Below are 248003 nucleotides of genomic sequence, written 5' to 3' on the forward strand. Positions count from 1 at the left end.
CCACACTTTCCACAGGCTTCATGTGTCTCTTGACGTGGTTTGTAGATTGAGTCTAAAACATACCAAAATATTAATACATCAGGCAACTGAAGAGTCCTTTGGAGAAGAAAATGATAAAAAAAAAAAACACCATAAAACTTGCAATAAGGATTATTTCAATGCTATCACAGGGTTTCCAAGAGATGCGGTGACATTCCTTTTCTTTTTGTTCTACATCAGGGTTTCTCAACCTCAGCATTCTTGACATTTGGGCCACATCATTCTTTGCTATTCAGATCTCTCCTGTGCACTGTACGACATGGCAGCGGGATCCCTGGCCTCCACCCAATAGGGCCAGTAGCACCTCCCCTTTCAGACATGGCCATCAATACCTCCAGACAAGGCCCAATGTCCTCTGGGAGCAAAATTGTCCCACAATGTCCTCTGGGAGCAAAATTGTGAATTTCTGCACAGTCTGGTCATGTTGACAGGGTCTACTCAGTCATTACAATCTACCTGTTTGCCAACAACCATCTTCCAGCTGATTATTTATTTATTTATTTATTTATTTTTACAGACATGAGCACATTGGCTGGTCACTAATTCAGGTAAGATAACTGGTTTCCTTCTGAGAAGACTTAGCTGAACAGCACCCGATCCTGGAAGCAGCAGCCAGGAACCATGTTCTCATCCCAATTCCCTCTTCCTGGACCCAAATATTTCCATTTTGTTTTGTCTAAGATACAAAAAACACATCTCCTATTTCTAAGAATATAGTCCTAGAAAATAATTAATAATGTGTGCAAAGGTTTAATTACAGAAAGAGCCTTGCAGCAAAGTTTGTAAGATGGAAAATTGGGAAATAGAATATTGGTTAAATGAGCTGTGAGACACTCATCCAACAGTCATTAAAAGTGATGAGAATGAAAATGCATTGGCACCATAAGATGTTCATGAAATATTAACAGAACAAGATAGATTCCTAAAAGATACTTTCAGTAAGTATCCCATATTTAAAGTGTGTTTGCATATGTGCATACAAAACATCTGTATAAAAATAAGCTATTAATAGGAATTTTTAATCTCCAGCCGTTTGATCTTTGTTTTCATTTTTTATAATGGACGTATTTTACATAAAAGTTTTTAATATAAGTTATTGGATAGTCAGGGTTGTTGTACATTTCTATGTTCCCAAAGAATTTCAGGTAAAAAAGTCTAAGGAGAGAGAAAAAAACAAAGAACAAAAATCTGTAGGTTGAAGTGAGAAACGACACCATTTTTAAAGTTTCCTGGTTGCATCCCTGGATGTCTATTTCAGAGGATTCTTTAAAGCAAGAATGAAACCCAACAATCCTAGTTTATGTATCTTTAAAACTATCCCACCCTCACTTGAACAGGGAAGGAAATGAGTCTTGAATTGACATCACCTTACTGAGTTTTTATTAGTCCAGAGCTATAAACCCAGTGGGTTAGCCACAGGATGAGGTCATTCAGAACCAATGCACTTGTGTTATAGCAAAGATATTTATGAGCTAAAAGACAGAGAAGACTGGACCCAGGTCTTTGCCCCAGTGCCACCCTGGAGGTGGCAGAATTTGCTGAAGTAAAGACGTGCCCAGTCTAGTCAGAATTCCAAGAAATGATCTTAAAGCACTGGAAGTAGAAAAATTCATAAACTTTAAGGTATTACATAGCTGCTTTTACATCACAAAAGTGCTGTCTTTTCCAACATGGCTTGTAAGTTGCTGCCTTGCCTGAAATAAACAACACGGGAAAGCAAAGTCTCTGTAAACTATCCCTCCCCCAGCCTCAGCGGCATCCTTATTGTTATTGAAATTACTCTGGAACGACGATAGGGTTGCAGGTTTTCTACAGAAAAACCCAGGCCTTACTATATTCAGAGCTAATAATAAAGCACAGCTGCCTGAGTGTTCCAGATGGTCAGACTATTGGCAAAAAATACTGCAACTCTTGGTAGGTGAGATGGTCAGGATGCAGGATATACCCGCATTGATAGATTAAGATATACACATACAAGAAGTTCTGACCCACTTGACTCCCCCAAGGCGTAAAATACAGATTAAATTCAAGATATCCAATCAAATTGAATTTCAGATAGCACAAGAAATAATTGTTTAGTATAAGGATGTCCCAAATATTTAACTGGGTGCTGAAGTTATTTGCTAAGCGTGGCAACTCTACTCCCCCAGAATTCACCTGCAAAAGCATAACTGGAATTCAAGTGACCTCCAGAAGGGCCGTGCCTATAAGGTCTCATATAAGAAGCAGCAGCTTTTCTTATGAGAAGGGATTCTTAGCTTCCCAAAACAACTTCCAAGCGGCAAATTTAACTGAATCAGAAAGACAAGAAAAGCTGGGTAGAAAAGCAGAAGACTTAAGATCTAGTCCCAGCAATTCCAGTAACCAGTCTGGGTGACTTTTGGACAAGTCACCTGAATCCTGTAAGTCTGCTTCCACATAAGATTTGTGGTGGAAAATATATGACAGTCTTTCTTACTCTGAACTCATGGCAGACATTGCTAATCCATCTCGGCATTCCTCCCCACTGTATTCCCACTGTGCCCAGGGCGGCTGGCCGCGGGATTCTTCTCAACTAAGTCTCCAGGCAGCTGACAAGGATCGACCCTGGAGATGAAATCTACTTGTCTTCCTTGAATTAAATGAGCCTTCAATTTCCCTTTCAACTCTAATGAAAGCTTGGAAACCTTTGTATTCCGATTCAGTTCTAAAATGCAAGATCTCACCTAGTTTCACACCCTCAATTAAAAGCAAAATATGACAACTGTCTTTTTCTTTTTCTTTCTTTTTTTTTTTTTTTTTAATGTATATAGTATGGTCCCATTTTGTTAAAAAAAAAAATTTCACAGAACCCCATTGGCCACACCTGCAAGTGCCCTTTAAACTATCTCCCAAGAGTGATAAAGGCCAGTGAGTTCTAGACTCTTGCCATCTCACCAGTCGGAGGGATTACTCCATCCGACTCCCTCCATTAGAAAAAGTCACTGAAAGGTAGAGATAAGTCATTGGCAATCTCAAGCCAATAAGAGAACAGAAGACCCTATATTTCAAGGTAGCAGGAACTCAGGGAAATGAAACAATGATGTCTTCCCCATCCCACATTTAAGAGAGCAGAGCAGATCTGAAAGCCTAGTTCCCCTTCACTTCTCAGCAACTGCATAGGAGCAACCCACCACTATACAGTGGGTCTGCTGAGGGACCTGCTGTACAGAATCTTTCAACTCCTCCTTCATCCTGGCAGACAGATATCAGTGCATTTAGGCCTGTGCAGAAACCATGGATGCTTCACCAACGGCGGCTGTCCTCTCTGCACATTCCATCTCTCACGCTAAGACTGTTAGTAAACTCTGAAGTGAGTGTTCAGCAAAGGGATTTTAAGGATATCAATCCCGATGCTCTAATATGTCAAAAGGAAAACTGTTTCCTGGGAATGTTCCTTCCTTCCCAAACAAGATAAGAAAATGTTAATTTTGTTTTTGCTCCAAGGCTCACTTTGATGGCTGAATGGAAGGTGGCCAGCTTACTTTTTAAAGTACTGACCTCTAGTGGCTAACAACAATAATTACTCTACCAGAGAACAAATTTTCTAACAAAGTCCAAGCATGAGCTCACTTCACGTTCCAGAAGAGGAAACAGAGATCCATACAAGATGAGGAACTTGTCAGTGGTCACTAAGACAGGACTGGAGCCCAAGACTAGTTTGTTCCTTCAATCACTCAACACATATTTATTGAGTGTTTCCTATGGGCCAGGAGTTCCCCTGGGTTATGAGAACCCAGTGGAAAAGACAAAACAATGTGTCAACCTGGGAGGATTAAGAAAGAAGGAAACATGGTTAATGATGATTGATCCTTCTCCGGTGTTAGTGGGGACATGAATTAGGAAACAGCCCTGAAGATTCTAGTATATTTCAGTATCTCGAAGAAGGAAGGAGTAAACCTCAGGACCCCTTCGTAGAAGAACCCAGGTTGGTAGCAAAAGGGAAGTCTTCATGCAGTTAAGTGGCAAAATATGTGTCCCCTCCCCCCAGCTATTGTTCTTAAGATTCACTTGCCTTTTGAAGATTTTAGTAATCTCCACTGATACCATCATTCTAGCCCCTGAAATTATTCTTCTAATCCGTACCTTTCTGTCCCAAGCATGGGTGTAAATCCTTTCTATAATCCCCCACAGCAAAAATGAGACTATGTGGGAACAATTATAAGATTTTATTGAAGTCTCAGAGAAAAGAGAGAGGAATGATAGCAGAGTTAGTAAAAGCGGACAACTAGATATGACAACACAATGGGACCCACGGGCTCTGGTGCACTGTCAGAGGAGAGGTTGGCCCAGCTCCTGTAGGATTGTGTCCCTGTCTAGTCCTGGTTACACAGCACATTGCAGTGTCCATCGTCCCTTACTACCCCGAGAAACTTCTCAAACATGGCAAAGCCTCCCTCAGACCACAGCCAAGAGAGCAGAATGGTGTGTAGTAGAAAGTGTCCCTTCACCCTCTGGTCCAAATTCCATCTCTCAAATAGTGAGAACACAAGCAGCTACCAATTTACAGATGGCTTTTACTCCAGAAATCTATCTGCTAGACAGTTCTTTGGATTCTGTCCTGCATTTCCAAAAAAGAAGCATCAACAGTGATTGAAATCAGAAGCAAGTCCAAGAAAGTTCTATTTATACCCTGGTCCATCTAAGGATGTTAGAAACAAAACTTCTCAATTTGGCAGAAATCAGGAAGCGAGTATAGATATTCCTGGGTTCTCTTTATACCAATGTATTATCTGTACTGACATAAAGACCCAAATTCTCCATCCCCATCCAGGTCCCTAAGAATTCTGCATCAGGAGACAAAGCACAGTTGCCTCTACGAGGACCTGTGGCTGCAGACAGCCAAGACATGAAAATTCTTGACCTGGAATCAGTAGAGAGGTCATTCCTCAATTGAGTCTGTTGGGAAAAGTACCTGTTTCCCAAATATCTTTAGCATTTGGTGCATTTGAAGGAAATGCAGTATAATTTGTGGCATCGCAGGACATAAGAAAATAATAGATGGATCAGAGTGCCTGGTGAAGGAGAATATAATATTTTTTCATCAAGAGATGTCATCTGCAGCTCTCTGTCTAGTGAGCCCAGCAAGTCTCCTTGGATAAGATCTTGTTTCAGTGAAGGGTCAGTTGAGCAACTCTTCTTGATTATGCAATTGTAAGACGAGGGGACACCCACTGCCCTGGGAAATGGGGAGTAACAGGATTTCGTGTGACATGACTGATGCCCTTTCCGATGCCCCTGGTAGTCTCTGATGTCAGGGAATAAATTTGCAAAATGGCTAAGGAATCTCCTTGGGGAAAAAGGATTTAGACACTGGCCTCTTTTCTGCTGAATTTCAACAGCATTAAGACCTCTCTGGTAAACTTGGGTGATCTTAATTGAGTTGATCAGCGAGGAGGGATGTGGGACACCGTGGAGGGGAATGCAAGGTGAGGATAGGGGGTCTGTGGACTGGTGACCATGGTTCAACTCGGAAGTCAGATGGCAGCGGGGAGGTGGGGAAGGGCGGAGAGTGTGGTTACTGGTTTAGGCAGAGCCTGTGATTGAAGTCTAAAACGTCTCAAAATGCTGGCAACAGTGGCAGATCATATTGGAATAAACCATGTTGGAGAAATGAGGGTTTCTCACCACCATCATTATTGACAATTGGAGCCAGACGTTTTTTTGGACGGGGGTGAGGTGGGAAAGGCCCTGCCCTGTGCATTGCAGGATGTTTAGCAGCATCCCTGGTCTCTGACCACTAGATGCCAGTAGCAAGTCCCTCCAAGTTGTCACAGCAAAAATGTCCCCGAACTTTGCTAAATGTCCCCTGGGAGGACAAAATTGGCATGGGTTGAGAAACACCAGTATAAACGAAAGAGTGTAACCCTCGAATCTCAAATGTGATGGACCCGGTATGAGTATGGAGGCTGCCCAACCCATCAATACAGCCAACGCAAAAATGCTCAGCCTTCTTGGGAGCCATTTCCTGCAGTAACCAACTCATCTCCTGTTCTCTCACCATTGGCATTCGTCCGCAGGACCACTGTTTGAATCAAGTGAGCCTCTCAAGATTTATGAACAACTCTAAGTGAAAATGAGGCTTCAAGGGGGAGGCACTGGATGTCCTGCTAATAAAAGCAAGCACGTTTTCAATCACATAATTAGCAAGTGAAAGCATTGTGATAGTATTTGTACCCCAAGCTGGTAAAGCAGGTCATACCAATGAGATGCACGTACAGGAAGTACTGGAAAGAAGAGAATGTAAAGCTTGTAGAAGAATAACCTTGCCAACAAGAAAAATATAAGAATTCACTACTCACATTAGAGTACCAGTTTTCTCTGATATGTGAGAGCGTCACCGGTTATTTCAAGTTATGACATGAGTCTCTAAAATAAAATGAATCTGATAGCATTCCATTCTCGATAGCTCAGACAGCTCTCTTAGGAAGTGAAAATGTTGTTAAATGAAGCAAATGAGGGAAAAAGTTGCTGCAATTCAAAACACGTTGAAAATCATAGCCCTGGAGGGAGAAAATTAAATGCTTTAATATCTATAAAATAAAAATAGGCTACACAACCAATACATCTGAGCCAATAAGTGTTTCTCTCCATTTACTATAGAAACGTTAAATGCATTTGCTTATTTTTTGATATACATGCAAATACTATATGTCTCAGAGTGCTCTGTAAAAGATGACTATATTTCATTCATTCATTCATATTTTTATTAATTTATTTAAAGACGTGACTGCTACAGTTACTATCACTGTGTAACAAATGACCCCAAAATGAAGTGGCTAACATCAATCATTTTATTATGCACATGGATTCTGTAAGTCAGGAATTGGAACAGAGCACAGCTGGTTGACTGATCTCTACTCCACAATATCTAGGGCCTGATCTGTGAAAACTTGAACCCTGTGAGGTGACTTGATGTCTAAGGGCTGGAATCACCCAAAGGCTTATTCACGCACATGTCTGGAGCTTTGGCTACAGTGACTCAAAGCCAAGGACTGCTGAACAAAGCGTGCACACATGGCCTTTCCATGGGGTCTGGTCCCTCACCCTACGGTGGCCTCAGGGTAGTTGAATTTACACGGCCACTTAAGACTCTAAGCACAAAAGTTCCAGCAAAGAACATAGAAACGACATTGTCTTTTGTGACTCAGCCTCAGAAATCAGCCATACAAATCAGCACCGCTTCCACCACCTGAAACTAGTCACTGTAGATGTAAGTCCTGTCAGATATGAGGGGAAGGAAAATAGACCCGACGTCTTGAGGGGAGGAGAGTCAGAGATTTGGGAGGTTATGTTTTAAAACCACCATGGGGCATGCCAAGATAGAGCACAGGATTTTTATTATTAGGAATATTTTAAAAGATATAACTACAGGCATGTCAGAGTTTAAAAATAGTAAGGAATACGAGTCTTTTGAAAAACCTTTGCCAATCAATTTAAAAATAAAGAAAAGACGCAAATTTCTAAAAATATACAATATACTAAAATTGAAAGAAGAAATTTAAAACCTGAATAGGCGTATAAGCATGAAAGTAATTAAATCATTGGTCAAAAATTAAGGCACACACACCCCCAGCCCATTCTCCAAAGAAGATATACAAGTAGCCAATAAGCTCAATGACTGATGGTGCTCACGACGCATAGGGAAATGCAAACAGAAACCACGGTGCCATGCCATTTCATGCCTACTAGGATGGCTAGCATCAAAAAGTGGAAAATAACAAGTGTTGGCGAGGATGTGCAGAAATTAGAACACTTGTACCCGACAGGTGGAATGTAAAATGGTTCAGCCGCGGTGGAAAACAGTTTGATAGTCCCTCAAAAACGTAAATATTGAATTACCATATGACCCCCAAATTCCACTCCTAGGTGTATACCTAAAGGAATTGAACACAGGGACTCAGACAGATACTTGTATGTGACTGTATACTGAAGCATTATTCACTCTACCCAAAAGGTAGAAACAACCTAAATATCCATCAGCACATAAGTGGATAAGGAAAATGTGGTCTACACACACAATGAATTATGATTCAGCATTAAAAAATAATGATGTACTGACACAGGCTATAACATGGATGAACCTTGAAAACATCATGTTAAAGGAACTAAACCAAACATAAACGGACAATTATCATACGGTTCCAAGTAAATGAAATAACTAGAATAGGCAAATTTATAGAGACAGAAAGTGGATTGGAGGTTAGCAGGGGCTGGGCTGGGTTACCAGAGGGAGGAATGTAGAGTTATTGTTTAATGGGTACAGAGTTACTATTTGGGGTGATGAAAACATTTCAGAAATAGATAGTGGTGATGGTTGCACAACATTGTAAATGTAACTAATGCCACTGAATTGTACACTTAAAAATGGTTAAAATATATACTTGAAAGTTGCTAAAAGAGTACATCTTAAAAGTTCTCAAGTTCTTACCACAAGAAAAAAAGATTGTAACTATGTGAGGTGATGGATGTTAATTAAACTAATTGTGGTGATCACTTTGCTATATATATAAATTCTTATGTGAGCAACAGAAATGAATCTAACAGATTTGTTTTAAATCAAAATGCAAAATTCTCATTCTTTTAGGTTAAGTGTTCCTAGGTGGCAATATATATATCTACATATGTTATACATATATAAATATATATATATATATATATATATATATATATATATATATATATATATATCAAACCATTATGTTGTGCACCTAAAATTAAGACAAATTTATATTTCAATTATATCGCGATAAAACTGGATAAATGGCTAAAATGGCAAATATTATGTTATATATATTTTACCATGATAAAAAAAATCTCACTGGACCCAAGTGTTTTTATGCACAAGTTCACAGAACAGATTTTGTGTGTGTGTGTGTGAGAGAAAGAGAGAGACAGACAGACAGACAGACAGACAGAGACAGAGACAGAGAGAGGTACACAGAGAGAGATTAGTCTGCTTTTTCTGAGATTAGAAGTATCCTAAAATAAGAACAATACAAAAAAGGAAAAACAATAACACCATCTCAGTTATGAACATAAAGGCAAAAAAATCTAAACATCAGTAACTAAATCCAACAATTAGTTTTCTAAACATTTTGACCAAACTTAGTGTACCCCAGAGAAACAAGAAAAATTTGACATCAAAAAGCCTGTTAATGCAATTCACCACATTAAAAAATGAAAGAAGGATAATCATATTTGATTATCTTAAAAGACGCAGAAGAAAAGCTTGTGATATGTGATTCAAGACAAGTTCTTCATTAGAAACTTCAGCCAGCTAGGAACACTTAACCTAAAAGAATGACAATTTTGCGTTTTGATTTAAAACAAATCTGCTAGACTCATTTATTTTGTTCACATAAGAATTTTTGCAAGAAATGATGTTTTTGAATTATGCTCTTTAATAATTTTGGAATATTGTGAGATGTATAATTCTTATGAACTGGTTTAGTTTAGTTAAATACGAAAAGATAAAGAATGTCATAATCAGAAGGTTAATTAGCACAAGAGTGGTGAACAAATCCTCTTATGACAACTAACCACTTCAAGTAGATAATCTCTTACAATTCACATCTGCTATAGACTGAACTGTGTCCCCCAAAAAACAACCTCACATGTTGCTGCCCTAACCCTCAATATGATTGTATTTGGAAGTAAGAATTTTAGGACATAAAGTTAGATAATTAAATGAGGTCATAAGGGTGGAGCCTTAATCCAGCTGAGGATGTCCAAAAGGATTGGTGGCCTTATAAGAAGACGAAGAGTTATCTCTGTCTCCATCTGAATACCCTGTGAGGACACAGTAAGATGGCAGCCATCTACAAGCCAGGAAGAGAGTTTTCACCAAAAACTGAATCAGCTGGCAACTTGATCTTGGATTTCCCAGCCTACAGAATTGTGAGAAAATCAATCTCTATTGCTTAAGTCCCCCCCCCCACCCCAGTCTATGGTATTCTATCAAAGCAGTCTGAGCTAAGACAATATTCACCTTTTTTTTTTCATTCATAAACCATATAGCATTTGCTGTCTGCCAGGATTTGATCAACATTAAATTAATAAACCTGACAACCCTCTGTGGTCATTACTATTATTAACCCCATTTTACAGATGAGGAAACTGAAACATAGAAAAGGAAGTTGACCAAGATCTCTTTATGTATGTTAAGATTCAGCATTCACCTTCTTTCTCTCTTCTTCCCTCCTGGGACTCCACCAGATATGGCAGACCCCTTAAATTTCTCCTCCTTGACTTTCATCCATTCTTTCCCATTTTCAGTCTCTCTATGGCCCATTTTAATTTTTTAATATCTTTTTTAAAATCACTAATCCTTTTTCCAGCTCTCTTAACAGAAGTTTAACCCATCATTTGCTTTAAAAAAATGCTAATTTTATTAGTCATTTCTAAAAGCTCTAGCTGGTTCCTTTTCACATTTGCCTGATCTTTTTCATAGTGTATCTCTCATATCTTCAAAGCCTCCTTTTAAGTTCTTTTATGGTCATTGTTTTTTTATATTCTCCATTTGATCATTGTGTTATCAGAAGTTCTTGGGCATGCCCTTTGGTCGTCTGCAGACTCTTGATTGTTCCCTCTTGTGTTGTCTAATTTTGGATTGTGAGCTCATCTTCAGCAAAGTATATTTGCAGCCATCTGGAACTGACTAGTTGAAGATGTGTCTCTCCAGAAAAGTTTCGTATCTGCTCCTGCCCAGCATCCCACAGGAATACAGTAAACTGAGATCACTTTTAAAATTTGTCTCTTGGGGGAGGGTTCCTAAATGATATAGGTAGCATAAATAAGACAATAAACAGCATAGTGCAAGCCAACGGTTATAAATTCTCTGGAGAATATTTTTCCCACCACATGCAGAAAAGAAACCGACAGATAAGTTTTTGTCTCCTTGTGCCAGCTTTCAATCGAAAGACTTATTCTTTCATTTCTGAGAGTTTTTCTCATATTACTTCCTTGATAAATTCCACCTTTTCATTTTCTTGGTTCTTTCTTTCTATAACTACATATGTGGAATTTCTTAACCTGAGATCTTCTCATTTTCTCTGCAATGCTTTTCTGTAAAGGTGATATGATAGATTTGTTTTGTTTTGTTTTGTTTTTCCATTGGAGGATCCAGAAATGTCAATATCTGGGATCTGTTCTTTGTGACCATTCAATTTCTCCAGAAAATAATTTTTCCATGTTTTCCAGTTTGTTACTGGGGGAGCTAAAGATATACTTTTGTTTGCCTCAGTTTTGTGAGAAGGAGAATGCCCTGCTCACCTCTCTATTTTGTATTCAGTTTTCAACCCTGAAAGACACCCAATATCTGCTGTACCTGGGACTTGAGACCAGAGGGTCTATGGTTCAACTTCCATAGAAAACTCTGGTCTCCTCTGAATGGCAGAAGAAGAGGGGTGGGGAAATGGGCATGTTTCCTCAGGTTGCCAGGAGTAAGGAAGGAGCCTGAGGACACAGCCCCTCTGTAGACAGACTTTCAAATCTTGCATTTCAGCCCCATAACTCTCCCCACTTTCCTTGGTATATAACTGTACTAGTTTCCTGAGGCTGCTACAACAAAGCAGCACACACTGGGTGGCTTAAGACAACAGAAATGTATTGTCTCACAGTTCTGGAGATGAGAGGTAAGAAACCAAGGCATTGGCAGGATTGGTTCCTTCTCAGGGCTGTGAGGAAGAATGGGTCCCATGTGTCTCCTAGCTTCTGGTGCCTCAGGCGTTCCCTGATTTGTAGATGCTATTCTCTCTGTGTCTTCATATCACATTCCCTCTATGCATGTCTGTCTCTGTGCCTAGAGTCTCCCCTTTTTATAAGAAGGTAGTCACATTGGATAAGGGCCCTCGCTAATGACCTCATCTTAAACTGACTCATTTCCAAATAAGGTCACATTTTGAAGTCCTGGGGGTTAGGACTCCAACATATCTTTTTTAGTGGGACACTGTTCAGCCCATCACAGCACCGAGCCCAAGCCTGAGCTTCTCTGGAGTTCTGCAGAGTGGATCAGTTCATTTCCTCACTCTTATGCCTACTTACCCCATCCCACACATACACAGATACACACACAGACACACATGTATGTACAGGGACACACACACAGAGAAACACACACTCAGAGATATGCAAACATACACAGAAACACAGAGACACACAGATACATACACACATACAAACACACAGAGACATGCATAGACACAGATACCTAGAGACAAACCAACAGAGCTACATAGAGATACACCCAAAACCACACAGTTATACACAGAGAGACACATGTACACGGACATGCACACTAATAAACACAGACACACACATATACTTGGAGTGTGGCTTTCTTTGGTCTACTCATTCCATGCTCTTCCATCTGCTTTGCCTCTTCTCCCATTCCCTTTGCTTTTTTGAGCCATCACATTTATATGTTCACTCAATCGTTTCAGTGGGAGTCAGAGAAAAAGCAGAGGTTAACCTTGTACATTCAGTATCCCTCATTTAACCGGAAAACACTGCAGAGCAGTATTTGCTGGGGCCTGGAAGCACCTCTGGGGAGCCTTCGCTACAAAGACATCTTCACCCCGAAACAATGACACGTCATGATTCTAAAGCACCGGCCTCTGAACACGGCCTGTCTTTTACCAGAAATGCCAGGGACCCCACACATGAGGGAAGGAACGGCTCTTAAAGTTTTATCTAATTTCTGCCCAGCTCCTCCCCCAGGTTGATTTCTCTGCCCTTGTCCCGTAGGCTGCTCTCTGCTCTCACCCCCCACACACCTTTGTGTTCCACTCCTAGGAGTAAGCTGTCACTTTAAGAGAAATAAAGCCACCAAGCCACCTCCCTTAGGAACACGTTGCTAAGTGCGTGTTTTTGCTGGAGACATGGCTGCAGCTTCCCAGGGCACCGCCCGGGGACGCCCCAACATTCAGCCCTTCCTTTGGACGCTTGGAAGATTCAACAGGAAGACCCAGCTCCACTTCCCTTTCATCTGGGATAGCGGACTCGGCAAAGTGCCTTCGTAAAGGTCTTTCAGGTAAATCTGTTCTTCCCGGGAGCAGGGCTGCAGCACTGGGGTCCCGCTTTCGGTTTCCTGCCTTGGAGTTCAGCCTCTGCCCTCGGTACCCAGAGCAGATTTCACTGACTTGTAAAGTTAGGGGCTCTCATCATTATTATTCATGCTTTACTTTCTGGAATTAAAACATAGCGCACTACTCGGCTGCTTTGATTTGCACTTCTGCCTGGGTTCTGGTGTGTAGAAACATTCAACGCAGCTCCTCACAACCCTGGTGAATCCCTCCCAGCTGGTCACCCTGCCTCCTTCCTGGGACTTTCATCCCCTCCATCCTGTTGCATTCCAGACTCCCAGGAACATTTGCTGCGTTTGCATTTCCGGGCCTTTTAGCTCACATTGGTTCGAAGGGCTAAGTACTAGCTATTGCAAGCTTCCCTTTTCTTGGCATTAGACAGCACAGGGCCGTGACAGACGGGGCTGAGGATCCCTGCTCTCTCCCAAAAAACCACATGAAAATCTGCTGGCTGTGATTTAAACTGATTGTTTCCCTTCATTGCAAAGAGGTGCTATGAAAAGCAAATAAAGTCTAACGGGAAATACATGGATGTTATTAAATTTTCATGTAACTTCTGCAAATAAACTCAGCACCAGAATGAAATCTCTCTCTGTCTCTCCTGGAGCTTGTGTAAAGAGACAATCATTCACACATTTATTGAGCATCAACAACACACCAGGCAGAGTGCGGGAGTTTAAAGGGTACTAAGATGAATTAGACCAGGTCAGAAGCTCAGGGTTTACCGGGAAGACAGACTTACAAACAGATAATAACAGTGCCATGAGCTAAGTGCCATAAGAGACTTATAAAAGGGTCTAAGGCTCTTAGCACCCAGCAGGACCACCCCTGGGGAGCGCCTGAGACACTCAGTTCATCACGTGTGTGCATCGGGCATATACCACCCAGCTCAGCTCAGATATTTGTATGTACTCTTTGAAGGCGATACACATTATATGAAGCTGATTAAATGATTCGATAAAGCCATTTGTCACTAACCTTCTACTACTGGAAGCTATGGCTAGAATAACTTATAGAAGTAGGTAATGGATTCAAAAAGGGTGTGTGTGGCACCTGCCCAAGGTTCTAACAGGATGGGACAGAAAAAGTTAAGCACTGTACACAGGGAGAAAATATTTGTGCTTCTGAGGGCAGCGGAAGGCTTCAAATCACCATGAATGGAAACAGAAAGGAAACTGCCCTGGGCCCAGCTGGGGAAGCGAGGGGAGGTATTGCTTATTGGACCAGTGGGATGAAGAGAGGAACCAAAGGTGGTAACGGGGGACTTGAACATCACATACGGTCTTTCTTGTGACTCCCCTTCTGTCCGCTAAGCTCTTTTTCCTCCCTCACTCTATGCTTCTACTTTCCCTCCCTCCCACCACCTTCTCCTGATAACACTAACCAGAATGGAGAGCGTGGTAAGTGTTAGGCGTTTTACTACACACATTCTATTATTTAACCCGTATAAAATTATTTATCGAGGTAGGAATTATGGCCCCACATTCACAGACATAGAAACGTATCTCAGAGAGGTAAAGGCATTGCTCCAAGATCACACAACTGGTAAATAGTGCTGGAATTGAACCCAGGTCCACAGAATTTTTTACAGAGCCCTCACTCTTTCTATAAACCCATGTTTTCACTGTCCTGGAGTAGGATGCATATACTGTATTATTTTTTAAGCAGCCAAGGCTGAGATTCATACGATGCCACCTTTTTCATCTACCTTCATTCCTTTCTTTCTTACATTCTGTAGAATTTGTCACAGGGTCCTTTTACGACTCTGATCCTCTGGTGACCCTCAGGGATAGTCTTTGCCTTGATGAAGGTGTCAGTACTTTCCTTCAAAAATGCCTTTGGTGTTCTGCACTGAGTTAAACAAATCACTGGCCTGAGTAGCCAAAGCTCTTTCTCACTGAGGCAATGCGCCACAGTTTTCAATGGAAAATAGTTCCAGAATAGTGGTCTAGCATAGAACAGTTACTGATATCATTGAAAAAGCAAGAACATATGGTGAGACAGAGAGAGAGAGAGAGAGAGAGAGAGAGAGAGAGAGAGAGAGAGCAGCAAGGGGCTGGACTCTGGAATCACAGTCGTGGGGTCAAGTTCTAAATGTTCTAAATGTGGCCCAAGACTATAATCTTGGGCAAATTAGGTAAACTGTCAGAGATTAGACTCAGAGGAAACCTCGGTTTCCTTACATGTAAATTGAGGCAACAGCTACTAAGCTAGAAGTGTTATTGTGAGGCCTAGTGACAACTTGGATATAGAGAGAGTACAAAGGAAGCCTGCAGTAAATCATGGCTCTTATTTTGATGTTGCCAATAGAAGTATATTAACAAGTGCTCGGTGCATATGACGACAAGTGGTATATTAAAGTTGGGGAGTACTGATTTATCTTTTCTTAGCAAGAGTGTTCATAAAAAAATAAATTTTGCTGTCATTAGAAACTCATTCAAAGGTAATGATCAGGAAAGAATAAGGAGAAAAAATCAACCCCATTACATTTTTCATTTTCTACTTCTACTTCTTTCTTTCATACATCACATTTTTTAATTTATTGAGAATCTTTTTTTAGTTACTAAATGACTTCACAGTTCTTTTTTTTCCAGTTCTTAATTGCCAGAGTTGTTTCTTAGAGAGCTTTTGTGTCCTTCAACATTATCTGCCCCCTTGTTGTTTCTAGAGTTACCTCCTCACATTTTTATTTTCTTAGCTGCTTTCATCATTTCCCTTCCTCTATTTCTGTAGCCTGTGCAGAGGTGTAGATGGGAGACAGTCAAATTTCCAGTGCTCTGCTTCCCGTTAACGTGCTAATTCCCGATTAAGGTCAGTGAAACCTTGAACACCTCAGGTGAGCTGCTGAAATAACCAAGTCCCAGTGAAGACTGGGCTTCCAGGGATATCAGGAAAGGCCTACAACGTGTCAGCCCTGGTATTTCTCCACATTTCCTCTCATTTAATCTTCACGTCAGCCCAGAGAGGACAATGAGTCTTTAAAGGGCTCCAGAATGGGGCTATGAAGATGCAGCGGATAAATAGTGATTTTGGTCATTCATTCGACAAATATTTATTGAATGTCTACTGTGTGCCATAGGCCTAGGCTCTGGGGGTAAGGAAAGAACAAATGTTCCTGTCCTCTTGTAGTTTATTCTAATGGGAATGGGCAGGCAATCACAACTAAGTATGTGTGTGAACAGGTGATTAGTACTGTGGAAAATAAATCAGTATAGGTAGTTAGGGAGATCCAGTAGGGTGAGAGCAGAAGGTTATCACTGCGTTGTGAGTATTTAGGGAAGACCTCTCTGATCAAATGAAATTTGAACAGAGTCCTGAAGGGATTGAAAGAGAAAGAGAGAGAGACATGCAGAAAGAGAGTTCTAGGCAGAGGCAACAGCAAGTACAAAGGCACTGAGGCCAGAGGATTCAAGTGTAGATCATGCAGCTTTGCAGGCCATTGAAAGGATTTGGGATTTTGCCTTGTTGAGAAAGGGGAGTCGTCGGAGGATTTTGAGTGGAGAAATAACATGATCTCACTCAAATTTTAAACAATTTACTCTGGCTTCAACATAGAGAATAGACTGTAGGTAAGCAAGGCGGAATCGGAGAAGCTGGAAGGTTCTTGTGCGAGGCCATTTGAGAGACAGTGGTGCTGGACCAGGGTGAGAGTAGTGAAGGTACTTAGAGGTGATTGAATTCTCAGTATAATCTGAAGGCAAAGCTGGCAGGATTTCTGAGGGGTTGGATATGGTGTGTCATAGGAGAGTCAGAGCAGAATCAAGAGCGACTCCAAGGTTTTAGCCTGAGCAAGATGGTGTTCTGTTTAATGCAACAAGAAAGGCCGCAGGACAAGCAGGTCAGGGTTCGTGGCGAGGAGCTTCGGCTGAGGCATGTTAATAAGCAAGTGAAGGTACCCATCTAGCATCTGGGTGTTTGAGTCTGGAGTTCTGCGGAGACCTGTGGGCCCAGGATGGAAACTTGGAGACTATTAGTATGTAGATGGTATTCAAAGCAAAGCAAAACGATGAGACCACAGGGAACGTGTAGAGGCAAGGCTGAGCCTTGGGCACTCATGTGGGGTGGTCAGCAGGTGAGGAGAAACTAGCTCAGAAGCGTGAGAAGGAGCAGCCAGTGGGCACAGGAACACCAGGAAGGAACATGTCCCAGAGCAAATGAAGAAAATGTTTCAAGAGAAAGAAAGTGATGGGTCACTCTCATTGCTGAATAATGCCCGTATCAGGTCAGATAAGATAAGGGCTGAGGACCACTCATTAGATGTGGTAACACAGGAGTCATTGGAAAGCCTGGCCAAAGCAGTTTCAGGGAGTGCTGGGTCCACAGAACTGCTTGGAAAGCGAGTGTTGAAGGAGATTTCCTGAAGAGCATTGAAAACTCGAGCAATGACTAGAAAGACCTAAAGTCCAGGGCGCTTTTTTTTAAGAAAAGGGCCAATTACAGCACTTTGTACACTGAAAAGAATGAGGTAACAGAGCAGGAAGAAATGATTATCCAGAGGAAAAGGGGACACAGTCTTGACAAGGTCCTAGAGGAGGGAGGAGACGGGTCCCAGTGCCAGCAGAGCCCTGGCCCAGGCGGGAGCACGCACAGCTCACAGTAGCAAGTGAAAGCACAAGAGGTGACATGACTCAGTGCTCTGGGGCACGGGCTGTGGAAACCCTCTCTGGTCTCCTCTCTTTGCTCAGTGAAATGAGATCCAAGGTCAGGGGTGGGGAGGAGGGGAGGGAAGGTGGAGGTTTGAGGGAAGAAGAGAAGCTGGAAAATCGTCCTTCCAGAGCTAGACTCTAACCAGGGCCATCTGACTCCACAGGCAGAACTCTTCCCTGGCTCCCACCTGCTGCACAGCAAAACCAGGCTCGTTGGCAGGGTCATGAGGACAGAGGGGTCTGTCATCCTCCTTATTCCCACAGGGCTCATTTCCACCAGTCCTGGGCTTGGAAGAACGTATTCCTATGAATGGAACATCTACTCGGCTCAAACACTTCCCTAATCATGGAGGTCGGCTTATATTTATCAATAGTAAGAAAGATATTTCACTGACTTCAAAAGTCCTGACTTTTTTGTGTGTGCTTTGCCTGGCAGGGAGGAGCCATCACAGCCCAATGAATCCCCAGGAAGAAAAAGTGAACATAATCACAGAGGTAAGTGGTTGCTTAGATGTCCCCAAGGGATGTGTGTGTGTGTGTGCAGTGCGCTTATGTTGGACATGTGGTAAGTGAGGAAGCTAGGCCAGCAGCAAGCGTTCATGGTTCTCCAGCTGCACACAGAGGGTGCTAGGATAGGCTCCTGGTGGGTGGTTTGGGAAATGCAGCCCTCCCGGCACTCCAGAGTTTGCCTCTACTGGGAGGCTCTGAAGCTGCTTTGTCACTGCATCATGAATTCTGACACAAAGCAGTTCTCAGGCGCCACCTGCTATGGGGCCCAGCTCTGCTGAAGCACATAGACTTCTAAGGAAACTCAGAATGAAGCTAACCAGCATAGATTATAGCCACTAATACAATCCTCTGCGATTGCTCACTCATGGTGTACCAACTTCATTAAACACTGTCTAGATAGAGCAGAGAACAAAGGCGATCTCCCATGTGGATTCTGCAAACCACCACACAGGAGAAAGTATTCCCGTCAATGCCTGCATCTCCCTTGACTCCAGGGCTCACTGACTTGAGACCCTGGAGGCAGAAATGGAGACAACATTCCGTTTTTAGTAGAGTAATTAAAAAAAACCTGGAGGAACACGTTACGCAGATAAAACCACGTGACTCTACATTTGCTCATTCATTCATGCACCAAATACGTATCATTCCTCTGGCCGCTGGGGATACAGCAGTGAACAAACCCTGTGCCCTCATGGAGTTTACATTCTATCTAATTGGAAGTCCTAGTACTGGACAGCTTTCCATTGATGGACAATCAAATCAATATTGGAGAATAAAAACGAACCTACATTTCTCCTACGTCCATTCTAAGCCAGTAAGAACTTAGACTTGAATTCAGAACCACACTTGCACACCTCAGTAATTTCAACATGCTGTAATCTAAGTTGGTGAATTCCTGAGCTCTGAACACTCCCTACCTGGTGGGCCCTGAGGGATGAGGTCCCAGTGAAGATGGAGCTTGTACCCAGAGGATGACCGAGAAGTCAGTCCCATAGACGTAGGGAAAGCTCACAACACACCCCTTCCCTGGTCGGGACGTCGGTTCCCTCTCCTGTAACTGAAGTTCTTATCTTCTTCTCTAACCCCAGTGATCAAGGGCACAGATGTGTAATTGGAACCAGCCCAGCAACCTGCATGCCGTTTCTTTGAATTCTTACATCATTAAAACCCATGCTTTGTGTTCCAGATTTGTTCTGTATAAAAATTTTTTAAATTCCCAATTTTAGAGAAAAAAAATTCTAATAAACGTGGTGTGCCAGGGAGAGGTTCTGGGTTTATCTTGCCATTTCTTTTACATTCAGAAGTGCCTGCACCCCAGTGTGTAAAACTCTGAGACTAGTAAAGTTTAGAGCTTGAAATGTGAGAGCATTCAGATCTAACATTTAATGAATAAAACTTTAGAAAATGTTATGTGGAAAAAGAAAACAAAGTCTGCACTGTTAAAGGATTTCGCCCTTTTCAAAAAGGATCTACTACAATGTTCTTTAAATCAAAACTTCCTCAACTTCCTGTGATTTAACCTGTGTCTTCATCATCCTCTACTTGATATTAGACTGGGGAGCAGAGAAGCCCAACCCTTGAAACCCTGACTACGGTTCAGAGGTCATCCTGTGCTATGTCCCCCTTCGGGGCCAGTCCATATGTCCTGGCAGATTCAAGATTCACTTGTTTAGATTGTGACTTTTGAGGGCAGGGAGTATCTCTGTGCCCCCAGGGCCTGGAACACAGTAAGTGCTCAATAAAGGACTATGAACGAGGACCTGGGACAATAAAGCCCTATCATCTTCTATGATGAAGCCCCATCATCTCATTTACAATATTTCCTTTTGGACACAGTGTTTCAAGGTCATAGCTATTTTGAGAAGAGTCTATGAGGATGGCTGCTCAGATCTCAGTTGTCTCTCCCCCCACTTGCACTCATCTGTAGTGCCTGGAGGCCCTAGAGTAAGACGGTGACTTTCACTGATACCTAAAAATCACACCCTGTTCTTCTTTTATGATTCTTTCCCAAGTTGCACACATACCAAGTGATGACTCTTCTATTTGCATTTTAACAAAGGAGTTCATTGAAAATGATGAGGATGCGGATGTGGGAAGAAAGAAGACTTCGAAGGTTCAAAGACAAAAAAGAAAGAAACAGGTAGGGAGTGCCAAGAAACATGAGTCTGTCTACTGGGCTGTTAACACCTCACCTGCACCCACAGGGGCCACACGTCCTCCTCTGGGAGAGGCAGGGAGGTGGGTGGATGGTCCGGGTGCAGCACCTTGTGTGGGACCTTCCAGATGACCCTCACAATGAGACCATGGTCAGTATTTGGAGTCTTTTTCCTCTAAGATTTTTCCCATGCCCTGAGACAGGTATAGAAAAATAGAGGAAAGAGCCCCCTTCCAGTGTTGTCATCAAAAAGCCAAAAACTAAGACGGGCGATAGATGGCAGTGCAGCATTACAATCTTGGGGAACTCCCCCTTTCTCCAACTGCAAGCCCGGACTCGGCTTCAGTCTAAGTGGGAAGCTAACTCCCTCTCCCAGCCTGCTGGCACTCCCGCCCCCAGCTCTCCCCTCCACAGGAGTGGCCCTCCTTGGCTGGCAGCATCCCTCTGCAAGGTCAACCTTCTCAAGGTAAATGAACTCCCTTGGTAAGGGTCCTTGCCCTCTGTGGAGGGAGGATTGTTTGGAATACTGAAGATGCCAGCTGCAGAGGGAGGGGAGGGGCAGGGAGCGCCATTTTGAGCCAGCAGCCACGTGATGGAGCCTGCCTGGGGAAGAGTGGCTGGAGAGGTGGGGAGGGAGGGAGGGCACCAGGGATCTCGTGGCAGGGGAGAAACCTCTCTTTCCGCTCTCCCCTCACCGCTCTCCCCTTTCCAGCACACTCTGGAAGGGACAGCTGAGCAGAGGAGCTGGCTTCTTCTGCAGCTGGGATGGGCACCCAGGGGAGAGAGCAGGGGACAGGAGGTGCTGCCAGGCCACGTGGCTGCTCCCTCTGCCACTCAGGGAGCTTTAACCCCTTCCTGCACAGTTGGTAGTGGCTCAGCAGTAGGGTAGGGGACCCACGGAGGCAGCAACCGCCCAGTGCAGATAGGAAGAGTTCCAGTCCTTAGCTCAAGGGCCACCGCAGTGAGCCAAGGTGTCCAGGGCTGGGGCTGTGGAGCTTGGATGAAAAGGACAAAGATGGAGAAGAGAAGAGAATAGCAGGCATCCCACTTCCCAGGCATCATCTCATTAAGTTAAGCTGCACGAGAGCCCTGATCACAGAACAACATAGCAGTCTTTGGGGCATTACAAGAAACCAAGAATTATGTTTCTTAACCCCAGTGGCATTTCGAAATCACTTAGGGATTTTTTTTTTTTTAATTAAATGTCTCAGGTTCATCTTAGACTATTTATTTAAATCAGAATCTCTGTGCTTTGCACAATGCCTCATTAGCATAGCAGCATCTCAGGCAATGGGCGATTTCTATTTCCCTTCTCTTACGGAAGAGGAAGCATGGAAGTCAGGAAGTTAAATAGCCTGCCCAGAGCCCAGAGTAAAGCTGAGTTCGGACGCAAGCCTTGGTCTGACCCCCAAGAGGATCGATCATGCAGCCGTGGCTGCCACTGCCACCTCTGCTCACCTACCCACCTCTTCTAAGCCCTGAGTGTCTGGGGACGAAATCAGAGGCTGTTCTTCGTCCTGGAATACCCAGAAAAAACTGTTTCCAAACGAGTTGGAGTTGGAATCAAATAGTTTGCTTGTGACTTTCCTGCTTCGTTTTTTCCTCCAAATTTCTGCAGGTACATTATATCTAGAAAAAGTAAAATTTCCATTTTATTTGGGATGCCTTGGTAATTTCACGAGAAACTTCCTAGAGAAACTCAACGTTGACAGAGCTTTCCTGCAGGGGTGACCATCGCGACGCAGGTAGCAGGGATCAGAGTTTTCTAGGTCTGAGTAGTATTCAGGCCTGTCCCCTTCTTAAGTGACCCACCTCATCCTGAGATAGGATCTGTGTCAACAGAAGCCCTGGGACTCACCGTCTCTGCCCCTCTGCCCACAGCAGCGGACTGCTGGCCCCCAGGAAATGGTGTCTGAAAAGCCCCATCTTGGCAGCCAGCGGGAGCCCATGGAGGACGATCCAGACCCTGACACTCGCCTCCTGAGCGTGACCACCGGACGCGGCCCACGGAGTAAGTGTCTCTCAGTTCAGTACAGCCAGAGTTCATTAATTGCCTTCTGTGATCGGAAAGACAGGGATTTTAATGGGTATTCTTTTTCATACAGTCACTACCCCTCCACCCTACTTCACGCCAACTCCATGGGTAATTTTCTAGGTAAACATCTGTCTAGGAGACTAGACGCATAGCTTCAGGACGTATTTATAGAACCACATAAGGCTGATGTGTTCATTGAAATAGAAACGGTACAGATAATCAAATATGTAGCAATTCAAAGGAGGGGGAACTACTTAGGAAGGCACACAGGTCAATGAATTGGACTTGAATCGGATGTTGAAAGATATGAGGGAGTTTCTGAGGCTCTGGGAGACCTTGCCCCTTGAGGACCCCGTCCTGATTCTCCCCCCCCCCCCCCACATACACACACCTTCCCTTCTCCCCTCTGAGGACCTCGGGCTGCACTTCACAGCATTTGTTCTTTCCCACTATGGTGAAAGCATTAATTCTCTGCTCATTGTAGGGAAAATGGTTACCCCTCACTGGTTGCTTTTCATAAAAAGCGGATTAGACAAGAAAAGTGTGTTATACTTTCAATTGTTACATAATTATTACACAGCCACTACCTTATGTCCTTGAGTAGCAGACCTGTGAATAAAGTAACTGTTGGAAACTAAAAGGCTTTGTAAGCAAGCTCATCTGACCTCCAACCCTGCGAAGAATGTGGTTTCCATCACAGAGGGGTAATACAATACAATGAGAGCCATTACAAACTTCATCCCATAAAATTGCTTTGGAGCTCCATACTCAGAATTATTCACTGTGGAATATTGTAACTGGTCTTCGTCAGCTCAGGCAGCCATAACAAAATACCACAGACTGGGTAGCATTCGTTTTTGCTCGCTGTTCCGAAGGCTAGACGTCCAAGATCAAAGTGCCAGCGTGGAGGTTTCTAGTGAGCCTCCCTACCTGGCTTGCCGTCTCCCTGGGTGCTCACTTTGGTGTCTCTTCTTGCATGAACGCTAATCCTGTGGTATCAGGACCCCACCTTCTAATTGCATTTAACATTAAGTACCTCCCAGCTCCAAATACAGTCACATTGGGGGTTAGGGTTTCAACATATGAATTTTGCTGGGGTGCAATTCAGTCCGTAGCACAACTATTGAATAAGTAATGAATTATTTTGAAATTAAAGGGAAACATAGTCAGAGTGGGTGGCCAGTAATAAAGGGTCTGTGGCATAATGAAAGTGGATTCTTTTCTTTTTTCTAAAATGGGAGAAAAACATTCATGATCACCATGGGTGTAATTGTGAGGATTAAATCAAAACAGGATATGAAAGGATTTTAAATAGCATAGAACATTCGATAAATGCACAGTAACTAAAGTGTTTGAGAGTGAGATAATAGATTTAATCTATGCATTCATCCCAAAATAAAAATAAAATAGTACTAGTTCTGATTTGGAGAAGAGGAGAACACAAAGCTAAGATTTGCCTGCCTGAGCAAGGTCATGACCAGTGATATCTGGGCAGCCCTGGACAGGGCTGAAAGCTGTGGCTGATTTGGGAGCACTGGTGAACCGAGACATAGAGGAAACGTCCCTAGGAGTCAGGTGGGTGGGGGGTGGGGGTGGCTGACGGATAAGGGGCCTGTGTAGCCGGGCACCTGTCAGAATGAGCGGTCAAGACCAGCGGAAAGTCAGCCAGGTGGTCCAGCAAGCAGGACAGGTTCATTGTTCTGTCAACACACATTGGAGCAAGACAGACAAGTACAGGGAATGCCAAGTGTGGGGAGAAACGTGGCTGGGTGTACTGACCTGAGATGGGCCGGGAAAGGGCACTAGAGGAACTATGGCTGACAGGTATGCAGGCATCTCTGTGGTAGAGTTTTGGGGGAAGAAGATTCCAGACAGAGCACTGAAAACACACAAATGTGTGCTGAAAACTGCGTCCAGAGCAAGGTGGAAGCAGCCATGTCTTTTGTGACCTCTCCTGGGAAATCACCACACCATTGCCATTTGTTAGAAGTATGTCACCAAGTCCAGCCCACCTTCCAGAGGAAGGAAATTAGGCTCCACCTTTTAAAGGGAGGTGTGTTAAATACATTTATGGACATGCTTTTAAACGACTACATTCATCTTTCTTGAAAACGCTTTGTGTCACTTTTCTACTCAGAAATCCAGAGTAAGCATCACATAAAATCCACACTCTTTTACTTGTTCTGGACTCTGAGACTGTGCAATCGGCACCTTCCCATGATGTTCCCACTCTGCCCCAATCTGTCTGCACTCTGGCCCCAGCCCCTAAATGCCTCGCGACCACCTGAGCATCCCAGGGCCTTGGTGCCCACTCACAGAAAGCTCCCCAGCCACCTTTTTATCATACTTGTGACGGAAAGGTAATAGAGATGTAACAGCTGAGGCCATGGACTTTGGTGTCAGACCAGTGTGGGTACCACTCTCTACCTGTCACTTTCTCATTTACTTGGCCAAGTTCCCCCACCTCCCTAAACTTCAGTTTCTTCATTTGCAAAATGGGGATGAGAATAGAATGCCCAATACCTCCATGGAGTTTATATTCCAGTTGGGGGATGAGAGGAAAAAAGGGAAAACAAGTGAAACAAACATGAGAAGTAGACCAGTGGCCGGTGGTGAGAAGTGCTATAGAGAAAGATGAAGCTGGACAGTGGAGGTGAGAGGAGGGGTTACTATATTATTAAAGGTCATTGGGGAAGGCCTCTCCAACAGGATGGTGTTGGAGCAGAGGCGTAAAGGAAACGCGAGATCCCTGAGGAACATGGCCTTAAAGCAAGAGTGTTGGTATATTCAAGGAGCAGCAAGGAGGCCAGAGTGGCTGACAGAGTGAGCAAGAGGGAAGAAGAAGAACTTAGTGAGAAGGAGGAAGGGAATCGTACCCAGCCTTGTGGGTCCTTGCACTTTCAACGCCAGTGGGATGACAGCCATGGGAGGCTTTGAGAGACAAGTGATCTGGCCAGACTTAGGCTGAAGGACGCTGTGCTGATTTCACTCTGGAGAGACCAGTTTGAGGGCACCAGCAAAGATCCAGGTGGAAGTGGTGGGGACTGGGCCCAGGGTAGCAGTGGAAGGGTGGGCAGAAGCGGGAGTCGGGGTGTCTACAAGGTGGAGCCAACAGGGTTCATTGCTGATTGAACAGGGATTGTGAAAGTAGGAAGGATGATGCCAAGGTTTTTGACTTGGGCAACTGGGAAAATGGAGGTGCCATTTGCAGCAAGAGGAGAGATGGCAGAAAGAACAGGCTAGGGCGTAGAAAGGAAGAAAGATCATGCAAAGTTTGAGATGCCTGTTGGAAATGGGCTGTAGAGATCTGGAGGTGGGGAGGGGAGGGTGGAGGCTGGGGAGGCCTTCGCTGACCTTCTGTGGAAAATAGCACTTTCCCACCTCATCACCCATTCTTTCCTGTCCCTTGATTCATTGTCTGTCAGAGCTCATGTCACCTCCTGGCTTGCTCCTCGTCACTGATTGTCTTCTCCATTCACCACGGAATGGAACTCCAGTGCCTAGGGAGATGCTTGCTCCATGGTGGGGGCTCGGTAAACATTTGTGGGCAACTCTGCCCTGGGCATAATAACACTTCTCAAGTCTTATAGCCATGTGGCAGAATCAGCTGATCTGTTAGTTACAGTGGAGCCAGACGGGCCAAGTGATCGGAGAGTATCTTCCACACTGTCCCCCACGTCCTTGCTCAGCTAGGATGTAAAGAGATGATTGGGGGGACAGGCTCTACCGTGAGTTCAAGTAGACTGGCTGCTTTTCGGAAAAAAATTCTCATCACTCAGGCACATTTCCTCCTTGACCCCTTTTATTTTTTTTCTTTCCATCGAAATAGGTAACACTATTTCCTCTGCTAACAGCTCCTCAGCCCGTCTATTAAGGCTTCATGTGAATAGTTATCAAAATAGCTTTTGATATTCTCAAAGTAAATGAAATGTCACTAAGACAAAGTGCCAAGTCTTAAGATCCTAAATGTAATACCTGTTGAGGCCTCTATTTTTCACTATGGAAATTCAAACATGCATGATGTAGATAAAATCCAGTGAACCTCATATGCCCACCACCAGATTCAAGGATTAACAAGATTTTGTCACATTTCTTCCAAGTATTTTTTTTTCTCTTTTTTTTTTGTCTTTGCCGGAATTTATATATATATATATATATGTATTTTTTATTCTTAATTGTGGTAAAACACACACACACACACCGTAAAATTATCTATCTTAATCATTTTTAAATGTACAGTTAACTCAGTAGAGTTAGCTATATTCACACTGTTGTACCACAAGTCTCCAGAAATATTTCATCTTGCAAAACTGAAACTTTATAATAAAAAATAACTCCCCATTTCCCCCTCTCCCTGACCCCTGGCAACCACCATTCTACTTTCTATTTCTATGCATTTGACTTTTTTAGATACCTCACATAAGTAGAACCATATAGCATTTGTCTTTGTGACTGGCTAAATTCACAAGTGTAGTGTCTTCAAGTCATCCATATTGTAGTATGTGACAGGGATTTCTTCCTTTTTAATGCTGAATAATATTCCATTGTATGTATAGGCCTCATTTCTCTTATCCATGCATCCTTCATGGACATTTGGGTTGCTTCTACCTCTTTCCTATTGCAAATAATGCTGCTATCGATGTGAATGTGCCAATGTCTCTTCAAGATCCTGCTCTTGATTCTTCTGGATAAATACCCAGAAGTGGGATTGCTGGGTCATAAAGTAGTTCTATTTTTAATTTTTTGAGAAACCTCTGTACTGTTTTCCATAGTGGCTGCAACATTTTACATTCCCGCCAACAGTGCACAAGCCTTCCAGTTTCTCCACATCCTTGCCAACTTCTTGAGATTTTCTGTTTGTTAGCTTTTATAGTAGCCTTCTTAAAGCCATCTTTTGATTTGCATTTCTCTGATGATTAGTAATGTTGACCGTCTTTTGATATATGACCATTTGTCTATGATGTTTGGAGAAATGTCTATCCTTTGTCCATTTCCTAATCGAGTTATGTGTTGAGTTGTGGGAGTTTTTTTATATATTCTGAATAATAACCCCCATCAGATGCATGATTTGCAATATTTTATCCCATTTCATAGTTTGCCTTTTTAACTCAATTGATGGTGTCCTTTGATGCACAGTTTTTCAGATTGAGGTAGTCCCATTTGTCTATTTCTGCTTTTGTTGCCTGTGCTTTTGGTGTCATGTCCAAGAAATTATTGCCAAACTCAGTGTCACGAAGATTTCCTCTGTGTTTTCTTCTAGAAGTTTTATAATTTTAGGTCTTCAATCCATTTTGAGTTTATTTTTCTATATGGTGTAAGGTAAGGGTCCACCTTTATTCTTTTGCACATGAATAGCCAGTTTCCCAACACCGTTTGTTGAAGAGACCATCCTTTTCACATTGAGTGGTCTTGGCATCCTTGTTGAAAATCATTTGACCATGTATGTTACTTTCATGACTTTCAGTCGTGGGACTTGAGCAATAACCTAATCTTCCTAAGCTAGGGGAGCCTCATTTATAAAATGGGGATACTAAAATCCTTGGCTTCGGGCAGCTGTTATCACAATGAAATCAGATGATGTGCAGAAAGCGCCCCACGGAGGGTCCTGCAGCTGGAAGAATTTGATGCCTCCTGCATGACTAACCAAAATATTTACCTTTCTTGACATGGCAGTACCAGGCTAAGATCCTTGCATGCATTACATTATTTAATTTCCAGAACAGTCTTATCATCAGGCATCGCTCTATAGATCAGAAAACAAAGGTTCAGGGGAACCACCAGCTAGAAGTGATGGAGAGAACTCAAACTCCAGTGTCTGGAACCTGTGTTCTCAGTTGCTACACTATGGCACCCACACCCACATCTTAACCCTGACTGGTCTTGGAAGTTAATGGCGTACAGTTGGCCACAGAAGGTACAATGGCAATGCTACAACCAGCACTGTCAACAGTGGCCCGCAGGGCCCCCAGGGGACTCTTCACTTGGGGCACAGAGTCAGCTAGAGTCTTCACAAGATTGTCAATCTGACTGTGCCTCATTTTTTTTGCCCAAAGAAAGTCAGGTAAATCACACAGCGTACTCTTCCTCTCTCCCTACCTAGACTAACTCTTTTTTTATTTGAGGTTTGTTTGTTTGTTTATCTTACCATAGCTACTTAACTTTCAAAATCAGTGTACATGTCACTTCCTTTGGGACGTTTCCCCGATGCCCCAGTGTGTGAGTAGACCTTCTCTGTTTCATGGCCGCTGTGCCCGCAGGAGCGTCTGAAGTCTCTTCTTACTGGTACACAGTCTCCTCTCTCCACTAGACTAGCAATCTTTGAAGGCAGAGACTGACTTTGGGCTCTGCTTAGCACAGCACTGGTACACAGATGGTACTCAGCAATGCTTACTGAGTGAACAGATGTCTCAAGCTGGCCTTTCTGCTTTGTATCCAAGGCTATGCTCTAGCTTAGGGGTGCTCACCTCGCACCCCAACTCCACACCCACCACACCCTTCCAACCAAGTCTGCTCTCCTGGGTCCAGATCTGTGATTTCCCAAACCTCTCATGGAGTGCTACCCCCCAGCTCTTCACCTTGAACCTGAGACCCTCTCTACACTGTAGCATTCCTACAGCATTCCAGTGTTGTCAAGTTCAGACTGCATTCAGACACCAGATACCAGCACCCCTGATATGTGTATGGCCTTCCCCACAGCACCAGGCACACACCCAGACGTGCCACCTCCCCAGTTAACCGCCACACAAGCTCATGCAGTGGAAGCTCTGGCTTCTAATTTGCTCTTCATGCTATATACGGGCAGGACATTCCAAGCAAAGAAAGCGTTTCACGGACCAGGCAGTAGTTCCAAATCAAATAAACATCCAGAAGAAAAGTGTACACACTGGCCCAGGATTCTAACTTGCACCATCTCTGTAGGGAGTAACTGTCAAATGTTAAGTAGTTTCTTATGAACATAAATTTCCTCATTACTGACATCTGTTTTCCATTCATTCATGTTAGTTTCTCTAATGAAAGCATCATTTCAGAGCCAGTTTCTCAGTATTGGTTGAAAACAAAGTTTGGAATCTGGTGAAATTTTATGCAAATGAAAGGAAATAGATAATTTCGTTTAGGCATATTTTTTAAAAGCCATCTAGATGTGGAGAGATGACCCAGCAAACAAATGTTAAAGGCATAGTATGTGACAGGAAGGAGACTGTCCAAAGGAGCTGGGTCTTGGGCAATCCTTGGAGCCCAAACAGCTGGAGAAGGGAAAGAACATTCTTGTCAAAGGATGCATACTGGGGACTGTACGAATGTCAAAAACTTCACCAGTGCTGGAGACACTACCTCACACGGCACTGAAGGGACAGGTATAAATAAATCGTATGTTGTATTATATAATTGCTTTTATTTTCTGGATATTATAATGTTTGACGTCTTTAAAAAAAAGAAAGAAAGGAAAAAGAAAAACCTTTCTGGTTGGGGAGAGACTCGCTAATTCTTTGAGACAACAAAGGGCCCAGATTGGAGCCTTTGATATGCAAACTAACCAAGCGAGAGCCCAACCTCCTCCATCTGGCCCCAGGAAGCAATAGTCCTCTATCTGAATCATCCAAGGCCAGGTACCAAGCCACTAGAGACCCTCATAGCTTAGAGCCCTCCAGAACTGTTCCAACTAACCAGTCCTAAACTGTTTTCCCTGTCCTGCCTTGTCTTTCCCTCGGAAACCCTAATAAAGGTTGTGGCCTCAGCTTTACCCCACTCCTGAGTGACGCCTCCTGGCTCTAGGACCTGGGAGTATAACGGACTTTGTTTCCTGAGCCTTCCTTCTGCCTCCTTGTGGCTGCATGTGACTGACCCGCTCATAAAAGAATACAAAACATACACATCATTATTGTTAGTTATCATGAAAGGCATTTTCCAGAAAACTCCTTTACAGCAAAATTCCCCGAGTCATCTCTCCCAATTTTTGTCGCCAGTCTTGAGACTCCTCCAACCTACCTCATATCTGCCCTCCCCACTGAAGTTCTTCTTGTTGACGTCACCCATGAATGCACATTTGCTAACTGCACTAGTCAGTGCTCCAGTCTTTACCTTACTTGCTTTCAGCATCATTTGTTGAGCTCTCCCCTCCCTCCTCCGTTTGTACTTTGCTTCCAGGCCTCCATTCTCCTGGTTTTCCATCTCACTCACTGGCCTACCTCTCAGTCTCCGAGCCTGGAGCACCCCAGGCTCAGGGCTTGGCCCTCTTTTCTTTATCAAGACTCATTCCCTTGGTCATCACAAGACTTCAAATTCTATCGTATAGATATTGTATGTATATCTGACCAGTCCCAAATTTTTACTTCCAACCTGGACACCTTTCATCCTAAATGTGCAACCACCTCCTACACATTCACTTTTGCATTTCTAAAAAGACAACACACTTTTTTAATAGCCTTATGGACATACAATTTGCATATCATAAAACTTATCCATTGTAAGTCTATAACTCAATAATGTTTAGTAAACCTGTAGACTTGTGGAATCATCGTCATAATTCTGTTTCAGAACATTTTCATCGCCTCAAACAGTTCCTGTCTGCCTATTTGCAGTTAACCCCCACTCCCACTCCCCAGCCGAGCCAAACATTACTTTGTTTTATATCCCTATAAATATGCCTTTTCTAGACATTTCATGTGAATAGAAACAGTGCTTCCCGTCTGGCTTCTTTCACTTTGCATGTTTTCTGAGATTCATAAATGTAGCATGTATCCACATTTTCTCCTTTTTATTGTGGAATTATGCATTGTGTGCAGAGACCACATTTTATTTATTTATTCACCTGTGGATGAACACTTGGGTTGTTTCCAGTTTGGGGCTGTTATGACTAAAGCTGCTGTGAACATTTGCAACATGTCTTTGTGTAGACATATGTTTCCATTCATCTTGAGAAGTAGTAGTATCTCTGGGTCAAATGATGAATTTATACTTAACTTTATAAGAAACTGCTGATCTGTTTTACAAAGTGGCTGTATCGTTTTCCTTCCCCGCCAACAGTTTGCAAGAGGTCCAGTTTCTCCACCTTTCTAACAATTGGTATTATCTGTCTTTAGTTATACTTTATAGTGTATGCATAGTGGTATTTCATTGGGCTTTTAACTTATATCTCCCTAATGATTAATGACAAATGATAGCCATTTGTATATCTTTCTAGTACAATGTCTGTTTAAATTTTACTTATCATTAACTAGATTCTTTTTCTTACTATAGAGTTGTAACGAGTTCCCTATATATTCTAGATACAAGTACTTTATCAGATATATAATTTTTCAAATATTGTCTCCAAGTAAATGTCTTGTCTTTTCATTTTTTTAATGATGTCTTTTCAAGTACAAAAGATTTTCATTCTGATAAAGTCAAATGTATCCCTTTTTTTCTATTATGGACTGTGCTTTGGGGATTGTAACTAAAAACTATTTGCCCAACCCAAGGTCATGATACTGTTCTCCTATATTTCCTTCTAGAAGCTTTATGCTTTTAGCTCTTATTCTTAGTTAAGTCTATGATCTATTGTGAGACAACTTAAATTTTACTCGACTGAAGCTGAGCTTCTGCTCTTTGCCCAGCCCCAACTATTTCTCCTGCAGTCATCTCTAGCTCTTCAAGCGGACATTTCCTTTTCTCTATTGCTTGGGTCAAAAACTTGTAGTCACAGTTAACTTCTGTCTTCCTATCTACTCACTTCCCATCTCCCTTAAGTCCTGTTTGCTCTAGCTTCAGGATATGTCCGTTTCTCACCACATCCCCCACTGCCACCCTGATCCAGGCCACCTTCCACTCTCATCTAGAGAAGTCAACAGCCTCCTGACTGATGTCCTTGCTTCCATTCTCAACCCACCAACCAGCGTGGTCTTAAGAAAACAAGGTCATGTCACTGCTCTGTTCAAATCCTTCAATGGCTCTCACCTGACTCAGAGTTAAAGCCAAATTCTGTAGGATGAGCTACTGTTTGTCTACCCCTTGTCTCTATGAGCTGATAACCTAGCATTCCATCTCCCGCCCCTTCTGTTCCCCGTTTCTGCTCTGGTCTCACATTAGGTGTGGCCCTGTCTCAGTCTTTATGCCAGATGCTACCTGTAGCTGCAACGCGCATTCCCTAGCTGTCCACATGGTTGGACCCCTCATTTCTTTCACCTGCTTTCATGTCATCTCGAAGCCCTTGCTTGGCCACTCTACTTATAGTTACAATAACTCTCCCTGCTGGCCCTCCTTTGCTTGGTCCTGCTTTATTTATCTCTATGCCACCTATCATCATCCAACATACTAAATATATTACTTGTTTGTGGTCCATCTTCCCCAACAGCAAGCACAGCCCATGAAGGTGGAGAGGGTTGTTTGTTTGAGTCACTTTTCTATCCCTCGTGTCTTGCACACATGACAGTACTCAATAAATATCTGTTAGCTGAATGCATGAAAAGTGGAGAAAAGATACCCTAATTTAGCACTTCCAAAATTGGGTTTGGTAGAATACTAATATCCTATCAGAGATTAACTCTTGCAAAAATATTCCAAGTTCAGAAGCTTTGCATAGCATTTCCCCTCTTGAAAGTTCATGAAGCTTGTTCTGAGACTATGTACCGATACCCCGCTGTCTCTCAATAGCAGTTCCTGGCCCTCTGGAATGCTGTTTGCATTTTTTCTATTCTGCCCAAGGTAATATGCAAGGTTCGACCCCAGGCCAAATTTTCACATCACAATAGATGATGTTCTTTGCCACCTTTCAGAGGCTCAGTCCTGTTGGAAGCCCACTTGCTCTATGCCATCACCATGGTGATGATGGAGCACAGGGATGTGGCAGGGCTGGCCAGCCCCGTCTGCCCAGGCTGATGACCCGTCTGAGTCAGCTCCAGCTGCTGTAGTGAAATGCCACAGACTGAGTGGCTTAAACAACAGACATTCATTTCTCACAGTCTGGAGGCTGAGAAGTCCAAGATCAAGGTGTCAGCCAATTCAGTTCCTTATAAGAGCCCTTTTCCTGGCTGGTAGATGGCCACCGTCTTGCTGTGTCCTCACATGGTAGACAGAGAGAGAGCCCTGGTCTCTCTTCCTCATCTTATAAGGACACTAATCCCATCATGGGGGCTCCACCCTCAAGGCCTCATCTAAACCTAATTACCTCTCAAATATCCCACCTCCAAATACCATCATATTGGGGGTTAGACCTTCAACATACGGATTTTGGGGGTACGGAAACCTTCAGTCCCTAAGCTTGGAACATGTGCTGAAGCACAAAGAAGAAGGAAGACACAGCAGGCAGAGCCAGAATCCTGAGGTCCCAGCACCCCTGAGCCCAAAGGAGACTCAGGTGCCAGAATAACAGCCCCAAGTTTTCAGTTAACATATCATGAAAAAGTTAATAAGACTGAAAGAAAGAACCTGAGCGTAAAAGAAAGTGACCTCCTGACCCCTCAGCAAACTTGAACTATAAGCAGTTCTGGGGCTTGAAACCCAGGGCTGAGCCTGCTGTTCTCAGTCTCTTTTGACTTTCATTTTGTATCATAAAATTTTCATAAGTGGCACTAGTCTAGTTTATAAAAACTAGAAAACCAGGAGAAAGAAATAGAAGAAAATAGTCACCCTAGTGACAACCACCATTAACCTTAGTCCCTTTCTTGGGGCTGGGATTTTTCTGCCTGACAGCTGAGGAAGTCCCACGTTCCCAGAGGGCTGACTGTGCTTGAAGGGATATCCCACACGCTTACATCCATATGAAGCTGGGAGAAGTTGGTGACAGTTGATCTGACTGTCCAACACATTACATTTTTCCTCTCAAGCCTTTAGGATATTGGCTGTGCTCCTCTCCAGTGTTTTCTCCTGAAGTCAAGCTGGCTTCTGTCCCATGCTCTCCCTGATCCCAATTCTATATGTACATCCCTGGAATTTTACAAAAGGGGGAAATTATCTACGATGGGGAACAGAGAGGCAGGAATAAAAAGGCAGTTCAGGCCAGCGCTCTCCCAACCCTTTTGTCTCCCATCCCTACAAGAACTGTGCCTGTAGGGAAGTTGCCATACAATTTTTTATCATACTTTTAAATATTACAAAAAAAATTTGTTTAAGGCCTATCGTAAATATGAATGTCTTAAAAGGAAACTTGTATCACTCTTAACATTATTCAAAAGGACCTAAATGGAACAGTGATTGGATAATCTCCATCATCTATTTTAAAAAAAAAGAACAAGCTCTCCCTGGACAGTTGGCAATTTTATGCCGTTCCCCTTTCTTCTTGAACGTCATTCTACTCCCCCCACAGAATGTTAAATAATATATTTCTATACTTACCAATCTTCTATTGCTCACCATGTTAACACACTGAAGTTTTGATTGAGCTATTATTATAATTAACAATAGTGCACAACATAAAGTTACTGTAAAATTTGGTAAACATTTATTAATTATAAAAGGTGCAATAAATAAAAACTTTTAGAAGTGTATTTAACTAGAGTAGGAAGGTGGGAGAGGTAGGCAATTAAACAAGAATCATCATGCTCATTTGTCTACGATCTATGGTATCCCCCAAGGTGTACACAGAGCTCTGGTCTAGGCAGCGAGATTCACAACAACGGCCTGGCAAGAAGCATGGGAATTTCTGCAAAAGTCGGGGGTAAAGGGGAGGACTTCTGGTTCGTGGAGGAAGGACCTTAGAAACCCACTTCTACATAGAAACAAAGAGATCGCATGAAGTTGGGAACAGAAAATGAGAAGATTAGAAAATGATTCCAAAATGGAATGCCTGTTTTATTAGAAGGTGGTTATGTTTTCTGGGGTTCAGGTATAATAGAAGTTATTAAGAGAAAACTGGAAAGCATCCATCATTTTATTAAGCCAGTAAGGAGAGAGAATGGGATACAGGGAGTATGGGTGATGGGAAAAGGGAGACAGAGCGCCAGGAAGATCTGGAAGCCATTTGCAATCATGAGGCTGATGAAGCCTTGAAATGAATGGGTTTGTGGGGAAGCCATTGAGTGTAATGTGGCTGAACGTGTAACCCCTGCTGCCTCTGAGGAAAAACGTCACTTTGTCAAGGAAATCCATATTTCATACTAATTGACAATATGTATATATTTTAGTGGAACGCCTTGAAAATCTTTCATACATAAGTTCTTGCATGCCCCAAGTCAATCTTCAATAATTTAAAAATTATTTTCAGCACACTCATTGCATTTGATGCTGTGGACAGTTCAGTCATGCCGGGTTTTCTTACTCGTGTCAAAGAGCCATTTTCTGAATGTGCCTCTCTATGTAACTGTGAAATCACACCCTTTCTCAAGCCTGGCAAAGGAATTCTTATCCTCAGGGAGGAAAAAATAGAGACAGGTTGAGATCACATCGTTGATTAGTAATGTAGTGGAGTAATTGACTATAATTTAGGGAAACATGTTTTATGAGGGCTGTCTTAGTATTTCCAGCCGCTTAAAGAAACACTGTACACCATAGTCTACCAAGCTAGAAGTGAAAGTATTTAATCCCTATTCATTATTATGTCAAAGGGAGCAAATTAGTACACGTGGCTTTCTGTGGATATCACGTTAGTGCTATTACCTTGAAGAAAAAAAGTCATCATCATGATCTGATTCCATCCAAATGAGGACTACATTTATTTTGTTTGAAATCCTTCACCCCCTCACGGTTCCTTTATCTGTTTTTCCTTCACTGCTTAATGCTACAAAGCGCCAGGTGCAGAAATCACCAACATGGGCCTTGCTCCCAAGGTGGTCACATTCTAGCTGGGAAAATGCTGCATCACCAGCTCGTTGTACAAACCTGACTTGGAAATCTTTATATCATCTAAATGCTGCTAGCAGGCTTGAAAAATAAAAATCAGGGAACAGCTACTTTTTAGCATTTCAAAAATTTTCAAGGTTTTTAAAACTAATACTAAAGAAACTAGTTTCTTGGCTCAGAAGAGAATGTGTAAGTAAAATCTCTTGTGTGTGTCTCTTTTGAAAAATAATTCATAAAATTATTCTAGTGAACCATGTATATATAGGCAGTAGTTATTTTAAGTAAATTTGAAAAACTGAAACTTTTTTTATAAAAAGGATGGGGAGTAAATAAACAAGATGCATTTTCATGTCCAAAGGCGTTTACTGTTAACTGTAAAAAGGTTTCTCTTTGGGGGCAGAAGCAAGGTGGCCAGTCAGCTGGTGAAGGGGGTGGCAAGGACGTTCAGACTAGACCCCTGCTTTACCTGCCCAAGCCATCCATACACTTAGCGACACTGCCCTGTGTGGCTGGGCACCACAGGACTGAGGGGTGGATTATTAATCAAATAACCACACAAAGACATAAATTAAAAATGTGACAAATGCAATAGAGGAAAAGCCTTTGGTCTCTGAGCATATATAACAGGGGATATGATCTACGGAATTACATGATCTTTAAATGGAAGTAATGGCTTGATTTTTTTTAAGTGAGTTAAGAGAGAATGCCAAAGGCCATTTCATTGAACTGACAGAGATTCTCTTAAAGAACTTGAACCTCAGCCCACACATGCAAGACTCTAATCATTACGGTGATTACTCATGGTCCACACATGGCATTGAATACATGGCATGGTTGGAGCCTGATCTAAATAAGATTTTATATCTTCTTATCACACAAAAGGAAGAAAGAACCACCTCCGAGACTGAGAGTCCAGGTGGCAGAGACGTGACTGTACAGCTCGGGACTGCGGTCTTTGTTTGCATAAAGCAGATGCCGAGGGAACCTGCAAGATTGTCGCAAACAGCGGCCTTTGCCTGTCATCTCCTCGTGTCCTTCTCTCCACCCCTTTTCCTTCTAATAAAATATCTGGCCTTCTCTTTTTCGTTCACCTGCTAGCCGCCCTCCCTTAACCATGCTGATGGCTACGAGTGTCAGAAAGGCTTTCTCACAACGTCAGCTTTCACCATGGTGGAAATGCTTCCGAAGTCTTTATCTTCAGGCCTTTCCCAGCGCTCGGTGTGCTAGACAAACACATGGTCATGTCCTACCAGCACTCAGACACGTGCTGTCTCCAAACAAAGTCACTGCGGTGTCAGCCAGGCTGGCTTTTCCTCCTCATTTCCCTTTTTCTCTCACTAGCCTCAAATCCCTAATCGCCTCGGTCAAAACCTCACACATCTCCACCTTCTCCTTCTTTGTCTGAACCAGGGGTCCTCCCACTTGAGTGTGTGATTCAGCAGGTCTGGGGCACGGCCTGAGAATGTGCATGTCTAACAAACAAGTGCTGCTCAGTGTTGCTGCCGCCATGAGAACCACAGTGCCCTGTCGCCCTGTCATCACTAGGTCCTTTTGTCTTTCCCGCCTTGCCTCGTGGCCTCTTCCCACTGACTCCCTCCCTTTTTATCTCCTCAGGACATCCTAGCTGGGGTCCCTGGTGCCCCACCCCCTCACCCCAACCGTCCAGTACCTCAGCTGCGGCCTCTCTCTCTACATGTTTCAAGACATCCCCACTGCTTGGGGAAAATAGTCTAGACTCCTAATGTGACTTCGGAGGTTCCCCATCACTGCACCCCAACCTCCTTCTAAGATCTGCTCCCCTGCTTCATCCCAGTAGAGCCCCTCTGCTCCAAGCACGATAACATCCATTTCCCAAAACACTTCGTTTTCTTTCTACTTCTTTCACAACGGTTTAGAGCATTTGGAGATGATAGAACTGGGACCAAATGCCAAGCATTCCACAACCTAGGTGTGTGACAGTAGAGCCAGAGGACCTCAGAGTCTTCATCTTCCAGATACCTGTAATAACCCATGTGCCCTCCTAGCAGGGATGGCATAAGATTAATGGGAACATGCATTCAACACGTGCATCACAATGCCTGGCACAGAATAGCTGCAGAACATTTCACAATATTTACACATATATTTAACAGTCTGTACAAAATGTATGTTGTCTCAATGCTCAAAGCTATGACCTGGGTCTATAAAAAAGTGTTCTCTGATTAAAGTTTCTCAGTGTGGTTGAGTTGAACCCTGAAACCCCAAACTTATTAGCCATCCATTCACCTAACAAGCCTGCTTCTCAAATCAACAAATTTGAGAGCCTCTTCCCCATGGTAATTGAATTAGTGAGTGTGTCTGGCCTTGAATAGTCATGTGTCATTCGTTTTATTCTTAGTTAAGTCGATATGACAGTCCTGGCAGGACCAAGATTTTCACTGTTAGTCTCAAAGTAGCCAAGACATGTACTTATTACGTCAAATGGATAGTTGTCAGTGTTATTTCACATTTGCTTATGTAAAGTTCTAAATTTGCAAAATAAAATTACATCCTCTTGTTATTTTTTAAATCTAATCTTCCCTCTGGAAAAAAAAAGTGTTGTTTTAAAGTAATTTTCTTATATTTTTTTAGGCTTACCTCCAATTCCTTCAGCTTCCAGAACGGGCTTTGCAGAATTTTCCATGAGAGAACGCATGAGGGAGAAGTTACAAGCTGCAAGGGTGAGAGAAACAACATGAATATTTTGTTCAGTGCTGATTGCAATTCTCCAGGTCTTGTCTCGCTTGCTTGTTTTGCTCAAAATTGCATGGATTTGAATACCGTTAAATGTGTTTTTCATGTTTTAAATGTTAATGTAGTATTGAACATTGGCACAGATGAAAATTATGCTTCAGAAGAACTTAATGTCACTTTTCTAAACCACTTTACTTGCTCTTATCACTTAAAGATGTACAGTGTGTATTTTTTTACTGATTATTGTCCATCGAGATGTTGCCTGTGGTTTTCAGAGCATTACTGACCTTATGTAGTAGTAATTTTCTGTTTGACTTTTAGTCCAAAGCAGAAAGTGCATTGCTGCAGGAAACCCCCACCCCTCGGCCCAGGCGCTTACAAAGTCCTAGCAAGAAAGAACTGGAGACTGCATTTGGCACAGAGGTGAGAAATGGGCCATCCCTGCTTTATGATCAAAGACAGTGAAGCACAATATAAAATTTCCAGCAAAAATTCTGAACACAGCTCTGCACAGAGGAGGTGTTCAATACTTATTAATAATTATAATCGCTGCTATTGATAGAATACTACTCGGTGACAGGCATGTTGCCAAGTCTATTTCCCATGTTATGACATGTCATTATCCAAACAGCCCTGTGGGGGGGGTATTATTATTTTCATTCTCATTTGACAGATGAGCAAACTGAAGTTCAGTGCAGGTGCTAAGCCATCCCCCGGTTACAGAGCATGTATGGGTTTGATCCCAGCTCCATCTCATTCTCAGTCTGTCTCACAGGTCAGAGTTGCAGGATCCATGGATCTTGCTGGAAAACAGAGAGAGAGAGAGAAGAGAGGGACCAGATGGTGGGGGCCTTGAATGTTACACTAAGGAGCAGCCGTGCAAAGCTATTGATGATGGATGAGGAGGTGGTTTGGATGCATTGGAATTATGTGTTCACATCTGAGGTGCTGGGGGCATCTCAATGTGTGCTCCTCTAGAGATGTACTTAGAGGACCAGGCCTGGAGAAAGAGCTTTAGGAGCAGTTCTGCTGTGATGTGTTTGGAAGTTTTGAGAATGCCTTTGTTTCCTGGGGGAAAGAAGACTGAATGAGGAGGGTCTTGACACTTGGAGAAAAACTTACAGTAAAGATGCATGAGGCAGACATGAAGCCAGTAAAAGATAGAAAGACTTGTCAGGGATGTAGATGAAACACAAGCTGGTAAGAGGGCAGAAGAAGGAAGGGGAGGAATGACAGAGCAAATGGCTCAGTGGAGTGTTTTCAAGCCAAACCAATTGTTTAATGTTGACGATGATGATGGTTTGGGGGATTCTCACCAGTGAGAGAAAGAAGCATAGGCTTTGGGAATATTTTTTAGACGATGATTTTTCTATGATGAGATGTTATAAAAATTTAATCTCTGTCCATCCCAAACAAGCCAAAGATTGCATGATTCTAAGGAAAGTTGCAGCCACACTCATGTGTTACGGTCTGTGGTTCTTTAGTGGAATGGCTTTGTGACAATTTGCTACTGCATTTTACTAAGAAGACATTTCTTTTTCTCTTATTCCAATTTATTCTTTTCCTCATAAGAGCCACAATTTTAAAATATTGGAAAATAAAGAAAAACTACCTAAAATCCCATCAGCTTGACACAAACACTTAGGTTATTTTGGCCAGTGTGTGAGTCTCAGCATCTCGCCAAGTGGACTAAGTGACAGGAGAGTCTGATCTCTTATATCTGGCCTTGTCTAATACCTCCCGATTGAAAATCAGCTCTCACTTGTCCATGGGCAATGGATATGATATCCCAAATAAAGCTGGAAGTTTTAGAAGTACAATATACTCTTGGCTTACAGGGGATTTATTTCTCCTGAGCAGGACCTTGAGCTATACACCTATTATATCCCCTAAAAGCCATTCCTAGCATTGAGGCAAACATCAGTGGCCTTGTCTTTAGACTTGATCTCAGGTCCCTAAGGGAACATCCACTCACAAGCACATTTCTTCATGCATATACTTCAACCCAGAAGGAATATCTAAAAAGTGGTCCATTAATGTTCTCTGGAGCAAAGTGTATAGTAGCACACGAGGGTCCCAGATGCTGGACTTCAACTGTCCAGTATGAAATGCTGGCAAGCTCACTCACTAGCTCTGTGACCTTGGACATGTCATTTATTAACTTGCTGGACCCCACTTTCCTAGTCTGTGAAATAAGGATACTACCAGAACGTAATTCTTGGTATTGTGTTGAGGATTCAATGATTTCATACATGGTACAGGGTTTCAAACAGCACCTGTCACATGGTAAGGCCTCTCTTTGTAAGTATTAGCTAATGTTAGAAGCTATAGAGTCTGAGAAAAAGAGAAACTGGTTAGGAATACTTTGGTCAGTAATCTAAATTCACCAACACAAACCTGTGCTTACTTTCTTTAGCATTTCTTTTCACTTTATACTCAGTAACTTCCAATAAAAGAACAAAGCCAAACACAAATTTCCAAGAACACATACATTCCCAGGTGGAAATAATACAGAACATTTGAAAACCTGGCCTGACCAAAATGTCTCTCTCTGTGAGCCTGGTCCAGTGTCCCAGGTCACCCTAGATCTGATCCCTTGACACCCTCTACCTGTTGTCCAGGTAGATATGGGAGGACTCCTTCCTGCCAGGTGTCCAATTGGCTCTGAAGTCACTGTGATGACGGTCACAGCCCACCCTCGAGGATCCCAGACATGGAAACAGGCACAGAGGTACAGGGTGGCTGAGTTCTGTGGTGGGTGCTAGATGAATAGAAGAGAGATGAGGATGAGGTGGGAACAGTACCTGGTACACTGGCTTCCAGAGGAGAGAAGGAACATGCAGGAATGTCATCACCTCAAGACAGCACAGGCTCAGCTTCCAGTGGGGACAACAGGTCCCAAGGTTCACAGAAGGACAGGCCATGTGCTCTGGAGTGTGTATGTCGGACTTATTTACAATCAGATATTATTGATGCTTGTCTTCATATACTGAAATGATCCTCTGTGGACTGGAGAGTCTATTGATTTCATGTTAGGGTTCGTTGAGTATAAAATTTTATATTTGTTTAGTCCTGAGAGAGACAGAGCTGAGTAAGAAAATATTTAGCAACCTTAAGCTTCAAATATCTTTGACATCTGTCTGCATTTCACTGCTTAGGAACATTGATCAGAAGATAAGTCTTGTGAGGGTTAATGCTTGTTTCACACCATACTTAGTTTCTTGACTTAAATGGTGTATTTATCATTTTTCACTCATCTAGCCAGGTAGAGAGGTACAAAGGACTCAACAAGAAGATGACTCCCAGAGTTATTCCAGAGTGAAGTTCCGCGATTCTGTACGAAAAATCAGGTCTAAACCCCCGGTAAGAAATCCTGTCTTTTAAAATCATGCTTGCTTTAAATAATGCACAGTTTAAATCATGGTTTTTGTTGGTTTGTTTGTATTTTTCAAAAATATCCAATGGGAGATGACGATATGACAGGACATGACCTAACTAATGCCTACTGACATGGAGTATGTAAGAAAAACGTATGAGAAATAATCCCTATTTTCAAAATCCTGGGCTGCTATCATAATATATTTACGTGCTTGTGCTTGTGGGAGTATAAATAATGGCTGGTTCATAAAAAGGTAATTCATTAAAGACACTTATTAAAGGAGGCCACCAACTGCCTCTTGCGCTTATTAAAGCTCATTACCAGTAATCTCGTACCATCAAGGAAGGGCCTAAGCTTACGATGCCCAGAATGTGCCTGATGCCATTAGCATCAAGCCAGCTGACAGTGAACTATGAAGAGCTCATTGCAGCTTTTAAAATCTGAAACCCTGTTGCTCCTTAGGTTCCGCCTGGCTTCCCTTCCGCTGAAGAAGCCTATAACTTCTTCACTTTCAACTTTGATCCTGAACCTGAGGAATCAGAGGAAAAACCCAAAGCAAGAAATAGAGATGCAACCAATCAAGAGGAGGAGGAAGGAGAGGAAGAAGAGCCCCCTGTGCGAGAAGGAGTAAACAAAATGGTAGTTAATATTCTGATGGTAACGAGGAGACAGATGGCAGTGATGAAGAGGATGATGATGGTAGGCTAGCCAGGAGGAAAGTGGCTGAGGACAACTCTGCCACCACCACGTAGAACAGCTGCTCATTCGTGTCTTAGTTGAAAGCCATGCGAGTACTAAGTTCTTTCTAGTACTTTCTGTAGCCTTTGATTTCACCCCATAATTTGGGTAGAGAGGGCCTTGATTAAATCTGTCCATCTTTCTTTTGTGGGGGAAAAGAAAGGCAGAACAATGTAGCTTGCAGATTTGTCTTAGCAGACTCTACAGGATGATTAGTGTTCATTTCATATGCAAACTGTTGGCCTCCCATAGGCAAATGAAGCCTTGCTCTCTCCCCACAACCTTACAAGCAGGCAACCAAACTACAACTCAGATTCCATAATTGTGGGTGGTGTGTGAAAGATAGAAGAAAACATGCCAGTAAAACAACTGTGCTAAGGACTTGAATAGACATCTCTCTAAAGACAATATACAAATGGCCAATAAGCACATGCAAAGATGCTTATTTGACTAGTCATTAGAGAAATGCAAATCAAAGCCACAATAAAATACCACTTTAGACAAATTAGAATGGCTATTATTGAAAAGAAAAGAAAAGAACAAGTATTGGCAAGAATGTGGAGAAATTGGACCCTTGTGCATTGCTAATAGGAATGTAAAGTGGTACAGCCACTGCGAACAGCACTATGGAGGTTCCTCAAAAATTTAAACATAGGACTACCATGTGCTCCAGCAACCCCATTTCTGGGTATATGCCCAGAAGAATTAAAAGCAGGGACTCCAACAGATACTTGTACACCTATGTTCATAAATGCATCATTCACAATAGCCAAAAGGTAGAAGCAACCCAAGTGTCCATGAATAGATTCAGAGATAAAATAGGGCACATACCTACAATGGAATATTATTCAGCATTAAGAAGGAAGGAAATTCTGACACATGCTACAACACAGATGAAACTTGAGGACATTATACTCAGCGGAATAAGCCGGTTATAAAAAGGGCAAATATTGTGTCATTCCACTTGCATGAGGTACGTAGAGTTGTCCAATTCATGGAGACAGAAAGTAGAAGGGTGGTTCCCAGGCTCTGGGAGCGGGTAAGCATGAGGAGTTTGACTGTGTAATGGGACCTAGTTTTCATTGTGAAGATAAAAAACGTTCTGGACATTGATGGTAGTGATAATTGCACAACAATGTGAGTGTACTTAATGCCACAGAACTGTACACTTACAACGGACAAAATGGTAAATTTTATGTTACTTACATTTTACTACATTAAAGAAATGAAAAGGAAGACACTCCAGAATGTTTCAGAATTTGCACAGTTGGCCTAGTTCTATGCTTAACTTTTAATCACCTCCCTTGCAAAATGCCTCCCAGGAACGTAATTTCTTACCTAGGTCTCTGGAAGCTTGGGAATACGTCAGCTTGTTCTAGGATAATTGTTTTACAAATCAATGTTCAGCTCGTTCTGCCTCATAATCTCTCGGGAGGTTGCAGACAGGTGGCCAAGATGGCAGTCACCTGAAGGTTGGACCGAGTCGGGAAGTTTTCCTTCCAAGACACTCACTCATCTGCCCGGCATTACTGAGGGGAGGCCCCAGTTCAGACCTCCCCATAAAGCTGCTGAGTGTCCCTATGACGTGACAGCTGGTTTCCCCCAAAGCTAGTGACCTGAGAGAAAGCAAAACCTGGGGTCAGAAGCTACCCGGCCACACGTGTATTTTACTCACTGGCAGCAAGTCACCCACACGGAAAGGGAGAAGAATCAGGGGCCACCATTGGAAGGCAGGATGACCAACAAATTCATGGGCTTCTACTTAAATCATAACTTCTCTCCAAAAGCCACTTCTCTTTCCTTTTGCATTTTCTCCCCTGGAATCTGTGTTCCTAGAACGGACCTCTTAAATCATACGTACTTCGAGTCCACGCTCTGGTCTAACCTGACGCTTTTTGTATTTTCACACTCAAAGTGGATTCAGTCTTTCTGCTGGAAGTTTTAGATCATCTGCAGACCCCTTGACTAGCTTCCTTTTTCTGTCTTTTCTGCAATTTTTCTTAGTGTTTGTGCCTTTGCTCACCACGAAGCAGAGGTGGGGTAGAAGCAAGAAAAATCACACACTGAAATTATGGGTTTTTCCTCCTTTTCCTTGTTTGAGGTTTTTGGCATTCTCAGCTTTCAGGTTATGCTGAGAGCTTGGTTACACTGTAGATTTACTTCCCCTTATTGTTTTGTATACTTGGGGAGGAAATACTAGGAGGCAGGTAGCTAGGCTGCCACCAGTGTCTTCCGTTATCTGCAAGTCTCCACAGGACTTTGAAAGATATTGCTCATAAATGGGCACCAGGCTTAACATTTAAAAAGAAGAAGGGAAAGGAGAAAAAGAAGAAGGAGAAAAATAAGAGGGAAAAGCCGAAGAGGAAGAAAGAGAAAGAGAAGAAAAAATCAGAGAAGTTTGGGAAATAAACAACATTAACACACTCTGTGCTTAGAATTTTTATATGCGCCATTTATTTTTATCCTCACAAAATCCAAAAAGGTAATCTCTATGAACACCCCCATTTTACCGCTGAGAAAATTAAGGACCAGAAGGGCAGCTAAGCTCCCTGAAGTCGCCAGGCAGCTGGGGCGAAGCTGGGATTCAAGCCCAGGCTGTCTGAGCAGAGCGGGAACCTCTACCCTTGGTGCCTTTGCAATGGGGGGGAGGGGGTGTGGCGGTGCCAGGGGGCAGCTTAGGATGCTATGTAACCCACGCTCTTTAAATAAATGTCACTAAATAGATACCCTCTGAGGAGGCCAGAGGTAGTGAGGTTTCAATTGCTCCACTCAGCATGTTTCTTCTGACTTCAGCCCATTGTGATTTGGACATTTTCCAAGTACGTGGATCAGTGAAAAACAAAGAAAATCCACTTGGTAAATATGAAAGGCCATGTAGTTTTACACTTTCATTAAAAAAAAAAAAAGATAAACAAAAGGGGAAAGATAACTTTAGGGTATACTGTTTGATGAGTTTAATTTCTTTAATTATTTTTTCTACGTAAACCCATCATCTTAGCACAATTTTTTTTTTCTTGTTTTTTAACATGATGCAGGATGAAGAAGAGATGCTTACTGATAAAGATGCCGAGGACTTCCTATTGGGCTTAGACCACGCGGCTGGGGATTTCGTGGCAGTTGGACCTGCAGACTATGAAAGCGCCCATGCTCGGCTGCAGGAGAAAGAAATCCTTTTCGTACCCAGCAGGCGGACAGGTACTGGCTCTTTCTATCTTCCGGCTCAACTGCATTTTCTTTCGAATGAAATGACTGGTGTCTAAGGTGCCCAATTGCCACCACTGATCCCAATTTCTAATCTGATTTAATCCAAACATAAATTCAGACAAAAAATGTAGAACATGGATAAATATCTATTCAACCACCACTTACTGACGCAGGAGACATCTCAGGATGCCATGGGAGCCCCTTCATCACATCAGTGACAAGTGCTGAAGGCTGAGCGGATATGAGACTCGGAGATTCAGGCGAGGAAAAGGCACAGCTGTTTCATACTCTACTCACGCCCAATATTCTAGAACACTTCTGTGCCCAGAGGTGTGCGTTTTTACCTACAACAACCAATTCTCCAACACCAATTGTGTGTCCTACAATTCCATTCTGACACAGTCTACCAGGGGTTAGCGCAGAACTCACAAAGTATTCAGTCCCTCAAGACTTCCTGCTACTTCAGATGCCAACGGCGAGCCGCGAGTTCCCAGGTTACACACATTTCTACTCAACTTTGCTACAAACCAGGCGTTCCCATGACTCCCTCTTCAGGTTCCATAATTTGATATAACACTCCATAGAACTCAAGGAAACACTTAGATTTACTAGTTAATTACATAATAAAGGCTATGATAGAGAATACAGGTAAAGAGATGCATAGGGCAAGGTATGTGGGAAGGGGCACGGAGCTTCCAGCCCACACTAGGCACACCACCCTCCCAGGGCCTCACCACACCAGCTCTCCCAACCACTTCAGTTAGGATTTGTAAGGAGGCTTCATTATGTAGACATGATGGAGTAAATCACTGCCACTGGTGACTCATTCAGTGTCTAGTCCCTGTGTCCCTCTCCTCTCCCAGAGGTGGGAGTGGAAGGAGGGTGATGCTGAAAGTCCCAACCCTCTACTCACACCGGTTGGTTCCCCTGGGCACCAGCACCCATCCTGACTCTTCAGGAGTCATCTCGTTAGCATACAAAAGCATAGACAGTTATCACTTTGGAGATTCCCAGGGTCTGAGGAGCTGTGTGGCAGAAGGCAGGCTGGTGGAGAGTCCTCACCATGGGGAAACGGCCAGGGGACTAGAGCGGGACCATTTGACTAACTCCTACTTACTACTCCTTGCTTCCTTTCTGCCCTGGGTTTCCCTTTGCTCTTTGCTCCCCCTGGACTTTCCTCTCCTCCTAGTGCCCCTGAGGGAATCTCCCCAGTTAGCAGTTCACCCTTAAAATGGCAGGGCAGCCTCAGTCCTGTAAAAGAGCCCCATCAGGCTGGGAAGGGGCCTGCACTCGCCTCACTTGGAGTTGGATTTCTTTTCATATGTCTTGTTCTACCTGAGTTCCACTTAAATGCTGAGCCAAGGAGAAGTTATTGTTTGGTTTTGAATCACATATGTTCAAAGTATTGGAATGTGTTGGCCATCCCAAGTTTCCTTGTAAAGTAGGTAGCTGGCAATAATGCCCAATGGTTATTACTTTCCAATACTCATAATAATAGCAGCAGTGAATATATTCCGTGCACATACTCCAAGTACTCTTTTCAGCACTTAATGTATATCCACTTATGTGGCCCCGCACCAGAGCTGGAGAGGTGTTGCTTTTCATGCCCACTTTACAGATAAAGAAGTAGAAACTCAGAGAAATTGGAGAATTGGCCCAAGGCCATAAAGCTAGTAAAGTTAGGGAGGCGGGTTTCTCATCTAGTTGGCCCGCTCCAGCGGCCACACACCTAGCACAATGCATCCTGATGCTTCCTGGGCATACGGAGCAATGCATCGGCAGCAGCCTTGCCCAAGGAGGAGCTATGTCACTTGTGTTTTTGCTCAGAGGACTCACTGTTAGGCCTCTTCCTGGAGCCACCTGGGTTGGGATAGAGGTTAGACTCCCGCCTGGCTGAAACTAGGAGTTGGCGGGGGCTGAGGAAGAGGCTGAGGACATCCTGGCTGCACTGCGGCTGCTCTGCGGGATCGGAGCACGGCTCCATCTTCTGCCTTGCTCTGACCTGGAGGGAGGGCCCTGTGAGGAGCTGACCCCAGGTCCAAGCCAACAGGTCTTGGGGAGACACACAGACCCAGTCTCCCTTCATGAGAGAGTTCCTCCATTCTCAGGGGCCTCGGCTGAAGACGGGAGGAAGTGAAACTACCCTATAAGATGACGCTAGGCATGCATTTTTATTCTGAGCCTGGAGGAAATCCTATGAGTGAAGTGACTGGCACCTGGCAAGGGATCAAAAATGATCCCTTGTTACTGTTGCTGGTGTTACTGTTTAGAGAATGGTTTCCCAAAGCAGAGTGTGATCGCCCTAGGGACGGAGGAAGAAAACGCCAGGACTCTACTTAAATGTATTTTGAATCTCATCCTTCCCTAATTTAATTTTGTACACAGATAGTGCATGCATAATAAATAAACACCCGGCATTGGGCCAGTACCCCAAAAATGTTCTGATGAAACATTTTGAAGACCACTGGATTAGTGATGTCTAGACACATAAATGGAGGGGTGGGAAAGAGAAAAATGAGTAAAACAATAGCTTGCCCCATGTTTTCTAAGGACTCAGAGATAAGTTTCTCTAGGAATACTGACATTAGTTGATTTTTGTGGGTGTGTCCAAATGGCCACACACAGAAAAATTAGCAGATTCAGGGATCTGGAGTGGTTTCGAGTAAGATGATCATGAAACAAAAACGAGTCTCCATCTTCAATCGTTAATTCCCAGATTGCATGCCGCCCTCACAGGTCAGCATCTGCCAGCTTCTCCTCTACCTCTCCCCTCCCTCCCTCTGCCACCCCAGCAGGCCCAGTGTTCCTTTAGAGATGAACATCTGCTCACATCCCTCCCCAGCCAGGAGCCCTCAGTGATCCCACCCTGTGAACAGACCCCAGCTCCGCCGTGCCCTGGCTTTCCCTCCTCCCCACCGAGAGCGTCCAGACACTGCCCATGACGCTGCACCAGGCATTCTGGTGTTTCCCTATTCCAGATGGCCCACTCCTTAGTACCCGCCATCCCTTTGCGCAAATACGCTTCCTTGGCCCCTCACCCTGGGCCACCTTCCTCCTCAGCCTTCAGGCGTCAGTGCAAATGCACGGCCCTGAGGAAAGGCTTTCCTCACTGCTCTATCTCAGGTTTATTCCCTCCTGGCCCCGCGTTGCCATCCCACATACATTTTCTTCGCCGCACTGACCATTCCCAGAAACGATCTTCAGACCTTCGTTGAGCTCTGCTGCCTGTCACTCACTCCCGGGACTGCACAGCCTCTCCGCGTGCCTGGCACAGGGACGCTCCGGGCACAGACCCGTTCTGGGAATGAAGCAGGGAGGGAACGAATGAGCTGGTGGTCAGGCTTTCTCAAACGTGCTTTCCAATTTACAGAGCGTCTCCTCCTAAGTTACCTCACTGAATGCCCCCGAGAACCCGGTGAAACGGGTCCCATCCTTCCTTTTGTACAGAGCAGCTCAAAGAAGTGCCTGCCCCCAATCCCGTCCCCTTCCGAGCAGTCGAGCTGCTCCTTGACTCCAATGTCACACTCCGCCGTCTGTCAGGCCGGCAACTTGGGTCCTGAATTATCGCATCATTCGGCAACAGGATGTTGCACGGAAACACATCCCTCTCAATTCTGCTTCCAGAAATTAATTCGGAAGGTGTGCATTTACCAAGAACGGAAATGCACCCTCCGGCGGTTGTTTTAATTCACCCAATCGCGGCTGGGAAGGTTAGGTCGGCACTAATGGCGCTGTGTTTGTTTATGAACTATCTAGTGCCTACCTATAAAAAGCTTCCTGAGAACGTGCAGCCCAGATTCCTGGAGGACGAAGGCCTGTACATCGGAGCAAGACCTGAAGTGCCGCGCGCCACTCAGAACACGGTGGAGAACAGGCTGCTGGTGCAGGACCCCGTAAGCGCACAGCCCGCTCCCCAGGGGGCCTCCTGGCCTGGACCGGTTCTTCTTCCTGATGGGGCAGTCACTGCGCCACTGAAACCCTTTCCTCTTGAGGGTGTCTGCACACAGTGACTCGATTTTTTTTTTTTTTGTCTCTCAGTATATTTAGTGAACCTCAAACAGCACAAGCTCTCCACTGCTCCACTGCTCCAAACCCATCTTCTGCTAGCTGGATTTGGGCTTCTGCTAGATCAGATATTGGCAACGTTTTCCCAATTCACAGAAGTGTTTAATGGTCCAAAGACAGAATGTTCTCGATTGTTTTTCTCCTGTGCTTTTTTTTCCCCTTAAATTTTTAATGAATAGAAAATAAATGTTTTTGTAAGCATTCATTCCAACTTTTTCTTAAGCGTTTCTTGGAGAGGGGTATATCTTAAATTAATTCTGGGGGCATTAGTGAAGACTCAATTTCTAATGGAAACAGAGACTTGAGAAGATCTGTTGGGAAAGGGGGACGGTCCGCGAGATGTGTATGTTGACATGGAAGTTCCCAACGTCTATTTTGTAAACCATATTCTGTCCAATTAGAAGAAAACGTTGTCCTTCCCTCTGCTTGATCCCCAGGGGAGAAAATGGTTCGGGGATGATGGCAGAATCCTAGCACTGCCAAACCCCATCAAGCCGTTTCCTTCACGACCACCAGTGTTGGCCCAGGAGCGAGACATGAAGGTGGAACTGGAAACCTTGTATAAAAAGGTAAAACCCCCCTCCCCATTTTTAATACATGAATTTGCTTGTAAGTGCTTTGCTTCTTAAATAGCTTGGAATGCTGTACTTGTAACGTTCTTCTTTGGTTTTATTTTTAAAATAATTCACTATCTTACACGTAAAGAACAAACAGCAGGCATATTTATAAGAGTGATCCTACTGTGCTCACCTAATCCTGTCTTAACTCACGGAGTGGTTTCCCAGGCAGGAATGACTAAGTCATCTTCTTTATTTGCAAATCCAGAGTAGTTGCCCTTAGTTTTCTTTTCTTTCCATCATCTTACATATGCTGCAGGATTACTTCCCACTTCCTGTGGCTTTATTATGTAACTGGAGGTTTTCTATCCCTGCAAATCCTTCCCGTTGTATTTCCCAAAGCTCTGGTATCGGGCTACTCGATTTGAATCCTGGCTCTGCCACTCCTTGGGCGAACTTGGCCCTCAATCTCTCTTTGCTGCAATGTCTTCATCTGTAAAGTGGACATAATAATAGCTCTATCTGTAGGATTGTTGGGCAGATTGGTTGAGACAATCCAGGTAAGTGCTTAGAACAGCTCAGTCAGTGCTACACAGGCCGGTGGTCCACCTTCGTGTTTAATTATATTATTTATTATTCGTGCTTTCCTGCAGTGTTGAGCAAGCATAACCTCCTTCAGAATCCTGTATAATTATACACTTTTAACATTTCAACACTGATAAAGTAACACAGAAGGAGGGGATATAATGATCATTCTATAAAGTGGGTGATGAACAGAGAAAAAACACAGGCGCAAGTCAGAGAATGAGAGTGGAGTCAGGTGTACTGCCAACTAGTCTGTGGCTTTGGGCGGGTCCCCTATACCTCTCTGGACCTGTTTCCTTAATTAAAAAATAAGAATAATAATAATCTTCTCTACCTCATAGGATCATTGTGAGTACTGAGATAATGTTCTCATATGCCCTTTTTTTAAATTCTGAATTTCTATAAAATGCTGTCATTACAGACGAGTATTAACAAGTGGCTACTTAGTGCACAAATGTGATCCTGGTAGTAGATTCACAAAACAAGCACAAACCTAGGTCTTAGCCCATGAGGGATTTATCGTCTATTTGCTCACATGACAAAGATATATCACATAATTAGAGATCGAGGCAGTATCAATTTATGCACATATCTAGTAATCCATCGGTCTATCTCTTCATCTGTCCATCCATTTCAGCATAGAACACAGATAATGAAACCCTATATTATGGATTAAAATTAGAAAATAGAAGAGTAATTACTATGGAGAGTAGGCTATTGAGGGAGTCAATTAATCTAATTCGTCTCCTTGAGAAGTTCTGAACTAACTGGGAGATGCAGAGGTCAGTGAGGGCTACAGACATCAGCTGCACTGAGGGTAGAACTGGACAGCAGAATGCCACTTGGAACCAAGACCAGATGGGCTTCCTGCTCCATCTCCCCCGAGTTATGTTCCCTGTCTAGACACAATCTGAGCAGCTAGAGAACTGCCCCCAATGAACTCACCACAGGGGAGCCAGTGAGCAGACTCTCCAGGACAGAGCTAAGAAGGGATAGCCAAAGGCCACGGGTTACTTTGTCCAGCAGGGGACCTGGACTTGGGCTCCATCTAACCCATCAATTAGATACATTCTTCCCTCTTTCTTGGGAAGGAGCCAGGGGGGATGGGAGAGCAGGGAGAGAAGCACAGAGGGTTCCCTTCCGATACTTGTAAGAGGGGAGAAGTTCCTCTCGTGTGGGCAGAAATAAGGAAGTAGAGGAAGAGAATAGTTCCACCAGAGGCACTGGTTGTCCACCATCAAAAGAAGTTAGAGAAGGGAGAAATCCTAAGAGGCCGAAGCCTTCCAAGGTCATTTCTTAGCCGGTTAGACTTTGAACATGGCAAAGAATGAAGCGTGTGTTGGAGTGCATAAGAAAGAAGCATAGGGGTTTAAATTCAAGGGAGGCGACATTACACCCATCTCTTTGTTTCTCTGCATCAAGTTACCTATTCCGTTCACTGCTGACCTGTATAGCCGTATTTTTTTTAATGTGGTTATGACACTTTCCAGTCATTTGAAACACAATGCATTTCTTTCAGAATTAATGTTTTTACATTTTTAAAAAATTTACTAAGTTGTACCTTTTCCTTCATCTATTCCGGTCTGTCTGATGTCAAAACCCATGTTTTTTTCCACTTGTCCGTGGTCCAAGTCTTTAAAAGGGTATCTTTAAGAAACAACTTTAAGTGCATATGGCCTATATTTTCAGCCTTATGTCCAAACATATCTTCTATCAAGGAGTTCTGACATAATGCAGGAGCAGAGAACTAAATTGGCAGAGATTATCTTATTTATAATTGTTAATCCATCTTCTTTCTCCCTCCTCTACTACCATGAAAGTGACTCAAGTGCAAAGACTCGGTTTTATCCTTCTTCTAACCCTAGCACTTAGCAGGAAGCCTGGCACATAGGAACACCACAATACAAGTATGAATTGAACATCTTTAAAATGATTTCACTGAGCAGAATACATCTGGAAGAAATTCCTTCTTTTCTATTTCTCTTCTCAGCTATCTCTCCTGCAAATCAGTAGCTTTCCTAGGGCCTAGTTTAATCCTGGCACCCAAGTTACAGAAAACCAAGTCATGTGCTAGGTCAGGAATTAGCAATTTCTTGGGCCCTTAATGGAGCCTTGAGGAATTTATGCTCCAGAGTTGTCAGGACAGATGCTAACCAAACCCAGCAGGGTTGACTGGAGCCCCTCCCCAATTAGAGCCAAGCCCAGTTGTTCTTTGGTTAAACATACTAGACTGCCAATTCCGATGATGAACTGTATTAGCTAACGTAGGAGCTTTATTTAGAAGGGGGCTGGAATTCAGCCCTACTTCTTTGAACATTTTCTTTCATTACAGAGGAGGGGCAAAAAAGTAGTTCTTAAAAGTGAAATATTCTACTGTTCTTAAACTGAGATCCTCTTTTAGAGACCCGAAAGTTAAAGAAATGCAAAAACAGATTAGATATTGTAAAAAGAACAAAACTAATCCTCAAATGAGAAAGAATGTGATTTAAAACCTCTTAAGAAGGAACAAATCCAAAACTAAAAAATAAAAATGCCAAGTGGGACATGGCAGGTAAAACATAAAAAACTATAAAATGCCATTTGTCTAATTGTGACAGCAAAGTAGAGTTGTTGCAAGCAGTCCAAAAAGCTTCCTTCCTTCCCTCTTGCTTTCCTTCCATTTTATTCTTTCCATCTTTAATTAAAAGTCTACTATATTCTTGCTAAACTCTGAGAATAAAGAGGTATCAACATTCAAACTTGACCATAGACAGACTTTGTCCCTACTGTGGGGAGATGAAACTGTCATCAAGTGTTAAAGGCACTGATTGTAAGTCAGAATGGCATTCTCAGGGACAAATGTGTAGGGGCCTCCCCTTTTCAAAACTGCTTACCGATTTGAGGAATTTATCATGATTCCAACCTCTTTGTTAGTTACCACTTGATAAAATTATCACTTCCCCCTTCCACTCTTCTCACCAATTTTTCACAGAAGCATTGCTCACCACCCATTACAAGCACTGCATTACTCAGCATTCTCTGAGCTGCAAATGACAGAATTCCAATGCAAACTTGGTGGCTTACAAAACTGGGAAGGATCTGGAGATAAATCATTAAGTTGTCGGAGGGCGGTTAGAAACCAGGGCATCAAGGGCTGGGACCAGGAACTTGATGCTGGCAGGTCTCTCTCCAGCTCTCTTTTCTCTGGTTCTCTGTGAATATTGACTGGCCTCATTCTCTCCTATTGCATGTAGGCCAGAATTCTCCGTGTGTTAGGGTCTATGACCCTTGATAACCTAAGCTTAGCAACTCCTAAGTAAACTCTGTATTTGTCCTCAGAGGTCATGTTATTACAAGGACAAGCTGGTCAGTTGTAAGGGAGACTCAGCTCATGCTCACCCAGCTCATGTCTTAGAGACATGCCCAGGAGATGGAGAATGAGAGATCTTCCCAGGGAAGACCAGAACAAAGGTTATAGAATCTAAGTCAGGCTCTGGGCCGGATTCAGGCTTTGCTGTTATTATTTTCCCAGGGCAATTATAGACAGTTGTATTATAATCCCACCAGTGATTATTCTTTTTCTGTACAACTTAAAAAAAATATCTCTCCATTGGCATGCCTCTCTGCACATGCTGAGAACATCAGCAGATAATCCACGTGCATCATTTCTGATAGTTCTGGTTTTCAGTTTTCAGTTGAAGACTGAAGAATCAAATCAATTTCAAACTTAAAGTAATATGCCCTGTACATGTTATTTATTCTTGGGAGACATTGTTGCTACTGTTTTCATGACTGTTCTCAGTCTATAAAAAAGGACAACAGACATAACAAAAAGAAAGACAAGGAACCAGGGCTCTTTCTCCCTAATAGGAAGAGAGTTGTGGTCTTTTGAGTCCTGGAAGCTCTTTTTACTTGGTTGAGCTGAGCTGAAGGCAGAGACCACCAGCAATCCTTTGAACTTGGGGAAGCAGACGCAAAGTATAGGTGACCTAGGTAATATTTCAAGTACTTAGAATCATGCTACCAACGTTACTCACTCACACCAAGAGGCGTACAAGATGGAACCTGAGAGCCACACCCTGGGTGATCTCATAATGCTGTGGTAAAGGAAAGGAAAGGCAAGAACCAGCAGGAGCAAAGCAATCAGAGAGGAATTTTCCACTGAGTCTATGGGATGATGTTTATCTGTACCTGTCTTTGGGAGGTGGGAATTTTTAAATGAATCCAGGTAGTCTGGCTGGTCATAAGACACATAATGACCCCATGCAAATTAAAAATGTTTAACATGCGTGCAGCTTATAATTGAATACTTTTACCCGAATGAAAGAGAAAAGAAACGGGCTGTCATGTTGCAGTCTGACGTGTAAGGATATGAATGACCAGTGACTTTCATGAGGAACCAAATACCGGTGGAATATCATGTATGTCGGGGTGGCCGTTCTGCCCTAGAAATCCAAATGGAGCTTCAGCTCATAATATTTTGAAGGTACTGAGACATAGTCAATCCATTCCTCTTGAAGCCCACTGTATTTGTAAACACATCCCGGTTTTACAAGGAGATTTTTAAAAATAAAAAGTCTGTAGATCTTCTCATCAAAGACAGACAATGTTATTTTATAGGAAAAAACTTGCTGTTTTATTAAAATAAATGCAGGATACACTCTATTGGAGTCCTACAGGAAATCATAAGTGCCAAATATATTTTAATAGTCTACTAATCGGGGAGGTGGGGTGAGTATGAAATTAAATGGCTAAAAAGGAATAGACTCATATATTTTTATTTGTCAATACCAGTACAAAGCAAGCAACAACACATCGAGACCAATTTACTGGTAAGTTAAGACTCAAGAATATCCTGTAAATGCAAATATTGATACTATTTCAATGACTAATGCAAACACTGGTTCTATCTCAATGACAAATGCAAATACTGACACTATTTCGATGACTAATAGTAACTGAAAAGCAGATCACACTATATAACAAATGTGAGTACATTTCTGTACATACATTCTTGTACACACACACACACACAAGCTGGACCACCCTTTTCTGTTCTTAATCTGATCGGGCAGAATGTTGGAATCTAATAATCCTAGGATTCTATGGTCTGGAGTCCACACCTCCTGTTCCAAGCCTTCCTGTACACACCCAGGCTTTATACTTTTTGCCTCATGTTATAAAGATCAGACCTCCATCTTCCCTCTAAATCGGTAGCTGCTTGAAGACAGGACCCACTAATTGTAGACGTCCATTCATCTTTGTGGAATAAATGAGATGACATATGCAAAGTGCTTTGTATGATGCCTCGTGACCTACAAAATGCTAAGTGAATCTTTTTTCCTCAGCTTTCTGTTTCCAGAGATGAAGAAATAGAGGCATAGAGAAGTGCAACGATCTGCCCAAGACTCCAGAGCAGGTTAGAGTTAGAACCAGAGCTAGCACCCAAGGATTCTGGCCCCAATTCAGCATCTTTACATGACGCTATGAGGAAGAATTAAATTAAGAGATTACTAGACATGTTACCCACAGTATGAAGAATAGAAGCTTCAATCTGTCTAGAGTTTTTGCAACTTCCACTTAACCTCATAACTTGTCAACAATACACTTGTGTTACATAATTCTATATTATCGTTTTCCAACTCACATAAATAGCTTCCAGAATCTCCCCTCAGCAAAAAGGGAGGCTGGAGTGATGTGTCTCGAAGCCCACTTCCCAGTTAGACTCAGTGTCTACAATGGAAATGAAGACACAAAATCCAAAAGTCTCTTCTCCACGTTGGAGCCACCCAACCTCAGAAACTAGATTCCCACAAAAGCAGTAGTGATTGATGTACAGTATCTTGAAGATTTTATGGAATAAAAACAAAGAAATATTTATCTGACACACAATACACCAAGCGATCCAAGAAAGTCCCAATGGATATTTCTATTCCTATTTTCTACACACTCAGCTGCTCCACCTCCCTCTTCCTCTGTTACTTTGTACGTGGGGAGTACATCTATGATCCAAATAATGATCAGTTTGAACTAGAATCTATGTTTCTCTCATTAAAAGAATTCCAAGTTCAACAGCTACAAAACCCAAGATTTCAAGAATGACAAAGATTAGGAGAAAATCTAAAAGATTTCAAAACAAAGTTGAAATGGTTTCTTTCCTAACTCCTGGTCATTCATTGCACTTTTCAAGTATTTGGAAATGAACAGGCCCATAAAACCTCCAGGAAATAGGGAAGGGAGCATCCTCCTCCTGGCTTGACCAGGGTAGGAGGTATTTTGTATCTGACTGTCTTCCTATTGCTCATTACATCATTACCTAGTGAGACCTTTAACTGTTCCCCCCCACACACTCTGCTCTCTTTGGCAGGCGGTCAGATATGTGCACAGAAGTAAGCATATGATTGGATCTGGAGACTCTCCTGGAAATTTCCAACTGGACATTGATATTTCAGGGTTAATCTTCACTCACCATCCCTGCTTTAGCCGAGAGCATGTTTTGGCAGCCAAGCTGGCCCAGTTATATGACCAGTACCTTGCAAGACGCCAGAGAAGCAAGGCAACATTTCTTACTGATAAGGTACACACTTCCACGCTTCTTATTGGCAGGGCTGGTTCTTCTGATGAGCCCGAACAACAAAATACCTCCAGCAGAAAATGCTCCTGTGCCTCTTTCACATGGTCCATCTATCTGGGATGCATGACATGTTGTCCTACCTAGAGGCAAAAAGGAAGGGTGTGACAATGTACTAACACATGCAAAATCAGTGGCACACACTTGGCTTAAAGAGAAAGATTTGTGTATATTGCACAAGTGACCTCACCCACCAGGAGTGGGGATGAGATGGAAGAAAGTACGTGTCCTGCTTATGGGATCTCAGATGCTGAGACTATCCATGGCATAAGAATTTCTCTGTCCTTAGAAATTTTCTCATTTTTATATGTAATTTCCCATAACATAGTACCTAAACACAAGTCAGTTGTTTCAACTGATGCTCAAAGAAATGGCTATCCGTTCTGGATTTATTTCCAATGTAATACTAGTCCATTGGTATTTTCACAGGCAATTTTGACTATAGGCAATTTTAGTCTTATACCCTAACTTTAAAACATCCTGCGATAAGAAATAAAGCCACGATACCACCTTTTATGAACCTATAATTTTATAATCTCTTCACATTATAAGAAAATCATTGTGTGTCTGGGACCCAGAGATCCACTTTTCGCCTTAAAAGAAAACTTGTTCCTGAGATATACACAAAAGTAACATTTCTCATGAGTAGCTTGGTCATCAGGGCCACAGAACAAGGATGGACACACACTGTTCTTTAGTGTTCCTTTTTTTTTTTTTAAGAATAGAAGAAATAGCTCTCTGTCAAAATTCATTTTGGTGAAAGCCTGGAGACTGCTGGATGCTTGAACTCCCAGTCAGATTGCTAGCATCATTTTGCCCCGGAGAAGTGGCTGGGTCTGGGCACATAGCTTGCAGTAGGGAATAGAGTGTTTAACTCAAAACTTGAATCCGTATCTTTTTAAGCTTCAAGCGCTAAGAAATGCTGTTCAGACAGGACTTGATCCAGCAAAAACTCATATAACCCAAAAAGCCATCAAGGAGTACAAATCTGAAATTCGGTGAGTAAAGGCTGTAGTTGTAACTTCTGCTTTCTTTTTTTTTCTTCTGTTTGATGTATACTTGCTGAGCGTTTATCAGTTTTTCTGAATGCACTGAATACATGTGAAATTCCCCAAGTGAAGTAAGGAGATATACCATCATATTAACACCACATTCGAAGTCCAGTACGAGAGAATGAGGATGCAGGATGTTGTAACTCAGACACTCTGCTGGTGGAGATAAATATTGCTACAGCCACCACTTGAGGGAGCAGCCTGGCCACAGACAAAGTGTTGAAATGCCGTCACCTAGGAACCCAGCAAGCAGGCCCACTTCAGACGTGTGTACTCTTAAGCAGCCATGTGCACATGGACGTGTGTGCAAGGACTTCATAGCATCATTTACAAAAAACTAGAAACAACCCCATACCAGTGAACACATCTACTAGAGTCTTACGCTGAATGTCTATACCACAGTTAAAACATAACTGAATTAGGTCTGCATGTATCAATATGGATAAAACAATGTTGAATTTTAAAATCCAGGTGTAAGATGATACATGATACAGTTTACTAAACTGAAACAGTACCTGACACAGTACTCATTTATCCTAGGTACCCGCTCGTGTAATACATAGGGACAGAAAAGACACATGCCAGCGAGTAAATGACAGAGCCAGGGTTTAAACCTGGGTTGTCTGGTTCCAACATCTTTGCCCTTACGCACAGTGCTTTACTGCTCCTCAAGAAGGATGCTTCTTATTCTAGTCCACTGCTTTCTTGCTTTTCCAAGGTCTTCAGAGGGTCCCAAATCTTGGCCACCCGACCACTAAGTGGCTGTCATCTTCTGCCATCTTCCTTTTCCACCGCCACCAGTTGAATGATTATGTGCTTCTCTGTGCCATCTCCACAGACGAAGGCATCACAAGTACAACCTCCAACTCAAGCCTTCTTTCTGGAGTTCAGGAGGTGCTCATCCAGAAACGCTGCCTCTGGTTTCCTAAGACACCCCCTTAGGCAAATCTCACCTTGTATGTTATAGTCATTTGACTATATGCTATAATCATTTGTGTCTGTCTCCTGAGCTAAACTCCCTGAGGACAGAGATGCCTCCTGTCTCCTAGACACTTATGAATCCTGCTGGCATTTGCTCAAGGGGAAAAAAAAGTCTAATTAATTAATTACATAATAGAGTAGCTTTGGGTTCTGGATTTGGCTATCCATTGTAGAGAGAGCTTAAAGTAAGGCAGTAAATAATTGCCAAACACTTTAAATAATAATGAAAAATAAAAATGAAAGCATTTTCCAAGGATGGCTCTTCAAATCAAGCTAACGTCTTATTAATCTAATTCACGCTGAAAACTCCTCAAGGCATGCAGTACATTACTTCGTCTCCTAACGGCAGATCCTGTGATTTGTGTTAGCACCGACAGACATAAATATATCTGTTGTTAACTGGAACAGCAGCTTGCTCCCCTATGTTTACAATAATTTAGTCCAGGAAAACTGCGTTTACTGGGCCCTTTATTTTTATAGCTTCAAAGGTGGCTGTTTGTTAAGGGTGCATATTATTAATAAGAATTGTAAAAGGTAATTTAATTTAATGAAGTCAGCTTCACCTAGGAAGAAAAAAAAAAAGAAAAGAACCTCTCCAAACAGATCAGCACCCTTTTGTTCTCATATTTGCATTCATATTTTTGATTTTCTAGTACTCGAGAAATATTGTAGCTGTTAAACTAAATACACAATCCACTATAGCATTATTAGCTTTTTTAAATTTGCAAACACACTTAAATAAATTTTATATATATATATATCCATGTTTTATATCTTATAGGCAAACAAGAAAACTGCGTGACGCTGAACAAGAAAAAGATCGAATATTGCTTAAGACCATCATAAAAGTTTGGAAAGAAATGAAGTCCCTTCGAGAGTTCCAGAGGTTTACAAATACACCCTTGAAACTTGTCTTGAGAAAGTAGGTCCTTTTCAAAAATTGTTTTATTGGGCTATATCATACGTAGAGAAAAATGTATCAAACATAAATACAGTTTAAAAAATTATTCCAAAAAAATATAAATGAATAACCCTGTAACCACTCCTCAGGTTAAGGAAAAGAACATTATCAGTATCAGGCAGCCCCCATGTTCCTAACCCAACTACATCCTCCTCCATCCCAGATGTAACCATTTTTTGGACTTTTATGATCAGTGTTTGCCATCTATGTGTAATCCCTAAGGATACATAGTTTAATATTGCCGTATTTGACTTTTCCATAAATGAAAGTATATTGTATGGATTCTTTAGTGAATACACACTTTTTTCTTTTCTTTAATACTATGTGAGATTTATCTGCTTTATGGCACATAGCTGTAGTTAATTTTCTTTGTCTTATTAATTCTTCATTATACGAATATTACAAAATTTGTCCATTTTACTGTTGATGGACATGTGAGTTGATTCCATTTTTCAACTGTTCCCGTTTTTCACTTTTGTAGACATTTTTGTACATGTCTTTTAGAGTACATGTGCCTCCGTTTTCCAGAAATATACCTGGAAGTGAAATTGTTAAGTCTTAGGGGATGTGTTTCTCCAAATATTTACATGCTGATTCCAACATTTTTCTAGAGTTGTTGTGCTAATTTATACTTTCACTAGTGTTCCCATAGGTCTGTATTACCCATATCATCCTTATCACCTGGTGCTGTCAAATCTTAACATTGTACCAAGCTGATGATACGTCTTAATTTATATTTCCCATACATGAGATGGCCATCTTGATGTCCTCTTTTATGAGGAAGTGTCTGTTCAAGGCTTTTGTCAATTTTTGAACTGGATTTCACCAGGCTTTGATACACAGTGAAGAGCACAGTTATCACAGCAAAACCAAGTTCTGTATATTAATTCAAGAGTGTCTCTGTTGGTTTTTGTCCCTTCCTGATTGTTTCTTCTGAATAAGTTGTTGTGCCTGTATAACTACAAGAAAAGTGATAAATGTGGGCAATGATCTGATAAATTGCCTTGAAAACAGTGGTATTTTAGCCAAAGGTATCGCAAATTGTGATGGGGTTGGTGACCATCATACCACTGAGAAAACACCCCACATTTTCCAGGACAAATACAAACGTGCTTTATAAGGGCTGGGACCTTGTCACCACTGGATTTCTGGTCCCCAACAGAGCACCTGCCACTTTGTATCTGCTCAGTTAATATTAGTTAATAAAAAAACAAATTCAAATAGTCTCTCCCACAGAAACCATGGATGTCTCGCAGAAATTCCAGTGTTTCTGCTTCTAAATCCCATCTCCCATGCTACGCCTCCCACCCAAACTAGAACATAAATATTTACCACATTGTTTTCTCCTTGCTTCCTTTCTTAAGTTTAGGATAATCTAAAATTTGTAGGAAATTTACCCTTCAGGTCCCCTCTAGGTTGCAAACTTCCTTTTTGGGACACTTAACACCCCTTTCCCCCATAAGTGCTGTCTCCTCAATTCTTTTGGAGTGCCCTCTATTCACATTCTGGGTTCATCTAGCCACCTTATGATACAGCATAGTTTCTTTCCTGCAAAAGTATCCAAATTGCACCCAGCTTTTTCATGTTTCTGCATGACAAGGAGAATAGTGAATGGTGCTTTATATCAGTGATGGAACTAAATTTTGAGCCAGATTTTCCCCAATGTTTATAAATTTCAGGTGCCACTGTGCTCCCAAAGTGATTTCTTCAGTAGAATCCTAGAAATCAGTAAGAGGACTGTTAATTGCTAAACCACCGGCCACACGTGTACATAGCAAATATTTGTCAGCTCTAGACACTTGACTAAGTTTGTCTAAAAGGGACAGGAAACTTTAAGAGGCCAGACTGCATTGACCTGACTTGACCACACTAGGAGATAAGCAATGAGTTGCAACAGTCCCAAAGTGCTGGGTGTGATGTGTTGGGTGTGATGTTTGTTGGGTGTGATGTGTTGGGTGTGAAGTGTTGGGGGTGATGTGTTGGGTGTGATGTATTGGGTGTGATGTATTGGGTGTGATATGTTGGGTGTGAAGTGTTGGGGGTGATGTGTTGGGTGTGATGTGTTTGTTGGGTGCGATGTGTTGGGTGTGAAGTGTTGGGGGTGATGTATTGGGAGTATGTCTGGGTGTGATGTGTTGGGCGTGATGTTTCTGAGTGTGATGTGTTGGATGTGATATGTTGGGCAGGCATGTTGGCCACCCAACTCCTGGAGGCACACTGCCCGTTAACATAGAAAGGGCTCTGCACAGATGAGCAATAAGGGAACTTTTACATTTGTTTAATCTTGGGCTGTTTTGATTTGGCCCCAGAACCTTTCTGTAGGGCATCTCACAGAACTGGTGTCCCACAGAACACACTTTTGGAAACACTGTTTTGGGTTGGGCTGATGCCCGGGTGGAGTGTTGGCAGAATCATCAAAGGAAAACTCAAATTATCAATGCAGAGTAAAAAAAAAATTTGACTCAGGGACTTGGTAGCAACAATTATAGTGAAGTGGTACCTCAGAGACTTGAAGAATTAATAAAGTAACTACAATAAAACTTCTACCACTCTCGGCTGAAAACCTACGGGCACCATGCCAGTATGCCATCTGGGTCATTTAACTCAGGGTGGCATTTTTGCTTAATGCTAAGTATATTGGGCTCATATTTCAGCCCCTCCACTCACCAACTGTGTGTTCTTGGGCAAGTTATTTAACCTCTCTGGACCTCAGTCTCGTGTATAATATGTGGATGACAACAGCCTCTGCCTCACAGGGTGGTAAGCTAACATGTGCAGAGCTTTTAGAAGAGGACCCACCACAAAGCCAGCCTGATACTGGTATTTGCTGTTATTATTAGTCTATTATTTAATTTCAAGAAATAACCAAGGTATTATAAATTATTTTAAAGGGAAAAAGTGGACCAGAAAGCAGACGAAGAAGCATATGAAGCAGAAATTCAAGCTGAAATAAGTGAATTGTTGGAAGAGCACTTGGAAGAGTATGAACAGAAGATGGAAGAATACAGAACTGCGTATCAGCAGTGGAAAGCCTGGAAGAAAGCCCAAGTTTGTACACAGTCACTCACCCCTGAGCAGGGCTGACCTTGGGGAAGAGAAGGGTCTGGGAGGACTGCCAATGAGACAGGAGGAGGGCTGGCAGACTGGGGTGCCCTGCTGGCTCTGCTCTGTCTCCCTCCCTGCCCCCACGCTAGGGGACAAAGGAACGAGGGAATGAACCAGCTACTACACATGTTTAAAAAGCCACCGAGCTAGCTGAAACCAGAGCAGTTTTTTCCATAGATAGTTCTCTGGTATCACTCTGTGGCCATTTGAGTGAACAAACACGTAGTAACACAGTAATCACTCATGTATGTCAAGCATTTACATGCATTATCCCATTGAATGGAGGGCATTGATGTTCCTGAGTCTCCCTCAGAAAACTACGTAACTTTGTGCACATGACACTGAAAAATTGACTCCAAGAGCAATAGTAATAGGTCACGGTGTCCTGCATTGCCAGTTGTGCTCACAGCCTTACTTTGATTTCAAGATGTGTCCTTGGCCTTCAGAACAGATATTAATGGTGAGACAAATAGCTAACATTTTTTAAGCCCTTTCTAGGGGCCAGATACTGTGATAAGTGCTTTACAAGCATTACCCCATTTCAACAGCACTGGGGGGAATTTCCTACGATTGTCCCCATTTTGTAGATGAGAAAACTGAGGCGGGGAGAGGTCAGGTGGTTTAATAACCTGCCTGAGTACACACAGCTGCCAGAGGTGGAGCTGGGTTTGCAGCACGTCTGTCTGATTCTGAAGACTGTGCTCTTCAGTGAAATTCCAAAATTCCTGTTTGTCATAAGTTTTCCTCTTACGTAACAGAGGGCCAAGAAGAAGAAAAAGAAACAAGCAGTGGAAGAGCATCTGGATGAGGAGGTAGAGGAGCCATATCCAGGGGAAGACCCTGTGAAACCCGTTCCCCCAGAGCCCACTGACCGGACAGCGGTGGAGCAACAGGTGCGGGAGAGAGCAGCCCAGGGCAGGAAGAAGCCCGGGGAACCCACGCTGGTCCCAGAGCTGAGTCTGGCGGGGAGCGTGACGCCCAACGACCAGTGTCCCAGGTGAGATTGACATGTGACACACAGACTTACACGTACACATGCACACACATACTCACACACTGTGTAGAGTGTTTAGGTTGAAATTGCATAAACTATCCCCGACACTAAGTTAGCTATTTTCAAGCCACAAGTAGCACACCACATAATTTTGTAATGAACATTCAAAATATATGATTACACAGAATGTTTTCTTCCATTCTCATTGAGAAATAAGTGACATGTGTCACTGTATAAGTTTAAGGTATGCAGCATGGTGGTTTGATTTACATATACAGGTAACCCCCATGTAACACGGCACTTCTATAACACGTTTCACTCTAACATGGTTTGAGAATTAGAGAAATCCCCAAACAACACGGAGCGTAATAAGAGTTTTTAAGAGCAAAAACTATCTCATTCGAAATTAGGGAAATCCCCGAACAACATGGAACGTAATAAAAGCTTTTAAGAGCAAAAGGTATCTCATTTGAAATTTTTCATTCGAGCGTGGATGTTGTATCAGATCTCACTGCAGAATTTTAGAATTTATTAGAATATTAAATTCACAAGAGCTTAGCACCATATAACAAAATTTATAAAGATCTCTCAGTTAAAAGTAAGCAATCTAAAATAACAGATTTTTTTGCAAAAAGTACAGAATAGAATTCAAGATAATGCTGAAGAAAGTTCAGAGGATGAAGATATCTTGTCAAAAAGAAAATGCCCTCAGTTAACGGTGCTTAGTAGTGATGATGAAGAAAACATTATTTAATACATATTAATATGTAATCCTTTTGGTGAAAATTATTCTAATAAAGATATTTCTCTTAATTATAAAAATATAATAGTATGTTTTTTTAATTTTTGGAAACTAACCCCCTTTTTTATACTAGTTCTTTGTTTTGTATAAGATGGATTCGCATAACATGGCATTTTTTTTAGGAACCTACCAACCGTATTATACGGGGGTTACGTGTGTTGTGAAGTATTGCCATAGTAAGTGCAGCTAACCTCCATCTCATAAGATATAATAAAAAGGAAAGAAAAAAGAAAGAAACAAAATGTTTCCCCTTGTGATGAGTTAGGATTAACTATCTTAACAACTTTCCTATATATCACAGAGCAGTACACAGCATGTTTTTTAAAAGGAAAGTTTGGGCTCGATTTGGCCATCTTTTATGGTGAGTCCTATTTTGATTGAGAATGTATACAACTACCTCCATCTTAAGTTTCTGAGTTTTCCCTGGGACTTGGGATGATAACCCAAGATACCCCAAGCCAATGATTATAATCGACCCTCTTCATCAGGCCAGCAGGTAAGGGGAGACCATGCAGAACAACGGGCTGTTTTAGGTCTGTTTATAGCATGAGGTTACTGAGAATAAGCCTTAAAACAACTCTGAGTGGAGTCTTTGGGTGTCTTGGAATCTTTGTGAAATTTGGTATTAAATGTCCTTTATGGGAAAAAAAAAATGTTCAAGTCATTTGAGCAATTTCATGTCTGGAATGGGCCTGAATTACAGAAATGTAAAAAGTGAAAACTACTGCCCAATTTAGCGGGTACAGAATTCTATTTGAGATGACATAAAAGTTCTGGAGGATGGTGGTGATGGATAATGTACTTAATGCCACTGAGTTGTACACTTAAAAATAGTTAAAATGATAAGTGTTGTGTTGTGTATATGTCACCATAATATTAAAAAGGAAAAAAAACTACCACCCAAAAAACTCTGAGTGTGTTTTGAATTTTTATGCTCTAACCTTTCCCTTTCCTTAACAAGCTTGAGTTGCTACTGGCTTCACCAATAACTGGTGTTTTTGCTGGCCATCTCTGCAAATATACACAATAAATTAAAGGCCACTCTTGGAGGTTTAGATTTTTTTTTTTTTTTTTTTTACTTCCTGACTAAAAGAATACCAAATAACCCTAAAAAATAAGGAACATTTCTTAATCTCCTGCATCCAGTGAGCAGTCACAGACCATTAAGAAGTATTAAGAAAGATTAGATCTTGGAGAAGCAGACTTGATCTAACTGCTACAATATGCTATTATATTTTTAGAATAAAATATCCTACCCAATTACAAATCACTACTGTCCCTTATGGTTTGAATTCTCTCCATTTAACAAGTAGTGTTTCTGTTTACTTTAAGTTTGGGATGCAAATGTAAGGCTTGTTTGAAAACAGTAAGTTGACCATAGTAGAGGGATGCTTGGATGGCAGCTCTTAAATCCCCTGTGGCCTTTTCACTGCGGTTTGTTCCATATCACAGTACTTTACCATGTTATGCTCTGGAATAACTGGAGTTATTCCAGGTCAATGAGGGCCACAATGTCTGGCAGAGTCACCTCCGTGTACTGTGTTCTGTTCAGTGCTCATTTGTCAAACACTCCAGTTACCCACAGTCGTTCATACTAATGTCACCTGCCAATGATCTCACTTTGCAGGGCAGAGGTCTTGCGAAGGGAAGATGTCAAGAGGCGCTCGGTGTACGTCAAGGTGATCTTCAACGAAAAGGAGGTATCCAGGACCAACAGCCGGCCACTCGGGGCGGACTTCCAAGTTCACTTTGGACAGATTTTCAATTTGCAGATAGTCAACTGGCCAGAGAGTTTAACGCTGCAGGTACACATTGGAATTATAGTCACTGTCCCAAGACTATTTCAGTTACCGCAAGTGTGAGATGGTTGAAGTCATCCACTGGCTCCAACCAACTGAGCTAACAGGCCACCCCTAAGAGAAATGTTTTGTGACTCCATAGCTATCAATACTGTTACCAGAATGGCAAAGGAATTTGGCTTGCGTCTTGGTGCTCGGAGCTCGGAGCTGAGGATCTCCCGCTGCTCTCAGCACCACCAGCTCGGGAGTGAAAAATTGCCACAGTCTGTGGGAAAATCCCATTCTGAGGTGGTTGACGTTGGGTGTTCCGTGCTGACCCTGTGAGGTCCCCACCCCACTTCTTGGCATCTCTACTTAATCCTGAGCATGTCTACTGTGCTTCCTTCCCAGGGTCAAAAGAACGTCGGATATTAGTTGTCTCGAACTTCTTCTACCAGCTTTAGAAGGTTTTTAACTACCGAAGTCTAGGCAGGGGTTCATATTCAAAATGTTGAACAACACTCTAAGCCAAGAGCTAAACCAATCAGAAGGGACGTCAGCCACACATGGGGCGGGGCCCTTGTTCAGACAAGGCTTTAATGGATCCATGGTGGGAAGGCCCCGGGGGTCTTGGAAGTGGGGTCTGTGTGGCCAGGGTGGCATTTTGGGGACCCAGGTCAGCAGCTATTTACCATTCAGTACAGAGTATTTAAATACTTTAATAATTACACAGCTGCAATGGTACCTCCAGACTTAATGTACATCAATAGGTAGTGGCTGCCTGGAGTACTGTATGGAGAAGGATTCTGACATTAAATCCAGGCTCAGTGGGGAAAAGGACAAGATCAAGTAGTCTTTTCTGGCAAACAAAGGCATGTGTGCCATGTATTTGCAACCCTAGTGTCATAAAAGACATTATTTTGCAGCTAAACTGACTTAACAATATGAATGAGAAGAGAAAGTACCCTTTTTGTTAAAGTAAAGGGTGGTAATTAGAAAGGGGATTAAATTTGGCAGTTTGGTGAAAAATCGAGTTTTCCTCAAGCCTGAAAATACCCTTTCTGAATATCAGCCGTGGGGAAATAATCTCAAGTTCCTATTTGTCCTTCCTTGGTTTACAAGTCTGTATAGATACAGAGAGTGAAATGTGGTGGTTGTGCCTGAAAGTGACAGGGGAGAGACCCATCTGCAGGAAGGTGAGCTGGGCCACCTCTGGGAAGGTGACCGGTGGGTATACCGGGTACCAGCACCCTTGCTCTCAGCTGGCAGGCCCACACTGACTGACTCTCCACCCAGTCTCTCCTGCCCGTTCTCTGAGCAGAGCCATGGCTGACAGGGCTCTGGGTCCTAACTGACTGGGTTTTACCTCATCACCACTCCCTGTGAGATGTGCCATTATTTGAGCCACTTAAACTATGACACACTATGGATCAAAAGACATAATCTCATTTCAGATGTGCTGAAACTGGAAAATCTAGAATCTTCTATACCACTAACACCTGATTACTCGTGGCCTTTCTTGGCCAGGGAGGAGCCTGGGCACCCTCCTGGGCGCCTCCTGTTGGGATGGCGAGGGGCTTTGGAACACTTACAAAGTCCAAATGCTTTGTGGGAGAGTTGCATTCTGCTTGTTCTGAGGTCCCAGGTCCTCACTGCTTCCCACAGGGACCCTGCTGCCCTAGCCTTGAACACGTGCTTAAGCTACAGCTGCAGGTAAGGCTTACACTGCACACGGAAAGTTGGCTATGTGAAGAATAAAACTTGATGGAGAATGTCAATAAACACAAATGGCAGAAGGCAGCTTGATGCTTTGCAGTCACTTACCCCTAATAATAAGGGGGTGCTGGGGCCCCTATATCAGTCTCTCCCACTCTACAGCTCCAGCACAGCAAAGATCTCAGTTATTCAGAGTTTGCCCCCTCGTTTGAGATTCGTCCCTAACTTGTCCTTCCCATTGCTCCCTGCCGAGGAAAAACTGACGTGAGGCAGACCAAGATTAACATAAGAACAGTAGAGAGCTAGAGTGAGGAAAGTGAGAGCGCGCAGACGCAGACGATAAGATGGCAGGGAGGCAGGCGAGGGAGCTCTGGGAGAAGACAACCCACTAAAAAGAGGACAGAAGACAGGAGAGGTCTCTCCTCCCAGCAGGTGCCCAGCCACGCCTCTGCTGACAGGTGAGAGCTCAGACCACCTGGGCAGTCGCTCTGGGCAGCTCTAAATTTTCTGAATTACTACAGAAGAAAAGACATCCTCCACCTTCCGCTAGTGCGCCAGTATTTTATTTCACATATAATCTAAAATATAAGAGAAGCCTCATGTACTCTCTCCTGTGTACTATCTTGACTATTAGCTTGCTGTGAATATTACAACCAAAACCATGTTTAAAGTAATGTGAAAAGAGTAATTCTCTAAACTATGATTTTTTAAAAAATAAATAAGCAAAACTTTATTGTATAATACCAAAAAATATACTTGTATGCAATTAGCTTGGCCCTACCCTAAAAATTGAATCATGTAATCTTTTAAAAATTACAAACAAAAAGACTGTTGTTTAAGTTCTTAAGCTATCTATAGAGATTTGGTAACTGATCAAATCCCATCTCTTAATGGCTCATGGCATAATTTTTAATAATTGAGTAGTGGTTACAGATGAAATTAATTTAGAGGATATTATATTTCAACATTCTAGAAATAGTACTGTGTCAGTTGAAAATTTTCCATGTAATTTGTAACTTTTGAATTAGAAGAGTTTCAAGAATTACTGGCAACTTTAGACGGGTAAGAAAAATCGCCTTAAATGCATCTGTTTATGCGAGTGCTATCGAATTCTCAATTTTAGACCCTCATGTATTTCAGAAAAAGTTCCAAGAATCTCAAAACCATAATACAATTGATGAATCAACGGCCAAAGCTTGAATATTTGCTGTTTGCTTGTTAAGAGCTAACTGTCTGATACTGAGCCAGGCAAGTGGAGGAGAATTGGCAGCTATGCATAGAAAGGAGGGCACAAAGCCTTGTCTCTGGGAGCTTTAAACCCAGCTAGTTGATGAGAGAGAGAGAGAGAACTACAAAGATATTAATACTCGGCAGTGTGCCGATATACAGGACCCTGGAAGGGAACAGTGTGGACTGTGATGTTTGATTTCCTGCGTGTTTTGAACCATGAGGCTGAGTGCTTCCTAGCCAGGCTGGAGATAAGAATGCCAAGGAAGTCCTACAACGCACAAGAGAAATCCAGAGGCTAGCACAAAAAGCCGGGAGTGAGGGGTGGGATCAGGGCCTGGCAGTGGAAATGGGAGGAAGGGATTAATTAGAGCAGCACTGCAGCTTTGAAAGGGGGACCTGACAAGACTTGATGACAGTTTGACTTAAGAGAGTAAACAGGAAGTGAATCAAAGTTGATGCCAAGGGAAGGCTGAGATTGGACTTCAGGGGATAGGAGAGTTGGAGTGGGGCCAGAGTCCTTCCAGAAAAGTCTTGAAATCTTAACTTCTGAGGTCTTTCCAAAATAAATGCTTGGCCTTTCACAAAAATGAAATTTGATTTAGAAATGAAAAGGCTTTGTGATGATTACCCCTTTTACTTTGTTTATCACTCACATCTATAATATCATCACCCCACATTCATCTTGTTGACTTCCCCAAACTAACAAATGCTATGTAATACTGCAGGATGGTTTCTACACTTTTTAGCATTATTGTTTTTCTTTATGAATCAATCCTGTTCAGCTTCCATATTCCTGGCATGTGGATTGAAATAGGGAAAGTTTCCTTTTCACCGAGTCGGCTCTTCTTGAGTTTCCCTACCCAAGGCCTCTCCTGACTTCTCTGGCTTGACCACAGAATTGCGCGGTTGGAGTGGAAAACCAATCTTGTTTGGAGAAGGATCGTTGTTCACATTGTGGTTGTTGTTGGTCCTTTGTGGACATAAGGCCAAAACAGATATATATTTTTTTCATATATGTCTTATCTACTCACTCAATTGGATGAGTCAGATTGTGGAGAGCCACCCTTTGGAGCCCAGGGGAGTAGGTGCCAGGAACCGCTGAGTGTGTGGAGCAGAGGGCCCAGGGGGCCGGCAGCAGGTGGAAGGAGAGAGGCTGCTGTAGGGAGAATGGATCACACAGGGCAAGGTGGAGACAGGTGTAGTCATCTAAACGTAAGAGATGGGAGCTTGGCCTGGACAGGAACCCGTGAAAATGGGGGAAATCTCTAGGAAATAGCATTTAGCAAGTGTCTACTGCAGGACCCCACGTTCTTAGGTATGCCATCTTGTTATCCTGAAGAAAACCACAGCTACTATTATTCTCCCAATTTTAAAGGGGGGAAAACTGAGCTTCCGAGATACTGAGTAACTTAATAACACAAAGCAAGTCAAATGGCAGAGCAGAATTCAAACCCTGGTCTGTTTGGCTCTACTATGTTTCCCCGAAAATAAGACCTAGCCGGACAATCAGCTCTAATGTGTCTTTTGGAGCAAAAATTAATGTAAGACCCGGTCTTATTTTACTATAATATGAGGCCCAGTCTTACATAGTATAAGATTGGGTCTCATATTAATTTTTGCTGCAAAAGACACATTAGAGCTGATTGTCCGGCTAGGTCTTATTTTGGGGTAAACAGTGTATTTCACACTCATTTCACTATATTAATTGAGTATAACAGTAAAGAAGAGCAAAGTCCAAAATTTGATGTATCTCTGCGTCACACTGAGAATTAATTACTGTGGGAGAAGTCTTAAAAAACAACCTTAGGCATCACTATGTATTGAGTTGTGTTGACATTTAACAATATTTAGTGTGACAGTCATTGAACCATTACAATACACCAGGCACCATTTTTGTGTATGAACTAACTGAATCTTCACAACACTCCTCTGGTAGCTGTGTTATTGTCCCCAGTGACATCGCTGGCCTGAGGTCACACAGCCAGGCAGTGGCAGGCCCAGGGCCCAGACCCCACAACCTGTTCTCTCATCCACCTCATTATGCTGCTCCCACCTGTCATTTGTACATTCATTCCAACAAGCGTTTTATTGGACATGTATTTTGTGCATATATGTTCTGTGAGAAACAGAAAGACAAAGTGGGTGTGGTCCCTGATTGGCCACTAAACTGCAGTGGGTAGTGACATGAGGACCTGCTGACTGGGTCCAGTGGGGTGGAGGGAGAGAAAATGCAGATTCCAAGAGGAGGCTCCCCTCCCAGAAGCTTGGCAGAGAAGGGGAGGAGGGAAATGGATCAAGAGTTTGAAAGGGGATCCTGTTTACTTTAAGGGTGTGATTGATTTGAGGATGTTTGTCAGATGTGAGAAAAGATCGATGACTTTGAAAATAAAAAGGAAAGTGGCGAGGGGAGTGGGTAGGAAAGGGGAGGGACTGGATTCCACAGGATACTAGGTGGGGTGGGATCAAGATGTGATAGAAAGGTCCTCGGAGGTGGGAGTGATGACACAGGAGGGCAGGGCTCTGAGGGGGCTCCCAGGGAAGGAAAGGAGTCTGTGGCCCCAAAGTAGGAAAGGTTTGATTCAACACTGAGGGGAAATAGGGACATCCGCCAAGAGGTGACTGACTAACAGACTGGTGAACGGCAGCTGAGATTAAAAAACAACCACTCACTTGTACCGGATCCAACACCAAATGCAAGATAGGAAACTGTGTTTTGTTTTGTTTTAAAATCAGAGAATTGACATTTAAAATCCTGCAATATAAACTTTCCTTCATGATGGAGTATTGTCTTTTATCTATCTTAACTCACTGTCCCTCTATTTCTAATGTTCCTCTTATCTATACAATTCTCAATACTGGGAGCAGGTAAATTTGCCCCAGATTATTGAGTTCAAAGCAAGCAACATTCCAAATCCAAGGGAAGTAATAATAAATCCATAATTATTCCCAGTTTGGCAGCAGTTGATCTAACTGCTATCGTGAATTCACTGCTGCCTTGTTTTACGCAACACGGGGATTTCTAAACAGTTGAACATAAATTATATTTCCTATCATGTTTCTCCATTAACATTCCATTTTCAAACACACACACATACAAGCTCAGAGTAGTGCTTCTCAAGCCAGAGGTAATTTTGCCCCCCACGTGGGGACATCCGGTGTCTGGAGACATTTTTATTATCACATTTGGTGGGGTGCTACTGGCCCATCCAGTGGCCGAGGCCAGGGATACTGCTAAACATCCTACAGTGTACAAGACAGCTCGCTACCTCCAAGAGCCATCCAGCCCAAAATATCAATAGTGCTGAGGTTGAGAACCCCTGACTTAGAATGAAAACAAAAATTAAACTTAATTATATAGAAAGCCATTTACAAACACCTACTTAAAATCCAAAGTGCCCATTTTCTAGTTTTTAAAAAACAGGATTGTATCCTAGCATTAAATAGAACTACTGCCACCCTAAAGGAGTAGGGTGAAAAGTCTGGGAAATGTTTGGATGTTTTGTGGCTCTGTCAGATGGAATCCATTTTTCCTTATTAAACAAAAACAATTGATAATTGTCTTCTGAGACAGTGGTCCCAATTAGTAAACCCTCCATTCCCCTGGCGTTCATAATTGCCTCTGTCCTACAGATCCAGCATCAGTGTCCTCATTCAGTTCCTCTCCTGAAACTTGACAGGAATGTGGCTCCACACTCTGGGAACAAGGACATCCAGCAGAAATGTTCTTTCTGTAATAACTGAGCGTTTATTGGTCATCACGAAGCGTGGTGACCAGCACAGGACACACCCACAGGCATACAAACCAAAACAAGCTCAGAAGCAGCTCTCCTGGTCCTTCTATAATATTTGATGAACTTTTCAAGTCTAATAGGCATGTTTTTGCAAAGCCACTGGAGGCATATAATTAGCCACTTTGTCCTATACAGCTAAGTAAAGAAACACTAGCTTCTTCTATTGTGAAAGGAGATGTAATGCACCTGGATATTTGCATTTGTTCTTATTTTTAAATATGTTTCACACCCTTATTTAACCGCTTTGGATGTTGGAGTGTTTTGGAATTCTGAAATCGTACAAGTTAATAGAGATACAAGGTCAGGAAAGGTTTATGGAATCCTAATTACTGCATTTATATCACCTTCTAAAGTATCTCACCATCATAAATGGTATTTTAGTAGGTTTCCTATTCCCCTAAGTTGAATAACAAGATTTTATTAGGTCTTGATTTTTTTTTAAGCATTTAAGCCTTAATGTAGTTTGTTTTTCACCTCCTTATCTTTGGGTACCCAGAAATATTGATGATTTAATTACAAATATAGTATATGCCATAAATTTTCTATAAATCCTCAGCAGATTAATGTCTTCATATAAAAAAAAAATTAGGATGTCCTGAAAAGACAGATCTTATAAGATCTTACAAGTCTTTTATTTAAATTAAACAAGTTTAAATAACAGAAATACTTATTTCATAAAGTTTACTAAAATCAATTGACCAAGAATATTCAACAAGATATTTGGTAATGTTCATGAAAGAGCTTTGTAAGCTGCAAACTACTACAAAAATGCACGTGCCTACTGTGAACTGCCCAGGGGAAGCAGCAGCAGCAGTTTTTGAGCTCATAATGAAGGAGAGAGACTTTTGATCTATCTCAGCTAAGCTTCACCACTGCCTTCCTACTCAGCTTTAGCAAACAACCTCATTTTACAATAAGAGCAGACAGGGGGTATGGTCATGCTCAAGGTCACACAACTAACAAGTGGCAGCGTCAGGATTAAGACCCAGATTGGTTGGACCACAAGGCTTCCCTGTCTTGTTCACCACACTGCCCTTTGCAGACTGTGGGAGGAGCTGACAGTCACCTTGGGAATATAATCAGACAGCTGAAAAAATCCGAGAGCCATCCGACCATCAAGTCTACCAGCTGCTCAGACAAGAGAACAGCACCACCAACAGCTTTATCATCTAATGCCTTACCTCTATTAGGAGTTACCTGTTCCCTTCTAGATACATTAATTCACACATGTAGGTCCTGGGAAGTCACAGGGAAATTGAGCAAGATCGCTACCCTCGGGAATCTCACCATCCAGTGAGACCAAGGACACACAAAAAAGGGATTTCGGTAGAATAGGTAAGTGTCCCATAGGGAAGCCAAAGGGTACAGTGGTGGCATATAAGTGGGTATTGGGAGACAATGCAGCTTAGTGCCCTAGGCACAGCTTGGGTACGTGAGTGAGTCAAAGCACCTGCAGTAAAGTAAACAGTGCACCCTTGACCTCCGAGACAGCAGCTCCCTTGAGAGTTCTGGGCAACCAGGAAGTCTGAGACAGGAAGAGCTCAGTGGCCTTCGGATCACAGTACATATGCTGAGGTGATCTCTTAAGCTTCGATTATAGCCATTGTTTTCACTGTACTTCCATTTTTCGTTGTTGTTCTTTTATTCAGATTTTAAATTCTATTCCAATCATAATTTCTCACCAACTTGTCTAAACTAATTCTATTTTATGGATCATGATGATGGCTATACAAGGATTCTTAATTTTTTAAGCACTTTTCTGGTTTTCCTTGGCCCCTGAGGAAGACACAGCAAAAAGTGTGAGTGTTCAGGTGAATCATCTGTGTATTCGATTCCCAGCTTTGCACTTACCAGGTGGGTGATTGGGAAAAGTTTCTCCCCATCTTTGAGCCTCAAGTCCATCATAGAATTGTTGGGTCTGTTGTCTTGCTTAATCTTCCTCACAAACCATCCTTCATGGGAATGTGGTAAAAGACTAGACGAGGTAACAGACCTAACGCCCTTAGTAGGCTTCATATAAAGGGCTGCCACAGTGAAATAAGTTGTAGCAAAAAAGGAAAGTTTTAGAAAGGAAAGAAAACACACCATATTCTCAGGCTAAAACTTCATGCCAATGAGTCCACAATTCAACAGGTCAAACCAAGGTCTTATGTGCAATAAACAACAAGCTACATAAGTTTATGAAACTGTGGGCTCTTATGAGATATTGGTACAAGCAATAAATGGCACTTCTTCTTTCCATTAGAGTTCTGAACCAATAGAGAAATAGAGGAAAAGTATAAAAAAAGGTAAAAAGTATAAAAAAGAGGAGGTCACCTACAAATTGAAAGAGGCTTGAGGGACATATCAATCAATTGCAATGTACAGGATACATTTGGATCCTGATTCAAAGTCTGACAGTATTTTTTTGAGACTGAGGAGATTTGAAACTTCCTGAGATTTGACTTTGCATTCTGAGATGGGCGCCCTACGGTGGACCAGTGGACCAGAACAAAGAAATGGATGAATTTTCTGGGAGCGAGCACATTCTATTGTGTTTTAATTTTGCTGCTTCTCTTCCTCGATTTCAGGTATATGAAACAGTTGGACACAGTAGTACCACCTTGCTAGCTGAAGTGTTTCTGCCTATTCCTGAAACTACCACTATCACCGGAAGGGCTCCCATTGAGGAAGTGGAGTTTAGCAGTAACCAGCACGTGACACTGGACCACGAGGGAGTTGGAAGTGGTATGGAAAATTAACTGTTCTCAGTGGCTCGCAATTTCACTGTCAGATTTGAACATATATTTTTTTCACTTTTGAATCAACCAGATAATTATAAATTTGCTATCAGAAATTCAAATTAAAACAATAATAATAAACTATTTTTTGCAAAGTCATTTTTTTCTATACTATTGGTGGCCAGTAAATTCATGTAACTGTGAAAACATAGTTTGACAGTGTCAATTAATGACCTCTTTGATTCCTTAATTCTACTTCTAGGAACGTTTCCTAAGAAAATAATTTGAAATGAGGACAAGCTTTGCACATAAAAGATTTACATCATGGTGTTATTTTAAGGCTGAAAAGTTTGAAGTGACTAAATAATTATGAAAGGGAGATTGTTCATTTTCTCTCTTAACTACTACAATTCTGGTTAGATATATGATAGACCATCTCACTCTTTCCACTACGTTTCTTGTGGGTTTTTTTTAAATTAAAGTTTATTGGGGTTTCTTTTAATATATTTGGTATATTTTTCTTTCACTGCTACTTTCTGTGTAATTTCTTTAAATCTGTCTTCCAACAATCGGTGCCTAATCATTGAAACTCATTGCATTTCTTGTTCAAATTATTATACTTTTCACCTCTAGATATTCTATTTAGTTCTTTTCCAATCAGTCTGGTCAGTTGTAACAATATTTTTGTCTTTTTCTCAGTCTCACTCTTTTTTTATTCATTCATTACTTTGTTTATTTTTAAACATATTAAAAATATTTTTAATATTCTGTATCTGATCATTCTAACACTTGTCTGCTTATTGGTTTGATTCTATTGCCATTTTTTTCATGATGGGTTGTTTCCTCATGTGTTTGATGATTTTTTTATTGTGAGGTCATTATCTGGAGATTTATTTGTAAGAATTCTTTGAGGCTCAAATCCAATCACCAGTCTAAAAGTCTGAAGACATATGCTTTAGTTCCATTTCAGCTGATACTGACAAGCTTGTGACCCTAGGAGTCACGTAACCTCTTTGAATATCGTATTCTTTATTCATGAAATGGATCTAACATTACCTCCTTCAGTGCCTTATAGAGTTATTTTGAAGTTCAAGATGGAATGTTTAATAATACGTAGGAAAGATCTTTGAAAAACACAACAATGCTATTACAGTGTAATAGTGGTATTGTTTTGTGTTAATACTATTAACACAGAGTGTGGATTTAATACTATTAAATCCAGTGTGAAGTTGCTATACTGAAGTGCCTCCTTTAGTTGACTAAACATGCTACCCAGAGACTGTTTATCATTAATTTCCAATGAGCGGGGCCGAATCAGCGAGGCTTTCCTGTTGTCTCACAGCTTTGTGACAGCTCGCGCTGTGGAGAGCTCACTAGTGGCCAGGCACTGAGTGCTCTGCACTCATTTCCTCATTTAACCCACGCTCCTCACTGCAGGCCCCGCCCACCTTAGGCCAAGAATACCTCTTCCCAAGATTTCCACATGTCTCACTTCCTCATTCTCTTCGGGCCTTTTTTCAAAATCCCCCTCTCATAGTGCCTCCCCTGGCTATCCCATCTAAAAGTTCAACCCCTCCACACCCCCCAAAACACATTTTCTGTATACCTTCCCTAATTGATGTTTCACACATCACCCTCTAACATACTACCCATTTCTCTTATTATTCTTACATGTTGCCTGTCTCCCCTACTCGAATATAAACTCCATGAGAACAAGGATTCTCATCCATTTAGTTCTGTCGTCAGTGCCTAGAGTAGTGCCTGGCACAAAGTAGGAGCTCAATTAAGTATTTACTGAGTGAATGAATAAATGAATGTCTTTCTCAATAATCCTTTGAAGGAGACACTATTATTCCCCTTATTTTATACATTAAGAAGCTAAGGCTCAGAGAAGTTATTTGTCTGTGGTCACACAGCTGTGAGGTGGCAGAGCCAGAATATACACACAGATGGTCCCACTCCAGAGGGCATCGGTCACTATAATGTCTGCTGTCAGACCCAGAGCCAAGCGGCTGGTTCCGAGCATCATCAGCTGAAGTCCTGATGTGGAATTATGTGTGCCACCCCTACCCATTCCCGCCACCCCCACCCACACTGTTCCGTTGTCTACTGTCTGCTTTCTCACCAGGGCTGGGCTCGCTCTGTCTTTCTAAACAACACCCTGTTTGACCTGGTGTTTCCCTAGGGGTACCCTTCTCATTTGAAGCGGACGGTAGTAATCAACTGATTCTGATGACCTCAGGGAAAGTGTCCAACAGTGTGGCATGGGCCGTTGGAGAGAATGGGATCCCTTTAATTCCTCCGCTGTCACAGCAGAACCTTGGATTTAGGAGGTAAGTTGGCTGAGATAAACTGATGAGCAGAGTCAGCATTCGCATTAGTGATGTCTGGTAGGGAAAAAGCTTGCAAATATTTTTTCCTTTTATCGTCCTGTGCCAGTAATTTCAGGAGATTTTGTTGTCTTTAAGGTAAAAATTAAAATATGAATAGCCTAACAAATATTTGGCCTTTATCAGTATACGATACAGAGAAAAGCACTGTCTCTTATTTAATCTTCACAACAACTCTGTGAGCGATTCTGCTCCCTGTTGTATAGGCATGCGAGTCCACTGCACAGAGCTGTAGATTTTGGTCCTAAGTGAGGGATCATTGCTAATGATGACTAGTGTGGAACCTTCTGCTTATAGGTAAGTCCCTGTGCTCAGTCCTCTTCCTTGATGGCTAGATTCTTAGGTTTCTACAGAGAACAGAAGAAAGAGAGCCCCAAGCAGGCCCCTCGCTTTGTGGTTGATGCCTGTCCAGGCAGCCTGGGCTTAGGAGCCAGGTAGCCTGGGTTTGACTCTTGCTTCTCTCATGCTTCAATAGATGGGTCCTGAGTTGATCATTTTACCACCGTAAGCCTCAACTGCCTTGTCCATAAAATAAAAGGACTTATTCTGATCATCGAGAAGACGCTTTCCAAGTCCCAGAGTGTCATTCAACATGTGGGAAAACAGAACAGGCTTATTCTCTTCCCTGTATGCCCTGTCCCTCAACACAGACTCTGCCCCTGTGATAACGGTTGCTCTGCACTCTCTCAGCAGGAGACTGGCAGCCATTTCCAGTGAAGGCTTGTTTGCACCTCTGAGTATAAGTGTAGTGCATTCATTTCATTGAGTTTCGTGCTAGGGAAATTTCCTGGGCCTTAAAGCTGCAGCTCAGGAGAGGGGTGACACACGGTGTGAGTGATGAGAAATGCAGTACTGCTAATAAGGCCCCACTCACTGAGCTGACAACCCCGCCTCCTGGGATCCAGGTATCCAAAGTTTATGCTTACGTTAGTTGCATGTTTATTTTTTCTCTTTTTCTTTTTAGCTTCAGCTACAGATGGTTCCCCAATGGCCTGAGCGTGAGCCTATCCAGGGACACTTTCATGCACTGGGCAGCTGTAGGGACCATCACATTTGTATTCCTTCCGTTTATACTTCTTTTATTTTTCCAGTTTTATTGAGACATAATTGACATATAATATTGTATAAATTTAAAGTATACAATACAGTAATGTAACATAGTTACAATTTTTTTCCTTGTAATGCGAACTTTTAAGATTTGTTCTCTTAGCAACTTTCAAATATGCCACACAGTATTGCTAACTATAGTCACGACCGACGCTGTCCATTCCATCCTTGGGACGTATTGATCTTATAACTGGAAGTTTGTACCTTTTGACCACTTTCACCCATTTCTCCCCTGCCTCTGGTAACCACCATTATACTCTCTGTTTCTATAAATTTGTTTTTTGTTTCCAGATTCCACATATAAGTGAGATCATATAGTACTTGTCTTTCTCTGTCTGGCTTATTTCACTTAGCATAATGCCCTCAACTTTCATCCATGTTGTCGCAAATGGCAGGATTTCCTTTATTATGGCTGAATAGTATCCCTTTGTATTTATACACTACATTGTCTTTATCCATTCACCTGTCAGTGGACATTTAAGTTGCTTTCATAGCTTGGCTATTGTAAATACCTTGTTTCTCTGAAAATAAGACCTAGCCAGACCATCAGCTCTAATGTGTCTTTTGGACCAAACATTAATGTAAGACCCAGTATTATATATTATATTGTATTATATTATATCATATCATATCATATCATATGACCCAGTCTTATATTATAGTAAAATAAGACCAGGTCTTATGTTAATTTTTGCTCCAAAAGGCACATTAGAGCTGATTGTCTGACGAGGTCTTATTGTCAAGGAAACATGGTAATACTGCAATGAACATGGGGGTGCAAAAACCTCTTTGGGATAGTGATTTCATTTCCCTCAGATTCATATACAGAAGTGAGATTGCTGGGTCATATGTTAAGTTTTACTTTTAATTTTCTGAGGAACCTCCATACTGTTTTCCATAGTGGTTGCATCAGTGTACAATCCCACCAACAGTGCACGAGGTTTCCCTTTTCTCCACATCCTCGCCAACACTTGTTATCTCTTCTCTTTTTGATAAGTCATCCTATCAGGTGTGAGGTAATATCCCATAATGGTTTTGATTTGCAGTTACCTGATAATTAGTTATGTTGAGAAACTTTTCATGTACCTATTATCCATTTGAATATTTTCTTTGGAAAATTGTCTATTTAGTTCCTTAGTCCATTTTTTAATTATTATTATTATTTTTTTTGCTATGGAGTTGTATGAGTGTCTTATATATTTTGGATATTAACCCCTAATCAGATGTGTGGTTTGCAAATATTTTCTCCCACCATTCATACTTCTTTACTGTCCTTATAACATATTTAATAGCAATCATCAAGGAAGGAAAAATGGCAGAAGACTTTCCTTACAATCTCATGGAGAATGACAGCTTCCTTAAACAATCTTATGGAGAATAATTAAATAATGCATCCCTGGGATTTTGCGGTCCTGATGCAAACTGCTCTGTGGTCAAGTCCATCTCATGGAATGAACCTGTTTTTTTCCAGTGCTTTGAAAAGAGCAGACGCCATCTCATCTATTGGTACTTCAGGACTGACGGACATGAAAAAGTTGGCCAAGTGGGCAGCAGAGTCCAAGCTCGATCCGAATGACCCCAACAATGCCCCTCTGATGCAGCTAATCTCGGTAACGTGGCAGGAGAACTGTGCACACACACTATTTCTTGACATGATGTGATGATAATGATAGAAATGGCTCAGCCCTTTGCATTTCCTTTCACACTATGTTCTATAGGGCTTAGGAACATGAGTGCTGAGTGAATGCAAAGCTTCTGTTCCAGCCCTGCTCTGACCTGGCTGCGTGATCAGGGCAGGCACTCATGCTTCTAAGCACGGAGGTGCCCTCACACCTCACATGAGAAATGAGCTGCTACATAACAACACTTAGGCACAGAATCGGTGTGCAATGAATATTAGCTGTTACTGTCGTTACCTCAAGCCCCTGTGAAACCCCGAAGGAAAGGGAGGAAACCAACTGCAGACACTCAGTTACTTGCTCAAGGTCACACGGCCAGTAAGGACTCAGATCCACTTTCCTCTGATTTCACAGTAGGTGCCCTTCCCATCACACTTGGATGAATTGATGGGGCATTTTATGAAATGCTGGTTTTGTTTGTTTGTATCTTGCTTGATGATTAATTTGATTATCATTTAGGTTTCATTTAAGTATTTATGAAAGTTGCTTGTATCTCTCATTACATTCAAAATTCTTCAGTGAATTTATAAATAAAATGGATCATTAGTCAGTAAATGATTTTTCTTGGTATCAAATACAAATGTTTTTACTCCCAATATCATAATTCCCACAAAAATATAATAAATAAGTAGATGATCCAGCAACACAGTCTCTGACCATGTTTATTAGTAGAAGTGCAGCAGTAAGGTAACTGCCAGGAGGATGAAAATTTGCATTTCTCCCCTGGTCTTTCTCAGGTTAAGTCCCAAAGCAAGCTTCTGACTTTTGTCTTTATAAACTCCTTCCAACATGACACTTTTAGTGTGGATAGAGAAATATTAGAAAGAACAGGTCATATTACCTAAAGTGTAGTCTATTCCTTGTAAAGTTTTCAAATCGCATTTGCATTGCTATCTTTAAATCAGCAGTAACACAGTGCCACCTCCATTTTCCTTTGTAACTTTGCCTCCCATGAAAGGACGAAACACAGGGATTGCCTTCCTGACTGGTCTCTGTGAACCAGGATTTTCACAGCAGGATCAGCTTTCCCATCACAGAGCCCCAACAAATCTCTGCTGTCTGGCCTTCGTTCTGCCCAGGAGGAGGTCACAGCTGGAAAACGCCCAGCAGAGGAGCTAGCAGGCATCTGGGCAGAGTGCAGCCCACATCTTCTCGGCCTCTCAGTGGCACTGAAGCTGTCTTTTCTGTGCGAGGGTTCAAAGGCATTGGATGTTGGCGCCCAGATCCATCTCTGGCTCATTTTTCTCAGTGACCAAGGCCATGAGGTGCTGCTTAAATGCAGGAGCCCGTGGCCATCGAGCTAAGTGATGCTGATCAGCTGACTCCGGGGCCTTTATCTACTTATGTGCATAAATATAGTAAAAGATTGTATTTTAAAATATTTTTAAATATATTTAAAACACATACATTTTATATACACTGTGCATATGAATTATCTTATTTACAAGGCACCTAGTAATACACTGATATAACTCATTTTTCAGTCTGTAGATCTTCATAACAACTATTAGGGGAACATGCATACCAAAAATGAGCCTTATAATTTTTATTTTTTTGGAAAAAAAGATTTGTGGTACATTTTATAGCTACTAAATGAGTATAACAGCATCTGCCTTGCTACTATTAAATTTTAATGTACTTTGTCTTTAAATGAAATCTGGGACATTTCAAGTCTCTCGATCTACAACTGTTAAGCTTCCATTCCCAAAAGCTCAGTGCCAGGTTTCTTTGGATGAAATCTGCCCGTCGTCTAGTTTCTCATTTTCTGGTTTTTATAGGTTGCCACCAGTGGTGAATCCTATGTCCCTGATTTCTTTCGACTGGAACAGCTGCAACAGGAATTTAACTTTGTTTCAGACGAGGAATTAAATAGATCCAAACGATTCCGACTTCTTCATCTTAGAAGCCAAGAAGTGCCAGAATTCCGAAATTATAAGCAAATTCCAGCATATGACCGAGAAATTATGGAAAAGGTATTCCAGGTAAGAAATGGCTGTCGAGGAATTAATAAAACATCTGTTGTGCTATTTGGAATACCGCTCCATTTGAGTTTTGGTGTTGATGCTATATTCTCAGTAGCAATACTGGTTTGTCTTTTGTAACACTTTATTTAACCTTTGCATTATTTTTCTTGAATCCAATGTTTAAATAATCTCCTTGTCTCGATATCATGAACAACATATAAACTAAGAAAAAGTAGAATTGTAGGCTGAAAAATATCTTAAGCGTTAACATGCAAATTATCCTGCCTTAGTCAGGAATCCAATGCCATTTTACCCCAGTAAGTACTTGCTGAGCACCAAACACCGTTGTGATCACTACCGGGAAAGCTAATGGGTAGGATCTGAATAGCCTAGGGATGGGTGGGTTGGAAAGAAGTGGGGAACAGGGCTGGGGGGGGGGGGTGAGGAGGGATCTGAGGAGTTACAGGTGGTAGGCCTGTGTAGGTAGGGCAAGCCAGTGAATCCAGACAGGTGAGTTTGTGTTTGATGAGGTAAGTGAGAGCCATTAGAAATTAGAACCAGTAGGATTTTTCATGCAGAAACTATTCTTGGAGAATAGTTTTGGCTACTTGGTTCTTCTTCGCATTGTTTGGACTTGTGATTGTAAGTGATAACCCAATTTAAACTAGCTCAGGCACCAAGAGTTTCCTGGATGATGAAATCCCAAATGGGGTTAAATATCTAAAGACACATGAATGGCAGGAATTCACCTGTGCCTCAAGGACACTTTGATCCAAGACCTGGATGCTGCCAGGACCCTTCTCCATCCTGTCTGGGCTCCCCTTGCTCTGGTGGCTTCACTGTCCCCTACTGTCAACAGATTTTCTATACTTGGCCACAGAATGACCAACATTGTCCAACTTCATATCCAGTAGTTTTGGTCAGGAAGGAGAGATGCATCCTCTTGTCCCAAGTTTAAAAATCTTGGGACCAGCTCTTGAATCACACAGCCTGGGTTAGGGGCCACCCTGAGCTTTCAATGTGACCAGAGAAGGACTGAAGGAGGACATGGCAGCTTCTGGAGCCCACATGGAAGTTTCCTCATGAAAAAAGAGAGGAAAATGTAGCAGCCTAAGCAGACAAAGCAAAAGTACCCACTACTTTCCCACAAGTAGGTAACCGCGTCAGCTACACTCAGATGCTATTTGCTATTTTGTCATTGCTTTACTTAAGATAGAAAAGGCACAAATTAAGCAGAGGCTTTGGTTAAGTTGTGTGGGGAGCTTAGGATCTCGAACTACAGCGACTGTTATCTGTGTGACCTCTAGTTCTTCCTGCATGAACACTTCAAATTGTAGTTACAGCTTTCTCTTCCACATACACAGCAGTCAACCAACTGACTCCAAATCCTGGATACTGCATCAAAGATCAATTCTGAACTAAAAGTTAAGAGGAAGTTGGGGGAAACATTTAGAACCACAATTTATGACTTAAACCACATGTGATAAATTCTCTAGTCTCAAGAAGAACAAGAGAGAGCACTAGTACTTTAAAGTCATAAACTTACTCCTTTTCAATTTTAGGACTATGAAAAACGGTTACGAGACAGAAATGTAATTGAAACCAAGGACCACATAGATACCCATAGGGCCATAGTAGCCAAGTACCTCCAACAGGTAAGGAAAAGCATTTTGAACAGTCTTTGTAGGGGAAAGAAGCCAGCATCCTAAAACAGGAGATCGGAGGTTTCTATTCCTTTGCATTTCTATGTGATACCTCACCCTTGTAGACTTATTTTCATCATTACAGACATGAAATTGACTAACAGCTATCTTCATCTTTTGAACTTGTGAAAACACTAGGATGTATCTCATTATCAGTGGTTATTTTACGTGGGGTATGATTACAAGAGACTCCATTTCTAACACGATTTTTTTCTATTTGAATGTTTGCATCATTTTTCCTTTGTAATAAAAATGTTTTATAAACCACATACTACTGCCCTTAGGCAATAGAAAGTTGAAATGTTCTTTTTCCTTCCTCCCTCCCTCTCTTCCTTCCTTCCTTAAATAGATTTAACTTATAAGACACACTACAGTGACTACAGTACATTTTTCCCATCCAGTTGATCTACCCTGTGGCTAATGTATAAAAACCCAATCTCTGACATTTAAGAGGCCCTCTACTTAAAGAATATTTAGGAGGGTAAATCAGTCTGAATAGGGGAAGAACTTAAGAATCACTTTTGAATTGTTTGTGCTTTGAGACTGGTCCTGTGTTTTGTTCATTCATTCATTCAGCAAAATTTTACTATCTTGTGTCAGGAACTTTTCCCGGTCCTGAGAATATAGCAGTGAACAAAAAAGAAAACCTCTGCCTTAGGAGCTTGGGCTAGTGGGCAAAGCTGGATGATTTATAGTAGGAAGAGGTCAGTGCCCCTGAGAAAACTGAAGGCGGGCTGGTAGGGACTGAACTAAGGTAACACAGGGTGCAGACTCAGAAAATGTTAGGGAGTGAACTGCGAAGTTCAGAGAACAAGAACATTTTAGATTAAACTTCTTTCTTTCCCCAGGTTCGAGAATCAGTGGTAAATCGTTTCCTAATTGCAAAACACCATTTTCTTCTTGCGGATTTGATAGTAGAAGAAGAAGTGCCCAATATCAGGTAAAAAAAAAAAAACCTTTCATTATTTCTTACAAAAATATTGCATTACATTACAAATTTCATTGTTGGTATGCATTGGGGCCCTGAATAATTCTGGGAAGTGGTGAAACTTGATTAATGCCTCCTGATTATACGAGTTAAGGGGGTCTCTGTTAGAAATAGTCACATGTGATCCCCCCTTCGCCTTCCAGAAGATCCATCTCACCTCCCACTACTGCCAAGTCAGCTTTACCAGCCTTTGCCATCTCCTCCTTCCAACCCAACTGAGTTTGACAGCATTTCCCTCCTGTACATACTCTTCCCGTTTTCATCATCTCCAAGTGCCAGACTTTCCCTTACTCTCCTGTCACAGGGCAGTGGGGGTGGGGATGGGATGGCTGAGAACTGGCCCCTGAGGTTCTGGTGGCAGTGGTGGCCAGGTTCCAGGCCCACAGCTGGGAGGCAGAGAGCTGTGGGGTGTTAGGTGAGAGGCAAGGGTGGCTGAGAAAAATGGATATTTACATAGAAGTGGGAAATTAACTGTATTTGCTTGATTGTCTCCCTATCATTTAGAAAAATCTTCAAATTGTCTCAACCGGGGGCGGATGCATAAAAGATAACTTTCTATATTGGTGGTCTTGTGCAGTCCGTTCACCTCATGAGTCTTTCTGTGATTAAGTCTCCTGGTCTCATGAAAAGGTTATTTCTCATGCGTGTACTTCCTCTCCACCATCAAGTTGGAGAGGAGACAAGAGATTGTGCTATGCGGGGCAGCCCCTGCCTTTCACTTTGCCTCCCTGCATGTGCAGAATCCAGGCTGTGCCCACACGCTACAGGCAGAGCTTCTCTATTCCAGGTCCAGAGTCCAGTCAATGAATGCTTTTTTCAGTCATGAAAATTACACTTAGAGAATAGATGGTGATTTTTCATGCTGTTCTTTCCATTTCTTTCCTTTCTTTTTCTTTTTTTCTGCTTTACTTTCTGCATTAAGTTCTGAAGGCTCGGGGTATGTTCTTTCTTCTTTTAATTTCAATTTGTTCTTGGCTTTAAACTAAGATGTTTCTGTATTTAATGGCCCCAACCACCAAGATGTTCCTATAGCTGATTGCTACGAGGGCGGCAAAGTCTTAGGAGAGGAGCCATCTCTGGGGGAGGGAAGAAGTATTGACCATGGACGGGATGCGCCATGTTATGAGCCCCTGGCAAAGGTATCTGTCTCTCTGAGGTCCCAAAGTTTGGGTCGGTGTCCTGGCAAACTGACGATGAAGATGAGCTGTAATTTGCGACAACATGAAGGGATCTTGAGGGCATTATGCTAAATGAAATAAGTCAGACAGAGAAAGATAAATACCATATGATCTCACTTACATGTGGAATCTACAGAAGCCACACTTGTAGAGACAGAAAGTAGAATGGTGGTTTCCAGAGGCTGGGCACTAGGGGAATGCGGGAGATGTTATTCAAGTTACAAATTTGCAACTAGTAGATAAGTAAGTCCTGGTGATCTAATGTACAACATAGTGATATAGTCAATGATTCTGTATGATAAACTTCTAAGTTACTAAGAGACTAGATTTTAAATGTTCTCAACACAAAAAAGCAATAATTATGTGATACGACACAGGTGTCAGCCAATATCATGGTGGTAATCATATTATAATACATAAGTATATCAAACCAACATGCTGTTCACCTTAAACTTACACAATGTCAATTATATCATAAAAATAAATTTAAATGATAAAATGTAGATAATAAATCACACATGCAAAAAGAGATTTGCAAATAATGTAAAACAATGTCACTCTTCTTAGTCTTTTTTGCTTTGGAAAGGATAGTTATTTTTCATAGTTTTAGATTATGTTAACATGTAACGGGATTGTTCTTGGTTTAAAAGAGTTAATAAAAACTATGCATAAATATTAAAGAAGAAGAAGAAGATGGGCTGAGAAGTCAGCGATCTGAGAGTGAACCTCAGCTCCCCGTCCCCCTACTCAGGAGCCTTCGGCAAAGCATGTCACCTCTCAGAGCCTCCTGTTTCTTCATATACAAAATGGGGTAAACAGTGTACCTGTAAGGATTAGAACTAGTACATGTAGGGCAGCTAGCACTCTACTTGATTCACAAAGGTGCGGAAAAATGGTTGCTATTCTGTGGGAGACAGAAGACCCTGAGAACGAGCAGGAGCAGCAGCTCCTGGAAGTCCTTGGGGAGCTGGCATGTCCCCAGCTGGCATGTGCCTCCTGGAGACAGGGCTCCAGTCAAGCAGGCCACTTGGCTGGCTCAGATAACCGGGAAGCAGGAAGTATGAGCGTTGCAGCCTGAGGCTGCCTGGGCACCACTGGCTTTGTTCTGTGTTGTTTGGCATAGTCAGTCATGTCAGCTTCCAGATACAAAATCACTTCTGTGTTTCTGTTTCGTCCCTGGGCCAGAATTTAATTATTTGCTCCATGGCCTCGTCTCCCATGAGTCACTGACCTGCTGCTTTCATCTTCCAGGAAGTGTTTATTTGACATCATCTCAGGGAGAGGTGGGGAGAGATGAGGGAAGACTCCTCCTGCTCCTTCTCCCCCCTCTTCCTCCTGTCTCCACCTCCGCCTCGTCCAGCAGCATAATCACTGGCATTGTATTCATTGTTATCATCCCAACAGTGACCATTTCACATCTACAAAGCACTAGACATGCCAGGGCACCTTGCACGCACCTCACTTAATCCTCTCGACAACCTAGGAGGTACCTGTGATTATCCCCACTATACAGATGATGAAACAGAGGCTTAAAGGAGTGAAATAAATTGCTCAAGGTCAAAGAGTGGAGCCAGGATTCACACCCAGTCTTGTGTAACTCCAGAGAGTAAGGTCCCCCAGGAAGCACCTGGAGAGGCGGTAAACATCAACTGCCATGAGAATAGGGCTAGTAAGTGCTCTGGGAGCTCAGGAGAGGGACCCCTGCTAGCTGATGTGGCTAGGCCTCTGGGGAAGGCGAGATACTGCGCTGGGGGTAGGGAACACTGCAACCAAGTAGGCAGATGAGGAAGGTGGAGGGAAGCCCTGCATGTACAGGGACTGGCACAAGCAAAGGGACAGACAGGGCATGTTTAAGAGGATGGGGGTAAGCCAGGCAGAGAAGGTGGGAAATGCAGGGAGGGGCGAGAACACTCTCCTTTCTCTAATCAGTAGCAGCTAAAATCAATTTCAATAATCCGTACAGTAGGATCTCCCCCATCTTGGGAGAATTTCTTGCCGATTTCCACCCTCCTTAAAAAGACAAGAGTTTTTCAGGAGCCTTGGGGCACAGTTTAAGCAGTTGTCTCATGACTTTCCAGACCTTTCTTTTCCTTAGAGTCCTAATCCTATTCTGTAATCATTAGCATTTTGGGCCTAAGCCTTTTCAAGCTGGCAGAACAAAAGCGACCACTGAGGCCAAGGAGGAAAGGTCGGAAGAAGGTGACAGCCCAGAACCTGTCCGATGGAGACATAAAGCTGCTGGTGAACATTATCCGGGCTTATGACATTCCCGTGAGGAAGCCAGCAGCAAGGTGAGGGCCCTCCGGGCAGCCAGGATCATGGCCACATTGATCACTTCTTTATAGCATGTCCACTCCTGTTTTTAACAGTTGTTCTGTGGGGGCCAGGCATTCTTGCCAAAGTCAAAGCTCTATTGGTTGCAAGTAACCGAACCAATTTAGTCAATTTAGGCTAAAGAGGGGATTTATGGGGACTATCTCATACAACTCAAGGATAAGAAGTACAGCTGAAGTACACTGTCGACTGTAAAGATTAAGATGGTTCTTCTAAGGTCCCATTGTCCCTCTCACTTGTTCCCTCTATGGGTTTGGTTCATTCTTCTCCATGTGATGGAAGTGGTCCATCCTGCCCAGGTACCACCCACCAAGCGTCAGCTTCTCAGAGGAGAATCTGAAGGTCCTAACTTGGGTGAGGTGTTAATCTATGGTCTAATCACCTACAGCCAGAGGCAGGGTCACCAGGGTCAGTTCCTGAAAGTGGGGAATAGTTTTGGGCTCAACCCTAGAGAATGAATGTTCATAGAAAATATAGGAGGAGAGGAATTGGATGGAGACAGGGCAGGCTGGTCAGGAAGCTTAGGATTCCGCTACCTGAGAGGGCCTGAGGCTCTCATTTATGGAGGGAAAGGCATGCGACACCCCCTAGGAGAGGAGGAGAGAGAAGAGGACTCTTTCCTCTGTTCTCAGCCACACATGTGGGTGCAGGGAGAGAAGCTGGGGAGTCTCTAATAATTCACTAGGTGATTGGAGATGACTAGAGAACACTAAAAGCCTTCTGAAGTGTCAACAAGTTTAGAGAGAATGTTTGTTACCAAAGCCACCAGAGCCATACATCTTTGGAAAAACCATCTGCTCAATATATATGACAAGGCTCTCCTTGTCATTTATTTCTTTCATACATTTTCCCTTCTAGCAAATTCCAGCAGCCATCAAGATCTTCAAGGACTTTCAGCGAAAAGCATGCTGCTTCCCCGGCAACACACAGCCCGTCCCACAGTGTTGACTACCCCGTCGGCCAGGTGAAATAACCCACACGCTGGGTCTCTGCTTAGCATCTTACCCTTTATGTTTTTAAGAATTGCCTAGAAACTTCCTAGTCTGTTTTCTGCTTCATTTGCTTTGGAAACACACTATTTAGTAAATGCATTTTCTGCTAAGAGCAAAATAATTCAACCACTTTGGACTCTTACAATTTGCTCTTGATTTTAAGGTTTTAGTACGTCCTTTCGTAGAAGTTTCTTTTCAACGAACAATCTGCCATACAACTACGGCTGAAGGACCAAACCCCAGCTGGAATGAAGAACTTGAACTTCCGTTTAGGTAAGCATATTTTCCTCTTTAAAGAACGATAAGATATTTTGAAGAAATGTGAAGGAAATGGAGCTTGGGGGAAACACCTATGGTGAAAGCTTGTGGAGCTAGTGAGCTGGAGTAAGAGCCAGGAGTCCTGACACCAACTCCCATTTTTCTGTCTTGTACCGTAACTGACTCCCATCAAGAATAAAGTGGGAAAATGGCTAACTTTTGAAACTCAGGTTCATTGTTGGGACACCACACTCTTCTCCAGGCTCTGGCCACTGATAAGCCCATCTTCCCACTCCCTTCCCCCCATATCCCTTACACTGCTTTTCCTTTCTTCCTTATCTCCCCACTCTGGAAGCTTCAAGTAAATTTGAAACTTCTTCATTCCCATAAATTATGCTTTTCCCTCACCAGAAATACATAGGCATTTAAAAATTTTTAAAGTAATTTTAGATATTTAAGACTCATTATTTCATATCTTGAAGCAACCTTAGAAATTATCTAGTCCAGCGCTCTACTTTTATAGAAAACAAACTAAAACTAAAGATGGAAGGTGACTTGCTTAAGGTTAAATAGTAAATGAGAGACACAGCAAGGTTTAGAAGAACTAGTTAAGTCAAAAGAGAGGGTCAGACACCACTGTTATACATGGTACAGGCAAAAAGAATGAGAAAATTTCAAGGCAAATGCTGAACAAAATACACACAGTAGCCCGGTCTCCAGCCATGCCATGGGGCAGCCTGGTTGGGCCAGCCTGGCTGGACTCAGAGCAGTTTATGTCACAGCAGATGAACCTCACCCTGCACTGCTTTATTTATCTACGGTAAGTAGGTGGGAGCAGGAAGCAGTCAACCAGCCACATAACAACAGGAGATTTATGACTGGGGAATGGTCTGCTGGAGAGCATGTTCTGGAGGTCACTTGCTTGGGAAGTCCACGTACCAGCACCCGTGTCAGCTGGAGACCTTATACATGGCCCGTCCAATGAGGCAGTTCAGCCCTGGGCAGTGGGCTCCTTGCAAAGCTCCCCATGGGGGATGGGTAGGAAGTGGATGTGAGACTCACCAGGACGAGCCACCAGAGAGCAGACAGAGGGTTTACTCTCTGCATGGAGCCTCCAGTCTAGTGCCCTTTCCATTGGGTGTAGGCGTTATGCTATAGTATCCATCCCCGGACAAGATAAATCCGTGAACATCCATGCTCATGTTTGAGCATTTTTCCAGTCTTGACGTTTGAGTGCTCATTATTTCTATTTTGCCCATTTCATGGTCCCGGGTCACATGTGCCATTTGCAGGGCCCCTCACGGGGACTACAGCACAACCAGTTTGCAGTCAGTGAAAGATGACGTGTTCATTAACATTTTTGACGAAGTACTATATGATGTCTTAGAGGTAAGTTCACAGTTTTGAGGAAGATGTCTGTATTTTCCATCTTTCTTGTATTTGAAATGTTTGACACTTGACATGTATAAATGGGGAAAGGAAGGAGGGAGGAAAAGAACTAGCTTTTTTAACTTTCAACTGAGTATCTGCTGTGTTCCAGGAATTGTACTAGGTGCTTTTCATACACTGTCTTATTTAATTCTAAAATAACCCTATGATGTAAATTGTTAAACTTTAATTTATTAAGGAGAACACTGAGCTTAAGACTTTTCTTGGGTCATAGAACCATTAAGTGAACCAGAATGTGACTTAGGTGTGTCTAGCCTCAGCCCACATGCTTTCAGTTAAAATCCTGCTGCTTTCCTGCTGCCAAATCAATTAAATAAATGTCTGGAGTTCTTAAACAATTATCACTACCCACCCCTCCTTTAGGATGACCGGGAAAGAGGAAGTGGAATCCACACTCGTATTGAGAGACACTGGTTGGGATGTGTGAAAATTCCATTTAGCACGATATATTTCCAAGCAAGGGTAAGCATCTCAAGTCAGAATTCCATGGGAACAGGGAAGTGCTCTATCCATTTTTCCTGTTAAAGTTTTCTTGGTGGGTATAGAACATCCACACTGAGAGAACCTCTGTGAAAGCCGCCGTTGGAAAGATTAAAAACTACTGTATATAAAGCAATTCACTTTCTGTCCTATTTGCACAACTTATTAAACATCTGTCTTCCTTAAAGTTCATAGTTAATGTATGACTGTTCCAATCTGAGAATTGTTTTAAACATTTAAATAGAAGTGAAGGAGAAGGTGGGACAAAGTAGAAACTTGTCAAAGTGACAGAAGAGGCGTGGGTAGATGCCTGGAAGTCGTTCAAAGAAAACAGGACACTTGACGGCCCATTTAATCAAGTGCATTTCCTGAATGTTTCTAGAGTCCTCACTATTTCAAACATGAAAAATGGTTAGTAGAGACTCGCTCAACTGAGACCCCCTTCTTCAGAATTTACCGATTTTGCTTAAGGCGATCCATTAGGTTAACTGAGCACCTCCTGAGTGACTTCTCACCTCCAGTTAAAGACTCTGAAATGGCTCTAACATCCCAGTAGTAAGTCCATGGCAACAGGGGGCTTTGAGCTGCAGACTGTGGCTAATCTTACACAGCTACAGAGGGAACAGTTTAATTCCCCATGTGATAGGTATAGAGAGAGCAAACGCTGCCTGGGTCGAGTTTCCAGCAAAGCCAAGACCAAAACTCCAGTCTTGGATTGGATGGAATTTCAAAGACCCCTTGGAACTGCAAAGGTGACATTGCAGTGACGTGCTTGTCAAAATAATTTACACTTCTCTCTTCGAATGGATTTTCAATTTTGTTAAAGCATATCATGTTACTAATGAAATCGCCCAGGTTATTTGCCGTTGCTCAGTTTCACGCCTGGAAGGGTCCCCAGCTCCTTCTCGGTAAATGAACTTCTTGACTATATCCTGGTAGTGTCCATTCCTCCCAAAAGGCACAGTCACTGAGAGTTTAAGTTCGGCTTGGGTGCCTCTAGAAACAGGGAACTCACTGCCTCACGAGGTCATTTGCTGTCTTTCCAATAGTGCTGTCGCAAATTCCTTCCATGAACTGTGCCGTAATCTGTGCCTCCCCTAACTGCCACTCTTAGATCCTGTTTGGAGCTACACATAACAAGTAGAATCCCGACTCAGTAGTAGTAATGTCTTAGTTCACTGAGTCTCTGCTACCTTGAATCATGTTTGAAGTAATGAGGAATCTAGAAACATTAATGAAATGTACTAATAATAGGAATTACTATAGTTATGTTGGGCACATTACATACCATTACTAGCTAGTTTACATGTCACATCAAATAAACCTCACAACAACCCAATAGGCATTATTACCCCACTTTATAGATGAAGAAACAGAAGCCTAGAGAGGTGAAGTCCCAAAACTCACAACAGAGTGGGGATTCAAATTTACCAACTTCCAACACGCTTCTATTGCTTATCCCCGGAAAATGAGATTGGTAATAAGAGAGAGAACTATTCAGCTTTTTGGTTTACATTGCAATATTGCTTTTGAGGATGGTGTTATTATATTTGTCATTTAAAAGTTTTGTCTGACTCCAAAGCTCATGCTCTCAAATGTACCCACAGGGGACACCTGGCAATGTCTGGGGACATTTTTGGTTGTCACAACTAGTGGGGGTGCAACTGGCATCTAGTGTTTTGAGGTCAGGGAAGCCACAAAGAGCCTGCTATGCACAGAACAGGCTTCCCTAACAAAGAATTACCTGCCCCCACATATAACAGCACACAGGTTGGGAAACCCTGTCTTGAGTCCTTACACTTCAAATATTTAGAGCTAGTGCCTGTTCCCTCTTGTGTCCCTACCTATTTTACAGAGTAGACGTGCTGTTCTTTCAGCTCTACTTTATATAGCATTGTTTTTATGTCCTCCCTGCACCCTCTCATCTGCCTGCTTATAGGCTTTGGGGGAACTCCACCAGTGTAAGGAAGATAATAGGCAACAGCTTACTTAATTCCTCCCTGTAAGGCATAGTCACTGAAAATTTATGTTGTTTCTCTATTTCTCCTGAGACACACATGCCACTAAAGACTGAAATAATAATTTGAAGCCTGTAACTAGACAGACTTCATAAAAATACTGATGCTCTGGCTATGCAATGGTTAAAAGTACTGCCTTTTTGAACCTCTGCATAAGCTAGGTCATTTTATACAAGTGGCTTGTAATCCATTCAGTCCACATTTATTGAGCACCTGCTGTGTATACAAAACACTGCTATATGTTGGAGAAGGGTGATACAAAAGGGAGTGAAATACAGATTCTACTCACAGAGAGAAATTACCTAGAAAATGATAACTATGCACACAATCACAAAGTCTGGCAGAATGTGTCAGGGGAACAAATGAAAGAAACATACTATGTGTGAGGCTGGTGGAGATAACAAAATATTATAATTCATGAAGGCAATTAACACCTGACCTGAGCCTTGAAAAATCATTACAATTCTGAAAGGTGGAGATGGGAAGCTGGGGCATTCCAGAAAAGGGGCATGGCTGCTAGCCAGCACTTGCTGAGCACTTAACCATATGCCAGGGCATTTTTCTTAGTGTTTTACATCTAGTCATGCACTCAGCACACACAGCTACCTTACAAAGTAGGGACTATTATTGTCCCCTTTTTACAAAGGTGTAAACTGAGGCACTTGGCATTCAATCCAGGATTTGAACCCAGGCGACCTAGTGTTAGTGTCAGCTTGCATGACTAGGATACACTCTGCCACATCAAGAAAAGAAGGCAGGGAAATAAATAGAGAGCCCTTTCTGTGAGAGCTTAGGGGGACCAGACTAGAAAGATGAGGTGGACCCTGAATGCCAGTCTGGGCAGTCTTTATGGAATTCATCAGATGATGAGAAGTTGACACTTGCCTTTGAACTTCTGTTGGAAAATGACCAGGGTGTTTACCAAGTCGTATGTTCTTCACAGATTGATGGGACATTTAAAATAAATATTCCTCCAGTTCTTCTGGGCTACAGTAAGGAGCGAAATGTGATTCTTGAGCGGGGTTTTGACTCTGTTCGAAGCCTAAGTGAAGGCTCCTATATCACCCTGTTCATCACCATCGAGCCTCAGCTGGTTCCTGGGGAGTCAGTACGAGAAAAGGTAACTCTGTACACTTTGGACTTGTGTCTGACATTGATGACAAATGAGAAATGCTTGCTAGGTCATGCTTGTGTAAAGTTGGACTGCACGGCACAAGCAGACTGTCTTCTATGTCTGCTTATTACTCTTTCAGTTTGGACAGAATGAAGAGGACAGCTGTGTGGGTTTGTATTTCCATTGAGCCAATAATTAGGTCCATCAGCAATCTGAACTTTTAGGCAAAGCAAATACAAACATGCTCCACTTTAAGGAGAATTTTCTCAGTGGGAAAAAGACAAAATATGACAAACTAGAAAAGCAAACTGCTCTTTTATCTTGACATTTCTTGGCAAGCATGCTGAAATACATTTTCATGTCTGACCTCACATCCCTGGCCGTGCTCTTTATTGAATCGATTCACAGGATTGTAAGGCTAGGTGACCTTCGAGGGTCACCTCGATTCATTTCAGTGGCTTCGGACTGAAACAAATAAATTGTGCACAAGAACTCTAATTTTGAACACCTCTAGAAAAAAAAAGACAGAGAGAGAGTTTCCAGAACTCCCATTTGTTAGTAACTGTTTCCCACCCTTCACAGTTGGGAGGATACGCCATGCTGGTGCGGCATTGAGGCTTACTGCCCTCATTGGATTTGGGAGAAAATACAACCATGACCTCCGTAATTAATTATAAACTCAAACAGTAATAATAATCACCAGCAGTAGCATGTGCTGAGTTTTGACTCTGTCCTGAGCACTATGTCAGACATTTGACACGTCCTCTCTCCTTTAATACTCCCAGCTGTCTCGTAAGGTGGGTCTCCAGTTCAGAGATGAGAAAAACAAAGCTCAGCTTACCCAGCTTCACCCAGGCAGTAAACAGCAGAGCTAACAACTAAATGTCTGCCTGATTAAATCATACATATTCAGCAGATATTTACTGAGCACCTTCTGTCACAGGTGATTTTTAGGCACTGGGGATACAGCAGCCTAGAAAAGCAGATAAAAATTCCTCGCAGCTTACATTCATGTAAGCCCGAGTTGTTAAGTACTGAGCTGTACTGAATAGGTCATCATGCTGCCCCTTTACCCACTGTAATTAAGACTCAGATGGAGATTTTTTTTTAATGAGCACATTCCTCTGTTTCTTTCTCAGCATTACAATTTGGTTCACGGAGGAAAATACTACCCTTATTTCCCATTTGCAAGGCATTTACAGAGAACATGAAGGATTATAGGAAAAACAAATCTGAAATCCAAATTAATTTTATACACTAGCCTTTGTCACTAATGTTGTGACAAATGTGTTCTCTAGAAAACACGTTAGAATATATTGCATTTCGAAATATTTCTAGAAAGGGAAAGCTATTTGGAATGTTTTCCTTCATGTATAAACTCAAGGGAAAGTCAACAAGCATGTTTTACACAGAAAACTGTTCCCAGACAAAAGAGGATTTTGCAATTTGTGTGTATTCTGAACATAAGAAAAAGCAGTCAGCTAGTACTCCATCTGGAGGTGAGCTTCCAAACTTTGTGAAAGCTGATTTGTTGTGACTGTGGCTGAAAGACTGAAATCAGACCCTTTGGCACTTGGCACATTTCACAGGCACTGGCCTTCTATTACAGAATTTTTAAGAGACCTGCAGGGCTCTGAAATGCAGTTCCAAGTCTTGTAGCCTTTTTTTCCCTGAGGCCAGATAACTGGGCTGTCCGTTGGCTGCGTTTGGGGGCATCTCATCGCCCTATTGTGGCCGTAGGAAGCGTTTCTCGTAGACTTCTAAAATGAGGCCAGAAGAGCCTGTAAGCCCAGATTCTTTGACACTTTCTGATAAGGAAGGCATGTGGGCTGACAGGCCCCTGACGCCCTAAACACAGGGGCAGAAAACACCTGTCAGTGCTGCCTCTACAGCTTATTCAGGGAAGAGCAGCCCTCACCCTAAAATAATAGGGACCAAAACCTGACATCGTTTTACCACTCACAGTAACTTCCAGGATTAGTGGGTTAGTCTTCCCTCCACCATCATCCCATACGGAACCATACCGTATGATTTTCTTAAAGGTATTTACTCATGGAATTTTCTAAAAAAAATCAGTAGCAACTCCCAAAACTCTGATTTTAACATCCCCCACTTTACATTGTCTTGGTAAAAACAAGTTTTTAAAAATAGATTATTTCTGTTAATAAAGTCTTCCTCTTGTTTCTTTTTTCCTTCTTGCTTCTGAGAGATGAGTGACATGCTTAAAAAGGTACCAAGTATTTTGTTTTACCATTCATCAGTCAATAATTATTAGGCTTTAATTAGCTGCTTTTGTCTCCTGCCACGTTACAGATCCTAATGTATGTGTGATCCCTTAGCAATGAACTACAGACGTCTGCCGTTCCCCGCAGAATGTCCAGCTTTGTCTTTTGGCCCATTTCATTTTGTCAGAAAGATTCCTATTTAGCTTTGAATCTAGGAAGGCATAGGTCTGAATGTCACTGCATGCTGGGAGCTGCTGCCACTCTTTCCAAGTCTATAAAACCCATGAGCTGCTTCTTACAGAGCCAGTGTGTTTGTGATAGTTATTTCTGATGAGTGGAGCTGTCCCAATCTAGGTATTCAAAGGGAGTATAAACTCATTCACCTGCCTATAAATGTTTACATTAATTTAGAGGTCAAAGAATCGAGCCAGTTAAGAATCTTCCAAATTTCATGTTGAATCAAGTTGTGGATTTGTCAGTTCCACCTTAATTTGTTTCATAATAAAATGACCCAAATTCTTTTAGTACTGAGCTTTTGTTGGCACTTCTTAGATTACCAACACAGCATACTACTCCTTAAATTACTGTTTCACGCCATGAAATGGCATCCCAGTGGCCTAAATAAGTATTAATGACCACTGATACTCAGTGTTTGTCTTGTACATGCTTGGTGCAGAGGAGCACAGGATGATTCAAATATGGGCCCTGCTCTCTTGAAGCACGGGTTCCAGAGTCAAAATACACAACAGAACATCTAGGTCCAAGTGGTAGAAAACGTTTTCGACACACTTTTTTCAACATGGAAGGCCAATAGTACTGAGTCAAGATGTTTGCTGTTCTTTCTGAGCCATGCCTACGGCTGCCTCTCTTCAGGGCTCCCACACACAGTGTTTATCCCCACAGAATCTCTGGTCAAGTATTTTAAGTACCTGCTTGCTTACTAATGTTCTTCTCTAGATTAGAAATTCTTTCAGGGGACTATTTCATACTCATTTATCCACAGTGCCTGGAACCTTTTAGACTCTCAGCAACATTTTTCAAATAATTGGATGGAAAAGTAAATGAGTGAGTTTAAAGAAAACAGGGCTGAATTTTACTGGGTACTTGTCTTCACTTTGTTTGAGTAAGAGTCCATCTTTCTAGAATTACATTTCTGGCTTGACAGTTCTACCCTAGGAGGTTGTGACACAGGCTCCATACCAAAGCCTTTTAAACTCACCTTTTTCATTTATTTATATATTCATCATAACACCTATCAGATAGCTACCCTGTCTTGGCACTATGCTGAGTGGTGGGTGATTAAATGATGATGATGATAAGAGTCCTATGTCAAGGGGACATCCCACGAGAATATAGAGGGTTTGGAGATGCCTCTGTCCTACCTCACCCACACAATGGCTACCCTAATTTCTCAGGGTACAGAAATCAAATTAGAAACAGGACCCATGGTCCAGCTCCAGTATAAAAGAAACGAAGAGTAATGAGGATATTCTCCATTCTAGTGGAAGTCATAAAAGGTAATGGGACAGTTTCCATTCACTCATTTGTTCACGCAATAATATTTGTTAAAACTCACTATGTGCCAGGTGGTATTCATGGTACTAGAGATAAAAAACAAGATAAAAACAAAATCCCTGACTTCAGAAATCTTACTCTATGGAGGAGACAGAGTAAATAAACATATCAAATGTCAGTGATTTTCAATACTAAAATAAAATAAGAGAGATGAGGGGGATAGCAGAGAATGAGGGGAATAGGATAGCTGGACACATTTTTATCCTCAAAAAAAAAACAAAACAAAAAACTTTCAAGCACTGCCTAGAATCTAAATTCTACTTAAAAAATTTTTTCTAATAAAAATTTGAGTTTGTCCTGAAATCCTCTGAAATATAAGCAGCAACGCATATATTTTTATACTAAGCAACAAAAATATTGCAAAAAAACATTTAAATATCTGCTTTTTTTCATGCTATTTTCTAGTAATGGCTTAAGGGAGGAAAAAATGACATGACTAAAGGAAATTGAAATGTGTTCTATTTCGTCTGCTTTGAGCTACTTTAAAAAGTCTGGGACTTGGTAGCTCATTTTGGATCAAAGGACCACCTAAAATAACTATTAAACATTTAATGTTTCTAGTTCTGCTTCATTTTTCCTTGTGAGTCATTACTATTATTTATTACATTGATTATAGATCCAAAACTTTTTAACACACCCATATATGTTCGTAAACTTGTTATCCATTTAACGTGAGTTGCTTAAGCTTTGCATTTGAGATTTTAGATTTCTAAGCCCCTCTGTCTTCTAATACGGACATCAAAATACACACAAAACTTTGATTGGTAAAAACAAAACAAAACACTATTGTTTGGTCTCATCAATCAAAATTAGTACATCATAGTTTTATTTTATAGGTTGTCTTATTAACCTAAGAGTTTCTATATGGCTGCTTGCCTGTTGACTACTTTCTTTCAATCCTGTTCAATATATCTTAAGTATTTCATGAATCTAATTTTTAGATTATAAATATAATTAAATAAAGCTGCAGGGACAGCAGGGCATGACAATGTTGTAAGGGGTCACTTAATCCTACTTCCCGAGCACACGTTTAGTTCATGTTGACTATGGGAACAAGTTTTACTGTATCTCCTATAATCATATATAAACTCCATGGAGTCTTTCTTTTTGAAGTTTGATTCTCAGGAAGATGAGAAATTGCTTCAAGCAACAGAGAAGTTTCAAGCTGAATGTGCCTTAAAGTTTCCAAATCGTCAGTGCCTTACAACAGTGATCGACATAACCGGGAAGACTGTCTTTGTCACTCGTTATCTCAAGCCTTTAAACCCTCCTCAGGAACTCCTTAATGCTTATCCCAACAACCCACAAGCAACAGCAGTAAGTATTTCATAGCTAATCAGGGCTGGTGCTAAAAGTGTGTTAAAAGTTCAGTATATTGCCATCTTAATTACCGTATTTCACAACTTAAGAAAGTAACTATATCAAGATTATTAGTGATTAAAGTAATGATTAAAACTTTTTTAGTACCAGGAGACTTAATGTTCTTTAGAAGAGTCTGAAGGTACCAGAGAGGATAATAATCTGTAGTTCACTCTTTCAACAAACAATCCCGGACATTATATTGGGTGCTGGAAAATTAATATTTAGAAAATTGTCTACACATTCACAATGGTTTACAGGAACATGTTTTCATTATGTCTTGTCAAATACTTCACTAGGATTTGAATCAAGGCCTCTGACTTCAGAACTCATGCACTTTCTACTATACCAAGATAACTATTCAGTATTATGCTTAATGCTATAAGCATTATTGAATTCAAATTAAGCAACAGGGATTTCCAGTATTTAAGTATGTACAGCATCAGGCCATCACCACAAAGCACATCCATACTGGCCCATTAAAAATGCATGCAGCATTCTGTGGGCAGAGTATCTCACTCGGCACAACATCACACGCACAGAAGCCGTATGCTCTTCAGTGAGTGCTGTGACCCATAACTGTCTTTGGAGAGTGGATAGTATAGGGAGTGATTGCTGCTAATATGTCACTAACACAGTAATTTAGGAACAGGGTAATGATAGATCTATTTGCAGATGTAAGTTCATGAAAAAACAAAAAAACCTTGTGTTCCACATTTCATTTCCTTTTTTTTATTAATCGATTTTGATTGAAAACCATAATAGAGACTTCTATTCCCTGTAGCATAGATGTGCAGAAAAATTCTCCCAGTAGAGGACATTTAAGAGTAAAATACTTAAAACATTTTTAAAATCATGGCTGAAATACGAAGAGACAGGAAACAACAAGAAAGCAAGATTCCACAAGAGGGAGGGTTTGAAATAGTGTTTTCTCTGAGGGTGCCTACAGCTGGGTTTCATGACCTACAGGCTGTTGGAGAAGGAGAGAGCACAGGGGTGAGAACAAGCTGCAAGGCTGAATTAGAGGCTTAGCTCCAGTTAGGACTCCTGGAGGATATCATCAGTGGGCAAACTAGGAAATACTGCCCTGCAGAAAGAATCCCACCTATCCCAGCCTTGACTCTGGATGGAATTGAAAATAAGAAAAGTCTCTCCTGTGAATTCCTAATCATGAAGCTGTATTTATTCACATGTAGGCCAGAAATTTATACTACCTATAAGACCCAAAAGAACTTCAAATGAAAATTTAATTGAAAGTGTTCCCTGTTGGCAGTGCCCCTAGATCCCTGTCAGCAGCAAACACAAATCCTTCTAAAAGAACGCCCTTTAAATTCAGACTCAGAAAAATTCCACAGAAAATGTTCCAAGCACCATGAACATATAAAAGAAGAAATAATGAAGAAATAAGTCACCATGAAGAAGGTAAGAGTTAGCAGAAACAACTAACTGCAGAATCGGGCCACAAAGACTGCAGAAATTAGAATGATCAGATTCAGAATATAAAATAGATATATTTAATAATTTTAAAAATCTAGGGAATTGAATATATAATAAAAGAGCAACGGACTATCAGAATTGGCAGGGAGATTGTTACAATCTGTAGAAATACAAGATGGTATAGTTAAAATTAGAAATTAAACAAGCAGGTTAAACAAAACATTAAATTCAGAGTTAAGATACATACAGTTAAATACAGAAAGAACTACTGAACTAGACTACACATTCAAATAAATTACTTGATATATAGCATAAAAATAGAAAAAACATGGAACACAACGTGGTTAAGATACATGGAGGATGGCAGGAAGAGGACCAGATTGTGTATAAAAGGAGAAAAGCAATATTTAAAGAGAAAGAGCAGAGAATATTCAAGATCTGATGAAAGACAAGAATCCTGATTCAAGTGAATCCTGAGCAAGATAAGTAAAATGAAATGAAAATCAAGGCACATTATAGGGAACTACAAAGATAATATTCATTTTAACAGCAGCTCAAGCGTAAACACAGATTATCTACAAAAGAAAATGGTTAAACCAATAGACTTTTCAGTTACACAAATGAAAGCCAGAAAATGAATAATATCTTCAAAAGGCAGAAAGAAAATAGTCATCAAACTAGTAATTTATAGCCAATGAAACTATCTTTCCCACAAACATTGGGAGAATTTACAACCAAAAGATTCTCACTTAAGAAATTTCTTTAAAATATACTTCAAAGAGAAGGAAGTCTCTTAGAAAATCCTAGACCCAACACAGAATGCTAGGTAAAAAAAGGAGGAGGGGGAAATTTGTGATTAAATGTTAACAAGCATTGTCTTCATAGCAATAATAATAGCAATGTGAGTGAAAAATCAGGATAGAACAGAAATTTTGAAAAAAATACATATATGGCAGGACAGGATTAATGAGGGTAATTTAATCTGGGCAAAGACATTTACTAACTTTAGAATTTAATTCAAATATTGACATTGAAATTTCTAGGACAACGACTTAAAAGAAAAAGAAAAGTGTGTATAGGATTTTTCCAGTCAAGATGGCAGAGTAGGTAAATGTTGTGCTTACCTCCTCTCAGGACCACATCAATTACAATTCAACCACATAACAACCATTATCGAAAATCGCCTGAAGTTTAGCTAAACTGAAGCCCTACAACTAAGGACATACAGAAGAAGCCACCTCAAGACTGGTAGGAGGGAGAGAGACACAGAACAGGCTTATCTCACACCCATGTGTGACCAGTAAAAATCAGGAGGGATATCTTGGCTGTGGAGGTCCTCTCTGGAGGAGTGAGAGGTCCCAGCCTCATGCCATGCTCCTCAGCCCAAGGTTGCAGTGCTGGGGAAAGAAGTCCCCACAACTTCTGGTTGTGAAAACAAGCGGCGATTGTGGCTGAGTGAGATGGAGGGAGGCTTGGGTCCCAGGTGCTCCGATTAAAGGGACCATGCAGAGACTTACTTGCTGATGGACTTACTAGCTCTGAGCTCCAGCACTGGGGCAATGGCTTGAAAGGTGCCAGGGACATACAGAGAGGAACTGAAATGCCTGGCTTCAGCGCAAGGGCTGGAGGGGCAGCTTTCTGCTGGACAGAGGAGCTGGCAGAAGCCATTGTTTCTTTCTTGAGCACTTCCCCCTCGCTGCATGCAGACACAGGTGGCTGCTGTGTCTGAGGTTCAATCTGTCTATCACCTTTCGTCTGCCCTGTCCTAGTGATTCCCAGAGACCCAAGCGATGCATCCAAGGCCACTTCCAGTGGCATTCCCATACAAACAACTTGTCTTAGCATATGCTGAGGACTTTCATAAAATTTCTCAAAGGTTCACAAAAAATCAAATAAGCAGTATCTGTCTTCAGCATGTCCTGTACCTCTGGCTGAGCAGCGCTAAGCCCACACTAGCGACAGCCAGCCTTGGTTCACAGGTTGGCCTCTTGAGGCACCTCTAAGTCCAGTGCAGTCAGTGGCTATCTGTGGATTGCTACATTTAGACCATTCTGCTAAGACCGGGAGGCATAGCAGTCCTACCTAATACATAGAAACAAACACAGGGAGGCAACCAAAGTGGGGAGACAAAGAAACATGTCCCAAATAAAAGATCAAAACAAAGCTCCAGAAAAAGAACTAAACAAAATGGAGACAAGCAATCTACCAGACGCAGAGTTCCAAACACTGGTTATTAGGATGCTCAGTGATCTCAGGGAACATCAACAAAGGGAGAGAAAGCATAAAATTGGAGATAGAAAGCAAAGAAATAAAGAATAACTGAAATGAAAAAATATACTCGAGGGAATCAACAGATTAGATGAACTAGAGGATCTAATCAGTGATTCAGAAGATAAAGTAGCAGGAAGACCGGCACACAGCTTTCATGAGCAGCTCAACAGTGAATTCCAAGAGATCCAAGATGGTGGAGTAAACACTATGTCTGCTTCCTTTCATGAACAAACTAAAATTACAACTAAATTATACAACAGTCAACCTGGAGAACCATCTGAAGTCTGGCTGAACATAAGTTTTCTAACTAAGGATATAAAGAAGCCACGTCGAGCCTGGCAGGAGGGACGGAGATGCTGACACTGGCTAACACCAAACCTCCAGGTGGCGGTTGAGAACCATGAGGGATATCTCAGCTGCTGAGGGCCTCCCAGAGGAGCGAGGGACCCCAGCCCACACTAGCATCCCAGCCCAGAGTACTGGTGCTGGGAAGAGGAGCCCTCACATCTGGTTGTGAAAAGCACTGGGGATTCCGACCGTTCAGGTGAGATGAAGGCAATGGAAAACCCAGGCATCCTCTTAAAGGTCCCACACAGACTCCCTCACTCCCACGCACTCACCTTGGGCTCCAGCGGAGGGACAATAACTCGAGGGTTATTGGAGACATACAGGGAGGAGTGGAGGACAGTCTGGGTTGTGTTGCTTCAGGTTGAGGGCTGGAGGCATCCATTTCCCTGTGAGGCGTCCTCCTCCCAGGCAGCCAGCAGGTGGGCGCCATCTTTCCTGTATTGAGCCCGCCCCCACGTGGCCAAATCTGAATCTGATTGGTCTAGTGAGTTCTGCAGCTCCAACCTGCTACTCACTGGTATCCTTCCCCACCCAACTCCCCCAACGCCAGGGGCACTTTCTCCAAAAGCAGCCAGCCCCGCCCAAATTGCACTCTTTCTTGGAAAACTGTCAGAGTCTGACAGACCCCAGGTGGGTGGCGACTGGCCTCAGTGTGCTCTGAGATTTTTGCTGAGTCGCTTCAGGCTCAGCACTGGCACCAAACCGGAATTTACATTAACCTCAAGCCCACAACTCTTCCCACTCTAGGGACTCCCTGAGACTGCTTCACCCAATTTGTGTACCACACAAGGCTTTATCAGTGCCTGAACCTTAAGGGAGCTGGCAGGTGGCAGTGGGCCTCGGATGTCCTGGTATTTTGCAGAGCTACCCTAGACCCAGTACTGATGGCAGACATCCTCAGTTTGCATTGTGGCCTCTTCCGACGTGCCTCCAGGGTTAGCACAGGCAACGAACAATCGTGGATTGATGGTAGCTCTTACCAGGTAGTCCAGCTGGTCACAGGCAGTGGCTGACCTGGGCTTGCAACGGAGCCCCTCCCAAGAGGCCCCAGAAACAACATACTTGGAGGTTGGCTTCAGACCACAGCAGAGCACCACCCAATTAACCCCAGAAGCAGGACACACAAAGGGCAGTTTCAACAGGCACCAGAGCCTGCTGAGGTGAATCCCATTCAGTGGGATAAGTCCCACATACAGCAGCCTGTAAGCTGTGGATGTGGCCAAACCCCACAGCCAATCAGCTTGAGGGTCAATCCCACCTACTGACGTGTCAATAGCAATCATGGCTCAACTATAACAGGAGGGCACACACAACCCACACAAGATATACTCCTGACGCACCCTGTGTAGATGACCAGGAAGACAGTGCTACTGGGCCCACAGAGCACCTACTACATAAGGCCACCCAGCCAAGACTGGGGGACATAGCATATCTACCTAATACACAGAAACAAAATACATATGCCAAAATGAGGAAACAAAGAAATACATCCCAAATGAAAAAACAGGAGGAAACTCCAGATAAACAACAAATAGAGGCAAGCAGTCTACCAGATACAGAGTTCAAAACAATTGTTTTAAGGATGCTCAAGGAACTCAGTGAGAACTTCAACAAAGACAGAGCAAGCATGAAAAAGGACATAGAAACAATAAAAAAGAACCAGTCATAAGTGAAGAGTACAATAACTGAAATGAAGAATGCCTAGAAGAAATCACCAGCAAAAGTTATAAAGAAAAAGAACAATAAATTTGACCACATTAAAACTGAAAACTTGGGCTAGCCAAAAAATACCACAAAGTAAGTGAAAAGACAAGCCACAAATCAGGTTAGATACTACAACATAGATAATAGAAAAAGGAATAGTAGCTAGAATGTATTTTTAAAATACCTACAAATCAGTAAGAAAATGTGCAAAATACTTAAACAGAAATTTGCATAAATGGAAACATGAAAGGTCAATAAGTATATGAAAACATCTTCAACCTCCTTAGAAATTATAGAAATATGTGTTATAACCACAATGATGCCCTGATCCTGGTTTCTAAATACTATTGCCCTCTAAAAGGAACCAGGGCTCCTTGAGAAATGTGTGCTTTCAGGACTGAGCTAGAGAAGACATAAGATGACCCTGGAAAGTCTTGTTATACCATGGAGTAAGAAAGTGCAAATAATAATAATAATGAAAATAATAATAATAATAATAATAATAATGAAGACATTTCCAAGAGACACAGGAACCAGTTTCTTCATCTGTAAAAAGTAGATAGTAATAACAATGACCTTCCACATAGGGTGTTTGGAGATTAAATGAGATAATATCAATACACTTGTGAGCATGCATTTCAGTTTTGCAAACATAAACATTTGTGATATATGAAACTTGCTTGCAAGAAATGAGGTAGAGGATCCAGTTTTCTATTTTATGATAAATTGTTTTTTTAAAGCTGATTTTTTTTTTTTTTTAAACAGGAACTGTTGGCTCGGTATGTGTCATTGATTCCTTTCTTGCCTGACACTGTTTCATTTGCTGGCATCTGTGACTTGTGGAGCACATCTGATGTAAGTAGTTCTTCATTGAATATTAGCTAAATGGCTTCCAACTTTCATTAGTCATTATCAAAATCTACTTGAGCTAAATTCTGAAGTATTTTTTTCTTTCTGGTTCAATTTGCCCAGAGTTCAGAAGTTAAAAAGTATTTGCACAAAGAATAAGAAACACTTCAGATGTCTTAATGCTGATTTATGCTCTCAGTAATACCTTAACAATATCCCAGGTTTATTCATTTTTTAAAAATCAAAATTACACCCTATATTACATTTTGGAAATTAAAATTTCCTTAATTTGTGGGCTTCTTCAGGCATGGCATGTCATTGTTCATCCAGAATGTGTTTCTTGGTCACCTACCACATATCAGACACCGTACTTAGTTCTGGCTGTGAGCCAAAGAAACATGGCCTCTGCCCTCTGGAACTTACAATCGATGTATGCTGCATACTTCCAAATGGATCTTCAGTGGGATAAAACAAACCTCCATCACTGTATTCATTCTGCCTCTGGATCTCATGTTGTACTGTGTTTGCATAAAATTAAATGGTATTATATAAGTACTTTTGAAAGATAGTTCTAAACCAAAGAAATTGAAGTACACTTTCCATTTTTTATTCTCCATTTTTTAATCTATTTTGGCAACATAATGTTGACAATTTTAGAGATAAAATTTCCACAGCCTGGAGACATCTATAAGATGTAAAAAAAAAAAAAAAAAAAAAAAACAAACCCAAATAGAATAGTCCATGTACTCTAGAAACAGACTGGCCTTACCGTTCCTAGGTACTACCCCATCTCCCTGAGCCTCCACTTTGTCATCTGTAAAATGAACTTATAAGAGTACCTCCCTCAAAGGTCTGTTCTAGAGTTAAGTCAACGTGCTTAAAACACTGTGGGGGTGTGCGGGGGAGGTATGAATAGGTGGAGCACACATGATTTTTAAGACAGTGAAAAATGCTCTGTATGATACCAGAAAGATGGATACACGTCATTACACAGAGGATGCCAAAAAATATATACATATTTTAAGAAAGGAAAAAACTGTATTGAAATTGTAATACTCAATATGTACCAACAACAGAAGATGAATACAAGTCACGTTTGACTTCTGTAATTACAAGAGGTGCTCAAAGTGGTTACCATCAGCATAATTTTAATACAGTCTTTTCCTTTCTTAAAATGTGTATACATTTTTTTAGCACCCTCTGTATATTTATCAAAACCCGTACAATGTACAACACCAGAGTGAACTCTTATCTTATGTAAACTATAAACTTTGGGTACTTTTGATGTGTCAGTGTAGGTTTACCAATCGTAACAAATGCCCCACTCTGGTGGGGTATGTTGGTAATGAGGAGGCTATGTGTGCGGGGAAAGGGAATATATGGGAAATCTCTGCACCTCCCTCCCAACTTTTCTGTTAACTTGAAATTTCTCTAAAAACAGTCTTTTAAAAAAGTGTTCAGTACATAGTGAGCTGAAAAGTAAATGAAAAGTAAAACTTTGAAATTTGTCTCTCCTACCCCACAGTGCTAATTGATTCTAGAAATCCATGTCATCCATGTCAGAGAAAACACCATGTCCACTAAAAGTGGTGTTTTTGTGGGGTTTTTTTAATGAACTAAAACACAATGCCAAAATTTGGAAACATTTTTACAGATAGATCTTATATTTTAAGGCACTAATTTTAACAATGACTTTTTATAATCCTGTACAGCCAATCCAGAATAAAACAGTCAGTCAATGCAACATAATTTTCTTTTCTTTTTGTCAGCAATTTCTTGATCTCCTGGCAGGAGATGAAGAAGAGCATGCAGTATTACTCTGTAATTATTTTCTCTCCCTGGGTAAAAAGGCCTGGCTCGTGATGGGCAATGCTATTCCAGAGGTAAGACCATGTGGGCTGGCTCTATCAGAGTATTGTTGTCTAACAGGGTCGTGGTATGTTCCCGATCATAAACAGGACTTATTTTCATAACGATCCTTTGAGTTGCACAGTGTGGCCCAGAGGTTCCAGAATAGGCAGAGAGAACCAGTGATGAGACACAAAATGGTTTTCAGTGGTACCCAACTACACAATGCTTTAGACTGGTTTGTTTGGTTGGTTGGTTGCTATTATTTTGTTTTGTTTTGTTTTTTGGCAAATCTGAATCCTTTACCACCCAAAGCCCCCACCTAGATCTGTCCTTTTAGTATGAGTTACTAAGAATTCTGATTCGCTCCGTGATCTAGTGTTATTCATGCCAAGGAGTGAAGGGGATCAGAAGTGGGGCAAGGTTAGAGACCTCTCCTGTCACTCCCACTGCTTCTAGAGGCACCTGCTACTCACCTGGTGGGCAAAGGGAGCAACACATAACCACAGGAATGAAGAAAAGAATGTTAGCAGCTATATTTTGATATTATCATTGTTATTTTTATTAGATTGGAGTGGCTATAGAATTTGTTTCCCTGCCCACTGCAACTATCCCTACATTTTAGGTACATTGGAGTAATCTGGGGTACAAGTTTAGAAAGTTCACATGGACTGAAGCAAACTTATCCAAAGAATGTTTCAAAAAGAAGGCTATGAGGCTCTAGGAATCCTCTAGAAATTAAATAGCACAAGTCCTGCTAGGCAGATAGTATCATATCTGAATCCTAATTCATTTTCCATCATTATCTTCCAGAGAGCCTGGTACAAGGAAAAGAATACTGGGCTAGGAAGTCACAAGCCTGGGTTTCAGGCTCAAATGCCCACTCCTCATGAGCTGTATGACTCTAAGAAAGTCACTTCACAACTCAACTTTATAAGGAAATTGGGATAATTTTTGCCCTGCCTTCCCCAGAAGACTATTGTGAGAACAAATGAAATCATACATGAGCAATAAATGAATAGATGCTCACTGTAAAAAAAGAATCCAGTAATATAAAAGTATTCTGAGTAAAAAGTTAAGTCCCTCGTAAGGTCCAACCCTCAATCCCACCCACTCTTCACATGTAGTCACTGTTGAGAGTTTGGTTTGTATCCTTTCAAATCATCTTCTATGCATTTACATAATTACAAAGGTATATCAGGTATTAGTCACTGTATTAGAAATAAAGTATTCAGACATAATCAGCCTTGTAAATACCCGAAAGACAATCTTACTCTAAAAAGAAAATGCAATGACTGCTTTTTTTTCTTAAACCCATTTTCTTTGTTTCGTCCTATTTCTTTCTTGTATAACTTTTTTTTTTTTTTAAGTTGAGGAAAGGGAATAGGACTTTATTGGGGAACAGTGTGTACTTCTAAGACTTTTTCCAAGTCAAGTTGTCATCCTTTCAATCTTAGTTGTGGAGGGTGCAGCTCAGCTCCAGGTCCAGTTGCCGTTGCTAGTTGCAGGGGACACAGCCCACCATCCTTTGCGGGAGTAGAGCAGGCAACCTTGTGGTTGAGAGCCCATGCTCCAACCAACTGAGCCATCTGGGAGCTCAGTGGCAGCTCAGCTCAAGGTGCCGTGTTCAATCTTAGTTTCAGAAGGCGGAGCCCACCATTCCTTGCATGAGTCGAACCAGCAACCTGTGGTTGAGAGCCCACTGGCCCATGTGAGAATCGAACCGGCAGCCTTCAACACCGAGCTCCAATCGCCTGAGCCACCGGGCTGGCCCCAGTGACCGCTTATTTTCATTAATAATAGTTCTTTAGCCAATCTTAAGATACATTGGCTGAGTAACACAGCTACTGTCCCCACTTGGTCACTACACTGCACTACCGTAGTAGCAGATGCAAGAATTTTACAAAGGTAAACATTGATTTTATTTCTTAAATCCAGCTCATCCTAGAACTTCAAACTATTTTCACCATTATCCATGGATTTTAGAAATTAGGGGTCCAACTAAAATAATGAGTTGTTTGTGCTAATGACTTATTCGCCTTAATTGCATCATTAGTTGGAGACTGTTTTAATGGCTATTTTCCTTTAGGGTCCAACTGCCTATGTGCTAACTCGGGAGCAAAGTCACTATTTAATATGGAATCCCTGCAGTGGACACTTTTATGGACAATTTGATACATTCTGTCCCTTAAAAAGTGTGGGCTGTTTAATAGGTCCTGATAATGTAAGTATTAACATTTCCTCTTAAACATGGTTTGCTGACTTGCTTATTGGCCTACTTATTTCAGTAACACTTTGTGTATGAAATAATTTTATATAAACATATACCTATGCCAATTACACAAATGTAATGTCAAGCACAGGAGCAGAACTGTCCCAAATAAAACTGCTGGTTGAATTAGTCATTTGACCTGCAGAGAAGCAGAATGAAGTTAAAGAAAGAATATGGGATTCAGTTTCAGAGGACCTGAATTTGTGTCTTGGATCTGTCCTCAGTTTTCTCTTCCAAAATAGAGTTTACAATGTCTAATTCACATGTTTTGAGAAATGAGGCAAATTTATCACCTGAGAAGACTGAGTTCCTTCCTTCCTTCCTTTCTTTTTTTTTTAAGCGAGATTCCCAGGTACTACCAGGTGATTCTCATTGCACCCAGTTTGGGGGACCATTTAATTATGATGGATGTTGTATAAAGCAGGGGTTAAAAACATGAGTGATGGAGTCAGACTGCCTGAGTTTTTAAACTCCAACTTCATCATTTACTAGTTGTGCGAGCTTGGGAAAGTTTCTTCATCTCACACAGCCTCAGTTCCTTCAGTAGTGACATAGAGGTAATAGTAATAATTACTGTCGTGCGGGGTGTCATGTGGGGTCTCTGCTCCCGCTCCCTACACAAGAACACAGGTGTCGTGTGGGGCGGCCTGCGGGGTCTCTACTCCCGCTCCCCACATAAGAACGCAGGATGTGGCCAGGCCCAAAAGGAACACCCACGGAGCCATAGGTAGGGAAGTCATACTACTGTGGTCTCACTGGAGGCTGGGTTCACACGACGTGCGACCTGCTGTCCGCTTTTCTGCCAACTGACCGACGACTCTCCTCCACTCTCCTCGACTCTGCTCCTCTACTCTCCTCCGTAGCCGCGGCAGTTATATTAGTGGCCAGTGGCTCAATGGTTACAGCTGACGGCCAACCAGCCACAGCTGACGGCCATCTACCACCCGAGCCAGCACGCCTCCATATGAGGCCGAGAGCCTGGAAACTGCTCTCTGGGGCTCTGTCCCCACAATTACTTTAGAGAGTAGTTGTGAGAAGTAAATAAGATAATCAGTGTAAAACAGCTAACACACAGTAATGACTCTTTCCTGGCTGCTGTGATTTTTTTAAATAATCATCACCAAGCTCAGTGATCTCTGAATTTTATGCATCTGTCAGAAAAATTAGTTGAGCACGCATCCCCGATATATGTATTTTCACTTATAAATTGTATATATTTACTTGTGCACCTATTTACACTACACATACAGAAAAAAACTCTTAAAAATAAAAGACATAATTAGAAGACCTAATATTTTCTTCTCACACCCCTGGGGTGTGCACCCTCCTTTTAAGATCACTGATCTACTTTTTACGGTTCCTGATGAAATTAGAGATAATATATGCAGAGCACCCAGCAAAGTGCCTGTCTTTCATAAGTATTCAGCAAATGGCAACTATTATTAATTACCAGTGTGAAAAGAGAACTGTGGAGCACCATTCTCATGTTAATTATTATTTTAAATTAAAAGCATTATCATAATCATAAATGATCTGATAAGAGCGATCTACGTTTAGAGAACCATTTTAAGGTCATTAGTAATCAGTCAACAGGCACTGACAAAGCCTTCAAGGAACTCCATTCTCTGTGAAAATTATTAATTCTCAAAACAATTACTGCATGGTTGAGTAAGTCCCATAAAGCCCAAGTTTTATGAGGAAGAGAGACCCCCTTTTCTCCTAACAAGATGGCACAGTGGCTCACAGTCGTGATCCCGCATGGCAGCAGTTCCACACCTGCTCTGAGCCTCCACCGCCCTCACCAGAGAACATCCCACCTGCCCTCGCTGTGTTGGCCTGGTACCCTGAAACCTCAACTGCCCTTGGCTCTACCACACAACCTCTCTGGATTGTCTGCCCTTCTCCTACTCCACTCCTTTGCCAAGAAACAAGTCTCTCCCCTTTCCACCATATTTGTGTTGCCACTTCTACTCCACGACTTGGCTCCCCTCATTGTTCCAACTTGCCCCAATAGTTTTTCTCTCCTCTTCTACTTATTGATGTTGTCCGAGTCCAACAATTTTAAAATATGCTTCTTCCAACCTGACTACACCCTAACCGACCATCGTCCCTCTTTCCTTCCCTTCCAAAATTCTTCAAATACTAATTGTATCCTGGCTTCCATGTTCCCAATAAACTCAGACTTTAACCCACTATAATCTAGTTCCTCTTCCGAGACCATCCTACAGAAATTAAACTCTGAGAAGTACCATTATCTTGCTACTGGATAAATAAATTCAATAGTTTACTCTTTTTCCTAAGAATAATCTTCCCACCTTGGATTTCAAATGGTATGTAATCTGACCTCAATGTTTGTTTGTTTTTTTAATTCTATTGGGGAATATTGGGGAACAGTAGTTTCTCCAGGGCCCATCAGCTCCAAGTCGTCCTTCAACCTAGTTGTGGAGGGCGCAGCTCAGCTCCAAGTCCCGTCGCTATTTTCAATCTTTAGTTGCAGGGGTGGGGCACAGCCCACCATCCCATGTGGAAATTGAACCAGTGACCTTGTTGTTGAGAGCTTGTGCTCTAACCAACTGAGCCATCTGGCTGCCCCTCCAGAAGCTAAGTGGCAACTCATTGTCTTCAATCTAGCTGTGGAGGGTACAGCTCACTGGCCCATGTGGGAATCGAACTGGCAACCCTGTTGTTCAGAGCTCACGCTCTAACCAACTTAGCCATCCGGGCACCCTCTGACCTCAATTTTTTTTTTTTTTTTTTAGCATCTACAATTTTGTTTTTGTTTTTGTTTTTTGTTTGTATTAGTTTCGGGTGCACAAGACAAAGTAATACTTAGACGTTTATCTTTTATATCCCTCACACTGTGTGAACCCCCCTCCCCCCACTATCCCTCTGAAATCACAGCCATTACATTTCCACTGTCTCTATTTCTAATGATATATATATACACACACACACACACACACACACACACACATACAAACTTGTAGTTGACATTCATTATTGTTCAGCTTCAGCTTCAGGTGTACAATGCAGTGATCAGGCATCTACATCATCCCTGAGGTGGTCTCCTTAATGAGACATGTATCCATCGGATACCCTACAAAATCTTTACATTATTGATTACATTCCCCAAAGTAATTTTCAAAACCCCGTGGCCATCTTGTGGTTACTGACTGTTTTCTAATCCCCTCTCCTTCCCCCTTATCCCCACCCCTCCTCCCATCTAGCAACCCTCAGTTTTTCCTCTATGTCTCCAAAACTATTTCTGATTAGTTCACTTATTCTTTTCTTTAGATTCCACATATAAGTGAGATCATATGGTATTTGTCTTTCTCTGACTTATTTCACTTAACATAATGTTCTCTAGGTCCATCCATGTTGTTGCAAATGGTAAGATTTCTTTCTTCTTTATGGCTGCGTAATACTTCATTGTATAAATGTACCAGTTTATTAATCCAATCATCTACTGATGGGCATTTCGGTTGTTTCTATGTCTTGGCTATTGTGTATAGTGCTGCAATAAACATAGGCGTGCATAAAGTTTTTTGAATTGGAGTTTTGGATTTCTCCGGATACCTAGGAGTGGAATTGCTGGATCACACGGTAGTTCCATTTTCAGATTTTTGAGATACCTCCATACTGTTTTCCATAGTGGCTGCACCAATCTGCAATCCCACCAACAGTGCACAAGCGTTCCCTTTTCTCCGCATGCACCAGCATTTGTTGATTTATTGATGATAGCCATTTTGACTGGGGTGAGGTGGTATCTCATTGTGGTTTTTATTTGCATTTCTCTGATGGTTAGTGAGGTTGAGCATTTCTTCATGTCTGTTTGCCATCTGTATATCCTTTTTAGAAAAATGTCTCTTCATGTCCTCTGCCCATTTTTTAATTGGGTTGTTTTTTTGGAGTTGTTTTTTTATAAATTTGTGATATTAACCCCTTATCAGATATATCATCGGCAAATATCTTTTCCCATTCAGTAGGCTCCCTTTTTGTTTTATTGATGGTTTCCTTTGCTATGAAAATCTTTTTAGTTTGATGTAATCCCACGTTTATTTTTTCTCTTACTTCCCTCACGCGAGGGGATATATCAGTAAAAATCTTACTCCGGGTAATCTCTGTGAAGTTTCTTCCTATATTTTCTTCTAGGAATTTTATGGTTTCAAAAAGTCTTTAAGCCATTTTTAATTTATTTTTGTATATGGTGTAAGGAGGTGGTCCAGCTTCATTTTTTTGCATGTGGCTGTCCAGGTTTCCCAGCACCATCTTTGAATAGACTGTCTTTACCCCACCGTACATTCTTGCTTCCATTGTCATAGATTAAATGGCCATATAGGCATGGATTTATTTCTGGACTCTCTATTCTGTTCCATTGATCTATGTCTCTGTTTTTATGCCAGTAAAATGCTGTTTTGATTACTGTAGCCTTGTAGTATAATTTGATGTCAGGTATTGTTATACCTCCCACTTTGTTCTTATTTCTCAAGATTGCTGAGGCTATCTGGGGTCTTTTATGGTCCCATATAAATTTTAGGATTATATGTTCTATTTCTGTGAGTTCAATTTTTTTTTACAGCATTATTTCCCAGTACTTTTCTGCACATTCTCTACCCTACAAAATAATTGTAGTTCTTATAGACCTTGTGACCTTAAAACAATTTCTTGATTTGGATTCCAAGTATCATTGGTTGGCCACTTCTCTGCGTCCTTTGCTGCTTTCACCTTATTTCTCCAATTTTGAAAAACCAGAGATCTTCAAAGTTCAAGTTCATCAAACTTCTTCTCTATTTATCTTCCTAGGAACATATATATGAAGATGACCCCCAAATTTGTATCTCTAGTTTACCTAGCTCCCAGAACTGCAGGCTCAAATATCCAACCACCTACTCAGCGTCTTCATACAGATGTCAAATAGACATCTCCAATTTCACTGCTCGCAGTTCACTCAAAATCAAACTCCTGATTTCCTTTTGCACAAAGTTTTTCTGATCTCAGTAAAAGGCAACTCCATCAATCCAATTACGTAGGCCAAAATCCTCAGAGTCATCTTTGATTCCTCTTCCTCCCCCTTTTTCCCATATCCAATCCATCAGTCAATCCTATTAATTCTACCTTAGTATATCCACAATCCGACCACAGTTCACCACTTTCACTGCTACCATTTTGGTCCACACATTGTAGCTCTCACCTGGATCATTGAAAATGGCCTACTCACTGGAGACTTCACTACTTGCCCCTAAACCCCTTCTGTGTAGTCTCAAAAATAGCAAAGAATATTCCCATTAAAATAAAAGGTAAATTGTGTTACTCTTCTGCTTTAAACACTCCAATAACTTCCTAGCTCAGTAGGCCCCCAAGGCCTTCTGTGATCTGACAGCCACCCTGCCCCACCCATCCTCCAGAGATCTCATTTCTTACTTGCTCTAACTTGCTCACTCCTCCAAAGCCACTCTGTCTTCCTTGCTATTCTTCAAACACATCAAGTACACTTTTCAATTTGCTTTGCTGTTTCCTCTGCACAGATGACCCCTCCCTTTACCGGATATCTTCATAAATTTCTCCCTCACTTCTTGTATTGCAGATCAAATGTCACCTTTCCATTAAGAACTTCCCTGTCTACCCTAAAATTTCATCTCTTCTCGTATACTTTTCTCTATAGCTTTTGTATGGTTAGCTATTGCCACAATAAGTAAAAACCTATCCCCAAACTAAGGCTTCAAACATTTATTCTCATGGATCTGTGGGCCACCTGGGAAGTCTCTGCTGATCCAGGTTGGGACAGCTCTGCTTCAGGTGCATTTATTCTGGGACTCCAAGCAATGACAATGGCAAAGACACAAGAGGGCAAGCAAGAACAAACAGAGCCTCTTAAGCTTAGACTTACAAGTCACATGCTGACACTTCCATTTCATTCTACTGGCCAAAAGTCAAGGGCAGGGAAGTATATTTCTGCCCCTTTAGTGGGAAGAATTGCAAAGTAACATGGCGAAGGATATGGGTATACATAGGGGTGAAGAATTGGGGCCAATGACACAATCTACACACACATCATGTAACATCATCTGACATCCCATTTCTTTGTGCTATCTTCTCATTAGCTACTGCATAAGGTAGGAACCCTATTTCATTCACTACTTTATCCCCAGTGATTAGAATTGAGCCTGAACATACTCGGTCCTTGAAAAATATGTTGAATGCACAAATTGACCATGCATGCACAGTCATTCAATATGCCCAGTGTATGCCAGCCAGGAGCTATGCTAGATGCTAAAGATACAACAGTGAATGTCAAGGCAACAATCTGATAGCAGTCTAATGAGATAGACAATTACCAACAATGACAAACACTAATAAAATAGCTAACAATTATTGAGCACTTACTATGTACTAAGCATTATTCTAAAAGGTATAGATGAATTAACTAATTTAACCTGCTCAACATCCGTATGAGGTGGGTACTATTATTATCCCACTTTTATAGAGCAGGAAATTGAGGCACACAGAAGTTAAATATACAAGGTCACACAGTAAATGTCGGAGTCAGGATTCAAATACAAGTGGTCTGGTTCCAGAACCAATATGCTACACTGCCTCAACAAGACAGGTGTGATCCAGAGATCAGAGTGCTGTGGAAGCAGAGTGGACACCTAACAGTATTAGAAGACTGGGAAGAACAGTTAGGAAAGGCCAGCCTGAGAAAGGAGTAGCCTTGTTTGTCTTCTCTCAAAACCTAAGTTTCTTATCATAAAGTACTCCCTTATTTCATCAATCTACAGTTAATAGTCAGATGCACCTCAACTTTAGATATAAAAGCATGTGACAAAATGACCATGACAACTACATGTAGGATAGATACCACTGATTATAAAATGCATGCCGGTCTTACAAATCCAAGTATGACAAAAAGTGTGCATCTTGCATGTCATCGAGCTGTCTCTTTCTCTGCTGCCTCTCCTTACATGCATCCATATACACATGCATATGTACCTAACACCATATACACTAATGTAGTCTTGTCTTTTTTAGATTTGGTTTAATATTCAACGATATGATTCCCCACTAAGGATAAATTTTGATGTCTCCAAGCCCAAACTATGGAAATCTTTCTTTTCAAGAAGCCTTCCATACCCTGGCCTTTCCAGTGTTCAGGTATAATTCTTTTAACAACAATTAAATGTCAACAAAGAGAGTGAAGAGTTTGAAATCATTGTACTGGGTAGCCAGATATTTTTTGATGCTTATTTCTACTTCTAAATATTTTGTCTAAAATAATGCTTGTTTTTCAAACTTAGTTGAGCCTAACTCACAATAAGAGATATACCATGTCATAAACCAGTAAACATATGTGAAAGAATAAAGTTTTGATATAGAGTCCCATGACATAAAAAAGTATCAAAAAACATAGTCTACGTAATTTTATTTTTAAATCTTGTGTCAATTTACTGAATTAATTTTATGATTGCTATTAAAACATGATCCACTGGGGCTCATAAAATTAATATAGATGGGCCCTGGCTGGTCACAGATTGCAAGTAGCAAACATTAGAATTGTTTACTACCACTTTTGTTTGAGAGCTAGATATATATATATAGGTGTATACTGGTGTGTAATATAAAATGTTTCTTTACTGTGATCAAACCTTTAAAAAAAAAAAAAAGATTTAATATAAAACACTGCCCTAGAGAAATTCTCCCATGTGTACAGGTGACATATACAATATTTTTTCACAGAAACATTGTTTGCAATTGCCTAAGAATTGAAACAGCATAAAGGATAAATTATGGTACATAATTTACATTTGATAGTAGTTACAGGAATAAATCAGTATTAATGAATCTTAAGCACTCTAAAATATGTTTGCTATTATTTCTAAATATGATGTTAAGAAAGAAAAGGCAAGTTGCATATTCACAGTATAAATTATATAAAGTTTGGAAAACATGCAAAACAATACAGTATGTTGCTTAGAGATATGGATATGTGTAGTAAAATCAAAAGCATTTCATTAATTTGCCTATTTATACTGACTATAATGTAAATAGCATGAGGTCAGGGATTTTTATTCACAATTATATCGCCATCACCTGCAAAAGTACCTGACACACAGTAGTTACTCTATATATGTTGAATGAAAAGTGCTAGAAAACAAATTCAGGTCATGGTTACATCAGTGACGAGAGAGAAGGGAAATGAAACCGAGGAAGCACTATAATTTATTTGTGATGTTTTACTGAAGGTGGGTCATGGGTCTTCTGGCATCTGTTACATCATTCTCTGATTATATATTTCATAATTTAAAAAAAATTAGGATGACAGCAACTCAAATTAAGTGCAAATGATTTCTAAAATTTCTGAACTGTTTCCTCTTTTACAGCCAGAAGAGCTTATTTACCAGCGCACAGACAAAGCAGCCGCGGCTGAGCTACAAGACAGGTCACATGATACCCATAAGTTCACATGGAATCTGTCATTAGGAGTGTAATTCCAAACTAGATGATTCTCAGCCTGGATAAGTGTGAAATATTTTGGGCAGTTCAACTTCAATTCATGTTTATAAATCCTAAGTACAAATGTGATCCCTAAATCCTGTGGCTCAAAAGGAGGCTTTTTAGCATCAGCATGGTGTGGGACAAACAGAAGTGAATTCTAGCGATGATAGGTGGTTCTCCAAAAATCCTACCTCAGATTAGAGCTCCACATCATGTTTTCAAGGGTCTTGTTCCACAGATCATATCCTCCGCTTAAATATGACTCTTCTGTCCAATTAGTGGCTTACTGAACTTCAGCTGGTTTATAAACCAAACTCATGGAGATTGGTAAGAGCCTATTTGAGTCACTGTAATCCTTATAACTGTGCAAGATACAACTTATTCTCCTAGTTTCACAACTATGGAAACTGAGGCTCAGAGAGGCCCACATGCTTGTTAAGTGCTAGAGGGGGCTGTGAGCCCTGCCAGAGCTTTCTGATCCCAGAGGCTATATGGCCTTTCTATTCTATCAAGATGTGTGAAGAGCAACAAGTCAAATTACACAAGCCAAAATGTGGTCCAGCTTAAGATACTACCACCATGTTTCCCCGAAAATAAGACCGAGGCGGACCATCAGCTCTACTGTATCTTTTGGAGCAAAACTTAATATAAGACCTGGTATTGTATTGTATTGTATTATATTATATTATATTAGATCCATTCTTATATTAAAATAAGACTGGGTCTTATATTAATTTTTGCTCCAAAAGATGCAGTAGAGCTGATTGTCCGCCTAGGTCTTATTTTCGGGGAAACATGATACTAGAAAACACCAATTTACTCTCAATTTCAAATTCAAATAAAGCCTTATTTGGGATCCCCACCTACAACTAATACCTGAAAAAAATCTTTATTTCTTCTAATAGTTTCAGGATACTATTGATTAGAGTCAAATCATCTATTTCTCCAATACGGAAGTGCAATGCAATTTGTTTTCTTGCTCAAACCATTTTGAAACTCAAAACAAAGATATGTGTTATATGGCAAAAGCAAAGCAGATCCTATAGCTGTTGAACAATAGGAAGCTGGCTGGGTCCCTAAATCTGTGTGTGTTTGGTTAGGGATGCACAAGAGGCTTTACAACTGGCAGGGTTTCAATTCAAATCCCAGCTCCCTGTCATTGTCACATCATTTATCCTACCTCCAACTTTCCCCTCATAAAGTAAAATTGGGATATTCCCCCTCATAGGATTATTGTTAGGAATAAATAAAAATGTGTAAAAAAACACTAGCAAGGTACCTAGTGAATAAGGACTCAGTAAGTGGTAGCTATTTTCTTTCATTCTATGTCTAAGCTTCACATCCTCTGGACCCAATACCTATCACAAAACAGGATATCAAAAATTAAGTTGCAATGATGATGGCTATTTTAAAGGCAGTTTTAAGGCAATTTTGAAAAATAATCCTCATGAACAGAAGTCACAGGGCAAGCAGTAAGTATGTGGTATTAATAGCCCTACAAATATTTGAAGCTTTCAGATGAAACCCCACCCCTTATGCTTGGGTCTCATTTATCTGTCTGTATATGATACCAATTAACAAAGTGATAGAACATTTCATGATAATAAGAAAATATTTTCCTAAATGTACTGAACTTAGCTATCCCCATTATTCAGTACTCCCTCTTTTGTGTTATGTTTCAAGCATCTGTTACATCTATTCTATTCACCGGTCTATTTCCCACCCCAACTATACACAATCCTTAAGGGCAAGGAAAACTTGTGTTAATTTTTGAATCCCCAGGGATTAGTCCATATTAGTTACCAACTATGTCTAGTGAATGACAACTCTACCAACAAAAAATGTGGTTATCACCTGAACCCCCACTGCATACAAACTATTTTTGTTTATAAGGGAAAAGTCAAATCAGCAAAAAAATGGAGTTTACTTTTTATAAACAGGATTGAAAAAATACTAAAAGAAAAAATTATGGACTGGAGGCCCCGCCACCTGACCCGATGGAATAGGTACTGTACATCCACACTACGTCACTTCCTGCCTCTGTTAGAAAACAGTCAAGGAGATGTAGAAGATGACCACAGAGCAGAATTGCTGAAACAGCTGGGAGACTACAGGGTAAGTACAAATGGCTCTCAGCTGAGCCTGTGGACTTCCTTGTCTCCAATTGGAATTAGTCCATAATGGGTTTTTGGTATCAAAATACCCACACTGCTCCCCTAAGCACATGGATGAAGCAGCATAAACTAAAAAGTGTGATTAAAAGTTCAAATCTCATTAATTAACCTATTGTTAAATAGCAAAATCTCTATAAAATGAAATACTATTTCATAAGATCATCCAATGTAAACAAGTAACTAACTTTTATAAAATACATTGCAAGAATTAAATAAAATGAAAACGTCTGGCTAAATCATGTTAGACTCAACTGTGCATAAAGGTTAAAACCAACACTCTCAATCAGGTTTTTTTTTAAAAGGATACGATTCTATACCAATTGCTTTTCATTGCTAAGAAAATTCTCATCAATAGACAATATACCTTCTATTGCCTGTCGGCAGCGCTGAGGGTTCACATCCTACAGCTAGATAATAAAAGCTAGAAAGCAGTCTCAAACCAAGACAGTAAACGTTGCTGGCTACACAGTGTGAAGTTGGATGTTTAATTCTATTCACTGGCTTAAACTTAGCCTCTAAGGCCAGGTTTTCAGCAAGGATGTTTCAATTCAAGTAACAGAAAACTTAGTTCAAACAGGCTTGAGCAATAATTTATTGGCTTATTTAAGAGGCCAGTAGCATCAGTGCTGTACTTTTCTGCAAGTCTTCCCACTCTGCCTTCCTTCACGTGATGGCATCATCCTCAGGCTGGCTTTTCTCGTGGTAGCAAGTGGCTGGAACAGGTCTAGGCTGGACTCACCCCTACTGACAGTCTGCACAAATACTGCCAAAGCAGGAAAGAGCATCTGTGTGCCATTATTCCCAAGTTTCCTGAAATTCACTGAGACTCACTTTGATCACATGCCCATCCCTGTAGCTCAATCACTGTGGCCATGGAAATAGAATGCACTGATGAGCTTAATCTAGGTCCCTGGAATTACATGTGTTACTGTGCAAACTAGGGGCTACGAGGAAGAGGGAAGAAACAGTGAAGGGTGACTAGCAGGTGTCTTATACACCAAGTCAATATGCCAGCAACTAAAACAAAAAAGACATTTTGCTCCTCTCCATTTTCTGTATTGCTAACATAGAGCTGAACAGAAAGACAGAAATACTTTGAGATTGAGAAGGAAGGCTTCTTATTGAGATTAAGAATTGCATACATTTACATAGCAAAAAAATAAATCTTTAAGCTTCACTAATGTCTAAAATGTTGGTTGTTTTTTTCCCTTCAGTTCTCTGGATTTCCCCTTCACATGCCTTATTCTGAACTGAAGCCTTTAATTGAAGCTGTGTATAGCACTGGAGTACATAATATTGATGTTCCTAATGTTGAATTTGCTTTAGCGGTATATATCCACCCATATCCCAAAAATGTTTTGTCTGTTTGGATCTATGTTGCCTCCCTTATACGCAACAGGTAATATTTTCATTGTATACTTTTTATATCATGTGAAACTATAATTAGGACATGAGAATATTTTTAAGAGATATTGGTCATATGAGATTTGCAAATAATGAAATAAAATTTTCAAACTGTGCAAAATAAGCGTTTTTATTTAGCAATCTTCCTGGTTGTCTCTGCCACTTTGAGTCTAAATTCAGTGCAGACTACCCACAGTTCCCCCTTACACTAAGAGCGTCATACCGCCATGCTTTTGTACTTGCTCACCTTCTACTTGGGATGCCCTTCTTCTGTGCCTGTCCAGCAGGGTATCAACAACCATACTTTTAAGACCCAACAAACAATACAACTTTTCTGGGGGAACAATTTTGCAATACAAAATTTTTATTTTTAATGCTGAATGTGTCATAAGACCATATCCTACAAAAATACCAAGCAAGCACACGTGTGTACACACACACATACACACCCATTGAAGCAATATAGTATTTTAGAGAAAAAAGGGAATATATTTAAATATTTATCAAAAGGGAAGTAGTTTAAAAAATTAAGACACTGCTATGGACTGAATGTTTGTGACTCCCCCCACCCCCAAGTTCCTATCTTGAAATGGTATTTCAATACCTACATAATTTGGAGGTGGGGCCTTTGGGAGGTAATTAGGTCATGAGAGTGGAGCCCTCAAGATGGGATTAGTGCCTTACAAGAGACAAGAGAAAGCTGCTTATCTGCTGGCACCTTGACCCTGGACTTCCCAGCCTCCAGAACTGTGAGAATGTTTGTTGCTTAAGCCATGCAGTCTATGGTACTGGTATAGCAGCGCATACTAAGCCATTAAAAAGGATTAAGTGTATGTGCTGACATGGAAAGATGTACACAAAATAGAAATATGTAAAGTAGGATTTCTCACCAGCAACACTGCTGGCATTTTGGGCCATGTAATTATTTGTTGTTCGGGACTGTCCTGCGCATTATGTTTAGTAGCATCCGTGGCCTTTACCCAATAGATGCCAGTTACGTCCTTCCCCTCCGCTAAGTGGTGACAACCAAAAATGTTTCCAGATGTTGCCTAATATCCTTTATAGTATAAATTGTCTCCAGTTGAGAACCACTGATGTATCTGGAATAGGATTTCACTTAAAAACAAAACAAAGATAGGACCAAATAAAGGAAAACTTTCACCTTTAGCTATATTCCCTTATGCCTTCCTCTATCAAATTATATTACAACTATATATACATGCCTCTGATCCCTCTACTATGAACACTTCAAGGGAGAGTTCAGGGACTGACTCATCAGTCGTTACCAATGTAATAATATGGATAGAATGGCACTGGGTTAAGAGCATAAACTCTAGAGATTTCTACTTCTGCCACTTACTAGCTGGGAATCCATGGACAAGTTACTTAACCTATTACATATTTTCCCCATATGAAGACCAGAATGATTACATTACCTACTTCATCACGTTGTAATGATGAAACAAGTCAGTACGTATGTACAGATGACCTTGAACAATGCAGGGGTTGGGACATCAAACCCCTACACAAAAATCCAGATGTTAACGTTTGACTCCCCAGAGACTTAGTTGTCCCTCAGTATCTGTGGGGGACTGTTTCCAAGACTCATCTGCGGATACCAAAATCCATGGATGTTCAAGTCCCCTGTATAAATGGCCTACATCAACATACAGTCGGCCCTCTACATCCAGACTCCCAGCCATGGATTGAAAACAGTGGAGGTATTTATTGAAAAAAAAAAAAAAATTCCACGTATAAGTGGACCCACATAATTCAAACCAGTGTTCAAGGGTCGACTATACTTAGAACACTACCCAGCACTGAGCACCTGATGTCTGTCAGGCACCACAGGGCATTTTACATAATTGTTGCCTTATATTCTAAGAATGAACTTTATAATAGTTAATACAATCAATCACAGAACCCAAGATAAAATTATACCAAGTATATATATAGTGATTCATTAAATATTAGCTAGTCCCTTAAGTTAATAATGAAACAGCAATAATATATAAAAATTAAATGCAGATTATGCTACCTCCACATGCAACTGGAGGGGAGGTGGATAGTAGAAAAATGTGAGTTGCTAGGTAACAATGTCCTGACTTACTGAAATCAGTTTGGTTCAAGCCGGCCATGTCCTATTTAATGGTTTGCTAACATCAAGCAACATAGGACAAAGCAAAAGGGAGGCACCTCAATTACTGGAACCCCTGGGGAAATTAGCTGCTCACATTAATTAATTTAAAAGCATAACATTTAAAGCAAGTCCATGATTTAATCCTGATTTTTTTACATAAGTATTATCAAAATTTTCCTCCTAAAATATTATATTGTCTTCCAACTACTATATGGGAGATAAACTTTAGTCCTCCCTTGATGGTTATAGATGAGTAATTTTACCATGCAGTTCACGTAACTACAGCTAAGATGAAATACGGGGTTGGATGGATCTCACTCCAGATAAACTCTTGTAGTTTTTCTTGAAATAGTCCCTGATGTCAAGTTTTCAAATAAACTTTAATAAACACTTAGAGAAATAAAAACAAAATAACTACAAAACAGTCAACCTTACAGAAGAAAATTCTGACCCTGTAACCGTTTAATAAGCTCAGATTTCCTTTCAACTTCTCTAAGGAAATCAATAAATAATTATTTTGTTTTGTTTTTTACTTTGTGCATAGGCCAGATTTTCAGAGAAGGCAAGGCCTAGGGGCACCACAAAAGACAGGACGACTTAAGTTTAAGAGATACCCAACTCAACAAGTAAGATGGTCAGCTTATACAGCTGCCTGATCCTTCATGCAAGGAACTTGTGGTGGTTCCATCATTTATTTTGCAGATGTTAACAGGAGTGAGGTCAAAATGAGAAAACCTTTAGAGAAAGGTGAAATTTCAGAGTCACTGAACACCCGCCCTTTACAGGTGATCTTTCCCTTGGAGTGTTCAATTCAAATGGTAGTGAAATTTAAAAGCATGAGCGACTTCTCCTTATTTATATTCCCATCAAACATTCTTCTTTCATCTTTAGACAACTCTTTCTAAAATAAAGTTTTCTCTTAGCTTGAACTGAAACTTGTCTACCTATAGATTATATCTCTCCTACTCCTCCTATACCCCAATAAAACAAACAAAAATACCTGGAACCACAAATAACAAGACTGCAAGATTACATTCTCTTCCACAGCTTTGCATGTATTTCTAAAAACGGCATCCCATCTACTATTCTCTTCCTCATGACATAAAATTACATATAGCATTATATAAAATTGACTCAAAGGGTGGCCGGTTAGCGCAGTTAGTTAGCAAGTAGGCTTTTAACAAGGTTGCTGGTTCAATCCCCATATGGGCCACTGTGAGCTGCGCCCTCCACAGCTAGATTGAAACAACTACTTGACTTGGAGCTGATGGGTCCTAGAAAAACACACTTCAAATAAATAAAAGTTAAAGAAAAAAAATCTATTTAAAAAACAACAACTTGACTCAATATGTACCTGTCTGAATGGCAGGTCTCCACTCTTATTATCTTTTCACACAGCAATGAAGATAAGCCAGATTCAAATTTTCACTACTGCACAATTAACTTCAAAAAGACAATTCTGTTCAACAAAATTAAGTATCCGTATAAAACTGCTTATCAGGGTCATGATTTCATCAGAGCTAAAAAGATAAAATATTTCTTCCTATTTTCCACTACTTTACGTAGAACTGCATTAAGATTTATATAAAATCCAAACACAAAAGGAATTATTTGGTAAAGTCCTCAAAGTAGATTTTATTTATACATTTTTTCAAATGATTGTGGAATTTTTTAAAAATCCCTCCCAAATTTGACAATTTAGGGACAGTGGTAGGAACCAGGAATCTTTGAAGAAAGCAAATACAAATAAATTGGTGCTTTGCTAGCTCACTGAGCTAACACCAAGAAGCCAATTTATTCTATAATCTTAAAGAATCTTGTATGTGGGTATGTTTGAATTGGCCCTCTGAGAATTGTTCAAATAAAGGAAACATGGAAAAGAGATTGGTTTCCAAAATGTGCAGTGTTTGAAAATAAATTTCAGAAATGTATGTTTGTAAAGATGTACAAAGCTTGGTACAGTGTTTATATTGAAAGAGAACCAATAACCCCATTGACTTTAAAACTCAAAATGATCTAAAAAGTACTTTAAATGGCAAGGCATTAGTGACATTATCTCCAAAGCATTCAATTTAAAAGAAATTTGATAAAACTGTTCTCACCCTTATGAAAAGACCTAATCCCTTTCTAAAACAAAAACAAGAGAAAAAACACTGTACAATGCACTGGTAAATTAAGATTTCTGAGGTTATAAGAAATGGGGCCAAAACAAGTCACACTCAAAAAGGGACGGTTAACACAAGAAATGTGCTATAAGTAAAGTGCATGAAAGGAAGCCTGCTCAGCTAAATGAAGTAGACAAAGGTCAGAAGTCAAGGGTCATTCGCCAGAGCGGCAGCAGGCTCGAAAACCACACTGCAAATTCTGGCATCCACTGGCGGTATCAGCATGAGGACCTGTATAAAAACAGAAAAGTGTGAAAGGAGGAATTTCTTGGGGATCACATAAAAATAATCTTGCTTATGAAAGAGATAAAACATTGATTTTTTTTTTACTACCAATGAATTTATAACATAGAAGTAAAATCTCACAATGCGTATATAAAAAATCATTCAAACACAAAAACTGCCAATGGCTTGACTTTAACTAATGTATCATTCATAACCCAAAAGCTAAATGAAAGAAGAAGGGAAATAATATTTTGGCAACCATCTTATAAAATAAAAATCTAAGAAAAAGAGTTAACCCACAAGCAAGACTGCCAAGTTAACTTAACAGATTTCTTATACTCTGAACGTCCTTCCTAGAAATATAATTAAGGCAAAAACAGCATTATCTGTAATAGATCAGCTAAAGAATCCAGTACTGAGTAATTACAATAAACACTATATTCAAAATAAAAAAAATTTAAAAACTATGTAGACTTAATATGTTTGCCATATTTTAATCTAACATCTGCAGCATAAATAAATCATATGGTAGGGTTAAGTGAAATTATTTTTCAGAATTAAGTATATAATGAATGATTAGCTAAATAAACATATCTAAGACATAATAAAAATTGTGATTCAACTACAAAGTAGAGTAATAGCACTCTGGAGTAACTGACATTTTAACCCTGTCACATTATGCTACCCAGATACTACATAAAAGATCATTAGGGAACATAGCTGAGAATTAGAAAATGTCAAAAAGGAGATACTATGGCACATATTCAAATATTAAGTACTTTGAATTAATCATAGTTTTTATAAAGGCAGGCAAATATGGAAAAGGATGTTTTAACTACAATGAAGACTTTCAGTATGTCTGTACCAGGAACAAATGAACAGCAGTTAAGTAGTTATTACTCATCAATAAGAACCAAAATACTGCCAATTGTGATATGTAAAAATCATACAAGAGTACATAGAAGGTGGTTCAATAAAACTACTATGTAGACTATGTCAAATAGGTCATAACTGAAAAATCACAGTACTCTGGATACCTAGTATAACTCAGAAACATAATTTTAAATTAGCTGTTTTGTTTTTTAAAATAGCAATCCATTGCAAAAGAAAGCCACTATGCTAACATCAACCTAAGAAAATAACTACTTGCAATTGAACACCCAGAACACACTCATTTCCCAAATTTAACTTTTCCTTGTATCCCCGAAATGGTATATACAAAATACAGATGACAAATTTCTTAGGATATACAAGCAAAGAAGTATAAACATTCATGTATTTCACTACGGAAATGATAACGTATCTTTAAGAAAAGAAACTAATGAACTTTACAAGCACATGTGGACCTGCAACAGCTTATTTCATTTATTTTCAAGTACTTATGTTAACTCTAAAACTGATGTGATGCCTGGGATGTGGGGAACAGGTATGATGATGGCATATGAGAGAAGAATGGCCACAGGTTTACAGCTGCTGAAGCCAATGATACACAGAATTCATTATATTATTCCATGTTTACATTTAATTTTTTTCCACAATAAAGTATAAAATTATTTCAAATATAAAACTGAATTACCACAAGCCCATTTTTCATTTAATCAAAATTAAAATCTGTTATATTTTTAAAATGAGAAGTTGAATGTGCCAAATATTTAAAATTCACAAAGTAGCATTTTTGGTAAGATTATTTTCCTTTAAAATAAGCCATAAGGTTAATCATCTTAACCAAAGTCAAAATACAATTTCTTAGTACATATTATCGTATTTACTAGAAATGCCCTCATAAGGACTCCTATGGTTTGAAACTCTTCTCTCACTGTTAACCTTTGACCAGGTTTGCCCTTTGAATATATTTTCAGCTTTTATATTTTCAACCCACCTAACTCTCCGTGCTGTCCCTTCCTGTCTCACCTCACCGCCGACACACTGGTCATTGCTTTGCCTCCCAATCACCCATTGGCTTTCTTCAAGACCCAATCCCCTGCTTCACTACGATCACCTTGCCCTGACACTTAGTCCCGGTGGTTTTTGCAAAAATGTATCTGATTATTATTTTCTCAGTATGTAATTCTAACCAAATATTTTCAAAAGGAGAAATAAGAGAAAACAGACATGGAGACTTTCATATAATTTTCCAAACTAAAACTCCCTAAAATACTTCCAAATGTCTCTTGCTATTTTTGAAAAGGACAGAAAGGTAAAGAAGAAATGTTACAGTGAATTCAAAAGTGGCCTAGGAAAAAAATCATAAACGATGACTAAAAGTAATGGAAAGTGAGGTATGCTACTGCTTTTCAAGGGAGAAAATAAAAGGGAGCCTTCAAAGGAGCCAACTGGATTAAGGAAGCTATTCTAGAGATTCCCGTCTTTCCAAATACCACACAGCTTTTCACCATCTGCCCCAAAAGACAGGCCCAGCACCCTAAGTCTCCACCCGGCCACCTGGGTCACTCTTTGTTCTCAAAGGCTAAGGGATGATAGTAGGCTTAATAGGGGAAGAAAAATGTAGAAACAAATAGGTGCCCTATATTAGGTAGAAAGTAGCCCAATATTGCTATCTGCCAGCTTCTCCTTATTTATCACAAAACAAAGTTCTTGGTATAAAATGTGGCAACCTCACTCACATATGCACTAGAATATCTGCGTTTCAATGGGATCCTACATATATAAATAAATAGAGGGAATTAATATATCAGTGCTCTCACATGTAAAGTAGGATCTACCTAGAGAAGCCTAAGGGGACTTCAATAATAACTATAATAGTAACTACCGCAAAACTACAATCTCATCATAAGGTCATTGACAGCACAGATGTCTGATCCTGATAATCTATGAAAGTGATGTCATCCATGAAGAGATTTTATGCTGTTGAAGGCCTGGGGCAAAGCAAAAGCAAAAACAACCACTGTCTTTAACTTATGTTAGTCTCATATTGTAGAAAATGGGAGAACAGCAATTTCCAAGCATGGAAATCATAAGCAATGTTAACAGTAAGATCTTTAAATATCAATGAAGGACTGTTCAGGGAAGGGAATAAATGGACAACAGAAAAAGTGAGGCAACATTGTTAAGAAATACCTATAACTAAGATATGATATGTTGCCAAGTATCTCAAGGAGACAGCTGGGCTTCCACAGACATTGACAATTCAAAAGGTAGCTCCCTTAAATATTTGATTTGTCACCAGCAAATGTCTGTCTCCATACAACATAGAAAACTCAAATGGTTATATGATTATATGACGGCTAAATTACATTGAAGAATAATGAAAAAAATAGGAAAATAAAATTTGCATTGAATTTTAATCATTAAATTCTTTAAATGCATGGCAAAGAATAAATTTTATTAAAAAGCACTTTTTAAATATTCAAAAAGAACTATGTTGGTTATAGTTATTTTCCCACATTTTTGTTATTGAATGATTTATTTTGCCTGGATTTTAAGCATATTACTTATGCTGTATATCTGCACTTACCTTCACTTACCTTTAATTCCTCTTTAACTTAAATTAAAAACATAAGAGAGCAAATCATCTCAGACTGTATCACCTTCAGAACTATGTGCTAATCTATCTTAATTCATAAATTATACATATATTGAAATGCACATCAGTATAAAGTTTATTTTCTATTGTTGTTCAAATGTACTTCAGAGACCTAAAACTATGCAATTTCATGTAATACTTCTTAAATGACAATTTTAAAAATTTTTATATTTAAATCTTAACTTTATCAACCAAATTAAATGTCATGAAGAATCATTCAGAAGAATCAAAATGACATGTTATGTCAATGTTCAGTACAGTGTCTTCCTCACAATAGATACTGTTTAAATATCTGATTACTAAATTATCGTCTCCAAAATCTCTGCTAGTGCTTAGGAAACAGATTGTTCTGTTTTACTTATCACTTATTATTCAGATAATGAATATTGTTTATCAGTATTTACTTCTTTTAATTAGTAACCTGGTACTTAACCAGGTAAAACTCCTTTTGACAAAAAAAAATTTTTAGTTAAATGTTACTCTCAAATATTTAAAATATAATTGTTACCTAAATATGCTCCCTATTATTCTAAGACCATGCATAAAGTATATTAACTACTTTCAAAAATAATAAAAAGGGCCCCCCCTCCCCTAAGCAGTTACTCAGTATTTACTGTACAAGTTGAGTTGTAGTGAAAGATACTGGATCAATCGTGTCATCTTGCAAAACTGGATGCAATGCAACTTTATTCTAACACTTTCTAGGTTGTCCATATGTCCTTTTAAGGAAAAGACTGTATCAGAACATTGCTTTAAGAGCAAGTGGCTGGAACTCTGGAACACAAGTTAATATGACAAGTCACCTTGTAAACTTTAAAGAATTTCCATTTCCCCCAAATGATGCCTTAAGAAGCTGTAAAAGGAGACTTAATATTGGATTATACAAGCACTGTCAATTGCCTTCCAAATTTTTCAGTCACGTATCTTCACCAAAATTCACTTATTGAAAATTACCACACACTTATCAAACACACACACACACACACACACACACACACACAAAACAAAAAAACAAACTGACATTCAACAAAAGGAATGTAGCAGCTCTTTTGGAACACTTAAAATTTATATATTTAAAACTGGTTAAAATCAAAGGAATTCTAACATCCTAACAAAGTGCAAAAGACTTTAAGTATTTAACTTTATCCTATCATCTAAATTATTTCAAAATTTGAAAAATTATAGACACAAAGTAAGTAGGCAGATCATTAAAATGAACTGTGACCAATCTCCCTCACCCTGTAACATCTATATACCCCAAAATAATATAACAAATTAGATTGTGAAATTTATTCTCACAGCATAAGCTATGCTGAAATCAATGTGGACAAGTCAAGTGCAACAAATGAGATGTTTTTCTTATAAAAATAATTGCTTACTAATTCCTTTTCACAATATGGCCTATTCCTAAGCCTTAAGAAGTACATATAACACTGTACCAACAATGACATGACAGTACATTTTAAAAAAAATTCCCCTTCTCAAACTTGCTGCATCCACACAAGAAGTAAGTGCCTCACTAGCCATCACACTTTGTTTTTGTACACTATGTTGCAACTACAATTTTAGACATTCATTTCACCATTCCTATTATACACTGAAAGCAACAAACAGCAAAGAAACGCTCCAACTTCATGTTGCTATTTTGAGAACACGGAAGGTCATCTCCTGCATTACCAATGTGATTCCAGAAATAAGAGAGCTGCTAGCTCCTGTCTCTTCATATATATTTTAAGGAAAATCTAATCTCTAATAGCAGATTTGCTAACTTCTCTACCTACTAATATGTCATTAAAGAGGCCATTCCTTTAGTCTTCCTGGCTCCTGTCCATTCTCCTTCCCACCTGAGAGAAACTCAGTTGATCCTCGCATCATCTTACGATGAATTGGGCTCTCAGAAACAACAGTGTATGCTGTAAAAAGACAGGGCGTAGTAGGCTCTGAACCATCTACATTTTTTCTCCAGTTATAAATACAGAAGATTGACTTGCTTACTGATAACGGAGAAGGAGCTTTTTATGCTTCTGGGCATTTCAGTCTCTAACAGTAACTATCAAATGCTCAAAAGGGCACTGAATATACTTTGCAAAAGTATAATAAATAGGCCCACTGAAGGGTTAAGGATAGCCTTAAAAATCAAAACAAAACAAAAAAAATCAAGAAATGTTTATCCGGTGGTTGTTAAAAGTAGGTTTAGGAATCAATCTTCAAAGTACCATAGGGATTTCAGTCAGGTCTAAAGCACCTCACCTCCTCCCAACATCACACTCACCACTTTCCTCAATCTTCCATGATTTATTTGGAACCAAAGATCTCTCAGGAGTTCATATTACCAAAGTCCTCCTTCTTCTACTGAATTTTATAAAGCTGTCCTACAAGAAATCATCCCTAAGAAATCTATGTATCTAGCATATCAATACCTCTAAATTGTTAATGAGTGCTGAATCCTTCTAGAGGAATTTCCCAAAACTTTGTAAGAATTTTAGTATTTCTACAACCACCTGCCATTTTCAAATGACTAAACTATTACATATCTGAAAACTCTGGCAGAATAGATATTTGAAGTATGTGCCGCCACCCCCACCCCCAAAAAAAGGACCTTTGGAGAAGCTCATTAATGAAAACCTATGTGATTTTTTAACTGTATCAAATATAAAGGACTAAAAACGTTTGGTAATTAGAAATCTAGAAACCCTAAGAATTATCAGAATTGTCAAAATGTTTAAAATAAATTTCTTCAAAAGCGTCTCACTGTTAAAAGGCATTACCGTTAATGTTGTCACAGTAGTAAAAGAATTCATCGTTTAGAGAAGGACACGCTGAAACCAAATCCTGCAGGCCTGCACCAGTTACAGTAAGACAACCAGAGAGATTAAGGTGCTCCAAATACGGCAGCCCTCCTCCCAGAGTCAAAACCCTGTAAGAGAAGCAATGCAACAATTAGGATATATTAACCCATGAAAATGTATGTATAACGATGGCCCACTGGACCATTAATAATAGACCTTTCAATTTGGTAATGAGAAAATTTTAAGAATTTCTATAAAGCATGGTAACTAACCTCATCTTAGGCAAGAATACATTTAACTGAGAAAACTTTCTACATTTTCCTCAAGACATTCAATAAACAATTTCATGAAACTTTTTTTATAAGATGAACATTACAGTAACTCAATTTTAGAGGAAGGAAGTCCTGAATCCTGGAATTGTAATCTTCATTCTCCTACCAGACTGCCTAAGTAAAAATTACCAAGAAAACTACTGACCAGTTTGGCAGTTCCTCAAAGAGTTACAGAGTTAGTATTAATATTTGACTCAACAATTACTCCCTTAGGTATATACCCAAAAGAACTGAAAACATATTTACATAAAACTTGCAAACAAATGTTTATAGTAGCATTATTCATAATAGCGAAAAACTGGAAACAACCCAATGTCCATTAGTTAATGAATAGACAAACAACATATATATTATATAATATCTATAAAATGAAATGTAATGTAGTCATAAAGTACTGAAATATGCTACAGCATGGATGAAACTTGAAAACATGCTAACTGAAAAAAGCCAGACACAAAAGGTCACATACTGTATCATTCCATTTATAAGAAATGTCCAAAATAGACAGAATAAGCATAGAGACAGAAAGTAGATTAGCGGTTGCCCGGGGCTGGAAACAAAGAGGAATACAGAGTGACTGCTAATGAGTCTCGGGTTTCTTTTTAGTATGATGAACATGTTTCTGAATCTGACAGTGGTAATGGTTGCCAACCTTGTAAATATCCTAAAACCACTGATTTGTACACTTTAAAAAGATGAATTAAACGGAATGTGAATTATATTTCAATAAAAATGAAAACCTAATGGCATATGCTAGAAGAATAAAAACATTTATATAAATAGGATAAAATGAGAAGTTGGCTAAAATGACAATGGGAGAGCTGAAAAATATCAAGAACGAAACTGAGAACATCAATTTTCTGTACAATGATGTTTAAAGCAGTACCACAACAGCAAAAATTGGGAAAACTGGAAACAATACAATCTTGAAAGGGATTATGTCAAGAAACTAATAATACAATAAATTTAGTAAAAAGGTCATTAACATGGTTATATAGACACATGGAAATTAGAAAGTAGAGGTAAGCAAAAGTATGTAAACTATTAATTGAGATTAGAAAAAGTTACAGACATATTTATATATTCAGTGAGGGACATCGAATGGTAAAGATGATGTTTTAAAGTTTTGTAACTGCACGTGTGTAAGAGAAAATTAATCTATTAAAAACAGCTTATCAAAACCCCAATACCCATAGGAGATTTAAATGCCCATTGCCCCTTATATTTTGACTGAAAATAACTGATTTTTTTTTTTAAGTCAAAGATTTCCCCAATCCATCCCTACAGTTTAAATTAACAACAGTGACAATTCAGAACCTCAGTGGCTTGACTGGGCCACAGCAGTTAAGAGACAGCGGACTTCAAAGGAAGACAATACAGGATTTAAAGATTACTAATTCTATTTTTCCTAAAAAGTTGAATAGCTCATAATAAAAAAATAAAAAAGCTTTTAAAAAGTCGTCTAAAAGTTCTCAGAAGGTATCTCAACACAGAGACTGCTTTCATGTTATAAAATTTAATTTTTCAGCATACCAAGGACAGACTACATGGCATATAAAATTTCATATCACAAATATACTTGAGTAAACCATTTGTGCACTCACTGGTCTCACTGAACTGAGTGGGAAATCAAACTAAATAAGCAATTATAATACCATACAGTGCTCTTCTCGGTACATACAGAAGAGGCAGGGGGTCAAAAAAGGTTTGCCATAAGAAGTGACAATTAAACTGAGAGAGAGAAACAAACAGAAGTTAGTCATTAAATGTAGGTATGTTACAGACAGAGAGCAAATGCAAGTGTCTGAAGAGGAAAAATGGTACCTTGGAGAAAATAGCTGAGTATGGCTACTGAAGGGGGGTAAGGGTGGGTGTGTGTGTGTGTGTGTGTGTGTGTATGTGTGTGTGTGTGTGTGTTGTTTCCTGGTGTCTTTTTTTGGCAGAGGTGAGGATGCAAGGAAGTAAAAAATAAAGAGATTTAAGAAAAGTACAAGAGACAAACTACAGAGGGTCAAGAATTTAGACCCAAGGGCAGTAGGACTCATTAACAGGTTATCACCAATGCCCGAGTATGTCAGGCATTGGCCTAAACAATAAAATGCGAGATTAATAAAATACAGGTTCTGCCCTCAACAACGGAAAGAAACATTTAAACAAAGCATTAACAATTCATGTTAAAGGAAAAAAAATGTTATAGAAATGTATATGTTATAGAAATAGTGTAGACCAGAAAGTGACTCAAAAGTAATAATCTTAAGAAGAACAGAACAAAATCCAGAATTCAAGAGTGTATCATTCACATTATCTGGCATCAAATAAAACACTACTAGACATTCTAACAATCAGGAAAAAAAATCAATCAATAGGAACAGACCAATAAATAATAAAGATGATGGAATCAGACAAAGACTTTTAAAACAGCTTTTATATTTTAAATATGCTGAAGGAATTAAATATATATCTAAACATAATGAGAAACTGAAAAATGTGTTTATATATTTTCTGTATGTTTTTATATATATATGTATTATGCTATATTTTATATATTTATATGTGTCTATGTGTATACACAGGGGCAGTGAGCATAACTGTACCAAATGGAACTTCTAGAAATAAAAAACACAATATCTGAAATAAAAAGTACATTGAAATGAGATTAGCAGTGATTAGACATTGTAAAACTGGTAAGTGGACTTGAAGGCACAACCAGCATAGCCAAAATAAAGCACCAAAAGGAAAAATAACAAAAACAATAAGAAAAAAAACACTGGTGTGATATACTGAATTGTGTCCTCTCCACCCAAAAGATATGTTGAAGCCTAACCCTCAGTATCTATACATGTGACTTTGGTTGGAAATAGTGTTCTGTACATTTAATCAGGTTAAGATCAGGTCATTAGGGTGGTCCTTAATTCAATATGACTGGTGTCCTTATAAGAGGGAAATTTCTCTCTCTCTCTCTCTCTCTCTCTCTCTCACACACACACACACACACACACACACACACACACGGAGCATGCCAAGTGAAGAGGTACAGACACAGGAGGAAGATGGCCATGTGAAGATGGAGGCAGAGACCAGAATTATGCTGCCACAAGCCAAGAAACACTTGAGTCTACCACAAGTTGAAAGAATTGAGGAAGAATCCTCCCTTAGAGGTTTTAGATGGACCATAGTTTGACCAACACCTTGATTTTGGAACTCCAGAACTGCGAGAGAATAAATTTCTATCATTTTAACCACCCAATTTGTGGTACTCTGTTATGACAGTCCAAGAAACCAATACAGTGGTATCTCGGTTTTCGAACATAATCCGTTCTAGAAGACCGTTCAAGTTCTGAAACGTTTGAAAACCAAGGCATGGTTTCCCCATAGAAAATAATGCAAAATGGATTAATCCATTCCAGATCTTTAAAATCAACCCTTAAAACGGCAAATTTGGCATGAGTTTTACTATCTAATGATACCATAGATCCATTATATTTATGGCGTTCGTAAACCGAAATGTTCGTAAACAGAGACGTTTGAAAACCGAGATACCACTGTACACTACAGTGGCATAAGTAAATCCTTATCAATAATTGCTTTAAATGTAAATCGATCATACACTCCTATTAAAAGGCAGAGATTAGCAGACTTGATTTAAAAAGCATGATCCATCTATTATATGTACTGTGTATAAGAGACCTCCCTTTAGATGCAAAGACACAAAGAGGCTAAATGCAAAAGCATAAAAAAACATAGTCCATACAAAAAGTAAGCAAGAGAGAGTCAGAGTAGCTATACTATTGTCAAACAAGACTTTAAAAAAGGTTACAAGTGACAAAGAAGGATATTCTATATTGATAAAAGTTTCACTACATGCAGAAGATAAAACAATTGTAAACATATACACACCTAACAACAGAGCCCCAAAATACATGAAGCAGAAATTGAGAGAACCGAAGGGAAAAATAGAAAGTTACACAAAAATAATTGGAAATTTCAATACCCCACTTTTAATAATGGATAGAATAACTCGATGGAAGATCAGTAGGGAACTATAGAGCTTGAACACTATAAACAAATTAGACCTAACATACATACATACATAGAACACTTCACCCAAGAACAGCAGAAAGCACATTCTATCTCTCTAGGAACATGTTAAGCCACAAAACAAGCTTTAATAAATTAAAAAGGTTGAACTCGTACAAAGTCTATTTTATTTCACAATGGGATCAAAATACAAATCAGTAACAGAAAGAAAACTGGAAACTTGCTAATATGTGTAAGTTAAACAGTATACTATAAAACAATCAATGGGCCAAACACACACACACAGAATAAAAACAAAAACGCAACATGCAAAAGCTGCTGGGATGCAACAAAAGTAAGGCCTAGAGCAAAATTTACTGTTGTAAAAACGAACATCAAAAAAGATCTTAAATCAATAACCTAATTGAACACCTTAACAAGTTAGAAAAAGAGCAAACTAAACCAAAAGCTGGCAGAAGGAAAGAAAAAATAATAACTAGAGCGGAGATTTTTAAATAGAGAATACAAAAATTATAGAGAAATATCAATGAGATCAAAAGTTAGTTCTTTGAAAAGGTCAACAATATTGATAAGCATTTAGCTAGACTAAGAAAAAAAGAAAGAGGATTCAAATTACCAAAGTCAGAAACAGAAGTTGGGACATTACTACCAATTTTAAAGAAACATAAAGGATTATAAAATAGCTCCGTGGACACTTGTATGCCAACAAATTGTATAACCTGGATGAAATGGACAAATTCCCTAGAGATACAAGTATCAAAACTGACTCAAGGAAAAAACAGAAAATCAGAATAAACCTGTAACAAGTAAGGAGACTGAATTAGTAATCAAAAACCTTCCAACTAAGAAGCATAAATCAGATGGCTTCACTGGTGAATTCTACTAAACATTTAAAGGAGAATTAACAGTAATTCTTCTCAAATTCTTCCAAAACACTAAAGAGGTAGAAGACTTCCTACTCATTCTATGAGGCCAGTATTACCCTGATACTAAAGCCACAAGAAAAAGAAACTACAAGCCAAATATCCCTTGTAAATATAGACGCAAAAATCCTCAACAAATGCTAGCAAATTGAATCTAGGAGCATATTAAAAGGATTATACACCATGACCGAGTGGGTTTTATCCCAGGAATGCAAGGGTGGTTCAACATATGAAGATCAATCAACATAACGCACCATAATACACCATGTTAATAGAATGAAGGGGGGAAAAAAACACACAATCATCTCAATTGATGCAGAAAAAGCATTTGGCAAAATCAAACACCCTTTCATGATAAAAACACTCAGCAAACTAGAAGAAAACTTCCTCAACATCACCGAGGCCATGTATGGAAAACCCACAGTAAACATACTCAGTGGTCAAAGACTGAAAGCTTCTCCCCTGAGATGAGGAATAACAAGATAAAGATGCTCACTAAGAATGCTTCCATTTAACATAGCACTGGGATGTTCAAGCTGGAGCAACTGAACTAGGAACACAAACAAATAACATCCAGATTGAAAAGGCAAAAGTAAAATTATCTTTGTGTATGACATGATCTTGTATGTAGAAAACTCTATAAAGAATTCACAAAAACATTTGTTCATAAACAAATTCTATGAAGCAGGAGGATACAAAATCAACATGCAAAAATCAGTTCTATTTCTATACACTAGCAATGAACAATCTGAAAGAAAGTTTAGAAAACAATTCTACTTAAATAGCATCAAAAAGTTTAAAACACTTAAGAATTAATTTAACCAAGGCAAAAGACTTATACACTGAAAACTACAAAACATTGCTAAAGAAATTAAAGAAGAAATGAAAACAAGGGCTCAAATACGTGCATGCCAATTCATAGTAGCATTATTCAAAACAGATAAAAGGTAGAAACAAACCAAGTGTCCATCAACGATGGTATCAATGATGAATGGATAAACAAAATGTGGTATATAAGTACAGTAGAATATTCAGCTATAAAAAGAAATGAAATTCTGATACATACTACAACATGGATGAACCTTGAATACATTATGTTAAGTGAAATGAAGTAAGCCAGACAAGGACAAGTATTACAGGTCTCCACTTATATGATGTTATCTATCACGTACAATGCAAATACATAGAGACAGAAAGTAAAACAGAAGTTACCAGACTCTGGGAGAGATGGGAGAATAAGGAATTATTGCTTGATAGTAACAGAGTTTCTGTTTCAAGTGATAAAAAAGTTTTGTAAATAGTGATGAAGGTTACACAACATTGTGAATATACTTAAAGCCAGAGTTATATACTTAAAAATGGTTAAAATAGTAACCTTTATGATATGAATATTTTACCACCATTTTTAAAAGATGTATTCAAATCCTGAGGCAAACACTATATAAATGAGTACTAGTAAATAGTGCATAAAAACAGATACTAAAAAGTAACTGATAAATCCAAAAGAAGTCAGAAAGAGACAAAACAAGAATAAAGAAAAGATGAAACAAGGGGAAAGCAGACAGCAAGATGGTAAGCATAAATCTAACCATATCAATAATTACATTAAATGCAAATGGTCTAAACAGATCAATTAAATAACAATGTTCGACTGGATAAAAAAAGTAAGACCTAACTACCATGTTTCCCCAAAAATAATACCTAACCAGAAAATAAGCCCTAGCATGATTTTTCAGGATGCATGTAATATAAAATAAGCCCAATGCGTCTTTTGGAGCAAAAATTAACATAAGACCCAGTCTTATTTTGGGGGAAATACGGTATGTATGCTGTCTGCAAAAAAATTAAAGAGCAGTTGACTTGGATTCAAGGAGAGAAAGAATAGTTTGTACCAAAACAATAATGGCATTGTGAGGGGGCCAAAGAAGGTTGAGAATTTACACTAAGAGGCTATCTTTATTTAATGACAGCCAAGATTTATTTATTTCATTCCTATGAAAACCTTAAAATGTTACATCAAGACTGCACACAACACTATCTATTCCTTATGGCTTTGATTTAGTTGGAAACTTTGATTTTCAACCTACATTTGTAAGTTAATGTTTTTAACAAGCCCCATACAACCAACTTGCCAAACTGGTGCTATTTATCCCTGAATAAAACATGACTAATACAAAAGGATACACTGAATGTTCCCACTACCACGTCTGTTCCCTTAAGTTAAACTTTTCTGTTTCTGCAAGTTGAGTTGAATACTTGCATGAACTGTATTTGTTCTCTAACTTACTGACACCAATTGTTCTCAGTGTTGTAACTGGTTAATTGAAATACTTTTAAAACCAACATAATGAATGCAAAAAAGTTGTTTCTAAGTATTAAATTTGTATTTTCTGTTTCCTTAGTTTCTTTCCAAGGAAATGCACACAAAATTTACTCTCTAACTTCATTCCAATCTCTACTCAAAAAATGCTTTCTTTCAAGGCCTTTCCTGTCCATCAAATATGAAGAAGCATTCTCAGTATTCTCTATCTTGTAATCCTACCATACTTTTCCTCAGAACATGCAGTTTGATATTGTATGTTTATTGTCTATTTCTACTATTAGATTATAAACTCTGTGAAAGCAGAAAATCTCTTATACTCTGGCTCCCTGATAATTAGAACAGGGCAAGTCATATAGTGGGTGCTCAATGAATATCTAAATGATTTAGAAAGATGCCTTCAAGATAAGCTAATTAAAAAGAGACCATTTGCACTCAGATTGCAGACTTTTTTTATTATCTACCAGTCCAAATAATATCAGATAAGATAGTTCCTGTGTGTTCCCCCATCTTCTAAAGGAATTCTGCCCTGAATTCAAACTCTTGTCATAATCTCCCACATTTCCCCATACATATCCTTCACTACAACCAACTGGAATACCAATTCTCCTTTGAACATTCCCCACTGAGTTCAATTTAATCTGTTAAAGATCATACATAAAAGAGGGAATATGAGGCTTTAGCAAGATGAATTTTCACTATTTAACCTCATTGTTAAAGAGCCCCAGTAAAATTCAAATCCACTACAAGGTAAAACAAAAAACATACAATCAATTTCCAAAGGCTCATATCAAAGATAATCAGATAATTATTATACGTTGCTAATGCTGAGAACAACCATAACAAATAACCCAAGAGCAGGTACAACAGTGCTCTGCTGTGTGCTCAAGTGATCCCCACTGCTTTGAATGGTTTCTTCCCCCACTGCCACCTGTCAAAATCCTTCGTCTGTCTACAGAGTTCAAAAATTCAGTGCCATTTCTTCATTACATTTTCTGATTGTTTACTGCAATTGGAAGAGAGGTCTCTCTTCTTTGATCCCCCGTTTTTATTCAAATCTCTTAAAGAATGTACACAAATAATATACAACAATAGAATATGATATACATATTTTCTTCTCTAAGTTCTTGAGGGTAAAAGTTCTTAATCTTATTCACCTTAACATCCACTAAAGCACCTCAGAAAATGTGTTGTAGGCATTTGCTAAGTATTTATTAAACTTTTAAATTTATGTTCTTCCATCTATCACAAAGGATTTGAACTGACTAAACTGAGACTTCATGCTGAAGTTATACTGTCCCAATGCTTTGAAGTAGAACAGATCTTCATTAACTCTTTTGTTAAATAAGTCAGCTAAAAGGCATGACCTAGACTCAAATTTTTATGTTCTATTAAAGAATGAGGACATGTCCATTTCCTAATAGTCTGCAACTGATGACTTACCTGAGACCATGGTCTGTGATCTGATAACACCCGGACAGACTGAGAAACAGAAGTACACGTCCAGTCTCTTGATCAGGTTTTTCACTCCCAGAGTAAATGAGTAAGTCTTTCTCCCTAAGCAGTCTAGTCCTTGATGCTTTTCTACACAATGCAGAAGACTCTGGGAGTGCTGACATAGTTCTTAGAGCTGTTCCTGTACAACAAAATGAATGACCACAATATGCAAAGGCTGGAGAAGCACAATGCTGCTGCCAACAGACACTAGTCCTTAGTCCAATGATATCCTTACTGTAACAACCAGAGGAGGAACAACTGAAGTTGGATGCTGTTTCCATTACACACAGACTTTCGACACTTCTGTGTCTCCATTCTACAGCATCTTCAATGTCGGCCAGATCGTCAGCATCCAACATCCACACATAAGGAGAAGGGAAGTTTTCAGAAGAAACAGATGTAGTCCAGGGGTGTTCATTATCTATTTCTTCTCCAATGTCCTTGTTAGTTAAATCATGCAAACAAGCATACTGCTTGGGGGACTGCATGGTAATGTCTTTATTTTTCCATGTAGTCAAAGTAATTTTGCTTGTAGAAGTATTCAAAAGGCCACTCTGATGAGATGTCAGAATTCCAAGAGCTCTAGAAATCTTCTCTAGAGCCACATCTGTGATTTTTTCACATCCAGACAGATCAAGATGCCGAAGACTCTGGCAGCAACCAAGCCAAGACCAACTATAATTAAGAGATAACAAGACTATTAGTGGATATTGTTCAATTCTTCAAAAGAATTTGACTACATGCAAGTAGATGGAAAATAAAGAAAGATTTTAAATCTAATATGATTAATCAATTACTGAACATTTATTGTCAGGCACTATTTTAGATATTAAGAGATCTAAAACACAGTAAGAGTAACTAGGAACTAAGCGTATTGCTAATCTAACAGAAGGGTAGGAAAGGAGAAGACTTTGTTTATTTTACTGTGAAGTAACCAGCAGCGCAAAGGCTGTACACACATTAAAGAAAGATTAATGGAGGACGATCCAGAGGAAACAAGCTCTAGGAATTGGTGGAGCATTAGCCTCAGCCAAAGAGCACACCTCTCCCTCTGAAATGGGAAGAGAGGTGCTAATATAAACGCTAGGGTAAAGAGTAAAGTGAGATAGACTAGGAAGGAAACTGGTGGCATCCAAAGAAATAAAATCTGTGAAGAGCGTATCTTGAAGGTGTTACAATTTCAGAATATGAAGAATGAATGTAACAGGGAGCTTTGCCAAATGGTTCTTGGAACCTAACTGAAACTGAAAATTTCTTAAAAACATCAGTGCCAATCTACATGGTTGTCCAGCAAGGCTCAAAGGCCTAGACACAGTACAGGATTATAAAGACGACAGACTGGAGTTTTGGATCAGTGGGAACCGACAGACACGAGGAAAGGACTGGAGGATGCCATCAAGTTATAGCCATAGTGACTGAGATTTGAAAGTAAAAAATAGTAGTATGATTATGCAAATGAGGGACAATTCTACTGATTCATAGTTACAAGTCATACTTAAATATTCAAAAATAACTAACCTGTCAAATGCAGAATCTGAAATGTCAGTTTGGGTAAGATCCAGATGCTCCAGATTAGGACAAAGCTCTAAAATCTGCCTAACCTAAGAGAGAAAAAAGTCACTGTGAAGACCTACAGACTTTTAGTTAGACAAGAGACAGATAACTTTTAGTAAATAATATAATCCACCAGTTCTCCAACTTTTGTGCATGTAAAAATGACTTCAAATCTGCATTACCAATATATATTCTGGGCTCAAACCCCAGAGAATCTGCTTTAGTAACTATGAGATGAGACCCAGAAAATTTACGTTTTTTAAGGAATACCCAAGGAGATTCTAATGTAGGATGTCACAAGATACATTTTTATAAAACGGAGATTAAATCTCACCTGCCCATCTTACCATGCCTCACATATTATAAAGAATCACACAAAACTGGCCTTCATCACTTAACATTTGCAAAACTGAATAAACTGCTTAACCTGTCCTAGCGTCTGTACCCTTTTTTATAATGTGTAGACAATGATATCTTTGTACAAAGATTACTGTGAGAATTGAAATGAAATAATATGAAAGTCAGCAGTGTATAGTCTACCCATGGGAAGGAACTGTCATGGGTACCAAAGTCTTTTTTCCTTAATTAAACTCAGGAATAAGTAAACCAAATTTAGATCATTGCTACTTTTTGTTAATACCCAAACTAGTGCTAATTTATACATACCATTTTGCTGGAAACTGCAGAGCTGTACGCTAATACTAAAGTTTTTACAGAAGTACCAACATATGGCAGAACATTATGAATTAAGCCATGGAGTAAACGCTTTTCCATTTGTGCAATGCTGATAGCAATCGATTCCTCTGCAGACTCTTCTGTAAAATGAATTCAAAAGTCTAAGAACTTGATAAACTAATTATAATTAGACTACTAAGGAATCACCAAATCATTAAATATGAAATACTTTTTGCTATCCTTAAACTCCCTTATGTATGCAAAGCAAGTTAAATGGACAAGGTCTCACTCTCCAGGACTCAATATTTAACAGGTCTGGTGGCATCAATTAAAAAGAGGCAAAAGAAAAAGGGGGACAAAAAGGGTTTATAATGAGAAGGAAGATTTTTTTTCATGTACTTCAAGGTTCAAGGTGATTTTCATATCAAGGTAGGTAGCAGAGGAAAAGAAATAGTAACTCCAGTTTCGGGCACTGAAAACAGTTTTGGGGAAAAAAGCTCTGAATTCTTGAAAAATAGTAGGAGTTCTTCAAGAGAATATAGGATATCAAAAGAAAAATAAGCCACAATAAAAGTATCATTCATTATTTTACCTGAATAAAAGGGACGCAAAGCCAGAAGAAATTTGAAACAAATTAGCCTGGTCATTATGAATCAAGCAAAGGAGAGTACGTTAGAATTTTTAAGAAGTTAAAAATGAGCATGGCTTTTGCTTTTCCCTTAATCACTTCTGTAGAACTTGGATGTTTACAACAGGATGCATTACTGTAACAACAAAGACAACAACAAAAAAACTACAAACTCCAATTTGATATAAGGAAAAAAACACAGTAACTATACTAAAAAGAATGAACTAGTAATTTGATCACCTTTCTCAGGGTCCTATTGTTATGCTTACTTGAAGATGTAACCTGAATGTCTCTAAATATAAAAGTTTAACAGAGTAAGTTAAGGAAGTTTCGTTTAAAAAAAAAAAAAAGTAGCTAGCAAGAGGAATATAAGTAGGAAGAATAATTCTGAATTTGTAACTAATGATTCCATGTTTACAAATATTATCTTAAATTCCTCCTTTAGCCAAACATACGTAAAATATAGGGATAAAAATAACTTCCAGTTAACACTATTTATTCTAATTTTATCCCCAAATGATTCTTGTTTCTGTGGCCCCCCATATCTAAATATGGAGGGTTCACTATGAAATCTTAAAAAATTTTTAAACATCCTATGAAGAACAATAACTTCTCTGCAAGACTAGCAAAGACAGCTAAGCTGAAAAGGCAAACACAGACGGTAGATCCAAAATTTAGTCTTCGATGCACTAAACAACTAAACATATTCCTTACCTTAGAAAGGCTTGATCATTATAGCTTTAACCTTTCCCTTTCAATACAAACGAAAACAACAGCCTTCTCTGGCTATCTTCAAGTGTTGAGACACACTAAGTTTAAAACTCAACATGGGTATTATGAACTAATTTTGTAGAATGGATAATTAAGTCTTCCCTAAAGTGACATCTGAGTAAAAAGACCTTACCTCCTTGAGGTCTTTGCTCAAATTTCTCAGGGGACCTTAACTAATTACTCTATTTAAAATCGTAACTTCTTTTCTCTCTTTCTGGCACTCTATCCCTTCTTTATTTTTCTCCATAGCATTTGACACTACTACCTAATATATACATATTTTGCCTGTGTTTATTGTCTGCCTACCTTCTCCACATTTTAAGCTAAACAAGGGCAGAGATTCCCCCCCCCCATTTTGTTCACTATTACCCTCATGCCCAGAAAGTGCCTGTCACAAGGTAAACTTACCACCAAATCTAACAGGAATAGACCTCTTTCTTCCTTGTATGTATCACCTTCCAAACATTCAAAACTATACCAAAATGTGGCACCTTCATTTCACAAAAATAAGCTTGCTGCTAAAAGAATAATCTTTATAGTCTTTACTTCCCATATGTTTAGTTCTTTTGCCAGACCAGCTTACTATTTTTCAAGTGGGCAACTTATGTAAATAAAAATTTCCTACAGGTTCAGTTTTACCAAGTAGAAGAATATCTTATCCATTAATTTTTATTTTTACAATTTCATTATCTATTATCTTTTAGTAAATTATCTCAATAATATCAAACACAAACTTTGTCTTCTTCCTCCATAGTCCCAAATAGTATTTTTCTATCCCTCCATTAAAATGCATTTTTCATTATATACTTTGAATTAAAAATCATGTATTCTAACCTCTCACCTATGAATTCTTTAAGGGTAGAAAAAAAGTCTGATTTACCCTTGAATTCTCCCACAGTGCTTAACGAAAGGCTCCACTAGTTTTTATAACCCTTTACCATTTGCAAAGAATTTTCATATATATGACTTCTCAATTCTATACCAAGCGTATGAGTCAAGTGGTACGACTGTTCACAAATGAATGGACAGATTCAACAGCTTCATGCTCCTTCCTGTGCCACAGATGATTTAGTAAATACTATTGAACTAATCAAATGAAGTGGTCCTAAAAAAAACATTGTAAACTGCAAAGTACTATAATGTACAGTATTTCAATAAGGAAAACAGGCATCATTTTCTGAGTTTTTAAAGTATTTCAATATAAAAACATGGGAAACAACCCTATACACATTTAAAAACTACTTCAAACAGAATATATTTTAAATTTGCTGATTATTCTTTCAAATTTTAAAAATAGGCTTAAAAACAAGTTTCTTCACAAAAATGCAAAATACATAAATTTTAACATCTAAGTACTTGAATGTTAAATATAACATTCATTACTAAAGCACCATGTAATAATTTTAATTCCAAACACAGCTTACCAGATTCATCTATATCAGCATCTTCATCCCACTCCTGAAAAGCACGACTTTCATCTTTTCTATTTTTCACCCATTCCTCATCAGGTTCAGTATCAAGTTCAGTTGCAGGGCCACTATACCAGTCACCTACTCAACAAATAAACAAGAGGAACAAAATAAGATTAGATTGGCTACCATTACAAAAACAAACAAACAAACAAAAAACCTATTTATAATAAAAATATCTGCACACAGAAAAATTTGAGCCCTAGATAATGGGCCAGCTATTGTTAAAAATTCCATTGTGGTTAAAGAAAAAATTACACTTACATAAGCAAAGAATTCAATTTCAGACACACTAAAAAGAACTATGAAAAATAACCATCAATAGTCTTACATGCAATTTTAGAAATCACTGAAAACAACCTAACCTTGTCCCCTACTGTGGCTTCACACTGGCTCCAGCAATACCTCCAATATGATGACAGCTAATAAACAAAAGGAAGCAAGACTTTCTGCTGAATAGTGAATTAGTCAGCAATTCAGAAGTAGGTGGGAACAGAGAAGTCAAAGAAAAAGATTAAGGTAAAGCTCAACCATAAATTTAAAGACCCTGGAGAATATACTACAACTAAATTATATGAAGTGAGAGAGAACGCAGAATTAATTTACTGAACTCCCAGCATTACATTTAAATTAGGGTTTCTGAACCTGGATACTACTGATAGTCAAGGCTGGGTTATTCTTTGTTGTGCGGGGCTGTCCTGTGCATTTTAGGGTGTTTAGCAGAAACACAGGCCTCTACACACTGTATGCCAGTATGCATAATCCCCCAGAAGAGACAAAAAAAATGTCTCCACACACATTTCAAAGCATCCCGTGGACGGGGGTAAAATCAATTCTGTGTGAGAACCACTGGAAACAAATACTATAAATAAATAAAAACCGTTTTCATTGGAACTTTATAAGCTTTTTGAAACAGGAAAAAAAGGCATATTAACTTCACAGTTAACTTCACAGAACTCTAGCACAACCTTAGCACATTTGATCTTTATATCAAATAGTACTACATTATGTATTAACTCCTAATACTTAATTCTTCATAATTAAAAATATAGCTGAACAAAAAAGTATTTGAAATATTCATATTTGCCTTGTTTGACTTTCACTTAATATTTCATTATCCTACAACTAACAGACAAAAATTGTTCCACATAAAAATAGTAATTCTAATCATTTGGATCATATAATGTCTACCCAATACTCCAAATAGCTACACTCAAGAAATATTAAATATTTAACATCAGCTCATTTTAAAATTGCTACATGTATAAAAAACAAAACTTGTAAAAACAGATTCCTAATTTAACTATGTGAGAAACATTTATTTCCATGTCAAAGTGACAAATTACAGAAAACTAAGAAAAATTTAATATGAATTTTGGGTTAATATTCACCTAGAAAAAATTATTTTAATGCAGTGACAAAAAACTATATGCAATATTAGCTGCATTCATCACGACTGCATTTATGCTCATGAAAAGAAAATTTTCTTTAATTGTTTACATATAAAAGTAACTTACCACATGAAATTAATTAACATGAAATTCTGATTTATAAAATGAAGCATTACTAATCACAAAAAAATATGCTAAAAACAAAAACAGATTCAGTTGTTTTGAGCCACTATCAAAAGGGAGCCATAATGACACCTCATCTTTAAATTTTATATAAGTAATTTACTCTGTATTTTTTAAATATTCAAATCTAATTATTTAGAGCTGTTCTGATAACTTATTAATTTTATTTTTAACTTTTTGTTATGGAAAATTCCAAACACAGTCAAAAGTAGGAAGAAATAGCATTAAAGAAATAGTATAATGAATACCCATGTACTAGTCACCTATCTTCACTAATGATCAACATTTTGCCAACTATTTTGCATTCCGTCCCCAATTATTTTTCCTATTTTAAAAGAAATTGCACACATCACATAATGTACCCATGAATACTTCAACATTGCTAGCTTTTCACAAACGCATACAAAGAATATACTCTATGAAATCTATTTTCAGTCAACCTCTCAGTTTCCCTCCCTAGCCAAGCTTATTAATGAGTACCCATCTAAAAAAAATAGATGGAAATATTTTTAAAACAAACTGAAAGTCCCGTTTACCTACCTCTGGCCCAGTGAACAGGGTAAAGATGTTTCCATAGCGATCCAGTCTTTGCCAGCTGAGACCATTTAGTGCTTACTTGACTGCATCGACATAATTCTTGAGGATTAAGGTAACTGAATATTGACAGCATTACCTCAGGAGGCAGATGGGTTATACCTGTGGATTGTTCCGACACATCCGCTTCTGAAATAAAAAAGAAAACTTTAATATTAAAGCTTGTAAGAGCAAATGCAGTAAGAAATTACAGTCACATTTCTAGAAATAAAATCTAGTACCTAAAGTCCACTTCTTCCTGCTTGCAAGATGTGTAAAGGAAAAAACATGGATTACAGGCAACATGAGGATGTTGAACTTGTTGAGAACTCGTAGGGTTAAACTATCATAACCCAAATCATACTTCATCAGTGGGAGCAACAATAATGAACACAGAATCAACTTCCTCTTAGAAAGGCGTTACAGAAAAAAACAATACTCACTTTGTAGTATAAGAAGCATCGTTTGAAAAAGGAACCCAACAGGTTATACAGCTTTAAATCAACAAGTGTAGAGCTAGCCAGATTATGAGATCTCCAAGGCATTTTAATGACACACACAAATGTCAACATTTTCCACTCATGCATTATAACTCCTGTTAGTATGTTCCTTATGTCTCCTTTTTGATTTTCACATTTTATATAAGAGGTCTGTGAAATCTGAATTCTTTAACCTGCAGGTGCCCTAACCTGCTTATGTACTATTTATGAGCCAGCTGAAACAATATAATGTAAATATTTCTAATGCTGGTATACATTTATTGGGAATCTTTTGTCAGCAACTATTGTAGAAAGTAGTCATTAGATGTCTAATTTCCTATAATGTATTACTTAACTAGCAATTTTCTGAAAGAAAAATGCAAATGAGATTTACCATAAGAATACAGAACATAAAAGATTTGTCATTAAAGTACTTTGAAGAATTTGAGGACTTGTATATCTGATTTGCCTTCACAAAGCAACGTGAATATAGAAATGCTATGATCAAATTACTTAACCTAACCCTTTTTAAATGGCAAATATTTAAAAAATAATACAGCTATAATTTGCTTTGAAGGAGTGGGAAAATTAAATGTAATAAATGTGATGCTTTTAAATCCCACGTTATAGTACAATTAAACCAGACAAAACAGGTTTTGGCTTGGTGTCTAAGACACAAGTTGAATTTCAGAGTGAAGCATACAAGCTTTATGGATTTAATTATAGCTTAACCTACAAAAACATTTTTGTTTCAACATGCGTCTCCCCTACTTTGTTAAATAAAAGTATAAGAGAAAAGAACCGATTTCAAAGAATTTTAAGCTATTTTAATCGGATGTGTCATTGCAATTGCCCATCTAGAAGCAAAGGAATTTTTAATAGCCTAAGGATGCCAATTTTCTTTACTGATGTTTTAAAAGGAAAAGCTATCAGAGATATGTAAGAATAAAAATGAGGAAGTAGTCTGTTAAGGAAAAAAAGCAGGAATATTTTATTTGTATTTTTCATTTGTTTTTTCAAAATAACTGTACATAGAAAAACCATGTCTTTCATACTTTCTCCCCTGTGAATTACTGGACACAAGCTAAGAGAATGACACATGGGAAAGGGTGGAGTTCAAACTATAACTAATTTTGAAAACTGATGAAGAAAACTAAGAAGGATGAAAGTGTTCTGTACGAGTATATGGTAGTTTTCAGTAATTTTGATTGGATTATTATTTACATATAAATTCCTTTAAGAAACACTGCACTGCATGTGGCCCATGTATATGAGATGTTAAATTATCAGACAACACTAAATTCTATGATAGAAACTACTGTCTTCAATTAAATTTATACTTGAAAATAAATGGCTTAAATTATTTCTCAAAATCTAAAGTCCCTATCAACAAGAAACAAATAGCCTTGGAACTAATAAACCATTTGCTATCTAAACATATGAATCTCACCTTTATCTGACTTTTCATCCACAGAATATTTAAAAAACTTCTGTCGTTCCTCAGCTTGATTCCAGAGGCTAAGACCCCGAAGGAGTTCAGCGGCATCCTTCTGAGAGCAATGTTGTGCAATCACTTTCTTTTTAATATCCTTTAGCTCTTCATAGGTAAAATATTCCATTAACATGGGCTGAAAAACCTAAACAAAACAGTCATAAGGAAAGATGCTTATTAGTTAGTTAGTTTTGTTTTACTCTATACCTCTTAAATTATTAATGGCTAAAGCATAGTATCATGACCATCTATTTCAAAGAGATAAAAATTTCAGTTGTTACCACCGAGTTGGTTTATCCAAAAATTAGAGAAAAGAGTATCACCAAAAAGATCCTTCTCTCTATGACTTCTCCGGCTAATGGCAATCCCTAAACAATTTCAAAGCATTGGAACGAGAAGGTCTTCCTGTACAGAGCTTGTCAAACACTCTTAATCATTTTCTTCTGGTTAGACAGTTAGGTCAGTTAACTGCCTTTTACCACGACAGTAACTGATCTCTACCCAAACAGGGCCTCTAACTCCTCTAAGATGGTACCCAGTGTAATGGAACCATGAAAGTCAGAGCTCTACTGAGATCGCCAACTATTCAATCTTTCCTAGGAGATTTCTTCTTCAAAATAGATGCTCAGTCCAAACTTCCAATTTATAGAATTAGAACCTTTAAAGGTGGAGCCTTCTTATTTCATGGTTCCACAGGTTAAGAAACACTGCTCTACTAACTCACTGGTTTCAATGTTGGTTGCTTATCACAATAACTTAGGGAGCCTTTCAAATATACCCATATTAATATCTCCCACCTGATTTAAATGGTCTGGAAAACACTTAAAAGTGGGTTTTTTTGTTGTTTTTTAAGTACCAATCTGATTATAAGGTGAAACTACTGTTGAGAATCACTATAACTGGTTTACAGCTGAACAAGAATCTAGTTCCTCCTAAAATAGTTTCTCTATTTCTTGCCATTATTTCATTCCACTTTAGAGAGAGAAGTGAATGGGAAAATATTTTGCTCATTCATTCAGTGATTATCATAATATACAATATTATGTGTATTAGGCATAAAACTGGTAAGTTTAACACCACCATTTAATTACTAAAATCCTAAAAAAAAAAGAACACTAAAAATTTAAACTTAGCATAAAAATACAGAAAAAGTTTAAAAAATCCTCTAAAGATCTCAAAATGCATTAGGGTGGCATAAAAAGTTTTTAACATTCAATACAATCCCATCTGCATAATAAGAAAATATTTATTGAATAAATGCATTAAATTATTCATTCAATGGAAAACAACCACCTCTCTGAGGGAACAAAATTATTGTTTTTTTCCTTTGGTTTTTCCTCATTTCCTAAATGAACTGAAGGCTTGTCTTCCTATGCATTACTTTGAAGAATTAAAAGCAAAATAACATTTTTAAAATTTTATAAATCAAAATTACAAGGAGGAAAAATTATGCTTACCTCCTCTTCTTCTTTCATATGAGGAAGAAAATCTCTTGTAAAAGCCTCCAATCTCTCTTTCAGCTGTTTTGCATAATTTAACTGCTCACATTCATTCTAGAAATAAAAATAATTATATTCTATAACAGTTTTGCTTCATTATTTACATTGTTCCTGATCCTAGGAAGTCAGTCTAAAATGCAACATAAAACCTTAAAAAAATAGACTGACAAATAGCAAGTGGTCTCCGTACTTTTCTAAGTATAAAAGACATCCTTAAGACATCTTTTAAAGGAACCTTGAAATCGTTTAGTAATGGGATCTCATACTTCTTTTTTAAAATGCCACTTAAAAAATCCAAAAATAGCAAGTATTTGCTTAAAACTTGTATTGATTTCTAATGCATATATTTATATCATTTCCGTGTGTCACTTTTCGTAATATATCTCTAGGCAGTCCACAAGAGCCTACCGGACTCTATCATTACAGAATCCCTTTAAGGTCATCAAAGCAATTCGGAATACTTGTTGTATTATGCTACAGAAGACCATATATACTTCTAAAGACAAGGTCTCAACTTCTAAAGGCAAAGAGTTCACTACCTCTTAAAGTAAATCATTCTAAGTCTGGACAGGGCTAAAAAGTTCTTCCTCATATAAACTAAGATCACATCTCCCTGTAACTTATCCATCATTTATACATCAGCCCTCTAAACTTGAAATGTGTGAAAAATTTAAAAATAATGAAACTTTTAAAATATGGGAATATTTTATCCCTGCTGAGTCCTTATCTCCTCCTTTTTGAACTAATTTATCAACAGCTTCCCTATATTCTATCCAATGTCCTATTTTCTTAAGATTTTACACATTTTCCATAAACATACCCAGGGACTTCCTTTTCCTCTTACGTGCTAATAATTATCAAATTTGCTTTTCCAAACCGAATTATTCTTCTGACCTTGAAACCCATCTATCTATACCTCCTCCTATTAATCAATACCCACCTGGGTTGCACAAGCAGTTCAAACCGACCTGTCCATAATGGATCTTTTTATCCCTCAAGCGTCTTTTATATTCTCTAGATGTCAGGCTCAATTCTCATTTTTATCCCCTTTTCCTTTTCTCCTTTCCACCTCCCTTTTTATGCAAGCACTACATTGTATCAATTTTATAGGTCCTATATAATTCTCAAGTCTGTCCTCTCCTTTCTATGTCAAGTCACTACTTTAGTTCAGATCTTAATCATTTTATTGAATAGATAATACATAAACATAATATAAAGGAGTAGTCAATAAAAAGTAATCTCCCATCATCACTACCCAATCTCCCACCTCCCCACCAAGTAGCTACTATATATTTTTCCAGACCATTAACAATAATTTTTTATAACAGTCTTCCTACTTGAGGCTTTTCATTCCCTTTAAGCCATCCTCTTCCTTACTGCATAATAGTCTTTCTAGAACATAATTCTGTAAGTGACAGGTACGTGGTGGTTTGACAGAATTACAACTTAAGTCTATGCTTCACCAAACCACAAAGCGGATAAACAAACACCAAATATCAAATATCCTATAATATGCAAATATAATTAATAGGAAAATCTGTCTATATCATTATCCTAAACTATACTCAAACATATCCATATGTTATACATTTAAAAATTATCCTATGTAACCAAACCTGTGCCCTAAAAAATGGAAAAAGAAAATGTAATAAACATTTTAGCTAACACAGAACTTTAAAATTAACACAATTCATAAAATTAAAGTGTTTACTCATTCTAAGCAACAATTTTATCTTTAGTCACCAGTAACTGCATTTATATCTTTCTTTTAAGAGTTCAGCAAATATAAGAAAGTAAAAATTTTATGGTGATTAAAATTTTAACTTCAAAAACAACTTTAAGATTTGGGGACTAGCATTCATTACAGAAGTTTACATACAGTAATAAAAAGATTCTCATCAAAACTGAGTGAGGCCCCACTGAGCCCTCTTCTTAACGAGGTCCAACCTTAAGCTCTGTCCTTGGCCCACTTCATCCAATTTTTTAAAAAATCACCCTGAGTCAATTTATTTTTAAAAATCCCCCATTCTTGGCACCGTTGATATCTATTCACTCTTAAGATCTTATCACCCTGGTCTGCCTTCAAGAAAAATCCTCCAGTCAGTCTAGCCTTGATGTTTCCTGTCAGTAATTTTCCAGGCCCCCCACCCTACTCCTTGGCTATACATCCCCACTCGCCCTTGTTATATTCAGAGTGGAACCTTTTCTCTCTCCCTTACTACAAAACCCCACTACAGTAACCCCTTGAATAAAGTCTTCCTTACTATCTTTAACAAGTGTCAAAATATTTTTTTTCTTTAACATAACATTATTTACTATAAAACGTTAACAAGTTTTGCCAATGACATATCAGAAGATGGCACAAGTTGTGATAGCTAAATACCCATTTTTGCAACTCACCTTAACATTTTTCAGTCCCTTTTCAAAGAGGCTAAGCATCTCAGAGAGTTTGTTATCAGAATGTACGTTATAAATGGTCCGGCTGCGTTGTTGAAGCAAACCAATAATGTATTCGTTTTCAATCTGCTCATGCATTTTGAACTCCTTAAAAGTAGCATACAGAGACTGTAGAAGAGCACGGAAATCATTGTTGTTGGAAAAGTTGGTTTTAGAAAGCTGAATAAAAATTTAAAAAGAAAGGTACAATAAATACATGTAAATATGCACCAATAAGAAATATTTAAATGCATTCCTGTTCAGTTTATACATAACATAACACCTCCCTTATACATGGTTAAAGTACTTGGTTAAATTTAAAGTTTCTTTAAATAAAAGGGATTAGACCAGAGTCTCTCCAAACATAAAATTTCATTAATCTGTACTTACACTAAATACAGATACTCCAGAGTTATATATAAACGTTAAAATAGTTGTGTAAAGTACAGCATAGGAAATATAATAAATAATAATGTAATAACTATGTAAAAAAAGTTATGTTAGTGGGATGTGGTTTTTTGTTTAAAATGTTCTTCACGTTATTACACGACTTTTACAATGTAAACGATTCAAAATATTCAATTATAGTTTGTTTAAACTTTAACATCAAGATGAGCCTGCTCTATTCATAAAACAATTATAAAATATTGAGCTATTAGAACATTAAACAATTTTAGGGGAACTATACTATTTTTTCTTTTTTTAGGAAAACTGAGATAAACACTTAGCAGCTTATATTAGAAATCATGGGGGGGGGGAGGAAAGAAATTATGTATTAATACTTTCCTGGGATGGAGACACTGCAATAATATAATGTGGAAACCTAGTACATCAGGGCATGAAAAAGTAAATGCACTTGAAGGAAAGAAACAAATCAATGAAAATATAAATATAGACTGTCATTTTTCTTTAATTCTACTATTCAATAAGAGAAAATGACTATTCTGACATAATTTTAATTTTTTACATTTAATGACATTAAATTCTCATGTTTAAAGCATACATATTATCGACTTGATTCAAGTGAAACGTTCAAAGTACTATTCAAGCCCTCCATTACCTCCATTGCCATCTAAAAATCTATCTTTAATTATATCAATTCCAGTTTCAAAAGGGAAAATCTGATTAGGTTAGAAACAACAGACAATAAACGGAGAGGGAGAAGCTACTAAACACTGTACTTCCTAGACTTGCTTTGTAAAGTCTGATCTAGTATTCCTAAAATGGAGCATAGTAGACTCATGACAAAGCATCAGAAAAGATGACTAATTCCTAAAGCAAAACGATTCCACTATATACAACAGAATTAACTTCTGTAAAAAGCAGTATGGATTAGGTATTAAGAGTCATTTATAGAAAACCAGACCTAGAGTCAGATTCTCTAAGATCAGATCCAGTTCTACCATTTATTTAGTTGTGTAACCCTAGGTAAGTTAATTTTGCTCCCTTGATGTCTTACTTTTTTCTTGGTGTAAAATGGAAATAATAGCAACACCTGTACTTTACATGGTATCTGTGTGATTAAAATGAACTAAATTAGTACTTAATAAATGCTAGCTATCATTTTGAAAATTAATCATTCATTTTTATAAATCCATGCATTTTTTACTCTATCCAAATATTCAATGCAGCTATCATAAGCCAGGCACTGTTTCCGGTACTTGGGATACATCAGTGGGAAAACAAAAAAAATTACATCTCTGCCTTTACAGAGCTTACAGTCTAATGAAAGGAAATAAGACAATGAACAGTAACGACAACAAACAAGTAAATTATCTAGAACAGGGATTGGCAAACAGTAAAGGGCCAAACAGTAAATATTTTAAGTTTTGTAATGCATACTGTCTGTAGCAACTATTTAATTCATCTATTGTAAAACAAATGTCATACGAATGAGTGTGGCTATATTCCAATAAAACTTTACTTATGGACACTGAAATTTGATTTTCACATAATTTTACATTATAAAATAAAATAGTATTCTTTTTATTTTTTCCAACTATTTAAAAATATAAAAACCATTCTTAGCTCCTAAGCCATATAAAAACAACAGGCAGGACCATTTGGTTAAAGCATTGTAGATTTTATCCCAAGAAATGCCATATAAGATCACAACAAAATGCACTAGTGTCTAATTTCAGCAAATAATATCATGTGTTTTTTTATTTTAAAAAAAAGTTTAAATGAACAAGTAAAAACAAGAGATAAATCAAAAGAAAGCATTAATAATGGCTACAGATTTAAAAAAACAAAAACAAAAGCATGGTAAAAAAGTAAAAAATGCCCTCATACGTTAATGAAAATAACATCATAAAAGACATGGAGGAAATTTTGCATACATGCTCAGTGGACTACTAGAAAATCTTTCAGATTTAATGACAAGCTAAGGTAAAGCCCAGGTTCATGTGACAGACAGAAAACCAAATCAGATATATAAAAGGACTCCTCTATATTATATGTAGAGTCAATCCAGCATGGTGGTTTAAAGTGCTGACTCTGAAACTAGATTGCTTAGGTGTGAATCGAGCTCCGTCAGCAAGTCATTAAATTGTTCTGTACCAACGGTTTCTTCATCTAAAAATAAGGCTAATAAGGTTAACTACCGTGTTTCCCAGAAAAATAAGACCTAACCGGAAAATAAGCCCTAGCGTGATTTTTCAGGATGACATCCCCTGAACATAAGCCCTAATGAGTCTTTTGGAGCAAACCTTAATATAAGACCCTGTCTAATTTTCGGGGAAACACGGTATAACATAGCGTTCTTGTGAAGATTTAATAAGTTAATATATTTAAAGAACACAAAACATGTATCAGCCTTACTTAGGCTTTTCTGTTATTTCTCTATTAAGCTCAAATAAAACTATCATTAGAAATACTTATACTACCCAAGTTATTCTCCACTTGAAAAGAACAACTGTTTTTAACCTGGTACTAAAGTCAGTAAATTTAGCAGTTAAAAGAATAACTATAGCATATACAATTTAACTTTATAAAATATATATATATATATATATATATATATATATATATATATATATATATATATAAATTTTGTTTTCCTCTGCAGTTATTCAAACGTACGGATATGACTGAGAAAAAAATAAACCTAGACACTAACAATGGGACATACTGAGGCCTATGATATGCTAGGTACTATAGTTATTAAGTTTTTTTAGATATTATTCTTACAACAATCCTAGAAAGTAGGTATTATAATTTCCATTTTATAGGCAAAAAAATCTGAGGCTCAGAGAAAATAACTTACCCAAACCAACTAGTCCACAATAAAACAGAGATTAAGTCTCTATGAATCTAAATTCTATGTTCTTTCCACAAGACACAATGTTAGTCCCAATCACAGCTATCTTTTCAGATAGAACAAAGTAAATTGTCAAAAAGAATGCCAGCTCTAAAGCAATAGTTCTCACAAGGGAGTTGATTTTGCCTCCCAGGAACTAACAGGCGAAGTCCGGAGACATTTTTGCACGTCACCACAGCAGAAGTGCTACTGACATCTAGTGGGTAAAAGTCAGGGATCAGCTAAAACATCCTACAATGCACAGGACTGCCCCACAACAATGAATCATCTGGCCAAAATGTCAGTATGCTGCAGTTGAGAAATGCTGCTCTAAAGAAGTGTTTTTCAAACATGTTTAACCATGACCATTAGCATGAAATACAGTGCAATCTAGACACATACATCACAAGCATTTCAAACAAATTTCAGCAAACAATATTTCCCTCTCTAACCTGTGATATACTCTAATATTTACTTTTCCATTTCATTTTTTAATGCTGTTTCTGGTACTTGGGATACATCAGTGGGATGCGATATCTGTCCCACAAAACTGATCTGATGACCCACAATGGGTCACAGGACACACTTTGAAAAAAATGCTGTACAAATATAAAGGTTCCTAAGTGACCTATAAACTTGTATACTCTGCTGCCTGGCAAATTCAACAAAGAACCTATGTAGAACAGAATACACCTAGTCACCAAATAGTAATAACCTGTAACGTGGTATCTCCCATATTTTAAAAATTTATAACTTTCTGTCTTACACACTCTACAACCTAAAATCTTACAGCCTGCTCTGGGGGAACACATGATGCAATATGTAGATGATGTATTACAGAATTGTACACTTGAAACCTACGTAGTTTTGTTGACCACTGTCACCCCAATAAATTTTAATTGAAAAACAGAAAAAAAAAATCTAACAACCTGGCTTCAAAGTGATTTGAAAAGCTGTGTCTCTTAAATACTAGATAATAAATTCAAAAATAGATATGAAAAATAGCGTAACACAACCCAAAAACTATTATTACCCCAAATAAGTTTTTACTTTTTGTCTACTCAGCCAGACAATGCTTTCATTTAATCAAGGGAGATTTACATTTAATGAAGAAACCCAACTATCTCTGGTCAAACTTTACAGATAGAAAAAACTGTGATCCACAGGTAAAATGTTTTGCAGAAAATGACACAGCCAGTAATAAGTAGCAGAACCAATAAGATAATGCGAAAGACATGGGCTTCAGAAGGGGAAAAATCCTAAGACTGAAATTTAGGCTCCCCTAATCACTAGTTGAGTGAGTTGGATAAGTTACTCAACCACTAAGTCTGTTTCTTCATCGTTAAAAGAGGGATAATATTTGTCTCACAGGGCTCTTGTGAGGATTAAAAGAAATAACTGTAAGCATGTAGTAAGAACTCATTAAATTCCTTTTCCTTCCTCTCCTACCTCTCAATTCAATAGTCTCTCCAATAAACCAATCTTCCAATGCCAGTCAGTAACAGTTTTTACAAATATGCAGAGAAATAGAAAAACAAGGGCACATCAAGCGGCTCAGGTGGTTGGAGTGCAGAGCTCCTAACACTGAGGTCACTGGTTCAATTCCCACATGGGCCAGTGAGCTGCGCCCTCTACAGCTAAGATTGTGAACAACACCTCTCCCGGGAGCTGGGCTGCCCTGAGCAGCCGGAGCAGCTGTGTGCTGCCCTGTGCTGCCAGGAGTCGCAGGTGGCCAGCATGAGTGGCTGGCAGCCAGCGTGAGTGGCCGTGGGCTGCTGTGCGCTGCTGTGAGCGTCGGATCAGCAACTGGCTGCCTGGGGGGCGGGGGCAGGGGGGGGGGGGGGGGGAGGCAAGGCTCATAATACCAGCATGGGCCAGGGAGCTGTGTCCTACACAACTAGACTGAGAAACAACGGCTTGAACTGAAATGGGGGGGGAGGGCGGAAGAAGGGGGGGAAAAAAACAATGAAAACTAAACGAAACCTACTATAGGGCCAACTGACAGTAGACTCAATGCTCACTGGCAGAATTAATGCCGTTAAATTTTGAGAATTAGAGGAAAAGACTAAGGAATTGCAGTGAACTGGAAAAAGGATGTCATTCAATGCAAATACTCACTAAAACCATCCCAATTCGGAAGGTCAGCGAATTAACAAAACAATTTTGTAAAAAACTGTTACCAAATTTTTCAGAAACTACTCTTTCACACAAAGAAAATTAAACGAGGAATCATGATCCTGACAGGTTTCCATCTGGATATATCACTAACTGCCGATGTAACTTGGTCTAGCTAATCTAAGTCTACAAGTCCCAGCTATTAAACAGAAATACCCCTGCCTTTACTTACCTCAAAAGACTATTGTCTGGATAACAATGAAAAACCTTTCCATAAATCCATTTATAAATGGTAAGAGGAAATCCATGAGCAAAGTATTAAATTAGGTATTATACAACAATATTTAAAATGGCCTACAACTTCAGAATAAATTACTCTAAGTAAACTAGTCTAGGCATTTAAGTGATTGAGCTGATGCTAGTAAATAAATTGATGCTTCAAAAATATATTGTACTTGAAAAGCTTGATAATGAAAATAAAACTGACTTCTTTATAATTACTGGGCATTCAGAGTCAACATTTAGAATACAGTGAAATAACATACTTTGTATCTTTTTAGTTTGAGTATAAAAACTAGTTCTCATTTTGTAAAGTTTTACTATAGGCTGTTTGGGTTGGATATCCCTGGCAAACAAAAGATGGTGAAGGCAAAACTTGAGGTGACAAATGAATAAAACCAAACAGTCCTTAAAGACTACTCAGACATTATAAAAGATTTATTTTTCCACCCTAGCTCCCAAAGGACATACTAGGAGATATTTCCATTAGCTAGTAGTATCAAGAAGAAATCCGGATGTAGAATTCCTTTGCAGTTGTTTCTTTTTTTTTTTCTTTTTTTCTTCTTCCCTAAATCACCTTGGTCTCTGATCCACAGTTCAGAAAATTGGACTCTTAATCTTCTTGATGAATATATACAAAATCTCATTAACTACATCTAATTAGTTCAGAATTAGTGATAACTTTCCTTTATGCTATGTCAAATTGAAAATGCTTCCTAGTTAATGCAAGAGGAAACATTTAACTACTGAAAATAATCTTATTTGACTCGATATTGTTTTTTAAAACAGCACTGTAATTTCAAAACTTGTTCTAATGTTCTCAATCAGCAGGTAATAACACATGGAATTAGTGATCATCTTCTTCAAAATCTACAATAAGGCTAGTTAGTCTAGTACATAACTAAATAAAGTTGCGATTCTTAACTATTGTGGTAGAAAATCAATCATTTGGAAATCTAATGAAAGCCACAAACCTCCTAGGGAAAAATTTCCATAACAATTTCAGGTGGTCCCCAGACTATCTCTTGCCAAATCTAAAATGGAGAGAAGACTTCAGATTCCAGTAGTCCTCACTAATTTTCCCATTTTGATTTTGAGAAAATAAAAAACCACCCAATTTTTTTCTTTGCTGCAATTAAAGGATACTGTCAGAATAACTAAGTTCAAAAGCCAGAGAACTATTATAAAAACACTACAGTAAACTACAAAAATTCGGGGTTATTCAGCTTAACTAATGGCTTACCCATTCTCGATGCTTCTCCTGGATAAGTGATTCTCACCCTTGGCTGCACACTGGACTCATCCAGGGAGCTTTAAATTACACAATCATGTGCCCTTTAACAATGGGGATACGTTCTGAGAAATTCATCATTAAGCGATTTCGTTGTGCAAACATCGAAGAGGGTACTTAAACGTAGATACCATCCAAGTATAGCCTACTACACACCTAGGCTATATGATATACCCCATGACTCCTAGTCTACAAGCCTGTACAGCCTGTTTTTGTACAAAATACAAGATTAAATCAAGCACAAGAGAAAATAATGCCATCAAGAGAAATGTGGCGTAACATGACATACCGTTTTACAGCAGATTTTTTTTATAAGTAGAAAAAGTACACTCCAAAATAACGATACAAAGCATAGTAAATACATAAACCAGTAACACAGCAGATTATTATCAAGTATTATGTACTGTACAGGATTGTATGTGCTATACTTTTATTCAACTGGCAGTGCAATTGGTTTGTTTAAACTAGCATCCTCACCACAAACAAGTGAATACTGCACTGTGGACAACAGCTATGTCACTAGGCGATAGGAATTTTTCAGCTCCACTATAATCTTACGGGACTATGGTTGTATATGCTGTTCCTGGCTGACCGAAAAGTTGTTATGCAACGCGTGAACTGTACTTGATGCCTGGGTCCCACCCTCAGAGATCCTGATTTTAGTGGTTTTCGGGCATCAGGATTTTGGACAGCTTTTGGGGTGATTCTAACTAGGAACCAAGGTTAAGAACCACTGTCCTAGAATGCCGTGTTTAAACCTGTATTTGAACCAGGTATTTTTTAATTTTCAAAATGGAGGAAGGAAAAGGATAGTTGTGGGTGCGTTTTACATTGTTGGTTTTGAGTGTGGCCTAACCATGAACACACTGGGCATCCTCCAACCACATCAATGGGCTGTAGGAACCTCTCTTGTCTCTTAACAGTGGTTCCGCTTAATGCTATCTACTTTCTGAAAATTCATAAAAGTTTAATTCTGTGCTTAAACTATAGTTATTTAAATGTTTTTTATTTGGTTCATTTCTACACGAAACAGAACTGCCTGAAGTTTTCAGGCTATCCATATGGACTTTCCCCAACATAAATTGACAAAAATGTGAAATCTTCATATTGTTTCAGAATCATCAGCAAAAGGCCCTGAACTATCTCCACAAAAGTGCTTTTTCAGCTTATGTTGCACCAATTAAGAGTCCAGAAAGGTTCTGATAGTTAAACCAACTTTTTCTGAGGCCCCTTTTATTCGAGCCCACGTAAGGAATTCCAACAGAGAATAGATGTCTTATAACAAAATCTACATGGAGTAAATGCTCAGGACAGTAAAAGTTGCAAGGATAAAAAATAACCACAAATGAAGAGCGAAGATTCGCTAGTTCCTACACCAAGAAACCTGTGTTTTCTCCCAAATCAAACCAGTAAAAAGCTGGGGCATAAAATAAGCTAGAGGTAGTTCCTTCCCCTTCGGCCAGGAAGCAAGCTAGAGGTTCCGAGGGATAGCTGGGAATTGCAAAAAGACTTAGGGAGACCCCAACCGGCCGTGGGTAGGGCAGGGGGCACTGGTGATGGGAGAGGCGGGGAATAACTGCGGAAACGGCCTTACCCCGGCGGATGGAAAGCCCACCGCAGGTGACCGACCTGGAGTCCCCGAAGGTCAGTGCAGAGCGAAGGTGCCCCTCTCCCGAAGGGGGCACCGGCTGGAGACCCAGCGTGCCTGCGAGAAGCCGACCCCGAGGGCGACGGGTGCTAGGCCCCCCGGCTGGGAGGGCCGCGCCACCAGCCCCGAGGGCACGTCGGAGGCCAGCGGCCGGACGGGGATGCGGGCTCCCTGGGGAAAGTGTGGGACAGACAGTGCGGCGCTGACAGCTACGCAGGCGGCAATTCGTGCGGCGCGGTCCCGGGGGCTGCAGGAGTGGCGCAGGCCTGGCCGCTTAGGAACCCGGCCGGCTCCTCCTCTCTGCCCGCGCCGCCCAGAGCAAGAGGCCCCGCACACCGTTACCTTGTCACAGTAGAGTCCCACCAGCTGCTTCATCCGCCAGTGTGGGGCGGTGAACACGTCCACTTCTTCGGGAAAGGGCGCCATCGCCGCTGCCTCAGCCTCCGCCTCAGCAGCCGCGGCCGCCGCCTCTCCATAGACACCCTCGCCGCGGGGCAGAGGCGGCGCGCCCCCCTGCGCATGCGCCCGCCCCGTCGGCGCGCGCGCCCGGGCTGCCGGGCCAGTCGGGACGCGGGGACGCGCGGGCCGCCGCCATGCGGTCCCCGCGACCACGTGACCGGGTGCGCGGCGGCTGGTCGCCCTGTCGTCTCCCGCCTCCACTATTTTCATTCTTTGGCTTCTTCGTGTGCGGCAGAAAGAAACCAAGTCTTTTACCTGTTTGTTTTGCAACATGAAACACATTATCTGAGGAGACGGGGTGTCGTTTTAGGGTCGCTCTCAGGGTTTTTCTCGTTGCCGATACACCCACCAGGCCTTGAGGCCGAGGCAGCGGGGCACAATGCCCGCGGTCGGGCGGAGAGCTTTGCCTGGGCGCTGTGGACCCTGACGCCCCGTGTGCCACGGTGACTGTGCTGTGCGTGACTTAGGCCCCCCTGAGCCGCCCTTTGCCTCCCTGCGATTCTCGGGTGTTGGACTCCCACCCGCTGGTCAAAGGCCCCAGTGATTGGTGAACTACGACTGGGGGCTCCAAGAACTTGCCACCGACAGGGAAACAGTGACACGTGACAAAGACGGACAGTGGCGGCTCCAGCCAGCAGCTCTAGCTGGCAGCTCTGAGCAGACGCCAGGGTCTGAGTCTGGGGACAGGGCGGAAACCAAGGAGACCAACATCTCCAACCATCCCTGGGGCGAAGGGCTGCATGCAATTCTGGAGACTCCAAAGAGAGAAAAACGTCTCCTGGGTATTGAGGCGGGACGGCACCCCAAGGACTGGAATGCCAGGTTAAGGATGGGGTTGGAGGGTGAAGAATTACAGGTCAGTACCGGAAAGAACCTTGGTACACATGCCTCCATTTTAAGCAGAGCCTCAGAGAAAGAAGGATACTTAAAGAGATCACACTGCCAAGAGAAAGTTCCGTTAGGTCTGTTCCCCACAGGTCACCTGATCCCTGACCCAGCCCTCCATGAGACCAAGGGAGCCCTTGTTATGGACACCACTCACCCTGATCAACCCCCCACTGGTTGGACTAATATACACAAAGAAATGGGAGAAAACAGGGAAGTCTGAGAACCTGGGTAGGATTACTTGCTTACTGTTACTTGCTTAATGGTGAGGTAAGAGTGAAGAAATAACAGGGAGTCACTATTGTCAAGCTACTAAGTTACTAAAATCAAGTGGGCTGAGGCAGGAAACATTCCATTTTTGTTTTAACTAGCCTGGGAACTTAAACTTTTGAACTCTCCAGTTATGCCTTGAGATACACACACACACACACACACACACACACACACACACCCCTCAGAGATACTGCAGGTTTGTACCCAGGGCACCATAATAAAGCAAATATTGCAATAAAGTGAGTCATAATCTTTTTGCTGTTGGAGGGTCTTGCCTTCAGTTTGTAAAAAATGCAACATCTGTGAAGTGCAATAAAGCGAAGCACAATAAAACAAGGTAGGAGTGTGTGTGTATGTGTGTGTGTGTGTGTGTGTGTGTGTGTGTGTGTATCCTATAGATAACTCTCTGATTAACCTATGAAGGACTTAGAAAAGGATGCTCACTGTCCAGACCACCTGACAGCCATTATTCAGATCAGATATCTGGACGATTACAATGTGGGACCAATTCAGAAGCTAAGAATGCAGGACTGATTCTTCTCAAGAATGTACTTTTTACTATAAGAACTCAGCTTTTCTTTCTTCTTCAGAACACTCTAGGTATTGCTTAGTTGTGTTTCTGGTTTGCAAACCCCAAGACCTTTGAATAAATCTTTGCTATTTATTTCTAGCCAGAGCATCCTGGCTCTTTGTGCTCAGTTGACAGTGGCCATAAATTCCAGGAGGGCAAGAACCAAATATGTTGTTTCCCCTTTATATCCCCATTGCCTATCACAGTTCCATGACACCATAGGGGTTTGATAAATATCCAATAAATGATGGAGTAGAAGAAGATGAGAAAGAACCTTGCAATAGAGTGTGTCTGTTTATTTCTAATCTTACTGTGTGCCATTTATTGATGGACAATATGAGCCGTAGTTAAAAGCAGGCTCTGGAGATGAAGTTAGACTTCTGGTTTAGCCTGATACACTTATATGACCTTCAGTAAGCTACATGACTTACCTGTGCTTCAGTTTCCTCATGTATAAGATGGAGGTAATACTTCTATATACTAAATGCTTGTGTCCCCCTCAAATTCTTATGTTCAAAGTTACCCCCTCCATATGATGGGGTTAGGAAGTGGGACTTTGGGAAGTGATTAGGATTAGATCAGGTCATGAAGGTAGACCCCTCATGATGGATGGTTTTTGTAAGAGTCATTGGAGAACTGGCTTCCCTTGTCTATTCTTCACCATGTGAGGTCATAAAGAGGAATCTGCTGTCTGCAGCCCTGAAGAGGGCCCTTACCATGCTGGTACCCTGATCTTAGATTTCCAATGATTATTTGAAATAAATTCAATTTTTATAAGCCATCTAGGCTATGGTATTTTTGTTATAGAAGTCTAAGCAACAGAATTGTTGTGACGATTAAGAATGACTATATTTGAACTGTTTATAAGAGTACCTGACAAGTGCTGTCTGTAAACTATTATTAAAAAACAAACAAACAAAAAACACGTCTGTGAAGTGGTGCTGTAGGAAACTAAATCTTGAAGGCATTCTGGTAATTTCCTAGGGTCCAACAAACTACTAAATAAGTGAGTCATATGAATCTAGGTTTGACAATATCCTCCCAGCACTGTGTTAGTTGTGTGAGAGACAGAGATGAGGATTTACACACAGGAATAATGCTTAATAGAATATAGCTAAAGTCCTTAATCAATCTCTCTCTCTCTCTCTCTCTCTCTCTCTCTCTCTCTCTTTTTCTCTCTCTCTCTCCCTCTCCTTTCTTCTCACACTCTACTCTTTCACTAGGGCTTTGCCTCAATGTTTTATAATATCCCCCAGAGGACATTTCCTTATTTTCCCTTTATTTCTTTCTTTCATTCTGATCTTTCACTCCAGCTGTCTTAGAATGTAGAATCAGATCTCAGATGGTCCAATTACATAGAGAAATGAACTCCTTGGGAACATGTACTTCGTTTTATCCTCAGCATTTAGAACAATGCCTATCAACAGTTACCACTCCATATTAGTTGAATAAAGAAAGAAGGAATGAGGGCAGTTCATGGCATTCTATAATTTCCTAATTTTAACTAACTTCTAATACACCATGTTTTATTTCCCAATAGCTGTCTGTGTCTGTGTTGTCTGTGTCTAGTGTACCCCCTAGAACCGGGCACATTAAATAGGTATTTAACAACAAAAAAATCCATGCACACAGTTTCAGTGTTACTCAAAATATGAAGCTGTGTAGTCAGCTGAACAGTAATAACAGCCACTTTGGACTCTGGCCATTTCAGGGAATTTGTTTAAGATGACAAAATTAAATAAAGTGATAAATAATAAGTCCTGTGGGTCATTCTTCCCTTTGAAAGAAGCTGTTAATATTAGCTCCATATGCTGAGTAATGTAGCAATTAATAACCGGATATATCCAGATAAATGATTGATTTACATTAAACGTTAGCCCAGGAAAGAAGACATTGATCAGTTTAGTATCATTATTGTAGGTTACTGCAACTACAGCAGATCAGGAACTGTTATTAAGGCCAAGGTTATCTGTTTAATTACCTCTCTGATTTCTTATGCTATACAACAGCGAAGGAATCCTAGCAGGCCATCTAACTATTGGCCACCACAAGGAGACTGGAAAAGGCATTTGAAAAGAGCAGTGAAAAATCCACATTGTATGATGCCTGGTGGATTGATGGCTCCTTCTTTCCTGCTCTCATTCTCTCTGAAAAACTGCATGCTACAGGGAAAAGCAAAAGATGCCAAATCATTCCCTTGTGACCTAAAAATATGACATGAGGCCTCTTTTCCAACTCTAGTTTGAGGGCTGTGGAAAGGGTTACTGGTCAGGGAAAGTCAATTCTAAGGCATTTAACTGTTTATTTGAGTACGTGCTACAGCACTTTCCCCAACGGGGGTTAGCTGTGAAAACAAGCAATGAAAGAATGTTGCTATTGTAAAACAGTTGGAATTCCAGTCCTAACTCAGTACCAGACTTGATCCTCAGTCAGTCAAAATAGTCAATCAGCAACTGCTACAGCAGGGCTAGCTTGATTTAGCAGTAAAATTTTTAGTAGGGTGGTGGCATCATAAAAAGAAAAGATACACGTAGGCACTGAGTTAAAATGCAATGCCAGATGCTACGTGCCTTTTTTTTTTTCATTTTCCTTTAGGATACTTTATATGCAGATGGACCTCTGAAAATCAAATATATGTAGGCCTGCAGTTTGCCTAAATCCCTTACTTTATTTTTATAAATTTAAATACTGAAAATATAATAAAACTTACTTTTGCACAATGACCAAATAATTGAAAACATCTAATGTCCCTCAATAGGCTACTAGATATTAAATAAATTATAGCACATTCATTCAATGGACAAATATACATCTGGTAAAATATATAAGGTAAATCTGTTTGCTGTGAAACTAAGAATTACTAAGTGTAAAAAAATAATGTAGAGAACACTTTGTTAAATATGCTCTCATTTGTGTTAAAAAAAAAGTGGACATATTTCTAGAATAACACAGCAGAAAGTTGTGAGCAGGGGTTCTGGGATGGAAAGCAGTTAAATGCCTCTTAAATATGGTACAATTTTAGTATTTTACTATGTTCACCTAGTGCTCTTACATTTTAAAAGAATTTGGGCCATAAATTTTACATCTTTAAAAATACTATTAAAGGAAAATAAAGTTTGATTACATATAATCATTAGCAACAGTACTAATTGCAAGTAGAACCATTTTATGTTTATTCCCAAATTTTATTCTAACCTGTGTTGTACACCTACTTCTCCTCTGGCTTCTCTGTTTACACTGCCATTTGGTTCACATCCATCTTCCCCACAGAACCGGAAGCATCTCTGAAGGTAGGTACAATGTTTTTAATGACACTGGGGAGATGGGTATGGTAGAATGTTAACTGAAAAAAGCAAGATGAAAATTGCACATACAACGTAATCCACACCACATTTCCAAAAATGCATAAAAAAGATTGGAAATGAATGACACAAAATCTGAAAAAGTCTCCTCTAGGTGATATTTTTCTATTCTTTCCAATGTTTTAAATGAGTGTATTTTACTTTTAATGTCAGAAATAAAGAAATGAATATATTACAAACAATTTGATGACAACTATATTTTATAAATACATTTAAAAAGGGGCTAAAAAAAATATATTAAATGTTGACAATGGCTGTCTGGTGGTGGGACTGAGGGTAAGGGCTACTTTTATCTCAAATTTTTAACAAAAAATGCTCCCCAAATTTTGTAGTTGAAAAACAACTTCAGGGTTTTGGGTTGTTTGTTTTGTTTTTTAAAGATTTCAGTTTAGTAAACATCAACCACCGTTAGATCTATAATGCCAGAGCTGTATTGTCTCATGAAGGCCCATCCTTCTTCAGACATATGAGTCCTAGGATGCTTCCTGTACTTCTGCGTAGACCTTTGCCTTCCTCTCCTGCCACCAAGTCCTATCCTTCTGACATGGGACTTTCTTAGCTGGTTACTAGGAAGCCATTCCAGTGAGTTCTAGCTGGGTTCTATTCCTGAGACCACCAAGCCCCTGCAGTACTTCCTACATGACACACACACACAGGACCCTCTTCACTGTGGCTAGACCTCCCTCACCAGCCAAGATTGCCACCAGCTCATTTAATCGTCCACATAGTGACTCGGGGGAATCTACCACAGTGAGCATTTTCCTGTTCAGTGGCGTTTGTGATCACAATGAGTCTCAGTGTCTCTACCCAAAACTTCAAGTTTGCATTTTTGGAGCACATGCTTCCCATTCTTGACTAAAAGTGTAGGGCATCAGATTGGAACACAGGGGCTAGTTACTATGCCCTTCTTATAAGGTGTGGAGCTCTGGCCCCTAGAGGTGGCTCTTTGATGCCTCATACATGAGGGGGGAAAAATGCTTGTACAAAGGCATGGAATAATAGAAGAGCTGAGATGAGGAAGAGGTATAAAAGAAAAAAGAGACCAATAGGACAGAAATAAAAAGATAAGGAAAAGCAGAGTAGGGGATGGAATGAAGAAAAAAGATAAAAGTGGAAATAGAGAGAAATAAAAACAAGAATTAAAATGTATTAATGTCTTATCATGCACCAGGCACTGTAAATGCTTTACATGAATTATCATGTGTAATCATCACAACTACATGTGGGAGGTTCTGTTTTTCCCACATGACAGAAAAGGAAAATGTTTAGACAGAGTTATTGATTTGTCCAAGATCTAGAGCTAGTTAGAGGAAAATCAGGATGATAAAATCGATGTCTTTCTCAACCTAGAACATATAGTTAACCTTACACTGAAAGACAATTCTCTACCATTAGTTTGTATTAACAAACTCAATGCCTGATATGTGCTATTAATTTCTGAACTGGAGCCAGAGGTGACTGAGAAGAATGTGGGCAACACCACAAACCATGTAAGTGTCCAAACATAGAGTGGTTCCATTGCTTAGATTACCTTTTGAAGAGAAGTAGCTAGATAATGCTAAGACCATAGTTTGCTTCAATGTAAATATAGAGATGTAATGTGTAAAGTGGTCTATAATGTTTCTTTGCAAAAATTCCAGACAGATAAGAGCCTTTTATTTCCTAAACATACCTGTGTGTCACTTACCTTGTTCTTTATAAGTATTGCCAAGTCAACACCAACTCCTTGACTTCCAATCAAAGGCTCTACTATGGGCTGACTTGAACGAACAAAATGGGGCAGTGTTGGTGTATATGGCCTGAGGGAAAGAAAGGTGGCTTGTCTCATGGACAACTTGACTCAGCTGTTTGCAACATGTATCAAGGAAAAGCATCACAAGTTGGAACCGAAACAAACGATAAGCTTCCTGTAATTTGTCAAGCTTATAGTCACTATAATGATGAAATCTGGCAGGGGGTTGCTTAATTTCTGCTTACAGGAAGGGGAAAAAAGTATTTAGGGAAGTATCAGTTCTGTTTCCTTCCTCCCTACCCCTGACATTAAACAAAACAAACGGTATAAGCCTAAAACACAGTACAAAAAATATCTCCAGTTCCACAAGGTAATTCCCAGAAAACTTGAAAATGCTGAGAGCAATGTAGGCAGAAAGAAACAGGAGTGTCATATAGTATATCTTTGATTCCTATGAACTGACCAATAGCTTTTGTGGGGGACAGTGGGGGGGAACCTGATTACATAAAACACTGATCTTAGTTCTAATTCTACCTCTGCCACTACCTACCTATGGGACCTTGGACAAATCACTTGCCCATTCTGGGTCTTGCACAGATGAGGTCTGGGATGCCTTTCAGAGTGATAAGGGCTGACAAATAATTAATACATAATTATTACATACTAATTAATAATTAGCACATACTAATTAATCTACAACACATTTAAAAAGGACTCCCCCATGCAAGTGCTTACCTATTATGGGAAGTAAGTCACCAACTACCCAGATAAGTCCACCAAGAGGTAGATGACTTTCAACCAATCATTTTCTTTTTGTAACTAGTTTAACTGTGATTTGTTCCACTCACTTTACCTAAAATGTCTCTACCAAGGTGATTGTTTGGACTACTACAGATCTATCCCCTTATGTGCAAGATGGTAATAAAACATTGACATATGCTGATAATTAAACTCTTTGAAAAGTATTCAGTAACAGTAGAGACAGTAAAGCAAAGTGGTTGGAGTGTGGACACGAATTCCTTATCTATAAAATGAGACAGTGAGTCTCTACCTCACAGGAAGTCCTACAAATTACATGTTGTATGAAACTTAGTGGAGAGCCTGGAATAGGAAACACTACACGTTAGCTCTCACTTTAACCTGTGAAATGAGAAGACTGGGCAAGATGCTCTCTTTGGTCTCCTCTAGTTCTCAGTTTCTGGGACCCTGGACATAGCTCCTTGAAAACTGTTTCTTTAGGTTAATTCTATGAGTTAATTGGACAAGGGAGGGTCTCAGAGTTAGATTTGGCTGTTATTTGACAAAAAACATAAAGTTACACTGGCTAAAACAAGATAAAGATGTTTTTTTTTGTTTTTTTTCCTATTGGTGTATAACAAATTGCCCCAAAAGTCAGTGGCTTAAAGCATTTTTTGTCTCAGTGTCTGAGGATCAAGAATTACAGAGTGGCTTAGTTGGGTCATACTAGCACAGGTTCTCTCATGAGGTTACAATCAAGCTGGCAGTCTAGCCCCATAAAATGAAATAGTAAGTCATACCGATCTAGTCTGCAAGGCAAGCAATGAATAAGAGATGGTTGTGAAATATTTACCAAATGTAAATGTCCAATTTGAGTTAGCTTTAGGATGGGTTGAAACAGAAGGAATGTTATTATTCATGAAGAATTATAGATTTACACGTTTAATCTTGCCGGTCTCTAACTGAACATTCCTGAGAAATGATATGTCTCCTTTGAAATAGAGCATAATATCTCTGTGATCTTCCTCTCCAAATGTAAGGGTGAATTATGCATAGATGATAGCCATAAGTTCCTGAAACTGAAAGACTAACTATAGGCCACATTATCTCACAACATTGTGAAGTAGGTTTTTGTCAACCCAATTTTACAGGTGAGCGAACCAAAGCTCAGAGAGGCACGAGTCGGAGTTGAAGCCAGATCTCTCATTTTCACTGCACCGCACTGTTCAGTTCCCCCTTGTACAGCCTCACACTCTACTTTCTACCAAACACAAGTCCTACCACGTAGACTTGCTGAGGAGCTTCATCAATGAAAAGGGGTGCAGAGTGGGGAACAATACGCAGAACAACAGGAGGCCCGGTGCACACTGCTTCAAGGGTCTTAGCTAAGTGCTTGCTCTCGGCTAAATTAATGACAGAAGATCTGAAATAATACAGGCAATAAACCGCATGGTACTGACATGTCAGTGCACTAAGACTTCAAACAGAGCGCTCAGATGCCAGGGGACTGAACTTGCCCCATCCCTTACGATGAGTGTTTCAAAATACGGTCCTCGGGGAACCTGATTAAAACCACATCAGGTCCTTTTAAAGATTTGAGATATGAGACTCAGCCTTGGGAATTTGATTCAGTACATTCGGGGCAAAGTCTCAGACTCTATATATAATTCTTATGTAACTAAAATTTGGGAAATAAGTGTTCTACTAACTACACTTCCATAATTAAAACTGGTTTTCACACTTGATAAATTGGTTGTAGAATTCATGGAACTCATGGTGTTGTTTGCAAAACACAATGACAGGATACATTAAACGTAATATAGCTAAATTTGGAAGACAGATTACTGTAGAAATTGTACAGACTTCGGAAATAAACAGACCTGAGCTCAAATCTCTCCTCTATTGTTTAGTAGTTATGCAACTACAGACAAGTTCTTGAACATCTCTGAGCTTTGCTTTCCACTGCTGTAAAACATCAATTTATTATTCCTTGATGGGTTATTGAGAAGACTGAAGATAGTATATGTATAATGCCTGGGACACAGTAGCCATCCAATAAATGATAGGTATTTTTTATTGTTATATATCTAACACTGTATAAAATAGGACACCATATCTTAATAGACTGTAGTATTAAGAGATATTAGGGGCAGAGGTTTCAAAATGGTTAAAGCCTTTATAGTAGTTCAGCATACCAGCTTTGGAATCAGATTGTCTGGGTTCAAATTCCACTGGCCTACTTTCTCACTTACCACTAGCAGAGGAAATCAGAACTTTCACCTTCTAGGAATGAGGCCTTTGTTAATATTGTTAAGCCCTAAACCTGTTCGCTATTCTGCTAAAGAAACTGTGACATGAAAAGAATACTACCTATCTGACAGAACTGTGAAGATGAAAAGAGATTATGAAGAGTTTATGACAGTGCCTGGCACAGGATCAAAGTGCTTTAAAAGAGAAACTTGATCATTTCTATTATTATTCAACAAACACTGTGACTACCCTGCGTCAGAAACTCCAGATTCGGTATGCCTAAAAGTGAACTCACCATTTTCTCTGCCCTGAGTTTGCCAAGCCTTATGTAGTCTCACCTCACTGATTTTTATTACTGCCCATCGAGTTACCCTAGCTAGAACAATGAAGCAAACAAACGAGTACAAGGCACTATTCTAAAGATGTTTTGGTATTAAATTATATCTATTCACAAAATGACTGTATGAAGTATAGGTACTATTACCATCCCTACTTTACAGGTGAAAAAAACTGAGATGGAAAAGAAACATAATTTGCCCAAGGATGTCCCACTGATAGCAGAGCCAAGATTTAAATCTAGGCAGGCTAGCCCCAGAACCTGTCTTTTACTGTATATGACGCCGCCTCTAGAGATTTACTGTATATGATGCCGCACTCTCCAACACTTCAATATTTAATAAGATACATAGTCCTCTCAAACATCTCTAATCCATGCCCTTTTCACCACTCATATTGATATGGACCAAGTTTAGGCTCTACTGACCTTCTGCTTGAACTGCTGGTCTCCCTGACTTTAACTTCTCATTCAATCCTCTGCCAAACCAACTAGTCAGAAATGTTTCTAAAACACAGATCTGATAGATGACTCTCCTGTAGTTAACAACATTTACTAGTGCCCCAATTTCTATAAAATGGGACCCAAACACTTGTGCCATTCAGTGCAGTATTTGAGGCCCCTAGTGCAGTACCTCAACTTACAATGTTGAATGCACTGCATTTCATTTACACTGATATGAACGTGTCTTTCCCCCCCACTAAAGTGGGCCCTTTTTAAAAGTAGGGATGCTGTTTTGTTCACCGTATATAACCCAGATTGCCCCAGGCCCCAACAGCCCACAGACAGATGAGGTCACAATCCCTTTCTTCTGTGAATCTTAATGATTCATTGCCGCACCAGCAAGTGCAGAACCTGTAGCTTCAGCAAAGCCTCCCCCATTACTGTGAAGCACTTCTGAGTTCCCAGGGATGTTTCTCACGTGCTCAGTAACAAATTCACTCCCATTGTAGCTATGCTGCTACCCCAGAAAACAAGTGAGCCACTCTGTCTCTTGGCTTCTTCCTCTGGGCCCTGTAATTTCAGATGTCATCATGAGTTTAGGTGCAAAGGTAGTAAAGAATGGCTTTCTTCTTTGTGATATACTGTTAAAGGGGTCCCAAAGGAGAGTTGCTTCAGCCTCATGTGTTAAGTGAAACAGCTTTCAATTGTATTCACTCAGACACCTCTAGCTCCCCGGGCAGCAGATATACTCTCAGGGGTCAGAGCCATTACAAATCGGAGGTATGGCCATACTGTCATATTCAGAATCCCTCCTTCACTCCCACGGTGGTTTTAGTATTAGTCCAGAGCATTTCTTTTTCCCTCGGGATGATCTGTCTTGTGGAAGTTACCTCAGCAAATTTGGTCTAAAACCTTTACGGGGCCACCCTACCAGTGTGCCAGATGTATCGCAAATGATCTGAATGCCAGGGTGCCCACAGGGAGGGCTCAAGCTATATTTGTCTCCCCTTCCCACTCCCCTCACCAACTCCATTGCCTCGCATGGAGCTCTGTGCATACTAGAACCTCAAGAAATGTTTTTAAATATGTACTAAAAAACAAAATTTTATGCCACTTGAGCAGAGTCAAAGTTTATCTCATGAAAGAAACATAAGACCACCTGGCCCTCAGTCCAAAACAGCACAGAAATCCTGACATTTAAAGAAAAAACCCAAACCCAAACCAGACCCACAGGCTCTCAGCTGAGATGGATTTAGCTGTGCTAGAACTCCGGTGACCACAGTACACATGCACCTGTGTTCTCCAAAGGTGCCCTCCAAAGAAATCTGGGTCACAAGTGAACTGTTCAAGACCACACGCCACACCCTTTGGCTGATGCCACAGGAAGTTGATTCACTGTCCTTGCGGCCAGTTGCAGACAGATTGGCTCAAGTTCCTATTGACATTTATTTTTTAAAACCCCATTTAGTCATCTTATTCATGTAATGTAAATCTTTTAAGCTGATTTGACTTTTCAGATTTTTAAATATATATTTGTTGTCTTGATGAAACTCAGCCTGTTAGGCAATGTGGTATTAATGGAGAAAATGCATTCAATTGCTAACTAGATTAGAGTTTTAAACATTGGTAGTGTTTTCAGTTCACTGGTATTAAATAAGCTTCATTTCAAAAGAAATTATTATAGTGTGAATACTTTCTAGTTAATGTGAACATTATAAACCATATTAGTACTATTACAAATTGCAAATATTAATCATGAAAATCTCATCCCACTCTTAATGATTTGAATCATGGTACACTGCAAAGGCACTTAAACACATTACAGTACTTAGGTTCTATTCTTTGGCTCTTTCACTAAACAACCACAAGATCATGGGCAAGCTTTCTGACCTTTATGGCAATCTATGAGAAAACATGTAAAAGTTCCTAGCATAACACTGGACATATTGTTGAAGCATTCAATATGGTTAAAATGGAAGTTTTAACACATATTAAAAATTTATATCTTTATGAGTTACATGCAAAGTAGCACTACATTCCTGTTAGACGTGTAGATCTGGGAAGACTCATTACATTCAAATGAGACTAAGCAAAGTTTCACATTGCCTCTATATGCAAATCAAATGCTTTTATAAACATCGGGTCACCAGTTAATTGTGGATGGAAACCAGAAAATCTTTTTAGTAGAAAATGCCAGAGAAACTTACTCGAAGTTTGAGCAAGGACTGATCAACTATGGCCATTGTTAATGGAAAGAATGTGAGAAATAAAACAGGGATTGACTAGGACAGTTTGATTGTTGTCTTCTCATTTAATATCCTGGTACAAGATGGTCAATTTAACTATCACTTTAGTGGAAAAGCTAATAATTATACAATTAAAGGTTTGGTTAATGTAATTCAATTAGTTGTGACTTAATGTGTGAAGGCATTTCATCTGCTACTGACAGAAAATATCAAGATTTTTATTTACAAATGTTCAGTTCAGGAAAACATCTGTTGTGGTTATTTTTGAACTTGTAACTTGTAACAATTTAATCAAACTAATACAAACTGCATCTAAACCATTATTTTTTAAATATTAGATTGGTGCAAAAGTAATTATAATTTAAAAGGTTAAAAACAATTTTAAAAACCGCAATTACTTTTGCACCAACCTAATGAAAAGAATAAAGGATGATGAAGTGAAAACAATGTTCAAGTTCAACTGCTGGATCTAGATGTTAAATAGTGACAATATGGAGGAAAATGTTTATTTTACACATAAATTTTGACTTCACTAGAGCCACATTCTAAAAAGAAAGAAGTACAAATGATTATAATGAAGATAATTTAATGAATGGGTTTATCAAATTGTCAATGATATTCACAAAAGCTTAAAAATCTTTAAAATTAAACTGCTACTTGGAAACAACACACTGAACTTATTGATAAAAAAGGAAACAAATATATTCAAGTTCTCAGTCTAATTTCTTAGTCATTCCACCATTGTTAGTAGTGAAACCTTATTATCAGCATTAAAGCATACTGTGAGACAGAAAATGACTCACATATTTTCTTCCAGCATGTTTAGATATGGAGTGTATAAATTTACATCTCAGCTAATTAATTAAAAACTGTGCAGAGTAACAGCACAGTAGCTCATTTTTTCCACTACTGCAGAACATTTAGAAGTAATACTTATCACAAGTCTGTAGACATTTCAAAATCCAGTTTGATGAGAATAAGCTGCGTAACACTTTCGGTGTGTTAGATATATATATATATGTCTCTCTCTCTATCTATATATATATATATATATATATATATATATATATATATATATATCAAAATCAGTTAGTACAGGATATGTTATGTAGTTTAAATATAACGTTGCGCAAACTGGATTATATATATTTATAGTAGATAGTACCGGGGTGCCAGAAAAATGTATACACATGACTTGTATTCTTTTGTTATCAGTATATATTATTACAATTTTAATATAGTTTTTCCCTTTTTTAAAATGTGCATACATTTTTTTGACACCCTCTGTATATTGCTGGGGTAATATAAACTTTTAAAAATGTTTTCTGACAGAAAATTTCAAACAAACACAAGAATAGAGACAATGGTATAATGAACACTGCCATGCACCCAATACCCAGATTCAATAATTAAAAACTGACAAACAATATAACACAAGTCTGTCATCCAAAGACATTCTACTGATTTCACTGAGGTATTGTAAACCAGTAAATGTTATTTTTACTAAATATTCAACATTACTTGGTTAACTATTTTTTTTCACTAGTTGAAAAGCAATTATTATTTGGCAAACATCTCCAAAGACAATATCTAACTAATAACATCACATATTTGACTGATATTTTCAGTATTCTTGATGAGCCATCTTTACAACTGCAGGCATTTATTTCAACATTCAAACATATCCAAGGGTTCCAAAAGGCATTACTATCATGGCAGTAATCACCCTAACTATTGCACACTCCCCAAAGTTTCACAACTTATGAAAGAAAACATTAACACATTTTGGAAGAAATAAAATTAAGGATATTATTATATCTCACTGTTCTGATAAAGTTTTGTAGAAGCTTTATGGTAGTATAATTGACATACAATGAACTACACATATTTGAAATGTACAATTTGATATTGATGTTTTGACGAGGGCATAAACACAAGAAACTATCACCTGAATCAAGATAATGAATATCTCCACCATCACCCAGTCTCACCGTGCACTTGGTAGCCCTCCCTTCTGCTCACCCCCACCCCACCCCTGCCTCTCTACTCTAGGCAATTACTGATCTTCTTTCTCTACAAATTAGTTTGCCCCTTCTAGGATTTTATATGTGTAATCACACAGAATACACCTTTTGTCTGGCTTCTTTCATTCAGCATAATTATTTTTGAAATTCATCAATGTTTTAGTATGTATTAATAGTTCATTTTTTATTGTTGAGTTGTATTCCATTTCATGTGTTCTATTGTACACATTTATCTATTCACTTGTTGATGGATACTTTGCTAATAATTTCTAATATTATTACAAAATAATAGAGCTACTGTGAACATATGTGTAAGTCTTTGTACAAATATTTTCTCTTGGGTAAGTATTGATTAGAATGCATAGATCATATGATAGATGAATGTTTAACTTTACAAGAAACTGCCCAAGTACTTTCCACCTTTTAGTTTAAACCCATTTGTGTCTTACAAGCAGCACATAATTGGGTCTTTCTTTTTTATCCCAACATTCTGCATTTTAACTGGGGTACAGTTAGTGGTTCTCAATTAGAGGCGGTTCTGCCTTTCCCCCCAGAAGAATTTGACAATGTCTAGAGACATTTTTGTTTGTTTGTTTTTTGTTGTTTTGTTTTTTAGTATAACCTTCTAAAAGTGTAAAAACCATTCTTACATTGCAGGCAGTAAAGTAACAGGTTGTAGACTATAGTTTGCTGGCCTCTAGTGTATTTCCATCTGCCTGAAACACTTGACTTGCTTTAACATTTCTTGTATTGAAGATCTGCTGATGATTAATTCTTTCAGCTTTTGTCTGAAAAAGTATGTCTGGTTTTGAAACATATCTTCTCTGGGCATAGAATTTCAGATTGACAAGGTTCTTTCTAGCACAGTAAATGTTTGTCTACTCACTTCTCAACTGAATTGTTTTCTAACAGAAATGTCATTCTCATCTTTGCAACTTTGTTTCCAAATTACCTAGAAACAGTGCCTGTTTTCCTTGGTTTCATTTAAGATTTTATCTTTATCATTGGTATTAAGCAATTTGATTATGGTGTGCCTTGGTGTAGTTTTTCTCATGCTTCTTGTGCTTGAGGTTCATTGATCTTAAATCTTTGGGTTTAGTTTCCATCAAATTTAAAAAACTTTATATTTCTTCAAATTTCTTCCACCATCCCTTAGTGTCCTATTACAGGCATGTTAGAGTGCTTAAAGTTATGCACAGCTCACTAATGGTCATTTTTTCCTGTCTTAATTTTTGGTAGTTTCTATTGATATGTCTTCAACTCATGAATCTTTTCTCTTGCAATGTCAAATATGCCATTATTCCACCCTGTTTTATATTTCACACATTATAGTTTTCATACCTAGAGTTGGTGTCTATCCTCCACATCTCTACTTAACATTTTGAACATATGGAAGTTAAAATATAGTATCTGCATATTCTATAGTTTCAATTATTTGTCTCCTCATTATGGGTCCTATTTTTCTACCTATTTGCATCTTTGGTAAGTTTTTCCTGGATGCCAGACATAGAGAATTTTACCTTTCTCAGTACTGGATATATTTGTATTCCTATAAATCTTTTTTCTGGAAGAGCTACTTGGAAACAATTTGATGCTTTCAGGTCTTGCTTTAAACACAAGACAGAATAGTGCTCAGCTGAGGGCTAATTATTCCCCACAACTGAAGGAAGACCCTCCTGTGTATGCGACCTAATGCTCTGTGAATGTTTTTCCAGTCTGTCTTGTGGGAACAGCCATCATTCCCAGCCCTCTCTGAGCTGGACTCTATTACCTGTAATACTTTTGGGTGGTCCTTTTCTTGGTCTCAGGTAATTTCCTCACCTGCATGCATTGATCAGTACTCACCAGAAAACTCAAGAGTGATTTCCAGATTTCTGGAGTTCTCTTTTTGTGCAGTTCTCTACTCTCCAGTACTCTTGCTACAAACTCTAGCCCCCTTGGTTTCACCAAAATTTCAGCTCTGTCTCATCAAATGAGGAAGCCCACCAGGCTCTCCCTGTCTTCGCCCTCCCTATGCTGTGGCCTGGAAACTCTCTCAAGACAATAAGTTAGAGCCATCATAGAACTCACCTTGTTTGTTTCCTCTTGCCCAGAGTTCATATTCTTAATTTCAGGTTCTTCATTGCTTGATATTCAGTGTCTTTAAAAACATTGTTTCATTTATTTTGTCTTTTTTCTTTCTTTTTTTTTTTTTTTACTGCTTCTGGCCTGTCTGAAACTTTTAACCATTACATCCTAGAAAAAAAAATTGATACATACAAGAAAAATATCTGGATAGATTCATTTGCTTTCCAAAACTCTGAAGTCTAAATCAAAAATTGAATTATGCTTGATAATTAAAAAATATGAAATACTACAGCTTACTTTTCATAAACACTAAAGGATGATGATGAGACATTCAATTTATCACTTTTGGTGAAATAAAACTGCTCATTGCAAAGTAGAATTAATGCAGTTCTACTTATTAATACTTTTAATATTTAATCCAATTAAAAACGGGGGGGGCAGTTAATAGTGTATCAACTATGTGAGAATTGTCTTTGTGTATCCCAAATTGGAATGAACTTATGAATAGACAGCACACTAATCACATTAAATATTCCTCAATTTGTATTTGTATTCTGTTTACTTGAGATTCTCTCTCCATGTCGCATTTAAATATTAGTGAAATTGTATACCTTTCTTTCTTACAAAGGAATAGCTTCATGAAACTTGTATTTCAGTCACAAAACCTTCCTATCTCCCTATCAGCTAACTCATTTCTATTGTCAGGAAATGGTCAAGGTAAAGGCTTTTAGCAATGTCATATACCTACAATCATTGTTTTTTGGAAATTCCTATCAGTTCACTGGGAGACACTGAAAAAAAAAAGCAGTGAGCCTACCACTACCAACTACTTTTCCACTTCAGACAGATGAAGCAACTGTAAGATATTTCAGTGAACTGTAACCAGACTTGTAGATGATTTTTTTGCATCACTGATTTCACAGCATCTGTTCAGTTACGTAAGCTGTAGGGGAATGTAACTTCCCTCTAGTTTCCACTTCTTCTATTTTGTTACATAATTCATTTTCTTCAAATTAATATTAACTTAGTTAATATTTATAAGTAGAAACTAAAATGGAAAACAAATTCTACAGTATAAAAATAAATGAGGTGAACAAGTACCACAAATAAAAATTATTTAGGACTAAATAACCAACTACCATTGTAGCCTATAAAGGTTTTCTTGCATTCTTCCCATCCTGGATTTATCAGGATGGGCTTAGGGCCCATCTAACTAAGGCTCCTTTCCATTATTTTCTATCTCAAGTCTTAGCTATCACACTGGTGCTATCTTAGCTATCACACAGAACCACTCAAGGGAGTTGAAAGTTTACTATGCACAATGTCTTACCTTCTCAGTCACAAAAACTCTAGTTGGACAGGCAGAGATGCCATCCTGACCACCACTGACGTTTTACTGATGTACAAACACTTTCAAGTAAAGGCATATACAACTGAGGCAAAAATTTAAGAGGAATCAAAGGTGAAAAAAGCCCTACTTTTATTAAATCAGCTGTTGACCTTTGGCAAATATTTAACTCTCTGTGTCTTGGTGTCCCCATCTGTAAAAACAGGGAGGTTAAAGGAGTACAGAGGAACACTTTATGGGAATATTATTGCTTTATAATCCTTAATTCTTACATATTAGGACACTGCTTCAAAATATTATTGAAGCCTTTTACCTCCTCATCTGAATGCAACAGAATGTTTCCAAACCACACACAACTGTTTTTGTCCCCCTCCCTGAAAAAAAGGTCATTCATCTACAGTTAAACTATCAGTTTATAGAAAATACATGATAGAATAGGTTGAATTATAGGATAGGATGGAATTAACCAGAATATGGGAAATCCAACTAGACAAATGACCCAATCTCTAAAACAAGTAAGTGTCAAGAGAAAAAGGAAGGACACCTGTTATGCATTAAAAGAGACAAGAAATATCAATCAAATTAAATGTATAGACATAGTTTAAATCCTAATTCAAAGAAACAAGTGTGAAGAATCATTGAGAAAATTAAAAATCCAAACACTGGATATTAGAGGAAATATTATGATGAGCAACATCAACTTTAAAATAATTCTGGCTGAGAGTGGGATGGGGGTGTATGAAGTATGTTTATGTGGCAGGGAAGAAGAGAGAGAAAAATAGAAACAAAATTGTCCAAATATTAATAATGACTGAAGCTAGGTGTTGGATTGTTGGATTCATTCTACTTTGAAATTTTTCATAATAGTAAAAAAAAAAAGTATGACTTGCAAATCTATTAACTTTATGTAGATGTTACCTGATATATCGCTAGTCCTTGCTGAAGAAATGGAACTCTGAGCTATATACAAAATCTTAAGAAAACAAAAAAAGGTAGTCACTAAAGGCCCAATTATTTATCAAGTGATGCAACCTGTATTAATAAGCCACCAAAACCTATAAATACACCAAATTAGATTCAACAATTATCAACCCACAGCCCAACTTTTTCTCATCTAAAACCCCATCCAAGATACCCCAAAAGCCTTGGTCCCATATTAGAAATGGCTTATTAAAAGGCTCATTAGTTTCATTTTTATTGAATTGCCTTGAAAGGAATTTTGTTTTAGTCTTTGGGGCAAAAACCATTTCCTATGCTTAAATACACTTAGTCAGGTCTAGTCTCACATCTGACAGGTTGAAGATCATGCACAAATTGATAGTTAAATAATTAAAGTAAAATAGCCAGAAAAAAAAAAAGAGTATCTTTTTTTACTCCGGAGATTGGGAAGAATTTCTTAAATAAATATAAAAGAGGACAGGCCATTAAAGGATAAATCTTACTTTCATTTAAATATTATCTAGCAGTAAGAAAAAAAACAAAAAGCACAACAGAAAAGTAGACAAAGACATAACAGGCATTTTATTGATAAACAACAAACATATGAAGATATTCAACTCTTAGTTATCACGAAAATGCAATTAACATGACAATAAGATTCCATTCCTCTTCCACCAGACTGAAAAAAGTAGTCTCACAATATCAGGTTTGGGCAAGGATGTACAGCAAAAATCCTCATACTGCCAGGATTGTAAATTGGTCCAACTAACTTAGGAAAACATAGGCATTACTAATTAAGTGGAACGTGCAAATCCTACCATCCAACAATTTTAACTGTATTAGTTTATTAGGGTTGTGTGACACAAATACTATAGACTGGGTTGCTTAAACAACAGAAATCGGTAATATTTTCTGTTTTGGAGACTAGAAGTCCAAGATCAGGGTGTTTGCAGGTTGGGTTTCTTCTGAGGTCTCTCTCCTTGGTTTGCATATATCCTCTTGCAGTGTCCAGCCGGCCTTTCTTTTCTGAATTCGCAGTGTCTCTCTTATATGTCTTAATCTCTTATTAGAAGGACACCTGTCACAGATTAGCACCCCCCCAACCAGAACAGCCTCATTTGAACTTAATTACCTCTTTAAAAGCCCTATCTCCAAATGTACTCACATTCTAAGGTATAGGAACTTATGGCTTCATAATATGAATTTGGGGAAGAGAATTCAGTACCTCTAGACATATTAGCTACAGAAACTTTTGCACATATTTGAGAATGGTGGTTAACAGGTTAGTTCATAATAGTAAACAATATAATGGATAATTCAAGTGTGCTGTATTCCTAAAACAAACTACTATAAGGTAGTAAAAAGGAATAAACTATAGCTATATGCATAAATTTGGATTACTCTTAGAAAGTGTTAAATGAAAATGTTACCAAAGTATACATAAATCATAACTCCATTTACATTAAGGTGTCAACATAAGAAATGTCCAAACATGTAGAGGATTTTTATAAGAGTTTACGAAATTAAGGAGGGGACATAAGGAAGATTACAAGAAGGTGGGAGAAAGTAAGGTGGGAATTGGATTACAGGGTAGTTAAGATTACGTGCTCTCTCGAGGGGTCTAAAAAGAGGCATTTCAGGGGCCGGCCCTGTCCTCTCAACCACAAGTTTGCCGGTTCGATTCCCGCAAGGGATGGTGGGCTGTGCCCCCTGCAACTAGCAACAGCAAGTGGACCTGGAGCTGAGCTGCGCCCTCCACAACTAAGACTGAAAGAACAACAACTTGAAGCTGAACAGAACCCTCCACAACTAAGATTGAAAGGACAACAATTTGACCATTGTTCCCCAATAAAGTCCTGTTCCCCTTCTCCAATAAAATCTTTAAAAAAAAAAAAAAAAAAAAAAAAGAGGCATTTCAAAGGTGTTAACCTAGATGCACAGAAATAATGGCCAGGGATTGCCTGAGGCAAAGAAGCCTTTACTAAAGAAGCCACGTGCCTGGAGTCTGACTACCCACCACGACCCCGCCCAGTTAGGAATTTATGATCAGAGGTTACTTTCCATAGAACCCCTTTTTTCATCCACAGAGGTTAAAAAAAGGCAAAGACACAGTACATATTTTTGGAATACATCTAGGTAACCTTATAATAAAGTAAGATAATGAATAGCACAAAATTCAGGATAGTGGTTTCCTATGGGAAGAGAGTTAAAAAGGTACCTTAATTAGATGTTGTGCATATGTGTTAATTTTATTCTTTTGTGGTATAATAAAAAACATACTTGCTCTTTGCAGTCTGTGCTGGGCCATGGGCATCCCCTGGGACAACTGGCACAAGTGCTGCAAGACCAGGGGCAAGAGAAAGCCCTTCTGTTGCAGGAAAGAGGGTTCTTGGTTTTGTGCAGCAAAGAATTCAAGCGTGAGCCAAGTAATACAGAAGAAGCAGTTTATTAAGAGGTAGTCTATTCCACAACCATAGAGCTGCCCTTGGGCAAGAGACAACCGCGACCTTGCTTGCTATTAGTAAGCCTTTTTAATATGCTAATAACGGTGAGGAATATTCTTATTAGTTCTTGAAAGGGTTCCCCCCTCAGAATTTGACACCCCTTTTTTGTCTTTATATGGTCCTCTCTGGAAGTGTCATGGTGCAGGGGATGTTATTTGGTATGGAAATGTACTATAATGACCATAAAACGTGGCTGGAGGTTACTTGGAGGTGAATCTCACCACCTCTTGGTTTTGGCTGGCTCTGTCTGGTTTGTACCACATCCTGGTTTACTAGTTTTCTGCCTATGGCTGTCAGTTAGTGGTTTTTCCTGAAGGCCCTGCCTCTGCCTTATCTAACTAGAAGAGAAACTAGGAGCTGGGACACCCTGCTGCCAACACTAAGATTGGCCCCTGCCACATACAGTTCTTGTGCATGGAGGCAACCAGAAGTACTGTGCCCTGAGGCTGGCTATGTGGAACTTCTCCTGGGGCTCTGAGTGTTGTAAAACAAGGATTACTGATGTAAAACAAGGATTATTGATGTTGTTTACAATGTATCCCACCACAGCTGGTCCACACTAAGACCCTGGTAAAGAACTGCATCATGCTCATAGACAGCACACCTTTCGATAGTGGCATAAGTCCCATTACGCACGGCGTCTGGGCTGCAAGAAAGGGGGCAAGCTGACTCTTGAGGAGGAAGAGATTTAAAACGAAAAACGATCAAAGAAAATTTAGAAGAAATATGATGAAAAGAAAAAGAATGCCAAAATCAGCAGTCTTCTAGAGGGGCAGTTCTAACAGGGTATGCTTCTTGCAGGCATCCTTCAAGACCAGGCCAATTTGGCTGAGTAGATGGCTATCTACTGGAGGACAAGGAGCTATTATTCTATCTGAGGAAAATCAAGGCCCGGAAAGGCAAATAAATCCTCCTCGCTCCTATCTTAACTCATGTAATAAAGGTGTTTAGTGTTTTATAAATAAAAACAATAAAAAAAAATGAATATACACGATGTGATCAAAAAAAGACGATGAATGTGTAAATAAAAAAACAATTATTACAGTAAAAGACACATTGCCATTAATCCCCCTCAAAATACTCCCCCTCGCTCCAAATACACTTATCCCATCATTCTTGCCACTTTCTGAAGCAGTTCTGGAAGTCCTCTTTTGTGAGTGTCTTTTGTTACACTGTCGTGGCTGCCTCAATGTCCTGAATTGATTTAAAACATGTACTTTTCATTGTCATTTTCACTTTGGGGAAGAGCCAGAAGTCACACAGAGCCAGATTCAGTGAATAAGGTGGATGAGGACACATTGTAATGTTTTTATTTGACAGAAATTGCCGAACCAGAAGCAATGTGTGACACAGAGCCTTTCTGTTGTGATCAAAAATTACGGTGACTGCAGCTGCTGAGTGCCATCCAACAGAAAGGCAGGGATCTTGAATATGGGAAGCAGTGTGTAGAGACTTAGTAACAGTGTAACAAGCTCCAACTTGTTTGGTGCAGTCAATAGGATGTGAGCTACGGTTGAGAGAAGGTATGTTTTAAAGTGTGCTGTAAATCATCCTCCATCATGACAACACTCCGTGTCACACATTGCTTCTAGTATACAGTAATTTCTGTCAAATAAAAACACCATGATGTGTCTGTCCTCTTCTACCTTATTCACCAGATCTGGCACCGTGCAACTTCTGGCCCTTCCCCAAAGTCAAAATGATTCAGGACATCAAGGCAGCCAGGACAGCACAATTAAAGACACTCACGAAAGAGGACTTCCAGAACTGCTTCAGAAAGTGGCAAAAAAGATGGAAGTGTGTTCGAAGGAAAGGGGAGTATTTTGAGAAGGATTAATAGCAATGTCTTATTGTAATAATTTTTTTAACATTCACCATATTGTTGATCACACCATATGTATATTTGATCATTGTCCCTGGTTCCTGGTACCAAGCTTCTAAAACCCTTAGAATTTTCTGATGGGAGTGTCTTTTGCTATTCATGAGTCCCTTTCAACCACACCTGAGTTTATGCTACTGATGTGATTAATGGGGTGTTAGTGGGGGTGTGGGAGACCCTACATACCTTCAGGATAGAGGATAGTCACCAGAAAACCCAGCTAGGTGATTATAGGAAAGGAACTTTCCCCCAATTTCCAGGGAAGGGAGAGGGACTGGAGATTTGAGTTCAGTCAGATAGCCAGTAATTTAATTAATCATGCCTACTCAATGAAATCCCATTAAAAAACCCTAAAACAACCAGGCTGAAGAAGCTTCCAGGTTGGTGAACACACCAACGCACTGAGAGTGGCACACCCAGACAGGCCATGGAAGCTCTGCACTCCCTGCACCCCCCACTTTGACTTATGTATGTCTTCCATTTGGCTGTTCCTTGGTTGTATCCTTCCTTTATAATAATACTGCAATAGTAAGTATAGCACTTTCCTGAATTGTCAGTCATTTTGGAGAATTATCACCCATATAAGCAGGGATGTTCGGGTGGTCATGTCATGTAAATCCTGAATTTGTAGTCAGCTACTAGGTAGAAGAAGTGCAGGTAGTTTGACAGGATACCTGAGACTTGTGGCTGTCATGGAAGATATGACAGCAAAAAAAAAAAAGAAAGAAAGAAACGAGGAAGTTTAATTAAACAGTGATAACAGGAATGTCCAGAATATGTTGTTAAGCAAAAAAAGCAACATGCAGAACAATGCAGAGAATCATGAAGGAGGAATGGGGGGAAATAAGAATGTATATTAGGATTTGCTTGTATTTGCATGACAAATAGGATAAAAAAGAAACAAATTAAAAATGGTTACCTGTAGGTGATCATGAGGAACAATATTGGATAAGACTAGGGAGGCAGTGAATCTTCTCAGTGCATTGCTTTTTATGTAGTTCTTTTTTGTAGTTTCATGTCAAATTTATGTAGTTTGACTGAATCATGTAATATAAATATTTACTAATCAAAACAATTTACTTGTAGTTTTAAAAATCCAATGGCAGAAGCAAAATGTTTTTAAAAATCGGTCTCTGTGTAATCCTGTAAGTAAAAAAAGTAGTAGCTTGGGATAAAGAAATGATGACTAAGTCTTGTGAAGTCTTAGAGTTGAAATGAAAATTTCTGTATCTAACATTTTCTATTTCTTAAACTAACCTATAATAAAAGGCAATAAAGATAATCAATCTGAAAAATAGTTGGCTTGCACGGATTTATTTTTTTGTTAAAATAATTACAGGGGAGAAATGTAAATTTACATACTTCATATATATTTTAAACCTACTTAATGAAATGCAGTTTTTGTCAAAAATCAATGAACGGCTAACCTAGAGAGACACAAGACTACTATACTTATTAAATACAATATGCTTCTCTAAATAAGGAAACAAAGTAAAATGATATTAAAATCCTAAATTCTCAAGAATTCTCTTACAAAGACTGTCCGACTACCTCAGAGTGCCCTCACAGTTGCACTAGCTGCACCGGGAAGGGAAGGGGCGGCGGAGGCTGCAGCCTTGGGGGCCGGTGCGTTTACCTTGAGGTAGGTGAGACTCAGCGCTACCACCAGCTCCACCTGCTCGGGTGCTGCTGCTACGCCAGCTGAAAGGCCCCTTAATAGGCAGCAGCCTCTTCTCCGCCCCCATGGCGTCCGGACCCGGCCGGAAAGAGCGTCCGCGTTCCGCGGCAGCTGGCCGACAGACTGCACACCGAACCCCCAAGTCGCCTCAGCTCGCCACAGAGCGTCCACTTGTGATCACCGCCAGAGCGTTCAAAGAACTCCCGAGAGAGTAGGAAATATCGCTAGACTTCCGCGAGTCCCCCCGGGAAAGCAAAGAAGCGAAAGAGGCCGCGACTTCGCGCTTGCGCACAGAGCCGAGCCAGCCCTCTTCCGGCTGGAAGCGGGAATTCCGTGGATGCTGAGGTTTAGACCGGAAGTGGTTTTGCTTGGGGACTGGTGGGCGAGTAGAATTGCTGCTAGAAGGGCGAGATGCGGGGCTCCCGGCGCTGGGCTGGAGGTGAGAAGGAGGAAAGGCAACTTCTGATGGGAATGGACCAGAGTCCGCTAACGGGAGACATTCCGGGGTTCGTTGCGGAGGAGACACATTCTGGTGTTGCTTAAAGGACGACTTGAGGTCTACCGGGGAAAGAGGGCAGCAAGCAATCCGGGACCTGAGGGGAGATAATCTAGGGTCGGCTGGAAGGGTCGGCCTGAAGGTCTTAAAAAACACAGTTGGCTTCCGAGAGGACTGGAGGGAACAGTCAGGAATCTCCTGGGAAAGCGTTTACAGGCTAATCTACCTGAAGTTCATACCTGGAAGTACCCACTCTTAAGGCCTTGTGTACTAATGTGTGCAGTGACAATACGGGAAACAAAGGGGAGTACAAAAAATGAAAGGTAATTTTAAGTTGTTATGGGAGTGATTTGCAATGACTTCAGGAGGGAACCAGCCTTTTTTAAAAATAGAATATTTTAGGCAGACAAAAGGTAGAAATAAAACAGTAACTAATACATGTTTACTCGGCCACCCAACTGGGGAAATAAGTGATAAGTAATTGAAGTCCTTTGTCTGCTCCACCCAATCCCATTGTTTCCTCTTCTGCAAGATAACCACTCTCCCAAGCACCTTTATATTTTAATTTTTAATTTCATATATAGTGTTGTTTTGCATAATTTTAGCAGTCAGATACATATATCCTTTTGCAGCTTTTTATTTAATGCTTCCTTAAGATTTGTCAGTGTTATGTAACTCTTGTTCATTCATTGCAACAACTGAACAAGTATTCCCTTATATGAATATGTCACTATTCATTTTCTTGCTTTGTATCCCCAGTGCCTGACACATTGTAAGTACTTAAATTTTAGTATGGATGAATGCTCTAGCATTTGAGCTAAAACCTAAAGAATAAATCTCATTTCAAATGACTTATGAAGGCAAGAAGATATTCTAGAATAGGCATAAAATACAAAAACAGAATGATTAAAAGACAATTGTTTTTGTCTAAAAGAATAAGTAATCCATACCTGTAGTAATATAAATGAGCTAATGGTTAATTTTTTTGTGAGTCTCTTATTTTCAGGTAGATTTAGGTATTAAGGTTTATAAGCTAAATTTAAATATAATTTGCATTTGTGTTTTTATAAGACCATCATTTCTACTACTGATTACAAGCAGTTTATTTTTAAATAGTCTTTGATGATCCCACCTATTTATTTATTTGTTTATTTATTTATTTTACAGTGAAAAAATTTATATTTAGAATTAGCCAGCTGGACTTAGTTTTAGATGATCCTGATTTTATTGGCAACTTCCAAAGCATCATAGTCAGGAGCCAGGGGAACATATGCCTTCTCTCCATCAGGCCTGATCAGGGTGTTGACCTTGGCCACGTCAATGTCATAGAGCTTCTTCACAGCCTGTTTGATCTGGTGCTTGTTGGCCTTGCCATCCACAATGAACACAAGTGTATCATTGTCTTCTCTCTTCTTCATGGCTGACTCAGTAGTTAGGGAGCATTTGGTGATGGCACAGTGGTCAAGCTTGTTTCTCCTGGGGGCGCTCTTCCCTGGGTATTTGGGCTGCCTTTGGAGCCGCAGTGTCTTGGGCCTTTGGAAGGTGGGTGACGTCGGGATCTTCTTTTTTTTGTGCGTGACTGTGGATTCCTTTCAGCACTGCTTTCTTTGCCTTCAAAGGCTTTGCTTTGGCTTCAGCTTTGGGAGGGGCAAGGGCTTCCTTCTTTACTTTGGGCGCCATCTTCATGAAAAGTGATGACCCTATTTTAAAGGATATGTTTTACTGGCCTTTGTCTTACATATTACCATATGGTCCAAATAGAGTTTGGTAACTTATTTTTCACTGACTGATAAAATTAGAAGGTATATTGTGTAGTTTACTACAGGTGTAATACGTTCTCTCATTCTTTTAAATACATTTGAGTACCTACCATATGATAAACACTATTCTAGAGATAGGTAGATAAAAAGATTCATTAGTGGAAAATCACTAACCTGAAACCATACCACATGACAAATGAATGCATCTTTTACAAGTATTTGGTCACCTTAATTGGAATTCTCTCCTAAAGGATGGCTAAACTAGATGCACAGCTGGTTAAAGAGCATTATTGCTCTGAAATGCAGTTATATGTCCCCAACAATCAACTTCAGTGCACACCTTAAGCATTAGTGCACATATTTGTAGGTCTCTGGAGTTTTGGCCAGAAGGAACTTATCCCAGCAAAACCCATCTGGGTTATAGAATCACACTGGTATATTTGCTCATGTTATGATATGTATATGCTCTGATATACATTGAGTTCTAATTGAGAATATCTCTTTTAAGTTCCAAAAGAACTTTTATGGTTAGACCAAAAATTTCAGGATTGAACCTATCTCTAAAATTCCTATGACCTCCCATTAAGGTGCCGTTCAGACACACAGAAAAAGTAAAGAAAAGAGAGGGCAAACAAAAGACTTCGGAGCATGTTTTGTTTAGTACCATTTTTCTTTAGCTATTTATAGTAAATATCTCCAAACTATCAGGTAGATTTAACATTTGTCCTATGCTAAACTGGCCAAATAGGAGAGTGTTTTTGACAGCTCTGTACATCACTATTTCTCACTGAATTATACTAAATTGTGTGACCCATCTAACCAGCCACCTTTACCCTTCCTATACTTTCAGGTCTGTACCCTCCTCAGTTCTGACTTGGTTCTGTTTTCTGACATTTCATATCAGACCAACAAGGTAACTCAGTAGCAGGCTAGGCCATCACAACTCATGAGATCCTAGAGCAGGCCCTTTGGCATTATTTGAAGTTTGCCATTATGAATGAGTTACATTATCAAAAGTTGGCACCATTGCAAAAAAAGGAGCAACTTCTATACTTTGTCTATAAAGCATACTCTGTACTCACAATATTCTCATGTTCCAGCAACAAAAAGATAGACAATCTTTGCTGGATCCTCTTTAAAAATGCACTGTACATATATTCCAGCGATCGGGTTCCTTAGTATTTACCCAAAGGATTTGAAGACTTATGTCCACACAAAAACCTGCAAATAATGTTTATAGAAAGTTTATTCATAATTGCCAAATTTTCGAAGCAACCAAAATATCTTTTAGTAGATAAGTGGATAAATAAACCGAGATGCACCTAGACAATGGAATATTATTCAGTAGTAAAAAAAAATAAGCTATAAAACCATGAACGTACATAGAGGAACCTTAAATGCATATTACTGAATGAAAGAAGCCAATCTGAAAAGGCTACATGCTGTATGATTTCAATATATGACATTCTAGAAGAGATAAAATTGTGGAAATAATAAAAAACATCAGGGATTGTGGGGGAGGGTGGAAGGAATGAATAGGTGAAGCACAGGCTTTTCAGGGCAGTGAAAATATTCTGTATGATACCATAATGATGAATACATGTCATATATTTGTCAAAAACCAAGAGTGAACCCTAATGCAAACTATGGACTTTGGGAGATTATGATGTATCAGTGTAGGTTCTTCAGTTGTAACAAATGTCCTACTCTGGTGGGGGTTGTTGATGATGGGCAAGGAGTGTGTGGAAAATATACTTTCTCTAACTTCTGCTCAGCTTTGCTATAAACCTAAAATTGCTCTTAAAAATAAAGGCTATTAAATTTTTAAAAAAATGAATTATACATGACGTACTTTAACTCCCCTTCAAGTCTATCATTGTTAGGAGTAAAACCCATGTAGATATCATCAGTGAAGTCTCACAGCCTTCTGCCTTCTGGCTACATCTTTCTTGGGTCACTATCCCCTATGATGCCTCTTACAAAGCTGGCTTTATTATTAAAAGATTAGATCCCCACAAAAACAGTGACAACAGACTGGTGAACATTGAGGGATGGCATTCATATAATTTGTAGCATGTTTTTGAGTACTGTCGGGTATTTTTGAAACCTATACATTGTGTACTGTACTGTGTTTTACTCATAGATGAAGGATGGGTGATAGCTAGAATGAAAATACTTAGTGTGTCCCCCAAACTGGAGCATTCCAGTCTTTCTCTAAAGTGATTGGGGGAGTCCATTCACGAGGCACATAATAAAAGTAATCTCAAGATATGGGTGTTTCAGCTTTAACACTGACTTCTTAGAAAAATGAATGGAATGTAAAATTTATACTAACAATAACAGATCTTAGGGGGGAAATGGACTGAGGCCAAACCATAAAACTTTGTAACCAGAGCAGTAACAAAATAAAAATGATTTACAATGTACCTGGGATTTGTTTTAATAAAGTATGATAAGACATGCCTAACCACTATGCTGTACCATCTGAAAGTAATATAAAATAATATTGAATATCAACTGTAACTGAAAAAAATAATTTTTAAAAAACATCAAAACTTTGTTAAAATGTAGTTAAATATAAATAAATATTGTGTAAAACAAACAAAAAACCATGCAGACATAGAAATGGCTGTCATGAAGTAGGCAGTTTTTTACACACAGATCTCTAGAATCAGAAAGCAGAGCATACCATGGCACACAGTGGGGGCACAAAGGGAAGCAGTAGGATTGGTCAGGAGACAGAGGAAGTGGAAGGGGAATTATAGAAAAGCCCGTTTTCTAGGGAAGGAATAAGTGAGACGGGGTAAGCAGGTTTAGTATTGGCTTTTTGAATAATTTCAGCAGGCTCTAGGTCAGGGGTATCCAAACGTTTTTCAACGTTTTTTACCAAGGGCCATATGGGGTAAAATACACAAACAGCCGGGCCACTCACTCAAGGTGAAGTACGTGTTGCCTCACCTGGTTTATTTAAGTAAACTAAATATATTTTTGGAATTTGCTGCGGGCCAAAAAAAAATGGATTGCGGGGGGCCGCAGTTTGGACATCCCTGTTCTAGGTCATGGGAGCTGTTCGTAGTTGTCTGGTACCTGGCCCTGAGGTGATTAGGGCAGGGGAATATTGGTGGAGTGTAAGACCCTGCTTGGGGAAGGGTGTGGGGAGGGTGGGCTCTGGATTGGTTAGTTCTCATATGGCCGGTTTGTGCTCCAGGGTTGAGCTCTTTGCTATTTCTAGGAATTAGCTAACCTTGGGAACATCAGTTTCTCCCTGATTGGTGAAAACCCAGATGTGAGAACATCAAGAATACGGAAATATGAAAATAGAGTTAATGCAAACAATCCTAGTAAAAGTATTAACACTGTTAAGATGTTGAATTCCAGTAAACTGCAGTAAACATAAGACTTTACATTCCCCCCTGCCCCTAAAGTGACATGACTTGATAGAAAGGTACAGTGTAAGAAAGTGCTGTGTTATAAGAGTCAGATACACAGGGATCAAAGAGAACAGGACAGTAAGCACTTCCAGGGTGGGCATGGCCATGCTGAGCAGAGAGCAGCAGCTCTACAGCTGACCCTGCAGATCCATGGGTTTCACATCCACAGGTTCAACCAACCGAGACTGAAAATATTTAAAAATATATATATATTCCAGGAAGTTTCGAAAAGCAAAATTTTAATTGCCATGCACCAAGCACTATGTTCAATCCATGTGAATGAAGTGATGTCTAGGCATTTGCTGCTGTAGCCTCTAATGCAAATATAGGTCACACGCAAGTTCTATGCCGTTTTATATAAGGGACTTGAGCATCTGTGGATTTGGGTATCCATAGGGGATCTTGGAACCAGTTCCTTGCAGATGCTGAGGGATGACTGTATGTGGAGAGTGAGCTATAGTCCTCGTGGCTTGTTGTATTCAGCTTTATCAGTGTGCTTTGAAACTCCTGATGCCAACTTCCAGCTTTTACTGACATCATTTTTCTATTTACTAATCTGTGTTGAGGAGGTTTGCTTTATAGCAATAGGCTGAAGCCTACATAACATAGTGATGAGAAGAGCTATAGGATTTTTGCTTTAGCACCCATGCCCTTCAATATTGTAAAAGTCCCCATAGCTGGCAATAATATTGCTCTGTATTGTAAGACTTTAATGTCATGTCTCTGTTCTTATTCCCAGGTCAAGGATGCATTCCAACAAAGTTCTAAAAATACATCACCAACTCCAACCTGATAGTTGACGTAGCCATGGAAAACCTCATTGGAGCCTCACTAAATCAGACCATAACTGGCACACTTAAAACTCTTCCCATCAAAAAATATCAGGAATGAAAATCTAAGAAAGTTCCTGTACTGACCAACAGTCTAACAGATCAGCTAGTTTCTTTGGTCATCAAGCAGACATACTCAAGCTACTAATACAGCAGTGGAAAATGCTTCTATATAAATATGTTGCACATTATATGTATGACCCATTAGTAAGTCATGAGATCATTTTTTGTGAGTCACAATGAACATTTAAGACAAAAAATATAAAATGTCAGAGTGCTTTGCATAAACCTTTGCCAGAATTATGCATATTACAAGGACTACTAAGGTCAGTTACAATATGTAAAAGATATTTGATGGAGGGGAATGTATATTGGCTAAGATGGTTTTTCAGTCATTTGTCCACTGGTGTCTTGTTTCGTTTTCATAATAAAGTTGGTGTGCAGTCTAGTTTTCTATTACTATGACTTGCAACTAGATGTAAAGTCTGAGATGTTAAATAGATTCAGTTGCAAACTGCATTTTTTTGAAAGATGTTATCTAGGCTATAAAATATATATATACATATATATAATATATATTTGAGTTTGTGGTAATCGTAACATTTTAATCAAAATTGCTTTTAAAATGGACCATTTCTTTTTTAAAAGAAAGAGGAATAATGAAGTGAAATATTCAGAAGCATGTTCAAGTTCAACTGTTGGATCTGGGAGTGTGAATAGTGACAATATTGAAAAAAATATTGACCCTAATCTGCAAACTTCATCTTCATTTGAGCCACATTTCAAAAAGAAAAAAGTAAGTGCAAGACGATATAATGAAGATTATTTAAAATATGGTTTTATCAAATGTGAAAAACCCTTTGAAAATGACAGACCTCAGTGTGTTATTTGTAATAGTATTCTTGCAAATGAAAGCTTAAAACCTTCAAAATTAAAAAGGCACTTAGAAACTCAGCATGTTGAACTTATTGATAAACCTCTTGAATATTTTCAAAGAAAGAAAAAAGATGTAAAGTTATCAACACAATTTCTTAGCTGTTCTACTGTGAGTGAGAAGGCTTTATTATCGTCATATTTAGTTGCATATCGTGTGGCAAAAGAGAAAATGGCTCACACAGCTGCTGAAAAAATTATTCTTCCAGCATGTTTGGATATGGTGCGTACAATTTTTGATGATAAGTCAGCGGATAAATTAAAAACTCTACCTAGTGATAACACAGTATCTCTTCGAATTTGTACTATTGCAGAACATTTAGAAACAATGCTAATTTCTCGGTTACAGTCTGGTATAGATTTTGCAATCCAGCTTGATGAAAGCACTGATGTCGGAAGCTGCACACTTTTAGTTTATGTCAGATATGCATGGCAAGATGATTTTATGGAGGATTTTTTGTGTTGTTTAAATTTAACCTCATACCTAAGTGGATTAGATATTTTTACAGAATTAGAAAAGTGCATTGTTGGTCAATATAAACTAAACTGGAAAAACTGCAAAGGAATTACAAGTGACGGAACAGCAGACATAACTGGGAAACATAGCAGAGTAATTAAAAAATTGCTAGAAGTTACTAATCATAGTGCTGTGTGGAATCATTGTTTTATACATCATGAAGCATTAGCATCCAGAGAAATTCCACAGAACCTCATGGAAGTGTTGAAAAATGCAGTGAAAGTCGTTAATTTTATTAAAGGAACCTCACTAAATAGCCAACTTCTCGAAACATTTTGTTCAGAGATGGGAACAAACCATACCCACTTACTATACCATACCAAAGTTCGTTGGTTGTCTCGAGGGAAAATACTAAGTAGGGTTTACGAACTCAGGAATGAGATTCACATTTTTCTCATTGAAAGAAAATCTCATTTGGCACGTATCTTTGAAGATGACATTTGGGTAACGAAATTGGCATATTTAACTGATATTTTTAGCATTCTTAATGAACTAAGTTTAAAACTGCAGGGGAAAAACAGTAATATATTCCAACATGTCGAACGTATCCAAGGATTCCGAAAGACATTATTGTTATGGCAAGCAAGGCTTAAGAGCAGTCGTCCTAGCTACTACATGTTTCCAAGATTTTTGCAACATATTGAAGAGAATATTATTAATGAAACCATTTTGAAAGAAATAAAATTAGAAATATTATTGCATCTCACTTCTCTCTCTCAAACTTTTAACCATTTCTTTCCAGAAGAGAAATTTGAAACATTAAGAGAAAACTGTTGGGTAAAAGATCCATTTGCTTTTCGAAATCCAGAATCAATAATTGAGTTAAACTTGGTGCCTGAAGAAGAGAATGAATTACTGCAGCTCAGTTCTTCATATACATTGAAGAATGACTACGAAACATTAAGTTTATCAGCATTTTGGATTAAGATAAAGGAAGACTTTCCTTTGCTAAGTAGAAAGAGTATCCTACTGTTATTACCATTCACAACAACTAGTTTGTGTGAACTAGGGTTTGCAGTTTTGACCCAGTTAAAAACGAAGGAAAGAAGTGGATTGAATGGTGCAGCAGATATGCGGGTAGCATTATCCTCCTGTGTTCCAGATTGGAATGAACTTATGAATAGGCAGGCACACCCATCACATTAAATACATCTTTACCTGGTTCTTGTTTTCTGTGTTTCTTACTGTATTTTTCTATGTTGTATTTAAATGTTAATATATCATGGGTAACTTTGTTACGTTTTTATTTTTTTATATTTAATAATCATAATGTAATTTTATATTCATTGAACAAAAATTTAATGAACTTCTATTAGAAGCCAGGAATTGTTCTAGAGACATTTGGGATATAAAATGAAGAAAACAAAGATCATTCTCTAGTGGAGCTTATGTTCTAGCAAGGAGAGAGACAAAAATATTAGGTGTTACAATATTTAGAAGATAAGTGGTATAGGAAGAGTAAAGAGAAAAGAGGTCAGGGAGCTATTTGGGGACCAAATCATAAAGGGCTCTGTACACCATTATAGCACCTGTAGGTTTTTTGTCAGTGAGATGGAGAACAATTGAAGGGTTACTTAGAGGAGAGGCATGATCTGAATTAAGTTTTAAAAGACTCACTTTGACTACTATTTTGAAAACATTGAATTTAATACTACTTCCTTAAAGAGGTCTTTTCTAACAACCTTAGTTTGGGTACATGCATTATTCTTTTATTTATTATTATTCTTTTGGTAGTATATAATTTGTAATACTTTTATTTATTTGATTGTTAGTTCTGTCAATGTGCCACCCTTGGAATGAATTCTCCATGGGAACAGAGATTGTGTCCATCTTGCATACATAGTAAAGGGGTATTCAGTACACATTTGACGAAGAACAAATGAATTAATTATATGTAATATCTGTACCTTGAGGTCATATTCAAGGAATAATTATTAAATGTGTGGCAAATTACCTTTTTTACATTTAAAAATCTCATTTTGTCAGGTAAGCTCTACAAGCATCCAAAAATGGCATTGATTGATGTTGCTTCCTCACATTGTAGCTGATAATTAAGCAACATATACTGCTTAATATGACTTTCTCAAAGTAATTTCAAGTTCTGCCTTTCTTTACATATTTCCTGACCCCACTGGGTGATGTTTCTTTTGGCATGGTCTTATCTAAAGTCATACAAATTAGCAGTTCCTTTCCATCCATGCCTAGGACTACTGTAATGTTTGATTTTTTTTTAGATTTTTCTATTCTATTAAAGATAATAGTATTTTTCCCATTTTGGTGCTTCAAATAAAGCATTGGAAGACACTTCTTTCTTAATAGCTCACATTCCTGCACAGTCTGGATCCTCTGAATGAAAGTATTTGCATCTAAGTTAAGAATGTATAAGAAGACATTCAGGATAGTGAAGCTACAGACATCTGTAGAGACATCCCAGGGAAGTAAAGATAAAGCCTTCTCTTTCCTCCCCAGAGAAATATGCTTGCAGTCCAGGAGTAATGAATAATGTCTCTAGGGAAGGATAGAAAGATGAACCAGAAACCCCATAAAACCCTAGAGTCTCCTACTTCACGCAGAGGTAGCATCTGTCCCATCTCATGATGTGCTGTGGGAATTGGCGCATGAGGAGTTGATACATAATGCTGATCTGGCTGGTTTTGGTTTTTGCTATCAGTACCTGTGTCTGACCCAGAGGCCTTGTGCATTTCTGTCAGTATATGTCAGTTCTACAAAATCCCCTTTACCATGCAAAGCTTGTATGCACAGGTTCCAGGGATTAGGATTTGGGCATCTTTCAGTGGGGGTGGGGGACCATTATTCAACATATCTCAGCCCACCTCCTGGTTCTCAAAGACTCATACCGATCCATCCCACGTGAGACATATTCACCCATCCGAAAAGTACCCCCAAGTCTCAGCCCATCATAGCATCAACACAAGTCCAAATTTTCAGAATTTAAGTCTCATCAGCTCAAAAGTCTCATCGCATACCTAAATCAGGTATGGGTGCAGTTCTGTGTATAACCAACCCATCCAGGGGCAAAATCCTCTATGTATGGACCTGTGAGACTAGAAAGCAAGTTCTGTGCTCCAAAAGTACAGTGGTGGGACAGGCATAAAGTAACTGTTACATTTCCATTTAAAAAGGGAGAAAATGAAAAGCAAAGGAGTCACCAGCCAATCACTTATAAAGTCCACCTGACCAAACCCCAATTAAGTTTCAAAGCTTGGGAATAACATGTGGCTCGTGCGTCTGCCCTGTGGACCAGTGCCTGCACTCGAGTTGTGGCTCCACCCTTACGGAATACTATAAGGTCAGCAATGAATAATATTCATAAGGTCATAATCAGGTAATGCCGATTACTGATTTAAAGTATGGTATATCTGTGTTGGGGTGATGAAGGGGGTACAGAAAGATGCCTTTTGAGGATGTAGGTTTTAAGATAAAATGTCCCTTTCCATACTAGGAAGTCAAAGTATAATATCCAAGATGGAAACATCAAGAAACAGCATATAGGCGTGTTATTTAGAAATGTGGAAGTAAATACCAGGAAAAAACTGTTGAAAGAATTTAAAATGCTTATTTCTGGAATGTAGACTTGAGCTAGGCAGGAAAATGTGGAATTTGGTTATACATTTTAAAAACGGAAAACAAGATTCAAATAAAATGGTATAGAACCCTCCAGACCTCCCCCTCACCTGCCTCCCGTGTTTATCAAATGCCTGCCAGGCACTCAGAGTCCATAGCCATCATTACTGTAAAAATTGAGAACTAAACCCTCCATGAGGAATTCTGTTAATCCCAGCATCCTGGCTCTCTAAGCTGATTGTCTCTAGGATTTTCGCTCAATCAAGGAGGGAGATGGGAGCCTCAAAAAGTTACTTACTTTTCCTGGGTTTCTGCATCTGTTCAATGGGGATGATAAACCTAGCTCCAAGGATGTTGTGAAAAGTACACTTGTAGAGTGCTTGGCACATTGAACCGCTCAATAAATATTTGTTTTTGTGGTTATTATTTTGTGAAAACAAAACCCATTCATCATTGGGGGATGGAAAAGGGGGTATCTGTCAAAGTTGTCATAGTTTGGGGCCAGAAACATCTTCCTTCTGCTGACTGAACTCTCCCTTCGTTTACTTCAACCTCCCTTCTGCTGTGGGGCTCCCTCCTCTGGTGTCGGGCCAAGATTAGCCAAGAGCGAATGTTCTGGCCCAGGTGATGTCCCAACTCAGCCCTGGAACTGAATCAGAAAGCGCGGGGAGAAAGCCATGGAGGGTGTTGTGTCGAGAAGCAGGAGCAGCTGGTGTAGTGAATTAAGAGCATGAAGATTATGACCTGCTGAATGAAGGGTACAAGCCACCCACACGGGGGGCGGGTAGCTCCCTCAGTATCCAGCCCTCACATCGGGAAAGTGAAACCCATGGGGTCCCTTTGATTGAAGGCGCAGTTTCAATACGCTCACACAAAGAACGGATTTATTACTTACAGATCTTAGCAGGGGGTGGGGATGCAGGGTGCCACTGAGGGGCGGAGGGCAGCCCCTCCACCCTTCCCTGTCAAGAGACAGAGGGAGACAGCAAGGTAGCAGGCACGAATTACTTAACTCGGGGCGGAGTCACTGACTTTACATGGGTTTAACTCTTAGTGGCTCTTTTAAAAGATGTCCCAGAAAAGTAAAGCGGGAACTTATGGCGGGAATCCTAAACTCAAGTCCTTATCTAAACGTCCACTCTAGACTCTTGGTGTAGCATCCTGTAAAATGCCTAGGCAGCAACTCACAAAAACAAAAGTTCTCCTCCCAGCGTCAGCTCGGGGGAGCCACCTCAGTGCGAAATGAGGAAACAAGTCCAGCCGGCTCTTCCCAATTTCCGCTATGGCTGAGCCCGGGTGCGCGCTGTTCGGGTTTTCTCTCTCCGCGCTGCTGCTGTGGCTGGCGGCGGGGGGTGCGGGCCGCGCAGACGCGCAGTGGAGTGGGAAGGGTACCAGCCCGCACCTGCCGAGCATCTTCCTGGGCCGCTGCGCGGAGTACCTGGCGTTGGTGGCCCCTCAGCTGCGGTGAGCATGGCGGGCGGGCACCTGGGCGCTGAGCCCGTGAAGACCGGGAAGAGGAGAGGACTGGGAGGGGAGGAGGGGAAATAAAGGAGAGAGGGGAGAAAAACACAAAGAGAGGGGGAAAGCGGGCAGTCAGGAGGTGAGAAGAGGGTGTGGGGACAGGGAAATTGGGTCTAAAGGTCAGGGGCTTGATATGAGGGGTGCGCGTGGGGGGAGGGAGGATGGGGGTCCTAAAGGTCAGGGGAGCCAAGTGTGGAGGATGTGTCTAGAGGTGAAGGGGGTGGTGTGTGGCAACTGCAGGTGTGGTGTGGTGTGTGTGTGTGTGTGTGTGTGTGTGTGTGTGGTGGGGGTGGGTCTACAGGTGACCATTAGGGAGAGGTGAATTTGGATGACAGCCCCAGACCCAGCAGACGCAGGAATTCCATGAGTTCAGGTACTTCGGGAATTGAAATTTCAAATCTAATCTAGAGGATCTTTTTTTTTTTTTTTTAAATTGGAATGTCTTGCCAGCTCCTTACTAATTTTTGTTCCTTCTTTGGACACATTTTGTTTGTTTTCATAGTCCTTTTCTTGTGCCAGTTATTTTTAATGTGACACATTTCCGGCAAAAAAAAAAAAAAAAAAAAGGGAGACAATCACATGAGGAATGCCCATGTTACCTAATACGAGAAATAAAATGTTACTAACGAGTGGGAATGCTTTTAGAAAGCTAGACTAGAAGTCAAGAGTTGTGGCTGGCACTGGAGGTCATACTTTCTGCCTTACCAGGTATTGCAACAGCCTTTCTCAACAGGTGGTGCTCATTCCTGATTTTACAAGGACCTGCACATGGGCCTGACCTCACCTGGACCCACCCCTACAATGGACCTCATTGTCTAAATGAAGAAGCTGGGAGCCTGTGTGGCTTATTGGAATTGTCACCTTCTGGCTCGATGCCTTTTCTGCTCCTCTCTGTGAGCGTGGGGCAAGACTTTATTCCTTGCCTCTGAAAAACTTGTGTATTACCTTCTGAGAGACACTTCCACGGTCCAATTTCTCAATCCATCCCCTAAGTTATTAATTTTTTTCCTCTTCTGAATTGGGGTTAATGCATGAGCCAGGGCAATTCCTTATCTTTTTTGTATACTTAGTTTGGCAGAGTTGATGTATAACAAAATGGCTTGTAAAGCTCGTAGAGTACATTGAGAGAAATGGAAAGACATCACATTGCGATGTGATTTTCCCCCCCTCTATAAACTTGTTCTTTTGCACAGGGACAAGAACTGCACAGCCATCTGGGAAGCCTTTACAATGGTGTTGGATAAGGACCCCTGTTCCGTGTCACCCTCTGACTATGACCTTTTTATAAGCCTTTCCAGGCATTCCATTCCCAGAGACAAGGTAACTCCATGACCCCATAAAACATTGCTCTCTAAAGACAGACTGGTGAAATTAGCTGCGTCCAGGGACCCTGCAGTGTTACGGGAACATCAGGCATAAATTCACAATGCACTTGCACTTGTGGAGCTCTGTGGTAGGAAGGTGGCTTCATCTTCAACAGTGACCCTGGCCTTCCTGCCTGTCTGGGCAGAAGGAAATTGCTTGAGTCAACAAGTCACTGCAAGAATCACAAGGGCATCAGGATGGCGCCACGCTTTTCCACCCCTAGCCAACTCTGTCCTAACTGACCCTAACGTCCTGAACCTTGAGTAATTCAGAAAGCTCTCAAACTCAAGTATCCTCCCAGAAAACCAATCTCTCCTTGTAACGGGCCTGAAGATTATATCTACTTAGTATCAGTGTCTTTAAGAAAACCACATATCTATATTGTCTGCACTCTAAATTCTAATAAAATGAAAATAAATGAGAAAATCTATGTAAAATGTTTGCTTAGAACAGTACCTTGAGTTGAAAGAACATTAGGTAGCATTTTTATTTTTCTGATATAATTCTTAGCCTGATTTTTTTTTCATTGTAAAATCTTACCATTGATTTATTTTTCACTTGTAAGGGCAGGTAAATGGAGCTGGAGGGTCAGAGAGATAATAGACTGAAAACATGATTTTTAACTATATGTTGCATTTTGAACTTTGCTGCCTCCCTGGCAGTAAAAAAGAGAGCCATAAATTGTGGCCTCTTCTGTCATAGATTATGGTTCTAGTTGATGAACTCAGTAAATACTTACAGAGCTACTTCATGTGCTGGGCATGTGCTAAGGGTTGAGGCTGCAATGCAACAGGGAACAAAATAGCCCCTGCCCTTGGGAGCTTCCAGTCTGGGCACAAAAAAAGTTTGACTCTTGATGAGATAATGAGTGAGCAGGGTATTCTTATTTGTATTATCATTATGTGAAAAAACTAACTTCATAGTGGGAATTATAAAGTATAATACAAAAGAAATGTATTTGTGAGGCTCTTTATACTTTAGGAAATGCTTTTTGTGATTGCATACCATCGTAACCACAGCTATGGAAGGAGAGAAAAGGCTCATGGTCCCCATTTTCCAGATGTGGAAACTGAGGTACAGGGAGATGACATGCCTTGGTCAAAATCACGTTTAGTGTATCATGGAGCCAAGATTCAAAACCGGGTCTCTTGATCATCTTTTATATCCTGGGATCTTCACACACACACACCCCACACACACTCCACGCTGTCTTCACATTGCACTACTGGGAAAATATTTCATTAACATTTGCATGATACCCTTGGACTCAAAGGAACAGAGGTGGTACCACTGTCTGAACTGGTAATTAAAACGAAGAAAATAAAGAGCAGTTGTGAGGCAAGTCCGAGTTGAATGAGAAATGGGTTGCCTGACTTACCTTGATGATACTGTGCCTGAAAAAAAAATTGTTTTGATTTTATTTTATAGTTTAATGTTGTGTTTGTTTTTCCTTAGTCCCTGTTCTGGGAAAATAATCAGTTCCTTGTTACTAGCTACGCGGAGAACACCCGTCGTTTTATGCCTTTGCATGACGTTCTGTACGGCAGGACTGGAGATCTCTTGAGCTGGTGCCGACAGAAAAATGCCTCCGGTAAGACTCCCGCACGAATCACAAGAAAAATAAGAGTTCTTGTTTACTGTGCATTTGCCATTTGGGCTAAGTGCTTTCATATGCATTTATCTCATTTGATCCCTTCCCTCAATCCTCTGAGGTAGTGGTAATAATAATAATAATAATAACAGCACTTATGTTTTGCTAGGAACTTTCTAAGCACTTTACGTATATTAACTAATTTAATCCCTGCAACAGCCCCGTGGGATAGGTCCCATCCTAATTCCTATTTTGACAAATGAGGAAACTGAGGCACAGCAAGGTTAAGAAACTTGCTCAGGGGTGTGCAGCTAGTAAACAGCAGAGTCGGACAGTCTGACTCCAGAGCACATGTTCCCAACCCTGCACAACTCAGCCGCACTATCCTCATTTTCCCGAGGGGGAAACTGAGGCTTAGGGAGGTTAAATCACTTGAAGAGATAGAGGCCAGGATTCAACCCTCTTCTGATGGATCTGAAGCCTGTGCTCTTAAATGCCACTCCAGGCCACCAGTAGATATTTCAAGATTAAAATCACAGTGAAAGTTTAAGTCACAAGGACTGACCTGATGATAGGGACAACTCTCCTCATTCATCCAGCTCCCATGCTCGGAGCTGGCAGTAACGCGTCCCCACCATCAGGGAACTGATGGCCTTGTGAGGGTCATTTACTCCGTCATCTGTGTGCTCTGATGCAGGAAGGACTATGGAGCAGCAGAGTGAGACACCAGCCTTGACCAGAGTATCCAGGAAGCTTCCTGGTGGCTCTTGGCTCTGGATGAATCTTGAAGGCTGAGCATGAGCAAGGCTGGGAGGTGGGGGAAGGAGTTCCCTTTATGAAGGCTGGAAAGTCTCCCCCCTATGTATCGGAGTCACTTTAAAAGTTAACCTGAGCTCAGTTGTGTTTATTCTCCTCCATTCATTTATCCATCCAGTTAACATTTGTAGAGTGCCTCCTATGTGCCAGGTCTCCCTCTTTTAGGTACTGGGCACACAGCAGAGAATAAAACAGGAAAATAATACCCATCCTTACATTATACGTAGAGGGGGGAGATAAGACAGTAAACAAGCAGGTAAAATATATTGTCTACCATAAGATTGTAAGGGCTACAGAGAAAAGCAAATCAGGGAAACAGGATAGGAAGTGCTAGATTGGTGAGGAAGAAAGAGGAAAGTGTTGCAATCCCATAGGCCCAGGAAAAGCCTCACTAAGAAGCTGATATTTCAGCAAAGACCTGAAGGAGACGAGGAAGAGCATTTCCTGACAGAGGGAACAGCAGGTGCAAAGGCCCTGAGCTGGGAGTGTGTCTGGCATATTTAAAGAACAGCAAGAGGGTCAATAAATAAAGATAAAAGTAGTCAGCTACAGGGCTAGAGGAATAAAGGAGGCCCCGGCGGCCAGGACATTGCAAGGACTCTGGCTTTCACTATGAGTAAGAAGGGAAGCACTGCAAGGGAGAGGGCAAATGGACGTGGCCATTCTTCCAATGGACCAGGCAGTGATCCCTGACCAGGAAGCCTGTTTGATTATCCTGCAGAGGGTGGGGGAGGATGGCAGAGGGACGTGATGGAAAGAGTATGATGGAAAGATGCATAATACAAAATAAGTATTTGGTGTTTGTCTCCCAGTTCCTGGCACACAGCTCCTAAAGCCTTTGGAATCTGAGGAGTGATAAAAGTGTCTTTTGTATGGCAGTGAGCTGACTGGTGCTTGAGGCCCATAGATAGCTTCACATGGGGGTTGGTCACCAGAAAGACCAAGGCATGATTAGAGAGTTGGAACTTTTAGCCCCATTTTCTGTCCCCCAGGAAGGGGAGATGGACTGGAGATTGAGCTAATAACCAGCAACCAATGATGTAATCAACTATGCCCACATAATGAGATCTCCACTAAAAATCTCTAAATGATGGAGTTTGAGAAGATTCCGAGTTGGTAAACATATCCAGATACTGGTATGGTAGTCACCCAGAGAGGTCACGGAAGCTCCACGCACCCACCGTCCATACCTTGCCTATGCATTTCTTCCATTTGGCTGTTCCTGAGTTGTACTCTTTACAACAAGCCAGTAATAGTAAATAAGGTGTCTTCCTGAGTTCTGCGAGCCATTCTAGCAAATTATGGCACCTGAGGAGGGGGTTGTGGAAACCCCTGAATTTATAGCCAGTTGGTTAAGAGTACAGGTGTCAACTTGCAGCTGGTGTCTGATGTGGGAGCGGTCCTATGGGACTGAGCCCTGAAGCTGTGGGCTTTGTGCTAATTCTGCATAGTGTCAGAATTGAATTGAATTGTAGGACGCCCAGCTGGTTCCTGGAGAGTCTGGAGAAAAGATTGGTATGGGGAATGAAACCCCACGCATTTGCTGTCAGACGTGCTGTTAGTAAAACAGCGCAGAGAAAGTGCCCCAAGAAACCACACCGTTATTCCCCACCTCTCCGTTTCTATCTATGCCATCCTCTGAGGGGTCTTTGTTTAAAAAGGAAGTGAAGTCCAGAGGTTAGGGTCCACAAAATAATGAGCTGTTCCTATCGTTGGAGTCCTGTACGGCCATGAAGAATGATGATCACGCTTTGTGTTTATTGATCTGGAAAGGTGTTTGTGACATATTTTTAAGGGAGAAATCAAGTTAATCCAAATAAAAAATGTATACACAATACATATATGAAAGTATGCACATGAACAAGTCGAGAAGAGGCAAACCCAAACTGTTAACAGCAGTTCTTGCTGGGAATATGGGATCGTACTTTTTTTTTTCTCATATCCACATTTACCATTTTTTGTGTGTTTGTAATTTAGATATATTGTGAGAACGAAAGAGTTTTGAAGAAAAAAATTCTTCAACTAAGTCAATGATCACTAATAATACCAGTCGTTCATAGTCTAAGACCAAGAAAGTATAAAACAGGTAAATACAGAAATTGTTGGCTGTCAGAAATGACGGAAGGAGCCCTGGGAAGCTAGAGAGTTAGATTGTGGTATGTACCATCCTCCGTGTCATGTACCATCCAGGGGACCTGTCTGAGCCTCAGATTTCTGAGAAATCGGGACATGGGCCCGCAGAGATAATAACCTGGACTGTCTGCAAATCTAGAGTGTGTAATTCAAAGAAGTAATTACCACTCTCTTAAGTAATGTTAGGTAATGATCCTCTCTTAAGTTATGTGATGGACCTTGCATCAGAGGACAAACTCCCTAAAAACATTACAGATTGTCAAATTTGCACCAGCCCAAAGCATGTCATTTCCCTCCAGGTAGTACATAATTTTGCCCTGTTTGGTTCTTTCTGGAACAACTTGTTAACTAACACTTTCTTCTGTTTTTACAGAGTAAATGGTGAACAAATACCATACGTACCTGCTGTATTGTATCTGTAAAATTTAATACATTTGAACATTTTATGTATTTTAAATATTATAAAGTATCTATTTTCTTGGTCTAGTTTTCTTGTATTTACTTCTAAGACCAGGGCTAACTGGAGAAAGCACTTCTCCCAGGACAGCAAAGTTTTGTGGGGGGTTTTTTAATCTCTTTATTAGAGTTCCAGTAGAGAAATAACCCAGCTGACATGCTGATGCTCAGTGGTCGGCCAAGTCACTCATCTGCCAGCTGTTCAGGTCTCTGCCTTCCTCACGTTTGTGCCAAGCAAGATGACAGATGTCTTCGTATCATGGACCGGGTGGTCACTCACCAGGCTCTCTATGGACTGGGTGGGCAGAGCTGAGAATGTTTCACTTGTACAGAACACAGGCTAACTATATTCTATGGAGCCAGCAAGTATTTTTAATGAATTCATTTTTTCCTATAAAATCTTGAAATGAAATGTGTTTATCCATTTTCCCCTTAGGACTTGATTACCAATCCTGTCCTACATCAGAAGATTGTGAAAACAATGCTGTGAATTCTTTCTGGAAAAGGGCATCCATGCAGGTCATGCTGGGCTGGGCAGCTGGGTGGCTGAGCGTGTGTGAACATGGGACAGAGGGGTTCAGAGACTGGGCTATGGGGTCATTATTTAACTTTTTGGAGCCTCACTTTCCACCTTTGCAACATTCTGAGTTATTCTCTCTGCTCCGTAAAGTTGTAACTTTAAGCTAAAATACTTGACGCCATGCCTGGCATGGAGAAATCAGTCAGTGAGCGTTAGTCATGAATGAGGGTACCAAATGGTCATTAGGGTACCAGTTGTGCTGTAGTTGTTGTTAGTATTTCAAATCAATGTGATCTTTATTGCTGCATAAAATGGGGTAGTCCCTGCTTTCTGGGACACTGTGGGACATCTGAGATCTAGATGTGGGGTCGGAAATATCTACAAGACTGTTGTCAGTGGGCGAGGAGGTGATAGGTGACTGAGGACCAACTGGAGACATGGAAATGATCCCCTTAAGGTAAGTCCACTCCTTAGACAGTGTTGTCACCAGAGTTGATAATAGTTACCAGCAGCTATGAGATGCCAGTGAGTACAGGTTACGTCTTCTGTCACCAGAACAAAGGTCAGGAATAAAGAGTGTTAAGTCTTTAGCTCAGTGCTCAGCAAAGGGCTGCCTACTGTTACATGTTAGCTATAGTGACTAGGTGGCCCATGGACCTTCAGCGTCCTTCTCGCACTGCTGCCAACCCTCTTTCAGGGCTATCCATGTCTCTAGATCTTGAGGTATCCACTGGGTCCATCGTTCATCAGGGTGAGAGGGACTTTGGTCAAATCCTCCACCACGGGGGCCACTGGGAGCTAAACAGAGGGCCTGCTCCAGACAAGATATTCTGTTTACTCCTGTGTTCGCCTGCCAGTCCAGTGGGAGCATTCCATTTGCACCCACTTCCCATAGCTCCTGTTTGGAGTGCAGGCTATCGTCTTTGGCAGTGGACTGCCCGAACCCCTCACTGAGCCCCTCACTGAGGGGCTATCGCTGTGTCATCACCTGAACATAGATCATGATGACAACTCAGGGGTGATGTCAACATTACACATAAAGGAATCATACAGTCTACCCAGTGGATCTACCTGACTTCAAAATGTGTGTTCCAAACTGCCATCTTATACTTCCTCCAGTTCTCTAATGGGAATCTATAGTAATTGTGCTCACATTTTATGAGCTCTTAGAATATGCTGGATAGTCCAAGCCTGTGGAGACGTAGTAGAGACATATTCAATAAGTTTTAATAATAATTAATGTAAATGATTTGATCTTTATAGCAGTCCTATGAGGTAGGAACTCTTATTACCCATGTTTTACAGACAGAAAAAATGGGGCATGGAGAGGTCAAGAAATGTGACCAGACTTATTACAGAGTTAATAAGTAAGGAGTCAGAGACCAAGTTTTCAACCACTACATCATTCATGCCTCATTGTATCTGCATGCATTTTTAATTAATTTTTCTTATCAACATAATAGCTCCTTATGATAGAAAATGACTAATTGTATAAAATATAAATAAGAAAATAAATCATCCATAATTCCTATCACCTAGAGGCAACCCCTTCAGCATGGTGGTCATCAGACCTGGACATCTGTATGTCTGACCAGGACTATTAGCACTATTTGGAAGCAAGCTGAGACATGTGTGATGTGGACTATCTTGTTGCTTTGCTGCAGCTGGCACTGGCCATCACTGTGCTGGAAAATAAGCCCAGCCACGTGTATCTCAGGGCTGCATAATACCATTACCGCACCTGCTCCATTCTAGTGTAAGCATTTTATCAGGGAAACTATATGCTCCAGCAGTGTTCTGAACTGGAGATTTGGGGACTTCTCTGAACTCTTTCCCTTGGGAATTTCAGGCGTTGATTAATATTCCCTGACTTCTGCGCATTTATTTTTAACCTAGAGTGTGTGCTCTACCCACCTAATCTTGCATTTTGCTTTGAATGTAAGCACTTCCTATGCTGTGGCAAATCTTTTGTACACTTGTATTAATAGCTGGGTAATGTCTCAGACCTGTAAGTATCAAGATTTACTTGCCATTCCCTTGTCATTGACTATTTTAAATGGGTTACAAACAATGCTGCAATACACATTTCTGCACACCACGTGGTCCTTAGTGCTCTTTACCGAGTATTTCTTGCTCATCTTTTTTGCTCTCCTCTGCCTCTTAAAGTTACTTATGTGTGAATTGCACTGGCCATTGAGATGTGAATGGGAGTGACCATGTTACTTCTGGGTGGAAGGAAATCTTTAAGAACTGGTCTATGATTTACGACTTTCTCCTTCTCTCTTCCTGATAACTAGTGACTTTGCAGATATGGAGACTTCATCAGTTTGGGACCCAAAGTGAGGAGCAAAAGCCCAATGGACCTATGATAAACATGTAGTGTGAGCATGAAATAAATCTAGTTTAAATGCAGTTTAAAGCCACTGTGATTTCAAGGTTGTGCATGTGGCAGCATAACTTAGTCCACTCCAGCTGGTGCAATGCTGGAATCTGATACTATGTCACATTATTTTCTTAGGGTAAATTCCCAGACATGGAATTACTGAGTCTATGAGTTTTTGACATTTCAAAGCAATTTGCTTTCCAAGATATACTAGTTTGCATCCCTTCTAGCTGTATGAAATATCAAATTTATCATACCCTTGCCAGTGTTGAAAATTGTCAATTAAAAAAAATTTGGCCATTGCATAGCTGAAAAAGGACATGTCTTACTTTACTCAAAATACTTGTTTCTCCTTACAGTATGCAAAGGATAGTTCTGGGGTGATCCATGTTATGTTGAATGGTTCAGAGCCAACAGGAGCCTATCCCGTAAAAGGGTAAGAATGTTGGCACCAACAAATACAACGGAAATGCCAAATTGTTTTTCTAGTTGTTTTGGATGGAGGCTTAAGAGAATTGTCCTAATCCCCAATCTAATGCTTGCTTTAATAAGTTCAGGTGGAGCAAAACAATCGAATGACCTGGAGATCAGAGACATGTCTCTACAGTTTTACCATTAACACCTGATGAATGCATGAATGAAATCAGTAACCTAAAAATTAAAAAATTACTCCCAAAAGCTTTAAAACAAAAGTAATATGTAAATCAACTAACAATGAAATGGGGAAAGTATCATACTGCTTTAGGACACTAAAAAAAAAACCTTTCCTATTTTTCAGGTTTTTTGCAGATTTTGAAGTTCCTTACTTCCAGAAGGATAAGATCACACGAATTGAGATCTGGGTTATGAATGAAATTGGAGGACCCAAAGTGTAAGTTATGAAGCTATTGATGAGGGTAATTGTGTAAACATGCTTTTCTTGGATGTGTTATGATTAAGTCTGTTTTACATTTTCATGTTTTGGAGAAACAATAGCCTTCTCTGTTTCTAATGTGAAGGGCAGAGAAAGGGAAAGACTTGACTTTCTGGAAATGTCACTAGCCATTCCTGAGCCCAGAGAGAAAACCTCTTTTATCCAGATACTCCTCTCAGCCAAGGAAAGTCATGTTCCTTTCTAAGCAACGTAGGCAGCTTTGGATTGGACAGTTCCTCATGCATTTGTGTGGGTCAAAGCCAGTTTCTCTTTCTTCAAGAGTTTTGAAGCCCCAAAATTCTTACCAAGTGTTCTACGAATTGACCCAAAGGCTATGTAATGAAGACCTCATCCTCAGAGAACAATCAGTTCCACAACTGGGTCTCAGATAATGGGCTAGGGAAACTTTTAAGACCCACATTTTCTGGGAAACTACTTGAGTTTATATAAATGTAAGCTTGAATTCATCCTTCTCATCATCGAAGCACACTGCTGGCAAAACTGCACATAAAAAAACTTAAAACACAATTAGTTCAGAGACAAGCCAATGAGGCCAAGCCCAGTTAAAGCAGTTCATCCATGATGGTCCATGAGAGGCAAGCTGGGGTCGTAGTCTTCAGAGCACTGATGTTACATGGAGGGGAGTATGGCCAGCTCCAATGAGTGGATGTGTTACTGAAAGTATATTTTGAAAGAAACTTAGCAAATTCCCCATTTCAGGCCCCTAGGACCTTCTAAGGCTCACCATATAACGAGTGATATTTTTTCCCCTGTATTTCTCTTTGCAGGAGATTAATGAGACTTACTGTTGCACGAAAAACAATGTGTATTGTTTTTCTTATTTCTTTGAGAAGTCGATCTTTGTCTAGAAATTGTGCATGCTTGTTGTGTTAATGTATCTATCAGAGAAAGCTTGTCCTTTGAACCTCCCTGTAATGAGACAAGGAAATGGCAGTTGAATATCATGTCAGGCCATCCCTTCTCCTGCAGAAGAGATGATAAAGGGCTCAGAACACCTGGTTGTACATTTGTGCCACAGGGTGAAGTTGCAGGTCAGGAGCTAAGAAAGTGGGGGTCCTGAACTGCTGAGATTTTAGGGGGAAAAAAACCATAGACAGAGAGCTCAAAACAACATGTGTATCCCTGATTGTGTTTAGCACTGCTTTGGCTACCTTTATTTAAAAAAAAAAAAAAAAAAAAAAAGGTAGAAGAACCTATTGACTGAGCTCTGTGTCTAGGTGTCCTGAAACCTCCATGCCATTGCTTACTAAAACATCCTGAGTACTGAGCTTGGCCCAGAGAAGGACATCATACCAGATTTTGGCAAAGCCCTAAACATGACCTTGCCCACGTCACTCATGTCATGCCTGGAATTCCACTTCTTCTGGGAAAGCTTCCTTCTGTCACTCATTTTCTCCCTGTACACTCCCTCTGTATTCATTTTACAGTAGGGAGGCTGCCTACCTTCCCATTCCGCATAAGCTGAGGCTGGGTCCTGCCTGTGACATCAATGGCATGCCTACTAAGCACAGCTGGCTGTGTTGTATCTACTTCTTTGCCTTTACACACCCCCTGCTTAATTGTGACCTTCAGGAGGGCAGCATGCCGTTCAATGTGGCAGTGACTATCCAGAGCCTTCACAGGCATTCAGAAATTTGGAGCAAGAAAAACCTGTTTTTAGGAATTTATGCTAAGAAAATAAATAATAAAGGATGTGTATGAAAATGAAACTTCATGAAGGTGTGTTGTGGTATCAATGACATTGGACTATAGGAATTAATTTTAATCTTTAAAAAGAGGGCACTGGTTCTATGAATGATGTTCCGATTAGGGAAGGGAGAGCATGCAGGAATTAACAGTAATGGCAGGAGGTATATGTGTATGTACACAGACATGGGCAAATGCAGAAAACAAAATGCACTGGACAGAGGAATACTATATTGTATTTTTTCAAAAGTCTCGTGGGAATAAACCCATTTTAAAAGTCTAGAATGATATACAGCAAAATGTTAGCAGCATTTATCACTAATAATGTGAGATTTGGGATATTTTTTTCTTTTTATTTGCATTTTCTAACATTTTTTATTTGTATGTTTTTGTTGTCATTTAAAGCTTAACGTAATACACTACGGTGAACAAGTGGGTATTAGCACTGTGCCTGCCGGGGCACATCACAGAACTGTGTTGGTGGTGGGGGCGGGGTGGGGGGTGGGGCTATGGAAGGCCCTGTGGCGCAGTGCGCATGCGCCTGCAGGGCCCAGCCCGGCACTTGACTTGCATACGTCAGAGCATCTGTAGGGTGCTCAGAGCAGCCCCTCCCGCGGTGCCACGGCTTTACCGCAAGCAGTACTTTTAGGTCCAGAGATTTTCCCAGATATTTCTCCAGAGAGGAGACTATCCTAGGAGCACATGGTCAAAATAAATTTCAATTCACCCGGAAACAATGTATTCCATCCTCTTATTTTAGTTTTCTGTTTCTGTTTTTATGGTTTAGGGAATCCTGTGGAGAAGGCAGTGTGAAAATCCTGGAAGAGAGACTGAAAACAATGGGTTTTCAGTACAGCTGTATCGATGACTACCTGTAGGTCGTATATTATAATATAGTCCGTACATATATTCAAAGGTGGGTGGGGATTTGGGAGGGCAGAGGGCTGTTGAAATGGTTCTGTGGGGGTCAGCTCTAAAGGCCAGGGGACTATGCCTTCTCAGATGTCATTGGATGTGGGGACTGAGAGTGCCTTCTGGCCAGGTTGTGCCTGCCTCCACCCACTTCTGTCCAGAGCCCTTTTTAATGAGCCTGAAGGACAGAGCAGCCCTTTATCCTTTGCGCATGTCCGTTTCCTCCTCGATTGCTTATAGCCTGGCGAGTAACCTGCGAACAGGAACCATGGCGCCTGCATCCCTGGGTGCCCTGCTGCCTGTGGGATCCTTGCCCATGCTACAAGCTAAGGTGGAGTATGTCGGAGATACTTACAGACAGGTACATCTTGGCTGTACACCAATAGGAAATAGTAATAGCTACCCTTTATTGAGCACATTATGGGCCAGGTACTTTATGTACTTATAATCAGATAGCGTTTCAGGGCGTTCCTGATTCGTGGAACTGTAGACAAGTTTGGCTCAAAGCCCAGGACAGTTGAAACTGCCCTCGACTGGGAATTCCTCACCTTCCTGCTTCTTGCTCCTTTCTGTGTCAGCACCTCAGTCTTCAGGTCTGTTTGGTTCCTCAGAGGCTGGAGTCCAACTCTGCAAGGAATTAGTGGCTCTCCCCACCATTTGAGGGTATGGTAGGGTACAGATGACATCTGCAATCTCAGCCAGCACCCATGACCATCCAGCTGGCTCTGCCACCCTGTCTTCTCAAAAGCCAGGTGGGCTGAATCACCCTTCCATCTGAGCAAAGCCCCTTGGAAGCGTGGGTCTTCCCTGACTCATGCCTCCCCTAAGGGAACCCTCAAAACTATTCTTTTTCCTACAGCTTGAAGCTGTACCATTTTACTCACCTATTATTGCTAATGCTCTCAGGAGATTCAAAAGTCAGGTGTTGTCATCACTCTCTTTTAAAGACGAAAGAAAGCTATTACTCTTTTGGAAATATAACCTATGTGCAGAGAAACATACAAACCATAAGTATCCAGTTGAATGAATTTTCACAAGTTCAATATACACATGTAACCAGCACCTAGATCAAGAAACAGACATAACAGACACCCCAGTGCCCCCCCTTGACCTTCCTTTTAGTCTCCCCCCATCCGTAATAGTAACCACTCTAGACTTGTAAGGTCATACATTACTTTTGTCTGTTTTTTTCTCTTATAAATTTTTCAAATTTTAATTATGAATATTTTTTTTAAGCACACATGAAAGTAGATAGAATAGTGTAATGAACCCCTACATATCCATCATCCAGCTTCAAAAATATCCCCTTTGTATGGATGGGTAGATTCAGGGTCCGAGAGGTTAAGGAAGTTTCCCAAGTCACCACTCAGTGACAGACCTGAGTTTTGAACCCAGCATTGTATGTCTTTGAAGCATGATCTTTACTTTCTACTATAGGATTCTTCCTTTTTTAAACCATCAGATTTTAGTAAATTCTAAAAAAGTTAATTCTTACTCTAAAACTGCTTTATGATGGAAAAATGGCTAAAAATTTCACATTTATGATCGCTTTGCTTTAGTTCAGGAACTCCCCAGAGGAGCCTGTCTTTTTACACGTCATTGGTCTAAGTGTGGAGGCTCAGCCAGAGCCCAAGTTCTCCTGCTAGTTCACAGCTGTCCTGCTTTTATTCTCTCTAGTGGTGTTCCCACCTAAGCTGGCCACAGGGCTGTTCCCTTCTAAACCTGGCTTAGCGCCCCCAGCTCCCATTTCCTCACTGCCCATGGGGTTTTGTATTCCTCCTGGGAGCACAGAGCAGGTAACAAAATGTTTAACGTGGGCCAGTGACAAAGGTTAACGAATCATCAAATTCCAAACCAGATGTGAGAACTTCCTGCCCGCACAAAATTCAGGTGACACTGGCCTCTGTCCTGTGGCAGTTGAGAGTTCTCCCCGAGATTCTTGGATTCTTGCAAATTTTGGCCAGGGCCTATCATTTCCTAGCCTCTCTGGACTCCTGGTTGATTTCTGCTTGGCACAGTGTTGAACCAGACTCAGTGAAACGAGATGCATTTGGGGGGTGGGTGTCGGCCAGAGGCATAATGACAACTACTCTCGTTTAAAAAAAAAACACCTGCGTAGAGTAGATTTTATTGAAAAGTAGACGAGTCCTAGGAAGGGGTCGCATAGCATGCCACAGAGTGAACAATGTGTTTCCTGTTCCTCCAAAGTCCTCTCCAGTCACTCTGCTATGAGAGCCTCTCTTGGCCTGTCTCCTACCTAATGCCCAGTTTTCCCCCTTTACCTAGTTCCTCTCTCCACTGCTGTTTGCTCTTTCCTCCCAGCTGCTCTGGAAGCCCACCACGCAGAGCAGTTCAGCTTTCTTAGCTGAAGCCTGGGCACCAGCCGTCACCCATGTGCTTCGAGTCCAAGCTTCTGCCCAAAGTATTTGAGAGGTTTTTCCAAGCAAAATCATACATCCGTACAGAAGTGATTCCATGCTTAGGTTCTAGTAAGCCTGCAAGGTTCAAGTTCACCTCCACACTTGTTCTTACTGTGAGAACTTGGGCAAGTTCCTCTGGACAGCTTTCTCAACTGTAAATTGGAGATGATAATAGTACCTGTTCTGTGTGGTCGTTGTGAGGATTAAATGATATAATTTACGTAAAATACATAATCAGTTTTTGCTACATAGTGAGTGTTCAATAAAAGAAACTGTGTTCTTCGAGGCCAGAGACTTTGTATCCCCAGGACCTTGCAGGCACACCATAAATGTTTGATGCATGAAAGTCATTTAAACAATCCCTTAATTATTATTTCTTTTCATTCTACAGGCCAGTGAAGCTCTTACAGTGTGTGGACCACAGCACTCATCCTGACTGTGCCTTAAATTCGTAAGTAAATATCTTAACCCAAGCCCTTTGCTTTCCCAAGATAACCAGTCCTTACTATTTATAGAACATTGATGAATTGCAATATGATTTTCACAAAATGCCCGGCTGTAGAGTCAGGTTTGTATTTCTGTGCTGTATTTCTCTCAGTCTGAACTGCTAAGCTTGTGCAGGTAAGATAAATATCTGCCAAGCTGAGCAGAGCCTTCCCTGATGCGTCCCTCTGCTCTACGTGAATTTGCTTCTGCAGAAATTCTAGGAGTGGGGGGGTAGGAGGGCCTTTTAAAATGTATTTCTTCATCCTAATGTATTTTTAAATCATAGTAATTTTTTTTAACGGTAATACATATGCATGGGATACAATTCAAAGTTATAAAAGGATCAAGAAAGTGAACAAACTTTCTTCCTCTATTCCTAGTCACCCAATTCCCTTACCTAGAACTACCAAAATTTCTAGTTTCTTGTGTATCTTTCTAGAATATTCTGTACCCCAAAATAACACACACACACACACACACACACACACACACACACACACAGAGACTTATACTATTCATATAAATGATAGTATACATAGGATTCTACAGCTTGCTTTTGTTACAGAATAGTGTGCCTTAGTGCTATTTCCATACCTATAGATAAAGCTGCCCCATTTTTTAAATAGCTCTGTGGTATTCTGTTGTATGCACGTATCATGATTTATTTAACCTATTACCCATAGGTGGACATTTAAATTGTTTCCAATGTTATGTGTCATGAACAATGAATAAGAGGATTTCTTTTCCCTCCACTCGCATTTCCTCAAAGTAATTTCTTTTAACATTTTGGTCCATCTTTTCCCTTAATGTCCTTAATGCTCAAGCATACACATGTTTCCAGACACAGATGCAAGTTTGTTTGGTTGGTTTTGGTTTGGCCTTATTTTCATTTATTTATTTGCATTTGCTTGTGTACAAAAAACAATCATGCTAGACATACTGTTGCTGTAGGCTTTTTTCATTTACCTACTGGTATATAAGGTATCCTTTTGAGCCTGTTCCTGCTTTCTGACTCAGTCTTTTAGTGGCTGCAGAGTATGCTGTAGGATGGCCACTCTGCCATTTATTTAACCATTTTCTAAACATACGCTGACTTAGTTGTAGGTATAGTTGTAGTTGGTTTGTGGTTATAAACAATTCTGAGATATAATCCTTGATTATATCAGAAGTGCCAAAAAATGTATACAAGTGGACACTTTGGTCAACATTGCACAAGCAGTAGTTTGCTGTCATCAGACGTGTCTGGATGCTGATGGTAACCACTTCGAGCACCTCTTGTAATTGCAGAAGTCAAACGTGATTTGTATTCATCTTGTGTTATCTGTATATATTGAGTATTACAATTTTAATAGTTTTTTTCCTTTTTTAAAATGTGTATACATATTTTTTGGCAACCTCTGCATTCTTTGAGCTTTTGTGCAAGTATTTGTGTGGGATAGATTACCAGCAATGGAGTTGCTGGGTCAAAGAATGTATGTAGTTTGAAATTTGATGTTTCTAAAGGGTTGCATTGAAACTGAGAGTCCTTACGATTTTGATTAAACTTAGTTTTAAATCCTAGGTCTAGGAATCATATCCCTTCTCTCTCTCTCTCTCTCTCTCTCTCTCTCTCTCTCTCTCTCTCTATATATATATATATATATATATATATATATATATATATATACATATACATATATATATATGATTATCCTGGGGAAAGGCTAGGTCTATATATATATATAGAAAGAGACCTAGCCTTTCCCCCAGGATAATCAGCAACCCCCAGGCAGCAGGAAACAGTAGCCCGGATCTGACTGATGGTCACAAGATTAGACCTCTGGCAGCTAAGATAACATCTTGACCTAAGTTATGTTTCAGCTCCTGAGCCGTAAGGTAGAACAACCCCTGGCTACTTTCCCATGAGAGAGGACTAAGGGATGGTGGAAAAGACCTCAGAACTGTCCTCAAGACTTGAAGCAATGATTCATTATTCCTCACCTCCCAACATAACCCCGAACTCCTAACCCACGGTGTCTTGTGATTCTGCCCTATAGAATCTATAACATGCATGCCATCAGGGAGCCAGGTCTTAAGGGCACTAGCTCATCTGTGTCTCCAGGGTTGGTGCCATTTCCTTAATTAGACCTCTACTTTCTTTGCTGCAAACTCCTGTTCGTGTCTCCATTGGCTTTGATGGATGCAGGCAAAACGAATGCCTTGAGTTTGGTAACAGCACCAGTGTACACTCCCACCAAAGTATATGGTGGGTGCTTCTTTTCCCCTTCCTTTGCCAACACGGGGGGTAGTGTGGGCCCTGACAGTTGCTTGTTGTGTGTGTGTATTTTTCTTTTTCGTAATGTAAGTACCTGACTTAAGTTTTGATTAGGGAGGCATCCACTTCCATGATGGCTATCTATCTCCAACAAACAGATTGCCAAAGCACTGAAGGGCTTGGCCACCACCCCCAGTAAGGCTCCTTTGTTTTAGAGATCTTGGTTGATTTCAATGACTGACCATTTGGGTCGCTTGTTTTTTTCTCATCCTGAGCATTAACTTCCCACTCTTATGTTTTAAATTCACCAATAAAGAGGGAACCTGTAATACCCTAGGCCCCTACCCTTAACCCCAATAAAAACAGAACCCCAGGCTCTTGCACTGTTTCTCTCTCCCCACAACCTTGCTGTGTGGCTCCAGGTGTGCTATGTAATTTCCAGGTCCTGTGAGTCAAAAACCTTTATTTTTTTCAAAGTTTCCAGATGGTTGTTGGTGAAGCGCATCATGCAATTGTAATAAGAACTATAAGGGCCAGTCTAGCCACAACGTGGGTTATTGATAGGCTAAGACCAGCACAAAACATGGATATAATCCGTATCTGTTTCTGAGTCTGTACCTGTACCTACATCTCTATCTAATTTTAGGTAGGGCTTTATTGTTTTCATTTGCATTGGCAGGAAGATTTCTCTTCTTTTCCTGTCTGCTAAAATCATACTTATCCTTGAGGACCCTATTCCAAATGTTCGTTCTTGGTAAGGCTTTCCTGATTCTACAGGTGGATTTAAGAACTCCCTTCTCTGTACCCCAAGGACCTTGTACAGAGCTTGACTATAGCACTTCACTCTTTTTAGCCATGTTATTGTTCATTCCACACCATCTGTCTGCCTCACTTGATTTGGACGTTGCATCAACTTCCTCTTTGTGTGTCTCAGAACACTTTACATGGCAGGTGCTCCATGAATGTCTGCAGGATCCATTCATCCACCTACAAGGGGAAGATAACTAATCAGGGCTGGACACCACTGTATGCCAGGCATCGTGTGCATTACATAGAATATTTCGTTCATCCTTGTAACTAGGCAGAGAGAGAGAGAGAGAGAGAGAGAGAGAGAGAGAGACTGCTCATCATCCCCCTGGCTCCTCTTCCCTTCTTCACTCAGTAGAACTTTTGAATTTCAGTTGGGCTCATGGCTGCCGAGAACAACGAGTTGTACTTCCTAGCTCCCCTTTTCACTGTGGCCAACTGATGTGTGCAACTTTTGGGTTAAGCATTTGAAAGGAAGAAACATACATTTCCTCCTCCCATTCCAACTGGCAGTGTGTGGACCCAGGAGATGTGGTGCTGAGCCATCTCCACTGGGTGTGGCCGAGCAACACAACAGATGGAGGCCGGGTGCCCCCTGGGGGCTAGGGGTGGGGGCTGGAGCTTCCGTTATCAGCCTGGACAGTTACTGAGAGAGAAATAAACTTCTGTCTTGTCTAAGCCACTGGGATTTGGGGTCATTTTGACAGCAACCAAACCTGTATCTGAATCAATGTGGGTAGACTCTCTTATCTTCATTTCAGAGGTGGAGGAACTCTGGCTCAGTGAAGCTAATGAAAGACTTGTGCAGGATTACCCACCCAGCAGGGAGTGGGTCTGAAGCGAGTCTGTGAGGTTTTCAGGATTCACTCTGGCACCTGTCCTGCTCTTTTGACTGGAAATTGGGATGACTGATCCCCCATTGCCAGCATGTGTACTGGGAGCTGCCTACCATCCCAGGGGTGGCTGGTGAATTTAAGTTCTCTCCCATACTCTGCTGCTCATGTCCTGTGAATTCGGCATGCATTTTTTGGAGTCCACTCACAGTGGATAAAAAATAGTCTATGGACTTGACTTTCCTCACCCAAAAATGAAACCCACTGTCCCATCTCTGATGCTAAAAGACCTTCATGTCCCCCCACCGCCAAGCCCAAACCTCTAGCCTGGCCTCCCACGTTGTCCTCACCAGGAACTTCCATTTCAGGCTAGCCTTGATCCACTTCCCTAAAGACATCTGTGCACTCCTGCAACAGCCTGGGGACGCTGACCCTTGGGCAGTGGTAAGAGCATTGCCCTTGGAGTTAGATGACATGAATTTGACTGTTTCTTCATCTGCAAAACTAAAATTAATGGAAACGATCTCACAAGTTTGTTGTGAAGATTGAATAAAACCACGTGTGTAGAAGCGCCCAACCTCCTTTCTAGCCAGGAGACTGGAAAGACTCCACAGAGCCAGGGCTGGGTGCAGGATTCTGGTTCCTAAAGTTCACGGAGGGAGCACATCGGTTGCAATTCTTAATTGCAGGTATTGCACACTAGCTCCAGGTAGTTCAGAAAATGGGATGCATTAAAGGATTTCAGGTCACTCACTGACTCTTCCTGGGAAAGCCAGAGAGGCAGGACTGGAGGCCATGCCAAAATCCCAGCCAGAACTGCCCCAGGGGAGACCACACTGCAGCCTGTCTAGGCACAGATCCCTCCAAGAGTACGCATGATGCACACGTATGGATGCCTCTAGCATCCTTGCCATTGCTGCCTCAGAAAGCTGGTGCCTTGGGTGCCTCCATGGCTAGAATGGACCCTGAGTGGCACCTGTTGTTTTAATTCACAGTGCTCACAGATGTACTCAGATCTGTACATCTGGTTGGCAGAGTTTTGGTCCTGTGATTGTGGTCTAACTGCAAGGGAGGTTGTGACATTGAGTATCTGCTTTAAATCCAGCAGTCTCATGGCTTTAAATCTCATCTATATGCTGGTGACTCCAAAATAAATATCTTTAGTCCAGGTCCTCTACTGAATGCCACACTGAAATGTTCAACAGTCTACTGAATCTTTCCTCTTGGATGCCTAGTAGCTATTTCAAACTCAACACTTCCAAAGCTAAGCTCCTGCATTTACCCACGGCGGTGGGCTGAGTCATGGCATCCGAAGATATCCAGGTCCCAATTTCCGAAACCAATGAATTTTACTTTATATCACAAAAGAGACTTTGCAAATGTGATTAAGTTAAGGATCTTGCGACTGGAGTGAATCCTGGATTATCCAGGTGGACCCTAAGTGTAACGTAAGTGTCCTTATAGGAGGGAGGCAGAGGGAGATTGATGCAAAAACAGGAGGAAATGGTGAGGTGATAATGGCAGCAGCAACTGGAGTGATACCCTTTGAAGGTAGAGAAAGGGCAAGGAGACAGACTCCCCCCTCAAGAGACTCTCCTGGAGGAACCAGCCCCACGGACACCTTAACCTTAGCTTGGAGCATCTGGTACCGATTTCTGCCCTCCAGAACCAAAAGAGAATAAATGTGCGTTGTGTTAAGTCACTAAGTTTACTACAGCAGCTATGGGAAACCAACACACCCCTATACTAGCTCTGCGCATAGTCTTCCTGTCTCAGTTGATGGTAATGCCCACCTTCCAAAAGTCCCCAAGTGCCCATTCCACAAATCTGGAGCCAGCCTTGGCTCCTCTTTTCTCTCCCCTCAGAAAATCCTGTCATTGACTGTGACTAGCCTGGTCTGAGCTGCTGTCATCTGTCATCTGGATTATGGCAGCTGACCTTAGTAAGTCTCCCTGCTTCCACTTTGCCCCATCCCGCCATGGCCTCTGTGAAACCCAGCTACTACCGTGTTTCCCCAAAAATAAGACCTAACCAGAAAATAAGCCCTAGCATGATTTTTCAGGATGACATCCCCTGAACGTAAGCCCTAATGCATCTTTTGGAGCAAACCTTAATATAAGACATGGTCTTATTTTGGGGGAAACACGTTAGAGTTAGCTTTTTATTTTTTATTAGGGACACTTTCAAACACAAAGTACAGAGAACAGTCCTTTAAAAGTTCAGCCATGTCACTCACTCAGAGTAAGAGCCAAGCAGCCTGCCCCCCTCACTTCTCCAATTTCTTTTCTTACTCGCCTTCCCCTCACTGAGCCTCAGCCACAGTGGCCTCCTGGAACAAGCCAGGCACATTCCCATCTCAGGGACTTTGCCCTGGCTGTTCCCTCTGCCTGGAAGTCCCTCCCAGAACCGTCCATGTGGTTACCTCTCTCACTCCTGTAAATATTTGCTCATATCTCACCTCCACAAACTTACCTTTGCTTCAGTATTTCAAGTTACAGCCTGCATTGTAAACACTAACTCTGTGAAACCCTCATGTTGTTCTGTTTTTTCTTTCTTATCGTGTTCGATCATCTTCTGACTTATTTGTTTATTAAGTTTATTCTTTGTTGTCTGTCTAGTTTATTCTTCGTTGCCTGTCTTCCACCTGTTAGAATACAAGCTCCAGGAGAGCAGGGACTTTCACCTGTTTTATTCACTGGTGGGTGTGTTACAACAACCTGGAACAGAACCTGTCACCTGGTAGGCACTTAGGAATAAATGACTGAATGAACAAACAATTGGTTTCTATCCAGGGAGCTGCATAGACTTGAGACACAGAATTTTCAAAGGTGCTGGGAATGACACATGCGTACAAGAGTTGGAGGCATCCAGTGGCAGCGTATGCATAAGCTCCATGTGGTGATTGCAAGAAACAGAAACCCGCTGTGGCTCAGTTAGGTGGGAAAATGGGGAATAAGCTTATTGGGAAGATTTAATGGCATCACTGATCCTTAGTGTTATGGTGTAACTTAAGTCTATGGTTTTACTCCTTCAGCAGACTCTAAACTTTATACAGATACAAATCATGTAAAATTCCTTTTTGCAAAACCCATTGCACAGTACACTGCTATTCCTGAAATAGGAAAGTGGTGCCTCTCTGACCTCAGTGCTCAGTTTACCTCTTCTGCTGCACGCTGTGTAAGGTGAATGAGCGTGGCTCTCCTCACCTATCCGCAGGTCTTTCTGAGCACGTTGGTAGTGTCAGGCTTCCAGCCCATCACTCTGGAGTCTTCGTCTCCTTTCATTCCAACCACGTTCCTGGAAGGTGGGCAGTTTGATTCTCTATGATATTGAGGTTCAGGGAACGTGGACCCAGACATACAAAACAAAGGCAAACAAAACTATGTTTCTATTTGTGCACGATAATGGGCGTAAGTGATAGAAATAGTCCTGAGAAGATAAACTCAAAATTGCTAACAGTAGCTACTTCTAGGGAAGGGAGTGAGAACTGGAAAAAGATGAAAGGAAACTCATTATTGTGTTTAGTTTGGTATAATTTTGTTTTCTAAAAAAATGAGAATAAGCATATCCTTGTATACATTAGTTAATCATTTAAAAGCAAAAATATATATGATCAATTTTGAATGAATCAAGTTTGGGACATTAAATGAATCAGAAGTGCAATTGCAGAAAATGTCCAGCAGGTGGAGCCCTAGTACAACTTTGTGGGCAGCTGAAGATTCCTTTAGCAAAAAAGGGGTGGGTTACCAGCACTCAGATGGAATCAGAAACTCTAAGAACCCCGCCACTAGTGGAGAGCCAACGGATACATTTCCAAGCCAACATCAGATTGTTTCATGATTTTTTAAATTTGTCTTTTAATTCATTTAAAAGAAGTCAGTCATTTCTATTGTTGAAAATCCAGTGGTCAGACCCTATTTGTTATGGCCAGAGTCCATATTTTGACCATAAAGTCGGTGTCTTTATGTCAGGACAGGTTTTCCTTCACTATTAAACTCTGATGATGTAATGTCCACCAGCAGAGGACTAGGCTAACTTTATGGTACATGCATACAATAAGAATTCATCCACGAGGAAGAATGAATTACAACTCTATAGTTACGTATAGAAGTATGTCCAAAATATGGTGTTAGGTGAAAAAGCAAATTGCAGATTTCATTTGTGCTTAGATAAAAAAAATGTGAATATGTGTGTGTGTGAGTGTGTGTGTGTGTGTGTGTGTGTGTGTATGTGTATCACGTTCCTGGAAGGACAGTTCAAACTATCAGTGACGGTTCTCTATGGAAAGAGGCAATAGGGAGATTCAGGGACTTCTGCTTTTCACTTGATAACTTTCTGTGCTATATTTAAATTTTTCTATAAATTTTCTAGAAAGCATGCATGTATATTTTCGAAAGCAGGTGTTGTACAGCAATACTGACACTTTCTCTATTTCCTTTTTAATTTGCAGGGCAGCAGCATCTATTCAAAGAGAAGTCCCATCCCTTTACGCAGAACAGAGTGTCGGCCTTGTCATTCCTTTCTTAGTGGCTTTGGCTTCAGGTGCTCAAATGTAGCTACTAGAAACTCAGCTATGCTGCCCCAACCGCTCCAGCCCTGAAAGCTGCCCTTGCGCTGTCATTCTTCTTGTCCTCTGTACCAAGTGGTTCCATCGTCGAAAGAAGCTTCCTGCTGGAAAACAATATCCTGACATGTGTTTTAATGAGGCATATGCTCAGGATTTCAGAAACAAGAGATTAATCTTGTTCTTTTTAACAGGCTAAAACTGCTGCATTAGAATTAAAACAAGTTATTATTTTCTTATTTTCATGATGCTACAAAGCACTGAGACCTAAACTGTTTTATAATCAAACATTCTCAGAAAGTTCTAATACAACTGTATATTTTATTTTCTTCTATGTTTTCCTGTATTCCCAGTAGGGCACACCATATTTTTGTTGATAGCGTAAGATATAAGTACATTGTATAAATATATACATATATATTTGGTAGGCAAAGATTTATATTAAAGATGGTCATTTCAAATGATTACAACAGGGTAATACTCAAAATGTCTACTACTAGGGAACTGTTTACATATGGTTTACTATATATGTAGGATGGAATATTCAAATAGTAGAAGTCATGTTTGTCAATGTAAATGCCCTTCACCTGGTGACTAGATGAACTAATAGTGGTGTGTCTAGACCAGGGGTGTCCAAACTGTGGCCCGTGGGCCAACTGCGTCCCGCGATCCATTTTTTATTGGCCCGCAGCAAATTCCACAAATATATTTAGTTTACTTAAATAAACCAGGTGAGGCAATACGTACTTTACCTCGAGTGAGTGGCCCAGCTGTTTGTGTATTTTACCGCATATGACCCTTGGTGAAAAACGTTGAAAAAAATTTGGACACCCCTGGTCTAGACAGTGGAGTACTATGCAGCAATAAAAAGTAGCCAGCTGTTGATATATACAGAAATGTGGATGAAACACAAATGCATTGTGCCAAGTGAAAGAAGCCAGCCCAAAAGCCTGCATGCTATATGGTTCTAATTACATGACATTCTGGATATGGCAAAATTATAAGAATGGAGAACAGAGCCACAGTTGCCAGGGGTTAGGACTAGGGAGAGGAGCTAACTGAAAAGGGGCAGTGGGGGAATTTTGAAGGAGTGACAAACTATTCTGTATCTAGGTGGTGGTGGTGATAAATCATAGAGGTGAAAAAGAGTAAATTTCATTGTATGTGAATGAATGAAATGTTTTCAGAGAGCATTTAATTGCAGAAAAATGTCAACAATAACTGCAAGAGGTAGGATATAAAACTGTATCACATGATCCAATTTTCTAAATATAATATAAATTTAACAGATATATATATTGTGTGTGTGTGACATACATACCGTAAATCAGTGGAAGGAAAGGCAGAGCAATGATCTCTGCAGAGTGGTTTTATCACTGGTTTCTATTCTGACTTCTGAACTTTTGTACTTTCCAAATTTCCTCTAAAGAGGAAATTACTTTTACAGTCAGAAAAAGAGAAATGCAGACCCACATACACACATGCACATATCACATATGTGTGGTAATTTGACCCAACACAAAACATTTCCAGAAGACACAAACAAAACCAAAATATCACAGACACTTCCCTGTTCTCCTTACTCCTTTTCTTACTTAAAGCAAGTGTGGGTCGTTCAGACCCGAAGACTCTGAGACTCTGATCCCTTGGGGGTTATGGGAGTGCTTTAACATCCCATGGGGCCCTGTAAATCGCTGTAGGGAAGAGAGATTTTCCATCAGCAGCAGACTCATTCCTCGATGTGCAGCTCTGAATACACCAATCTTTCTTCCTGACCCCTGGGCCCCTCCTGATGGTGCCTTCATTTGATTTGTGTGGACACCTGGCCAAATATTCACTATAAAGCTGGGAAACTGAACAGCTTGAAAATCACTGAGGATAGCATTTAGTTGACCTCATGGCTGTTTAGAAATCATCCCCAACACTGCCCTGGGCAGGGCTCAGTCTCTCTCACTGAGAATGATGCAAAGGCCTCCTAACTGGCTCCTCGCCTTCTGTGTCTTCCTCTCCTGGTCCCTCCTCATCTCCCACCATTACTCCTCTTTTGTGGGGTCCACATGCTAGTTGGCCCCACCCCATGGTGCTTATTCCTGGGTTCTCTGCTTTGGAGACAGGCTGGTGTCCTTGACCATCGTCATCAGTCACCTTCATCATCATCGCCATCTTCACCCTTGGCATGACCATAGCTAGTATTTATTGATTTCTTACCAGGAACCAGGCCATGTTATAAATGTTTAATGAATGATTTAATCATTCATACAGTTATCACTATCTTCATTTTACAGATGAGAAAATTGAGCCTTGATGAGGTTAAGTCACTTCTCCAAGATCACACAGCCAGTAAATGGAAGGGAGGTTTTATAACCAGGTGATCCCCGAGTTGGGGTGCTTGGACATCTGCTGTATTGAATAAGGCTACATGAACGTTAAGAACCTCTGGGTTATGTTCCCAAACCACCTGAACTCACTCCCTCCTCCCTCTTTCCATTTTCTCAATCTTAGATTTCCAACTCTGCTATCCACATACCATTTATGTTTTGGCTTCTCCCTGGTTCATTGACACAAGAAATAGTCTCTCTTGTGCCCAAGCTGGACTTTCCTCTTGTCTGTACTTGCATCCTTTCTCCTTTCCTCAGCACATTTAAGGACACCTGACAGGGTAACATGCTTCTATCTCACCTTCCAAGGGCTGACATTGTCATACCTTTACTCAAACCACCTCACCACTGTGGGTGGGAATTAGACTTACAGTGACAGGAGCAACTGGAATCCTTTCAGGTGTTCAGATGAGTTTGGAGTGTAACCAGTGCCAAGCTTTCTCTTTTGGTAGCTGAAGCCCCCATAGAACTTTCAGGAAGCCTTAGTATGGATGGTTGAATCTTGGGATGTTCTTTTTATAAAAATGTTGGACATGTGTATCTTTTGGCAGGCAATATCAGCCTATGGGTGTCTTACCTTTGCTTCGAAGGATACGTTTGACCAAGGTTTATATAAGAAGGGAAAGAAAGGAAGAAAGAACGAAAGGAAGAAAGAGAGAGAGAGAGAGAGAGAGAGAGAGAGAGAGAGAGAGAAAGACCTCTGTCACATTTCACAATCCTGTCCCAGTTCACTCACCATAGCAACCCATACGCCATGAGAAACAGCAAACAGTAGGGCATTATAAGGAGAGGCAGTATAAACAAGATTGCCAAAGCAACTTTTGTTCTCAATTAAGCCTTGGTGTTCCATCATTTCTTCTTTGTGTAGGTAACAGGTGATAGGAGTTTCAATGAGCTCTAATAGGTTTCCAGATGTATCTAGACCTTACCAGATCTTATTATCAAGGCTATCACTTGAATTCCCATCTCTTTCTACCATGTCTAGCAAGAGTAGATTAGACAAGAGTCCAAACAACATAAATCCCACTGGTCAACCAGAGGGAAGAGGAAGCAGAGGCTTTATAAGTGTGTGATCTCTGCAGCCACCCAAGAACCTATCCTCAGAGGGCCCAGCTTGGTCTAATGTTCTTCTGTCTGTCTTTAAATTCTGAAGTTTTGAACAAAGTGCTCAGCATTTTCATTTCTTACTGGGCCTTGAAAATTATGTAGCTGGTCCTGAGTGGAAGGAAAGCATTCCAAGACAAAGGGGGTTTTATTCTGTCTTAGATGGCCCTGTTTAATATTGAAGAAACAGGATGCTGGGAGGCCCTACTGTTCCCAGTCTTAGAAAACAATACAGACTTAACTACAGACCTAATGCTTCATGGGAGATGAAGACACCCCCGTTGGCTCCTCTTGGGCACATTTCACATGACTGGGGAATTTCTTACTTTCTAAGTTTACCTTCCTAAGAAGGAAGCTAGCAGCGTGCTTTTCCAGTTGCTTTTGAAGCCAGTATGCAGACTTGTGATCCAAGCTCAATCAGCAAGGTGCGCGTGCGCAAGACTTCTCTTTGCAGGAGAAAGATGAAGATGGAGATACAGCCCAGGCTTTAGCCTGGCCAGAGGGGAAAAGGCAGCAGTGGCAGGGTCGTTGTGATGTCATGGGTGGTGCAGGATGAGGTGACTGTGCCCAGAGGTGGGCTCAGGGTCTCTGCTGAGCGGTCGGACGTTGTAATTTGAGCATGGTCCGAGGTTGCACAATCTTGAAGCTTCATGCCCTGGCTCTCCTGGAGACTCTATGAGAGTCTTCTGCTTAAGCAGACTGCAATGGATTCTGCTGTTTGCAACTGAGTCCTGACTAATAAACTTCCAATTCTACTTGAAGTCCTCCCCAGGCAAAGATGAAGGGAAGAGATGACTCAGCTCAGCCATATCTCTACATTTTGGGGCTTTGCATTGATGAAGGGGGTCATCCCCACGTGAAAGGGCAGCTTTTACTAGTGTGGGCAGAGCTAGAGGGACCGGCAGTCTCTGAGCTTGTCAACTTCCAATGGACCATGTCTCCTTGCTGTGCACATTCTGTCTAACCCACAGTGCTGGGTGTAAAGCACCTTTTATAGTAAGCCCACAAATCCCCTTGATGTTCCCCAAAAAGGGCATTATCTTAGTCCATTTAGGCAGCTCTAAGAAAATACCGCAGACTGGGTACCTTACAGAAAGCAGAAATCTATTTCTCACAGTTCTGGAGGCTGGGAAGTTCAAGATCAAGACAGCAGCATGGTTCAATTCTAGTGAAGGTCCTCTTCCTGGTTCTTCAACCAACACCTTCTTGCTGTGCTCTCACATGGTGGAAGGGGCTAGGGATCTCTCTGGACTCTCTTTTATGAGTCATATTCATGAGGGCTCCACCTACATGGCTTATGCACCTCGCAAAGGCCTCACCTGCCATCACCATCACATCAGGCCTTAGGATTCCAAGGTATGAATTTTGCAGGGGGCACAAACATTCAGACTACTGATGCCCAAACCAACTCAGAACTCCACATCTTATCAGTTCTCCACGCCACCCCTTCATCTTATGGGATTCAACCAAACTCTGTCCACAGAATCGCCTCACTCTCTCTATGGGCTCAGAATATTCTAACCTGCTCCACCCTTTATGTCTTTGCCAGTTATCAAATCTCCTGCCCATCACTGAATTCTCAGCTCAAGAGTCTCTTCTTCCACCAAGTTTCCCCTGACTACTGCTCCCAGTCTACATCCGGTTTGAAGTTCTTTTCCTTATTGTAGTTTGTAATTATACATTTGTTAATGTGAATATTAATTAATATCTATATCTAAAAACAAGGCCAGGGACCAGACATGGCATTAAAAATACTTAAACATCACTGTGGCACAGGCCTGACCAATCACAGCAGACACCCAATGGCCTCATCGGAAAAGCCACTAGCCTTAGCAACTGGCCAGACCTGTGATGGGTACCAACAGCAGCTGCAGCAGGGGTGGAACTAACTCTGCTTGTTGTTGCATCTTCAGCCCTTGGCCCAGCGCTTGGCACATAAAAGATGCTCGATAAATATTTGGTGAATAAATGATTGTTCTATATTGTTGACCTTTTCTTTAGATCCTATACTTGCTCCACAACTTTCCTGGATCTAATGTGTTATACCTTCTGAGACCTCCTAGCATGTCCTTACCCAGGATATGAATGCAAGTTAGCGTTGCCTCCTGACGCTACTTGTCATGCCTCCAGCTTCCATGCCCTGCAGACATCAGCTACCTGATAGAATAGTGGATTCCTCCCTTTGTTTGCAACTGAGAGTCCTGACTGATAAACTTCCAGTTCTAAGTGAAGCCCTCCACAGCCAAAGACAAGGGAAGAGATGAGTGGGCTCAGCCAGGTCTCTGCATTTTGGCCAGGGGACAGTAGGACACTGCCTACACAGGGGATAGGTGGGGTTGGGAACTAGGTTAAGCTCAGAATGGGTTAAATAAATGAAAAGAAAGACTGTAGAGGAACAAAATCCAAGAAGACCTGGAAGGTGGTAGAATGTTCATTGGTGTAGCCACTGGTGTGAATTGTGAGAGTGGGGTCACCTTCTTAGAGAAGCTGGATCCAGCTGGGAGCCATCAAACCAAGTATTAGGTTGGTGCAAAAGTCATTGCGGTTTAAAAAGTAAAAAAAATTGCAAAAAACGCAATGACTTTTGCACCAATCTAATATCTTGCCATAACCCAGACATGACCTACTTTCTCTGTCATTGGTGTCTTGAACATGTTGGTCTCTCTGCATTGACTTCCTTTCGTGTTCTGATATCCATTTGGCATACTTTAAGGCACACGCTACATATCACACCCTCACTGAATCCTCTGGGACCTTTCCCTACAAAATCCTTACCTGTTCTTTGCTCCTTTGCTACCCCAGCCACCTGTGCATTTCCCTAACATGGTCCATCTCCACTGTCTTATCATCATTTGGGACTGTGGCTTCTGTAAAGACTTACCCATCTTTGCCCTCTTAGCCTGGCCATGTCTGGAGAAGGTGGACATTCCACATGTGGTTTTAATGAGAGAATGGATATGTGAGTGAACTCAGCTTCAGAGAAGAAAGCACAGGGTGGGTGATTCTTTAGTTTTCTTTTAGTGTAACTTTTGTTGGAGAAAGTCCGAGATATGACAGATTAAAAGCATCATGTGTCATACATTCTGTATTTATGCCGTATTTCAATAAAATGCTTGAAACGTGTGATATGTGAATGAGAAAAGCAAGGAGGGAGCAGGACAAGTGGTATGAGACCCTGGAATAGGTAGAAAGGAAGAGAAAAGGCTCGAACTGACTTCCAGTTTGCAGTTTGTCTCAGGGCAGCAAGCTCCTCAGTCTGATCCCACAGAAGTCCCAGCCAAGGGCATCTGTTATGCTAGGGCTGGAGAATACCCTGTTTGTTGCCTTTGGGTTGCCAGGTAACCAGTCGATAAACACAGGCACTCACAGCACAGTGGCCTGGGACTTAATTAGATGTTGCCACTTTGAGCTCTATGGAAAAGAAAATTCTTTATTTTTTTTAAACATAAAAATTACTTCACTTTTTTCTGAATATAAAAATAATAGCACCTACTCACTTGAAAAACTTTAAATAATACAGAAAAACTAGGAAGAAGGCAATACATACCCTCTATCATTCTACATGTGTATTTGAGCACATATTCATATTTTTAAATTCACGAGCCTACATTTGACATCAGGAATGCACTCTGGAGCAGAATCAGTAAAATCCAGGTTCTAGCCTTTTTATACATTAAATGCTGACTTCAAACATAGAGTTGCCTCCTAACTGGTCTCCTGCTTCTGGTCCGTTTCCCCTCTAGCCTAACTTCTACGACGCCGTCCAAGCAATCTTCCTAAGCTAAGGTCCTGACTGCAAACCCCACCACCACCCCCAGTTCAAAATCATCAGTGCAAAATAAAATCCATATTTTTAAATCTAGCATTCAAGATGGTTCTCTTTGCCCCTAAACTACCATCTTAGTTTCATGTCCCCAGAGATCCTGGTGCCTCCTCTCCAGGTGCCTACTCTCAGTTCCCCATTCTTACCATAAGCCTCAATATTTGGCGCTTGTACTCATTTCCTCCTTGAATCCTCACTCTGTTCCAGTTTCAGATACGTTTACTTTTATGTCTCTCTTGAGAACAGTGACATTATCCATTAGTCTTTGCGTCTGTCACAGTGCTTCACCCTAATCAACCACGACCCAGTGAGCACTTGACACGTGAAGGAATCAACACTGAACTTGCATTTAATAAAGAATTGAGTGCATGTGCATAAAGAAGCCAGAACAGGGCCAGTCATGCAGTCAGTGAGCCCTGTGTGGGTTACTTGCTGGTGTCGTTGCTACTACTCCTAGAGTTGTTTGATAATTATCTAAATGCTATGTCCCATTACTGTACTTTCTAGTGAAGGTTACGAGATTACTGTGCAGCAGACTTCACTTGTATGAAGAGTGAAATCTTTTTACTGAAATTGTTCTGCAAGTCATCAGTTCTAGATATACCTTAATTTTATTATGAAATAATTTATCACATTTATGTCATTGTCAAAGCGTATAAAATATATTTCACAGTTCTAGTAAAAGTTATGTCAGCAGAAAATCCCCCAAACTTAAAAGTATCAAAAATTATTTGCAGTCTTGAATTTGCCAAGAATGACTGACAAATTCAAATTATATTGATTGAAAATGAAGTTGCTAAAATTATGAATTTTGATCGCCTAACAAATGAATTTGCAGAAAGGTGAGCAGAAAAATCTTATGGTCAATCTAGATATCACATTAAAATATTACAATTTATTGTATTGTATAAAAATAAGTATTATATATTGTATTACACAAAGTATGTAAAATTATATCAAAATATATTATTGCAATTTGTAAGTTTGTGTTATTACTCATTGTCACATTTCATAAGTAATAAAATATTTTTAAAGATAAAAGGCTTTATATTTTAATAGCTAGCTGCACTTTCTTTTCCTGCTTTTTGAATATTTTGCGGTAGGTTCCACAAATTATGCAGCTGACTCTTCTGCTAGAACCATGGTTTCTTCTGGGTCATACGGCTGAAACGTCAATGAGATCCAGGGCCTCTCTGCAGTGTCCTGAAGGGGAACACTCCTGTCATGCAGGGTGTCATGCGGGGTCTCTAGTCCCACTCCCCACATAAGAACGCAGAACATGGTGAGGCCAAAAAGGAACACCCACGGAGCCATAGATAGGGGAGTCGTACCACTATAGTCTTGCTGGTGGCTGGGTTGGAGACACAGGAAGCAGGAGCCACACTTTCTGCAACCTGCTGTCCACTTCTCTCTGCCAACCAACCTCACTCGCTAGCTGCAATCCGCTCTTGCTAGCTCAGCCACCATCTTCTTGCTAGCCCCCATTTTCTGCTAGCGTAGCCATGGCAGTTATATTAGTGGCCAATCGCTCACTGGTTACAGTTGACGGCCAACTAGCCACAGCTGATGGCCATCCAATCACAGTTGATGGCCATTTACTACCTGCACCAGCATCTGTCTATGTGAGGCCGAGAGCCTGGAAACTGCACTCCTGGCTCTGTTCCCACACCCCAAATATGCCACTTCAGCATATTTTGAATTAAAGGGACTTGAGATACAGCTGGTGCAAGAAGCACACTCTAACCTCCTCTATCTCTCTGAAATCTTACACAATTAAATAAAAGTTACAGTTCATTAACGGATCAGAGCCATATTCTCCAGTGTGGTTTGTGCCCTCTTCAAAATCCAACAAAACTTTCTAAGAGCCATGCTTGTTTCATAGCAGTAGGAAGTGCAGGACATAATAACATGCTCTTTATTTGTTTATTGTGTGTGGGGGCTGGGGGTGGGGGGAGTAGGAGAATGTCGTGGCATGCCACCGATCATTGGCTCCCCCCAACTTCAGTCCTGAATTGACTGCGTTAATGAATAGCATCTGTGGACCCTCCTGGGGAACACAGCCAGCTGATGTGGTTATCACTTTCTTTCCAGCATGCCCATTTCTCTGCGTCTTTAACCCATTTCTTACTACTGTGCCAAAGTGGAGTAGTAAATAAATCTTAGCTTTTTTATTTCAGGCTATCTTTTCTCCAGGTGTCAATGAACCATCCCAACAGTGTTATCAGGACTGACTCTAAGTGTCCTTGCCAGGTTGTTAAACTTTGAGTCATGGGAGTGTCCCCTTATTGACACCTGTGGGGAGAGAATCCCAGAGAGCAGTTTCCAGGCTCTCGGCCTCACGTGGAAATGTGCTGGCTCACATAGTAGATGGTCATCAACTGTAATCAGATGGCCATCAGCTGTAACCAGTTAGTCATTAGCCACTAATATAACTGCCATGGCTATGCCAGAAGGTTGGTTGGTTGGTGGTTGGTTGGCAGAGAGCGGACGGCGGATTGCACATCCTGTGGCTCCTGCTTCCTGTGTCTCCCACCCAGCTGCCAGAGAGACTATAGTGGTATGACTCCCCCACCTATGGCTCCTTGGGTGTTCCTTTTTGGCCTCACCATGTCCTGCATTCTTATGCAGGGAACAGGACCAGAGCCCCTTTTTTCGTATCCAGCCTTATGTGTTCCATACCACTGTCTCTAGTTTCAGCCCCATTCTCAGGCATGTCTTCTCAGTTCCTGGCATAAATACTAGGCAGATGCTGCAATTCTTTTGGTTAATAATTTCTTTTCTGGGTGAGGGAAAATATTTCCCAGATGCATGGTTCCAATACTTGAACTTAGATACCAATCTAGAAGTAACTAAGAGAGGCGGGATCTGAAGAGGACAGCACCACCTTGAATGTGAGGCCTGTGCAGGTCTCCTGGCAAAGGGAGCTGCTGTCCTCCATAAGGGCAAAAAGTCACTCCTACCAACTGGGAGCATTTGTGGGAATCTGGGGATTTAAAATTTTCCATTACATATACAAACACGTCCTCACCTTGTGTCTCGGGGTCCTACTCTTTACCCATCAGAGAAGGATACGTGCCAGGCTGGGAATTCAGACTTCTTGTCACTCTTCTCTGCTCAGCATGGCCATGCTGGGCTCTAATAACGTTCAGCAGTTGTCCCTGTGGCTGTAGGAGGTGCAGGTCCCCTTAAATACACCATAGAAATCTTCAGCTTCACACCATGCCCAAGATGGCAGCCCTGATTCCGATATTTTTTTCTTTAGCACTTTGATGGTAATGGAAAGCAACAACCAACTCCACATTCCTCATAATTTTCCATTTTACCTACATCTCTCAGTTGCTCAGATAGCCTGTAGCTCAATGCATCCCTTTCCCCTTTGCCCATCACAGTGCCCCCTCACGTGAGTCTTAGTGATTGTAATGCCAAGGCGTGCCAGGAGAGGGGGTGTTGGGACGGAGTCCCAGAGAGCAGTTTCCAGGCTCCTGGCCTCACCTGGAAAGGTGCTGACTGGGTTATGTAGCCCACACACGCACAGGACGCATCCCTCTGTAAGCACTTAGGTAACCAGTTGACCATCAGCTGCAACCAGTTGGCCCTCAGCCACTAGCACTCAGTGTGCTATAGAACTGCCGTGGCTGCGTTAGCAAGCACAGGTGTTGCAGCTGTTGCGGCGCATCTTGAGGATGCGGCGCATCTTGAGGATGCGGCGCATCTTGAGGATGCGGCGCATCTTGAGGATGCGGCGCATCTTGAGGATCTTGTGATCCTACTTCCTGTGTCTTCACTGGGCGCCATGGAGGCTGTGGTGCAGGAAGACCCCTTGCTGGGGTGCAGGCAGATGTTTGCTTCTTGTGTCTCCACCAGCTGCCACCGAGAATATAGTGGTATGAACCTCTACCCATGGTTCCGTTGTTGTTCTTTTTTGGCCTCACCTTATCCTGCGTTCACCTGCCGGGAGCTGAGCACCTGCATTACAGGGGGCATTGAGAAGAAGGTAATGATGGGTAGCTGCCTGGCAAATTGTCACTGAGGAAAACTAGAACTTAATCGGGAAGGGAGTTTTATGCTGACAGGGTAGAGCATGCCTCAGAATCATCTCATGCAAGGCCCATATGAGCTGAGGCCTTTATCCTTCATTCTTGTCAGTCACTGGTTGAGGGCTGCCCCCAGGAAGGATAATAATTCCTGGACACTGACCTCCACCCTGTTCCTGGGCAGTAAATCCCCACCTGTTCATGTTCTATTTGGATTAAAGCTCAGTTCTACCCTGCGATCTCTCCCCATTGTAATAGTTCCAGCATAAACTTTGCTGTCACCACTTTAATTTCTGTCTGATTCTGGTTTTCTCTGACACCAGTAACGTTTGGAAGTACTCTCTTTCCTTCTCTCTAAGACCCAGATGACTGTCTCTTTCTTTCCTGAAATTACTCCCTTAACTCCTTTTATTTCCAACTGTGATGCTTTCCCTCACTCATTCAGCCAATTTCTTTTTTCCATTAAGAAGAAGAGAAGCAATTCCTTAAAAATAAGCTCATGTTGGTCCAGGAAGTGAGGAAAGCTGGACAGAATAAATAACACATGTACATGATACTCACTCTTTCCTTAGTCGTATTACGCTATGGTCCTTGTCTCTATTTTCTCTTCACAATACCTAAAATCCATCATTTCTTATTTTTCCCCTCTTATAAAAACTCATGACAATGTGGCGGTGGGGGAAGGTAGTTTGTGTAAGAACAGAAAGTGAATTGCTGCCTGTTTTAAATCTGCTAAGGAGCTTTAATTTTTTCCTTGGAGCAATGAGGAACTATTGCAGATTGAAAAACTTTGATATGGGAGGAGTCTGATCAGATTTGTACGTCAATCATGTATTCATTCAACAAATATTATCGTGTATCTGTGGATTCCAAGCACTGTTTCAAGTGCTGGGATTATTTCAGGGATTAGAAAAAAAATCCATGCCTTGTGGGAATGCACAGTCTAGTAGGTGAGAAGGCAAACAATGAATCATTTATATGAAGAAAGAAACTGTATTTTAGGAAGTGATACATGCTATAGAGAAAAGTATAGCAGGGAAGGGATCTAGAAAGTGCTGGGCCGAGGGCTATGGTTTAAAATAGGGAGGTCTGGAGATGACGTTTGAACAAAGATTTCAAGTTGTGGAGGAATACAGCCAAGTTGATATCTGGAAAGAACATGTCAGGCAGAAGGAGAAGCAGAAGCAGAAGCAAAGGTCCTGTGGTGACCACATGTGGAGAAACGGAGGCCAGGATGGCAGGGTCACTGTGAGGAAAGGGAATAAGCCAGATCAGTTTGGGTCTTATAGCCCATTTTACAGACTTTTCTATGAATGAAATGGAAAGTTTTTAAAGGCCCCTTGGAAAGAACCTTTTGGCCACAGCATATTAATGTCCCCAAACTCTGGTTGAGGATGTAAACCAAATACAAATCACTAAGAAGGTAAAGTGCTATCCTGTTAGAGTTGCATTCAGCCATGGGTTATCCTCCACCTCTGTCTCTGATATAAATGTCATATCCAAAATAGACGACACTGTACTCTTCTAAAATGTCAGATTACATGTATTCCAGCTTTCATCAAAGCTGTGTCTGCCTCTGGGGTTCAGATAAGTTTGGGATGATGGCATTGGGCTTGTCCATTTGTGGGAGAGATTGTCAGATAACAAAAGCGTTCTGGAAAACAGAGGAGAATTAGACGGTCATCATCATATCTGTGGTGGAGATTGGTCGTGTGTCATACACAGGTTAGCCCATGATAGTGCCAATTAGTGTCTTTTGTTCCAGTGTATTTATTAATAGCGTCCCTCTCTGTTAGAGGAAGCCTTAGCGAGAGAGCCCTGTCAGATGCAGAGCCACAAATGGCATTGTGGGGGTACTCCACTATCAGAGTGACTCAGCCATAATACAGCTGAAGAGTCTCAACAGAGGTTGTCACTAAAAGCAATGATGGGACTGTCAACCTTAAAAATAAATCATTCCGTTATTTTACCAGCAAAATGTGTATTGAATTTATATTTTGCTATACAAGCCATACCCAGAAAGTGACACATTCAACCGTTTTCTTGAGCTGTGTGGAAATGTGGTGAGAATGTGTTGATAGGTTAAGAAAGACTGAAAAATATTTTGACTGAGAGTGTGTTACATGTTACCTGGCCTTGTGAGGATGGCACCCTAAACAGAATGTGTATCTTTTCTGGATGAGTCAGGCCATCACCATGAACTTGGGCTATTGTAGCATCCTACAGGTGTGTTAGGCTGTGGAGAGCTATTATTCCTGCTGGTGGCCTTGGAGGGTGAGCTTTGGAGTGATTTTCAAAGTGTTTCTGTGTACTGTATGGTGGCTGGCCAGATCTCTTTCCACAATGTTTAGTCTTCAGTGTATCTTTCTGAGCCCAAGGTCAAGCACCAGTTCCACTATGCCTTTGTTTTGTGACCTTGGCTGATTAAGATGTCGCTCTTCCTATCTATAAGAGGACAAACACATACCTCTAGGACTGGTGTAAATGGTGCATCTCATGAAAGAACACATCTCCTCCCCAATTCCACCCTCTCTTGCCCACTCCTTCCCATTTATAGTACAGAGAATCATTTACAGATAATTCATTAGAGAGTACATGTTTAATTTTTAAAAATCTAATAACATCAGCATTTTGATTAATAGTTTAACATCAATTAATGAAGTTTTAATATGTATAAAGTATGTGGTATCAATACCTCTATATTCCCATAATGAAACAGAACAAAATGCTTCTCACCTGTGCTCATCACAACTTGTATGCTTGGTGCGCTTTTCACTGCGGGTGGCATCATGGAGCTACAGCCTTCATAGCTCAATGCCTTTTGGAGGATATTGTGACTAAGAGTCAATGCCTGGAATTAGGTGGACAGGAGTCAAAATCCCATTTGCAATACATATTATCTGTGGATCTTCAGTTAAGTTACTTGACCTCTCTTTCCCACAGTCAATGTTCTTAGTTATGTACAACAGAACTGTCTCCCAGTAGCACAGGGTATTAGGAAGGTCCACAATCTCTGGAGGGCTAAGGAATTAGGAAACAGCTAGAAATTATATCCAAATTATTCCACTGGTCCTGTAGAGAGCCTACTGCCTAGATCTCTGGACAAAGTAACTGAAGCCTGCACCATGGACGTGCAGTCCAAGATACAATCCATAGAATCCCCATCAATGCTACCTCTGAAAATTTGAAAATTTGATGCTTACCACTATCAGTTTCCAAATCTGTAAAATGGGTATGGTAACAGTACCTATCTTATGGGGTTATTTAGAGGACTTAATAACATGATATGTAGAGAGGCCAGTATAGTGGTTGACATATAGTACATGCTCAATTAATGTTTCCTCTTCATTTCCTCCTTTTCCTCCTTCCTTTGCATCTTCCTTTACTTCTCCTCCCTTTCCTTTTCTTCCTCCCCATTTTTTTCTTTCCCTCCCTTTCCCTTCTTTCCTCCTCTTTCCCTCCTCCTCCTAAGTAATAAGAAGCAGCATATGAACAGTTTTGCCCATGGAAACTGCCCATGGAAACAATTTTCTCTGTTTCTGGGGCCAGGAGGAGTTATGGAGTACAGAGCCAAAAAAGTCACTATTTGGTTTGATAGCACCATAAATTAATAAACCCTAAATACGTCTCTTTTCCTTTTCTTTTTCCTCCCCTAGCATTTCCCCAGTGGCAACAAATCTGAACTGTGCTGTCTTCATATCAGATGCAGGAGAAATGGAAGGGGATTGCACTAGAGAATGTAAACTCCAGGAGCTCAGGGGTTTGTTCTTTAAATCTATATAATACACATACCATAAATTCACATACCATACATTTATACGTATACATACATCACATACGTCTATATAATTCACATACCATGACATTCATCCTTTGTAAGAATACAATTCAATGGTTTTTAGTACACTCACAGTTTTGCAACCACCACATAATCCAAGTTTAGAACATTTTTATCAACCCAAAAAGAAACCTCATACCCACTGGTAGTCACTCCTCATTGCCCCCATATACAGACCCAGGCAACCAGTAATCTGCTTTCTGTCTCTATGGATTTGCCTATTCTGGACATGTCATATAAATGAAATTATACAATACATGGTCTTTTGTGACCAGCTTCCTTCACCTAGCATAATGTTGTCAGGGTTCATTCATGTTCTAACAAGTGTTAGTACTTCATTCTTTTTTATGGCTGAGTAATATTCTACTGTGTGGATAAACCACAATTTGTTTATCTATCCATCCATTGATGGACATTTGGGTTGCTTCCATGTTTTGGTTATGATAATGTTGCTATGAACATTCGTGTACATTTTGTGTAGATGTATGTTTTCATCTCTCTTGGGTAAATGCATACAACTGGAATTTCTAGTTGTATATTAACTCTGTTTAACATTTTGAAGAAGTACCAGACTGTTTTCCAAAGTGGCTGAGGGCACAATTTTCATCTGGTTTATTCACTGCTGATACATGCTAGCATATGGTGAACTCAACATAAATGTTAATTAAACAAATTGAATAAATGAATATAGCTTTTTGGTGAATACATAATTTTTTCTTATATATGTAAACATTCATAAAAATATTTTTTGTTTAAATATTACATATGGCATACAGTTCTCTCCCTCTTTCTTTCTTTTATTGGTAATTAATGCTTATTAAAAATGAGATTTTGAAATTCTACTCCGGCTTATGTAATTCTGAGAAAAAAGTCTTTTTTGTGGTGTCTTGTGTGCCACACTCTCACTTTGAAATGAAAAACAATTAACTGAATGTGAAAAGTAAATGAGCTAACACTACATAGGATAATACATGTACATATTAAAATGCTAAAAAAAACAAAACAGAAAGCAGTTGTTTTATTCTTACCTTCTGGGATGTTTATAGCTTGGTATCTGGAAAACTATGCTTTAGGACTGTATGTAAAGCATGAGAAAAAAATTGATGAAGGAGGACCTGAGTGAAGTTCTAGTTCTTGTTCTCACTGTTCCCTCACTCCTGCCACAGCACTGCTGCCCATGAGCTTGTATCATGGCGTGCATAACAATCAATTATCCTTCATTAATAAGAATTCGTTCTACAGTATAGACTATAGACCTGTACAAGGCAGACTCCTTGTCTTGAAAGTCTTTTGTAGTCCTGGAATCTAGTCCACAGCTGGATGCAGGCTCAATGCAGTTTTTGGAATGTGTATATGAATGAATAAGTGAACTTCTGTGACATTGCTTTGGTTCTTATAGGCCATTTTCATTTTTGTGGATGGTTTTAAGAACAAAATTCTAAACTATGCATGTATGTATATATGTATATATGTATATGTATATATATATATATACACAAATATATATGCACATACATATGTGGATATATATATGTTGTATGTATATATATATATATATATATGATTGGAAGGATCAATATAAGTACAAATTTGTAAATTTTGTACATTTGTGATTTTATATATTTTCAAGCTATATTGCAAAAGACATGTGTTACACTTTTGATCAGCAAAAACAATGTACTAAATGCAATATTTTGAAAAGATTTTTATTAAAAATATAGTTAGCGTACAATATTGTATTCATTTCAGGTGTACACAATAATTATTCAACATTTATTTACCTAAAGAAGTGATCACCTTGATAAATCCAGCAACCATCTGACACCATACCATGCTATTACAATATTATTGACTATATTTTCTATGCTGTACATTATATCCTCATGACTTATTTGTTTTATACCTAGAAATTTGGACCTCTTATTCCCCTTCACCTTCCCCACCTTTTTAAAATTTTCAATTATAGTTGATATTTCATATCATTTTGTATTAATTTCGGATATACGGCATAATGGTTGGACATTTCCATAACTTAGAAGTGATCCCCTGACTACTTTAGTACCCACCTGGCACTATACAGAGTTATTACCCCATTATTAACTATATTCTCTATGCTTTACTTTACATCCACAAGACAATTTTGTAACTACTAATTTGTACTTCTTAATCGCTTCACCTTTTTTTAACCCCCCTCCCATCTACCACCCTGATAAATCTAGTACCCATCTGACACCATACATAGTTATTAAAATGTTATTGACTATATTCCTCATGCTATACCCTACATCCCCATGACTACCTTATAACAACCAATTTGTACTTGTTAATCTCTTCCCCTTTTCAACCACCACCCCAATCCCCATCCATCTGGCAACCATCAAAATGTTCTGTGTATCTATGAGTCTGTTTCTATTTTGTTTGTTTATTTTGTTCTTTAGATTCCACATATAAGTGAAATCACATTGCATATGTCTTTCTCTCTCTGATATACCCCACTCAGCATAACACCCTCCAGGTCCATTTATGCTGCCACAGATGGCAAGAACCCATTCCCTTCCATGGCCGAGCAATATTTCATTGTATATATGTACCACCTACTCTTTATCCATTCTTCCATCAACGGACACACAGGCTACCTCAATATCTTGGCCATTGTAAACAAAGCTGCAATGAACGTATGGATGCACATGTCTCCTCAAAGTAGCATTTTGGGTTTCTTTGGATAAATACCAGGAAGTAGAATTACTTGGTCCTTCTTCGTCTCTTGTTGTAGCCTTTGTTTTAAAGTCTATTTTGTCTGGTATGAGTACTGCTGCCCCAGCTTTTGTTTGTTTCAATTTTCATGAAATAACTTTTTCCATTCCTTTACTTTCTGTGTGTGTGTGTGTGTGTGTGTGTGTGTGTGTGTGTGTGTGTTTTGGTCTAAAGTGAGTCTCTTATAAGCAGCATATACTATAAAGGTTTTGTTTTCTTATCCATTCATCCACCCTGTGTTTTTGATTGGAGCATTTAATCCACTGACATGGAAAGCAATTGTTGATAGACATGTAGTGGTGATGAACTCCTTTAGCTTATTCTCATCTGGGAAGCTCTTTATCTGTCCTTCAGTTTTAAATGATAGACTTTCTCTGTAGAGTAACCTTGGTTGTAGGTCCTTGCTTTTCATCACTTTGAATATTTCGTGTAAATCCTTTCTGTTGAGAAATCAGCTGATAGCCCTAAGGGAGCTCCCTTGTAGATAACTAACCACTTTTCTTTGCTGCTTTTAGGTTT

At 40.1% G+C, this 248003-nt stretch overlaps 3 protein-coding genes, 1 long non-coding RNA gene and 2 pseudogenes across 14 annotated transcripts; 4 read left to right on the plus strand and 2 right to left on the minus strand.

The window, feature by feature from the left end:
- Positions 1 to 12922: 12922 nt before the first annotated feature.
- On the plus strand, positions 12923 to 124957 carry CC2D2A (coiled-coil and C2 domain containing 2A). Of its 8 annotated transcripts, none has more exons than XM_074321527.1 (38): positions 12923 to 13090; positions 18225 to 18283; positions 20358 to 20438; positions 22335 to 22464; positions 38851 to 38939; positions 39274 to 39375; positions 42214 to 42315; positions 42794 to 42970; positions 46105 to 46264; positions 50030 to 50166; positions 50776 to 50907; positions 57827 to 58036; positions 58994 to 59088; positions 60905 to 61045; positions 63976 to 64132; positions 64948 to 65186; positions 67613 to 67790; positions 77071 to 77227; positions 79406 to 79553; positions 82189 to 82327; positions 84175 to 84378; positions 85923 to 86015; positions 86912 to 87003; positions 90353 to 90520; positions 91422 to 91527; positions 91719 to 91828; positions 93106 to 93202; positions 93626 to 93724; positions 96704 to 96880; positions 99084 to 99104; positions 101788 to 101991; positions 108559 to 108648; positions 110412 to 110525; positions 112580 to 112714; positions 119792 to 119914; positions 121141 to 121199; positions 123196 to 123370; positions 124644 to 124957. In XM_074321527.1, exons 2-38 carry the CDS (start codon positions 18245 to 18247, stop codon positions 124830 to 124832), a joined length of 4869 nt encoding a protein of 1622 aa, XP_074177628.1. In that variant the 5' UTR covers positions 12923 to 13090; positions 18225 to 18244; the 3' UTR covers positions 124833 to 124957. The 8 variants fall into 8 exon arrangements, with proteins under 8 accessions (XP_074177628.1, XP_019596419.2, XP_074177665.1 ...); XM_074321540.1 differs by having other exon boundaries at positions 12958 to 13090; positions 42794 to 42958; XM_074321533.1 differs by having other exon boundaries at positions 12958 to 13090; positions 22338 to 22464.
- A 3623-nt stretch (positions 124958 to 128580) lies between these two features.
- FBXL5 (F-box and leucine rich repeat protein 5) lies at positions 128581 to 167200 on the minus strand. The gene is made up of 11 exons (XM_019740856.2): positions 166930 to 167200; positions 157921 to 158136; positions 155479 to 155574; positions 153980 to 154166; positions 152018 to 152200; positions 149859 to 149984; positions 147027 to 147175; positions 146325 to 146407; positions 144753 to 145481; positions 135676 to 135824; positions 128581 to 129369 (listed from the first exon to the last, which is right to left on the minus strand). Exons 1-11 carry the CDS (start codon positions 167011 to 167013, stop codon positions 129293 to 129295), a joined length of 2079 nt encoding a protein of 692 aa, XP_019596415.1. The 5' UTR covers positions 167014 to 167200; the 3' UTR covers positions 128581 to 129292.
- A 20748-nt stretch (positions 167201 to 187948) lies between these two features.
- LOC109452128 (small ribosomal subunit protein eS8) lies at positions 187949 to 189779 on the plus strand (annotated as a pseudogene).
- A 2662-nt stretch (positions 189780 to 192441) lies between these two features.
- Positions 192442 to 204155, plus strand: LOC109452141 (uncharacterized). 4 transcript variants are annotated; one of them, XR_012492714.1, is made up of 3 exons: positions 192442 to 192759; positions 198747 to 199633; positions 203431 to 204155. It is a non-coding gene; the product is annotated as an uncharacterized LOC109452141 (long non-coding RNA). The 4 variants fall into 4 exon arrangements; XR_012492712.1 differs by lacking the exon at positions 203431 to 204155 and adding an exon at positions 201030 to 201449; XR_012492713.1 differs by lacking the exon at positions 203431 to 204155 and having other exon boundaries at positions 192456 to 192759; positions 198747 to 199044; positions 199486 to 201449.
- LOC141569229 (large ribosomal subunit protein uL23 pseudogene) lies at positions 193859 to 194726 on the minus strand (annotated as a pseudogene).
- Positions 204156 to 204920: 765 nt separating the features above from the next.
- BST1 (bone marrow stromal cell antigen 1) lies at positions 204921 to 230843 on the plus strand. Its single transcript, XM_019740867.2, has 9 exons — positions 204921 to 205336; positions 206587 to 206713; positions 208214 to 208349; positions 212191 to 212273; positions 215017 to 215093; positions 215436 to 215528; positions 218065 to 218151; positions 221001 to 221060; positions 229440 to 230843. The coding sequence occupies exons 1-9, from the start codon at positions 205155 to 205157 to the stop codon at positions 229543 to 229545; spliced, it is 951 nt and encodes a 316-aa protein (XP_019596426.2). The 5' UTR covers positions 204921 to 205154; the 3' UTR covers positions 229546 to 230843.
- The last annotated feature ends 17160 nt before the right edge of the window (positions 230844 to 248003 follow it).

Source organism: Rhinolophus sinicus, linkage group LG02 (genome assembly GCF_036562045.2).
Source record: "Rhinolophus sinicus isolate RSC01 linkage group LG02, ASM3656204v1, whole genome shotgun sequence".
Classification (NCBI taxonomy): domain Eukaryota; kingdom Metazoa; phylum Chordata; class Mammalia; order Chiroptera; family Rhinolophidae; genus Rhinolophus; species Rhinolophus sinicus.

Bases quoted from the DNA above. Each gene is read 5' to 3' on its own strand.
- CC2D2A (XM_074321527.1), top strand. From the start codon at position 18,245: ATGAATCCCCAGGAAGAAAAAGTGAACATAATCACAGAG. The intron at 39,376-42,213 runs GTGAGAAATGGG...TCACTCATCTAG, and splicing joins AGACTGCATTTGGCACAGAG to CCAGGTAGAGAGGTACAAAG. The intron at 96,881-99,083 runs GTAACTCTGTAC...TGCTTCTGAGAG, and splicing joins GGGAGTCAGTACGAGAAAAG to ATGAGTGACATGCTTAAAAA.
- FBXL5 (XM_019740856.2), bottom strand. From the start codon at position 167,013: ATGGCGCCCTTTCCCGAAGAAGTGGACGTGTTCACCGCCCCACACTGG. The intron at 147,176-149,858 runs GTAAGCTGTGTT...TTCATTTTACAG, and splicing joins TGCTGATATAGATGAATCTG to AAGAGTCTGCAGAGGAATCG. The intron at 129,370-135,675 runs GTAATGCCTTTT...GTTTTTATACAG, and splicing joins CTACTGTGACAACATTAACG to GTCCTCATGCTGATACCGCC.
- BST1 (XM_019740867.2), top strand. From the start codon at position 205,155: ATGGCTGAGCCCGGGTGCGCGCTGTTCGGGTTTTCTCTCTCCGCGCTG. The intron at 208,350-212,190 runs GTAAGACTCCCG...TTTTCCCCTTAG, and splicing joins CCGACAGAAAAATGCCTCCG to GACTTGATTACCAATCCTGT. The intron at 212,274-215,016 runs GTCATGCTGGGC...TTCTCCTTACAG, and splicing joins GGAAAAGGGCATCCATGCAG to TATGCAAAGGATAGTTCTGG.